The sequence below is a fragment of the Choloepus didactylus genome, chromosome 9 (assembly GCF_015220235.1).
Source record: "Choloepus didactylus isolate mChoDid1 chromosome 9, mChoDid1.pri, whole genome shotgun sequence".
Classification (NCBI taxonomy): Eukaryota; Metazoa; Chordata; class Mammalia; order Pilosa; family Megalonychidae; genus Choloepus; species Choloepus didactylus.
In genome coordinates this window covers 126,896,480-127,184,837 of record NC_051315.1, presented here as the reverse complement: position 1 = coordinate 127,184,837, position 288,358 = coordinate 126,896,480, and the positions used below count along the sequence as shown (strand labels likewise).

General features: G+C 42.8%; 2 protein-coding genes across 11 annotated transcripts; both read right to left on the bottom strand.

Annotated features, from left to right (window-relative positions):
- Window positions 1-86,496: 86,496 nt before the first annotated feature.
- Window positions 86,497-126,390, bottom strand: SPP2 (secreted phosphoprotein 2). 10 transcript variants are annotated; one of them, XM_037850386.1, is made up of 8 exons: window positions 126,226-126,390; window positions 126,003-126,127; window positions 120,759-120,881; window positions 119,182-119,289; window positions 113,219-113,273; window positions 112,428-112,478; window positions 110,196-110,291; window positions 92,764-92,942 (listed from the first exon to the last, which is right to left on the bottom strand). In XM_037850386.1, the coding sequence occupies exons 1-7, from the start codon at window positions 126,278-126,280 to the stop codon at window positions 110,206-110,208; spliced, it is 603 nt and encodes a 200-aa protein (XP_037706314.1). In that variant the 5' UTR covers window positions 126,281-126,390; the 3' UTR covers window positions 92,764-92,942; window positions 110,196-110,205. The 10 variants fall into 10 exon arrangements, with proteins under 10 accessions (XP_037706309.1, XP_037706308.1, XP_037706314.1 ...); XM_037850382.1 differs by lacking the exon at window positions 92,764-92,942 and adding an exon at window positions 102,192-102,305; XM_037850384.1 differs by lacking the exon at window positions 92,764-92,942 and adding an exon at window positions 102,312-103,420.
- Window positions 126,391-146,948: 20,558 nt separating this feature from the next.
- On the bottom strand, window positions 146,949-287,760 carry TRPM8 (transient receptor potential cation channel subfamily M member 8). The gene is made up of 25 exons (XM_037849528.1): window positions 287,745-287,760; window positions 227,513-227,637; window positions 225,634-225,707; window positions 218,905-219,061; window positions 217,881-218,058; window positions 216,229-216,401; window positions 207,529-207,703; window positions 205,737-205,804; window positions 203,160-203,357; window positions 197,818-197,920; window positions 196,581-196,699; window positions 193,586-193,876; window positions 191,997-192,092; window positions 191,068-191,197; window positions 189,917-190,062; window positions 187,774-187,886; window positions 187,158-187,374; window positions 180,429-180,520; window positions 178,997-179,138; window positions 177,709-177,880; window positions 175,386-175,563; window positions 162,535-162,725; window positions 152,793-152,892; window positions 151,744-151,777; window positions 146,949-147,011 (listed from the first exon to the last, which is right to left on the bottom strand). Exons 1-25 carry the CDS (start codon window positions 287,755-287,757, stop codon window positions 146,961-146,963), a joined length of 3,336 nt encoding a protein of 1,111 aa, XP_037705456.1. The 5' UTR covers window positions 287,758-287,760; the 3' UTR covers window positions 146,949-146,960.
- Between the last annotated feature and the right edge of the window lie 598 nt (window positions 287,761-288,358).

Here is a 288,358-nt window from a genome sequence, read left to right as displayed (position 1 = left end):
AATGAGTGGCCCAAGTGGGTCCTTGAAAGGGACTCCAGAACTTGTATTTGATGGTTGAGGAAAGAGAAGTCTTCTCCCGCTGACTCATAAGGCACAAGGATGAGGCACACAGAACTGCTACAGCCATTTGCCAACATCAGGGAATCTGCCCAATGATGAACCAGACTCAGAAAGGAAAAGCCAAGAGAAGCAGAGAAATGGAAGTGGAGCTCTGATCAAACCAGACTGGCTTCCCACTCTATTGCTGGGGGCTTTGTGGTTATGCAGCCAAAACTATTGCTTTGATTGTGCAAGTCAGGTTGAGGATATTTTCTTTTATTTGTGAATGAAAACATTCTCCCTGATGAGCCCCTTCAAAGAGAGATTGCAGTGTTCTAGAAGAAAAGGGAAGGCAGGCTCCAACAGACACCCACCAACCCTCCCAGTTTAGAGAAGCCCAGGATGGAGGGAGGCTGGGATAAAGGCCATTAGGAGACCTTCCCTGGGTCCCTTTTGCTCCTGCAACAGCACAAGAGACATGGTCAGTGGAGGGAAGGTCTAAATCTTGCTCACATTCAAAACGGCCACATTAAACCTATAACTGGTTTTGATCTAGGGAGGACTGGGGCTCCCTTTAGTACAAAACCCTCCAAGGCAGATAAGGCCATGGCCTTTGGGAGGTCTCCAGAATTTGATTCCTCTTAAAAACATCAAGCCAGACACAACTGGAAAGAGTTTTAAGCTTATTCCTTGCACATGGTAAGCATTCAATAAATGCTAGCTATTGCCATTGTTGAATGAAAAATCTCTGCAAGACATATTGCTGAATGAAAACTGAAAGTTTTTGAACAAAAAGTGAGCCATAATCAGTTCCATAAAAAATTTTAAAACCCACAGTAGTCTCTACATGTACACACACACTTGAGGATGTAAATGCCCCTAGAGCAAGGTCAAGAAAAGTACAGACTAGACTGGTAATAGTTGCTATCCCTGGGAAATGAAGATGCGACGGGACCCGAGGAAATGAAAGAGAACCCTCATCATTTGACTAAGTGTACTTCTGTTTTAATATTTTACGATGAAAATATATGCTTGAACTTTGACCTTAAAGTCCCTGCTCTGGAAATATGTTCTGCAGAAACCCTCAACCATGAATGCAAAAGAGCAACAAGAGAGCTTTTGACAATGATGGAATGTTCTAGAACAATGTTGACATTTACAGTAATCACTGGCACTTGAAATGTGGTAAATGCAGCTGAGGAATGAAATTTCAAATTGTGTTTAATTTTAATTAATTAAAATTAAAATAGCTCCATGTGGCTAGTGGACACCTATTGGATGGGTCTAGAGACTACAACTCATTAAAATTGTATCATCTAAAATTTCATGGACTAAAATCCATTAAAGAGGAGATTGAGCCATAAGAACCGACATGGAAGGAGATAAAAAAAAATTGTAAGCCTGAGTGCTGAACAATATTGTACATAATATAGGTTAATTTGTTTCCAAATATTTGTGTATATACAAATATATATATGTAAATGCAAAGAAAATGCTCTGAAATGATACACAGCTGTAAACCTCTGGAGAAAGAGCTGAAATGGAAGACACAGTGAAAGGTACTTTCATTTTTTACTCTCTGTTTCCATTTTATGTCGAGGTAATCATGTTCTACATGGTTAATTTTAAAATAATTGCAGAAAAGCAAGAAAGATACAAGTAAAATGGAATGAATTACAAGGCATGTATAATATATTGGACGTAGCCACACAATCATTCCTCAAGTTTGTTTCAAATGCCCCTTAGCCGTGGCATCTTCTATGACCCATCCTGTCGTTCCTTCAGACCTCACAGCCCACCCCTTTCCTGAAGGCCATTGTCATAGTCCTTCTTGGGTGCTTTCACGTCTACTTCTCCCCACTACAGCCCTTGAGGGTCAGACTGTTTCTTACCCGTGTTCCTCATTGCACAGCATCTATCACAGCTTCAAGCCCAGTGCCTTGTGCAGGAAAGATACTACTTAATTATGCATTGAATTGGATTTTGAGCCAGTCCTTTGTAGAATCCAGTAATCTTGATTGATTCTCTCCTTTTAATAAACATCCTTTTCTTGCCATGGTTGTAATCAGTATTGATTACTAGGGCAAATTCTTCTAACTCTGGCTAATGAGCTCGGCTAATGAGAACTCTGTTTGAACAACACCATGTCCTGGTTAGGATGATCCCTCTGTGTGATGGCCACAAACTGTATCCCTAATCCCAGCCAGCTGTGGTCAAAATGCCAGCTGTGTATAACAGCGAATATCAGACAGGAAAGCTGGAGGGATCAGTCCAAAACTGTCCCCATGATTCTATGTAGAAAAATATATTTATATGTGCAGGCTCTGTCAGGGTTATCTCTGCTCAAGTTTGACTGTAAACCTCGTAAGGGAAGGAGACGTAGCTCGTTCATCTTTTTATCTGTTTGGTGCCTTGCATTACTTAGTGCATGTGTTCAATAAATGGTTAATGAATTGAGTTTTACTCAAAATGAACATTTTCCTAGAGGTTTATTATTGTAAAGTAGAAAAGCAGACACGGAGCTAATGCTTTACATGCCTCCTATGTTCTGGATACCATAGAAAGCTTTTGAATATCTTACTACTTTAATCTGACAATAGCCTGGTATGCTATTCCATTACCATATTGTAGATAAGAATAATGTGGCAAGCAAATTTAAAGTTCAAGGACACATTTACCTAGATAATGAAAAGCTGAAGTAAAATTTACACTATTTTAGACTCTAAACCCATAAAATTATTGTTACAGAAAAAACACTAGGTTTTCAAAATACAGCTAATCCTAGTTTATAATAATTTATCTCTGACCCACTAACACATAGTCGAGGCAATATAGCATGCACAAGTCTTAGAAAGAGATAGATTGCATATGAGATCATTGCATTTGAATTGTTCTAAATTCAGTTTGGGTTTGTTTAATCATTGCCTGAAATAACAAATCTGTAAAATTGAGGGGCTCTATATCAGAAAGATAGGAAAGGCAGATTTAAGGAGGAACTGGACTATCTTTAAAAAGACCTTCTTAACAGGTGGTATTGGAATATGGCTTCCTTTATAAGACTTAGCAAAACCAAATATGGGAAGACAAGTTATGTTTTTATTTTATATTGGATTCAATATGGAAATGTGACATGATGCATGTACAGGTGTGGTGGTTTGAAGCTGCTTATATCCCAGAAAAACATGTCCTTAAACTTAATCCATTCCTGTGGGTTTAAACCCATTGTAAGTAGGACCTTTTGATGAGGTTACTTTAGTTAAGGCACGGTCTGCCTCAATCCAGTGGTCTTAATCCTACTACTGGATTCCTTTATAAGCTGAATAAAACTCAGAAAGGAAGCCACAGAAAGCAAGAAGCTGAAATGAAACCAGATGGGAAGGAAAAGACCAGGAGATGCCACCATGTGCCTTGTCATGTGACAGAGGAGCGAAAGATCACCGGCAGCCGGTCTTCAGGAAGAAAGCATCGCCTGGATGATGCCTTGATTTGGACATTTTTTCAGCCTCAAAACTGAGTGAATAAATTCCCATTGTTTAACCCAACCCCTTTCATGGCATTTACGTAAGCAGTCTAGGAAACTAAAACAACAGAATAGATCTTCAAAACTAAATTGGGGAGGAAGGAAGATGACGGCATAGAGAGGAGTGGAAGCTAAGCAGTTCCCCTGGAACAACTGAAAAAAAAAACAGAAACAACTAGTAAATAATCCAGAATAACTGCGGGGGGACAAACGAGACCATCACTCATCATACACCAACCTGAATTGGGAGGAATGCCCAAGATCACAGCATAAAATCTGTAAGTAAAACCTGCAGATCCAAGTCATGAGACCCCTCCCCCATAGCCTGAGCTTTGCAAAGCCTCATGGAGCCAGAGAGAAGCTCTTTCCCAGCAAGCAAATATAGCTCAGCTGAGCTCCAACTGGGGTTTTAAGTAGCAAGTGTGAACTGCTCACGAAGGTATGAATCCCCAAAAAATAGACAGAGGCTTTGGGTGATGACTGACCTTGGAGAGCTGGAGGGTCACCTTGGACTGGGTCTGAAGGGGACTATCTGTTTCTTCTTCAGCTCAGTGGAGAAAGCCCCAGCCATTTTCAGTTCCCAGTGCTCTGACTCAGAGAAGGGTGGAGATAGCACAAGCAGAGAGAGCGAGACCATTGAAATGCTAATGACCTCCACCTGGGGGCTCTGTCTTCTCTAGGATGAAAGGGGTGGGGCCCTTTCCATTCAGAACCAGACCCCAGAGCCTGGGGGAACACAGTCACACCTCCCCACACCAGTCAAGATTTATAGGCTGACAGGCGCCACCTGCTGGGCAGAAAAGCACAGTGACCCGAGGCATCAAAGGGTGTACCAGTTTTCTAAGACACACCCGCAGGGAAACCAGATACTGAATATTTCTTCCCTCTGGGACCTGAGCCTGTTCTGGTCTGGGAAAACCTGATTGGGTAACCAAGAAAACCATGCCTAGACAACAGAAAATTACAACCTACAGTAAGAAAAATGAAGTTATGGCCCAGTCAAAGGAACAAAAGTACACTTCAACTGAGATACAGGAATTTAAACAACTAATGCTAAATCAATTCAAAAATTTTAGAGAAGATTTCGCAAAAGAGGTAGAGGCTATAAAGAAAACACTGGGCATACATAAGGCAGAAATTGAAAGTTCAAAAAAACAACTACTAACATCTATGGAAATGAAAGGCAAACGCAAGAGACGACAGACACAATGGAAACACACAATAGCAGATCTCAAGAGACAGAAGAAAACACTCAGGAACTGGAGAACAAAACATCTGAAAGCCTACACGCAAAGGAGCAGATGGAGAAAAGAATGAAAAAATATGAGCAACGTCTCTGGGAACTTAAGGATGAAACAAAGTACAAGAATGTACATATCATTGGTGTCCCAGAAGGAGAAGAGAAGGGAAAAGGGGCAGAAGCAATAATAGAGGAAATAATTAATGAAAATTTCCCATCTCTTATGAAAGACATAAAATTACAGATCCAAGAAGTGCAACATACTCCAAACAGAATAGATCTGAATAGGCCTACACCAAGACACTTAAAAATCAGATCATCAAATGTCAAAGACAAAGAGAGAATCCTGAAAGCAGCAAGAGAAAAGCAATCCATCACATACAAAGGAAGCGTAATAAGACTATGTGCATATCTCTAAGCAGAAACCATGGAGGCAAGAAGGACCATATGACCATGCAGAGAACCATCAATTATTTACTTAGGATGGAATGTATGGTGTGTGAACAAAACCATATTAAAAAAAAAAAAAAAGGGTTAATGACAAAACCTTGAGGGCAATATACTGAGTGAAATAAGCCAGACACATAAGGACAAATATTGCAGGGTCTCACTGATAGGAACTAATTATAATATGTAAACTCATAGACATGAAATATAAGGTAATAAGATATAGAATGAGGCTTAAGAATGGGGAGTGGTTGCTTAGTATGAGCAGAATGTTCAACTAGGATGAACTTAAATGTTTGGAAATGAACAGAGGTGTCGGTAGCAAGATGTGAGAATAACTAACAGTGCCAAATGGCATGTGAATGAGGTGGAAAGGGGAAGCTCAGAGTCATATATGTCACCAGAAGGAAAGTTGGAGATCAAAAGATGGGAATGTATAAAACTGAATCCTATGGTGGGCAATGTCCATGATCAACTGTACAAATACTAGAAATCGCTTCCATGAACCAGAACAAATGTATGACAATACAATTAGAAGTTAATAATAGAGGGGCATATAGGGAAGAAATTTATACCTATTGCAAACTATATACTACAGTTAGTAGTATTTCAACATTTTTTCATAAACAGTAACAAATGTACTAGACCAACACTACGAGTCAACAATTGAGGGGGGTTGGTTAGGGATATGGGAGGATTCAAGTTTCCTTTTCTTTTTTTCTTTTTTCATCTTTCACTTTATTTCTTGTCTGAAGTAATGAAAAGTTTCTAAAAATTGAACAAAAATTAAGTATGGTGATGGATGCACAGCTGTATGAGGGTACCAGGGACAACTGATTGTACACTTTGGATCTTTGGATCATTGTATGGTATCTGAACAATCCCAATAAAAATTAAAAAGGAAAAAAAAAAACTAAATTGGCCTCCAGACCCAAATACCAAGCAGGCCCTCCAATTCCCACAACTATAAAATCAAATTTATCATCTTTCCTGAAAAATCTGTGTGGTAGGCTGAATAATCATCCCCAAAAGCTTACTCCCTGGATCCTGTGACTATGTCACCTTCCATGGCAAAGGGGGCTTGGTACATGGCATTAAGTTAAGGGTCTGGAGATGGGAGATTACCCTGGATTATCCAGATGGGTCCTTAGAAGAGGGAGACAAGAGATGCAGGCAGAGAAGGAGATGTGAGGACGGGAGCAGAGGTCAGAGTGATGCAAGGCCAGGGGCTGTACGATGTGGGTGGCCTTTTGCAGCAGCAAACAGCAAGGAACCAGATTCTCCTCCAGAGGGAATGCAGTTTAGACTTCTGACCTCCAGAACTGTAAGAGGATAAATATGCACTGCTTTAAGCCACTTGTTTCAGCAGCAATAGGAAACTCATACATTTGTCACCTCCTTACATTAGTAAGAAAACCTGCAGGAAACAGATTGTCTCATTCAAAATGGGTAGCTGCAAGCAGTGTGGGAACGACTGAAGAAAACCAATAAGGGACACATGTGCTCCTGCAGTGGTTACCTTGGGGAGCCAAGACCCTGTGAACTGCAGGGAGAAAGCATGCTTCCAGGCCCCCGCAGCGAGCTGCAGCTGCAACCTCAAAAGCAGGCAGGCAGCCAGGGCCAGTCTGCAACCTGGCATGCAGGGAGCCAGAGAACCAATAGCAACGCCTCTCTGTCCTCCGACTCGCTGACCTCTGCGAGGGCTGCCCATTGGCCAACCCCAGCTGGAAGCCACAGGGCAGGGGAGCCTAGCTGAAGCAGTCCCTAGAGATCAGCCCTACAGAGTTCAGAATGGAAGGAGAAAGGGTGGCAAGAATGTCCCCCCTTCTCCCACATCCCTGCCCCTGGTGGTGCTTCTGCCGTCACCCAACCTGGGCTCACCTTGGTTTCTGCCTTCATCCACCTCCTTTTCCCCACAGAGATTCAGCTCTCACAAAGTGGAGGCTCTTGTTATTTCTCTGGTCCCCTATGCACCCCTCTCCAACCGCATTGCTGAGCTCCCCACAGAGCGAACCTCTGATGAGAACGGATGGTTATCATTCCCATGCATTTCTTTCTGTCATTACTAGAGTATCCCTAAATGGCACCATTTTGCATGCTTTATACTCTATAGAACTTGATAAAATAATAAAAATGACAAATTACCTATGTGCTATTCAATAAATTGATTTTTGTTCACTCAAATTATCTTTACAAAATCCATCTTATGTGCATAAGGGGCAGAGCTTGTTAATTCATTTTCACTGCTGTACAGAATCCCACTGTGAAATTTAAGGAGTGAGATTTATCATGACACTCTTATAAGAAAGTGTCTTGACTTTTCAAAATATAAGAAGAAAAGCAAAGGTATCCCCGAATCTATTATAATTGGAAATAAAGCAAAATGGAAGACAATTGAACAGCAGGAAGGTGAATTGAAATTCGTCATCACAAATCTCCACTTTATCTCTTTACACAAGTTGCTTGCATTCCTAGAGTTCTACATTTTCACCAAAGATTCACTGTAATTCTTCACTTGAGAAAATTTGCACTTATACCCAATGCTCCAAAAGTTTATGGGGTAATGAATTTGAGATATGGAAGCATTATAAAGCAGAAAATCAGCTAGTACTGCTGCCAGAGTTTAAAGAACTTTCAAATTTATAGCTAAGGCAAGGAAAACTAAGTCTATGAGGAAAATAAGCTGAATTTATAGATCTCTCTCCTTACTTCATTGAAGAACACAATAGTTTAAAATGATATATACTTTTTTCCTGATTATAAAATAACGCAATGCATTGTTAAGGATTTAAGAAGATACGAAAAAGTATTAAAGGGAAAAATACTCTCAGAAAAAAACAGCGTTAAATAATTCCTTCCAAAATTTTTCTGTAAATATGTTTACTTTAGATAGAGGACTCATTCTGTCTGTTATAATTTTGTTTCACTCAGCCCTTTTCACACAGAGCTGTGATGAGTATGTTCCCCCATCAAAACTCTTCAGATCAATGAGGATACAGTAAATGGCTTAATGCATGGTGTTGAGATGATTTATTAACCAGTTGAAAAAGAAAGAAAATAAAATTCCATCACTAGCTCTCTCCTTAGTCCAAAATAAATTCTAGATTACAAAAATTTTAAGTATTTTAAAAAACAAAAATATAAAACTATTAGAATGCAGCTTAAGATGAGTATTTATAATCTTGAAGTGGGAAAACATTTTCTAAGCATGTTATAGGAGTCGAACCTTTAAATAAAAGATAAAAGTTGACTATATAAACATTACTTTCCTTGTGAAAAGAAACCATGAGCAAAGTTAAAATAAAAATGACAAAGAGCAATAAAATGTTTGCAACCTACATAACAGACAATGGGTTAAGATGCAAAGAATACTTACAATAAAAATTAGTTAAATGACTTAAAGCAAAAGTTCACAAAATGGTAACTACCAGGAAACGGTGTGAAACGGTTCAATTTCATTAATAATCAAAGACAGGCAACTAAAAAATGCAAATACTTATCGCTGACAGATTGTCAATAATTGGTAATATTGATTGAATCCAGTTTTGCCAATTGGGTTGGGAAATGAGCATCTTCATCTCTGCTCACATTTCATTGGCTAAAGCAAGTCACATGGCCACATCTAACTTGAAGTGGGTGGGAAACTTAAATCCTACTGTGCCCAGAAAGAGAGGGCCAGCAATCTGTGAGCAACCCTAATGACTATCTTACTGAGTTTTAAAATAGTTACATGATTCTTATATTGTCTGTACCTGTCTGTAATGCTAATTTATTTTTACAATTAACATATATCTTACCAAAACAAAAGTGTTAGTTAAAATAACCTTATAAGAATAATTTCAAATATTCCTATAATTATCCATGTAATTATTGAATCATAATCAGTTGCCCATTACACTATCTTGGACGTTTCTATTTTCCCAAGGGTTTTGCTATTATAAATAACAGTATGATGAATATTTTATTGTAAAAATGTCTTTTCTTGCATGTCTTTGGGATAGATTGCTAGTAGCAGAATTAATAGGGCAAATGGCATAAACATTTTCTGGATCTCCTTTTTGTTGTATTTTGTCTTATTTTTCCTTCAGCAAAACATGAATTTATGAAATGAAGTGAAAGATAAGATAAAACAAGAGCAAGAAAACTCTGATATCTGGAAAAATTCCACACATGGTCTAACAATTTATTGAATGATATTATTTTACAAAGCAGTGTAGTTTTATGATCTTTATGGGAAATTTAATGAGAATATGGGAGAGGGGCAAATAAGACACCATTATGGCCACCTTTTTAATGTAGAAATCAGAGCATTTATTTATTACTCAGGCTGCCTGAAGGACCTATTTCCAACCCCACCATTTCTGAAGCACATAACAAAGCACATAACTTTGGGCCATTTACTTAAACTCTGAGCCTCAGTTTATTGACTCCAAAATAGAGACTAAAATGCCCACCTTTCAGTTATGTAAAATAAATATTTATAGAGAGGTCAGTTCACATGTCTTAAGGACCTACTATCTGCCAGGAATTGATCCTGCTGCTTCTGTTAGTAATTTAATAATATTAGCTTAAGAAACCGTTGCCAAGGATGGAGAGGAAAAGGAGCTGTGAGCTCTGCAGGATAGAAAAAGAATCAATAAATCGACTAAAGCGCATTGATGTGTCCTTTTCAGAACAACCTTCCTCCTCCCTGCTTCCCTCCACAGCCCAGGGGAGTTAACCTGTTCTGGAACAAAGACTTTGACAGGGATGAAGATGACGAGTTTAGGAACTGCAGGTTTTCAAACTCGTCCCTGAGCAAGAATGGAAGTCTTTCTCTCTGTCAGTGGTTCTCAACTTGGGGTGGGGAGGTGGAGTGGATTTTGCCCCCAGGGGACAGTGGGTTGTCAGGACTGGGGTTTGGGGGTGAGGGGGAGGTTGGGTGGGGTTCAGGTGGTAGAGACCAGGGATGCTGCTACACATCCTACAATGCACATGACAGTCCACACAACAAAGAATCATCTGGTTGAAATTCAGTAAAGTCAGCATTGAGAAACGCTGCTCTAAAGTGATCGTATTTTAAATTTTCATTCTATTTCTCTCTGTTTGGCAATGTCTCTTTTATTCTCCAAATTTATATAACCATATTAATAATTTTATCATTTTGAATAGATGTCAAGTTTGACCATAATTTTTTCTTCTGACTTATAATTGGTTATAGCCTTTACTGGTACTGAAATTTAAAAAAAAATAATTTAAACAAAATCCAAGTGAAATTTTTTTTTAAATAATGATTCTTTGGTTAATAAAAAGAATCAACTTGCAGTTACAATCTATTTGGAAAATAATACCCAGCAAATATGGCTGATCAAAAACTATAGGATTTGGCCAAAGCTGTGCCCAGAGGAAAATTCTATGTTTTAAGAGCTTTTATTACTTGGCAAAAAAAAAAAGGGGGTGCTAATCAATAAATTTATGATATATCCTAAGAATCTGGGAAAGGAAAAAAACAACTGAGGAAAAATATAATAAAGATGTTTTCATTTCTGAGGGCTGCTATAACAAATGACCACAAACTGAATGGCTTAAACAACAGACATTTATTCCCTTACAAATCTGGGAGCCAGAAGTCTGAACTCGAATAGTACCACATGCACTCCCAAAGGCTCTAGTGGAAAATCGTTTTCTGCCTCTTCCAGCTTCTGGTGGCCCCTGATGTTTCTTGACTTGTGGCCACATCCCTTCAATCCACATAGTCTTCTTTCCTGAGACTTTATGTCCTTTTCCATCTCTTAGAAAGACACTCTTATTCGTTGGATTTAGGGCCATCCCAATCCAGTAAGATCTCATCCGGATCCTCACCTATTTACATCTGCCAAGACTCTATTTCCAAAGAACGTCACCTTCTGGGGTCCAGGTGGACATGAATTTGGGGGGACACCATTCAACCCTGCCTGGAATATAAAACCAAAAATTCATGAATTACAAAAACCAACAAAATTGTTAAATAAATCCAAAAATTAATTATTTGAAAAGGTGATGGCAATATATCAGCTTCCCAAACTTACATGATTATAAGACTATTTCAAGTGTCTACTAAAATTAAATTCCAGGCTTCCCCTGCTGTACCCCCCCCCCAACCAAATTCAGATCCAGAACATTCGGGGGTGAGACTCTATTATCTGTATCCTTAGCAAGCATTCCAGGTGACTCTTACAAGTGGGCAATGCAGGAAACCCTGAAATTAGCCAATCTCTAGCAAGGCTAATCAGGGAAAAAGGGAGAGTGAGCCAGAAAATAGAACCTTCAAATATAAAAGGATTCAGAAACACATTTAAAGAAAAAACTTTACAACTGTGAAAGAATGAAATGTCAAGTATTACAAAAAACTTTCTGACTTTTGCTGCTATTTCCATTCTGATGATAGATACATCAAATCTGAATTTTTCCTCCATGCCCTTATTTATTTATCTCTATATACCATTCATTTATCTATCTATTTAATTTTGCTTTTCTCCTTAATCTCCTAAGACTTTTGGAGCCTCTAATCTAAACTTCTCTGCTTCGACTGCCTTTTTCTTTTAATTCGGTAGTTGTACTTGTCATCAGAAAATGTTCTTTCCTGCTCCTCTACCACCCTTTATTCACGGATCCAATATCCACTGAGAACATGAAACTGGGAGTCTCCAAAGCTCACTTTCTGGTTCAGTGCACTTACTTCTCACCCAGGGACTGGGGCTCCCTTGGGGATGGCAGTGTCTCCGAGGCCCTGGATTGGTCCAGAGGGATTCCGACCTGCGTCTGTAGTACCAGTAGTGGAGCAGGTTCCGTTAGAGATGGATGAACATCATACAGGACCCTGCTATGAACTTCTGTCTTGCTGGGCTGCAGTAACAAACAACACAGCACGGCTGGCTTAAACCACAGAAATGCATTGTCTCATTGTTCTGGGGGCTGAAAGTCTGAAATCAAGGTGTCAGAAGGGCCGTGCTTCTTCTTAAAGGGGAGAATCTGTTCGCTGCCTGTGCCCTGGCCTCTGGGGGTGGCTGACACCCCATGATGTCCCTTGGCTTATGACACATAGCTCAGCCTCCGCCTCTATCCCATGGCCACCTCTCTGTCCATGTCCCCATGCCCTCTTCTTCTAAGGACACCCTAATCCACTTTAGCCTCCTCTTAACTAATAACATCCTCAAAGACCCTATTTTCAAAGAAGGTCACAGTCACAGGGCCGGGGACTAGGACATACCCATGTCTTTTGGGGGTACACCAATCAATCATAATAGCTTCTAAGCCCAGGTAAGACAGAAGGGAAAAGCTGTGATTCGCCATACTGTTTGCTTTGGCAGTTTAGGGGCTGCCTTCTCTCCAGGAATTTCATGGCTGCACTGAAGGGTTTCTCTTCTGAAAAAGGCTGGGTTGCTGCCCACTTCTCCAGCTGCAACGGAGCCTCTTGATCCCAGCTGGAGGTGGCACTGTCCCCAGTGTTAGGGTGGGCTGCTTGCACCTGGATGCCCCCCAACGAGGGCCTCCAAAGCGCCTGATGGTCAAGGCACTGCTTTGAGGGACAGTGGCCCTGTCACTGCCCATGTGCCTTTGCTTTCTCCCCTGCTGCACCCACTGCAGGTTCCAGGCTGAGGCCCCCAAGGCCCCCTCTGCACCATTCCTAGGAAGGGTGGGCACACACCTCAGTCAGCATGCTCCATGGCTTCAGTCTGTTTTCCATTCAGGAACTTTGGCAGAATTTGAAGTTTCTGGTGTGCTGTTAAATACACCATCCCTGGTTCCCAGTGCTAATGTATTTTCTTCTGTTTTTGATAATTTTGAATTAGTTTATTGAAATTGGGAGGGTGGGGGAAAGACTTGTTAGATGCATATGCTCTGCCCACCATTTTAGCTGTAAGAGATTACAGTGTTCTACTAAAAGGGAGTGTTCTTCTTTCTTGCTAACTGTGGAAGAAAACAAAATAGATACGGCAGAAATGCATTTCTAAGGTAAGATGTGCAGTCAAGGGTGCAAGCTCTGAAAGTTCTTGAGCCACCATCCTGGAGAAGCAGGCGTCCAGGGGGCTGTTAGAAGGAGCAGCCACCTCCTGTGAAGTACTGAGCTCCTTTCACTCCACTCCTGTATGCTATTAGTCTACTTTTTTAAGAACACTCCGTGGGAAGACTATCTTTTCATTATTGGATTCCTTAAATCCAATGGCTCCCTCCTACTATTTCATTTTAGGAGGCTGAGATCTGATTTTCACAGGAAACTCATTTCTCAGAGACTCCTCCTTTCAGCTTGGATCCAATTATTGGAAACAATGATGTACGTGTCACCTCCTTAAAAAAATTGAAAATAGTTCAATAAAAGGCCCATGAAGCCCATTATTTTCTAAGACAAAATCTTCAGGCAGCGTTTTGTCAGTTCCAAATTTAGAGCCTCTCATTCAGAATTTGAAAGTGGAAATGAGGAAGCTAAGAGAGCCCCCAGTGATGCTATTTTAAGCCTGTCCCCTATTCCTCATCAGGGGATGCAACATTCATTAAGAAAGGGGCGTCTCATTGGCTGGAAGCTCCTCTCTCTGTTGCCGTCAGCATCAGCGCCTTGAGCCTTCGGATAACCCTAAGTGTCCCAGAGCCCTTCACTGCTCCACAGCCGGACTCTGACTGCAGCTGCAGCGACTCCTGGACACCTGCTGGGGACACCCTGGGCTTGTTGCCCCAAACTCCAAGGGAACCCCCACTAGTCCCTCACCCCAGCCCTGCCAGCTGCCTTCAAGACTTTGTCAGACCCTTTGTTTTTCCTGAAGGAGAAAAATAAGCAATGGGGTAATTGCAACCCACAGGGCAAGGAGTTCATTATCCTCTTTATGCTACAAAGCTAATCACTGTGGACACTTCTGACCTGTCAACCCACTGACCTCTGACCCAAGTGACCCCTGGGGAGAACCTTGAAGTGGAGCTCCTGCTTCTAACACCAGTTCCACAGCTTCTGCACTGTCTGGCTCTAGAAAACATAACGGACCTTCCAAACCCTAAAATGATTAACCCCAATAGGACAAGTGTGAGGATCAGAAAAGATTATTCATGGGATCCCCAAGAACAATATTTGGCAAAGATTAAAAAATGCACAATCATTATTTAGGTATTTTTAACTAGCCTAGTAGGTGCTCAATAAATGTTTGTGGAATGAAATGAGTAAATGTTAAAGCATCTCTTTGAAGTGTATTTTAATAAGATATTTCTAAAAAAAGAAATATTTTATGTAGAAAAATACTTATCCTAGCAGGGTGTTTAAAAATTTTTTAAACAAGATTAGTGGAATAATTAAACAAATTATGGCAGAATTATATATAGTGATTTTAAAACATTTGTAAAGATTTTAACAATAAATAGTAGTATAATACAAAATACATTATTTTGATATAAAATTTTTTTGTATAAAAAATAAGTCATGGTGAAGTTAAGTAAAATGATAATTATATTAAGTGCATGTACATTGACAGATGTAAAATTTCAAATATATTAAAATGCATATTAAAAGTAGTTATGTCTGGATCTTTGTAAGTGCCTGTCTTTCTTTTTTGTGCGTTCCTTTCCCGTGTACACTTGCTATAGTGAGCATGCATTACCCTTATAATAAGCAGAAAGTTTATCCTTAAACTTTAAATTTGCTAAACAAACAATTCAGGTAGCAAAATAAATACCTATGTAAGTTTAACTCCCCAGCATTCTTTATATTATAGCATAGATTTTACAAACTAGAGTAATTTGTGTTTGTGTCTGGTAATATCATTTACAAAATGAATTACTTAGGACCAAGTTGAAACCTGCAGCATGTAAAATAAGCATTCATTGGCTTGAGAGGCATGAAGTCTTGCAGACAGCTGTGATCCTGTAAAATTCCTGACCAAAGTTCTGCCCCAACTAGAAAAATAAGACGTGTGAAATCAGTCAGTAAGTACTGTTTGAAGGATCATGTGTGCCCGTTATTGCACTGGGGAAATAGAGGTTAAAAGAAATTTAAACTGAGAATTTTAGAGTTCAAAGAAGAATCAATGGTCATGCAAATCGCCATCCTTCCCAGGGAAGGACTCTTCTCTATAACGAATCTAGGTGGACATGGTGGTGGAACATCACTTTGGTGGCAGTGCGTGAACCATGTCTTGCTGTACTCACTCCCGTACATTGTTCCCTCCCCTTGAACTTGCTCTGGCCCTGGTTGCTGCTCTAACCTGTCCAATGCAGTAGAAGTGACACTATGCCAGGTCCGAGCCTAAGTAACCTCTGCTTTTGTCTAGATGAAGCCAGCCACAATGGAAGAAGCCAGATTACCCTCTAACCACCCTGCTGTGAGAAGCCAGCCTGGCCATTGTAGCAGCCACATGGAGAAAACCAAGGCCTCTGGCCAACAGCCCCAGCTGGACTTTAGGATGACAGCCAGCACCAACTTGCCAGCCATGAGTGAGGCCATTTGGGAAGTAGCTCCTCCTGCTCTAGCCAAGCCAACTAGATGATGTTGCACAGAACACAGATGAGATGTCCCTGCCCAGCTCTGCCCAGACTGCAGAATCACGAGCAAATAAATAAAACGGTGTTTAAGCCACTAAATTTGGAGTCATTTGTTGCACTGCAGTTGAAAACCAGCCTCAGTTTGAATACTTCTAGGAAAAGGAGGCTCAATGCCTCAGAAAGTAATCCCTTCCATTTTGTAGTTACATGAATTGCTGGAACATTCTTCCCTAGGTTTAACTAAATCTGCTTTCCTGGCAACCGCAGCCTGGCTCTGGGTAGAGTTAGTTAATGTTCCTGCCACATGATAACTCTTCTGATATCTTCAGACAGTCGTGATCCTCATTCCCCACCCTGGCCCTTATCCCATCCCCACACCCAGGATGCACACACACAAGTCTGTTTTTAGACTTAAACATCCCCATTTCCTTCAAGTCCTGATTCTTTCCCTTAAAGATCGCAAACTTTTATTGGTAAACCACATCCACCCAGAAATACATGCCAAATATACATCACTTCTTAATAAAGTGGTATAGTCTAAAAGTATTCCAATGCAAAGTCAAATATGCTTTTTCTACATATCCAATTTATTCTGTGAGTGGCGTGTATGCGTGTAGACACAGAAAATTAGTTTAGTCGCTCCCCTAAAATATTTCTTAGCACTCAGGAAATGGACTTCCTGTAATGGCACCATAAGTTGGATAATCAGATGAGAATAAGCTGTGGGCCTTGTGTGTATCTGGGCAAGAACCGGGAGAATGTTCAACGTGGCCTTCCTTAACTGCAGAATGTGAGCATTTAAATGTTTGCTTTGTGTTTAAAGGGATGCCAGTATTTCAATCCACGGTAGCTCAGTGAGAAATACTTTTCTCAGAAATTAACTGGTTAGAAAAAAAATGGATAAATCAGTATTTATTTGAGGCACATGCGTTTAGTAGAGAAGATGAGTAAGATTGCAAGCTGTTCATTTATGTTGCCCTCCAAAAGTCTTCCAGACCAGGCTGTCTTTATTTAGCCAAGAATTTCTCTTCTACAGCTCGGTCTGTTTCTAAGTTTGCAAAACAGAGTGTGGCACAGAGAACTGAATTACTTCACGGCCAACTTCATGGCCAAGGGCAGTCACATTTCTCCAACAGACATCGGGAGCTCTGCATGTGCCGTGGAAGTGGCCAAGTGATCAGGTGGATGCAGCCCAGGCAGGGGGTGATTCTTTCATCCTTGTTCTAGTGACTAGGTGTATTTTTAAAAGATGACACTGTGTGGTTCTTCTTAAGATAATATATTGAGGTGAAATTCACATGACATAAAATTAACCATTTTAAAGTGAAGAATTACCTGGCATTTAGTACATTCACGATGTTGTGTAACCACCATCTCTATCTTATGCCAAAACATTTCCATGACTCCAAAGTAAGACCCCATACCCATTAAGCAGTTTTCCCCACTTCCCTTTCTCCCCAGTCCCTGGAAACCACCAATCTGCCTTCTGTCTCTAGGGTTTATCTATTCTGGACATTTCATGTAACTGGAATCACATTATCCCATTTGTGTCTGATTCTTTCCCTTAGCATAATGTTTACAATGTTCATCCATGTTGCAGCATATATCAGAACTTCATTCTTTTTGATGGCTGAATAATATTCCATTTTGTATCTACCATAATTTGTTTATCCCTTCATCAGTGGGTGGACACTTGGGCTGTTTCCACCCTTTGGCTACTAGAAACCGTAGAGCTGGTGTGAACATGTATGCACACGTGCTCTTTTGAGCCCATTTTCAATTCGTTTCAGCTCTGCTGTTTTTAAGAAACAGGACAAGATAGAACAGCAGTGGGGATAATTTTTTCCCTAAGACCACCCTCGATGTATTCTAGAACAGGGTCTCTGTGGGAAGAAAAACATGGAGTCAGAAGGATTGGGTTTGTCCTTCCAACTCGGTCACCTCTGTCTCTCTTGCAATGAACTGAGTTATTAAATCTCCCTGTGAATTAATTTTCTCATTTTTGAAATTGAAGTAAATCCTTTACAGTACTGGTGGAAGAACTGATACATTCTCTGTTAGACATGTGATAAATAATTAAGCATCCTGTAAATGTAAAGATAATTTGAATGTCCTTGTGGATGCTCATGTAATACACTTGGCCTCACTGAGGGTTGACCCAGGGCCAGCCATCATCGCTACTAACCCGTTTTACAGATGAGGCAGCAAATGGGGTTCGGGGCTCGGGGGGTGCCCCATGAGCCGGGCCATCTTTGCTCCCTGTTGCTTTTATTCTGAACCCCGAATTGCACCATCTTGACATTTCTTTCATGATCTTCTGCTTCAAGGATTTTGCCTTTTATTTCTTGAGATTCCAGGGCTCCCAGTGTGGACCTTGGGGTGAAGTGAATGCTGTGATCCTTCGTTTTAAATGAAATAAGAAAAGAAATGTGCTCCACCGGGCACCTTTTATACATTATCTGCTTGTGTTATTTACACGAAAGCCATGAACGTTTCTTCTTCTAATCCTAACAAAATCCAGTTTTACTGAGAACCTTGGGATTCATAAATATGGCTGCAGAGCAGAATTAATAAAAAGCCAAATTTGACTGCAAAGTCAGACGTTCCTTTTGTGTGTGTGGTTGTCATTTGAGAGACATAGAGCTTAAGATGTCAAGGAAAAAGTGAGAAACTATTTAAAGATGGGCAGACGAAAATGTTAATAGTTACTCTAAGATAAATTGAAATGCCAGACCCATAAGGCATAGAAAGTAGGTTGCAGAGGAGAAATTATAGCCTAAATCCAGAGAGGATCAGTTAAGACATATGATATTGCGTATAATTGCATTTTACTCTAATCCTCACCAGAAAGAAACAGAGAAAATTTGCCTTCCTATTTCCCTTCCCTGGTCTTTGGTTTTCCCCTGGGAAGCCTCAACTTTGGATTATCTCTAGGTTGGCTTCCAGTAACTGTCCACTTATCAGTCCTGCCATGAGCCTGTCTGTAATGGCCCTCACCTGGACAGGTATGGCAGGCTCACTTCCGAGGTGCCTCCTGGACCACCTGGCCAGACAGGTATTACATCCTCACCCCTCTGTATCATCTGTCCTCCTGAACTTTAGGCTAGTTTTCTGAATCTTCCTCTATTTCCTCATGCCACAAACAGACATACATATGTGTCTTTACACAATGCACATGCCACACACACATGCACATACCACGTGCACATGCATCACACATATATATACCACACACACGTGCACATACCACACACACATTCATATACCACATGCACACACACACAGTACACCCATGTGCACACACACATACCTGCAGACACATATTCATCATCTCTCTTTATGCGCCCTAGGATAGTAACTGACCCAGAGGTTGGATTTCTCCTTATGCTTAGTCTTGAAGCTGGTATGGATCAGCTTGTAAGTCAGCAGAAATTATTTAAACCCACTGTGCTGGCAAGTGGACTTGGCTCTCCTTATGCAACTCTAAACTTGGCCCTATCTACAACTGGAGGTCTGAAACCATTGGAATCGGGCATATTGTTTAAAATAGATACCAGTCCAGAGTGATTTGAGCCATCTGAATATTGACTCTTACCCAAATACAGCTCTCCTAATGCTTGTTATTTGGTCTGAAATTTTGCCATTAAAGAATCTCTCATTGAAATTGTCCTTAAAAAGCAAATCCATGCATAAGATAAAATATATAAACGGCATTTTTAAAGTTTATTTATAGGATTAGAACAATAAACTCTTAGACTGTCTGTCATGATTTGGTGGTTCCTGGTGTCCCCATCACTTGGTTGGCTCCCGATACCTGCTCTTAGGCTGTGGGTGCTGGTAGCACATTCATGGGGTTTAGTAGGGTTGGGGACTCTTCCTCACCGACACTGCTTACTCAGCGAAGAGTAAGAAGTCCAGGAGGGACATGTCTTCCAGACTACCAAGAGCTTTACAAGTCTTGAATGCAAATGAGTTTTCTTCTATTCTCTGAAAGAAATATTGACCAATATCTAGAAACATGGGGTAGCAGGAGGAAGTTTTTGCTAGATATGGTCCTGTTGTTAGTAAAGACATTAAGGGGTCCCCGAAGAACCCCCAGTGATTTTCTGGAGAGAATCCTTCCCTGTCAGAATGGGAGAGTGGACAGAGCACAGGACTGGGAGCCAGAAAGAACAGGATTCGAATCATTGAGCCACTTAGTGTTGCGCCATCTTGAATAAGTAATTTAAACTCTCGATGGACTCAGTTGTCTTGCCTACACATGAGGGATTACGATGGAGCCCACCTCACAGTGTCATCCATGAATTAAATGCATTAACAGAAATAGATCATCAGCACAGTGTTCCATCAATGGTGCTGGCCTTTTTATCCTGAGAAAAACAGTCCATCAACATTCCCATTTCAGTCTGTAAGTTTTCTGAATCATTTTAAACAAACACTTTCACCAAATTGATCATCTTAGGGAAACAAAATGTGTCAGTAGCACTAATACTGTTACTCGTGTTAAGCTGTAAGTGAACCTGACAGAGGGGATTAAAGCTCCGAAGAACAGGTCACGAGAAGCAAAGGAAGAGGGGGGAGTGGGGACACCCAGACCTGGTCACCTCCGGGCACCTTGCTCCACGCTGAGTGCTTCTCACTTCAGTAGTGGGTGGGTGACAATGACTCTTTCATGTTCTTTTTGAAAGAGATTTGTTCGAGGGGAACTGTATTTATACTTTTACAGTAGGGCTTTCCAGCCACATTTTAGAATTCCAGGGCAAGTGGCCTGATCTAGAAAGGGTCAAGGTGCCTATTTTTGAATCCTGGATCTGACTCTTACTAGCTCCTCAGTGCCCTTATCTGTAAAAAGGACATGGTAGTCATTCCCACCACAAAGGACAATTGTAAAGTGCCATCGGCAGCCTCTGACATTTAGTAAGCACTTGAACAAAGCTAGCTATCATCACTATTGTTGAATTTTATTCATTCAACCCATATATGGGGGTATCAATTTTGGCATGTCAGGCACTGGGCCCAGTGCTGGGGTTCTACACATTCCCTGCCCTCAAGGAGCTTGCAGTTCAGCCACCCCACCCTCCCCAAGGTCCCACCCCTTCTCACCCACCCAAGGATGCTCCAGGCATTCTCTCCCCTCTCTTGCTCCTGCATCATCAGTATTTCCCTAAGATTATTTCCATCAGCACACAAAACATGCTATAATTCCTCCCATATGGAATCCCATTCTCCTCCAGTGACCACCCCACTTCACTACTTCCCTCTGCAATTCATTTCCTCCAATAATCACTCCCACTCACGGTCTGTCATTCTTTCCTGAACCCCCTCCACTTAGGCTGCCACACACACTCCCACCTCCACGGGGCTGCTCTCTTCGAGGTCACCGGTGATCGTCATATTACTAAAACCAATGCGTGGTTCTTAGACTTGTTTCTTGGCCTGTTGGCAGTTGTTGACCCCATCTATCACTTCCTCCATCGTTCGTCTTCCAGACACCAGCCTGTTCCTGTTTCCCTGCTGCACCTCCTCAGTCACTTTGCTGGTTCTGTTCAAACCATCCTCCCCATCTCTTCATTTTGGAACAGCCCCGCGGCCAGTGGGTCCCTTCTCTTCTCTATCCACTCATGGCCTTGGGATCTCATCCCTCTTCATGACTTGAGGTATCATCTACACACAACAACTCTTAATTTGTATTTCTAATCTGGTCCTCTCTCCCTATTGCCATCTCATGTCCAACTTCCTACTCTTAACATCTTAAATTTAACACATCTAATTCCAAACTCTTGATATTCCCCCACCTCAACATGGTCCCTTCAACAGTCTTCACCATCTTAAAAATGGCAGCTTCACCTTTCCAGTTGCTCAGGCAAAAGACTTTTGAACCGACTTCAATTCTTCTTCCTATCTCATCCACCAGCAAAACCTCTTTGCTAATCTCTCAAAATATATCCAAAGGTGCCCAGGTCCTGACTGCATCTCCCCATCTCTACCACTACAGGCCTGACCCCCATCTCTCCCCTGCAGTACTGCAATTGCATCTGACCTAGTCTTCCTGCTTCCACACTTCCCTCTCTATAGTGCTCCTTTCAAAGCAGGTCATAGCATATAACTAACTCTCCTGTTCAAAACCCTACAGGTGGTTCCCATCCGACTCAGAGAGAAAGCTAAAACTCTTGAAATGACATATAGGATTATAAACAATCTGGGAGTAACTGTTCCTTTTCTCATCTCTCTGTTACCATCTCCTGTTCTTGCCCCCTCTGTCACTCTGCTCCAGCTACACTGGCTTCCCCACTGTTCTTAGAACATCCCAGGTATGTCCCAACCTCAGGGCTTTCACACTTACCGCTCCTCCTGCTGGACCATTCTTTACCCAGAAGCTTACTCTCTGTTCCCGTTGTCTATTACTGTGTAACAAACCACCCAAACTCATGGCTTAAAACAACTCTCATTTTCCCTTTGGGTCAGGGATTTGGGCAAACTCAGCCGGCTAGCTCTTCTGCTCCATCTGGTGCTGACCAAGGTCACTTGATGATGCTTAGCTGGGGGCTGGCTGGGATGGAGGTGGTTAGCTGGGATGGAGGTGGTTGGTTAGCTGGGATAGAGGTGGTTGGCTGGGATGGAGGTGGTTGGCTGGGATGGAGGGGCCCAGCTTCACACACGTGTCATGGCAGCGTGACTGGAAGGATGGCCTCAGCTGGGCCATGATTGCTTTCATGCAGCTTTAGAACCTCTCCACCTGGTCTCTCCAGCAGGACAGGTGGGGCTTTTACGTGGTGATTAGAGATCTAGGAACAGGTGGTCCCAACACAGGAAATGGAAGCTGCCAGTTTTTTTTTTTTTCATAGTACATTGTTATCTTTATTCACACACACACAAACACACACACATTCACACATACACACATAGATCTGTAAAGATATATAACTAGGTAAAGCTTTATGGGCTTTTTAAAAAAATATTTTTATTGAAATATATTCACATACCATACAATCATCCAAAGTGTTAAACAGTTATTCACAGTGGAGAGGACATGTGGGTGATCTGTCCATAGACCCAGCCGCGCCCAGACTCCGAGCCATCCCAGCCCAGGCCCCAGTCATGTGAGTGGTGAAGTCTCCAGAAAATTGCAACCCCTCTCCCACCCTTCCTGTCCTTCCAGTTGAGGCCCCAGACATCACGGAGCACAGAGCAAAGAATCTAGGAGCATAATAAAAAGGCAGTTGAATTATGGGATCCGAGTTTGGGGTGGTCTGTTACGCAGCCATAGATAAGTGGAATGCATGTCTTTATTTTCTTAAATAAATCTCATTCAGATCCCTGTGAAGGCTGTCACAATATTACTTTTTGGTCATGCTGTGGGATGCCCTTTCCTTGTTCTTTGAGGTGTAATATAGGAATTTGAAAGCATTTTCTTTCCTGATTTCATCTGTGCCTGATCTCCACCCAGCAGGAAGCCGATGTTCTCAGGCAAGCCTAGAGGCTGGTCATTCACAAATGCTTATTGAGCCGGGCTCAGCTCCAACCTCTGGGAAAGTAGCAGCAAACAAAACAGAGAAAAGCCCTGCCTGCTTGGAGCTTAACTTCCGGTGGGGCAAGTCAGCAATAAAAAATTCCACTAACCTGGACTAAGGTTTAAATCTTCCCTGGAGGGATGGTTTTGTTGGTTCAATCTGTTACTTTACTAAGTGCCCTCTAATTGTGCAAATTATGGGTATCCCTTGCTATCAGTATCAATAACTTTACAAAACTGAAACGCTCGTTTAATTCTTCTAAACTGAGGCTCATGGGTGTGTGTCTTGACTTACATCATCTCTTCAGTGAAGCTTTACACTCACTTTGAGATCGACTTTTTTTTCCCTGACACCTGAGTTAGAACTTTGTTTGTTCCTTTACCTCTCTGTCAATTGGTTAATGATCCAAAAACAATCAGGCCTGGAAATGCAGGCAGCCTCAATATAATTTTAAAGACATCTCAAATGGGTGTTCTTTTTCATTTCAAGTCTTAATTGCCCATATAATTTTTTTAATGTGCTAGTAATAGAAGACACAGTCAATAAAATTTAGGTCAAGCCTAGATTCAAGTGTAGAAGAAATGAAATTTCCTAAACTTGGTCCCTTCTTCCTCTCCTTTCATCTCCATCCCAAATATCTGAGTTTCCTCTATTCTGTCCTCCAGGGCCCTATGGTTTAGGGCTACCCCATACTTCTCCCCTCCGTCCTGAGCACCCACACGCCTCACTACACTTTCCTTTTCTTATGTTTTCATTTTCCCAAACACTTCCCTTTCCATTTTAAAAAGGAAGTAGCCCATAGAAAGTGAGGGCTGGAATGGTATTTAGAAATGACTTGGCTCAGTCCCCTCATTTCAAAGCTGGAAGTCTGAGGACTAGCAAATTAGAGGAATCTGCCCAAGGTCAGCAGAATTTTGGAAGCTGGAGAGAAATCTCTAGTCGAGGAACTTCACATGCCCCTGACAGCCTTGAAGAATTATTTTTTAGCACAGAGGACTCAAATCATACCCTGTGAGCAGTTCTAATCAAAATGCAAACTCTAAATATAATTCACGAGAGGTGTATTTTGGAAATCCTTTTTGCTTGGATGTGTCTTAAATTATTAAAATAGAATCTTTTTGTTGGGGCTTGACTTCTCCTTAAAACAAGAATGACTGTTTCTCAGGGCATGAATGTGGGTGATTTGTCTCTTACATGTCCCTCTTTGCATTAGTTCTACCCTGCTTGAATTCTTCGAAATAAGCGTGCATGAATTTTACAGAATCAAAATACGATCTTTATAAAAATATCTATTTTTTAATAATAGATTTTACCTAAATTACACAGGTAATTACAGCTTTGTAGACCTACCTTACAGAATTGGGTTAGGAGCTCAATATGCAAGATGATAAAAGAACATTTTTTTTTTTTAATTCTTAATATAGTCAATGATCACTGTAATACCCCTTGGAGTAATTTTAAATGCCCACAGGTACATTTCCACCTTAGCAAACCCTGAGGTGCTCACAGTGGAATGAAAAGAGCTCTCTCAGAACACTGATTGGTAGCACAGATCTGCCTGGGGTTGAGACCCGTCGGTTGTATATCATTGAACTGTAATTTTCAAGAACTTCCAGATTCATCCAGAAAGATGCACAGAACTGTTTGAAATTGGGGAGAAAATTTTCCAGATAACTCCCAACTGTAGAGCCATAGAATTAATTTAACAGGAGCTGCTGCTGCTAAGTGAAGATCTAATAGAATTCTCCTTGGTGCAGTACTTCACAAATATGCTCTTATCACTAAATATGGTTTAAAGACACATTAGCTCCCATGTAACTGTATGTTCATGAGTAATTCCAAGAATATAGATATGCTATTTAATTTTATTTTTGTATTTATAGCCTCACCTTATTCTTGAAAGGGTTAATGACAGTTTAACCCATGCACTTTTTTGAGGGCTATCTATTGTGCATGTGCATATATGTGTATATATATATATATATATATATATATATATGTATTAATTTTAGCTATGTTTACATTTAATAAACATATATATGTATTAATTTTAGCTATGTTTACAATTATAGCAGCTGCATTCCTATACTTCTCTGAAAAAGCCATATTATTTCACTCCTTTACTGAAAGATCTATGTACAAAGTGGGCTATATAAATGCCCCAGGTAGCAGTTTTGCCACTGAGCCAGGAGACCCTAACTCCATCATTGTCCCCCAGCTAATTGTCATCCTTCAATTTTACTCAGTTTTGCTCACAGCAGCCTGCACTCCTCTTTCCTTTTTGGTGACAATTTGAATTACCTAATAATTTGAGTGTTTTTTCCCTCTCTGGATCAGGGTTGCCCAACTGCTTTATTATTGACCTTTTGGGCAGGTTATCCTGTGCGTTGTTGGATGTTTAATAGCATCCCTGGCCTCTATTCACTGGATACCAGTTAGCATCCCCCAGGTCTGACAACCCAAAATGTCTCCAGACGTCGTCAAATGTCCCCTGGGGGCAAAATCACCCCGGTTGAGAATCACTGGTCTAGAGATACCTCATAAGGTGAGGACTTGGTCTCTCTTTTTCAAGGCTCTATGTCTAGATTTTGTAACTGTGCCATCATGTAGTAAGTGCTTGCTAAGTCTTCACTGAAAAATAATAATTGGAGGAATATGAAGGCCACTTAATGGTTTATCAGAGAATATGGTTTGTGAGTCCATTTATTTAAGCTTCTTTCATATCCCTTTGTAATAGTTCAGGATTTTATTCATATAGAGAAGTATGGTCTGAGGTATTTTACCATTTTTAATGCCATTGTGAGTTGAATTTTTATTTTGTTACATTTTCTTCTGGTACCCTTGATTTGTTCTTCCCTGTAATAAGAAAACTGCTAACAGATCCCATTTCACCACTAAATACATTGTTGAACTAGATGAGTATTCTTTGTCATGTAGAAGGTATCCTTCTCTTGTTACTTTACAAATTGTTTTGTTAGTCATCCCATAGTAATTGACAATATAATATACTGCAAATCTTCAATTTCATCAAATGCCTTTCTGATATCTGTGAAATTGTTTTATTTCTTTTTTGACCTAATACTGTAAAAAATTACTGTCAATTATTTTCCTACGGGCAAAACATATTTGTTCTCCTAAAACCAATCCCTATCCTAATTCATTGTGGAATGCTTTCCTTTTAATATACTATTTGCTAAATTTTTTATTGAGGGTATTTGCATAGGTACTTTTTGATTCATGTGATTTGTAGTTTTCTTTTTTGTACTTTTAAAAATTATTACCAGGCTTATCGTGGCTTTCTAAAATGAATTGGGAACATCTCCTCCCACTATGTCCTCAAATATTTATGCCTGTGCTGGTTTGAATGTATTATGTCCCCCAAACGCCATTATCTTTGATGTAATCTTGTGTGGGCAGACATATCAGTGTTGATTAGATTGTAATTCTTTGAGTTGTTCTATGGAGATGCGCCCCACCCAACTGTGGGTGATGACTCTGATTAGATAATTTCCATGGAGGTGTTACCCCACCCATTCACGGTGGGTCTAAATTAAATCACTGGAGCCATATAAATGAGCTGAAAGCCATTTTGAAACCAGAACTTTGGAGCAGATGCCAGCCATGTGCCTTCCCAGCTAACAGAGGTTTTCCAGGCACCACTGGCCATCCTCCAGTGAAGGTACCTGATTGCTGTGTTACCTTGGACACTTTATGGCCTTAAGACTGTAACTGTATAACCAAATAAACCCCCTTTTATAAAAGCCAATCCGTCTCTGGTGTTTTGCATTCTGGCAGCATTAGCAAACTAGAACAACATCATATAAGAATGATTTGTTTTTGAAGTGGTGACAATTGTGTTTCACCAACTTAACTAACAACAACTTGAGTTCTCAGACTCCTCTTGATTGTCTATGTTTTTCTATAAAATCCTCCATTTCATTGATACTTCCAAATTTACTAACATAGAAGTACATGTACTCTTTTACTTCATTTTATTTTCCTAAACGTCAACCAATCTGGTCTTTACCCTGAGCATCATGTCTTCTATTGTTTTTCCTTTGTTGTGCAGTATTTTTCTATAAACCTTTATTGGTTTTGTCTTAAGTTGGCTGGATTTGGCTACACTTGATTTTCCTCTGAGCATTTCGGAACAAGGAGAGAGCTGCCCACCTGAGACTCTGACAGCAGCCTCTGCAACTGCACTGTCCCTAATGTACTCTCCACCCCCATTGTGTTATGCCGGCCTGGAGGGATCTCACCAGGTGAGTCTGTTCAAATGAGAAGGCATCGCACGCTCGCACTGCAACCTCCCTTTCCTGTGTCCCTGGTAATGAAATCAGCCTCTGATAACTGAAGAACCTACATGTCCAGGGCCCTTCTGCCTAGGGATTTGGCAGCCCTGAGCTGGAATACAAGTTTTGGGCCTTACTCCTCGAGTGGGCTTGGGCAAGATGTTTGAACTCTACGATATTCTGTTTCTTGGATGGCAAAACTAGGCACATCCCTCACCAGATTGCTTGCAGAAAGAAATAAAATAATTTATGTTAAATTCTTAACATAATGTCTGACACATAATCAGCACTGAATAGATACAATGGTGACCACTGTCATTATTGAAGAGAATTTCACTCCTGACAGCTACAAGTACCAAAATGGCCTGGCTCTCTTCCACCCTAACTGCCTCATACCCCATCTTTCTGGGTGAAGGTTGGAGCTGGTAGCTGTCTACACAATTCTCTTGACGGTGCAGGTCCCAGATCACTAAATTAGGGGACAGATGGAGTGATTGGTTGGGGGAGGAGGGGCTTCCTAATTGTTCAGGCAAAGCCTGGGAATGCCATCAATTGAACCCCCAAATTGCCTGTACTTACGTTTGTTTGTTTAATTTTAACTAACTCTGTTTTGTATTACAGTTAATTTCACTTCCTTCCAGATCACGGCATTTGACTGTCTGTTAATTATAGTGCTTCATGTTGCAATGCATTTTAAAGACACTGCTTACTTTACATTATTTAAAACTGGAAATCTGTTAAAATTTCTGAGTGATTTTTTGAGCTGTTTTAGATTTAGACCTAGAAAAACATTGTGTTTCAACAAAAGATAATACATACACTGTTTTTTAAAATCCGTATGGCACATGTTTTTTCTAATACCTTAAAATTATACAAAGCATAGATTATTCAGGAAAAGAATGAAATGGCTGTGACTAAGCAGAAATCAAGTTTAAGCAGAAAATTTGCAGGCGATCATATTTTATCTCATGAATAATTTTGAGAGCTGGTTAAGAATGAGACAATTTTAATGAGATGAAAATTATTGTGTCAAATTAAGTTGAACTGTAAAAAATTGTCATTTTTGTGCATCAAAAGATAGTCGCACACCAATAGTTTCATATGCTCCGTTCCAGAAGTTGGATTTTTACCAAGCATTTATGGAGCACCTAACTGTGTGCAGAGCTCCGGGCTGCGAAGCTCATAAAATTGACCGAGATGCAGCTCATAGTCCCCAGGGAAGCGAGAGCAGTGTCCTTGGAGGAGCTGGAGAGGAAGCTGGCTGTCCCCGGAGGACACTCATCAGACGCTCCTCCGAGCTGCTTTCCGGGAGCACCGAGGCTGACAAGACGAGTGAGACAGTGAGGCGCTAAAAAGCCTTTGTGCTGCTGTTTTGTATTATAGACATGCAATATGGAAGTGCGAGACCTACAAATGGTGCTGAAGGCCACAAGGACTGTCCATTACAGGAGAGAGCCACGATCGCTGGGAGCTGTTGACCCCAGTGACAAAGTCACCGGATTGTGTGCGACTGCGGGAGGAGCAGCCATTGCCAGGGCTGCCTGGAGGAAGCAAGTCAACGTGCAGCAGCTCCGAGACCCACCCGTGAGTGCTGTGGGCACGAAGGGTGCTGATGAAAGCTGCCACCATTAGGCCAAAGGCAACCACTGCGAGAGGAAGAGAGAGCAGCCAGCCAGACAGACGTGTCGTCCCACTTCCCCACTGTGACCCACCCATGTAGGTGCACAGGCACACACACACACACACACACACACACACACACACACAAACCACTACATATATGTGCATGTATGTGTAGATAGATAGATATTCCAGGTATGTGATATAAAGGTAAAGTAATCATTGAATCTATTGCAAAGCTTGATAATGTGCTTTGCTTTGGGTGAGGGGCACAAAAATGAATGGATACAGGAAATCCTGTTTCTGCTGGTCACAAATAGTCTGGTCTCCAAACTGAATCAGCAGAGGAGAGAAGAAAACTCGGCAGGCTCTTCATGACACTCAAACTGCCACATGCGCCTTCTCCTGTCAGGTCTGTGTGCACTGACCGGGGTCTGGTGGCTCTGTATCTTGGGCCCATCACTATCTGGAGGGAATATGGGCTTGGGGACGCTGGTTGCTGGACACATTGGTCCCCAGGTGGTCAAAGCTCCTCTCCACTACTTCCAGTTCCTTTCCTTCTAGGCACTTTCTGGGATTGTTCTTCCCTGCTCTCCGGAGGTGAGGTGTGGCTGTGTGACTTGCTTTGGCCAGTAAGCTGGGAGTGCAGGTGGCATGTGTTAGTTCCCAGGTAAGCGTTTAAACAGCAGTGGAGACCATCTAGCACACTTTCTTTCCCTGCTTCCTCAGTGGTAGCAATAGGGGCGATCTGGGGGTGCAAAGTAGACTGCCACAGAGAGGACAGCTGCCTTGGAGAGTTGCTGGGACCTGTGGTGGCCTTTGCATCACCAAGAACATGAGGTTTGGAGCTGTCTACCATGGCAGCACAGCCAAGCCTATTCTGATTAATACAAACCCCAAGAGTAAATTAACAAAGTTTCAACCCAGGTTATAAATTAATGGCCTTGTAAGTGTTATCAGTATAAATAATTTTCCCAAAGCCACATTCATCATGGAGCAATTGAAAACGTGAAAGGTCTAGATCTACCAAGCTGAAGAACAGGTTCGGAAGCTGAACCGCAGAGGTGCAAATTAAAGGAGCACCCCAGGAAGACTCAGCCTTGTCTTGTCATCCTTCTGAGAGTAATGCTTCCACCTGTGGATCTGGAGGGGGCTTCAGCCCTCAGCTCAGGGAGGGCTGCTTGCACCCCACTAGGAATGAAGGAACTGCGTGCCATTTAGTTTGTTGTCCTCTGGCCACAGCAACCACACATGACATACAGCAGCAGCACCACCCGAACCCCCAGGCAGAGCTTGAGCCCTAGTCAGAAAACTGTTTGCTGTCACAACTACCCTTGACAGTGCTGAAAGAGCCCACAAAGTACAGTAAACTCAGTTGTCAGTGCACAACCCATTATGCTAATATTTAGGCATCCTGAAGTTTGAAAACCTGAGCTAGACCACAGGAAGAGAAAAAGGACATATTTTTATGCAAACACCTGGCTATGAAATCACTTTGCCCTTAAGAAACCATCACATCCCAAGCACTGAAGGAGGAGAGGGGCCAGGATGACCTGCCAGGAGCTGCGTTTGTTGTTGCAAGGACAAGGATGGGTAATATCCAGAAAAGCACCCAGCGCCAAGCCCGGCTGATGGAACCAAGTGGTCCTTCCTGAATTCGAATCCAAGTCTGGCCCACAGGCCCTGGGCTCTTTGAAAAGCTGTGACAAAGGGTTGCACCAGCACTTCCCTTCTGTGCCGGTTTGGCTGTATTATGTCCCCCCAAATGTCATGCTCTTTTGTGCAATCTTGTGAGGGCAGACATTTTAGTGTTGATTAGGTTGGAACCTTTTGATTGAGTGTTTCCAAGGAGATGTGGCCCACCCAACTGTGAGTGACACCTTTGACTAGGGTGTGACCTCTTGATTGAATGTTTCCATGGAAATGTGGCCCCAACCATTCATCATGGGTCTTCGATTTAATCACTGGAGTCCTATACAAGAGCTCAGACAGAAGGAGCTTGCTGCTTCAGCCAAGAGAGACATTTTGAAGGTGGCCATTGAAAGTAGACTTTTGCTACTCCAGTGTTTGCCTGGGAGAAACTAAGAGAACACCCCCAGACGTGCAGAGAGAAATGTCCCAGAAGAAAGCCATTTTGAAATGCAACCTGGGAGCAAAGGAAGAAGATGCCAGCCACGTGCCTTCCCAGACAATGTTCCAGACACCATTGGCCATCCTTCAGTGGAGGTATGCTGTTGTTGTCATCTTGGCTTGGACACTTTTATGGCCTTAAGACTGTAACTTTGTAACTAAATAAACCCCCTTTATAAAAGCTAATCCATTTCTGGTATTTTGCAAAACGGCAGCATTAGCAAACTGGAACACCATCCGTCCAAGTCAATCTTTCCTGCTGGGGCCTCAGGGCTCCCCTCTCCCTCCCAGGCCTTGTGTCCCTGGGGAGCGGAGACTCATGTCCCATAGGTGGGGGGGGCATCATCAGAGCAGGTGCACCAAGCTCCCCACTCAGGAGGATCCTGTGCCCTGACCCTGAGAGAGAGGAGGCCTTATCCTTGGCCTGAATTTTCTTCCCTTGTGGTGCTGTGCCTTCCAGGCCTATTTATTTGTTTTGGCACCACATGCTGGCCCATGGTTGGAGCTCATCTGTCTTAACCCAGGACAGTCAGTCCCTTCCTGCATTGGAACTAATCTGCTAATTGCAAAGAGCACTGCCTGGAAAATCTTCCAACAACCCCAGGTCTCTGTCTACATTCTTAATGAAGCAGGACTTTTTTTCTGACCACAGAAACCTCTCGGCGCCTGGGGGAAGCTGACCAGGTCTAACTGAGGCAGTGGAAAAGGATATTGTTCTAAATACGCCATCAGAGGATGCCCTGCACAAAAGTGATTCTGGCTCCCCAGGGACATTGAGATGAGGCTGTTTGCCCAGTGCCAGCGAGGCGGGTAGCCAAGGTGTGCTGCCAGTCCAAGGCCGGTCAAATTCTGCTCCCTACTCGCCCCTCAGGGTGCAAGCCCTGCCCACCACCGATGCCCGCTTGACCACCCGAGTGGAGGGCTGCATGGAGCTGGTGCCTACGGACCTGGCATTCTCACATGCCCAGAGTCGGGCCTGGCTGGATCCTGCCCCCACTGCCTAGGAAAGAGGAATAGCTTTCAGAGCTAGAGGGGGCTCCCCCTGTCTCCATCACTGACCTCCAGGGAAGCTCCAGGCACCTTCCTGCCTCCTGGGAAGAAGCTGTGCCCAGGACATTTGCCCTGGAGCCTCCCCGGAGAGGGACACGGAGAGGCCACTCTTGGGAGGCCTGGTTGCCCACGGGACCCATGTCTTCAGTTGAGCCTGGGGCTGCCTCTGGTTTGGGAGAAGCCCTGCAGGGAAGGTCAGGAGAATGGATTAAGACAGCTCTGCTCTGGGCTAAGAGACACCTGCTTCTGTCATCCAAGTGATAAAAATCTAGGGAGCTGGGATCAAAGTGGAGGGAGCAAAACTGCCCCTCAGCCAGGTTGAGGTGTGTGTGTGTGTAATACACTATATTATATGTATGCGATAATATATCATACTGTGTACATATATACTTAATAATATATATGGACAGTCATGCTTCAGAGATACGGTGGCTTCAGTTCCAGACCACTGCAATAAAGCAAATATCGCTATAAAGCGAGTCACATGACTTTATTGGTTTTCCGAAGCATATAAAAGTTATATGCAGTAGCATTACACCTACAAAAACACTGTAGTTACCTTAATTACGAATCTGACACAGATACACAAAGTGAGCATGTGCTGTTTGGAAAAATGATGCCAATAGACTCGTTTGACTCAGAGTTGCCACAAACGTTTAATTTGTAAAAAAATGCAGTATCCGCGAAGAGCAATAAAGTGAAGTGCAATAAAATGAGGTATGCCTGTGTAACAATAATATGAAAATATAACATGTAGATATACATATATGTATATCATATAATATGTAATGTACAATAACAATGTTTATGTAGTTACATTGTACATATATAATTATATATTATTTAGATATAACTCATTGTTCTAGTTTGCTAATGCTGCCGGAATGCAAAACACCAGAAATGGACTGGCTTTTATAAAAGAGGGTTTATTTGGTTACAAAGTTACAGTCTTAAGGCCATAAAATGTCCATCAACAAAGGGTACCTTCACTGGAGGGTGGCCAGTGGTGTCTGGAAAACCTCTGTTAGCTGGGAAGGCATGTGGCTGGCATCTGTTCCAAAGTTCTGGTTTCAAAATGGCTTTCTCCCAGGATGTTCCTCTCTAGGCTGTAGTTCCTCAAAAATGTCACTCTTAGTTGCACTTGGGGTTATTTGTCCTCTCTTAGCTTCTCCGGAGCAAGAATCTGCTTCCAATGGCCGTCTTCCAACTGTCTCTCATCTGCAGCTCCTGTGCTTTCTTCAAAGTGTCCCTCTTGGCTGTAGCTCCTCTTCAAAACATCACTCACAGCTGCACTGAGTTCCTTCTGTTTGTCAGTCCATTTATATGGCTTCACTGATCAAGGCCCCCCTGAATGGGTGGGGCCAAGCCTCCATGGAAATATCTCATCAGAGTTATCACCTACAGTTGGGTGGGGCGCATTTCCATGCAAACAACCTAATCCAAACGTTCCAGCTGAATCCCCACTAATATGTTTGCCCCACAAGATTGCATCAAAGAATATGGCTTTTTCTGGGGGACATAATACATTCAAACCGGCATACTCATGTACCATAAAATTTATATTCACAGATTTGTGAAACCACTATCCAATTTCAGAACATTTTAATCACCCCCAGAAAAGAAACCTTCTACCCATTAAACAGTCACTCCCCATTCTCCCTCACCCGAGCCTCTGGAAGCCATTAATCTATTTTCTGGACATTTCATATAAATGGAATCATACATTATGAGCACTTTGGGGTCTGGCTTCTTTCACTTAGTATAGTGTTTTAAAGGCTCATACGTGCTCTAGTAAAATAATATTCCATTGTAGGGCTGGACCACAGTTTGTTTATCCATTCATCAGTTGATGGCCATTTGGACTGTTTCCACCTTTTGGGTCTTATGCTATGAATATTCATTCATGGACAAATTTCCCTGTGAACTCATGTCTTCATTTCTTTGGGGTGTGTACACCTAAGAGTGAATTTGCTGGATCCTATGGTGACTCCACGTTTAACTGTTTGAGGAAGAGCCAGGCTATTTTCCAATATGGCTGCCCCATTCATTCCCACCAGCACTGTATTCTCAGCCTGGTTTTACACAGACCCAGGCCTGACTGTAGGGAAGCAAAAGGAGGCCAGTGGCTCCCATGGTCCCATCTAGCTCCCCAGGAGACCATATCAGGAGTTAAGGTAGAGCCCTGAAGTAATTAACAACTTTCTCCCCAGGTGTCCCTGTGTGCATCTCTCTTGCGTGCCTGGGAAGACAGGAAAACCTGAGCTTGCCTGCAGACCACATGGCCATATACCTTCTCGTACACACTCATGCCCAAGTGTGCCCACCACCAAGAGTCTCTGTCTGTACAGATGGAAAGCTAGGCTCCATTGGAGAGCCCTGCTGCCCCGGGGGGATCCCTCCACCCAGTGTAAAGGGGATTCACCCATATTAAGAAGCCACAAAGATGGAGAGGAGCTGGCAAAGGAGACAGAAGAGGGGCAGACTGGAAGGCAAGAGGAAGAAGAGAGCAGATCAGCTTGGTCAAATACACTCAGAGCCAGTCCTGTCCCCACCTCCAGGAGTATTTTGACTGGGCCGACAGATTCACAAGAATGGGCTCACCTGCAGGCCTAGGCTATGGTAGATGCTGAGGACATCAGGCCACTTCACCTCCTCCAGGTCCAGCCATACATAACCCTAAGTTTGCCTCCATTTACTGGGTATATGTCCATGCTGCTGTCTGGAAGACCTGATTATAACTGAGAGTGTCACTTCACCAGGATTGGGTAAGCCAAAGAAGGAAGATGAAAATATAGCTAGGAGGAGCATCCAAACAAAAACTCAGAAAAGAAACAGATCATGCATCAAGCAGCAAGGGTCAGATGTTTGAGCAAACTTTAGAGAGGCAGTGGGGATGAGGATTGAGAAATGGAATTGAGAAATGAGGCCTGAAGGAGACTAAATTGGACGATCCAAATGCAAAGCCCACTGGACCTGTGGCTGGGTGGCCAGGCCCTGCTGGGGGTTTGTGCATGACCAAAACCCCAAAACTTTGGTTTAACATCCTACAAAATTTGAAAAGTATTGTGGGTGAGAGGGAAATGCTTTACTTCTGGAGTATTCGGTCAAAAATTCAGGAGCCTGGCCCATGCAGGTTCTTCTAACCCCACATGGAGCAGGAGAACACGTGGCAGAAGCCCCAGGACACCCTTAGAGAGGGACTGTGGCCCAGACCTGGGCTGTCACAGTCACATATCCATAAATAAACATGGCAGGTGGCCAGAGAGCACCCAATGTCCTGGGAACCATACAGACATCTGGTGGCTCATTTTGCACCTTACCAATGGCGAGAGAAGTCCCAGCTCAGGCCCCAGACATCCTCAGAGGGAGGATCTACTTCAGAAGTTCTGGTGGGGAAAGCTGAGCATCTCTTCCATCCCTTTTCATTGCTTTACTTGGGCAGCACTGGGATCACCTATTTTGAGAACGTGACCGTAGGACAGTTGAACTCATAATTCTCAAGTTCGGCTCGTGGTCCTGGATTGCCATAGGAACCTGATAATGTGTGGGTCTAGTGCATCTGAGAAAGCTCTAGAGAGCTTGAGATATATAAGGTATGTGCTCCCTCTCTGACTTGTTCCTAAGAGAGAGGAAAAATCCACGGCTGTTGCTCAGGCTAAGCTGCAATACTGCGTACTTGAACTGATCCTATTTAAATTATTTCAACTATTTTTCATTTTATTTCTTGGGGCCTCAAGAGGAGAGGGCTGTATTCATCTCAGTCTCAAATGGGTCTCCATTATCAACTTTGATTTAGACTCAGTGCTTCTCTTATTTTGTTTCTTTATATTTTTGATCCTCTTTTCCTATTCTCATTTTCCACACACAGGCAGTACTCAAAGGTGTTCCATGTGTAACTTTGTGTTTGCTATGTGTCTTATGAAATGTCTATTATCATTCTGTTTGCATGTGTTTTTCATTTATATAAATGGTGTGGAGCTACAAATTCATTCTGTTCCTTCCCTCTGATGGGATTTTAAGCCCCATCCCCTGGTGTATGGGGATGGGGCTTAACCTCGGCACAGCTCTCCTTGTTTGCATCCACCTCATTCTGCCAGTTTCTCAGTGGTGGACACCCAGATGTCTTCCAACTCCCTGCTATCTCAAACATCCTCTTCAAGTGCCCCTGTGGACTGTGTGAGTATTTCTTTAGGATAAACATGAGGAAAAGAATTGCTGGGTTGTAGGATACGTATCTATTTAATTTGACTGAGTTGTGTCAAATTGCTTTCCAGAAGGCTGCAGCAGCCCATGCTCCTGACAGTGGTGCAGAGGGTTTGGACTAAATGTCGCACAGCCTCCCACTCATCACTCTGCCCTACTGGAATCTGACATCAGTTTTATGAAATTGGTCATGGCACTTTGGGGGCAGAGCCAAGTGGCTCCGTGAGGAGGTGACTCAGGAGACCAGTGGCCAGGTCAGCAAGCGCCAAGCCTGGATCACACCAGTGTTTAACCCCCTACAATCTTTGGGTGACCCAGGTGTGCCTTCCGGCCCCTGTCCCGTGGGCTTCCCCAGGATGTCTGCACACTCCTGGGCCTTCTGTGCTCAAGGTCACTTCTAACTCTGAAAGGTTACTGCAGCATTATCTTCACTCTCACTGGCTTCTGCTCTTCTGTAGCTGTTCCCTGCCCTCTACTTCTTGCTGATTCTGAAAGTGGAGTACAGTCCTCTTTCCTTGACCAAGAAATCCTAACTAATCATTTTGTGTGCAGGAGTTGTATATTGAAGAACTAGGAGATACAGTGAGGGGTGTGTCCGTGTGTGTGTTTGTGTGTTTGTGTGTGTGTGTGTGTGCATGCATGTGTGTATGTCTATGGTGGGGACAGAGGTGGTGCATCACAATTCTACCAGCAGATAATTTGAAATTGAACATTATACTTTTTTTTCCAAAAAAAAAAAGCGCCTCTTCCTTGTGGCCAGGTGTCCCTTAAAATCCATTCTAAGCATTAGCTCCTGCTCTGTGCAGCAGACCTGGGCACCTGCTGAGGCTTCACTCCATGAGTCTCTGCAGGGGAGGGAAAGACAGTGGGTATTCCTTTCCCCTTACATGAATTACAGCACCACTCCTGCCCCCAAAGGGCAGAAATAGTTACAGATCATTTTTATTTTAAATTCCTTATTCATTTTAAAATTCATTTTAAATTCCTACTCGATTCCTATAAAACAAAATGGTGGCCTGGCGTGAGCAGGTGGAGGAGTGGAAGAAGACCTGCCCAGGATTTGTGCCCAGCATCCTGTGTACTCTGGGACCTGAGAAGTCACTCTGGGACCCCAGGGGAGTCTGACGGCTCGGGCCAGAAGAGGACAGTCCCCAAGCAGTGGGAAAAATTGGATGAGACTGGGTTGCATTGGGAGTTGTAGGAAGGTTCAAATTCATTGAACAAGCTTGTTTGCTTGTTCAAAGGAAAGGAGATACTTGGAAGATGAAAGGAGGAGGATACCAAAGGCCGTTGAGTTGGGGTGAATTTACCTCCCAAGGCCACACACCTGGACGGGAACCCCGGAAACTAGGGCAGGTGAGGTTCGGTCTCATTAGATTGCCAGCTCCTGCCCAGCCTCTCCAAAGTGGAAAAGGGAGACATATTCTTGTCTCTTTGCTCATGAACTTGCCCTAGTGTGGGAGTCAGTTGCAGAACAAGCACCTGAGGAGTCGAGTCTTTGTGACTCAGACTCTCCTAAAGTGGTTCCTCCGCAACCTAGATGTGGAGAGGGTGGGAAGGCCTGGGGAGAACATCAGAGCAGACTGTTGGGCTGCTAAACATCCATTACCAAATAATTCAAGGACGTTGGACTCAAATTTTGTATCAGGGAAGCCCTAAGACTACCCCTTGGTATTTCCAGCTTCCTGTTTGTGCACACCAAGCTCAGATTATAGTAATTAAGTTAAGTGAAAATCGCTTAGCTTAATTATTGTACTTCTGCTTCCAGAGGGAAAATAACCAGCCTTATTCTAGACAAATTTTCATCACACAAAACTTTCTGGACTTGGTTTTGGATGGTGAAGCTAGTCACTCTATAAATTCTCCATTGCGTATCAGAGCAGAGACCCGACAAAAAGCATTTTTGAAGAGTAAGCCTTTGTCTGAAAAGCAATAGCGAACGTTATGGCTTCCTCACCTGTTTGATCTCATTATCTGAGTCTACAATCCAAAGGTGCCAACGAAGGTTTACACTTGGTGGTCATGTCTTGGAAATGCTTCACCGAGCAGCTCCCTGAGCTCATATTAATTATTTACTAATCTTAATAGGTTTCTCTTTAACAGTTTACCCCTTTGGGGTCATTGCCGATTCAGAGCCCTGGGTCTGAGTTAAGCCACTTATTCCCACAGAGGATCCAGCCCCGAGCCAAGCTGGGAAGAAGCAATCACGAATTCTCTGCCAATCATTTCCTAAGGACTCTGACTCAGGAGTGGCTTTGGTCACTGAACAGGGAGTAGAATTCCCAGCTGTATGTAGACGTTGACCCCGTTTCTCACACTCTTCTCCCAGCCACATCCCGCCCATGTCACATAGTGTCCAGCAGGACTGAGGGCCAGTGACTCTAAGAAATAAGTGAAAGCAGCACAGAGCATGAAAAAGCACAATTATAAACAGCAAGTATGACACTTGATACTTTGCAAGTGCCTCACTCCCGATATTCTCATCTTCCTCCCAGCGGTTCTGCAAGAGAATCAGATGGAATCCTCAAAACAACCCTTCGCAGCTGAATGAGGAAACTTGCTGCATGTTCTCCCTGGTCAAGTTGAAGGTTAATGACTGCATTTGCTTCCCAGACCAATACTTGGGCCCATCTCATGGCTTCATCCTCGAGGCAGCATGACTCTGAGTCTTCTTTAACACTGACTTTCCAGATGAACTTTGTTGACCTTGGGGCAGCAGGCGCTTCTCCTGGTGAGAAAGTCTCCCTTGGTGTTTACAGCTCTTATTAATGTCTATTAATGTCTGCAGAGCTCTTTGAACACATAAAACCTCCCGTTAATGCAAAGCAGAAATATAAGACAGGATGTGGTCTTCCCGTCACAAGTTAGTCAAGCTCCGGGTCTGGTGCCTCATCCTTAGTCACAGAGCCTCCTGCTGCTTTTTTGGCAGCTGCAGAGACACATTGGAAAACACATTTACAGTTTCCTTTTGTAGGTTCAGCCCAGGGTCTAGTGCAGCCCCTCACCCATTAAAAGAATTCCGTGTTTATTGAATGAATCCTGTGAATAAAATTTCTCATTTTATAGAGATCCCAGCTAATAGCAAGACCTTCTCTTGGGGAGAGGGTTCAGCAAGAATTGTCGCAACATGTTTTGTGGATTCTGTGCTGTGCTGAGCATCAGCCAGCAGAGCAGCTCACAGGAGACAAGGGAGATGCTGTTAGTGTGATAGGATCCCTGCTAGAGGTTGGCGTAGCCATTCTGGAACTTCTCCAGGTTGCCAAGACACCTTCCCATTCCGTTCTCCTCCATGCAGACAATCAAACGTCTTCTGCTCTCAGCAGGGCCACGTCTTGATTTTTGTGGCCCTGAGGCACTTTTGTCTTTGGGGTCCCCTTCCACCGTAATAGATTTTTGTGTGCCCTTAGAAATGTCATTTTTTTTTTTTTTAATTTTTATTGAGATTGTTCAGATACCGTACAATTACCCAAAGATCCAAAGTGTACAATCACTTGCCCCTGGGTACCATCATACAGCTGTGCATCCATCACACTTAATTTTTGTTCAATTTTTAGAAACTTTTCATTACTCCAGACAAGAAATAAAGTGAAAGATGAAAAAAGAAAAAAAGAAAAGGAAACTCTAATCCTCCCCTATCCCTAACCAACCCCCCTCAATTGTTGACTCGTAGTATTGATATAGTACATTTGTTACTGTTTATGAAAAAATGTTGAAATACTACTAACTGTAGTATATAGTTTGTAATAGGTATATAGTTCTTCCCTATATGCCCCTCTATTATTAACTTCTAATTGTATTGTTATACATTTGTTCTGGTTCATGAAGTGATTTCTAGTATTTGTACAGTTGATCATGGACATTGCCCACCATAGGATTCAGTTTTATACATTTCCATCTTTTGACCTCCAACTTTCCTTCTGGTGACATATATGACTCTGAGCTTCCCCTTTCCACCTCATTCACACACCATTTGGCGCTGTTAGTTATTCTCACATCTTGCTACCAACACCCCTGTTCATTTCCAAACATTTAAGTTCATCCTGATTGAACATGCTGCTCATACTAAGCAAGAGCATCTACATTTCTTCCACAAGGCAGGAGGGAGAGTCAAAGAAGGTAGAGAGGCAAAAGAAAGAGGAAACAAAAAAAATGACAGCTAGGAAGCAGCAAAAGGAAAAATAACCTTAAATCAAAGTAGAATAAAGAATCAGACAATACCACCAATGTCAAGTGTCTAACATGCCTCCCCTATCGCCCCCTCTTATCTGCATTCACCTTGGTATATTGCGGTCGCAGTTGACTCGTCTGGGGGAGGGTGGCGGCCGGTTGCTAAATCCTAGGCTCTCAGGATTGCTCGGAGGGTACCGGCGGCGGGGGCTCTTTCCCGGAGGCGAGGGCGAGGCGGGGGACTTGGCCAGGTCCCCGGCGGGAGGCGTGCAAAGTATGGAGGGCGGCGAGAAAGGAACAGGCGGGACACGGTTCTTTTAGGGTGAAGAAGCCAAGAGAGAGAGAGCTTTATTGGGGGAGAGTACAAGCTTATATCGGGCGGTTTAGAGGGCGGGGTAGCTGTAGAGGTTAAAGGCTTGGATTGGTTCTGAGAGGGCGCGGAGGTTGTTTGTCAGCTGGTGGGTGGCGCAAGGCATTCGGAGCTTGCGCACTAGTAGTAGGGGAAGTTGCATTGCAACGGGGGGGGGGGGGTGAAGGGCGGCAAGGCAAGGGAGGCGGTCTTTCCCGGCAAGCTTCCTCCAACGGTTGGTTTTGGGTGAGGAATTGGGGCCTGCCTCCGGCCTCACCTTCTCAGGCCCGGGGGGCTGTGGAGGGCGCTGTCACCCGTACCCACTACCCTCCCCAGGGGTGGATCCGGTCCCCCGGCCCAGGCCCGCCAGGTTGAAGCACGTAATCAGTATCCCGCAGTATATCACCTTTGTTACATTAAAGGAAGCATAATACAATGATTCTATTAGTTACAGTCTCTAGTTTATGCTGATTGCATCCCTCCCCCAATGCCTCCCCCTTTTTAACACTTTGCAAGGTTGACATTTGCTTGTTCTCCCTTGTAAAAGAACATATTTGTACATTTTATCACACTTGTTGAATACTCTAGATTTCACCAAGTTACACAGTCCCAGTCTTTATCTTTCCTCCTTTCTTGTGGTGTCTCACATGCTCCCCACCTTCCTCTCTCAACCGCATTCATAGTTGCCTTTGTTCAGTGTACTTACATTGTTGTGCTACCATCTCTCAAAATTGTGTTCCAAACCACACACTCCTGTCTTCTGTCACCCTGTAGTGCTCCCTTTAGTATTTCCTGTAGGACAGGTGTCTTGTTCACAAAGTCTCTCATTGTCTGTTTGTCAGAAAATATTTTGAGCTCTCCCTCATATTTGAAGGGCAGCTTTGCTGGATACAGGATTCTTGGTTAGTGGTTTTTCTCTTTCAGTATCTTAAATATATCACACCACTTCCTTCTTGCCTCCATGGTTTCTGCTGAGAGATCCGCACATAGTCTTATTAAGCTTCCTTTGTATGTAATGGATCGCTTTTCTCTTGCTGCTTTCAGGATTCTCTCTTTGTCTTTGACATTTGATAATCTGATTATTAAGTGTCTTGGCGTAGGCCTGTTCATATCTCTTCTGTTTGGAGTACGCTGCGCTTCTTGGATCTGTAATTTTATGTCTTTCATAAGAGATGGGAAATTTTCATTAATTATTTCCTCTATTATTGCTTCTGCCCCCTTTCCCTTCTCTTCTCCTTCTGGGACACCAATGATACGTACATTATTGTACTTTGTTTCATCCTTGAGTTCCCGGAGACGTTGCTCATATTTTTTCATTCTTTTCTCCATCTGCTCCTTTGCGTGTAGCCTTTCAGGTGTTTTGTTCTCCAGTTCCTGAGTGTTTTCTTCTGCCTCTTGAGATCTGCTGTTGTATGTTTCCATTGTGTCTTTCATCTCTTGTGTTGTGCCTTTCATTTCCATAGATTCTACTAGTAGGTTTTTTGAACTTTTGATTTCTGCCGTATACATGCCCACTGCTTCCTTTACAGCCTCTATCTCTTTTGCAATATCTTCTCTAAACTTTTTGAATTGATTTAGCATTAGTTGTTTAAATTCTTGTATCTCAGTTGAAGTGTACGTTTGTTCCTTTGACTGGGCCATAACTTTGTTTTTCTTAGTGTAGGTTGTAATTTTCTGTTGTCTAGGCATGGTTTCCTTGGTTATCCAAATCAGGTTTTCCCAGACCAGCACAGGCTCAGGTCCCAGAGGGAAGAAATATTCAGTATCTGGTTTCCCTGTGGGTGTGTCTTAGAAAATTGCTCCACCCTTTGATGCCTTGGGTCACTGTGCTTTTCTGCCTAGCAGGTGATGCCTGTTAGCCTATAATTCTTGACTGGTGTGAGGAGGTATGGCCGTGTTCCCCCAGGCTCTGGGTTCTGCATGGAAAGGGCCCCACCCCTTTCCTCCTAGAGAAGACAGACCCCCCAGATGGAGGTCATTAGCATTTCAATGGTCTCGCTCTCTGCTTGTGGTGTCTCCACCCTTCCCACAGTCACAGCCCTGGAAACTGAATATGACTGGGGCTTTCTCCACTGAGCCAAAAAGGAAACAGATAGTCCCCTTCAGACCCAGTCCAAGGTGACCCTCCGGCTCTCCCAGGTCAGTCGTCACCCAAAGCCTCTGTCTGTTTTTTGGGGCTGCGTACCTGTAGTGAGCAGTTCACACTCGCTACTTAAAACCCCAGTTGGAGCTCAGCTGAGCTATATTCGCTTGCTGGGAGAGAGCTTCTCTCTGGCACCACGAGGCTCCGCAGCTCGGGCTATGGGGGAGGGGGTCTCACGACTTGGTTCCGCAAGTTTCACTTACAGATTTTATGCTGTGCTCTCAGGCATTCCTCCCAATTCAGGTTGGTGTATGATGAGTGGATGGTCTCGTTTGTCCCCCCGCAGTTATTCTGGATTATTTGCTAGTTGTTTCTGGTTTTTGTAGTTGTTCCAGGGGGACTACTTAGCTTCCACTCCTCTCTATGCTGCCATCTTGCCAATGTCATTTATTTTTGATGCAAGGAAAGAATTAAAACACTTTTTCTGACCCTAAAAGTTCATTTTTTTCCTTCTGATTTTCACAGAAACTAAAGTATTTCCATGGCCCCTAAAAGTTCCATGTTCCCTAAGTACTGTGCCTCCCAGGCCCGATGGAGAAGTTGACCCTGAATATCACGCGGAGCTGAATAATTTTATGATGAAAAGTTTCCCATCCCTAAGTTCCTCACAGGTCCCTTTGGACACAGGCCTAAGTCTTATTATGGCCTCACACTAGACCCTGAAATAAAAGAGTTTAGCTATTTTATAGTCCAGCCTCCTTAGAGGCTCTTTGAGGGATGAGACAATTTAGAAATGCTTTGATACACACTGATCTAAATCTCTACAACATGGACCTCAGGCAACTAACAATTCATAGTCAGAATAATGTCACCTGCAGGTTTCTGTGTTCCAGTAGTGGGCATGCTTTCAATCCCCTTTATTAAACTCATGTATGCATTTGGAATCAAAATAGGATATCAGAGGTGGAATTGACTAGCAAGCAGTCCCAGATCATGCTTTATATAGCATGAAATAACTACACAAGTTTTATGCGCAGCTTTGATGAGAAAGAAGGCTTATTAATTGATGAGGACGTCACATGAGCTCATTTTTTGACCAGAACATTGGCTTGCCTTTCGGCAGGGCTTGGGCAGGGCTGGGCCCAGGCAAGAGAGTTCTGCAGGTGACTGTGGATCCATCCGGGGCAGGAGGGGGTGGGACATCAGGCTGGGGCCAGAGTGGTGAGCTCAAGGCAGGCAAGAAGCCTGGGGCCGTATAAGAAGTGTAGGAAGAAATGGGACTGAAAGATGTAAGGGGCTGGGGGTGGGGGGATTTTAATGGCACCAAGGAAAGGAACTTGAACTTTATCTTGTGGGCAAAGTAGAGCCCCTAAAGGGTCTTAAGGAGGAGTAAAACATCATTAGGTTATATTGTAGAAAGAATACTCTGTTGCCGGGTGGAGAAAAGATTGCAGCGATGAGTGAGAATAGACAGCGATTCTATTTGAAGGTTTCTTAACAGGGGCCTTGAGGTCGATGGTGAAGCCTCCAGCTGTTAGTTGATGGTTGTCTTGAGTTTTATTCTTTCTGTGTGACTTTGTGTCCTGCTCACCTGATAAAATTTTGGCCCAAATGCTTGTTTTGGTAATGTAGGATCAGGCGTGGTCAGACCAAGCCAGACATGGAATCAAAGTAAGGAGCTTCTTTACCTCTTAGAAGCAGGATGCTGATTCCAGTGTCCAGGCAAGCACATTTCCCCTTCTTGGGAAAATGAATCAGCCACACCGTGGGCGTGGGAAAGGAAAGAACTGTAGGAGTTGGGAGACTCGCTGGAATCTGCGGATATTTTGAGGGTGTGAGGAGTGAACCTGTCCAAGGTGACTGAAACCTAGTCTGGCATCACACAATTGCCCCAAATGCATAGATCATTTCCAAGAGGGACTTTTGGTATTTTTATGAAGGTAAACTAAAACTTTACCTGAATACACGTTAGGAAAGTCAACAAGGATGTCATCGTAACACGCCCCGGCTTCTAGAATGTGACAGCAGCACTGAGCAGGCCAATTGTTACAACAAAGTACTCCAATTTTCCCAAATGGTTCTAGAAGGCATCTCTGCATATCATGTCTCCTACCTGAGATGAGTTTCCCTGACAGTCCCTCAAAGTCAGCCTTTAGGTCAGGAATGACTTGAGGAAGGTAATTGTCAGAGCTAGACGAGCCAAGTCTCTAAATGCCTTCCTTCTTGCAATGAAAACTGCCTGCCAACCATCACACAGGCTGTAGGGGCATTTGGTGACCATATTTTATCCATGCTTTCCCCCGCTGATCATGTAGGCTCAGGGCTGAGCCTCCCAGAACCCATTACTGGAGATTCTAGTACCCAAGATATGAACCTGGTGTGGGAGGCAGAATAACAGTGTCCTCTGGTATCCCAAAGATGTCCTCAACCCAATCCCCAAAACCTGCAAATAGGTTACCATTTATAGCAAATGGGACTTTGCAGATGTGATTAAATTAAGGGTCTTGATATGGGGAGATTCCCCTGGATGATAGGGGTGGGCCCAGTGTAATCACAATGATCCTTATAAGAGGAAGGCAGGAGGGTCAGACTCAGAGAAGGTGATTTGGTGATGGAAGCAGGGGTTGCAGAGAGAAAGAAAGATAGGAAGTCGCTGACACTGCTGGCTTTGAAAATGCAGGAAGAGACCACAGGCCAAGGGATGTAGGCAGCCTCTAGGAGCTGGAACAAGCAAGGCAACAGATTCTCCCCCGTGGCTTCCAGAAGAAACACAGCTCTGCCAATCCATTTTAGACCTCTGCCCTCCAAACTAAAAGATAATAAATTTGCATTGTTTTAAGCCACTGTATGTGTGATAATTGGTTAAAGCAGCCTTGGAAACTAATACTGTGCAGGAGGTAGCATCTCATCCATCTGAGAACATCCAGGGATATCCTACCTGGTGGTGTGATTCTTCTGCCCAATGGGTCTGATGTCCAGCCATCCCACATCCAAATTGTTGTAGTCTTAGTCTCCTCATCTTCAACAGGAATTTTAGTAGTAAATTGGGAGAAGCTGTATCGAGGTTGCTGGTCCAATGCAATTTTAAACCAGGAGGCCACTACTACAGTTTGATATCTTTTTAATGATATTCAAAACAAGAATAGTTGCTATGGCAAGATACCATAAATATCACTTAAGCAACTCTCAGAGATCCTATTGCCTAAATAATTAATTGCAATTGTTGCTGTTTTTGCTGCCCTCTAGGTAAACACTGGGTGCATGTGATTTTTTATGACAGTTTAATCTATACAAATGGGCCATAGTCATGTTTGTTTTGGCCCCTTTTAAATATAATATCCAGAGTTTCCAAGGAAAAGTTTTTATTCTTTAGTGAGTTATATATTCTTTACTTAATCTAATAATCCATGGTGCCCCAGAGTTGCTGGGAGAAGTTAAAAGATGACGCTTTTCAGCTCTGTACATTGAAAGAATTTTCTATGAATTAGATTTGGGTACTGGAAGCATACCACAAACTGCTCTGCATATTAAACAGGATGGTAAGAGATTTGGAGAAGACCTTGCCTCACCCTGTGGAGGTTACCCAAGAATGCAGGATTTGCCATGAAGACGACATGCTCCCGTGAATGGTGACAGATCTCCAGGGCTACCATTAGAGAAGACCTGGTTCTCCATGTGACACTCCCTATGGCCCCGAGGACAGGGAACGCCAAACTGGTTAGAGGTTTTGCCATTGAGAAGAAGACAGGAAGAGTAAAGGTTTATTGCCTTTTGTGGAGAAACCACTGGGTTTGTAGAGCCCCAAATCATACATTTCTCCTACTCCTTCCATAGGACCTCCCCTCAAACCTCACTTCCTTTAAGACCCAGCGTCCACACCCTCATTAGGTCAGGGAATGGCGAGCACAGAAAGTTCCTACACTCCAAATTCAAGAAAGAAAAAGACGGATTGCTCTTTGGCTGTCGAAAAAAGGAACCACCACAATCAGTTTTAAACCCATCCCTGTTGACCTACACCATCTTCACACCACCCCAGTGGCACTGCTTCTGAAAGCCAGCCAGGCAGCAGTGGCTAAACCACAGAGGCCAGGCAGCTAGTCATGCCTCTGAGAGTCCTCCAGGCCCTGGGCTCCACACTTCCCCAAACCCTGCATTCAATCAGCAGTTTGCTTTTTCAGAGACACTGAGTCCAACAGGACCACTCTGTGGCTTAGAGAACAACCCACCTAGTATCTGGTTCAGCTATCAAGCTGTGGTCTCTTCTTTCAACATACTGCTTGTGTCTTGTTTGAAAGCAGCTCAGCCACTGAGTCCACAGAGCAACCAGTGCTTCTGAGAAATGGAGAAAGTCAGCAGCATGCTGGTAAATGTTCAATACCCAGCTCTCCAGGGAGGAGGACTTTGTGTGGCTTTGGCCAATTCCCACGGTGTAAATACTCCCACCATGATGTATTCCAAGCTACCAAGGAAACACCAACCAGCTCACAAAATTCCTGAAAATTTAATAAATGGCTCTCCTGAGCTCCAGCACATCACTGACTAACAGGGAGGGTGCAGGGGTAGCAAGATCCATCATTTCCCAGTGGTAGCGTGGACATAATGGAAGGCGGGTGGGTCTAAGCTGCACTATCGGCAGCACCTAAGACCACCCACTTGGCAGAGAACAGAGAACCCAGTAGCAGGAGGTCACAGGTGGAGCACAGTGTTGGGAGCTGAGCATAGGTGAAGTTATCAAGACTTAGGCAAATCTCCCACTCCCATGCACCGTCCCCACATGAGACAGAGGACAGGAAATCAGCAACAGCCACAGGAAATGGTGCAGCACTTTGCCTGCACAGAGGGAGCTGCCATATAAAGGAGCAGCAGTCACACCCAACCAGGAGGGGATGGCCAGTCACCACACAGAGCAGGAAAAGGGGACATCTTTTTCCCCTTCACTCCTTCATGTCCTAGCACCAAAGCCAGAAGGAGACCACACCCAACACACTCCACTCCAAGCCATTTGAGCCCAATGTCCAGTCTGCCCAGGGGGAGCAGGAGCTTTAAACCAAATATACAATTGAAATTTTAAAGGGACGGGACTAAGGCCTAGTAGCAAATTGAGACTGTGTCAGTAACTGAACATGCCTAGAAGTTGCAGCATCCAACTTGGGTTGTGGTAAGGGAGCCTGTGCCCTGGTGGGAAAGGCAGATGGGACCCGACAGACCTCAGGTGACAATCATATCCTGTAGGTGAGGGATCGAGGCCTCTGCCAGAGCACGGCACTGGAGAGATGGCCTCCAAAGCAAATCTCTGAAACACCTCCCCTCTTTGTTTGAATCCATCCCCTTGACCCATCCTCACTTTGGAATATGCTCTTGGACATGGCTCATTGAACAATGCAGTGTAGGGTGAGGTTGGTGTGCGTGTCCGGTGCCATGCAGAGCTCTGCTCCACGTACTCTTTCAGGGCCAGAGGATACCAGCTGCTCTACCACCTTCACCACGTGGCTTCCAAAGTCAAGGTTATCCTGGATATTAACCTCCAGTCAGCAGATGGAAAAAGAGCACGGAGGATGGGGTGTTGCCAAGGCCTCATGGGCTACTCTCAGTCATGGCCACAACTACCTGCAAGGAAGGCTGGGAAATATGCACCCCCTGACCCATGGGCTCTGAAAGAGGGGGAAACGGGCTGGATCCAGAGTTTTTGCCACAACGGCCCCAAACCCTGCCCTTGCAAAATAATCACTCCTAATATTCTAGGGTTTATACTTCCACACGATTTTTCTACCTGTGCACCTTTACGGGTTTTTTAATGGAATCATAATTGCTTTATAAGCTGCTTATTTCATAAGGTACATTATGAATATCTTTCTTTGTCAACTAATACTTCTGCACCATGAATTTTCATGACTCAACAGTATGTCATTGGCTGTAGATGTCATAATGTAATTAATCAGCCTATCTTGCAGCAGGACCTTACTTGTGTGGTAAAATTGCCTCCTTCTTTAATTGATTGTCTATGTCCATTTATTTTAGTTCTTCTTTTGTAATTCAAATATTTCATGTTTTAAGTTTGACCATTTCCTGACCACTCTGGCAGGAACTAGGGACCTGATGGTTACCAAAAATATGCATGGAGCTTGGTGTATTGGGGGAGTAACAAGCACAAATCTGACAATCACACAAGTCAGTATATAATTACACACTAAGATGTAATGATGAAGGAAAGGAAGACAGTGCCGTGAGGGGACCACAGAAGACCCTGATGGAAAGATGGAGGGCTGGGGATGGCGGTGGTGAGAAGGCTCTCCTAAGAAATTGAGATGTTAGCTGAGGTCTGAGGACTAATCTCTGCAGTTTCCCACCATCTTGCCGTGTGCCAGTAGTTTAAAATTCTATACTTCCAAAATGTAATCTGAAAAATAAGATATTCTAAATCTCAATAAAATCAACAACACAAAAAGTGTGTTAAATTCCACTTGCAAACCAAAGTCTCCTGGTGGGTCTCCCCATCATGGCCATGCCCCATCTGCCTTCCCTGGAGAGAACCAGGGGGCCAAATCCCCTCAGTTCCAGCCAGGGGCCTTTGGGACAGAGCCAGCCTGGGCTGGGACCATCCCTCCCAGTTGGTGGTAAATGCCTCTGGGTGGCGTGGCTTTGGCCACTGAGCTGGCCCCAGGCGAGTCCCCGTGTGAAGTTTCACCAGTTGAAGAGCATTGAACACAATGATACCAGGCTGAGGTATTCTTTTTGATTCCCATTCAGTATTTCCACCAAACCCACCTAGTGTCAAAAATCTGACATCATTCAGGAAAAAAGAGCTCACTTCAATGAAATGAATCACTGGTTGCAAATGTAACCTGGAGGCATTTGGGGGTGAGGTAGTTCCAATTTCACAAAGAACAAAGGCACAGAGATGTGACATTTGTTGAATCGCATAGAAACTTTCTAGGAGAGAGAAAGTCGCTCCATGCCCAGGAGATCTGAAGAGGCACAGGTTGTATCCTGGCCTTGGAGAGGCCTCAGCAGACAAGGAGCCCCTTGCTGCCTCCACAGAAGAAACATGCAAGCACTTCGGCTGATCATGGGGCTACTGAGAACCGGCAGCTGCTCACACGGGGGTCCTTTGGCACAGTGCAGTGACTGACTCATAAGCCAGAGGGGAAGGGTCTCCCATGTCCCAGGAGGAAGCAGTTGCAGGGTCCCACCCACAGGCCCTGCTCCCAGCCTCCAGGTAGGACCCGTCTGATGCCCTAATTTCAGGGCCGTGGAGAGAACCCTCTCTCCGATGAACGAATCAGGTGAACATATCTGTCCACACTGGGCATTCCAAAAACAACACACGGCAGTATAGAGTAATGACTCTGAGCCAGGAGGCCTGGGTCTGAATCCCAGCTCCGTCACCTTCTAGCTGTGTGGCTTTGGACAAGCTACCTCCTCTCTCTGTGCCTCAGTTTCCACATCTGTAACATGACAATGATGATAGCTCTTACACCATAGCCTCAGCGTGAGGATTACATTTCCTGGTGGGTGGAAAGTGTATGAACAGTGCTTGGCAGGCAGTAAGAGGTTAATAAGCGTCAGCACTACAAAGCATCCCTAAAATCCATCTGGGAGGATGCGGGGCAGCCCGGGACGCCATGCTGGGAGCATCCCCCTTCCCGGGCTCCCAAAGCCCTTCCTCTCCGCAGCCTGGTGGCCGGACACGGGGCCGGATCCCGCTCCTTCATCCCTCGCTGCACACGACAGCCCTCCCACCCCTCCCGTCCTGGCCTTGCCACCGCGTGGCTCGTGGCTCAGCTGTGTCCCGGGGGAAAAGCGCAGCCGTGATGAGGGCTGAGCCAGCCAGGCCTCGGCTCCCCGCCGTGGTGGTGGGGCCTGATCGAAGCCCAGCTGCCATCTAGTGCCCGAGGGGAGTAACTGAGCCTCTCCCGTCGCACACCCGGCTGGGGACTGGAAGATTCCCGGGAAACTGTTTAATCCCAGGTGCCACCCATTTTAGGAATCCTGTCTCAAGAATCCCAGATCCGACCTCCGCTTAAACGTCTCCAACTCTGGAACTCCTAGTGGCACTTTTGCACAGCTCGAGATGTTAGAAACTTATTCCTCAGCTGAAGTGGTATTCCTTACATTTTTAACTTATTGCTTTACACCAGTGTTTCCAAAAATGAATAGCAGTGGAAAGGAGACAGATGGGGCTAGGTCTCTGACTCTTGTATTTAGCACTGGTACGGAATTGCTGTACGGAATTTGCATTCTTTTCTCTGGTGGCAGGACTCATTCATTCATTCATTCATTCACTCATTCACTCATTCATGAGACATTTGTTAAGCAACTCCTATGTTCCATAAGAGTCCCATATTAAATTCCATACTAAGACCAGAAATAAAAGGGCAACAAAAATCACAGACCCCACCTGGGGGAATTGAGGCAAGGCCATCTGAGAGGACAGGGCAGGGATCCCCATGGAGAGTAAGGTGGGATAGGCCAGAGGCTTGCAGTTTCTGCTACACACCACAATCGCCTGGGAAGGCTTTGAAAACGCAGGGGCCAGGCTGCATCCCAGACAAAATCCAGATACTCTCCGCGTGACCAGGTGTCAGTGCTTCCCAGGCCTGCTGTTTTGTGGTTGTCCCATGGAGGACGGGACCACCCACCCACCCAAAGATGTTGAGACTGATGATTCTGCATGCACAAAGAGGCTATGAAAAGGTCTATTACCCCTTATGGATCTTTCTGGGAAAGCAGAGTGGACACAAGATAGTTTGTGGCTTGAGCAGAGAATGGGGGGTGGCTTTGGTTTTTATGGTGGTTGGGGTCAGAGCCGGGGTGGGGCTCCTGCGTGAAGGTTGGGTTTGAGTGGTTTGAACTTCCCATCTGCCCCAAGGGAGGGGACATGAGGGGTTTCTTATGGGTTTGCCCAGAAGTGGAGCAGAAGGGGAAGGGGGGACTCGAAAGCTCTCAGTCATCAAACATCAAAAATGGAATATTTCCTCCGCCAGGTGATTCCAATGGGCGGCCAAGGTTGAAAACACTGGGTTAGACCATTGGTGTTGCTCCAGCCCCCCAAAGAGAACCATCTGAGGGAACTGGTCAAAACACTGGTTCCTTGGGTCCGTCTCAGACCTGTTGAAGTACAAGTCCAGGGAAGAGGCTGGAGACCCTCACATGGGCTGAGAGGAAGGAAAGGGAAGATTCTCCTAAGTGTACAGACAAGGAGCCAGGAGCTCAGAGGCATCAACGGTTGCCTCCTGCTTGTCAGAGGCCTGGAGACTCAGCTTCCAAGACAAGGCCCCCCACAGACCCAATAGATTTGGAGGCTCCTCACCACTGTATATTTCAGACCCTATAAGAACAAGCCCAAGAGGTTGGGCCCTTGTTGGGAACACAGAACCTGCTGTCAAGATTGCCTGGGACCACCATCAGTGAAAAGGTACCACGGCTGCAGGGAACCCCAGGATGGGCATTTCAATTCCAGCTCGTCTCTTCCTTTCTCTCGAGACCATGCAAGCAGAAAGCTTTCTTTGTGCAGCCTTTGGAGCCTGTGGAGATTACCGGGTCCTTGAGTCCAGCTTTCCCTGGTACTCCTGGGTCTGGGGACCTGCAGCCCTTTCCTGGTGGGCTTCCAGGAGACACTCTCTTCCACTTCCTGAACTTGCACCTCCCAGTGGGAAGGCCACGTTCTCTGTATTCTAAAGTGCATCCTGGGCTACTGCTTTTGAGCTGAGAGTCAAGACTGCAAACAAGCAGCAAAACATCCTAAAGTCATGAAGCAAAGAGAGCTGAAGACTCCCCAAAGCAGCCTCCCAGTCATACATGCCCTTCCTATGGTTACCTGAACGATCGGTTGGATTTGGAGAGACTGAACGTGCAATTGAGCTGCTCTTCAGATGGTGTGACGGGTAGTAAATCAATCACTCCAGACAGATGTTCTTGGACAGCAAAAACCTCTGACCACACTTGCTCAGCTGAGAAAACAAGCTCCACATTTCTAAGGAGTTGGTCAATTTTGTCAGTCAGTAGGTATGTGAGTTCCCGCGAGGCCCTCTCCGTGGTCTTGGGCGCTGTTTAGAGGGAGGAGGGGAGTGATGGCGGTGGGGACTGGTTATAAAATGAGAAATGCGGCACAATTTGTATTAAAGAATTAAAATATACTTGAATTAGGGCAGCCACTTTTGAAAACAGTTGGTAGTTACTTAAAAGGTTAAGTACACGCATGGTATGTGAATATATCTCAATAAAATGAATATTAAAAAAAAAGGTTAAGTACATGCATCTATCACACTATCCAGTAATTCCACCCCTATGTGTCTGCCCAAGAGAAGTGAAAACACATGTCCACACAAAGACCTTAACAGAATGTACACAGCAGCTTATTTAGAACAGGCGGAGTGGGAAACAACCCAAGCATCCATCAACTGATGAGTGGATAAATGCTGGCACATCCACACAGTGGAAAACTTCTCAACAATGAAAAGGAACTAACTGTTAACACATGACAACACGGTGAACCCTAAGATATTGTGTCAAATCAAAGTAACAAGACATGAAAGGCTACATACCATATGATTCCATTTATGTGACATTTCTAGAAAAAGCAAAATTCTGGCAGCAGAAAGATTTACAGTGGCCTGGGCAGAGGTGAGGAGTATGGATTGACTGCAATTTGGGAGGTGGGGGTGGTGGTGGTGATAGAGTGTTTACAAACTGGATTGTGCTGATGGTTACATTACTGCATAAATTACTAAAAGTAATTTGAACTGTACACTTAAATTAGCAAGTAAATTATACCAAATTAGGCTGTTTTAAAAATCTAGAGCCACATACAGCTTATAAAGCAACTGGTGAAAACATAACAAGGTATTGCTTGATTTTGTATTCATCTTTCTATCCCCCAAAGCAGATTATGTAGCACCTGTGCACAGGAGAAGCTCAATAACTTTTTGTAGAACGACTGAATAAATGTTTTTAGCTACATGCTTACTCCACGCCAGGAGCTGTTCCAAGGGCTTTGCTTGTTATTATCTCACTTAATCCTCACAGTAATTCCAGGTGGGAGGCATTTTATTGTTATTATCCCCATTTTACAGTTGGGGAAATCTAGAACAGAGAAGTGATGTAGCTTACACCAGGTCACAAGGCTGGGAAGCAGTGGGCAAGCCTGCACCCAGAACCACCGTCCAAAGTGGCTGCCCATCTGGACTGCTGTCCCACACTTATCCAGGGCTTTGACCCACTTTTCCTTGCCTCCTTGCCTCAGCCCCATGCGGAGGGATTGTTGCTCCCAAAGCTCGCTTTGAACAGGGCCCACATCCACGGTCTCCTCCTGTGGCTCCAATGGGCTCTTGACTCTCAAATCTTCAGCCTCAGACTCGCTCCTCACAGTAAGACGGCCACTTCCAGCCGGGCGGTAGGCAGACCACAGGCACATCCTGCAGACGCTGCACTCACCCAGCCCGGGCCACACTCATGCCTCCTCCCTGCTCCTCCCCCAGTGTCCAGGGCTCACTGAAGGCCTCCTCCCCTTCTGTCTTCCAGAATAGAAGCCATGGGGCACTGCCTTCTCTCCATCTCTCCCTCCTTCTCCAGGGTGCCCATGTCCACCCTTATCTCTCCACCCTGACTGCCAACTCCTTGGTCCAGACTGTGTCATCTTCCCTGGATGGCTGCAGTTACCCCCCAGCTGCTCTTTTGGCCCCAGTCTCTTGCCATCCCCACCCACTTGACATTCTACCTCTGGGCAATGCCCTGTGGCACACTCAGGTCACTTCTGTCCCTGTGCCCAAGTCCCCATTCATGTCTTACTTCAACCCCATCCCTGGTTCCCCCTCCCGTCACCACAGGCCTCAGTCTTAAGATGGGGTTTATGCTTTCATTCATTCGACAAATGTCCCTGTGATGTGCCAAAAACTATTCTAAGCATAGAAGACACCGATGGCCCATGAGTCAGGCAAGCTCTCACATGCTGGGGCAGCAGCAGCAAGCAAACCAGCAAGGTAATTCTGATGGTAGAAACACTGGTGATGTGATATGGTAATAAGCAACAGAATGGGGGCTCAGGGAAGCCTCTCTGATGAGTTGAGGATGAAGGACAAGAAACAAGACAAAGACCTGGGGACCAGATTCTGAGTTCCTTTTCCAAAGTTGCTTTGTTTCCGTCTTGCTTTTGCAAGACTCTACTTGCAAAAAGACTTGGGTTCCAGAGCACCTCTTTGTTGCTCAGATGTGGCCCTCTCTCTCTAGCTAAGCCAACTCAGCAGGTGCACTCACTGCCCTCCCTCCTATGTGGGACCTGACTCCCAGGGGTGTAAATCTCCCTGGCAACATGGGATATGACTCCTGGGGATGAATCTGGACCCGGCATCGTGGGATTGAGAATATCTTGACCAAAAGGGGGATGCAAAATGAAACAAAATAAAGTTTTAGTGGCTGAGAGTTTCCAAATGGAGTCGAGAGGTCTCTCTGGTAGACATTCTTATGCACTATATAGATAACCCTTTTTAGGTTTTAATGCATTGGAATAGCTGGAAGTAAATACCTGAAATTGTTGAACTACAACCCAGTAGCCTTGACTCTTGCAGACGATTGTATAGCTATGTATCTTACATGGTGTGACTGTGTGATTGTGAAAACCTTGTGGCTCACAGTCCCTTTAACCAGTGTATGGCTGGATGAGTAGAAAAATGGGGACAAAAACTCAGTGAAAAATAGGGTGGGATGGGGGAGATGGTTTGGGTGTTCTTTTTTACTTTTATTTTTTATTCCTATTTTTATTCTTTCTGGTGTAAGGTAAAGGTTCAAAAATTGATTGTGGTGATGAATGCACAACTATATGATGGTACTGTGAACAGTTGATTGTACACCATGGATGATTGTATGGTTTTCAAATATATCTCAATAAAACTGAATTTAAAACACACACAGAAACACACATACACACACACACAGACTTGGGTTCTGTCCGTGAACTCCTGCCCCATCTATACGCCCAGACTCCTCCTTACTGAGGGCTGCTAGCCATGGACCCAGCTTCTTTGGGGTTTCCTGGTGCTGAGTGTTTGCTTGCACCATGACTGGAGAGCCCCTTGCCTGCTCCCCTGTTTACTCCAAATTCATGAGACCAGTTTGTCCCCCCTTGTCCCCTCCACTATCCCATTAATTTTGGAAAAGCTCTTCTGTCTCATTAAAAGTCAGGACCACCATGGAGCCCAAGAGGCATGAATTCCAATATATTCTCCAGTTGTGGTGCCCAGGATTTGTGTATACCTGACTTCTAGTGTATTTCAAGTACCTAGCATATAGCAAATTCTCGAAGAAAAAGGTCAGCTATAAAACCACAATATGACGGTTGTGATGGTAAGAGTTGATGTTGTTGTGGCTCTGTTTTCACCTCTAATCTAGGGCCAATCTGCTTCCTTTGATCTCCTTTTATTCCTGATGGCAGCTGCTCCTTGTCTGTTTGATTCTGCCTTTCGGTTTCTGTCTCAACCTGACTTTTGTCCAGACCTCTGTTCCACTGTCTCAGCTCATGGATCACGGGATTCTCCCCACTAGGAAATCCTGCTCCTTTCTAATTTCCTATCTCTGACCCAGCCCTGATTTTTTTTGCACCAGTTCATCCTGTTTTCTCTTCTACTTTCAAAATCCTCACCTTATGACATCTGGTTTAAGTGTCTATAAAAACTAAATCATTTACACAAGCACAATTAGGAAAAGAAGTGACTGGAAACTGAGACTGGAAAAAGGTAGTCAAGTTGATGGCTGAGACATGGTGGAGATGTTTGCAAAAAGCCTTGGAGTAGATAAAGCACGTAAGAGGGACCGATGGCCTGGCTTAGCCACACAGCTCACCAAGGTCCTATATCTGTACACCTACTGGGAAGGGACCTGAGAAACAGCAAATAAGAACCGGAATATCCTTGCTGAGCTACTCACTTAATCTGGGACCTCTACATCTACCAATGCCCAATTATTTGGAGATCTTCCTGTTAACTAACCCCCCATGCCTGTTCTTGATCCCACTTGGAATGGAAGCTCCTATCCATTGTCTACCACGGTCTCTTTCCCAGTCTCAGTTCTTCCTCTCCCCTCACTCAGCTTTCCATTCTTCTTCTGCCCCCAAAGTCTTTCCATGTCCTCTGGAAGAAAAGAAATTCCATGGGTAGTAAAGCAGCCCCTATCATGAAATACTCCACCAACTCTCCCTTCTCCCTCCTTGCCTTAACAGAAATCTGCACACACTCTGGGGTGGGGGTTGGTGCTCCCTGACAGTCCTCTAGTGGAGCCTGATCATTCTCCCGCACCCCACCCTCTGTCTCCTCACTGCACCCTCAAGGCTATGACTCCTCCTTCTTCATAGCCAACCCCCTACTGGACACCTCCACTCTGATGTTCTGCAGGCATCTAAAGTCCAGCATGGCCAAACCTGCTCCTTCTACTGTGTTCCCATCTTGGTGAAGACCTCACCAACAGTTGCCAGAGACAGAACCCACAGCCCCACCCTTGGGTGCTCTCTTCTCCCTAGGTATCTCCCAAATCTTTTCACTGGCCTCTCTGCATCCCTACAATCCCCATTCCCTTTATTCTGGGTAACTGCAACTGCTTTCCCTGGTAATTGCTCTCCCTGCCTCCCTTCTCCCCACCTATAATCCATTTCCCACACTGGAGTCAAAGATTTCCAAAATGCAAATCTGGTCATGTCATTTCCCTGCTTAAAACGTTTTAATGACTCCCCATTGCCTAGAGTATAATTCTTATCCTTTACCATGGATTACAAGGTCATTTGTAATAGAACAGGAATAAAATAAAACCTACTAGGTAAGTATTTATCTTCCTTCTCCCCCGTGAGCCTGAGCCCTGTCCTCCGTGCCCACACACTCATCCGGCGGAGGAGGTGCCACTGTCTGGGATTTTCCTTGCTGCTCAGGGCAGTGAGTGGGCTCAGGACTGGATGACCCCAGAACGCCTAGACTAATTCACTTCAAAAATGAAAGAGAATATGGCCTTGCGACCCTGTTATTGAGTACACACTTGGAAGAACTGAGAGCAGGGACACGAATGGACATTTGCACACCAGCGTTCATGGTGGCAGTATTCATGATTCACAATGGATGGAGATGGCCTAAGGGTACAGCGACGATATGTGGAATGGTGAACTGTGGTTTATGCATACAATGGAATATTGAGTGACTGGCAAGAAGGAATGAAGTTGTGAGGTATGCACCTAGATGAATGGACTTTGAAGACAGTATATTGAGTGAAATAAGCCAGAAATGAAAAGACAAACATTATAATGCCTCACTAATATGGGCTAAGAATAATGTACAAACTCTGAGAATTGAATCTGAGAGCACAGGTTATCAGGGGAAGGCTTTTGGTAAAGGTTCCTGGATTGTAAGCTCTTACAGCAGTCATATCTATTCCTGATTTGTAATGGTTATCTCTAAATTCTGAGATGCTAGGCTGTTTGTTTATAACCCGGTTGGTCCCTGGAACTTCAGGTATCTGTGTGACACCTGAAACTTAGAGCCAGAAGTCGGCAGCTATGAATGTCAGCATTATCCCATACAGCAACTGTTAAAGAAGCTGACAAAGAGATCAGACTTCAATTGGAGATATGAATGAAATGGACTTGGTTAGGACTAAGGTAAATCAGACTAAAGTGTAAAGGATGATATTGACTGTGTTTTAAAACTTGAACTTCTGTGTGAGACAAAATCTTTATATTTTGCAGTAACACACTATGTAATTTAACTTGTACGTTCAGTTTATTCAAACACCATAATTACATGGAAACTTGAATAGGGAGTGAGATCTGGTGGATTTGTATAGGTTAGCATGAAGCCCCTATACATCCCAGAGTAATTTGGGCAGAGAATAAAAAGTATTTGCAAAACCCCCTTGAGGGACTGGGGGAAAATGTGGAAATATTAAACTTCCCCACCTGGGGAATTCCTGATATTCTTGCAAGCATTGAACCTAGTATAGTGGGATTGAGAAAGCCTTCTTGACCAAAACGGGGAAGAGAAATGAAACAAAGTTAAGTTTCAGTGGCTAAGAGATTTCAAATGGAGTTGAGTCATTCTGGAGGTTATTCTTATGCATTATATAGATATTCATTTTTAGTTTTTAGCATATTAGAATAGCTAGAAGGAAATACCTGAAACTGTTGAAGTAGCCTTGTTTCTTGAAGACTAGTATATAATTTTATAGCTTATATGGTGTGACCATGTCATTGTGAAAACCTGTGGCTCATACTCCCTTTATCCAGTATATGGACAGATGAGTAGAAAAACAGGGACAAAAAGTAAATGAATAATAGGGGGTATGTAAGGTATGGGATGTTTTGGATGTTCTTTTTTACTTTTATTTATATTTTTATTCTTCTTTTTATTTGTTTATTTTTGTAGTAATGACAATGTTCAAAAATTGTATTGATGAATGTATAACTATATGATGATACTGTGACTGATTGTACACTTCGGATGATTGTATGGTATGTGAATATATCTCAATAAAATTGCATTTAAAAAAAAATGAAAGAGAGCAAGTTGCCAAAGAATTCAAAGTCCTGGATCCTGGGCCCAAAAGAGAATCTAGACTCAGACCTGTGGCTTCAAGCTGCCAAATAAATGAAGACAGTCTTGTCACGGGAGCCTGTGGGTCCAGGGGCAGCACCTGAAAAGCGGCCACATTTCAATGGATACCCAATACCACAACTACCACAAAAACTAATCGAGGCCACTGCCCAGGGAACCTGCATACTTATTTCAGATGTGAAGGAAAGCACATGTGTGTAGTTTAAAATTGTAATGAACAGATTTTCTTGGAAAGTTATCTATATACCTATACACTGCTTTTTTGGAAATAATAAAAATAGCTAAAATTTCTCAAGTACTTATCATATGACATGCATTTTACGCATCCTCTGTCTATAATCTTTTCACCCTTCCTGTGCCCATTTTATGTAATCATGGGGAAACTGAGATTTTGGTTATGTATCAAGCACACATAGCTAGGAAGTGGCAGAGTCTGGAAACAAACTCTGACTTGCCTAGTGCCAAAACCTGTGCTCATATTGGCTGTGCTATAGCCCCTGACAGCCCCTTTGAAACAAGGCATCCATCTCAGGATGGGTTCCCTAAAAGCTGTATATGGAAGTGGAAGGAGAAGATGAAGAATATGGTCTCAGATAAACTCTAGTCTTGTCTTGCTCCATGGGGTGGATTTGGGGTGGGTGGGGAGCAATTCTGGCATATAAAATGCCTCACCGAGTCATCCTACTGGACCAGACTTTTATATTTCTTGTACCAGTCAGCATTCAAAGAAGCTGGGGGGGGGGGGGGGTTACTAGTAGGTAGAGTCTACTTTTGATTCTACTACTGCAAAAATACATGAACAACTAAGCAAACAATCAAATGCAGTTTAAGAGACTGTTTTCCAAATCTTCTAAATATAAGTTGTGGATAAAAAATGCCATTCTACCCCATCCACCAAAAAAGCCTATAACCCCTTAGATGGTTTTTGTTTTGCTGTTGTTTTTATTTGCTTTTAAAAGTTATTTTATTATTAATACCTCAGATTAGACTGTAATCACGAAGGAGGGGCCAGTTGTAGGCATAATTCTATGAGGGTCCCCTTGAATCTTGCTCCCCAATGTCTGTGCCTTGAATACTGCCCCCTCCCACCCAATGCCAGCATGAGGAGGACTGGCTTGTAACCACGGTGCTGGAATATGGAAGGTCACTCCTCAATTAGATTATGCTACAGAAGACTCAATCTGAGCAAACCAGAGGGAAAGAGATTCTCCATCGGCCTTGAAGAAACAGGCAGCTGTGTTGTGAACCATCTTTGGAGAGGACTGTGCTGCAGGGAATGATGGGCAGCCTCTGGGCGCTGCTGAGAGTGACCCCCGACTCACAGCCGGCTAGAAAACAGGAACCTCAGATCCTGAGTCACAGTATACGGAAAAACTACCCATTACATATTAAAGACTATTTTTAATAGGAATATTTTACCAACACTGCACTAACACTAGGGTGAATAATTAGCAGCTGATAAGAGCTCTGGAAAGTATTATGTTATGATAATTGTAAAAAAGAAAAAAAAAAGATCAGTGTTGCCAACAACTTAAGGGAGCTTAGAAGCCGATTCTTGTCCAGTTGAGCCTCCAGATGAGAACAAGCCCTGCCAACACCTTCACGGAGGCATCATGAGACCCAGAGCAGAGAGCCCAGGTAAGAGCTGCCCAGAATCCTGACCCACAGAAACCCTGAGCTAATAAATACGTGTTGTTTTAAGCCACCAAGCCTGTGTGTGGTGCTTTGAAAAGCAGCAATGCAGACTAACACTGGGCCACATTGAGTAATGGACTAAATTTGTGACTCATGATGGTGACATTTATAGATGCTTAAATGTATTCCAGAAATGCAAGGATGATTCTTATACCTGCAGGAAAAAAAATTAGAAAACTATTGTTCTGTGTAGCATATTGTGTTCACTGAGCAACATGCAATTAAATGCAGCAAAGTTTGCTTGGGGACTCTTCACAAGACTTCATATTCGTCATTTCAGGCAGACATCAGCATGCAACAATTCATAATTTATCAATCTACAAAGGCTTTTTGACTCTAATTTGTTAATATAATTCCATATTTCACATCTCAAGTGATTGCTCTGTATTTTAACAGTTAGAAAATTTCCCATTTTACTTTATTTAAAAAAAAGTAACACAGACCTCAGCGTTAGGATAACAAAGCTTGACTAGGTATATTTTAGATGATCCCATCCCACTCTGCATTTGAAAGTCCATAACGGTAGTCAAATATGGGTAGGAAAAACTAGAGGCCAATTTCAAGGTGAAATGTGTGCTGTGGTATAAACTATGTAAATGGATTGAGAAATATGTGCTCCATCTTCTGAACTTAAAGAAATAAACCTGATTCTCAACCATTTCCAGCTGTCATTTTCCTAAGGAGAAAAACAAACAGAATACCGCCACCAACCTCCCCGCCCCCCAAAAAAAAAATCAACACACAAGGCCAATACCACTGCAGGCCCTTTCTTCTGAATTAGAGAGGTCTGAACCCCTTCCCAGAGTCCCCTGTGCCCCCCACTCAGCTCTACCCCCGTTGGCTGCTTTTTCCACCTGCCTGTGCCCCCTCTGAGCAGGCAGCAGGTTGGACGAGAGGGGATGAGCAGGAGCGGAGGGAGCTGGAGGCCCGGAGCCCTGCTGCAGGGGGACATGGACCCCTGTCTCACCATGCAGAGCGCCACACCCTTCAGCTCAGGACCAATTTAGGCAGGAAAAGGAAAAGGGCTGCCGGGACAGGGGAGAAGTCAGCGCTAACCACAGGAAGAATATGCCCTGCCCACTGCCCCGTCTGTGCTTGGAGCTGTGCTAACCTCACGACAGCTTCAGAAGGAACACCCCAATATGACCCCTCCCTGCGATCGCAGAGTTGACGTTGACCATAGGTCTATCCTTGTGAAGCCACTTTTACCTTCAGATCTGAGAGCTGGAAGCTGCCAGCGACCCCCTGTCCCCCCACCCATGAAGACCTGCGGAGAGGCAGAGCCCACTCCAGCAACTCGGTCTATCAGCAAACACTGAATGAATGGGGTGGAGAAAAAAAAAACCCACCCTGGCTCCTCTGTAGTGTCTGCTTCCTAATGGTATGCAAATGATGATGCAAGTAATTAGCATTAGTAATTAGAAGACGTGTTGGAGTTACTGACGACCTCTCCCAGAGGTGCCATCCTCATCCCGAGCAGCAGAAAGATTTGTTCGCAAATGACTTCCCGCCAAGTCTGTTAGAATTTCATTTCGGGGCCCTTTCTTTCTTTCTTTCTTTATTTCATAATTTTCAGAAAGCAATTTATTGCTCTGTGGAGATGACTTTCATTGATGAGGACAAAGACATTTCCGTGTCACTCCTGATATCATCATTAGCATAAAACCAGTGCGCCCTGACTCCCCGAGAGAGACAGTCCCAGCTCCCATGGTGTGATCGGCGACTCTAACCTGAGCTGTCCAAGATCCCCCCAGCTGAGCAAGGGACCCTCAAGGCCTGGTGCCTCACCCTGAGACCCTCTGGACCCGGACCCCCATCCTCAGCCTCCTCTGGCAGGGCCCCGGCTCAGCCTCCATCCCAGCAGGGCTTCCCTGTTGCAGCCACCGTGCCCCTTTGTTCCCAAGTGACCCCTTTTATCGATTAATAATCCCTCCTTCCAACTCCTGTCCAGGAATCCCAGATCCTAAGCCACACAGAATAAGCTCGATGGGACAGGAGTCATGGAAAGAGAATAGAATTTCAATTCTGGTATGTCATGCAGTCTCTAAACTCATTTCATTTCTCTGCAGAAACACCTGTCTAGCCTATATCACAAAAAGTTTAGAAAATGTTGCATTTCCCAATTTTACAAAAATACAATTCCTTTTAAAAGAGTTGACTTCAATTGTTTGTATTATATTTCTTTTGAAGGTACAGACAGAAAGAAGATGCAAACTTGTTTGTGTGCCACTCCTTTGGCTAGAACCAAAACAAAGTGACAAAATGATCCAGGAAAGCGCTCCTCTGGAAGAGTGGGTCCCGCTGTGGACTGGAGGCTGGCGACTGGCTGGGGGCAGCAGCATGGGGCTGGCAGCAGGGAGAGCTGACAACAGGGCGGGGGTGTGGCAGGGGAGGTAACAGCCATTAAAGCTTCCGCAGGCAACAGCAAGGCCAAGTGGGTATCGTCCTTCTCCTCCCACCAGGGACCCAAAGAAGCAATAACTGGGCAAGAGGAAAAAGATGTTCACCAAGGGAGGTTACCAGGAAGAGAGGGCACTGCCTGTGCCTAGCCAGGTGGGGACGGAGGCCATCAGAGAGAAATATTTATGGTGTCAGCACTATCCTGCACCTTTGCATTCGGGATGGGTGCCGATCAGAGACGAAAGGGCTCCTCACTTACTAGTTATTATTATTATCACAAAGGCAGCCCTTCAAGTGTGGAAAGAGTGTTTTGACACGTAATGAACTTTGTTTTATGCAACGATCTAATGCTTCTGCTGTTACTTAAAGGCTGTTTATTTTTATTATGGTTAATTTTTCATCTTCTTCATGGAATCAAAAAGCAAAGTCTCTCTTCACTCCTCTGTACTCCCCACTCAGAGGAAACTGATCCTTCGTAAATATTTGTTTAATAGATAAATGAGCTCTTGACTAAAAGTCCAGACCTGCAAATAAAAACATAAAACCCATTTGGTTGAAATGACCTATTTGCTGGTCCTTGAATTGCTCAGATTAGGCTACAGAAATCTGCATATTCAAATCAGGAAATGATTATGGAATAGAACTCAGAGCAGCATTTTAGATTTTTCTTTTTTTTTTTTCTCCTTTTTTTCTGGTGAAAGCATTCCCCAGGCTTTGGTTGTTTCTTTTCTTTTCTTTTTTAATCATCTGATACAACCAACCAACCAGTGTCAAGCAATGATGAGACAGGCTGAACCATGGACAATATATTGTCAGCTCTAATCACAGCTACTGTTCTATCTCAGAGCAAGATGGGTTTGCACAGGCTGCAGGGCCATTCTGTTGCCATTTTTTAACTGTGGTTTATTATCTCTCTCTTTCACCAGAGATTCAGTAATCATTTACATGATTATATGATATCTTTTCCATACTCACATTACTAAATATCATAGGGCTGAGCTGCAATCAGAGCTATGGGTTTTGATCCTTCATTTCATAACTTTAGGTTATGGGTGTGTGTTCGCTCTGATACATTGATTGGAATGGGTGGATGTATCTTTTACTTCATTATATTGACTTGATGTATTATTTACATATTTCATTATATTTAGTCTTTGGCACTTGGCAGTGATGTCACAAAAATTATTCAAAGAAAAGCTTAATAGGGCACTTTGCAGCTATTAGACTTAAGCCATAGTTAGGAATGTGTTTTGGTTTGCTAAAGCTGACAAAATGCAATATACCAGAAATGGGTTGGCTTTTACAATGGGGATTTGTTAGCTTACAATTTGCAGTTCTGAGGCCATGAAAATGTCCAAATTAAGGCATCAACAAGAAGATACATGGACTCTGAAGACAGACTGCTGGCATTGGGACACCTCCGTCACACGGGAAGACACCTGGCCTGCCCCTGTGTGTCCTTCTCTCCTGGATTTCACTGCTTTCAGCGTCTGGCTTCAGAGGCCTCCTCTGTTTTCTGTGGGTTCCTCTCTTACCTTTTCTGGGGCTTTTCTCTAAACTTCTCTGGGTTTTCTGTGTGTCCTTCATCCTCTTATAAAGGACTCCAGTAAGGGGATTTAGACCCACCTTGAATGAGGTGGGTCACATCTCAATTAAAATAACCTGATTGAGGATCCCATCTACAATAGTCTATACCCACAGGAATGGATTGAAAGGACATGATTCTTTCTTGGATGTATACAGCCTCCAAACCACCACAAGATGAAAGCAGGAGAAAGGTGACAGTAAGAAACAGAACAGAATCAGCTTTATTGGTCACCTTTTATTGAGGGACTGGGTGCCGGGTGCCAGGTGCCAGGGGCAGGGTGCGTTTCCATACCTGTGGGTGGCTGTGTCCAAACACACATCTTGTGGGTCAGGATGTCTCTTATACATCCATCTCCCCATTATCTGTGGGAAAGGGTGGGGCATGAGGGGTGGGGAGAAGTTACAGATACCTGAAAATTACCCTTAAAATAAAACTCCAGTCAACTCCAGATGGTCCAGGGCCGGAGGGCACACAGGGCAGGAGCCAAGCTGATCGCCCAGCAGGACTGTGCTTCTCAGCAATGGCCAGTTAGCACCAATTTTGCCCAAAGCCTGGGGATTGGGTCCTGAGGGGTGAAGGGGAGGCTAAGCTGACAGGGATCAGACCCCACACCCTAATTCAACTAAGGCGATGGTAAAGCCCTTTCTAGATCCCTCTGAAAGTTGGTGGGAGTGAGGCCTCAAGTGGATTTGCTTGAGTACATCACAGATATAAATGAACATGCTGAAGCTAGTGGAAGCAGTACCATTGAACCAGTGAAAAAGTCAAACCTAAGCAGTTGTGGGAAGGTCTAAAGTTAAAATTATAATAAAAAAAATCGTTGCTGCCCTGCACTAACCCTTCCCTAATTCTGGATGCTGAGCTCAGTGCTTTGCTAACGTTAACGTAACTTATCCCCAGAAGAACTCTATCAGTTGGGTACCATATTGCATGTTATTACCCAGGAGGAAACAGCCACCCAGAGTTGCTGAGTGATTCTCCTGAGGCCACAAGAAATAACGTACCAAGACTCAGATTCTAACCCAGACCATCTGACCCCAAAGCCAATGTGGCTACAGAAGGTGGGGGTCCACCGTGGGCTTCCTCAAAGCAGTGCCCACCCCAGGGCTGGTCACAGGAGGCTCGGCTGGCCTGTGAGAAAGGGACAATCCAGGACACTGTTAATTTTGAATGAAAAAGAATTTCTTTGACTTAAAGAACACTTTATTCTGATATTGCCCTTTGTACACACCGCTTGATGCTAACTGTTGACTATATGGTTTAGTGAGGCCTTAATTTTGATATCAGTGTTAATTTTTCTTTATTCTAGAATGTCCTCTCTTTGGAAAATTGCTGATGCTAATAGAAGGTAGCTTGTTCCTTTTAACTTCTTTTTATAGGTACAATGCATCAACATATACAATCTCCAAAATATATATCAATAAATTATTGAGAGCCACATCATCCAAGGGTCAATAGGTTGAATCCAAGCAGATGTATCCCTATTTGGGAAGAAGGTCTTTGCAGATATAATTAAGTTAAGGACCTTGAGACGGGATCACACTGGGTTAGCTGGTGGGCTCCAAATCCAATGACAAGTGTTCTTATAAGAAAAAGGAAGACAGTTTGAGGCAGACAGAAGAGGAGAAGGCCATGGGAAGGTGAAGACAGGGCAGAGATTGGAGTGATGAGCACACAAGCTGAGGAAGTCAAGGAACGCTTGAGGCCAATGGAAACTGGAAGAAGCCAGGAAGGGTTCTCTCCTGGAGCCCCCAGAGGAGCCCAGCCCAGCTGGCATCTTCCTTTCAGACTCCTGGTCTCCTGAACTGTAAGAGAACCAGTGTCTGCTGTCTTAAGCCACCTGGTTTGTGGTTATTTGTTATAGTAACCCTAGGAAATTAGTGCAGTCTGTGAGTGACCCATCCAGCACCTCTGTCCTTCATGTATGGGCAAAGGAAGGATGGTAAGAGGGGCAGGGCTGGGGCAAGGAGAAATGCCCATCGTTGGCCTGGCCATGGGGTACTTCTCATTAATCCTTCTCCATCACTGCTTGGTCAGGGGATGAGGGTTCCACTTGGCAACCCCATTTCCGGGACAAGGTGCTGGGGTCCCCACCCTTTTCTCAGAGGCAGGGTTATAAGTGGCCATGCCTGTTGGACAGCAGGGATCTCCAAAATCAGGGTCAGTGGGGTTCATGCTCAAGGACAGCTGAGTGCTGAGTGGGCTCTGCGCCCTGACCACCTGAGGGTCCCTCTTCCTTTAGGGATGGGAGGATCCTACCCTCTTCTTCCTCCTTCTACCTGGTGCCCCCTTTACCGCAGGCTTTCCCTTCCCCTGCTTCTCTCTCTCTCTCATTCTTGGAGGTGGAAGAGCTGGTTCTGCAAGAATCTCTTGGCTTTGTGCTCAGGTTTCTTTCTTCAGGGATTTCTCTGAGTCTTTGCCTTAGTCTTGGTGCAGACTGGGGTGGCCCGGGGAACCCGGGAGACAGTGGAGGAGAAGGCTTGCTGCTGTAGCCGGTCACCCTGCCGCAGCCTGAATGCACATCTGTAGGTAACTGGCTCTTGAGAAGAATCACTTAGCACGTGTGGAATACTCACCCAGCATTGAGGAAGCCCTTGGCTTCCGCTCCTTCATTTATTCCTGACAACAACTCTTTGAGGGAAGTTTTATCATCTTGAGTTCATAGATGAAAAGACAAGATAAGACAAGTTCAGGTAAAGTTGCCAAAGGGTCATAGTTGGTGAATTGAGATCAAGTCTCAGAGCTGCCTCTCTCTCAAGCCAGTTGGAGTCTCAATCCACGTATCTGCAAACAGCTGCCAAGCACCTGTGCAGTGCACCACATCCTGCCCCTGGCTGCGATGTCACCCCCTCTTCCACCTGGCGGCAGCTCCCTATGCCTAGCAAGGTCATTCAGAAGGTTTAATTTGGCCACTGTTTCTGCAAAGCCCCTCTGGAGAGGAAGTTTCCAAGATGAGAAAAGTCACAGACTGACTCGGGGCTTCCTTCCCTTCTTTGTTGTTCAATCCCAGATGCTTCACTGGAACTGCATTCCTTGTAGGACTTCCATCCCTCTCCATGGCAAACTGGTTCTTATAAAAGCTTCTCAGCATCTTTAAATTCCTTACCCTACGCAAGCCATAATCACAAATCTTAATACTTCTTGCCACTGATTTCACTTACCTCCCTCCATCCATGTATCTTCACTACCTCTCTATGGAGGACATACCTTATTGAAGACTTGGATGTGTCTCTCTCCTCATGTCACTTATGATGGCTTGCACAAAACACTTTGGGGTCATTAGGTGGGCATAGAAGGACCAATGCCTCCCATCTTCAGTCTGAAAGTACCCCCGGGATGCTGAGAATCCATCCGGTGGAGTACGGCGAAGGCTCTCCTCTTCTAAACGTGGGCCGATGAGAATTAAATCCAGAGTACGTGCTCCCAGCCTAGACATCAGAATGAGTGGAGGCAGGATATTTGGTTCATGAGTAACAATTTAATCTTTTTTAGGAGATAAAAAAAAAAAAAAAAATTCCAGGGCAATTGCAAAATGTTAAAGAAAGAAACTAGAATTTCAGATTTTTCAGTAGTTTGACTATAGTTACCAAGGATGCAGCATTTTAACATTTTACCCATGCCAAGTGTTATGCCCATAAGAAAGTTCTGGAAAGAAATAATTCATAATACAAGGAGTTCCTATATGGGGAAACAGCTCTGGAAATTTTCAATAAATTTGAAATGAAACACCTAAGTGTAAAAGAAATAATAATTTTGGTGTGGATATCCTTTTTTTATTTTTATGAAACTATAGCTGGTAAATAATCATCTACTCACTTAAAACACATTGAGAAAAATAAGATAAAATGTACCTGAAATTCATAGTTAAAAATGGAAAACTGTGTTTGCCATTAATGAGTTTTTGTTTTTCTAGAGAAAACTTTTTGGAATTATTAAAAATTAACCAAAGGATAAAGAAGAAGAAAGAGCTCAAATGATGAGCTCATGGGTTGATATCTAGCAAAATGTACACAATGTAAAAATAAACCATTGGCATACCTATTATTTATCAGTTGCTGCACGACAAATCACCACAGAACATACTGGCTTAAAACAACAAGGATCATTTTTCACTTCTCATGGACTCTGTGGTAATCTGAGCAGTTGGGCAGTTATGGCTCTGAGTCTCTCACGAAGTTGATCAGGCGTCAGCATCATCCACAAGTTTAACTGAGGCTGGGGATCCACTTCCAAGCTGGCAAGTTGGTGCTGGCGAGTTATTTCCTCTCCGTGTGAACCTCGCTATGGGACTGGGTGAGAGTCCCCCAGAGTGAGTGAGCCAAGAGGCCAAGGTGGAAGCTGAAATGCCTTATGATTTAGCCTCGGAAGTCACTCACTGTCACTTCCGCCATATTCTATTGAACACACAGGGCCAGCCTGGATTCTCTGTGGAGGCACAACACAGGGGCATGAATAAAAGGAGATGGGACTCACCATGGGCCATCTTGGAGGCTGGCTATAGCAGAATAATAAGGCTAAAATGCCATGGGTGAGATCATTATCTAAGATTATAAAGGAGTATATAGAAGTATTGTTTCTATTGCAATGAAAGAACAATAGCTAATCCAATGGTGATATCTTCCATGAGCATTTTATTGAAAGCAATGCAGCTATGGCTGTTTTGTTTCTCATGAATAAAGAAGTAACTAGAATCAATTCACACTGGTTATAAAAGTATTTCTATAACAAGTCAAAGCTGATTTTGATAGAATGGTGACATGTTCTATGATGGCACTACCAATAGGAAGTAGGACATATAATGGAAGGGGATCTTAACAAACTTCCTAAAGTATATGTTAATCAATATATATGTTTAATCACTATATAGTCATGCACATAATTTGAGATTTTGTGAAGAATTGAAAAATCTTCAAAATTATATCAACATTGCTATTAGTTAGGATTAGTTTCTGTGGTAAATAACAGAAGATGTAAAATACAATGGCTTAAACAAGATAGAAGTTTTTTTCTCTATCTCTAAGAGAAGGCCAGAGGTCAGCAGTCCAGGGCTGGTGCAGAACCCAGGTCCCTTCTCCCTTTCTGCTTTGCCTCCTAATGGATGGTTTCCATTCTCATGCTTGTCTCATGGTCCAAGACAACTACTGGAGCTCCACCAAGTCTGAATTCCATGTGAGAAGGAAGAAGAAGGGGAAGAAGAAGCCAAAAGGGGCCATACCTCCCAGGGGAGCCAGTAGAGTCTGAGGAGCTTCTTGGAAGTTTCACATGATGCTTCTGCTTAAATTACATTGACCAGGACTTGGTCATATGGCCACGTCAGTTTGCAAGGACAGCTGCAAATAGCTAACATCAGCATTATTTCCCAAAGGAAAGGTGAATAACATGAACATTGGGTAGAAAGATAGCAACCTCTATCACATCTGTAAGTTTCTAAAAAGCATGATTTATGCATTTGCAAAACAATTGGCAATATAAAAACATCAATTAAGCAAAGTAGAGAGGTATCACATTGGAATCTATCTAATATTCCCAAGCGTGTTGAGATATTTGTCACTACAGCAGGGATTGAGGATATTTTCAGATCATCAAAATTTTGGAGGTTTATGATACAATTCTTCAATGAAACAGGTAGATAGTGAACCAAGTGGTTTGCAGACATTGGTATAAATTTAAATTTATTTTTTGTGTATCATAAAATGCTGAGTATAGCTAACTTTTTAAAAAATACTTCAAAAAGAAATGGCAGATGCTTTTCTTTTGCAAAAGGAAAAATACAATATTTATTATTTGAGAGAAATGATGAAAGTTTCAAATAAATTTGGAGGGAGTAAACACGTTATGCCAAAATTAGTTTCTGAAGGATTGTGAAGTAAAAAAATAACCTTGCCCTCAGAAGAGAGTAAATATTCTGAGGGATGTAGTGGAGGGAGGAGGAGGACTGTAGTAATTTGGTTAGTACAGTAAGAAAACAGCAGGAAATGAGTTTAGATGGCCAAAATTTGGATACTGTGTATCTGTATTTTAATTTAAAGATAATCATTTGAGCAAGTTGTGCGGGATACTGATTACGTGCTTCGACTTGGCGGGCCTGGGCCGGGGGACCTGATCAGCCCCTGGGGAGGGTGGTGGGCACGGGCGACAGCGCCCTCCACAGCCCCCCAGGCCTGAGAAAGTGAGGCCGGAGGCAGGCCCCATTTCCTCACCCAAAATACCACCGTTAGGGGAGGCTTGCCGGAGGGAACCGCCTTTTCCCCACCCCCTTATCTTGCCCGGACACTCCCCGTTGCCAGTGCAACTCCCATCACCACCAGTGCGCATACATTGTTGCCAGACACCGTTGCCAGAGCAACTCCCGCCCCTTTTCAAACAACCTCCGTGCTCTCTTAGAACCAATCCTAACCTCCGCACCCTCTCAGAACCAATCCTAGCCTTTATCCCCTCAGCATCGACTTGTAACAACCCCCGCCCTCTATGCCAGCCTATATAACCTGTGCTCACCCCTAATAAACTCTCTTGGCTTCTTCACCCTCAAAGAACCGTGTCCTGCCTGTTCCTTCTCGCCGCCCTCCACACCTTGCACGCCTCCGCCGGGGACCGGGCCCAGTCGCCCGCCTCGCCCTCGCCTCCGGGAAAGAGCCCCCGCCGCCGGTACCCTCCGAGCAACGCCGAGAGCCGAGGGTTCAGCAACCGGCCGCCCCCACCCCAGATAAATCAACTGCGACCGCAAAGTTGAAAGAATTTCAGAACTGTTTTTAAATGGAAAGAACCATTAACTAAGGTTAAAAATCAAATGTGTGCAAGAATTTTAAAAATTCATTGCAAAATCCAGTCTTAGAAATTCAATATACCCGAAACTCTCAAATCACTACTCTGTTGCTATTTATGTCCAGTAATCTTGACTGTTTGTTATTATATCTGGTCTTCAAAAGAATGTTATTGGGCTGTCAGCACCATTAGATTTTGGGTTTACCTAGCTAATCACTAGAGTGAAGGAATAGGGTTCATTTAAATTCTAAGTTACCTAAAAAAACATACTTACACAGCTCAAGGGGGCAGGGTGAAGAGGCACAAAGTCCAGTGGCCTGACACCAATTCCTACTGAATGGAAACGGTAACCAAATTCATGGAGCCTGAAGGATTCATCACTGGTGTTCAAAACTTTGCTGCTTCAGCTGAGAAAGGGTGATGGTTTATTAACTTAATTTCCCTATAAGAATTTTACACTTCAGTTACTGTGCATTAGTTAGAAACGTAAGATATAAGTGCAAGGTTGCTTCTGTGATTATGATTATGTCTCATGTTGGCACTTTCTATGAGGTTAACTTTTAAAAATGAAAAGGTCACTGAATGAAAATATTCATTACTATCCAAAACAAATAGCTGGATATTTCTGCTTCTCACCAAGATGAAGTAATAGGGACCCTTCTGCCTTAAATAACTAGAGAATGGATGTAATATATGAGACAATGTTTTTTAGAAAGTAGACAACAAAAAAAAGCACAGGATAGTGAACACTGAGAAAAGAGAAACGAGCAAGGTAAGCCCTTAGATTTCCCCAGCTTACTGCCTAGAAGCAGTTTTCAGCCTATAGCACCTGTAGGAGACCTCCAAACATAGCCTGGGGGTAGGGGGTGGGGAGCAAGATGGAAAAATATTTCAGGGAAAAATACTGTAGTTGAGAGAGCTTCAGAGAGAGAGTTCTGAAGATTGCCAGAAAAAAGCTTTAAAATCTTTGGCTGAGTGTTGATCTGTGAATACGTGAGAGAAAACTATCTAAGGCCAAAAAAGAACAGCAAAACAATTCTCTGAGCTCACAGGGGATGGAAATTGTTTGTTTTCCCACCACCCAGATTGGAAAGACTTTGTGATATGTGGGGTATTGGGTAAAATCATCAGAATAAGTATTGCTTTTGTAGTGGGGCTAAATTAGTCCTAGGCTCAAGCTGAAAAGCAAGCCTCAAAAATTCCAAATAATTTAATTGATAGTAGAAACCCCATCACTTGTAATAGGAATACAAAATAATATAACTCTCAACAAAAAAATATTCACAATGTCCTGTGCCAAAAAAATAATAATTACCAGGAAAATAAAGAAACATGAGAAAAATTGTTCAACAGAAACTGAGCCAGAAACTACAGAGAGACAGAGTTGATGAAACTAGTGGAAGAGGATGATAAAGTAGCTATAAGAAATAGCCTACATATGTTCAAGAAGATATATAAAAACATAAGCATATAATGTGAGAAATGTGTGATTAAAAAAAAAACCCAAAGGGAATTTTTAGAGATGAAAAGTAAAATATCAAACATGAAAATACACTGATGGGATTAAAAGCAAATTAGACACTGTAGAAGAAAATATCAGTGAACATGATGACAAAGCAATAGAAACTATTCAAAATTAAACATAGAAAAAAGACAGAAAATAAAGAGTGTCAGTGACCTGCGGGACAATGGCAAGTGCTCCAGCATACAAGTATGGAGTCCCAGAAGAAGATAGGAAACAGAAAAAATATTTGAGGAAATAATGGCCAAATTTGATGTTTTCCAAATTGAATGAAAACTAGAAATCCTTAGATCCAAGGAGGTCAAACAGAATAAACTTAAAGAAACCTACCAGGGCATGTGACAATCAAATTTCTGAAATCCAATGATAATGAAAAATCTTAAAAGCCACCAGAGGAAAAGAGACACATTATGAAGAAAGGGAAAAAAGACAAGAATGACAGCAGACTTCTCATCAAAAACTATGATGAGACATAGTTAGAAGATAGCAAAGCAAATTTTTAAATACTGAAAGAAAAATATATAGAGACCTAAAATTCTTCACTCTGTGAAAAACATATTTCAAAAATAAAGGCAAAATAAGGACTTTCCGATGAAAATAAATGTTAAATGACTTCATTGTCATCAGAATTCTACTACAAGAAATATTAAAGGAAGTTGTTCAGACAGAAGAAAAATGATAGAGACAAAAACCTGGATCTATACAAAGGAGGGAAGAACAGGTAAATAAAATATATATATATATTTCTCCTTTTTAAATCTGTTTACAAGACAACTGTTTAAAACAAAAAATAATAATAATATGTCATGGGGTTTACAGCATGCATAGAAGTAAATACATGACAATAGCACAAAGTATAGGGGAGGAAAAATGGAAGTATACTGTTCCAGTTTGCTAATGCTGCCAGAATGCAAAACACCAGAAATGGATTGGCTTTTATAAAGGGGGTTTATTTGTTTACACAGTTACAGTCTTAAGGCCATCAAGTGTCCAAGGTAACACATCAGCAGTTGGGCACCTTCACTGGAGGATGGCCAATGGTGTCCAGAAAACCTCTGTTAGCTGGGAAGGCACGTGACTGGCATCTGCTCCAAAGTTCTGGTTTCAAAATGGCTTTCTCCCAGGATGTTCCTCTCTAGGCTGTGGTTCCTCAAAAATGTCACTCTTAGCTGCACTTGGGGTATTTGTCCTCTCTTAGCTTCTCCAGAGCAAGAGTCTGCTTTCAACAGCCATCTTCAAACTGTCTCTCATCTGCAGCTCCTGTGCTTTCTTCCAAGTGTCCCTCTTGGCTGTAGCTCCTCCTCAAAACATCACTCACAGCTGCAACTGCACTGAGTTCCTTCTGTTTGTCAGCTCATTTATATGGCTTCACTGATCAAGGCCCACCCTGAATGGGTGGGGCCACGCCTCCATGGAAATATCTCATCAGTTATCATCTACAGTTGGGTGGGGCACATTTCCATGCAAACAACCTAATCCAAATGTTCCAACTTAATCCCCACTAATATGTCTGTGCCACAGGATTGAATCAAAGAATATGGCTTTTTCTGGGAGACATAATACATTCAAACCAGCACATATACTATTGTAAGTTCCTACATTATACCTAAAGTGGGATAATATCATTTGAAAGTAGGCTCTGATAAGCTGAAAATGTACACTGGAAACACTAAAGGAATGACAAAAAATAAACCAGGATTAGTTATCATAAAATGTACTCAATCCAAAAGCAGCCAGGAAAAGAAGAAAAATTCAAAGAAAATATGGGACAAATATAAAATAAATGGTAAGAGAGTAGATTTAAACCCACCTATATTGATAATTACATTAAATATAAATGATCAAACCCACTGTGATCATGTTTTGATAGCTAGGCTACAATCCCCAATTATTCAATCAAACACTGATCAAGGTGTTGCTGTGAAGGCATTTTTGATTATCCTAATAACTTCAAGAAAGGGAGATCATCCCAGATAATCTGGGTGGGCCTAATTCAATCAGTTGAAAGGCTTTAAGAGGGTTCTAAGAGCAGAGGTGAGGGTTGCCCGATTAAGAAGAAATTCTCCTGTGGACAACATCTTCACTCTGTACCCACAAGTTTCAGCCTGCCCTTCCTGATGGCCTGCCCTCCAGAGTTCAGAATTGCCTAGCCAGCCCTCCTATTGCATAAGACAACTTCTTGCAATAAATCTTTTAATATCCTTCTGGTTCTGCTTCTTTGTCTGAACTATGGCAGATATACCCTACCAGCTAAAAGAGAGATTTTCAGAGTAGATAAAAAAAGCAAAACCCAACTATTTGCTATCTACAAGAAACCCACTTTAAAAATAAAGACATAAATAGTTTAAATGTAGAAGGATGGAGAAAAGATATACCATGCAAGTACTGATCAAAAGAAAGTTGGAATGTTTAAATTACTATTAGGCAAAGAGATTTTAGAACAATCAATATTAAAAGGGATAAACAGGAACATTTCATAATAATCAAAATGTCAATTCATTAAGAGGACCAAACACTCCTAAGTGTATATGCACCTAATAACAGAGCTTCAAAAATATGTGAACCCCAAACTCATAAAAATGAAAACAGAAATTGACAAATCTGAGATTATAGTTTGATTTCAATCTTGCTCTCTCAATAAAAGATAGAACCGACAGAAAATCAGTAATGATATAGAAATATTGAAAAAGGGACCAAACTGGAAGCTGAAATATCTTTTTTGACCTAGCTGAGAAGTCACACACTGTCACTTCCACCGTACTCTTTTGGGCACAAGGGACAGCCCTAATTCAGTGTGGAAGGCACAACACAGGGGCATGAACACAAGGAGATGGGACTCGTCCAGGGCCTTCTTGGAGACTGCCTACAACAGAAGAATAAGAGCTAAAATGCTATGGGTGAAATCATCATTATCTAAGAATATAAAATAATATATAACAATATACTTTTTATTGCAATGAAAGGATGATAGTCAGTCAGGCTGTGAAAATTTCCACAGGCATCTTAATCAAAGCAATGCTGTTGTGGCTTTTTTTTTTAAGGACACTAATTATAAACCCATTTCTACAACAAATCAAAGCCGATTTTGATAAAATGGCGGCATGGCCTATGATAGAACTTCCAATAGGATCAGCGGCCATAAAATTGGGAAGGAATCTTAACAAACATCCTGAAGTATATCTTAATCATTATCTATGCATGATCATTTTTTATGCACATCATTTGAGGTTTTGCACTGAGAAGCTGGATGGGAGTCAGTGAGGCACCCCAGAGAGTAGCAATGGCAGATCTGATGTGATTGCTAGACCATTGAAGAAAGGCGGAAGGGAGTGCACCAGAACCCAGGGATGGGGTCATGCGTTAGAAGGTAGTTCTGTCCAATCTGAGATGGATCCAGGGACATGGCTGCAGCCATGACGTCACCAAAGGCAGAGAGCAGGGAAAACGTTCAGGCTCCACCCCCACCCCCCACCCCCAACTTCCTGCCAATGTCTCCCTTTGGCCAAACATACATGAAAGCCAATTGCTAAAGCAGCCTGGGAAGTGTCACCTGTGTGGTCAGGCCTCCTGAGATATAGACAGAGAAGGGGCAGGTCAAGGAGCAGATCTTAGGGAAAATAGGACCAGAACAAGGACTCCTTGTCTCTAAATTTTTCCTTTTGGAATACTACATAAAAGACCTAATTCTTTTTTGTCTTTCTCTTATTAAGCACCATTCGTTAATGAATTATTGTCTAATCCACCCCTCATCCCCAAATAGAATAGACCCTTGAGACGAGGCTGCACTGGAGACGATTACAAACAATCATAAATAAAACAATAGCAACCTTTTTCCTCTGTTTTGGACCTTGTGGAAACTGAGTGGGTTTTTTACTATATCCTGATTTTAATCTTTAACTTATTCCTTCCCTTCCAAACCCTGAAGATTTGCTTTTCCAATTTGGGGTTTGCTGAAAAGCAGAAGGTGCAATCCCCCAAAACTCTCATCTCAGATATTTAAAAACTTTCATTGAAAAAACACATACTACAACAAGAATACTGTCAGCACTGTCAGCAGGGGTGGCTCCCAGCTTGTGAAGATCCTACAGTCCTTCAGTGTGTCTCCACACATCACCCTTTCCTTACTTCTGTACCCAGGTATCAATGATCCAACATCACACCTCTACCATCCCCCAACCCACCACCCCCAAAGAAGCACCACCCAGAGGCCAACCCCATGATGAGAAGGGACCCTTGGGAGTTCAAGGGTCCAGTTGCTCAGGTTAGCTTTACTGCTTATGCACGACTGGAAGAACACAAATGGTCCCTGTATCTTATTTACTGATCAAGCCAAGCATGTGATTCAATTGTTCCTCCAACTGGTAGTGAGCACACACACACATATCTTTATGCATATGCATATGTGTGTGTCTGTGTATGTGTGTGTATATATATATACATAAACTGTGAAGCTGTTGTCCTCATGTCTGATGCTGGAGCTTAAAGTCCACAGGACAGGAGCCAGGAAAGGAAGATCATCGAAAAACAAGGAGATCAAAAGCTGGCTAGAACCCATGAGCACCAGCTGGAACCCCATGTGGATGGGCAGAAACCTGGATCAGACCTTTCTCACCTCTAAGCTTGGTACCACAGTGTCCTGCAGAAGCTGGGGGCCCTTCCTCAGAGTTAAACACACACCCCTAGCCCAGGAGTCAGAGAAGCTGAAGGAAAGCTCAGGGGAAGGTGAGCAGTTGCTAATCCATGCTTTGTCCCTTCGGCCCCAAATCTCCCAGAATGTCTTTTCTGGCCCATCCTAACCAGGAACCAGAAGGGGCATTATGGGAAATGTAGTTCAGCCTGGCCAAACTGACTCATTGCAAAGCCACCACGGTATACCATATCAAAGTAAGTTTCAAACATATTACCACTTCACCTCTCAATACTTCAACTTGCATCTCAGCGGCCCATTCTTACCATGCAGAAGAGAGCACCCATCTGAGAAACTTACAATGGCAAATGCTAAGCTCTCACATGTAGTAAGGACATTCAAGTTCCCTGGACTGTTACAGTTTGATTTTACTCCTATTTAATACAATATCCTTTTTTTTCTTTTTTAAGATTCTGTTAAATTCATCCAGCCTTGTGTGGCAATGCTTTTTATTTTACTCCAGCAAATGTACAATGAGATCATCAGAATTGTTTCGACAACTACTAAACTTATTTTTCTTCAGGAAAAACAAGTTAGCATAAAATTTCTGTTGGAGCCTGCTTCCCAACTCATTTTCGAGCTTGAAAATGAATCTTTTGACAAATGGCTTTTTCTCTCATTCTCAAGCTGTTACAACAAAATTTCCATCTTAAAAAAAGAAAACATTCCAACTCTTGTTTAAGATATGCATTGGAGCTTTTATGAAATATCACTCTCTCCCTTTTTGTTTTCTTTTCTTGTCACTCCCTGGAATGGCTTTGCTCGTGTAAACACTAAAACTGTTTAAAAATTTATGCATTGTCTCTCATTAGAGTCAGAACATTCCTGTAGCTGCTAAACTTGAATGGAGTTAGGAGCAGCAGATGAAGAATTTGTAAGCAAGCAAAACTCCATAGCAACAAGTAATTAAAGTTGATTTTAACTGTAACACATTTATTTGGGATTTATTTTTTTATTCTTAAGAAAAATTCAACATGATAGAACACGTCTCAGAATTTCAAGGCACATAAAGTTGGCAACACGTAAGAACCATTCATATTAGGGTCCAGTCATTCAAAAAGTACATGCATATTTTAAGCTTGAGAAAAGGCCCCGCCCTTATTGAATTCTGTAAGTTGGTCTCAAGCTGCTTGAACCTGAGTGGACTCTCCCACAGCAGTAACTTTATCCCTAGTGGTTTGGTTTCCAGATTAGTCCACAGCTGCTGTTTTAACCCACACACACCCAAATTACCACTCTAATCATACTTCAACTACATCTAGCTGCACTTTTTTTGGAATATGTGTTCTGAATTCCAAGTAGCAATGCCAAGAACACATCTTCCCGAACCCAAGAGCCAAAACAGGCAACTGAAGTGGGTTTAAATTTTGCATAGTGAAATATAACTCTAGGTTAGCATTTCCCACGGCATCCCTCAGGAAGCTTCTCAGGAAGGTGGGGGAGGGAGGGCTGCCTATGATCACATCAGTTTAGGAAAGGCTGCAAACCCTCTCGCTGTCTTAGAAGATTTCAGTTCTCCCAGAAGCCCTATAGTAAAGGCAACTGCTTTTCTTTTCTTAACCACTGCTTCCCAAAGATATTTGACCATGGAACCCTTTTCTCTAAAGAACACCTACCTGTTAATAATCCACGACAGCGTTACAATCCTGAGGAGCTAGTGTTCCAGGGAACACACTTTGGGAAACTTAGTCCTAATATAGTCATTCCCTAGTATAACCAAAATCATTAATTCTAAACTTGGCTGCACATTGGAATCACCTTGGGAGTTTTAAAACCCGACTGACATCTTGGTCCCTGGATGAGATTCTGGCTTAACAGGCATAGACTGGCCTGGGCATCAGGATTTTGTTTAACTTCTCGTGATTATCCTGAGCAGCAAATTTTCAACATTGTTCCAGGGAGCAGATGTGAGACTAGAGTTGTCAAGCGTTTGCCTCTGATCGTAAATATTGATGACCCATGGGCAGTCTGTTCCTAAGTCTGACCTGCAGCATAAGATGCCTTAACATTTATATAATTATAAGACTAATCCATCATAGGTTACTATTTGTAAAATCAACTCTTTCCTTACCAAAATATAAAAACTCCCAGAGAGGGTATCATCGTTTTTTTTCGGTGATGCTGTGCATTAATTCACGATTGTTCTGACTTCTATGGGCCGTAGGCAACTTTGCCTTCTTGGGCCCCTTCCTACCTAAAAGAAAAAAATTATCAATTATGTTTTACAACTGCATTGGGATAAAGATGAATATGATGCAGGCTAGGTTAATAATTGAAACAATTTTTTCAACTTTAAAAGTTTTTTTTTCCTTATGATTTTAAAAGAAATGAAAACATTTTCTGGGCCCCTGAAAGCACCATGGGTCCTGGGTCAACTCTCGATGCCTGAGTTGGCCCTGTGGGTGACTCCAGTAAAGGGCCATGCACCAAGGGCTTCCGGAAATCATGTGGTGAATGTGGCAGGTCAGTAACTTGCAACCAGGTGCATAATGACCTGTCATTGGGTTGGCGTGTGCAGGGTACAAAGACACCCTGCCATCTAGACTGCACCCTTATCCACTGGCACAGAGGAAAGAGAAGGGTCTCTCAAAAAACAAGAATTCAATTTTAAATGCCAAGGAGCGTGTCCATTGTTTTGTTTTCATTGAAGTCATTTGGTTAATTCTTGAGAGCGTCAATTCAAGTGACAGGGTATCCATCTCTGATTCTCAAAGTGCAGTCTGTAGCCCAGGAGTGCCTGGCATCATCGTTTAGAGAATTTATTGAAGTGCAGACTCTCAGGCCCAACTCCAGATCTATTGAGCCAGAATTTATACTTTAATAAGAATCCCCAAGTGATCCGTGTGCACATTAAAGTTTGAAATGCATTGGTATGGATAATTTATTTCAATAATCAGGCATACAAATGGATGATTCCTTGTTCCAACACAGGCCAAGGGAAGAGGGAGGGAGTTAGAAATTGGCAGGAAACCTGCCCTTTCGCTTGGTTGATGGTGGAGCTTCAGATGGTCAAGGCAGTTTGAAACAACAGCAACATCATCAAAAACAACAACATCCCTAACATATAGTTAGCTTGGAATTAGCAAAAGAAGGTTGAGGAGTCCCAAGGAGGAGGGTTTTCCCCAATGAGGGGTCAGACTCTCTCACCTCATCCTGCAGAGCTTTCCACCGTACTGAGAGTCTTGGTCTCCAGGATGGATTCAAGGAGAAGACTGTTTTCTCTTGGGAGAGGAGTTGGGAGGAGCCAGATAGAGTGAAATAAACCAAAGCAGAAGCCCAGGCCAGGGATCAGGCCCACAGTGGCCAGTGAGGGCTACAGTGTGAAACTAGGGGGCCCCATGGCTGGAGGAGAGGGTGCTCAAGACTGAGTCACCACAGTCTGCCACTGAGGCTGAGATGATGCCTGAAAGGCTCTGGAGCCAAGATTAGGGCAAAATCATCGAGGGGAAGATGAGCAAGCCCAGCCTTGGGGAGATGGAAGAGGCTCACAGGGGTGAAACCTCATTTGGATATGGAAAATCTCCTCAAGAACCTCACCTTCCAAAAACTGTACCCCAACACAACAAGGCATCCTTGTAGAAGGATTGTTTGAATCTTTGCCAACGGGAAAATATACCAAACCTACTCTGTTACACCTAATTCAGAATGCAATGTTTTCTTTGTGCATTTCCTTCAAATTCTTTATGATTGTATGAAAGAAAAGCTTTTTCTCTACCTGTAGATCTTTGGTATGGTTGAGATAATACAAAACCATACCTCATCTTTTTGGTTTCTAGATAACAGAATAGTAAAAGTAAAATGTTGGCCCATTATTTTATGTTATTTCCAAATATATTATTTATTTTTTGATAAGGTAATAAATGTACTTGGGACAAAATTCCAGAGATCGAAAATGCTATGCATATAATGAAAAATATCTCCCTCCTCTTCATTCTCCAACCACAGAATTCCATCCTTTGTCTTTCAACTTTTGTCAGCTATACAATTTCTACAGGCTTATAGCCAAACTACTTTGGTCTTAATCCTACAATTAAATGGATTCGAAGCTCGCTGATAGGTTTTTATGCCATATTTTTTTTTTCATTGACTTTTAACTGGCTGAATGTCATCTTCTAGTAGTTTCTTCCAAAGTGACTCACGGGAACTGTATTCTCTGAGTCCTTGCAAGTTCAAAAATGCTTTTCTGCTGTCTGTTTTCATGGCATATGTACAGGAGGCTGTAAAATCCTGTGTCATACATATTTTTCTTGTAGGACTTTGTAGACCTTTCTCTAGAAATTGTTGGTTGAGACTGTGAAGCACTCTGAACCAGACTGACGTTTTTTCTCCCTACAAAGTTATTGACTCTTCTGGTCCAGATGTCCAAAAGGATTCTTTCTTTCCCTCTGAAGTGGAGTGATGAGAGTCCCCACACTGACAGCTCTGTGTAAATATTTTCCTCCAGGATACCATGCTGTGATCTCTCAAACCATAGAGCCAAGGCTTTCTTTATTTCTGGGAACTGCACTTGAATTACATCTTTAAATATGGTTTCTATCCATTATTTCTGTTATCTTCTTTGGAGACATCAATTACATATGTTTGATCTCCTTTGTCTGTCTTGCTTGTTTTTCACTTTCTCTCCAATCCTTTTGTAATCCCTCGCTCGTATTAATTTCACTTTCCTGTCCTTCTCAAGGCTGTCAATCATGACCCTGGGTGTGTTTTAAGTCTCTTCTGTGCTGCTTCCAGTTTTCCTTTCTTTGCTATAATTGTTTTATTCTTCTTCCCTTTTCTTTTAAGAACTCTCCCAGCTCATGCTTTCTTTCATATTTTTGTCTTACCATGTCACCTCTGAGCTCTTATCTCTGAACTCAACTTTTATAAAGAGCTCAATTTGTTTATCAAGATCTCAATTTCTTCCTTAAGACTTTTGTTTAAATACTTGGCATAGGTTTGATCACAACACTCACCTGACTGGTGGCAACATTTTGCTAGGGGGCTCCTTCATCTGCTGTGTGTTCTTCCTGTTTCTCTTTGCCTGGTCCTCATCCATTCATGAGTTATGTTCCTGGATGAACTTCATGCAGGAGGCTTCTGTGGGCAGGACCTTATCCCAGGCTAAAGGGCATTTTTCCTGGAGCCCAGTGAAGTCACTCAGAACACAGGTTTATGCGTCTGAGTTTTTTGTTTGGTTTGGTTTGGGTTTGGGTATTGATTCCATTTTCCCATCTTCCCCATCAACAGAAATCAACAGTTGCAGACAAAACAGAGAATGGATGAAGCTACAGCCCCTTGCCACCCCTGCTAGCTTCCTCTCATGAGGCGAGGGCCCCATCAGGCTGGCAAGAGAGCAAGATTCTAAGAGCTATTGTACCCTTGTATTGCGGGCAGTGGTTACAGGTCCAAACTCAGCAGTCTCTGCCTCTCCCTCCCTTCCTTTCCTTACCTCCCTCTCTCTCCGCCCACCCCCTTCCCTGCGGGGTTAGGGGAGCCTCCTCTCCAATCCTGCTGCCACAGGCAGAATGTCCACCAGGGTCTCTCCCACCATGCAGTGGACACACTCAATTTGTTGGGATGAATCAAAAGACAGTTGTGGGCTCAAGATCAAACTGTAGTTTCCAGTCCTCCAGTAACAAATAACCAGGTGATATGAGTCACAGTTAACACTTTTATTTCTGAGCCAAACCATTCAGAACTCTGGGGAAGGGTATTTGGCCACTTAGCCTCTTTAGATCCCAAGCACAAAGGTTGTCTTGTTATCGACTTTATCTCCAGTGCCAAACACAACACCCGGCTTATAGTAGATGCTCAATAAATATTTAAACAGGTGTAAGAGTATATGTATTAAATAGGTTCCTTTTGGAAAAATGATTGAGACTCTCCAAATTGATACTACAAGCACCTTTTGGAACACAAGAAAGGGCAAAAAATGTCAATAAATTCCGTAGCACAATGCTAGGCACATCACAACTTCATGTTAAAAAAAACCCTGCTGCTATTTTTGCTTTCACTTTCAGTCTCAGTATTTGAGCTTGAGATGGCTCACCACAGATTTCCTTACCTCACAAATGGAATGACATAAGGCTTAATTTCTCCAATCTCTATTCTATCTTGATAGAGTCAAAAGGGTCCCATTTGCAAAAGTCCGTATGCTCCAAAAACAATAACTAAACATGTAACTTTAATCTAAGCTACAGCTGGCTCAAGAAATACTCTCTTTGTTCTTTTGTTCCTGAAGACTTAACTTGTTACACCAGACGAGTTTCTCTTCTCCTATCACCTGGAGACAGACGAGCCTGCATGGCTGTCTCAGAGCTGCCCCAGGGCCGGGTCTGCTGCCCACACACTACCTACCGCGGGGTCCAGGCACAACCATCAGCTCCTGTTTCCCCCCTTCCAAATGCCCATATTAATCTGTTGGCAGAATGAAGGCATCCAACGCATCTGGGGAGGGCACACTCTAAGATGCCCCCAGTGGTCCCTACTTCCTTGTGTTCACACTTCTGTGCAAGCCCCTGCCCTCGAGTGTGGGCAGGACCCGTGGCTTGCTTCTAACCAATGGAATATGGCAAAGGTGATGGGATGTCACTTCGTGCTTAGGATGCATAAGATTGTGACCGCCATCTTGCTAGCAGACTTTCTGTTGCCTTCTGGCCCACGTGCTCTGATGGGGCAAGCTGCCAGTTGGAGAAGCCCACATCCAGCCAACCACTACCTATGAATGAAGCCCTCAGTCAACAATCCTTGAAGAACTGAGTTCCGCTGACCACCATGTGATCCTGAAGGTGGATCCTTCCCCATCTGAGCCTTTAGATGAGACCTCAGCCCTGGCTGGCTCCTTGACTACAGCCTGTGAGAGAACTTGAAGCAGAGGATCCAGCTAACTTGGGTGTGGATTCCTGACCCACACAAGCTATGAGATAGCAAATGTGTGCTGCTTTAAGCTGCTAAGTATGTGGCAATGTGATACATGGCAATATAAAACTAATACAGCATCATCTGGAAAACCTCCTGTCCCCAAACTTCTTACATGCCAAAGGTGCTTCTAACCAGCAGGCCCCATAACATGCTTAACCTATTTTAACCATGACCTTCTCACAAGCAGTAAAGGTTTGTGTTATTCCTGGTGTGTGTGTGACTGATTACATAGAACACCAGCAGTGAGAAGTGACAGGGGCATTGGTCACTTACAGTGTTTGCTGGGGTTGTTGCTCAGCAGAGGAAGGTGACAGGGCCCAAGAAGGTTGGCATTTTGTTTTTACTACTCACGTGAGTGATAGTAAAGATCTGGAAAGTATATGGATGTGGAAGATGTCAAGCAGTTAAAGAAGAGACAAAACATTTTATATAACTTATGCAATTTCCAGATGAGTGTTTGAATAATGGTAACAAGACCTTACTCTTAGATAATGGTCTGCGATTTACATTTATATTTTCCACCTAGCATTGTGTCTTTTAAATCGTGGGTACCCAAAACATGTGGTTGAACCGATGACATATCAAGGCCGGAAGATGGAAGGGTAACTCAGACAAGAAACGTGCTTGGCAGATATTTTATCTTCATGTTCATAGGCTTGAGGTCATTAAGTTACTTGGCCGAAGATAATTTCCAGGTGCTAAAATTAGGTTTTCTGATTCTAGGTCTAGTATTCTATCCCTTTCATATAATGCAGAGATCAAAAAAATAAATAAATAAAGGTATGTAAATGGGAGGTGGGCTGGAATCAGGGGTGGATGGTATAAACCATGAGTAGGAAGGAGAGGGGAAGGAGAGCAGGGCAGGTCACACACTCAGAAAACGTCCGTGCACGTGGAGCGAGGGGCACCCACAGCTTCCTTACCTCCTCACCTCCCCTGTGAGGCACAGGCTCCAAATGGGCATGTCCATAAGATGGCCTCAGGAATCTGAAGCTCTTTCAGAGCATAACAGCAACTGGCAGAAACATTCTGATCAAAAGGCAAGCACTAATTGGAGGACAGGAATCTCGATTAGCACATCCATCGGGATCAAAACCCAATAATGCCATTGGCTAGAGAAGCACCATGACTTCTAAGGCAAGAAGCAAGAAGGACCTAAATAATTTGGATCATGAGGATATCCCAAACACTGCTTCACTGATTTTATTCATATTCTCTAACATCAAAGAAGCCCTAGAGAAGTCCATTTGGTCCATCAAAGCACAGCGTGTTTGGAAATGCTTATGGACAACCTGCAGCAGCTCCATGCGGGCTGGGCGATGGAACGAGCTTAGATTTGGGCCCTGCTTTCTGATCTTTCTCTAAAGAGCTGATCATCTGGGATGAGCCTTTAGCCTTAGCCTAATGGACTCTGGTTTCTTCTACGAAATGAGATGAACTGAATGTGATCATATATCACACAGGAGAGAGATTCTTGCAAAAACAGCCACCCCAAATCGAGTTACACAATGAAGAAATGTATTATTGGCTCCAGAAGTGTGGTGCAGGATGGGTTTGAGGTAAAATTTAATCGGCTGGCTCTGGCTTCCTGTTCTTGATTCTCTCAGCTCTGTCTTCCCTTCTGCAACTTCATCTTCATCTTTGTAGAGGAAAGAGAGATACTTGAAGAAAATCACATGTCTCCTCAGCCCATTGCCATGAGAATCAAATCCATCTCCTTGGCCCATTCCATATCCATAGCCTCCTTGACCTCTTCCATGTCCACCACAGCCCCAGATAGGCTGGTCAAACATGAGTCAACCAACTGAAAATTCTTCTCCTTCACCCTTTTTTTCAAGTGGTGTTTCAAATCATCGTTTGCAAAGTGGTCGCCTTTCTGGTGTCCTATCAGTTATTTTCCCCTCATCCTGAAGTTGTCGATCAGGTCTTCTACTAACACATCTTTTTCCTTCTTTCTTAAGCACCATGGGCAGCTGCTCCTGCTCTTTCTTGTCAACCATGCTAACGTTGGGGGGGTGGGGGCAAAAAAAACATGTCCAGCTGCCTCCAGCAAACTCTTCTTGGCTTATCCCTGGCCTGAACAGACGTAGGTACCCATTTCTGAACCAGACACTGGAAGGGGCTTTGATTCCCACGAACAGCTTGGTCCACACAGGCCCAGGCTGCAGAGCTGCTGAACAGTTGGAGAGAGAAAGAGAAAGGATGTTGAAAAGATATCCATACTCCTAGCACAGACGGTCTCTGGAATTTCACTGGACTCTAAAAACTCAACAAGTTTTAGGGAGTAGTGAAAATAAATTCAAGCTTAGAAATATTAAGGAAACCAAGGTAGAGGCATACTATTAAGGAAAAATGATTCCACATAGTTAGCTAAATTGTCCCAGGTCTTCTAGAGATATTGTGTGTTACTTAAAGACCTATTGACTGTAATATCAACTGGCTCTTCATAAACTTTAAAAGGGATGGTAGGTGTGAAATTTCATCCTTCCCTATGATGATTTTATTACTTCAGGTCTTTCCTCATGATATATGGTATTATCCCTTCCAAAAGAAAAGGCACTGTCATAAAGGCACTAAGAAGAGAAGGTGTAGAGAGCTACTCTGTGCCTGTTTCATACCTTTTGTGAGTGTGTGTGCATGTGTGCACTGTGACGGAAGGAGCTCAGACTGGCTGGGAGTCTGGGCCCAGCTTTCTGATCTTTCTCTAAAGAGCTGATGATCTTAGATGAGTCCTTTAGCCTTAGCCTAATGGACTCTGGTTTCTTCTATAAAATGAGATGAATTCATTTTTTTTTCATTTTACTAGCATTCCTTTATTTTATAAGTTCACATTTATAACACCTATTACAATGACATCCTGAACAACAAGATGCTTTGTCCTTACGCATCAGAAATCTGGCGTAAAAAATGGCAGTTGCAGACCTTCAATCTCAGTGTGCAATTCAGCCTTTTGTTGTGATTGCACAGAAGCAATGTAATTCTGAGTCACACATATTTAATATCTTAACCACTGCTCATGATCTTCGTAATAAATATAAGACAATACACATATAAAAACTATCTGATACATCATTACATCTGGACATGCTACACTTGCACCTGTTTCCACACAAGCCAAAGGTGTAACAGGATCTTCTAGCCAAAACAAGCACCTGACCTTGGCTGTCATCGCAGAGCACTGCACATACGTAGTGTACACTTTTGTACCTTTTGTTCAGTTTTGTATGACAAAAAAAAAATCACAGGTGTGAACTTAAATATATTAATACCAGTGCAGAACTACATCCTTCCTAGTAAATGACTCATTTAGGAGACATAAAATAGACATAGAAATGATAAAGGGTTTATACTGAGAATTGTACAAAAGTGAGTTACTTGGCAGCACTGCCACCGACGTATAAGGACTATTTGACTTTCATGCTCTGCTCACTGCCAGATGTCCCCTCCTGGTTTCCTAAAACTCAGGTGAAATGCCCCTCTAATCCTGCCAGGAGATCTAATCCTCCTCAGCTGCGTTTTCATCCTTTATCAATGTCAGTAACTGTAATAAGCTTTGGGCTGGGTTGTCTTCTGGCAAAGAAACTTCCCTACTATGTGTTCTGCTGCGGACTGTGCCAGTAGGGATTTGGTCCAGGCGGGCACGTGTGTGCATGCGTGTGCATTCTTGTGTGTTTCTCCCAGAATCAAGAAAGACTATTATTTAATAGTTGTTGACCAAACTAAGAATGAATCTCCAATTTTATTTTATTAATCAGCGTCTTTCTAGACAAAATGTATAGTCATTTTGCAACTCCCAGATCAGAATTATAGGAACTTTTTGTAAACTTACAGCCAGCCACAGAGCTCTTATAAACTTAAGAATGAAGCATAATAGCTAGTTGGGTAATAATTCCAAAAGTTATTTTGTTGTCTTTACTTATAACCTCATGTATCAAGACAGTAGTTCATATAACAATCAAATGTTTTATTCAACTGAAAAAATGAGGTGGGTTCCCGGTATAGTTGCATCTGTTGAATGTAATTATGAGCCTTGTGATTGCTATTTTGGGAAGGTCTTGGCTTAAGATGCCATCTTTGAACAATACACGTAGGAAGACTTGTCCAGAAGACGTGGTCCAGACTCGTTTGGCTCACTACTGGGAGACAGACATGGAAATGTCCTTCAAGTATAATATATAATCTAATAAATATATATTAATATGTAATGTGTAAGGGCAGGGCAAGATGGTGGAGTGGTGAGGAGCAGAATTTCGTCTCTCCCCTAGAGCAGCTGGCAATTACCCAAGAACTATATGAAACAGTGTTTTCGGGGTCTCCAGTAACCAGTCACACATTGGACACAAGTTTGGAATTGGAGGAAAAGCTGAGATCGCAGCGAACATTTTAAGTTCCCCGGACCGGGGGTCTAGCGCCCCTCCCCACCCAGACCTCACAGACTGTCTTGCTGCCGGCTCCCTGAAAGGGGGGAAAAAAACCCAAAAAACAGCGATCTGCTGAGGGCAAGAAGGGAGGCTCAACCCAGCCTCAACTGCAGAATTAATTAACAAATTAATTAACTAACTTTGGGAGCTGGGGTGCTAAAGAAGGGCTGGGCTCCGAGAAGTGGGGGCACGTAAAAGCGGGCACCCATTCCCAGACTCCAAAAAAGCCATTTTTTTTCCCCCTACATTTTGTCCCTTCTGGCTTCTCACTGATCCCTTATCTTTTTGCATTTCAATAGCCCCCAGCAGGGGTGGAACTGAAGCTGTTGGAGAGTAATTATCAGACAATAGCCCAAAGCATATCTTTAAATGCCCTATTCTGGCACTGACAAAACTTCCAGGCTGGGGAAAGACTTTTAAAAGAGACTTTTTTTTTTTTTCTTTCTTCTTTTACTTGTTTTTCTTTTCTATTTTTTTTTTTTTTAATCTAAAAGAAATATATGTGGTTATTGTCTATCAGAAAGCCCAGGTTGAGGGACTAGGCTGGGCTTGGGGGAGACAGAGTACCCACAGTGTCTTTGAATTCCGTGTTCACTACTGAAGGCCTCCACCCCTGTCTTTAATTGGCAACTCAGGCTGACCAAGGAATCTACCTGGACAGGCCCCATAGAGGAGAGGGGAGAAGGGAATAGTGCCCCTGAGAGACAACTGGAGTTCTGAGGATTGGGAGAGTGGAGGGAGGTCCAGCTCAACTGGCAGTCCTCCTTCTGGGAACTCAGACCCCAGGGGCTGGAATTCAGATTCCGGCTTCAGTCAGCCACGCCTCTGACAGGATCAGAGTCACCAGGAGAACTAAAGGCTCCACACCTCCTTACACTGGTGGGGGAGCTGCGGGCTGGCCAGCGCCACCTGCTGCACAGGAGAGGAAAAGCACCAATTCTAAAGGCCTCATTGGAGGGTCTCATTCTCAGGAAAACTTCATACCCTCCCAATGAGACCTGGGCCTCACTAGACTGGGAAAATCTGACTAGGGTCGACCATATCTGAGGAGACCCACTCACAAAAAGGTTACATGGAGGCAGAGCAAGAAACAGAAAAAACAAGAGGGGAAAAATTCTGATCAACTAAATAGAACCTAAGTTAGAGGTCTAGAATAAGTTGAACTGAATAACAGAGGCCAGAGAACAAAGCCAACCAACAAGAAAACCACTAGGTAAAAGACAGAAAACAAGCTCCAAAATAAACTAATCAAGAAAATCAGATGCCTAGACAACTTAAGATAACAAGCCATACCAGGAAACATGAAAACATGGACCAGCCAAAGGAACAAACTAATAGCTCAGCTGAGACACAGGAGTGGAGGCAACTAATGCTAAATAAATTTGATGAAATGAAGGAAGATATAGCAAAAGAGCTGAAGGATATAAAGAAGACACTGGATGACCATAAAGAAGAATTCATAAACTTAAAAAAACAAATATGTAATGTGTAGATACATCCTATAACATCTGAACATTAGCAGGAGGATGGATTCTTAGAAATCTTAGTGTTCATTTAGCCCACTACTCTCTTTGCCCAGAAAATGTCACCAAAGTGAAGTAATATTAGTAAACATTCTCTAAGTAAAAATAATTAGATGTTAGCAAAATATGAGTTGAATCCCAGATCCTTTGACTCTAGATAAGCATCATTTTCAATTATTTTCTATGCTGACATCTTCAGAACAAAGATATTCACTGACGATACTGCCAGTGTCTATTACATTTGTTTTATTAAGCCTTGAAGAGTGAGGAGGAGGGGGCTGCCTCCTTTTGCTTGTGGTGCTAAATGTTGATTGGCTGTATTTTAGGGTTTGCTTTTAGAGTTGAGACCAATCAAGCAAAGGCACAAAGAGACACTTTTTAAGACATGTTCTGGGACCATAATTGAAGGATGTGGTAATTATGACTAAAATGTATTAAATGTGTTACCCAGACAGGCTAAGTAGTAGGCTGTAACTCATTTTCAGAAGGTTATTTTTCATGTTTACAAGGAGAGCATTTATACTCGCTATTATATACATGAATCACAGAGCTAGGACATGTCTTGTACCAACTAGTATAAAATATTTACAGAAATTACAGGCTTTGAGCAATAGGCTTCATGCAACAGAGCCACATGCAGTATCAGAGCTAAAGATCTCTCCTTTGACCCAGTAATTCCACCTCTAGAAAATCTTCCTAAGGAAATTATCCAATATTCAAAATGTATATTCAAATGTATTTAATTTCTTATTTATATTATAGTTCAATTTTTAAATATTACATATTTTACAATAGAGGATTGATTGGCTTCCTCATACTATAGAATACTATGCTGCCATTAAAAATAACTAATGAAAGTCCTAATAGCATGGGAAAATGTTTATAATTTGTCAGAAAGGCAGTCTCTATAACTACATGAGGTACTATCTCAAAGTATCTAGACATTAGATTGGAACTGGAGAACCAAAATGGGCACAAAAAGACCCCACCTCTATCCACACAGGCAGAATTTTCAAAGGGAATGAAGGAAAACCTGCAGCTCAGCACGTGGACCCTTTAGCAAGACCACAGATTTACCTACAAAGGGATCAGCAGGATGCCTTGGCGAGAACACAGGTGAAGATATTTCTTTGCAAAGAACAGATGCCTTGCTGTGCAAGCCCACCCTGGGGAGAGAGGAAAGTGGGTGCCTACCCCATAAACCAGAAGATGGGCCATTTGAGGTTAGGTAATTTGGAGGACTGGGGCCTGAAGACCTGTGAGGTGAGGTCCAACTCCCACCACAAAATTGAGAAGGTGAGAGAAGAGCTCAGCAGAGGCTCGGGACGCAGATCCAGGGGAGAGCTGCTTTACGGGACCGACCTGCCATCCCAGAGTGTATTGGTCGAGCAGACCATGGATGTTTCCTGGAGAAAGACATGGGCTAAGAGGGAGAAAGCCAGTGTGTTCACTTCTTAGGACTTCTGTAACAAATGGCCACAAACTGAGTGGCTTAAAACAACAGAAATTTATTCTCCCACAGTTCAGGAGGCCAGGAGTCTGAAATCCAGGTATCGAAGGGGTTGGTTCCTTCTGGAGGCTCTGAGGGAGAATATGTTCCATGACCTTTTCCAGCTTCTGGTGCTTGTTGGAAATTCTTGGCATTCCTTGGCTTGTAGCCGCATCATTCCACTCTCTGCATCCATCTTTACGTGTCCTGCTTCCCTCTGTCCATCCCTGGGTTGGTATTCTCTCCTTATAAGAACACCAGTCATTAAATTAGGTCCCACTATAATCCAGTGTGGCCTCATCTTAACTAATTTCCTCTGCAAAGACCCTATTTCCAAACAACATCACATTCTGAGATTCTGGGTGGACATGCATTTGGGGTGGGGGTGGGGGGGGCACTGTTCAACCTGGTATAGCCAGCATGGGGCCACCCTGAGTCAGTCTAATATGGCTTTATGGAAGCACGAGAAGGTCCAGAGAAGGTTGGCCATGTGCTACAGGATACCCCAGGGCCAAGGGAGGAGACTCAGAAGACCACAACCAGGCCCAGTTCAAAGGATCCCCAGGAGAGAGGGGACCACAGGGCACCCCTAGAGATTCCTGAGTGAAAGAACCACTTTACCATCTGCCAGGCCCGGGCACTAAGCTGCCCAGCCCCCTAAGAGCTGTCCAGTCCCCTCACCTCTGCCGGCAGAGCTAGAGTGGAGAAAAAAGGCCATGCCCACCCTTTCCCCAATCTGAGATGAGGAGAGAAGAAGATGGAAACACTTGGTTTAGAGTTTGGACCACATTATAGGGTATATTATAATGAATGTATATTAATATGTAATATGTAGATACATTCTATAACATAAAATTTATTCTAACTAAATAAATGAGTCTATTTTATGACTAAAATTAACTAGAGAACTTTTCATTATCTGTCCCTTTAAAATCTCAAGATTTCCCCAATAAGTAGATTTTAAAGGGAGAGCAAGAAATAAAGGTATCGGATGGGATCATTGGCAAATTTTAACTTTTTTCCTTAACCTTTCCATTTACAATGTATGTTCTTGAAAACCTGAATCTTGTCCCCACAGACGTGACTTCTAAAGAGTTGAGAATGGAATGTCCCCACCCCGATCTGTGGCTTGACAGGAGAAGCAATAACCTCACCACGCTCCGATCTACACGTGGAAATGACCCGTGTGACTTCCCAGCAGGACGTGCCCAGCAAGGGAAGACAGGATACGGGAACTGGTATGGCAAAGGAGGAAAGAATGGAGGCAGGGAAGAGCCAGGGGGAGAAAGAGGAGAGGAAGAGAAGGTTGCGAGAGGTAGGTAGTCTTCAACAGTTGCTGCAACGATGCACAGCTCTGTCTTTGAAGAAACAGCAACAGGCCCCTGCACTTCTGCTCACAGAGCAACTCCCGTTTTCTGATTTAACTCTGATCTAGTTACCCTGCTTGCTGCAAGCCTGGGTCCTCAGAGGCCCCCAGAACTGTGCTTATGAAATTCTGCCCCCAAGTGCCCTCCAGCTCAGAACGCCGCAGAAGCAGCTGGGGAGTCAGCCCAGCCGTCTTTCTCTTTCCCTCCTCCATTTTATTCCTAAAGCTGTGACTCCAAGCACACCAGTGGAGAGAAAAATGAGCCTTTATTTCTTATCTGCACATTGATGGTGTTTTTTTTTCCTTCTGAAGTGTGTTTTGTTTGGATTCTAGGGATGCCAATTTTCTGTTGAGTGATGTCCAAGGGAGTGTCTCTTTGGATATCAGAAGAAAGAGGTGCATTCATCTCTCAAAATTCTCAGGCTGGGGTGGCACTGTAATCCCTCTGGTGTGTCCAATGCCTTGAGGTCACATTGCACCCCCTGTCCCCATGTGTGGCCCTGGCAGCCCTCCATAGCTCACTGCCTGACCCATTAGGAACTTCAGTTACTGTTTGGATCATGGCAACTGTAGCTGGGCTCCTGACCACACAACCCCACATTCCAGCCCCTTACCCTTGAGCAGCAGCTGGGGAGAACTGTAGGGCACTGGCAGGGTGTTGGCTGCCACCTTGAACAAGTCTAGTCGGAGACCTCCAGACGGGCTCCAGAGGCTCCAGCTGCTGCCACGTACCGGGTCCCTTGTGCTCCATGTCCCCGGGCCAACGTTGCCAACCCACCCAGCTCCTGCTCATGATTGCTGCGGCCCCATCCAGCTACTCACACCCTCTGGACTTCCCCTCTTTGCCCCACACACACTCGTCTCCCGTGGGCTCCAGACCCTTCTCCCTAAATCTAATGTGCACGTAAACAGAGCTCTTCAAACAGGACAACTGAACAAAATGGAAAACAGCTTGCCTTTCCTCGGGTTGCTGAAGCACTGAGCACATCGTGGCCTCGGGAAGTAGGAGACGGCCAGCTCCCCAGGGTGGGCTCCGCTTAGACTTCAGACGTGAGCTGCTCTTCTTTCCTAGAGTTCCCCACTAACTCCTCTCTTGCCAAGAAGTCTGATGGGACAGGGTGCCAAGGAGAGAAAACAGGGCAGTCTAGGAAACTCAGATGATCCACCTGTTTCATTTTAAAAGGCTAGAACTTGGTGTCTGCACAGCGAGGGGCTTTTTGTTGACAATTCTTACCTTGCCTCTTTTCTGTTTCCCTAAAACTCTTTCTCCTCAGCCACTAACACCCCACAGCCACTGAAGAAATCAGAGCACCTTTTGTGAGAGATGTAAACAATTATTCTCGTGATCAAAATTAAATCTTTTGCAGTGACCTAAAAAGGAAAATAACACAGAACAGACTAGCCCTAGAAGCTGCCCCTAAACTTCAAGAAGAAACCAATCAATTTTTGAGCTAAGCGATGGATGGCAGGTTGGCACCAAGCCAAGCCACACTGAGACATTCCAGGGACAGGAAACAAGGAAGAACAGTCAATATTGAACGCTGGGCAATTTTTAATCCAAGCCGAGAGGGGGCGAGGACGGAAAATGCAGTTCATCTGTAAAGGTGTGTGCGTGTCCCAGGAGCTCCAGATAATGCAACAGCTTGTCAAAGTTGCTACTCATTCTATAGTTTAAAAAAAAAAAAAAAAAAAAAAAAATTGCTCCAGACAAATTGGCTCCAGCCTCACCTGCCTCTGGAGAGAGGCCAAAACGATTCTGCTGCAAGCCTCCAAGGGACATAGTGACACTTTTATGGAGAGGTGTGCCCCTGTTTCTCTTGTATGGCAGTTTCTATAGAGGGTGGAGCTGAGAGAGCGCCACGGCAGGGCCTGCATGTCGCAAGTGCACATTCTGGGCAGGTGGGCTCCACGCAGGGGAAAGCCACCAAGATCTTTTTGTTTAACAGAAAGTTGCTCACCTGAGTTCCAACCTGAAGGAATGAGCTCATGTCGTTCTTAGAAATAGCCCACTCTAAGTGCACAGAGCATGTGGGTCTCCCACTCTCCATTTCCAATCCATAAAGCCCTTGCTGCTACCAGCAGCCGATGAACCCACTTCCCCCGCTAACTGCATTTTTGTTCCTGCTGGGGTGCTAATGCCTGGGAGAAGCAATGCTCCCAGAAGGCACAGGCTGACCTAGGCCCTAGTAGCTGCTCTGAATGAGGTTTGGCTCAGCCCCATCACAATGTACACATTTACAGCGCAAATCAGACAGGAGCATTTGCCGGGCATGTCTTCACATATCCTAGCAGACTCCTGGCCAGTGACTTGCTGAACAGGAATTGAATATTTCAGGCCTCATGTGTGTTTGCTGCTATGTTTTCTCTCCTAAAGAAAGCAGAAGAAATGTGTTGGAAAAAAAGTGCTGGGGAAACACTGGTGCCTTAGTTTCCAGGCTGCTATGACAAGTGCCACACCATGGGTTGGCTTTAACAACAGAAGTTTATTGGCTCGTGGTTTCAGAGGCTGGAAGGCTGGCTTCCTCCAGGGGTCTGCAGTGTCCTGGCTGGCGATGCTTGGGTCCCTGGGCTTTCCCATCGCACGATGAAGTCCTTTCCTTTCTTTTCTGGGTTCCGTTGACTTGCAGTTTCTGGCTTTTCCCCGTGGCTTTCTCTTTACGAGGACTCCAATAATGGGGTTGCAACACAAACTGATTCAGATGCTATCTTGAAATAGCATCTTCCAAAAGTCCTTTTCACAATGAGTTCACACCCACAGAATGGGATTAAGATTAAGATCACATTTTTTTGTATGTTTTTTGAGGGCTACATAACTCAATTTGCCAAAGTTAATGGATTCAAATATTACCAAATTATAGAAATATTTAAATTACCTTATATACCATTAATATCTTATTCCAGCCATTAAAGAAAACACCCCTGTCTCCAACAGGTGTTCAGGGATAAGATCCTTATTGGACTGGGATTTTGGGGGTGATGGGGCAAGGTGAAGTGCCATGTAAAGATAGAAAGGGTTTCACAATACACAAAATTCCAAATCTAGAAAAAGACAGCCCCCAAATAAACTACAGCTCACTCTCACTAATGAGTGTTAATATAAAATTCCTAAATGGAACACTGGAAACTAGAATCCAGCCCTATTTTTAAAGAATAATAAGCCATGACAAGTGGAGTTGCTCCAGAAATGCAAGGATGGCTTAATATTAGTGATTTATCAATATAATTCACCATATTTTGTTATCAAAGAAGAAAAACTAAGATCATTTCAAAATCCGTTTGATAAAGCTCAAGATACATTTAGGGTTATAAACTCTTAAGAGTGGAAGGATAGATACAACCTTAATATGATTAAAAATCTAGGCATTCCTTATACCAAACCAGAAAACGTGCACTGTGCTTAATGATAAAATATCAAAATGCTTGTTAGAATGCCATCAAAGTAAGGAACAAGACAAGAATTCACAGTATCACACTGTGGTTTAACCCTGCCGAAATATACTTATCAAAGAAAACAGAAGAAAAGCAGGAAATGACATTTTAAAAATGAAAAAGAAGAGACAAAATTAATATTATTTGTAAAAAGTTATGGTTGTATACCTGGAATACTACAGAATATCATTTGAAAACTGATTATAAACAATACATACCTACTATATATCAATTTTATTTTAATATACTTACTTTGTATTATATTTTATATTATGAATATATGATAAAAGACCCTATTTATAGTAACACAACAAATAATACCAATGAGTAAATTTTAAAGGAAATATGTAGAGCACATATTTTTAAAAATTTCTTAAATTCTATTGAGAAACATAAGAGAAGACTTTAATACATGGCATATACACCTTATTCTATTCTTATAGAATGAAACTTTAAAGTTGAAAGATGTCAATTTTTCCTAAATTAACTATAAATTTGGTGTATTATAATTTTGATTCAAAATAACAAGGGAATATTTCTTCATAACCTGACAAGCTGACCTTAAAGTTGAAACAAAATAAGCGTATGGAAATGATCAGTAAAGTACCGGAAAAAAATCAGAGGATGGGAGTGAGGAGGGGACTAGCCTTCTTGAACGTTTCAAAGCTCTAGTAAGCAAAGCCTTTTGATACTGAAGCAGGAATAAATGGTCACATCTAAATTGAAGTGCAAATGACTGATGATGACTGAGTGTATTGTCCATCCCAGAAAAGAGTTCTCAGAGACGCATGATCTCTCCGTTCAAAGCAGTGGGAACCCAAGTGAATGTCAGTTGAAGGGATCAGGTCTGGGGATTCTCACGTCCTTCAAATCCTCTCACAGCCAGAAGCCACTTCCTGGTCAGCCCCAGAACAGACTGACTATAGTAAATGCCTGGCTCCAGGAAGGACACCAAATCAGGGTGCATTTCTAAATAAGAGGCTGGAGGACACAGCCCTCAGTCCCACGGTGCTTTCCTGGCAATTATTGCTTTGGCAGAAAGTTCCCTTTGCTATTGAGTCCCTTCAGAAACCTGAAGGAAAAGAAGCCATGACACTATTTTGGTGAGGAGGGTGGTACCTCCTGCCCCTTAAACACCAGATCCTTTTACAAATAAAATAAAATTAGACATAAAAGGAAAGGCAAACACTCTTCTGACACTAAGCTTCCTGGGACTGCCTTTTCATAACATGGGATTTGCAACCATTGTAAATTGATCCAAAACACACATTCCACATAATTACGTGAGGTATGGCTACTTTGTGAATCCTCAACTCCTTCAAGTCCTTAGCTAATGCCAATTTTCTCATGTCATTAGCTTCTCACCTGAAAATTTGATAGTTAGACTTATTATTAAAAATCAGGCAATGAGGAGGGAGGGGCAAGATGGCGGCATAGAGAGGAGTGGAAGCTAAGTAGTCCCCCTGGAACAACTACAAAAAACCAGAAACAACTAGTAAATAATCCAGAATAACTGCGGAGGGAAAAACAAGACCATCCACTCATCATACACCAACCTGAATTGGGAGGAATGCCCGAGAACACAGCATAAAATCTGTAAGTAAAACCTGCGGAACCAAGTCGTGAGACCCCCTCCCCCATGGCCCGAGCTGGAAAGCCTCGTGGTGCCAGAGAGAAGCTCTCTCCCAGCAAGCAAATATAGCTCAGCTGAGCTCCAACTGGGGTTTTAAGTAGCGAGTGTGAACTGCTCACTACAGGTACGCAGCCCCAAAAAACACAGAGGCTTTGGGTGACGACTGACCTGGGAGAGCCAGAGGGTCGCCTTGGACTGGGTCTGAAGGGGACTATCTGTTTCTTTTTCAGCTCAGTGGAGAAAGCCTCAGTCATTTTCAGTTTCCAGGGCTGTGACTCTGGGAAGGGTGGAGACAGCACAAGCAGAGAGCGAGACCATTGAAATGCTAATGACCTCCACCTGGGGGGTCTGTCTTCTCTAGGAGGAAAGGGGTGGGGCCCTTTCCATGCAGAACCAGACCCCAGAGCCTGGGGGAACACGGCCATACCTCCTCACACCAGTCAAGAATTATAGGCTAACAGGCATCACCTGCTGGACAGAAAAGCACAGTGACCCGAGGCATCAAAGGGTGGAGCAATTTTCTAAACACACCCACAGGGAAACCAGATACTGAATATTTCTTCCCTCTGGGACCTGAGCCTGTTCTGGTCTGGGAAAACCTGATTTGGATAACCAAGAAAACCATGCCTAGACAACAGAAAATTACAACCTACACTAAGAAAAACAAAGTTATGGCCCAGTCAAAGGAACAAACTTACACTTCAACTGAGATACAGGAATTTAAACAACTAATGCTAAATCAATTCAAAAAGTTTAGAGAAGATATTGCAAAAGAGATAGAGGCTGTAAAGGAAGCACTGGGCATGTATACGGCAGAAATCAAAAGTTCAAAAAAACAACTAGTAGAATCTAAGGAAATGAAAGGCACAACACAAGAGATGAAAGACACAATGGAAACATACAACAGCAGATTTCAAGAGGCAGAAGAAAACACTCAGGAACTGGAGAACAAAACACCTGAAAGCCTACACGCAAAGGAGCAGATGGAGAAAAGAATGAAAAAATATGAGCAACGTCTCTGGAAACTCAAGGATGAAATAAAGTACAACAATGTACATATCATTGGTGTCCCAGAAGGAGAAGAGAAGGGAAAGGAGGCAGAAGCAATAACAGAGGAAATAATTAATGAAAATTTCCCATCTCTTGTGAAAGACATAAAATTACAGATCCAAGAAGCGCAGTGTACTCCAAACAGAAGAGATATGAATAGGCCTACGCCAAGACACTTAATAATCAGATTATCACATGTCAAAGACAAAGAGAGAATCCTGAAAGCAGCAAGAGAAAAGCGATCCATTACATACAAAGGAAGCTTAATAAGACTATGTGCGGATCTCTCAGCAGAAACCATGGGGGCAAGAAGGAAGTGGTGTGATATATTTAAGATACTGAAAGAGAAAAACCGCCAACCAAGAATCCTGTATCCAGCAAAGCTGTCCTTCAAATATGAGGGAGAGCTCAAAATATTTACTGACAAACAGACGATGAGAGACTTTGTGAACAAGACACCTGCCCTACAGGAAATACTAAAGGGAGCACTATAGGGTGATAGAAGACAGGAGTGCGTGGTTTGGAACACAATTTTGGGAGATGGTAGCACAACAATGTAAGTACACTGAACAAAGGTAACTATGAATACGGTTGAGAGAGGAAGGTGGGGAGCATGTGAGACACCACAAGAAAGGAGGAAAGATAAAGACTGGGACTGTGTAACTTGGTGAAATCTAGAGTATTCAACAATTGTGATAAAATGTACAAATATGTTCTTTTACGAGGGAGAACAAGCAAATGTCAACCTTGCAAGGTGTTAAAAAGGGGGAGGCATTAGGGGAGGGATGCAATCAGCATAAACTAGAGACTGTAACTAATAGAATCATTGTATTATGCTTCCTTTAATGTAACAAAGGTGATATACCAAGGTGAATGCAGATAACGGGGGGATAGGGGAGGCATGTTAGACACTTGACATTGGTGGTATTGTCTGATTCTTTATTCTACTTTGATTTAAGGTTATTTTTCCTTTTGCTGCTTCCTAGCTGTCTTTTTTTCCCTCTTTCTTTTGCCTCTCTACCTTCTTTGACTCTCCCTCCTGCCTTGTGGAAGAAATGTAGATGCTCTTATATAGATAATGGTGAAGGTGGTGAACACATACATGTATGACCATGCAGAAAACCATCGATTATTTACTTGGGATGGAATGTATGGTGAGTGAACAAAACCATATTAAAAAAAAATGGGTTGATGACAAAACCTTGAGGGCAATATACTGAGTGAAATAAGCCAGACACATTAGGACGATTATTACAGGGTCTCACTGATAGGAACTAATTATAATATGTAAACTCATAGACATGAAATATAAGGTACCAAGATATAGGACGAGGCTTAAGAATGGGGAGCGGTTGCTTAGTATGAGCAGATTGTTCAACTAGGATGAACTTAAATGTTTGGAAATGAACAGGGGTGTTGGTAGCAAGATGGGAGAATAACTAACAGAGCCGAATGGTGTGTGAATGAGGTGGAAAGGGGAAGCTCAGTCATATATGTCACCAGAAGGAAAGTTGGAGGTCAAAAGATGGGAATGTATAAAACTGAATCCTATGGTAGGCAATGTCCATGATCAACTGTACAGATACTAGAAATCACTTCATGAACCAGAACAAATGTATGACAATACAATTAGCAGTTAATAATAGAGGGGCATATAGGGAAGAACTATATACCTTTTACAAACTATATACTACAGTTAGTAGTACTTCAACATTTTTTCATAAACAGTAACAAATGTACTGTATCAATACTAGGAGTCAACAATTGAGGGGGGTTGGTTAGGGATAGGGGAGGATTAGAGTTTCCTTTTCTTTTTTTCTTTTTTCATCTTTCACTTTATTTCTTGTCTGGAGTAATGAAAAGTTTCTAAAAATTGAACAAAAATTAAGTGTGATGGATGCACAGCTGTATGAGGGTACCCAGGGGCAAGTGATTGTACACTTTGGATCTTTGGGTAATTGTATGGTATCTGAACAATCTCAGTAAAAATGAAAAAAAAAAAATCAGGCAATGAAAGAAAAAGGAAAAGTAAGACATTTATTATCAACTGGAACTGAACAAAAGAAAAATTACATGATTCATAAAATGTTAATTCTTCGTTGACACTTCTATTCCTTCCAGTGCATTTTGCTGTTGAAAGAGAGAAGGAAGAGGGGGATTAGACCTCGGTGGCATGTGTTCCTCATTCTTGCTACAGATGTGCAGGACCCAGGATTCCCAGAAGCTGTTGTAAACAGATCTAAGATGGCAGGGCAGACTACATTAGCTGTGCAAAGAAGCCAGGTCCCTGAAAAAAGAAAATAGGTGGGAGACACCTCAGGGAAGAAGAGGAGGACACTGAGTGTCTGGGATCAGAGATGTAGCCCAAGAAAGGAAGCGCCAGTCTCAAAAAGGGAACGACAAGGGACAGCCCCAAGGTGAGGCTGCAGGTGTGCATTGGAACTTGAGTTGGTCCAAGGAGGTGCTTGTGGTGTGAGGATGAGAAGGAAGAAACCAATTGAGCCAGTGAAGGAGGAAAGGCTGGCTATAGCTGCAGTCATCTGAGGGTGCAAGGCTGGAGAGGGAAATCATTCATTCATTATTTACTCAACCACTCAATAAGCATCTACACATGGAGCATTTATTTGGGCTACAAAGATTGATAAGTAATAGCCTTTGGCCTTAAAAAATCACAAACCAGTGAAGAAGACAGAAGTAATTATAGTTCAACATGGCAAATGCAATTCCAGAGATGCACCTGTACAGGGTCCCAAGGAAGGTGTGGATCTGGGCAAGAAAGGGGTTCCTGAAGGAGGAGACACATGGTTTGGACTCAAGGAAGAAGCTGGGGTGCTGGGCTGTGGCACTCCAGCAACAGGGCCTGGAAATGGAGATGGGAAACAGACTGGAGCTGGTGGGAACATCAGATATGTGAGACTCTTCCCACGATGTGTGAGGCAGAGAGAAGCTGGAGATGGAGCTGGGCACACAGATGGGGACAAGGCTATTGGGGATGGGGGCTTGATTCCTCATGCACCACTTCAGGGAGCTTAGACCCATCCTCTAGGTGAACAGGGCCCTGTGACCTGGTACAAACCAGTGTTAAAATTACCAGTAATGAGAACCTCTTTTGTTTCTCAGATGTGGTCTCTTTCTCTCAGCTCTGCAAATAAACTCACTACCCGTTGCCCTCACTGGCAAAGCGGGACATGACTCCAAGGGATGAGCCTGGCTCTGGCATCCAGGGATCGAGAATGCTGTCTTGACTAAAAGGGAGGAAAGAAATGAAACAAAATAGAGTTTCAGTGGCTGAGAGATCTCAAATAGAGTCAAGAGGTCAATTTGGAGGTTACTCTTATGGCTTATACAGGATATTCCTTTTTAGTTTCTAGTGTATTACAATAGCTAGAAGGAAATATCTGAATCTGTTGAACAGTAATCCAGTAGACTTGATTCTTGATGATAACTGTATAACTATATAGCTTTTATTGTGTGACCATGCACTAGTGAAAACCTGGTGTATTTAACTAGTATATGGGCAGATGAGTAATAAAATAATGACAAAAAATACATAAATAATGGTGGGGGGATAAGGGGAATGGGATGGTTTGGGTGTTCTTTTTAATTTTTTTTATATATTTTTTTATTTTGGAGTAATGAAAATGAAAATTGATTGTGACAATGAATGCACAACTGTATGATGATACTGTGGGATGGATTATATTGTGTGAGTATATGTTAATAAAAATTGCATTTATGAAAGTTTAGTGGTGACAATGGAGGTGACTTGGAAGGAAACAAGATGAAGCCATCAAGAAGCTGCTGAACATATGAGGCTAGAAATGACGAGGCTGGGACTGGAGCAGAGAGCATGGAAGGTGGGGGACAGAGCTGGAGAACACTTCAGAGGACAGATTAGCAGAGCCTAGTAACTGGAAGAGGGAGGGAGGAGGTCAGAGTGGATCCATCTCAGGCCTGGGTAACTAGACAGAAGAGTTGGATGCAAGAAGAAGAGAACATTTTGAAGGGACGAGTTCAGTTTTGAGCATGCTGTAGAATACCTGGGTGGAGATGTCTGGCATGTGACTGTTTACTCAGGCCTGGAGTTCAGACTAGAAGGACCCTGTGGAAATAGTGGTTGGAATAATCCCCAGACAGGTGGGTCAAAGCCCTGGAGGTGCCAGGGGTCACCTGGTACAGAGAGGACAGGGAGGACAGGGAGGGGAGGGAGAGCTGAGGTTGGATCCCTGGGGAACATCATCATTTGAGGGGCAAGTGGAAGAATAGGGATCCATGAAACACAAAGTCTTGGCTGGAGAGAAAATCCAAGGAGGCAAAATCACAGAGGCCAGAGGACTTCAAGAAAAGGGAGTGATCATCAGCATCAAATGCTGCCACGAGGTTCCACGGGAGGGTGGGAAAGGGAATGGCCGTGGGGGGAGGCAGCAATGGGGGGTGTTTACAGAGCACGCTGATGTCAGTGGATGAGAAGAGATTGAAAAATACAGTTGTGGAGGCAGCAAGTGGCCAAACTACTTTTTAAAGAAGACCTTCGGATGAGGACACGAGAGATTAAAGAGAAGCTAGCAGATAAACCAGGGTTAGTTGAACTAGCTAGCTCCACCATCGAACTTGTAGAGAAGTAGGAATTGGGGGAAGGGGCTCCGCAGTGAATGAGAGTCAGAACAGAGTGCAAATAAATACCAGTGCACACAGCCAGTTTCCGCCACCCCAGCAGCATTGCCTGGGTCTTTTCTGTCTTATGTGGGGGGATGGGGGACTTGCTCCATTCAGTAGATGAGCTGTCACGGGAGCTCACGGCAAGAAGTTGTCACTAAGGGGTCTGATCCCTGAATATCGAAATACTGCACAAGCTACTGAGGTGGCTCAGGTTTTAGGGGTTACCCCCTCCCACACACAGTCATGATGGTACGTAGGTGTGTCGCTAATGCTTCTAATCAATTAAAATGCTTGCCTTCCAGCTGGCTACTACATATCTAGCTTTACCCAAAGCATGATAAATGTATCCTAAACAAATAATCCTTTGGATTATGCCCTCTCATGCTATTTTCTAAAAATGCATGTTGGCATGAGATAAAGTATCACAGGGAGGGAAAAGAGGGGCTATGGAAACAGACATCAAGAGCTAAATCCCAGTGGTACCACTACTTCTGATGTTGGGGCAGTCTAAAGGCCTTAGCTGCTCATCTGTGAAGTAGGGATAATAATAAGAAACCTGCATTTGGTTTGTTGCAAGATTTATGTAAAATGATGTATGTGAGGGGTCCAAGCACCGACCCAGAGATACCCTCGGGTTTTGACCTTCATCGGCACAGGAGCCAGGCACAAGGTGGGCAGTCAATGAATATTTGTTGAACAAACTAACAAAATTATAAGGCTGGTTCTTTCTGCCATGTAGTCATTGACAAATGTCATTCTATAAGAACATGCTTCCCTTGTTGCTCCTGGGTGTACGTTTTAAGAGTTCTGCACTAATCAGCATTATGATGTGAAAGCAAGCATATCACTCGCCCTGCTGTGGTTTGGGTGCTGAGGGTTTTCTGGCCACTGTGTGATGGGGATTGAATCACGTCCCCCACTAAAGAAATGTACAATTCCTGACCCCTGTTCCGGGGGATGTGAATAGGACCTCTGAAGAGCCTATTTCAATGAAGAAGATTGAATCAAGCTGGGCCTTAATCTAAACAACTGGAGTCTTTAACCTAGAAAGAGACACAGACAACTGAGCAGGAGAAGTAGAAGCCAAGCTCAGTGGAAACCAGAGAGAGACAGAGATGGCCATTGACAGAGGATGGCCAGAATGCCACAGACTCCCAGAGAAACCGAGTCCTGCCAGTACCTTGAGGTCAGACTTCTGGTCTCCAAGACAATGAGACAATAAATTCCTCTTGCTTTAGCCAACCCACTGAGTGGTATTTGTCACAGCAGCTGTGCTGGTTTGGATGTATTATGTCCCCCAAAACACCATGTTCTTTGATACAATCTTGTGGGGGCAGATGCATTAGTGTTGATTAGATTGGAACCTATCAATTGAGTGTTTCCATGGAGATATGATTCAATCAACTGTGGGCAAGTCCTTTGACTGGATAATTTCCATGGAGGTGTTACCCCACCCATTTAGGGTGTATCTTCATTAAATCACTGCAGCCATATAAAAGAGCTGCAAACAAGGAATTCAGAGCAGCTGTGAGTAACATTTTGGAGAGCAACTGAGAGACATTTTGGAGACAGTCATTGAGAGCAGACTTATGCTAGCTCAGAGTTTGCTCTGGAGAAACTAAGAGAGGACAAAACATCCCAAGAGGAACATTTTGAAGAAAGCACAGGAGCTGACAGAGGAGCTGGAACACAACCTGGGATCAGCAAATGCCAGCCACATGCCTTCCCAGCTAACAGTGGTTTTCCAGACACCATAGACCTTCCCTCGGTGAAGGTATATGTGTGCTGATGCCTTAATTTTAACATTTTTATGGCCTTCAGACAGTTGCTTTATAACCAGATAAACCCCCTTTATAAAAGCCAATCCATTTTGCGTAACAGCAGCACTAGCAAACCAGAACAGCAGCCCTGGCAAACTAAGATACTATGTAATTAAAAAGTCAGAACTATTCTGGCTACAAAGATCAAGAAAGTTTAGGATTTTCAAATAGGTTCCTTTGAACATGAGAGTTGGGACCTGATTTTCCATATTTCCTATTTTAGAGTAGCAAATAAAAAATTCTGAGTTCTTTGTTTAAATATTACATTGTGCTATGCACTCCTCTATATTAAATGGTTTTCCAGCAACCTGAAAGAATTGTAGAAGAATGTTTATTAAAGTACAAAACACTTACTCAGCACCTATTTTGTTGCAGAAACTGGGCCAAGCTCTAGAGTTCTATGACCACTGAGCCAAAGTGTCCACCTCAAAGGCCCCTCCATAGGAATATATGTCACTCAAACGTTGAAAACAGTAATCCTGATTTTGATCGTGCATTCATTCATTTCTTCCTTCCAACCTTATTGAACCTTTTTTTATGATGTAAATTGTTCTTAGCAATAGGAAATAGAGAAAGGATATTGTTACTAATAATTTAACAGACATATCATTAATAATAGTTGTACTTGCTATTAAACTAAGATAATTAATGACAAGGAATGTATCCTCAAGGAAGTTATGGTCTAGCAGGCATAAAAACAAATATCAAAAAAGGCCTTTGAAGAAACTGAGCCCTGAGAAACTAAGGGATTCAGTCACCATCTTCTGGCTGGTAAGTGGTGAGCAGGATTCCTCCCAGACCCGCGGATTCTAGATCCCATTGGATCCTCCTCCCCACTGGAACTCCTGAGCTGGTCTTAGGAGCTGTGTTTTGTGATTCTAGAAACCTGAAGCACAGGGTGGAAACATGCCCAGCTAAAGGTCACAGGGGGAGAGGGACAAAACTGAGACTGACCTTTGGTCCATGCTGCCTTCAAAGAGACTTTTCAAGCAATCAATTTCCTTATTGATAGAAATCAGATGACAAATTTTATATTGCATCTCATATGTATGTACACCCGTATACTTACATTATTAATAAATAAAATAGAGCCAATCCATTGAGAATTCTCCCTCCACCCCCTGAGGATGCTCTGTAGAGCAAAAGGAATGACTTACTTTTATCTAAAAAGGAAGATGATTAGTCCATTGATCCCCATAGGAAGCTGGGTTTTATTTTTAAGATACACTGTAGATTAAACAGAAAACCTACCACTTGCAAGTCCCATCCAATACGGCCTCACTGGGGAATTTTGCCTTCTATTTTAGCAAAATGTCAGCTAATTTATTTCAAATTCCAGTGTTAAATATTCATTATACTATGCTCAACCTGATTTTTGCTGTTGTTGTTAATCTCAAGAACCTAGAGTGAAGGATTTCATCATTTGCTCAAAAAATATTTATGAGCCCTTACTGTGTGCCAGACTCTGCCTATGGCACTGGGGAGATAATGGTGGAGAAATTTCCATGGGCCCTGCTCTCACGGAGTCTGGTGGTCAGGTGGGGAGGAGGCAGGGGTGCAGGGCAGAGAAGAAACAAGCAGTTTCAGGGCCCTGCGTTGATTCTGGAGACCCGTGATAGAAGTCAACACTGACCTCGAGGGGAAGCTCTCCGAGTCAACTTCCTCCCAAGGAAAGTGACAGCTGAGCTGAGACTGAATGATAAGGTAGGTTTTCCAGGTAGAGGATGCAGCAGCAGGAACTGCAAGCATTTCAGTATTGTTGGAGCTCAGAGGCCAGGCAGGCCTGGGAGAGAGATGAGGCTGGAGAAGTGGGCAGGGCCAGCTCATGAAGTCCTTTGTAGGCCATGCTGGGGAGTTTGGACTTTATCCTGAAGGCATGCAAGTGTTATGTAAACTGAAAAGCCCATGAAATGTCAAGCTTGTGTGTATGGTTGTATAGAAAACTGACTGCATTGAATCATGATCTATAATTGTATCCTAAGACTCCTTTGAAGTGCGCTCTTCATGATGTCCCATTAGTACTTGGAAGCCTTTGAAAACACAGCTACATCTACTTCCATCCTTGGTGACTGGGAATTTATACAGATGTGAGACTCAGAGATGCCCAGGTGGGTTGGGCGAGCCAGGGCACCATCTCCAGCTCTCGAAAGCCCTGGGGGCAGATAGGCAGCTACTTCCTCTTGGCTCAGGGCCCAGCTCTTGCACAGCTCTGCTCGATCCGGAAAGTGAAGTACATATCAAACAGTTTAAGTGGGGATGGGTCAGAGTATTCTCTGTGTCCAAAGATAAACCTGAGGACAGCACGCAGGTTGGCAGTGCAGGGCTAGGACCTGAGGCAAGAATTCAGGCAATAGTTCAGTGGTGATGATAATGAAATGATGGACAAATTCCAGAGAAAATGTTTTGGTAAAAATCAGTAAGACAGGATCCCTATGGATGTTGGGAGAAGACAAAGGATAAAGAAGAGTCAGTGATGCCCCCCAGATTTTTAGCTTCAGCAAATTAGGTGGATAGGGATGGCTATGGCTAAGAACGGGAGCTTGGGAGGTGGCTGGTTGAGTTTCAGGAGCTCATGAGATCCAGGAGGTGGTTGATATAATGTCCTGGATCTTGAGCTAGACCATGGGAAGAGGTGCATATTTATAAATAATCACACGTCAGCAATAAAGTCAGGCGAGTGGGAAAGATGAGAGTAATCTATAGAATAAGGCAAAGATTTGGGCTAAGGACATATTACAAATGGTCGCTAGTATTTAAACCATAGGTCGAGAAAAGGAGGCCTTTAATAGATTTGAAGGATTAAAATCTAATTTGCAAAAATCAGAAAAGTGAGTGAGAAGTGAAGAGGCTGAGGCAGCCACAGACCACAATTGTGGTCAAGAAGCCGTGACTGCTGACTGCAGTTTTAGACACGTTACCGTAATGGTTACTGTAGCTTAGTGCCACTCCTTTTCATGATACTGTAGTTGTTTATACTTGTTATTGTGATGCGTATTTCAGATAGCTGTTTTTATAATTGTAACAACCCCACTTCCCCTTGTTTGAATCCATAAAAACCCTAAACTCTTCAGACTTGGAGAGACAGATTTGAGATTTTCCTTACTCCTGTCTCCTTTTTTTGGTGGCCATGAAATAAAGCCCTTTCTCTCTCTCTCTGAAGCACCAATGTCACTACATTGATTTCAGTGTGTATCAGGCAGTGAATCTGTGGTTTTTGGCAACAAAGTTTGGCAGTGATGGAGAGGAGGAAGGGAGGCAGCTGCTGGGATTGGGGAGACTGGTCAAAGGAAGGGACTGCTCTTTGGGTAGGGAGACTCAATCACATCAGTGGTGAAGAAACCATGGGGAAAAGGTTGAAATCAAAGAGACAATTGAGGAGCAATATCTCAGAAAAGGAAAGGGGTAGAAAAGTAGGAATTGGAGATGGAAGCTGAATAAGGTTATTACAGATGTTTGGAGGTACAGGAGCATTAGTTTTAAGATGTTCACTCCAAGTAGCTTCTACTTCTAAATACACTTGTTTTTAATTGTGTTCCCTTACCTCAGGGCTGTTACTCAAAGCCTGAGTGTATTCTTGCTCTGTACTGGCGGGCTGGGTGTCTTCTACTTCCGGGAGGAAAGGCCCTTCTCATGATCTCTGAAGATCAAAAGGGGATGTATAGGCTCTGTCAGTCACAACAAGATCTAGGACAATGCAGACTTTATAACCAGAAATTACTGAGAATGATTGTGGTTAGAATAACCAGAACCCATACCGCCAAGAGAATGCCAGAGAAACATGATAACTGAATCTTCCTTATCAAGCTGTCCCTCACTCTCTCGTTGGTGTATTACAACTGACCCCACTACTTATTTCTCTCCACTTTGCATTTCCATATGTGCTCTGTGTCATCCACTCCTGGAAGCCCCTCAAGGCCAGGGACTGTCACGTTCATCTTTTCATCCTCCATGGGGTCTTCCCAGCACTTCTCACACACAGGCACTCCACACCTGCTTGCTGAATTGAGTTCAATTTTCATGTTCCCAGTAGACTCTGTTATGGTAGCACATTTGTATCGATGATGCTGCCAAGGCTCAAGTCTCAAAATTTAGAATTCAGCTCTGGAATTACCTTCTGAGGCACCTAAAAGAATCTTTCACATTAATTTGCATCCCTGCAATATTTTACGACCCCCAATGGCTTTTGTCCAATGCAGTAGCAGCCTCCAAGGTGGCCTCCACTGATCTCCACCTGGTGTGCATGACCTTTGGACAGTTGCTCGGTGTGATCAATAAAATATGGCAGAAGTGATCACTTATCACTTCTGATATTAAGTTACAAAAGACCATGCCTTCTGTCTTCAGTGCTCTCTTGCTTGCTCAGCCTCTCTTTCTCTCTTGCTCTGGGGGAAGAGGACATTTGGACAACATGGAGAGAAACAAGCCCTCAGTCTAACAGTCCATGAAGGACCGAGGCCCGGCAGCAACCAGTGACCTTGGAGGTGGATTTTCAGCTCAGTCGAGCTTTCAGATGAGATCCAACCCTGTTTGACAGCTTGATGGCAACTTTGCTGCAGAACCTGAACCAAAACCACTCAGCTAAAGTGCTCCTAGAATCCTGACCCTCAGAAACTGTGATAATAAATGTTTGCTGTTTTAAGCCGTGATGTGTTTGAGTAGTTTGATACACAGCAGTAGTTAACTAATACACCCAAGTTGATTATTCATTTGATTCACCAGATTTATTTCTAAATGGTTTCTGGCCATTTCCAAAATCAAATCCAAAGGCAAATGTTTGCTACCACTGAAGTGATTCCAAACAATGGTCTGCAGATTCTGAAGGCAATTCCAAAAGCAGAGTTCAAAAAATGTTTTCAGCAGTAGTTACAGTTAGAATAACTGTGTAGTCCCCCGAGGTAACTACTTAGAAGAGATATAAAACTTAAGCATTTCTTTTATTAAGCCCCAGAGTGTAAACCTTAGCTCTTCAAATAAATTGGAGTATGCCAAATGAGAATGAGACATTGAGCTCAATGAAATATTAATATCTTTGTTACTCATTTTAACAGGGAACTCTAAACATAGGATGAATTTCACAATTCTTCTGGAATGCAGTGTGGGAAAGGCACAGCCTTTAGGATCTGAGAGTTGTGTTTCAAAGTCCTATCACTGCCATTCAGTGATTAGATCAAAGTCCTACATTAGCTGTGTAGCCTTAGATAAGTAACAGAAACTAATTAACTAAGCCTCAGTTTGTACACCTGAAAAAATGGAAAGAAGCATAATTGTATTAAGCAATTAGTACAGAGTAAGAATATGCCTGCTAATGTCTTGAGTTTTTGCCCATTTCTTCGTCTATATGAGCAGGTTATATACCTAGTTTACAGTTATCATGATGATTAAATGAGAAAATAGAGATGCACAAGGAAGGAGCTAAATAACCATTAGTTTCATCCTCTTACCTGGAAGGATAGTTGAGGGTGGAGGGCAATGAGATCAAAAGAGTTTGGACTACTCAGAAAATGCTCCAGACAGGGGTAGGAAAAAAGGTCAATGCTGATTTCACGAGCCAGATTTGACATTTTGATTCCTGGTAACTTCTAAATGTGTTAATGACTCAAGGTTAACTTTTTAATGATTTGCAAAGCAAGTTTATGCAGTACCATTCCTTTCATTTTCACTTAAAATATTCTGTATTTCAGGGGTTTAACTCTTATGAAATGGCTTTGGCAGAGTCCACACTGATCAGAAAAAGGTGTGTTGATGTCCTACAGAAGATAACAGAATCACTTACCAGATGAACTCTCATAAAATTGTCCATTTCTGAGTTCATCAGGAATGAGATCTACAACACAGGGACAATCATAAGACAAGACCTCTTCTCCCATTTCCAGAATGTTCTGTGATTTTATTATTGATGCCACAAATATCCTCTTAAATAAGGAAATAGGGAAGGCCACAGAAGAGTGTTGCCTCCATCACACCAATAGGAAAGAGCCTCAGGATCATTAAAAAAAAAAAAAAAAAAAAAAAGACTCCTAAGCCATAGAACATTAACCCAATCCCACCTAGATGAAAAGGCCATACAAGAAGAAATTAAGGAAAGCCTCGCGTCCCCCACCCGGAGGCTAATGGGATTGTCAGCTCTAGTCAATGTTTGGAAGATACAGCGTTCAGCCCAAATCCATCACATGAGTTTTAGTCACATTCCTCCCAGCTAACATTATTGTAAACCTGGGCCCTGTGACTTAGGTAGTGCACCCAGGACTGAACAAGCACACGCAAGTCATGGGACCATCTTATGGGTGAAACCAACATCTGCCTTGACAATTTGATGGAGATGCTGGGCCACAATGGAATCATGATGGAAAAACTCTTTATAAATATAAAGGGATATCTAAATAAATAGTTGTATCTTTATTGCCTACTGTTAAAAAAGGAGCAAAAGCTAAAAAAAATGTATATTTTCTGTGATTACTGTAATTGTTCAGAGGTTATATAAATATTTCTAGTTGTAAATACCCTCACTAACAAAAAGCAGCAATATGAAACTTTCAAAAATAAAGAAAACAGCTTTCAACTTACCTAGTTGATCATTGTTTCTCCATTTATAGGATCCCAAAATGTCTCCAAAAATCATCTGAATAAATTTAGGCATCCATACGTATCAACACATGAAAGAAAGAAAAAGGAAAGATACTGTAAAACATAAATATTATCTGGAGGATTTTTATATATTACATAATGCATTTTTAATGAAACAAGGCAATACATTACTCTCTATTACATTGAACATGGCATCAAATATGCATGCTGCTTAAAGCAGGTGGGGAAGAACTGGCCATATAAATTTGAAATGGACTAAAAGCTTTCCACTAGATCCAGAATGTACACCCAGATGTTGCAGTGGGTCAGAAGGACAGAGCCTTGTTCTATGGACTTGCAAATAAACTGAGAATAGGTCAGAGTTTGGAGGGTTCTGTGAATTGTCCATAATGTGTTCAGTTAAGAAAAAGATGTGCACAAGTAACCTTGAAGTCACTAAATATCTATGCAATTTCACCAAATAGGCTGGCTGCTTACTACCTGGAGTCTGGCCTACCACCTGCTGCCCTCTCCATCGTCAACTGTCACAGTTAGTCTCCTGCCCCATCACGGTGATTGGTCCAGTAGGGGACACATGCCAGGACAATCAATGAGGTCCTGGGACAACTGGGTTTCCACATGCAAAACAATGAACTTGGACACCTACCTCATACCATATACAAAACATTAATTCAAAATAAATCGCAGACCTAAAGGTAAATGTCAAAACTTTAAAATATAAAAATCATAGGAGAAAACATGATATTAAGTCTTCCTGGAGAAAAACCTGAGATTAAATCTTCCTAACCTTGGAATAGGCAACGGTTTCTTAGGTATGATACCGAAAGCACAAACAACAAAAGAAAAAAATGGATAAATTAGACTTTGTAAAAAATTTTTTTGCTTGAAAGGGCACAAAGTGAAAAGAAAACTCACAGACTGGGAGAAAATATTTGCAATTCCCATTTCTGATGAGGGACTTATATCCTGAATATACAAAGAATACTTCTTTCTTTATGAAATAATGAAAATGTTCTAAACTTAGATAGTAATGGCATTGCACAGCTCAGTGAATTATACCAAAAACCAGTGAACTGTTCATTTTAAAAGAGTAAATTGTACAGCATGTGAATTATGCCCCAATAAAGCTTTTATTTAAAAAATTAGAAAGAGGATGTATATGACCTAAGCCAGGGCCAATCAGACTAATACCAAGAGATTTCTCTAACTGGAGCTACAGGGAAAGACTCTTTTTTTCCTTCTAAACTCTAGTAGGAAACATGAATCTGGAGCAGCAAATGAGAATGAATGTGGCACAGAAACATTGAAGGTCCCTGAATTGAGTTATCCATCGGGTCAGCTCCTCCCTTTCCTTGCTGGGAATGTGATTCAGTAAATTACCCTTCTCTGGTTTAGGCAAGTTCGAGTTGGATTTCTATCTTTTGAAACCACAAAAGTCCTGGCTGATAAACAGTTATAAAAAAGGCAAGTCACATACTTAAAGACAGTAAATAAATTAAGTACTGACACCTCTCCTCCCCCAAGCTCAGAATACCTGTTCAGTTATCCTTCCTCAGTTTCTCTCTTTTTGGACTGTATTGGCTCTCTTGCCTAAAATCCTAGCCACCCTCATCCCATCCACTCCAAACAGAATGATTTGTCAAAAGTCCAGTTCATCCATGGGAAGTTAAGAAAAGTAAGGGAGAGCATCAACCTACAGGTCTTAGCATAGCATTCTTGGTGGCAATTGCTCCATTTCCTGGTTAAATGAGTTCTTATGTGCCATATAGAAACCTTTCATCTTCTTCATATTTCTCTTCCAAAATTAAAAAATAAATAAATAGAAACAATTACCAATACCATTTGTTCTGATTTGAATCCTCAGTAGTCATAATTTTGACTTTTGGCCTTGTTTCCCAAGACTGCCATCTTTCTTTACGTTCATTCCTTTATCTGGAAATTCTTCTGTATTCTATACGTGGTTTTCAAGTGATTTTTATTTTCATCACTCTTTTTTTCCAGTTTTATTTCTTCTATTTTCTGCTTCTAACAATGCATTATTTGTTCAATTACTAAACTCCCCCTAGTCTATTCCCTTTCACGTGGCTAATTGCACCATTTATTTCACTGAGAATAGTTAACAGCTGTTTTCTGATTTTTTTTTTTTTTCTCTTTCATGTAAGAAATCCATTTTAGAATGTCCAGGAGTTACTTCGAATCTCAAAATACTTTTTTTCTTTTTCTTTTGAATTACAGAGTTCTTAATATGGACAATTCTCTTTTTCCTTACTCAATTCTTTATGATTTTCTAACCTACAAGGACAAGCAACCAGGTGTAACCAAGAAGTTAAGATTTAGGGGATGATTGTGATTACTGAATCATTATACAGATATTTGTTTTTACTTCCTGGTGTATTAGAGAAGGCAGAGGGAAATACCGGAAATCTCTGAACTGCAATTCAGCAGCCCTGATGTCTGATAATGATTGCAGAGCCTTTATCTTGTGCCCTTGTGATTGTAAAAACCTTGTGACTCTCATTTGTACCCATTTTATCCAGTTTTTCGACTTAGTCCCATGATCATTAAAGACAGACCCTCATGTTTATTAATGAAGGGTCTTGGGTCGGTCCAGAATAACCCACCCCAAGTCCAAGGCTATCTTGATAAATGGAGCTGGATCTAAACAAAAGGGCCCCGCCTAACATGTGCAGTAGCTTAAACTTTAACCTATAAGTGATCTGTACCTCATTACAATACTAAAAATCACGCCCATCATCATATTAAGGCCGCCATTTTCTTACATACATTCTGTGACTAAGCATGTAATCAATCTGCACGTGCTCAATAATTAGATCACCTCTAATTACATCATCTAGAGCCATTGTGCTCATTATCCTGAAACCTAGCCATCTGTTGATACTATAAAACTAACAGAATTACTGCAGTTTGGGGAGACAGATTTTTATGGCAATAGGCCATTTGATCTCCTGTTTCATGCCTAGCAATAAACTCTTTCTCTCTTTGAATCACCAGTTTCTCAGGAATTGGTCATTCGTCATTCGAGTGCATCAGGCAAAGAACCCACCACTTTTGATAGGTATCACAGGGAGTTTATTTTAAAATCTCATTTGTTCCAAGGGCTAATTCAATGTCCGAGTCTTCTTACAAAACTTGGGACTAGGAGAAAAGTGAAGTGGTGCTCACTATGCAATTAGCAGAAAGTTGTACCAGACTTGGGGGTTGGGGGAAAGATCAGGATCAACCTCCCAAATCAAAGATGGAAGAGGGGCTAAATTAGGTGACCATCCATTATATTAATTTCAATTGTATTAAAGGTAAAAGAATCAACAAGAATCCATTTTGCTCCACATTTCCTGTTAAATCCTAGAACACTCTCTCACCTTCTCTCACCCTCTTTCATCTGTTCTGCCAGCCTCCTAGGGTCCCTCATCTACTTCTTGTTCCAAACTATTCTTCATCTGATCGTGTCACCCCCCTCCTACTCAAATCCCTTTACTTACCCTGTTGCCATCTTTGACCAACCCATAAGGTGTCTCTTGACCTGGACTTTGTTCCTCTCCTGCCCCACCTTGGGCCTCTCTCACCCAGATTTTGCTCACTCCAGTCACAATGGATTTCTGTCCATTTCAATCCCCAGCTACTTCTGTACCTCAGGGCATCCCTACATGATTCCTCCTGCACTTGAAATATCTTTTCCTCTCCTCCGCCCCTACCACACCCTGTCTCCTTTGTCCTTACTTCCACCCCCCCTCCAGCTCTCAGTTTGAATGCCACTTCCTCCAGGAAGCCCTCCCTGACCTCCACATGATATTCAGTTCCCTCACAGTATGCTCCCCAGTGCTTGCCTGTAGTCAGGATAACTCTTGTTGAATGAACGCCTTCACTCTAGACCAGCCCACGCCACAGGAGCTGGGACTCGACTTTTCTTGCTCCCTGCTGTGTCCCTAGCTCTTTCAATATCAACCACAAAACCAATACTGATAAAATACTTGTGAAATGATATGCTTGTCCTTATCATTTTTGCATTAGTTGGGCCATGAGTGTGTGTGTGTGTGTGTGTGCATTTATTTTCTGTGGTATATCCCTGACTTCCTAGATAATTTAATGAGGTCTAGAAAAGCAAGCTCTTGATACTTGCCCTAGCTCCAAAAGAAGAGGAACCTTAAATTATGGCTCTGTGATAAGCTTGAGGACCACCTGGGAATCAACCCTCAAAAGCTGCCAGTGTGAAAATATGATCCATAGAACTGTGCTAACTGAAATTTCTGTGGAGAAGCACCTAATAAAACTGTGCAACATCCCTTCTGCACCATCCCCTGTAGCGGGAGCTCCTCAGTACATTAGTTTCATTGCTTCTTAATGCTAAAATGGACTTTCATACCAAAAAAAAAAAGATGTGGATATGGTCATATTATGGGGACATTTTTTATGTCTATTTCTTGAAGTTGAAATTTATACTCTTTGAATGTTATTTTCACTACAGAATTAAATCTCAAAAGTTGGAAGGAAACTATAAAGAGCACAGAAAGATATTGCTGGACAGATTCAACTATAGAACAGTAGAAACATTTTTAAATACTATGAAGAATATTAGATTAGCCTGTTATGAACAAGCAAATGATGTAACAGTTATCTCTAGGGAGGAGTGAAGAGATTTTCTCCTCATTTCATATTCTTAAGCATTTTTTCCCCCGTTTCTTTTTCTTTCATTTGTTCTACAAATAATTTTTGAAGAACTATATTGTGTCAAACATTGTCCTACACTGATCAAATCAAAACATCCCCTGTCCCCAATCTAATGAGGAATGAAGTCCAAAAAAGACAAATTGATAGATAATATAATTTCAAGTAGGAAGTTTATACAATGTTCATTTCACAGTGTGATCCCTTCCCATGCGGTTGAGGGAAAGGGGGTGCTTGGCATCACTGAGCATCTACTGAGTACCAGATGCTGGGGCAGAGCTTTCACGACCACCAAGTTAATTCTCTCAACAACCTCTAACGTGTCTCTGTTACTCCCATTTAACACGTGAAGGAGCTGCTGATCATGAAGCTTAAATGCCCTGACCTAGACGCAGAGCAGGTAAATAGTTTGAACACTGCTCCTCAAACACGCCCGGCTTCATTCCACCGACCCACAGCGCCTGTGAGCCACAGAGTGAGATCCAAAGCTTTGAAGATTTGCTAATTTTTCCTTCAAGCTCCTGTCCCAAAGTGGGAGAGAGAGCAAGCAGGGGAACAGGCTGGAAGAAGTGGGTCCTGTGAGAAGGAGATTGTGCTGGTTTAAGTGTATTGTGTCCCCCAAATGCCATTATCTTTGTGGTCTTGTGTGGGGCAGACGTTTTGGTGCTGGTTGGATTTGCTTGGAGTGTGCCCCACCCAGCTGTGGGTGATGACTCTGATGAGATGTTCCCATGGAGGTGTGGCCCCGCCCATTTGGGGTGGGCCTTGATCAGTGGAGCCATATAAATGAGCTGACTCAAAGAGAGGGAACGGAGTGCAGCTGTGAGTGATGTTTTGAGGAGGAGCAAGCTTGCTGGAGAGGAACGTCCTGGGAGAAAGCCGTTTTGAAGCCGGAGCTTTGGAGCAGACGCCAGCTGCCTTCCTAGCTAGCAGAGGTTTTCCAGACACCACTGGCCGTCCTCCGGTCAAGGTACCCGATTGCTGATGTGTTACCTTGGACGTTTTGTGGCCTTAAGACTGTAACTGTGTAGCGAAATAAACCCCCGTTTTATAAAAGCCTATCCATCTCTGGTGTTTTGCATTCTGCAGCATTAGCAAACTAGAACAGAGATTGTAGAGGAGTGGAGAACCCAGCTGAGGAGGCAGAGCTCAGCTTGCCCACGCCCGCATGATCGACCAGCTGCTCTGTCACACTACCCTGCTTTTCCAAACCCTTCTGGACCCTAAAGCTGCCGTCTGAGAGGAAACCCCAGTCCTACCTCTTCGCTGCTGCTAGACTCGGAGCTGGAGGGCCAGCCGCAGCGAACCCACACATCCTGCACCTGGTCGGCGGACACCTGCACCGTGCTTCTGCAGACGGCTGTCGGCTGCAGGAGACAAAGCAGAGTTGTCCCTTCAGCAGCTCATAGAAAGGCTTAAGATCTTCCCAAGAAATCAAGCAACACTGGAGGGCTTGGGGAAAAAATGGTACAGACAGGAAAAATTTACAGGGACTTGGTTTTTCCAGAATGAAAATTTCTCAAGAGCTAAGCAGAAACACATGAAATATTTAAATATCTCTTCAGCATTTAGTGCATTTCAAGTGTCTGGGGAAGACAAACATTCTCTTCACAAGCACTAAGTGGGCTTCCTTGAATCATTTCCCAAAAGAAACAGTAAGAGCCCCTGAGGATTTTGCTTTCTTCCCCTTTGCCCTCTGATGTCATTTGTAATAGATGTTTGTGACACTTTTGTTTGGGTCCAGAGTCACAGTGAAAAGTTTCATGAAACAAATAACAAAAATAAAGAATCACCTTTTCAGAATTCATATCACTGTGATGACCTTATGACAATTAAACCAGTAAAGTAGCAAAACCACAGAATTCAGGCATCTGAATGTAAACACTTTGGAAAACAATATTGGATTGATGGCATTGCCATGTTCAGACAGCTCTCCTGCCCATGGGTGCTGACTGAGCCCCGCAGGAAAATGACACTTAAACACATATAAATGTGGATCATTAGAAACAATACTTGCTTTGGCGTTTGGACACCTAAATTCCAGTTCCAGTTTTGTCACTGAAGTCTTGCTTACCTGTGCCTGAGTGATCATCCAGCTGCTCTATCACACAGCTCTGTTTGTCCAAACCACACAGACCCTAAAAGGCGCTGTCCGAGAGGATATTAAGCCCCTGGTCTTAGCATGTTCTGGGGATGCAACAATGAACACTTTGTAACAGTCAACTACAAAATAACAGAACATGGACCAGGGACACAGCTGGTGTTTTAGGGTCATTTATAATGGCATGTGACATGTTTCTGAGCTTTCTCTTTGGTGTTGGCCTCTCTGTATACATTTTGCCTGGAATCACCATTATCCCCATTTTAAAGAGGGGAAACTGAGGAAATGAGGAGTCAAACTTTGCCACGATCGGTCAGGACCACAGACTCCAGGAATCAAAGCTGAGACTTGAAAAGACGGGAAAGAGCCCATGGTGTGAGAGGAAAGTAGAGCCAACATCTAGGGCAGGAGCAAGTCTGGCTGCTCTGGCTAAGTGATGGGGTTATTAAGGGTTTTCTCTTTCTTCTTGTATTTTCTGACATTTGCTAATGAGCATATTTTGTTTTTTCTTTCAGATGAAAGAACCATGGCAATTCCTTTTGGTGATCGTGTAGATTTTTCAAGTTAGTCCCTTAACCCTTAATCCCACTTCCACCTTCCCGGGGCACACGGCGTCGGTGCTGTTAGGCAGCGGCCCAGCTCCTGGCCAGGCTCCCGGATCACAGCTGGCCACAGGGGAAGTCAGCCCTTCCTTACACTAGTATCTGGGAACGTAGACTTTCCCGCCACACTTACCACGAAGTAACCCCTCTGGAAATCACAGGTAGAAGGATCTTGTTCCGAATCTCTCCTGCAAGTAGTTTCTCGAATGCTGAATTCTAAATCCATGCTCAAGGTATCATCATCCAAGACGTTGATCTTTCAAAACATAAAGTGTAAGTTTGCAATAGGTGAGTTCTGCTGTTTACAATGCTAGAAACGTTTCTCCCTGCACAAGGAGAAAACATTTGCAGAATCATCCACCATTTAAGGTAGAAATTATCTTAGCAAACACCTAGTTCAATGCCCTCATCCTACTGATGAAATAGGTAAAAGGGATTTACCAAAGTCATACAATACTGACAAAACTGGAATTAGAATTTAATCCAAACACCAAAACAAGTCCTGTTTCCAATGATTCACATTTACATGTGTTTAAATGTCACTTGCCTCTAAGAAGAACCCATAATTTCATAATAATTCCTGAAATAAGTAAGTAAATGACAGGTACAACTCTGGTGTAAAATGTGACCCAGTCCCTGCTTTCTGATTGATCAGTTCTGATCTTGACATGATTTTCTTTACATGATTTTCTACCCCCTTCCAGCAAGTTCTGATCTTGGAGGAACATTCCAAGCTTCCTGATGAATCTGCGACATTCTGATGACACAGAAACCTCTGACTTACTGAGTGCCCCTTGCGTGTCCAGCACTGGAGGTAGAGCCAGGAAAACACCAGGCAGTGTGGGCATCCAGGCAGTAAATACATTAACAAAAAATACACAGGAGGATTCCAGATAGTTACGACCTTACGAAGGACAAGACAAGCAAACATGGTGATGGGGTGTGGGGGAAGCAGCATCTCCTTTAGATCTGGTGTTAGGAAAATCCTCGCCAAGGGAGGGAATCGAAGCTGAGATGTGAAGATGGGAAGGAACCCATCGTGTGAGAGGAAACCAGAGCCCACGTCCTGGGGCAGGGGCAAGTCCGGCCTCTGTGGCTGGGTAATGTCCGTTATTCAGAGTTTTCTCTTTCTTCTTATATTTTCTGACATTTTCTAACAAGCATATTTAATTTTTTCTTTCAAATGAAAGAACCATGGCAATTCCTTTTGGTGATCATTTAGGTTTTTCTGGTTAATCCCTTATTTTTGGACATTTAGGTTGTTGCAAAGTATTGAGAACACAAAAAGTAAAGATCAGGAATAGCTGGCTAAAAATAATTTAGAAGGAAAAAAGCAAAAAAATACAAAGAAGGTAAAAGGTCAAAATGGCCAAAAATGGGTATGGACACAAAAAGGATCCCAACCCATCCACAGCTTTCCCTCCAATCATGCCCAGAATCCAGCCCCTCCCCACCTTTCTGCCCCCAAGGGAGACTCAGTCACCACCCAGCCATCTGTCCCCACTTCCTCCCCTGCTCCCGAGCCACACTGCAGCTAAAAGGGTCTTCATGCCCTCTCCTTGTTTAAACTCCCAGGGGCTTCCCCCTGCCCTTAAAACAGACCCCAAACCCCTCAGAATCAAGGTCTAGTCATGTCCCAACAGTGGCCACTCCCCCCCCCACCCCCTTCTCTCCCCTGCACCTGCACCCTGGACTGGAGCCAGACTCTCCCACTGGCCCTGCCCGGAGCCCTTCCCCCACTCCGGGTCTCCCCAGGACTCCGATTTCTTGCTTGTGCTCAGGTGTCAGAGCCTCAGGGGACACTTCCTTGTCAACCCTTCTGACCAAGCCCCAGCCCCACCAGGCCCACCCATCCAACAACTTCTTTTATTTCTCCACAGTGCTCTCTGCTCTCTGGAATGATCTTCATTTATTTGTGTTCTTTTTCTCTTTCTCTCCCTCCTTCTCTCGCCTCTCCTGTCTTTCTCTTCCTCCCTTCCTCTCTTTTTCTTCCTCTCTCTCTGACTCTCTGTTCCCTCCCCTCCTGTGATGGAGAAGTTAGGATTTAGGAAATGATTATCATTGCTGCATCATTAGATAGATATTTCTTTTTACTTTCTAGTATATTAGAATAGCCAGAGGAAAATACCTGAAATTACTGAACTATAATCCAGCTGCCTTCATCTCTGATAATGATAATGATAGTATAACTATATAGCCTTTATCTTTTGATTGCAAAAACCTTGTGACTGACCCTCACTTACACCCCTTTATCCTGTTTTTCAACTTTAGAGTCTTATGATCACTAGAGACAGCCCCGAATGTTTATTAAGAAAGGGCCTTGGGTCAGCCCAGAACTAACCCACCCCAATTCCAAATTATCTCTAACCTTCTCATCTTGAGTCATTGTACTCATTCTCCTAAAACCTGTCCATATTTTGATCCTACAAAACTATCAGAGTGACTGCAGGGCAGGGAGGCAGGATTTTAGGCTGATAGGCCATATGATTTCCCGTTTCGCGCCCAGAAATAAACTCTTTCTCTCCTTGAAACCCGGTGTCATAGATTGGCTGTTATGCACATCGGGCAGAAGACCCACTGCTTTTGCTCGGTGTCACTCTCTCCCTCTCTCTTTCTCCCTTTCTCTCTCTCCCTTTCTCTCTTTCTCTCCTCCATCTGATCTGAGCCTCCGAGAGCAGCCAACTGCTCTCCCGTCACTTCCTCACCCCAGCACCAGGCCTGTCAGCCTTTCTTTTCTCCTTGTGTCCACCGAGGAAAGGATCTGAGCAAAGCTAGTATCACAGTCGGAGCAAGGAAACCACCCTTGCTGAAGTCACGTTGCCTCACCCTTCCCCACCCTTTCTTAGACTTCGAGTCCCAAGAGGTAAGCAGTTTGCAATAACAATTGCAAGAGTGTTTGATCCAGGACTGCTGGCAAAACCGAGCAGTTCTCAAGGCCGAACGACTGCCCCCGAGAATCACCAGGAGAGCACTGAGAGATGCAGGCGCCCCACCCACAGGGCTTCCAGCTTAATTAGTCCACCATCCCTCCCGGACATCAGGGGTACGGAGAGCTCCCCAGTGAGGCTGATGTGCAGCCAGGGCCCAGAACTCCTGGTCTTATTAAGCAAACTCAGCGATAAAGCCAGAATCCGAACCCCCCTTCCCTAAACACCCCCACAAATATAAACATGACTCAATCACTTATTTCCTTTGCACATATTCCTAGAAGTGAAACTATGAGATCAAAGGCTATGAACATGCCAACTATGTTTCCACATTGCTTTCCAAAGATAATTTTTTACCAATGTTTGCTCTCTCTAGCAGCAATGCTTGAGATTCCTTTTGCACTTTAATTCTGACTTTTTCAGCTTTTGAGGGGGTGATTTTCCCCACAAATGTTTCCCAATCATCTGTATTTCTTCCTTTGTGAATTGTTTGGACCCTTGGTTCCAGTGAGCTGTCCACTCATCTCTCTCCCGAGGATTTTCCTCCTAGCATATCTCCCATGTCTACTAGAATGGCAAGAGCTGGTACACTCAGGGCCACCTGTGTTTGTAGAAGAGAAGGCCAACAAGTACAACATAAAGCAACATGTGAAACATGTTTAGCCTTCCCAAGAGGAAAGATACTAATGACAATACAGTAAAAGGAAGGAGAGTCTCCTCTCTGATGGGACACAGAAAAGGGTCCCTGGTGGAGCCACCAGTCCATGTAGCTTGACCGGTTAATTTGAACAATCGGAAATGGTTGGGAGAGGTAAGAACAGGCCGACTTCCGGGTGGAAGAGCAGAGCACGAGAAGTGGAGAAGCATCTTTCACTTACGTACCCATTAAGGATCACACACACACACACACACATGCACATGCACATATAAGTGGTTGCACGTGCATCTGGACACAGGTCTCTGTGACGATCCCGAGATGGCCCACAGGCTATGCCCTCCGTGGCTGTGCCCCTCACTGGCTCGTCTCCACCGGCCAGGTTTCCATGGTCTCAGTAACTGTTCTCATGCTCTCGTCCATTGAATTAAGTGCTTACTCTTCTCTGCAGGTAGTGAGCAATCACTAAATTACAGGTAAATCTAAGCCGTTCATCTGCAAACTGAGCAAGAGTGCATCAAGTCCACCGCACCCCAAGAGGATTTCCTTAAATGCAAAAGGTGGAAACCAAAGCAACCAGGGTGCAAGGAAGGGCTTTCTTCATCCCGGCCCAGTGCCCTTTCGGAAGGAAGTCAACCCTGGGCTGAGCATCTGGCCGTACGTGTCATGCGGTGCCTCCATGCTCCGATGCCCAGACCCAGTGACCCCACCCTGGCCACCATCGCCTGGTTCACGGCATCTAACTGAAGGATAGCCCGTTGCCTTAAACACCTATGGCCTAATTGGAAAACACAACTGGGGCAATTAGATTAATATCCTGGGGATCTGGAAATGAGAAACTGAGCCTGTTTATGAAGAAGAAGGCTCAAGATGAAAATGTATTTGGAAATTGGGGACAAGAAACCATGAGCCCTGAGCTCTTCAAGGTGGGAGTATGAACAAGCTAACGGCAAACTAAGAAGGAGGGACAGGAGAGGCCAGCAGGTAGGCAGAGAGAAAGAACGTGGCCCGCTGGCCTCAGCAGGGGAGCAGCATCTGCCTGGGTCGCTGGCTAGGCCTCCACCCCGGCTCCCAGGAGGCCTGGCTGCACAGCGGTTTTCAGTCCTAAGCCTGTGACTTGATGTAATCTCTCCCAATCCCACCTTAACCTAAACTAGCTTGAGGGTCCTTCTGTTCCTACCTTCCAAAAGAGCCTCATTAAGAAGATAACTAGGCTGGCAAAATCACCCGGGGAGCAGGAGGGAGGGCGACAGCTTGCTGTCCCTGTTTCTCATTTCCTTTGAAGGACATTTCTTTCCTTGTCTATCACAGATTCAGTCATTGGAAGCCTTAGAAAATTCGTCTTTGCCTATTTCCCACGGCTAACAGGAAACAATGTTACCAAATAGATGAAGAATGTGGGCTGCTTTGGCTAAAAGCTGGAATATATTAGGAGCAGCACTGCTAAATTAGAAAGGGGGCTCATTTCCAGTAAATGGGTAGTTCTTAATAAAACACCCCAGAAGGAACCATGAGCACTTTGGATACGCAAGCAGGATGCAGTGTCTAGACATAGGAGATGCAGCTAGAAGGAGGAGTCCAGAAGAAGAATCAGGCATCAGAAGAAGCTTTGAGGGCCCATTGGCAATAGTTATGATTAAATCCCTCCCCTGTCCACCCCCACCCCACACCCCAGAAAGAGCATGACAGCGGTAACTAGCTATTATCTTTTTAAGAAAAATAAAAAGTGTATCCAACAAAGTGGCAAAAAAGTGGCAGGAAAGAGGAATAGGGAAGACTTCGTTAAGGCACTTACTCTTCTCACGGAGCTTCTGAATGCCCGGAACAGGTATGGGCTCAGTGACTGGGCATTCACCTTGGCCACGGAGGCACCCAGGGCTTCCCGCACGGAGGACGGATCATAGTCGTACACAGGGAAGCCTGGACACACAAGCACACGGGGCGCAGTGAGACAGAGAACACACGCCAGGAAGCTCTGCATCTTCACAGGAAGGTGGCCCTGTCCTTGAGCTCCTTACCTGAGCAAGGCCAGCAGTTCATGGCAAGAACAAGCATGATCAATATCTTCGTCATCTTCTCCAGCCTCGGATGAATTATCTTAATTCAGGGCCAGAGAGATTGTCTATAAATCGGTTGGGGGCTGACAAGTCCTCCTGTGAGTAGCTCTCCTTATCAAATGTGACCTGCTGTGCTCTCCTTCGCTCAATCAGAAAAAAAAATTGATCTGGGTGTCAATATTTACTGTCCAGCTTTTTCTATGGAAAGGTTCCAGTTTGAGGCCACTTTTGAAGTTTAGAACCTCAAAACAGGTCCAAAAGGGGCTCGGAGATTCCATGTTGCTGTTTATTTCTCATTATTTTAACGTTATTCTTTTGGAAGAGGGATGTAATCGTATGCACAACAATGGGTAATTTTAAATTGATGCTGGTTTAGTTCCCTCTTGTTGACTCCTTGTGAAAAATGTGTGGTTATTTCAGATCTTTTTGGAAAGTATGACTTTAAAGAAGAGAATGGATCCTAAACATTCCAAGCAAGTATGTGTGCGTCCTGTCAACCAATCGTCTCTGCTACTGGACATATTTGTACTTCACCTGGATAATAATGATGTGTTTACATATTGATGATTTTCATGCACTATAAGATCCCAAGGTAGTTTGGGAAACATCAAAAAAGATTAACTTTATAGTAAATACAGTTTTGTTTAAGTGTAAATCATTGTATCCTCATTCTTCAAACTCATGCATGAGAAGCAGAGTTGTGCTGTGGTTTAGAAAGACATGGATGGGAGTCTTGGCTCCACCACTGATCAGGTATGTACTCTTGGACGTGGCACTCAATGTCTCTGAACCTCAATGTCTTCATCTATAAAATGGGCCTAAGTGGTTAGATGTGAGGATTATATATCAAACCCTTGGAAGATTGCATGGTAAATGAATGCCTAATAGATGATACCTATTAATAACTCAATTACGATTCAATTACTGTTAGTAATTCAATTAGACAAAAATTTTTTGGGGGTGTGTGTCATGTGGAAGGCAACAGGTCTGCAGAGGATTTAAATGAACTAATCATCTAGCTCCCTCTGCTTGCATAAAGCAAATATAAGGAAGCATAAATCACTCTAAGAATTCAGAAGGGGCCTGTAGGAAGACTTCCTGGGGATGGCGGGGATCTTGGAAGTTGGCCTCCTCCTTTTAATCACAGTTCCTTCTCGGGGTCATGTGCCTCCTTTAGCTGGGCCTTGGCAGATGCAGAAGCAGCCACTGGAGAGAAGGAGACTTTGCCTGGGTGGAAAGAACTGTAGGAGAAACCACTTGGGAGCAGACTGCCGCCATTTACCGTAGGACTGGATGGGGGCTGGGAGGGTTTGCCACCAGCAAAGATCAGGCATTGCTACCACTAGAAGAAGGAGGAGAAGGAGGAAGAGGAAGCCATGCTAGATGGACAACCGATGTGCCCTACAGGATGGAAATTTAAAGCCATTCTCTACTACATAAGGCAGCTCTACTAATCATAGTCTCAGCTCTGTTTTGCCTCAGTCTGCACAGAGGGTCAAGGTCCTGCTTCTAATGGCTTTGACCCTGTCTGCATCACAGTGCTATCATAAAGGTTTTCTGCCCTGACCCAAAAGGAGTTCTTTCCACAGGACTTACTCATCAGCACTTTGAGGCAAAGGTTTATTAAACGTTCCTGGATCATCTCAGTGCCTAAAAGCCCACTGGCACCCCTCACACTTGATCTGGGTCTGGCGGCTTCGGGCCACTCTCCGGCCTTATCGGGTGCCACTCTCCTTTCCTCGCCAGGCTCCAGGCACACGGGTGTCCTTGCAGGGGACATCAGGCCTTTTCTGCCTCGGGACCTTTGCACATGCTATTTCTCCCAACAAGAACAGCACCCCTCATGATCTCCCCAAAGTCGGCTCCTTCCCATCCTTCCCTTGAGTTAAATAGAACCTCCCCAGAGAGCTTCCCTGGCCAGCCTGTGTAAATTGCATGCATCTACCCCTCCATGTCAGCTCTCTGCTTCCTTCCTTCCTAGCACTTTTCACAGTGTGCCATGACCAGGCTTCTGTGCTTAGCATTTTCTTTCTCCCCTAGTAGACTACAAGCTGCACGAGGCAGGGACCATGCATGCCGTGTTCATGTGAGAACATCCCACAGCATCCAGGTGGGAATGCAATGAAATATTTATTGAATGAATGAATGAATGAATGGACACACACACACTTGGTCTCTCTGAATCTTAATTCAAGCCTTTCTGTTTGAAGCCTGCACTAATTTCTGGTGTATAACAAGTACACAGAGCTGTGTGCTATGAGGTGATGGCCGCTAAGATTTGTAATTCTATTACTTTTAACCTGGTTTGAACTCAATTCCATTAGAGCCTTCCAGATTTAACTAATGACAACATCTGGCTCCAAACCCCATGTTCCCATTAAATGAGCAGTAATAATAAAAGTAATTGCAAAAGAGCAGAGGAGATTAAGGAGATGACAATAAAATAACGTTGCCAGCACAGGGCTATTGATCTGTTTGTAGCTGCCTGGTGCGGGGAGAGATCATTTTATTTCTCAGATTCTCTTGGCTACAATTAAACGTTGGCACTGAGCATGTGGAGAAGGCACTGTTTAGTGCTAAAAAGCAATAATCTAAAAATGTCTGTGCCAAGTCCTTCCATGTCTGGTAAATCTAGATGACTAAATATAAACTGATCATTGGCATTCAGGCCATATGATTTCTTTGCTTATTCTTCCTCCAATCTAAAGAAATGTGTAAAGCATTAATTCCAGTGGTTTTCTTCCATTCCAACAAAAAGTATTTAGTTAAGGTATTAAAAATTATGTGGCACTAGTGAAAAGCGTTGTGTAGTTTTTTGTTGTTTTATTTTTTAACCCAGCCTCTGGATATTCACATAAAATTTTTCACAGGAAGTGTAACAAAAGCAATTGGGAACACCTTGAGCATGGATAGGTAGGGTCCAAGTCAGAGACTAATTGTTGTCATCTTTATCATCTTTATCATTTCTCTTAAGATTATTTCTTTTCCTTTTGGTCACCTCTATAGTAAGATTACTTGAGAAAAATAACTAAGTTTAGACAAAATGTCAACCAGATTTTCATCTGATCCATAAACCAATGCATTTTGCATAACCCTTCTAATTCTTGTAATAGCATGATCTCTTAACTCCTGAGCTCCACTCTCAAGATGTACCTTGATGGCTGATGGTCATAACCTCCCCATGTTCCAGCAATGTCAATGCCATTGCTACATTCTCTTGTAGGGATGGCGTGCTTATTTGCAAGGAAGTCGTCTAGAGCAGTGGTTCTCAGAGTGTTGTCCCCAGACCTGCAGTGTCAGCATCACCTGGGAACTTGGAAATGCAAATTCTCAAGCCCCACCACAGACCAACAGAATCAGAAACTCTGAGAAGAAGATCCCACCAACTGTGTTTTAACAATTCCCCCGGGTGGTTGAGATACAGACTCAAGTTTGAGAATCACTGGTGTAGGGTGGTGGTTGGTCCTCAACCGGGAGAGAGTTTGCCCACCAGGAGACATCTGGTGAGGTCTGGAGACATTTTGATCATCACAGCTGAGGAGGGGAGAGGGTGGGTGTTGCTACAGGAAGCTAACGGCTGGAGGTCCGGGATGCTGCTAAATGTCCTACCATGCACAGGGCAGCACCCCTAAGAAAGGACTGTCTGGTCCAAAATGTCAATAGTGCCAAGGTTGAGAAACCCTGATGTGGAGGAGAAACCTTTTGATGAGCAGCCTTGAGTTTTATCAAGGTTTCCCATTCACCTGCCTGGAGACCTTGGGCAGCTCAAAGACTGTGGACTTCAGTTAGCTCACAAATTAAATTCAGAGACTGGCCTATAGCCCAATGTTCCTCAGAAGCTAGTTATGCAGAACGTAAACTCAGGTTGCAAAACAACCCCCCCACCACCAAAAAAAAAATGACAAAAAGACAGTTCTGTGATCCAGTGAGTTCAGGAATCCTCAGGTGAAGCAAAGGGGGAGACGTTTCTTCAGTACAAGATTTCTTGGCCCTCAATGCTCATGAAACCATGACTCTTCCAGACAGGGGTCATCTCCCAAATTCCAGGAGACCATACTTTCTTAAATAGCTGAAGGGACTAGAAAACACCTCAAGAAATGGTCGACTCGGGTGTTTGTTTCCCCTCCTGGATGAGTGTCAGAAGGACCTAGTAAGTGTTTGAGTGCCAATTCTCTGCACCTTGTAAGCCAATCTGTAATTCTTTGTAATCTTGCCAACTGAATAAAAATAAATTCATTACACACACAGAGACATGCATGTAACTCTTTGGTGTTTTAATTTACATTTACTTTATCATTGCTGAAATTAGCCTTTTTAGTGTTTTGTCAACCTATAATTCTTTATTAGTAAATTGTCTATTTTCTCAGAGTTCCTCTTGTTTTTTTTTTTAAGTTAAGTGTATTAGTACTTTCTATATTAAACATAGAAACCTTGTTAATTATGCCCTAAATATGCTTTCCCCAAATATTTTTCATTTATTTTTTATTTTGTTGCTGGTATTTTATGTCCTGGAAGAGAATTAATTTGTGTTTTAAAACCAATCAATTTGTTTTTGGTTTCTACTTAAAGTTTCATCTTTAGAAGGTCTCCCTCCACCCTGGGGTTATATAGATGTTCACCTATTATGTATGATTTCCCTTTTTATGCTTGAGTGTTTAACCCATTTGAAATTAATTTTGATAAAAGTTGTGAAGTAATGGTCTAGCAATTCCTTTCTTGTACTAAAACCCTTCACACCTGGAAAATATTGGGTTGTCTCTATTTTCTGGCCATATTACAACTGATTAGAGAATGTGCTTCACCGAAACAAAGGAATTAGCGAAGAAAAAGGAAGGAGCAGTTTGAATTACTTCATCCTAATGAATGTGGATGTGACCAAAATCTCAATTTTTGGTTAAATAAGAAAGAAGTTTATTTCTCATGTTAAAAATAAATAAATAAAAATGCAAAGATAAAAATCTCAGTGCTTATTTGGTGGTTTGACAATTATCAGGGTCTTGGACTCCTTCAACATGTGGCCCTTGTCATTTTGGTCCAAAATAGCTGCTGCAACTCCAGCCATTACATTCTAGTCTATGCTGCTTGATGAAGGAAAGGACAAAGAATGGTGAACCTCCTCCCTTTAAGGACACTTTCCAAAAGTTATGTACAACATTATTGCTTATATCTTATTAAGAAGTTACAGAGCCAACCCACTTCAAGGAAGGCTAGGATATGTAACCCATTAAATAGAGGGTAATAATTTTTGCCAACTGGAGTTTTAGGAACCAGGGAATTTATTCTCCACAGTAGAGAGGTGTGCTGGTTTGAATCTATTATGTACTCCAGAAAAGCCATATTCTTTTAATCCAGTCTTGTGGGTGCAGACTTATTATGGGTGGGATCTTTTGATTAGATTGTTTCCATGGAGATGTGACCCTGCCCATTCAGGCAGGGGGTGGGGGTGGTCTTGATTAGTTTACTGGAGTCCTTAAGAGAGCTCAGGGACAGAGAGCTCAGAACCAACACAGACCCAGATGTTTGGAGATGCTAAGCTAAGAGATGAAGCCCAGAGTTTGTCCTGAAGAAGCTAAGTGAAAACCTACAGACACTTAAGGAGAAAGCCACTGGAATCAGAAGTTGAAAGCAACAGAAATGAGAAGCTAACCTAGGGAGAGGCCCTGGATACTCCAGCCACATGCCTTCCCAGCTGACAGATGTGTTCCAGACTCCATCAACCTTTTCCTCCAAGATGTCTACCTCTTGATGCCTTAATTTGGACATTTCCATGGCCTTAGAACTGTAAATTTGTGACCTAATATACCCCCATTGTAAAAGTCAATCCCTTTCTGGTATATTGCATTTCCAGCAGCTTTAGCAAACCAGAACAAGAGGTGAAAGAAATCTCCAGGAAGACAGCTAGGCAGGCTAGAGGCCACCCTGGGATGGAATATTCCAAGGAAAAGATAAAATTAATAGAGTCCCTGATTTAAGAATAATAAATCAGAAGAGATTTATACATCTGGTGGGAGGTTTGGAGTTGAATTTATTATAGGTACAGAGAAAATTCAGCAAAATTTTTAAGTGAGTCATTGTTAACTCTAGGAAAAATAAATATTTGTTTCAAAAAAGATATATGTTAGGACATTCTTGATTACCCCTTGATTAATAAACATCCCCTGAATTGCAGCAGCTTAAAACAATAAAAGTGCATCTTTGGCTTATGCTCCTGCCAGCCTCAGGATGGGAAAGGGGCTCTGCTCATAGTGGTTATGAAGGGACTGGGCTGCTGGGATAAGCATCATGTACAGTGGCAGGCACGAGCCAGAAGGGAGGGAGCCCTGCGGGGTTCACACCAGCAGTTAAACCCTCTGGCCTGTAGCTCATTGGCCAGAGCTAGTCTCATGACCCCGCCTAAGTTTAAAAGGAGCCAGAAAGGAAACCCTGCCACGTACCCAGAAGGTAGAGACCTACATGTCTGGCACAGAGCAGTAGAGACTACTACAAAAGGAAATGTGCTTTTGCTGTGAACAATATTTATATTTGTGACCAATAAACACTGAGCAGTAACAAAAGCATAACACGACCCACCGGGAGGATCGAGGGTCCCAGAGGTTTGCTTATTGCCATGGAGGGGAGGGGTGGGGCCAGCATGAAAGAGCTGAATCCGCATCGTCCACAACAGGAAGTCATAAGAAAGGAAAAATCAAGAAACAGCAGGATTGAAATATCAAGGAATAGCAGTAGAAGCCTCTTATTGAGAAATATGAAAATAAAAAGAGAGAAGAAACAAGCAAAAGGCAAAAGTGGTTGCTCACAGTTAGGATGGGGTGAGGCAGGGATTGCTATTTTTCACTATAAGCCTTATGGTGCTGTTTGGCTTTTAAAAATATGTCGAATATTATTTTGAAAAGGAAAGGCATTAAATTAAAATTTTCAAGACTGAGGAAATACCTCGAATATTTAATAGAAGTCATCTGTCTTTTAAATGCACAACGACACCACATGTAGCTCCCCCTGTGAAGAGGGGGCGGGCGGTGAAATGCCTTTTTGGTCTCCTCACTGCTCAACTGCAGCTGCCCAGACCTGGGGCCCATCTCGGGTCTGTTCCCGTGTTCACAGCCAACAGGCACCATCTGAGAGCAAAGAAGACTAAAGAACTTAATAATCTTCAATCGGAGGCAATTTGCAGCCCTTACAGTTCCAGTGATCAAGTCTAACCCTGCATTGAACGCCGTGGAGGCACAATAGCTTTACTATGTGACTGCAGCCCAGATGGTTTTGCAACACATTTTTCATTTAAAAATGTAAATCCGTGGACAGGCTTGTATGCTCAAACTCCAAAGACTCCTTTCAAAGCTTCTGTGATGCTTCCAAATTCCAGGGGTTGCTTTGTATCACTCTAAAATTAATAATATTACATATCTATCATTTCACCTGGTTCTAGATGGATGTGTTCAGCAACAGTGATTTTTCCAAGCATGTGCTTGTTTGGAAAACATGGGGAGGGGTGAGGCTGTTTGGGAGCCAGTGAAGCTTTAGCTTCCTATAGACTTCCTGAGGGGGGCAGCTAAACCCACAGTAACCGAGGCCGTTAAGCTCTTTTTATTTGATTCACATGGACTTACGCAATGAAGATGTTTTGCTTCTTCTCACCAGGGGCCCTGAATTGCCCTGTCGGAAGGGAAGAACGACAGGGAAGAACGAATTTGTCATTCCACCCCAAGACAGTATCCTGCCCTTCAAAGCTAACTTCTTGCTGCCTAATCTTCTTTTGCTTGGTACAAACTGAAATTGCCTTGAACCCCTTGCATGATTCTTAGCCTTTCTAATCACTACCCCCTCCACCCACCCCAGGCAATGGAAGTCCTGGACCAACCAGGGAGACGTCCATGTTCTCAAAGAGGCAAAGAAAGGGCACTGATAGCTCTCAAAGCATCCCCGTTCTGGAGCAGTTATGTGCATGTTCACCACGTGTGAGCACTGTGCTGAGGACTCGTACCCCACAACCATCCTGTGGGGAGACCCTCGCGTGATCCCCCCCTTGGCAGGTGGCAGAGCTGGGCCAGACGACAGGGCCAACAGGAGGTGGGTCTTCCCAGGCTCTCCCGCACGATGCCGTGCTGCCTTCTGCTAGGACATTTGCCACCTCCTAGGGGTGGTAGAGGCTGCCTCAGGGATTTCACTGTAGTTGGGGGGAAGGGACAACAGAGGCAGAGCCTGTTAAGTAGGGAAAGAGGGAAAAGGCTCAATCAGAATTGTAGGGACATTCTCCTTCCTCTCTCTAATAGCCTCCTTGCCTTCTCCATGGCCAAGTCCACTTAAGCAGCCAGACTCCCCTCAGGCCCCAGCTGCTTTGCAAGGCTGACTCTGATCTCTCCACCCCTCCGCCCACGGCAGGCCCCTCGGTGGCTCTCCAGGACCTGCCCTGGCAACATGAGGTTTCTTGTTTGTCTCCCTCACTCAACTGTGAGCCCTTTGAAGGCACCAACAGGGCATTTATATCTTCTGGAAATCTGATTTGCATAAGTAATTCAATAAATGGTTGTTGAATGAATGAATAAGTGAACAAATGAGTGACTCAGATTATCACATAGGAGTGATTCAAGGATGTGGTTTATCTGTTGTAGAAGGAGAAACAAGAAGGAATGTACTCAAGGTATTCACATATTTCTTCATATCTTGACACTGAAGCCCAAGAAATATAGAGAATGAATAAAATATAACATCTATGAATATTACCAAGAATTGTAAAGGGTCTGAGATTTCACCTTTGGTGCAAGTTAAGTTAGACTGACACATTGCATGGATGCTGATCAAAGACATAAGACTCCTGAGTCAGGGAGGAAGGACAGTTTATTACTTACAGCAGTGTTTTATTATACTAGAAGGTAAGCACGTCTGTCCTTTTTTTTCCTGAAGGGAGACATTATCTCTATCTTCCATGGCTGTTCACTCTACACACATCCCTGAAAAGATAATCTGGAACAAAAACAGTCAGCACCTCTGATCACAAGATGTGTAGAAACACGAGAAACCAATGGAAAACTGTCTCCCAGCAATTACCTGAAGTATTTACTCATTCACCTATTAAACAGTACTTAGTGGTTCTATGCCAGGCACTGTCCTAGATGCTGGACACGGGTCGTGACTTCAGGGAGCTCACACTTCAGTGGAGAAGATAAACATTAATCGGAGAATCACATAAATACAAGGAAAGTGACAATGGTGGTGAAAAGCCTCAAAGCACTCTATAGCGCTATCACAGGACGTGCCATCAAGTGTTTCACATGAGAATTTGATGTTGGAGCTGAGACAGTCTTTCCTGAAGACGTGATGAGTGAGAGGGGAAGGCTGAGGAAGGGAGTCAGATAGATGCAGCAGGAAAGCAAAGACCCAGGCGCGGAGGGAGTGGGTCACCTGGGTACAGTGAGCATGTGGCTTGCCCAAGGTGGTCTTGGTCCTGATGTCCCAGCCTAATCTTATTAACATCCTTAGCCACCCTCAGCGGGGTCTTATGAGGGACCGAGAGCATCAGAGCGGTTGGTGGGGGATGGAGGCAGGTTTATCAAATGAGGCTGAAGAGGTAGGTAGGACCAGAACATGCTGAGGCTTGTGGACCCTGTTAAACACCCTGGTCATTATCCCAAGAGTAAAGAGAAGCTTTTTAAGGGTTTTAAGCGAGTATACCACATGCCCAGATTTGCATTTTAAAGGGAGTGCTTTAGCCTACTTGTGGAGAAAAGAGAAGGACTAGTTGAACAGGGAAAGGTCAGGGGTCCATTATGGTGGTTCAGGCAAAAGGTGACAGTGGCTTGGACTAAAGCGGTAGCAGCAGGCAAGGAGAGAAGTGGTTAGAGTTGAGAGATATTTCAGGGATCCTAGCATAGCGTAAAAGGCATGAGAACAGAGGAAATCCTGGAGGGCCATCACAGAGCCCACGGGGAGGGGATGCCGTCAACGGGATTTGGTGATGAGCTGGGCATGCCATGAGAGGAAAGAGGGTGTCAAGGATGACTTCTGGATTTCTGGCTGTCATAACTGGTGGGAACATCAGAAGGCAAGCAGAGCGGCTGCTGGACAGTCGGGGATGCAGGGATGGAGCTCAGATGGGAAATCTGGGCTGGAGCTGTAAGTGTGGGAATCAACAGAATCTAGATGATAACTGAATCAATGGGTGTAAGATGACCCCACATGGCCCAAGGAGAGGGTCTGGGACCGAGCCCTAAGGAAAGCCAACATGTAACAGACAGGGTAGAATGAGTTGCAAAGGGCACTGAGAAGTTACAGACAATGATATGAAGAAAAGAGTGGTTTCCTGAAAACAAAGAGGAGAGGGTTTCAGGAAGAAGTGGCCATCAGTGTCGAACCTGCTGAGAAGTGAGGTAAGGTGAAGACTGGAAAGTGCCATTGGATTATTGGTGACCTTGGGCCGAGGCGCTTCAGTGGGGAGTGAGGGCTGAAGCAGACTGCAGGGGGCTAAGCAGCGATCGAGAGGGAAGGAAATGGAGACTGTGAGCACGGAGGCAACCTTTGTGAGCAATCAGACTGTGATCGAGAGGAGAAAGCAAGAGTCACGGTAAGAGGGGAGGCAGATTAGATAGGAGAAGTTTGAGCAACTGACACACTTCCAGTGAGGGGTAATTAATATGATAAGGTCCCTGGGAAGAAAGGAGAGCATGGGTCCAAAGCGCAGGAGGAGGGACTGACCTTGGAGAAGAGGAAGGGAAGGAAGAAGCAAGGGTCCAGGAGAAGGTGAATGTGCAAGTTTGGAAGAAAGAGATGGGAAGAGTTCCCAATGGAATGGGGAAGTAGAAAGTAAAGTGTTTGCTGACAGTAAGGAAAGCAAGGGGGTGGGGGGTTAAGGGATTTCGAGGATAGTGGAGGTTAGAAATGGCCCTGCAGAGAGCAGAGAGTGGGTGGAACAGAAAAACACAGGAGACTTTCAGACAGGGTTGAGTGTATATACAACACACACACTTAGACTCACTCACACACACAACTGGAAGAAAACTCTCCAAAATATTGAAAATGGTTATTTTTCCCCTGGAAGAGTAAGGACAATTTTAACTTTATTCTTTATATCTGCATATACTTCCCAATTTTAAACATATTATTATTAAGATCAAAAATAAATATGACTAATCTGGATGGCTGCTGATGTGCTCACAGACATTGAGGACTAGCGGTTTGATGTGCCGAACCCTCTTTCACGGGACTTGCCCTTGGGAAGCCTGTTGCCGCAAACGAGAAGCTAAATCTGCTTATAATTGTGCCTAAGAGTCTCCCCCTGAATGCCTCTTTGTTGCTCAGATGTGGCCCTCTTTCTCTAGCTAAGACAACTTTGGCAGGTGAACTCACTGCCCTCCCCCCCTACATGGGATCTGACACCCAGGGGTGTAAATCTCCCTGGCAATGTGGAATATGACTCCTGGGGAGGAATCTGGACCTGGAATTGTGGAATGGAGAACATCTTCTTGACCAAAAGGGGGATGTGAAATGAAATGAAATGAAATAAAATTTCAGTGGCTGAGCAATTCCAAAAGCAGCCGAGAGGTCACTCTGGTGGGCACTCTTATGCACAATATAGATAACTCTTTTTAGGTCTTAATGAATTGGAATAGCTAGTAGTAAATACCTAAAACCATCAAACTACAACCCAGTAGCCTTGAATCTTGAAGACGATTGTATAACAATGTAGCTTACAAGGGGTGACAGTGTGATTGTGAAAGCCTTTTGGATCATACTCCCCTTTATCTAGTGTATGGATGGATGACTAGAGAAACAGAGGCAAAAAAAGAAAACTAAAAGAAAAACAGAGCAGGGAGGACAATTTGGGTGTTCTGTTTTTACTCCTAACTTTTTATTCTTACTTTCACTTTTTCCAGTACAAAGAAAATGTTTAAAAAAAAAATAGATTGGGTTGATGAATGAAGAACTATATGGTGGTAATGTGATCGATGGATTATATACTTTGGATGATTGTATGGTATGTGAATAAATCTTAAAAAAAATAAACATAACTAAAAGCAAATCCATACAACAAGGACTCCATTTCCCATCCTGGAGCCACTTCTGTGCTTTTCTCCCTATTTTCACCACCTAGATGGATCTCTGATCCCCCGACCAACTAGATATCAGGTGGCCTGGCTGCTCCAAGCACCCCTGCCTGCTCTGACCCATATTGCAATGGTCCGTTCCCCTGACCATCAAAATACATTACATGGGCTGCCCCAGAGCACACACACACTGGCGCTAACCATTCCAGCCGTCATGCCAGACATCCATTCTGTGATTTCTTATCCTTAAACTACATCCCCTGAAGTCACTCATACACGGGGTCCTGTGGCGGCCACCTCCATGCAGAACAAGCCCTGAGGTCACCTCCATTGCAGAAGCCAGATACCTGCTTCTCATCCGTCCACCCAATTCGGTGCAAAGCTTGATGCTGAAGGATGACCAAGGCGGCATTATTGACACGATGCATATGAAACAGAGCCACCTGGTGCTACAGCCCTCACCCTGACCCATCATACAGCTACCTCTGACCTGTCTTTGCCTGTAAGCTGCAAGGGGTCCCTGGGGACAGGTTCCTCATGATGTCCAGGCTCAGTAAGGCACACAATTTATGTGTTAGGATGCAAGAATTAACAGACTGTCTTTGTCCTGCAAGAGCTCGTAATCCAGGGGGGAAGCAGTCCCCAGCACAATGACCATGGTTTCAGGCAGGCTGCGGGGGCCACCGTCAGGCTGATAAATCAGCTGCTGCCTTCACAGGGGAAGGGCTGGTGACGTCCGCCTGGGGACACAAGGAAAGAACTGGATGGTTTATCTGGGATGAGTCATACTTCAGCCAGCCAAGAACAGAGAAGGAGCCATGCAGATAAAGAAATCCTGCAGCACAGGGAGAACGGCAAATGACAGTTCATTTCACCACACAAAGATTTCATTGAGTTCCTACAATGCACCAGGCATTGCCCAGGCACAAAACCCACTGAGACACAGTCCCTTTCCTCAAGGACTTCACAGTCCAGTGAGGGAGACAGACATACAAGCAGACCTGGATGGAAAATGATAACTTCCGAGCCCGTGTGCCAGGCCAGGAAAGGGTTACAGGCATACTCCCTTCAGCGCCAGGAGGCCAGGTGGGGCCTGTCCAGGGGCTCTGGCCTAGAGAAGCCCCATCTAGCGCTCAGGTAACCTACAGATGCACTATTCCCTACACCTTGCCGCACCTGAAGCTGCATAAGGGGTGGAGAACAGCCCTCAGCCCAGCTGAGGATCAGGGCAGGCTTCCTGGGGGAGGTGATCCCAAGTTGGGCCCTGGAAATGGATTAAGAGTTAGCTGGAAGATAGAGGGAAGGGACTTTGGACAGAACGGACGGCTGACAGTGGTGATGGTGGGGAACACCAGCGTTCACCAAGCAGTTAGAGGTGCTAAGAACGTCTTGAGTTACCATTTTTACGGTTGAGCAAGCTGAAGCACAGAGAGTTTAAGTTAACTTGCCCAGAGTCACACAGCCAGCAGATGGTGCAGCCGTGACTCACAGCCATGCAAGTTGGTGCCATAGTTGTAAGCTACACTGCCTCCTATTAGAAAATCCATTGAGGTGTAATACAAAAAAAGAGGGGGGGGGGGAGCAGTGGGAAGGGAGGCCAGCACTGCAGCTTGGTTTTCCTGGAGCGTGGGGTGCTGGGCAGTTGGTGGTGGGAAATGGGCTGGAAGGAGCACACAGCACTCGGGTCAGCCAGGAGGGCCCCACATGCACTCGGCAGGAAGTCCGTGCCCCACTGGGCAGGGAGGGTCAGAAGCGGTGTCTGCAGAGGCAGGTAGCACCAGGCCGCCCATGTCCCTACGCCTGGTGTTAGGAAGTTGGGTGTGACTTAGGAAGAGTTGGGAGCCACTGACAACTCACGAGCGGGGATGTTCCCACTCCCGCCTGACCTTCCAGAAGATACTCTCGGAGAAGTGTGAAAAATCAAGAAGAAAGATGTGCACTGGCAGGAAACACAAGTTTCCAGGGGACAGCAGCCCTTTGGGGACTGACAGGCCTGGCCGGCTCCACGCTCTGGAAGACGACGCTGTGTGTGACCTGCTGCTGGGATTGCTTCGTGGTTTGTCAACACTTTTCTGAAGACTTGTGCCATCCTAGGGGGAACCCTAAAACACAGGGCACTGCGCCCCCAGACACGCCTTCCTAGCCTGCCCCTTTTTGCTGCTCTCTCTTCTCATTGAATCCCCCTCAATTTTCCTCCAGGAACTTCAAACGCCCCTCTCCTACCTGCCTTTGCCTAGTAATTGGGGACCGTCTTTACCACTTGCTGTCTCTCTCTCTACCCCACAAGCTTCTCAGAGCATTCCTTGAGTGGTCTCCTGGCAAGGAACTCTGGGGAAGCTGATTTTCTCCCTCTCAGTCCCTGGTGCTTCTCTAATCATCCCACCCAAGCAAATCCCAACTGAGCAGCCCTGCTGCCTTTGAATCTGCCCGCCACATCTGGCATACGGCCTTGTAATGCTCATTCCCTGTCTCTGAAATTGATCTCCTCTCCTTGACGAAATTGTGAGATGGTGTAGGGCTGCGGCCACCTAATTCCTTTGTTTATTTTGAACCCATCTTATTCCCATAGCAGCCTCAGCATAGACATTCAGTGACATTCAGGGAATGAGGGAGACTGGATTGAGTCAAAAAAGCCTCTCTGTAGGGACAAAAGGACTGATTTGAAAGATCAGTGCTGTAAATGTGCAATGCACCCACCAAAGGCCCAGCTGGATGCTAAATTAGCGGAGGCTCCAAAGCTTCTGCTCACGCCTGATGAGCGCAGGGCAGGCTGGGGAGGCTGCTTTCCCCTCAGGGTTTCCATCCCCTGCAGGAGAGTAAGGGACTGTCCAGGTGTGCTACTGGGTTGGGGGGTCAGAGAGGGCAGTGGGATGTTCACCCCCAATATCCAACTCCAGCCCCGGGGCCTGACTTCTGAGCCTTTTGCTTTTTAGACAGAGGTGGAACACACTTTTCCCCATTCTTCTGGGACAATTGTGGCTCTGGAGCAGGATGACCCCGAGGAGCCCTCGAGGGGGCTTCCCCTTCAGCAAGGACATCGTGGTCCACCGTGAGTGAAGCTCCAACCCCATGTGGTTTTGTGGCAATGGACATCCACGTCAGCCCGAGAAGGCTTGAGCCTTGTTTGTGGGTCCACCTGAGAAATAACCAGGCATGTCAAAGGGGCAGGGGTGCATGGACAGCTCTGACTCAGTGGAGCGGGGAGACCCTTGGGCTACAGGCGGATGCCTAACTAGGAGGCCTGGAAGGAGGGCCATGGAATCCCAATATGGCCATGCCAGCAAGATCGGGATCCACAGGGGGCATCCAGTCAGAAGGTTCTAGTCATCCCCTTAGAGAAGTCAGCTCGTGCGAGCAACACTGGGAACCAAATCCCTAGAAATAAATCTGATGGAACAAAGGAATTGTACTTTTTTCACTCAGTAGAATTACAAAAGCAACACATGACAGTTCCTCTGTTATTTAATTCACACTCATTTAAATCAAATTGAAGGACAATCGTAGTTGTGTACACGTACACAGAACACAATTAGTTCCATACACAAGGATATAGCACCTTTGATCAGAGGACCATCCGATGCATGTGTTATTTTAATGAGCTACACTGAAAAGAATGACTTTTCATAAGCAAAAATCACACAGCGTAACCATGCAAAAAGCATCCACCAGATGAACTGAGCTGAAAACACTTAACAGTTCCCTCTCAATACAAGAGAATTCTGAGTACTGCTCAAGTTTTCTCTTCTCTATGTTGCTGGGAGAATTTCTTTTGTTGATGCTATTGATGGGCACAGAGTCTGGTTCTTAAACTAACAAAAACAAGGTCAGTGAATACGTGAATATATGGACAAATTTATTAAAGGGGTCCAGCAAACAAGTTATGCTCAATTTTGTCTTCTGGGAAGTATACAATTTAATTTACTGATTTCATCCACATTCCTACTTGAGTTGAGAGTAAGAGGTTGGGACTGGTTTTACTCTGCATGATTTTATGTACTGTGCCATATCTTTTGTTTTGTTTTGTTTTTCCAGGGAGCATGGAGATCTTAAGAGCCTCTTCTTCATGGTTTCAGATAATGGCAGATGTGACCATTCTCTCACTAACAGGGAAATTTTGAAAATTCCACTTATTGACAATTTCTGTCACATAAATTTGGTCACGTCTACTTTCAGAATCCAAAACCATGAATTGATTGACCCTGTTGAGTAAGATTCCCTTTCAGGTCATTTGTTGGTCTTAAGTAAAAAAGACAGCTTTTATTTGGGTTCACGTCCTGCAAACATTATGAAAGCTGTGAGCTGTCATTTTAACTACTGCCCAGACAAAACGAAAATAATTTTTTTGGTTCATGCTTTTGTAGTTTTTCCTAATTATATGATCTTTTATTAGTTTCCTTCTCAGATTCCATTCTTTGGTCACTGAGTTGATAGTCTATTTGAAATTGAAGAAAATGAATTTTAGGTATTTAGTTTACCTTATGTACTTTCAGCACATAAGGGCTCAGAGACCACTGCTTCCATCAAAGGCTGGGACTAAGAGCATTCCATAAGATCAGCTTCCCATTCCAACTTTTATCATTGCTTTTGCCATCCACAATAATTAAATAAACATACTGGCTTCTTCCTAAACTAAAGAGTAAATACAATATTCTGTTTTAATAGTTCTAGGTTCCGGTATCTCATATATTATACGCAAGTTAGTAATTCCTATTTTTTATACATTTATGAACAAGACTTGTAAATGGTTTGATAATAGATATTCCTAGTAATATAGACTTGGGAAATTATCTCAAATGCAGAAAAGATTTATGCATAAGAATACTCTTCCCAATGACCAACTGGAAGCAGCCTTCAATGACCAACATTACAGAAATTACTAAATGTCAACTATTAATATAATTATTAATTATACTATTACTATAATTATGAATACAATTATAATGCAATTATTAATATAATATTCAAGAAGACCATGAATAACAGGAAAACGTTTTTGTTAAAACAGTAAGTGAAAAAGCCTGTACAAAATTGTAGACATGCTATGATGACATGGTGTAAATTTTTAAAAGAGAAATAAAACATGCATAGAAAACAGAGACTTGGAAAAACATTATGAAATTTTAGCAATGATTTTTCTTTATGTGGTAGGACTATTTATATTCTTTCTGCTTTTCTATGTAGTCTAAATTTTCTATAATATCCATATACTATTTTAATGGAAGATAAATAAAAGAAGAAAAAGCAGCACCCAAAGAAAACAAAATCAGTGTTGCCTCTTAAGATAGCATTTCTGGGTGATTTTTCACATTGTAAGGAAAGGGGATTCAACCTTCAATAGGAGCTCCTGCTGAGTTTCAGAGGAAAAGATGCTGCTTTATCACCATTTTTGCTAGACAAGAAGAATGAGAAATGAAAATAGTTCCCCTGAAAACAGCAGGGTCCTCTTGCTATAGCATGTTTTAGAATCCAGTCAGATTTAAGAGACTTTTAACAATATGTCAACTAATTATCACATAATACAGAAAGGAAATAGGAGAGAATCAATTGGAAATAAAGAAAATAGCAATGAAGGGGGGAAGCATAAACAGGTTTGTTTTCCTAGGAGAGATGTCCTCTTATAATATATAAGGGTCAAAGTAAGAAAATTGAAAGAAAAAGGAGGATACAAGAATGCATTTTAAAAGCATCAACAGCAAATACAAAGCACTGAGACACAGAAAGGGATGGGAAACATCAGTAGAAGCACATGTAGGAAATGTTCTTCCTTTCTATCCATCTCTGTCTATGAAATCAATCACACGTTTTACTCTCAGATTTCAACACCCTTGGGTGATTCAAAACTATTCATTGTGTACCCAGGGGCCTGAAAAATTCTCACTTAGTAGTCAACAACAAAATCGTTCATCAGCAGCCTTTAAATCTTTTCAATTTAGATGCTTCTGATATTATACCTGTGAAAACAAAGAAAAAGCACTGTGTTAAGAATAAATTTCCAACTTCCATTCTCAGGATATGGTTTGCTTCAAAATATACTGGTAATATGCTCATAATAAGTCCAAATACACTGCCCAAAAAATGAGAGATTTTCTTTTGGTATTGAACTGTCTAAGAGACCATTTTTCTCTTAAAGATACATGGTTTGATGGCTTTGCCAGTGTAAACTGGATGACAAAGGATGAATAACCAAGGCTCAACTCACTCAATCTAGCTTAAAATCCAGAGGTTTTTTTTTTTTTTTGAGTGCCTTATTTGCTCAATGGTTTCTGCATAAGTAAAAAGGATGAATTGAAAATACAGTTAAAAATTGCAAAAATTTATCAAAATGCAGTTTTGTGAGGACTCCCGAAGGAACAACTTCAAATGCTTTCACTGTGAACAAGCACAGCAAACACAGGAATTGATGGATTATCATTTAGGGATCAAAAATGTTTCCATGGACCTTATTCCCTACAAGGTCCTTGGACAGGGTGCCCATCCTTATGTAAAAAGGGATAACAAATGGAAAACAAATGGCTTTCCTCTCACTCTGGATTCTTACTTCCTTTCAGGCTTTGTGTGGAAAAAAGAAAAAACATATAATTGTTTTCTTCAACCCAAGTTACAGGACGAAAGGCTGGTTGAGGGATGGAAGCCCAGCGGGGAGAGCTGGTAAACATCTGCCCCCAACCATCAGCTCCCTGCCCTAAGCTCGCCCCACCGGGGGTGGCACTCTCTTCCCTTAGCCCTACCCCAGGGAAAGAAGATTATTGCCAGCTCTCTAGAGAAGGGAGCATCAGGGAGGTGCTACAAGAACATGTAGCTTGTTGCCTATAAAATTATATTTTCAGTGAGCTGCTTAAGGATATGACAAAACAGTCATCAAACAAATGGATTTTATATCCACAAGTAAAAAGCATACAAAAATCAGACATACCAAATCCATTGTTTCTAAAGATGGCAATGGCTCAGAATGTATGGAACATCTGTTTTCTCACATGCTCTTCTCTCACCCTCTTTATTTCATGGATGTGCACACACACACACACTCACACACAAAAGTTAAGTGAGGTCCTTCCAATTCGTTTTCATTCACCAGTTAATTAACTCTCAATATGTTAATAAAGGCTTAAGGGTGAGCAAAGCCATACTGGTAGCCTGTTTGTCCATTTTACTCACCGTCAACACATTTGAAAAAGTATGAAAAATTAGGAGGTTAGAGGTTTAAGAAGGGGGTGTGCATGTCTTAATTTGAATCTTTTCTGATTATTATAAGCCTTTAATCACCTTTAGGTTTTTTTATCATTAATTGTTTTATCTCTTCTTGATTATTTTTATGTCTTCTAGCTCATAAATTAAACAGATGGCAAGTGTGTCAAAATCCAAACTATAATTTATTATAAAGTTTAATACTGTTTTCATTAAACACCATTATGAAAGAGCTGAAATAAGTCTCCTTCCTAAATATGCAGAGTTTATTTTCTTGAGCATATCGGGAGGCTTGTGCCTGCCTTTCAGATAAAATAAAATATGCATCAATCTTGCTCTAACCAACCCCTCCATAATAGAGAATTTAATATGATCCATAACTGCCAGAACCCAAGGAAAAATATTGAGAGACCAGAAATATTTCTAAAGAACTTGATGTGACTTGATTTCCTCTTTAGCACAATTACTCTATGAATAGAAATTCTGCAGGGTAAGTATTTAACAAATAAGCAGTAATCAATGTCTGAGCCACAATAGCGGCCCTAAACCAGTTCTCAGCACGTTGTAGGCACTCAATATATATTGATGGATGGATGGAAGGAAGGAAGGAAGGAAAGAAGGAAAGAAGAAAGCAAGGGAGGAGGGAGGGAGGGGGGAGTGGGAGGGAGAGAAGAATCCTTAATTATGTCCTTTCTTTGCAATTTACTTTCTCAAAGAATTCTTGCCCACTGGAATGCCTGTTGCTGTTTTTTCCTAGCTCTGCATATCACTAACCACAGTTTAAACATTTGGTTTCAGGATTTGCACAGATAATGGGTAAACATAATCAAAGCAAATGGTAAGATCATGGAGCAAAGCCTTGGGTTAAATTTTACTAGTTAATTGAATTGCATTTTTCTTTCGCTAATGAGCTACTGCTAAAAAACTGGAAGGCTTTACTGAAACATTTTTTGCTAGCAAAAAAATATGTATCAATACACATATGTATGTTCCATAGCAATAAACATAAAAAATATATCATAAGACAGTTACATTTTTAGGTGCTGGATCTGTAAGGAGATCCATGATACCTAGTTAACTAAGAATAAAAAAAGCAAGTCTCAGAACAAAGTGGCCTTGATTCGACTAATGCCAAAACCACTGTATTGGTTACAAATGCTTTACAAAGGTCCTAAAGGAGGGGCACGTGGATCCCCTGCTGCTCATGCTGCCCTCTGTGTGGGAGAGCAGAGCTGGTGGGAAAGGTAATGTGGGGAGGGGCTTTCATTTGTTCCTCTCTATATTCCTGCTTGACTGTTTCACCCCAGATGTTATTTTCAAATTTGATTATATATGAAAATAAAATTGGTGAGAAAATATCATTTTACATTAATCTTAAAATATGTAAATAAAGTTTAGAGGAAAAAAAATAGACCCATTAGGATGACTTACCTTGTTATAATTAGATTTTTCTCCATTAGAGCCCAGGCAGTTTTATTCGATTTTATTAGCAATCTCTTTCAGAAGAATCTTGAGATCATTAAGCTTGGAGAGGGAAAAAAAAATAGAACTGTTCTTAAGAAACAGCTTCCAACTCTCAGTTTTGAATTGTCATTCTATGGCTTTTGCTCGGAACGTGCTCTATGGCTATTCCATTAAATAGCAAGTATGGCATCTGCCTGGAATGGGGCAGAATGAGACTAGTATGTGGGATTTCAGATACTGTTCATTGCTTACTTTCTGAAATCATACTGCTAGCAAATAATCTTTGACACCAATTAGTATGGCTTTACTAAAGATCTTTAATACCAATTGGTATTAGCTTTATTCAAATGTAGATTACCAATGGTTCCTACATAGAAATAATAAAGTGTAATGACACAGAGACATGATACATAGAAATAATATTATATGCAACTAATACTAATAAAATTATAAGATACTGATAAGTTTTGCTTTGTCAAAAGTGTATCAATAAAAAATAATATGATATTAAACTAATAAATCAAGTTTTTGCAAACAAAGGACCTCTCCTCCACCTCCCCAAGAAAACCAACACACAAATGATAAAAAGTAATTTATGTAAAAGGCACAATAAAATTATTCTCAATACATGCATATTTTATTAATTTATTACACAAGATGCAAGAAGCTAATTTAAAATTACATGGCATATTGGTATACTCGATAGAAGCTCATGGACATAAAGCAATTTCTGTGCAGTTGGTTTCTAACTTGATACATCACTCACTCAAAGAGATATCCTTAAGCTGGACTTAATTCCAGTAATAAACTCTTAACTTTTTTTTCAAAGAACAAAAAGAAGCCATAAGGCCTCATAGCTGCTTAAAATACAGCATGGTAAGACCCCCACTTACAGGTTCAAGGTCAATGGTGCATGACTTGGTTCTCTTGTATAATGAGATGGAGGAAGGTTTGATCCAGAGGGGGTTTGGGGGTGCACCCTGTGTTGACTGTAAAGCTGCTTTAGTAAGCTGCTTAAAGTAGAAAGTAAGACTCCAAGAGCTTGCCCAAGAAACAAAAAATAAACCCTACAATTCTGCATGGATGGAAAGGGGAGGGGTAGAGGGTGAAGTAGGGAAGATAAAGGAGAGAGAGGGACGGGGGAACAGGGTGAAGTGGGGATGGGGTTGGGGGTTGTGATCCAGAGAGGAGGGAGGGGGAGGGGAAGGCGCAGCGAGACCACGGGTGTCACAGAAGATTCTGTGCTGGAGACTTCCCTGCGATCCACCCAAATCATGAGCAAAATTCTACCAAAACCTACAAAATGCATGGCGTAAGTGAGTTCCTTGTGGAAACCAGCAAAGAGGCTGAGCTACACAGCCAGCTGGCTGCAAAGGAGACGGAACCTGCAAGCACTTCTCTGAGGTCTCTGGAGACCCCTGGCTTGCAGAGAATGTGGACAGCTTTCAATTATGATTCAGTTAAATGCAACTCCCTGAGCCACCCTCCTCCCATGATCCCCACTTTTCAGGCCCACTAACCCCACTGACTGTCAGCCTCACCCCAGTCTGGTTAAAGGGCTTCAGTCCAGAATTGGCTCGGCAGCTGGGGGTCAGGTCAGCCAGTCCAGTGCTCCCAGCCCTCCTCTGGCCTAGGACACCGAGGCTCCTGCCATGCTCTTCTCTTCCCACGTCCACTTTTGCAGCCCTCCATTCCCTGCAGTCCCGGGAGAAGGGTCAGCACCAAGACGTGGCTTGGGGAAGCCTTAGCCCAACCCCTAACTCGACTTTCCATCGCCTCCTTCCAAAGCCACCCCCCAAATATACCTAAGTAGTAAAAACAAAGGAAGTGCAAACAAAAATAGATTTTCTCGGTCAACACACCTACACGAGTCCCCAGCACCTCTCTTACCCCCAACCTTAAACCCCTCCTATGGGGCATTCTGATCCCGCAGAGTGGTCTTTTAAAGGAATAGATCAGATGTGTACCTCTCCAGCTTAAAACTCTGCAGAGGCTTCCCCTGGAGGGAAATGCAATCCAAACTCATCAAAGAGGCAAAAAAATTCCTCTCCCACCTCTTCTCTCTCAGATCTCCCCAATTCCCCTGCCCTCTCTGCTGCCTGGAACTCTCCACGTGTTTTCTGATTTAGGGCCTTGGCAGTTGCCCATCCCTGCTCTCCACTAAAACAGATATGAGCAATCTGTTGGATGCAGGCCAGATATTGCAAAGAAAATTGTTATTGCTTTTTAATCCTACACAATTCAGCTACAAAATGCTCCTATACGCAAACCACTTAACAAAGGGTCCCTTCATGAAATTCGGGGCCTGTGTCTGCTTCGACAATACTGAACCCAATGCAGGGCAGCCACTCAGTAAATATTATGGGTTGCATGGCTTAAGCACAGATGCAGCAGGCATATGTTTAAATATAGATATATGATGTGGGGAAACAAATGTGTGGCATGAGTTTCCACAGTCTAATACAAATACTTGACTTAGAACCCTATTCCTTATTGTTCCTTTCATACATGCCCTTAATATTTTTCATATCTCCTTTAACCTTTAAAAATATCCAGCACTCTACTTTTCCCTTGTGGTTGTTTGAAGCTACATGTACCCCAGAAAAACATGTTCTTAAATCTAATCCATTCCTGTGTGTGTGTAAATCCATTATAAGTAGGACTTTGTGATGAGGCTACTTCAGCTAAAGTGTGGCCCACCTCATTCAGGAAGGGTCTTAATCCTTTTACCAGAATCCTTTATAAGAAAATGAAATCCAGACAGAAAGACAGAAAGCCACGGAAGCAAGAAACTGAAATCAACAAAACGCAAAAGAAGGGAGAGACAAGCAGATGCCACTACGTGCCTTGCCATGTGACAGAGGAGCCAAGGATCGCTAGCAGCCAGTCTTCAGGAAGAAAGTATCTCCCTGATGATGCCTTAATTTGGACATTTTCCCAGCCTCAAAACCATGAACGAATAAATTCCCATTGTTTAACGCACCCCATTTCATGGTATTTGCTTTGAGCAGCCTAGGAAACTAAAACATCTCTCTCCACTGATTACAATTACAATACACATTCTGCAAGATCATTAGCAAACAGACATTTGATGCTAATGACATCAGAGTATTTCCAGCCCCTTGGTTAAAAATCAATAGCAACAACACCAGAATCAGAATAGCTACAATAACATATACTGTTGTGCAGCAGCGTGTCTCCAAAGATGGGCTGCTACCAGCTCCTTCCTCCTGTACACACAGGTCAATCCCACTTCAAGAGGTGGAGTCTCCTCCCTGACCCAAATCCACCTGGCCTATGACTGCTTTGACCAATAACACCCTGGTGGAAGTGACACCACTTCAGTTCAAGGCCTAGTTTTTGACACTGGCAGTTTCAGCTTCTTTACTCTTGGAGCCAGCCACTCTGCAGGACTGACAGAGACCATCAAGCTGTGACAAGCCCAAGCCCCACAGAAAGGCCCAGAAGGATGAGATTTCACATGGGGAGAGGGAGGCCACAGGGAGGGGCACCAAGACACCAGATGTCCAGTCCTCATCCTGCCTGGTCAGCAGCTGAATCCAGCCCAGTGAGAAAACCCAGCTGACACCACATGGAGCAGAAGAACCATGCAGCTGAGCCCTTCCTGAACTCCTGACCCACAAAACCATGAGCAAAATACAATGTTTGTTTGAAGCCACTGAATTGTGGGGCAGTTTGTTATGCAACAATCAAGAACCAAATTGTGACTAAAGCATTTGATTGTCATCACAGAATCAGTATCATCCTGATTCATTGACTCCAACTTATAGGTCAGGCAGTTTCAAGGGAAGAGAAGGAAAAGAAGACTGAAGGAAGAGAAGAGTTACTCTGGAGTGGGCACCAGGTTATGCCAGGCACCTGGCATTGACCCACTGTCCCAATCATCAACAAAATGATCATCAACAAGAGCATCCAAGTTCAGGTCATGAGGCCCATAAAAACATGGGTTTGAGTTTCACAAAGGCTGGGGGTAAATAACACAAATAAATAAACAAGAATGAGTCAACTGGATATTCTCATGTTAAAGCTTCATGCAGGGCACCTTTTTTTCATTTATTCTTTTAACAAACATTTATTGAGACCCTACTCAGCAAGGTATTGGGTGCTGAAGATTCTGCCAAACCAGACAAACACTGTCTAGCTGTCAAATATCACTGGGGGAGTCTGTGAATGTCTCCAGTCAGGATGCAAGTCTCAAAATACTGTGATAAAAGACCCACTATCACCTCCTCTTCAGAGCCTGGCAGGAATCCAGCATTTATGGATTGGCTGTAATTTCAGCTGATCCTAACCATAATTTCTGGCTACCCAGCACAGGGTGGGGATGGGCATACTCTCCCTAAGCCTCACAGTCACATATCCACACAAGCATTCACCAAGCCTTTCAAATTAAACAGGTAACAAATTAGAGCAGCTTTGTAAAAGGCCACGAGGCTGCCCTGTAATTGAAAGCATCTTTCACCTGTCTCCACAGCCGAGCAAAAGAGAAAAGGGGGTGCCTGGTTAGATAGGGCCCAAAAGAGATTCTAGATATTATGGAATTGGGGCTTCCAGACTATTCCCTGTACAGGTAAGGAGCATGAGAAGTGGTTCCAATCTAGCAACCAGCCCCTACAGACAAGAAGAAATCTCAATATGGATCAGAGTCAAATCAGTTATTTTTTTCCAAACAGTTAACTTATTTTATTTTCTAACCAAACTGCTGGCCTCTAGCTGAAAGCTCAAAGATAATAAAGATAAAAAATATTTCCCAAACTATAGAGACCCTTACCTTTGTATCCAGCTGTCTAAACCGATGCTTCATTCTGTAAGGAAGTTAAAAAAAGAGAGTGAGCAAGAGAGAGACAGATAGAGAACAATTTAGAAAGGGCTCTTAAGCTTCATTTTACAGTCTTTTAAAGAACAGAATAGGGATCATTTTCATTTTCAACTACATCAAGGGCTAGCTGTGTTCACCCTTCTGATTTTCTTCCTAATACCCAAACAAAGCCAAATTCCTCTCTCACTCCAGTTAGAAGTACAGCAAATAAAAGTTACTTCTGCTACTGGGTGGTAGAAAATGGCTTCTAAGTTCTGTCCCCACCTTCCAAAACCAAGATCTCAGAGCCCAGAAACAGAGGAGAGCTTAGGGCTTCCATTTGTTATTCAAAGAAAAAGAACGTGCCATGCTTCCTTCAAGAGCTGTGTCAAACCTAACAAAGGCATCAGTCTTGCCTATTTGTTAGAGTGGATTTTGAGGTGTGTTTTGAACTCACAGTAAGGGAGACATCTGTCTTAGGGGTCTTAATGCTCACGATAAGAGCAGCACGTTCTCAGGTTCTGCATAGCACACTACTTGTGGACCACCACTGGACTGAGCTGTGACTTATCTATGGGATGTTTATAATACCCCCTCATAATTCATAAACACTGCTCAGGAGTCTGTAAAAGATCAGCCAGATAGTTTCACAACCTCCTTATCTCCCTAATTCTTCAGCCCATGTTCTCTGGATCTTCCCAGAGCCCACCTCTGCCCATGGCAGAGGGACCCAAGCTCTTGTTACCTGCTTCCACACCTCAGGCTCCAGACACCTTGTTCTTCCCCAGGCCCTTGGAGGACCATCAGGATGGTGACAACGAGTGGATGGCCTGGCCCCTCCTTGCAAGGCTAACCTACTTAGGTGTTTATCCTCTTCAGTTGCATGGGTGATATCTTTTTGGTGCTACTGCTCTCTGCTGCATATTCTTTTTACAGGGCATGTTCTCATAAGCTGCCTACATTTTGCTGGCTTACGCACAAAAGGGGAGCCTTGCAAAGCAGAAATGGAACAACTGACATACTCTTCAGAAGTGTCGTTGGCTTTGGTGTGGATCTTAACAAGGTAATTTTCTTTCATGACACCTTCCCATGCCAGAGTTTCGTTGTCCTCATTTTTGACACCTAGAATAGTGACACAGAGAAAAACATGCAAATTGTTTCATTTGCCCCTTGCTTCTTAAATCAACACCTACTAGGACTTTTGTGTCTCTCTGGTACAAGAAGATTAGATTTGCCCATTACAGGCTGATCTCAGAAATATTACTTAAGATTGACAACAGCAGAGCAATGGAATATTAATGAATTTCTTGGGAAGTATGAAGAATTGGAGTGGCCTGCATGAGATAGGAATGGTATCTTTATTCTAAATAGAGATCGATCCAAATCTTTTCTGTGTGTTGTGTGACTTAGGAAAATCATTGCACTATTTCTACACTCTTCTACAAACCTCTTTCTCCTGTCTTTTCCTATCAGCCTGTAGCACTCCCTTTAGTATTTCTTGTAGCACCAGTCTCTTATTCACAAACTCGCTCAGTGTCTGTTTGTCTGAAAATATTTTAATCTCTCCCTCATTTTTGAAGGACAGTTTTACCAGATATAGAATTTTTGGTTGGCAGTTATTCTCTTTCAGTATCTTAAATATTTATCACTGTCTTCTCGCCTCCATGGTTTCTGTGGAGAAATCTGTGCAAAGTCTTATCGAACTTCCCTTGTATGTGATGGATTGCTTTTCTCTTGCTGCTTTCAGAATTCTTTGTCTTCAACATTGGACAATCTGATCAGTAAGTGTCTTGGAGTAGGTGTATTGGGGTCTATTCTGTTTGGGGTACGCTGTACTTCTTGAATCTCTAACTTTCTGTCTTTCATAAGAGTTGGGACATTTTCAGTGATTATTTCTTCTATTATTCTTTCTGCCCCTTTTCCCCTCTCTTCTCCCTCTGGGACACCCATAACACATATATTTGTGTGCTTCATGTTGTCACTCAGCTCCCTATGGCCCTGATTGTACTTTTCCATTCTTTTCACCATCTGTTCTTTGGGGTGTATGAATTCAAGTATCTGGTCTTCCAGTTCACTGATCCTTTCTTCTGCCTGTTTAAATCTACTGTTGTATCCCGCCACTGTCTTTTTCTTCTCTTCCATTATGCCCTTCATTCCCATAAGTTCTGCCATTTGTTTTTTCAAGTTTATGACTTCTTTATGGTCATCAGTGTCTTCCTTATATTGTTCATCTCTTTTGCTATACCTTCCCTCAGTTCATTAACTTGATTTTTGAATTCATTTAGGAGATTTGTTTGAACATCTTTAATTAGTTCTTACTTCAGTTCATTGAATTGATTTAGCATTAGTTGCCTCAACTCCTGTATCTCAGTTGAACTATTAGTTTGTTCCTTTGGCTGGTCCATATTTTCATGTTTCCTAGTACGGCTCATTATCTTGAGCTGTCTAGGCATCTGACTTTCTTGATTAGTTTATTCTGGAGTTTGTTTTCACTCTTTCACCTAGGGTTTTCTGGTCGGTTGGCTTTGTTCTGTAACCTTTGGTGTTTAGTTCAGCTTATTCTAGGCCTCTTAACTTAGGTTCTATTCAGTTGATCGGAGTTTTTCATTGCTTGTTTTTCTGTTTCTTGCCCTGCCTCTATGTAACCTTTTGGGTGATGGTCTCCTCAGATGTGGTCAACCCCAGTCAGGTTTTCCCAGTCCAGAGAGGCCCTGGTCTCAGGAGGAGGGTATAAAGTTTCCTTGAGAATGAGACCCTCCTGCGAGGCCTTTAGACTCTGTGCTTCTCCTATGCTGTCCAGCAGGTGGCACTTGCCAGCCCGCAGCTTCCCACCAGCATAAGCAGGTGTGAAGCCTTTAGTTCTCCAGGTGACCCTGACCCTGTCCGGGGCGTGGCTGACTGAAGCTGGTTTCTGAATTCCAGCCCCTGGGGTCTGAGTTCCCAGAAGGAGGGCTGCCACTGGAGCTTGGCCACGCCCCCCTTTTCTTGGGAAGTTATGGTGTTTAGGGAATTTTCTCCATCACTAGACTTACTGCTTTGTCTCTCAGAGCTATCTTAGCTCTGCTCTCGCCTGGGCCCAAATTGCAAATCTTTGAGGCTTTCTGTAATGGGCTTCTTAGAATAGTTATTTTTTAAAAAAGAGAAAAGATTTTAAAAAAAAAAGAAAGAAAGAAAAAAGAAAAAGAAGGGCCCGGTATGAACTATTTACAGTCCTTGCAGTTCTGGTGGGCTATTGAGATGCAAAAAGACAAGGAGTTGAAGGCGATCAAGGAATAATCAAGAAACCAGAAAAAAACAGCTTTTTAGAGAAGGGCCTAGCCCCCTGGGTTTGCAAATGTGCCTGATTATGTTTGAGCCTGGCCCTTTTCTGTATTATGTTTACCCCCAACTCCAAAAGTCTGTTTTTATTTCTATTTTTTGCTGTTTTTGCTAGCCCTATCTCCTCTCCACAGGGCTGACTGCTCCTAGATTTTCCAGTTTCTGGTCTCGGTTTATCGGAGTTGTTAATCAGAGCTGCAACTGCAGTTCTCCCTCCTGGTTCTCAGCACAACAGCCCCCTCCTCCCTCGGGATTGTGCCTGACAGAGAGGGATGCAGGCCCCCTGGCCGCAAGAACTTACAGATTTTGCTGATCTCAGCTGCTCCATGAATTTGTGAGTGTTGTATGAAGTATGTCCAAACTCAAATTCCTCTGCGGTGTCCAGTCCACGCAGTTCCTGGCTACCTACCAACTGCCCCAGAGGACTAATCAAAACCCACACCTCACCACTCCACCATCTTGCCCTGCCCCCCTTCTGTTCTCATTGCACTATTGAAGTTAATTTCTCCCACTGGAAAAGTGCTCCTCTTCCATTTGGATGATGGAAAAATGCTAAATTAATCATGCAGTCGGATAATTACGGGTGGAGTGCCAACTCTCAACCTGAACCTTTGGAGGAAACAAAACTAAGTTCCCAACACAGCTCCTGCCCTCATGAGTGTGAGTTGGGTGTGGACCACAAGGAGAATTCTTACTCATAGTCTTTTCCTCTCACCTAAGCCTGGACTGGGAAATTGGCATGGAGCGTGTTCCAGCAAAAAATTTAACTCACTTTCTTATAGTGCCTGGACCTTTTGGATTGGCAGGCAAACAAAAGAAGATAAACACATAGCCAAAGTTTAGGGACCAGTGTGATGGACGTCAGGCTTCCTCATGAATTCACGGGACAGGAAAGCACATATGTGTCTCCAGGTGTTCACTTGGAATAAATTTATCCAGTTTTTACTTTTAAATTACTGTTCAAATTTGTTCTTCTACATGTTAGGGTGTAGGAACAATTATAAGATCTTCTTGGGTGAAAAAGAAATTAACCGGGGGTCAAAGACAGAACCAATATGCAAGTGGCTAAATTTGAGCAGATCCTGTGTGTCAAATATTAATTTAGTTTTAGATGGCATTTATTCACTTTAGAAGATACTCCCTAACTAAATTCCTTTAAACTGCATCTTTCCCAGCAAAGGAGTTTCCAATGGTTTTTCCTCAAACTAAATTGTGCATAGAAATCCAATAGGAGTACTGAAAAATCAACACACAGAGGACATATTCTCCCGAGCTTAGATGGTGAAAGAGTGAGAACAACTATAACCAAGAAAAAAATGCCCAATCTCTCTCTCAGTCAAAGAAATGCTAGTTGAAACTACGGCACGTAATTTTTCACCAACAAAACTGGAAAATTAGCAGGGTCTAAAATAATGACTATACCTTGTTTTTGGCAAGGATATGGAGAAATAGACCTCTCATATCATGGGAAAAACCTGTAAACTGTTACAGCCTTGGAAGTGAAGGTGCAGGAAGCAGGGAAGGTGGGGGCAGGCAATATGTAAAGCCTTAAAAACGAATATAACCTTTATGCAGAATTCTCTTCTAGAAATAACTCAAAGAAAAAACATGAACGTGCTCAAAAATGAATACATGGAACTATTTATCCCAGTGTTATATGCTAACAGAAGAGTCAAAGCAATTTACATGTCTAACCACAAGGGCTGATAAAATTAATTATGGTACAGCCATAGGCTGGAATATTCCACAGTTAAAAAATTGTCATATCAATTTCTATTTACGGACATGGAAACTGTTCACAATATATTACTAGTTGAATGAACAAATTAGATTATGAATGTGTGTGCACAGAGCAATCTAATTATTATACCTCCATCCAGGAATAATAGAATAAATACCAGTATGTTTATCTCTGGATAGTGGGTTACATGTACCCTTACTCTTTCTGTATTTTTCAAACATTCTAGAATGAATATAGACTGTTTTTATATTCATGAAAAATAATACATTTTATAGAAATGCAATCAGGTAGTATACCTTTTTATTATTGTTTGAAGAAGTCAGCATCAATAATACCAAAAATAAAATTGTGTTCTATCTGTTCTGAAAGTTATTTGCAAAATCTTGCATTTCTAAGCAAGAAGGACAATTTCAAAATTAAATCCCAAGACTTCCCCACCACCTGGAAACAGATTCCAGTAAACTGAGGGAATGAATTGCCAACCGGAGACACTGGCAAGCACAAGGAGGGCTGTGGATCCTGGAATCACCAGTCCTCCTAAAGGGGAAGCAGATGAGCAGGCGGTGACCAGCTGTCCCAGGTTGTCTCCCTGAATGACCCAGACTCACAGTGAGCTCTCCTGTCAGCACCCGCCTATCCTTCTTGGTCTCTCAGCCCCCTCTACTGCTTTTTTCCTTCCTGAGAATAAGAACTGTGTGAAGGAGGGAGCATGTCAACGACTCACACTGTTTCCCTAATTGTTCAGAGAACAACCGCCCTCCCAGCAAGCACCAGGGGACAGGTGCACAAGGGGATGGGTCCGTGAGCCCATGAGCACCACCATCTTCCCAGAAGTCACCGGGCATTGGATCCATGAGCACAATCGCCTTCCCAGAAGGCACTGGGGGACTGTCCAGATTAATGTCATTCATAAACCGCGTGATACAACCTTTCCAATCTATCTGTTTCCTTCCTCGAGCTGAATCTCCTTTCTGTTTGCTGGCCAAATTGGGGGGGTTTGTTTCCGTTTTATGTTCATGTTGTGTTTAATCATTAAGTAAGTCTTGGGGGAATGCAATGCATTTTGTCCTGCCTTCTCAACCCCATCCTGAATCTGGAAGACTGATTTGTTCTTATTTATACACTGAGTTTCTTGATTCCACTCTCCCAGACTGAGCATTCTGTGTGTTTGGAGAATGGACCTTCCTCCAGTACGGTCCCCCTCTGTTCAGCCATCCCCACCCAACCTGACTCACCTGAATCCCACCCGTGTTGGGGAAGTCACTCCCTCAGAGGCCATTCATTTCCTTCCCGGAAAACACTAATAGCTACGCACTTTGTTGTTTGCCTTTTCTCCGGGACCACTTAGAAAAATATGAAACCTGTGAGCCTTGTATTATCTGAAGGCTTCTCTGGGTCCCTGAAGTCTTCTCCCAGGCCCCTTGAGCATCGTCCATGACATGGTTTCGAGCCAGCCCTGAGGCACGTCATAACATTAAGCACTGGCCCTCTGGTTCTTGGGCGAGGTCTATGAGTACATCAGATTCCACATTTGAAATTCCAATTCCCATCCCTGATATGAAGACTTCTCAATCTTTTAGTTAGAAATGACTCACTTTGTCTTCCAAGGCAAAATGATGGGGAGAGAAGACAGCAATGTATCCAAATTGTCAAAACACTTTTCTTCATTAGGAAAGGCAATTACATATGTGTGATAGCTAATGACATTCCCAAAGTGACATTTAATATCTTGAAATCATGCTGTTCAAAGAGTTGACGAGGATGATTCCTTATCCATGTACATCCTGAAAGCCAGCTTCTAGGGATCACAGCTCCAGAGACGGCACAGATGGATGTTATGTTCAATATTTAAGGTCATATTTGTGTGATCTTTCCTCCATTTCTAAATAGTTAAAAGAACTCCACAAAAACATGATGGTTCTTGGCAAGTTAAATTTTTTTTCATTGCTAATAATCATCATGTCTAAATCAGTAAAATTCATATTTTTACTTCTGAATCATCAAAATAATTGGAGGCGCTACTGAAAGTTTGGGAATGGTCAGCCCTAAAAATCATATGAACGCAAGGATGGCAGTCAATGACCATTTTAAAGACCAGAGCATAACACATATCCAAGATCTCTGGGAAGACACGCTGCAAATAGTATGAGCAATGCATGAACAAAGCAGTAAATATCTAACTCATCATGGCAAAAATCAACATGGACTATATGACCTTATCCTTTTAATTATTTATACTGTATTCTCTCTTATTTTATACCCTTCCTAAACTGCCCTCAACATCCTTTTTCTTTTCCATGTAACAAAGACTTTTTTGCTTTTGACCACTAGTGCTTTGGCATGTGAGATGGGGGGGGGGGGGGTACACATCTCAAAACCACTTGCCCAATACCCTCAAGTGACTCTTCTCCAAGTCACAAGTCAAACACCACGGTCTGAAAGGCTTCATTTTCAATTAAATCAATCTGAGGATCTCCCCAGACCCGGCCCTGGGAGTTTTGGGTTTGTTTCCATCTTGAGGGAACCTTCTCAATCAGCAAAGAGACACCGTGATGCATGTTCCATGATTCATGTCACCGTTTCTTACACTATCATGTCTTGTGTCTACAATTGTTCCCTCCCCTGGGTCTCAAGACAGCACATCATGACACCTTAGGCCAGAGGAGGGGACTGGGTGGGGGACACGGGGATACGCCCGAGGTCTTCCACTGGTGTCTCTTTAACCCCAGCCCTGTGGTAGCCTAGCTCCTCTCCTCTTGTCCTCTGAATTCCCCTTTCTCTGAGCACACCTCACTCTCTGTGGGCCGAGCCCAGCCCCCCTTGCCTGACTAATTTTAACTCATCCATTGGGTCACTCCCTCCTCCAGGAAGCCTCCCCAGATCTTCTACGAGGCTATCATTCTCTAAATTAGTAATTCTCTAAATTAGTACTTCCCACATTGCTTAATGAAGGCTTTTCAATTTCATTCTTCTCTCTTAGATTATAAACCCATCTGAGAGTAAGAATAACTTCTCTCTGATTTAATGCTGTATCCACAGTACCCAGCTGCCAGGTGGTGGGCATTTGCCAAACATTTGTGTTTTTTTGTTTGTTTGTTTGTCTTTGTTTTTTGTTTTGTTTTGTTTTTTGAAATTAATGCTGCCAGGCATCCTTAACTGCCCCCCATACCATCTACCACATCTATTTGTTCCTGGCTGTCTCCCCAGAATTAAGAGAGGATATTTGTTGAAGGAATGACTACCTCCTGCAAAATATGGCTGCTTTTACAGTATATCTTCGCAGTGCTGAGAGTATGTCCATTTTTCAAGCTTAGACTTGCTTGCCTATGTCACAATTTCCATCCTCCTTATCCTCACTCCACTTTTAAACCCAGAGCTGCAAGAAATGTGATGTAGATTTTACAAAACTCTTCCAAAGTGAACTATGGTGGGAAATGAGGTCAGTAGGCAATTGCTTTCGGAACTTATCAGATTCTAAATTTTATCCCCCCATTTAGATACTTTATGAGAATTTTTCCCATTGGTTCTGGTGCCTTTCTAGGATACAGGTGACAAGACTAATTGAATAATTCATAAATATTGAGAAACCATTTCCCAAATTGCTAAAGACCATTTTCTGGAACGGAATTTACTCATTTCTCTAACACTCTATCACAGAGCCTGCTCAGAAGTGAAGGGCTCAGGAAGGGTTTTTATGAAGGTAGGAAAACAGAGCAGCTCTTCATAATACTCATGAAAATAAATAAATTTTGGAAAAGTCACAAAGAAAAATCATCTAAGTACTAGGCAAGATGAAGACGCAGTTTCTATTTACATTGTCTACTAGTTTAGGATCAAGTATAATTGTCCACTTGTTTCTTATCTTGTTTAGGATCAAGAAAGGCATAGCCAGGGTCAGCCTGTATATTGAGGGCTTCCCAATGAAGGATGCAGTTATAAAATTTCTAATTGTTCAATGCATTAAAGAAAATGTGTGCTTGCTCAGAACTACCTGGCTAGAGAAATGTTTCATTTCTAGTATTGTCACATCTAAGTTTAATAAAGTAGTTGAGTTCATGAGAGGTAAGTCCCATGCACACTGCTCCAACAGCCCCATTCATTTCTGCTGTTAATACCTGGGAGGTTGGTGGTGGGGGTGGGTAGCAAGGATCTTGCCTTCCTTTGATGGGACAATTTTGGGGTGCGGGGAGTCACTCTTGGGGGAGCCGCCCGCTGCAGGCACATCCTGTTTGTTCAGATAATACTTGGCATGGGAGAGGCAAAGGGTGGCCCCAGGTCCCTCCCATCCCTGGGTGTGCCCCTTTAGCCACGTGAGGTTGCTGCTGTCCCCAGCAAGAGGCACAGTCTGCTTCCCCACCCCCTTGCATCCGGGCAGGCTTTGTGCCTCACTTTGACCAAGAGAACACGGCCGAAGTGATGCCTTGAGATTTTCTGAGCCAAGGTCTCCAGCCTCCACTTTCGCAGGAACCCAGGCTCCGGGTGTGGGAGCCTGAGCTGGGGAAGAAGGCAGCAACCGGCTGCCAGCCCCAACCAACCCCGGGTGCCTGAGTGTGGGCATTGGGACCAACCTGACCCACACTATGGGGAGCACAGTCCAGCCATCCCTGAGCCCTGGCAATAGAGCCACCCACCCAATCATGAGCAGATAATGGTTGTGTTCCAAGCTACTAAATTCCAGGGTGGTTTGTAACACAATAAAGTAGAATGGAGCCACTTAAAGTGGCCCTTGTGTGATTACCTTCTCCATGAGGAGGCTGAAAATGGAGCCCTGCAGGTGCCCAGCTTACGCCATCACAGGCCATTAGGCGCCCCCTCCCTATAAGCAGCATAGGGCCACTTCGTGACTTTTGGGGGACCCTAGGATGGCAACCAAACTGAGTCTGGAACCACCGGGCTTCCCGGAATGCAGGACCTGCAGTTTTACAACCGGGACTTATCTGGGGAAATGGGGACGAGTTGGTCACCCTAAATGATGGGGACGAGCTGGTCACCCTAAATGGATGCAGGGGTCACAGGACTCTCAGTGCTAGAATAGGGACATCCCCAGCAAACCGGGACAAATTGGTCACCCCCAGTCCTCAGCATGTTTGCTTTCGTGGGCCCTTTTCCTTCATAAAGAAAATATTAAAAATCATATTTTAAGACCAAGTGGTTATGAAGACAAATATGTTGATATTATAAATGAAAACGTTTTCTTCAGCCTAAAAGTTCATTTTTTTTCTTCTGATTTTAAAAGAAATTAAAGTGTTTTTGTGGGCCCCTAAGGTAATGTGGCCCCTAGCACCGGGACAGCTGTGCCTGAAGAAGTCGGCCCTGCAGCTACGTCCCCCAGACCCCGCCTCTGGGAGACATATCCCCCAGAGAACAAATTTTAAAGATGCAATGGAAGACAAAAACCACGTTGTGTGTTGTCACCAAACCACACACACAAAAAACTTGTTCAATATGCTGTTTACATTATTATGATTTTGTCCAAAAGTCATTCCCCCAAATACAGCTATCCCAGAAGATATACAACACTTTCTTAATCTGCTATTAATTCTAAGTAATTCATTGGCCAGAGTGATGCCTAATCCTTACGGAGAGGCAGACGCGGGCTGTGAAATATCCGTGACTAATTCCTGCCTCTTGAAGTGTGGACCAGGCAGGCTTCCCTGAAATGAATCACTGCTTTGCCCCCAAACATAAACGAATAAACCACTCACAGCAAGCAGAAGATTGCACGTTTTTCTCCTTGCAGCAACACTTGAAACACTTCTTGGCCATCATGTAGAAGTAAGCAAAGATGACGAAGGGGAAGGGGATGTTGAGACGGTTGCAGTACTCCTGCACCAGGAAGTACCTCTGGAACTTCCAGACCTGGTCGTTGTTCTCCTGGACGGTGCCCACGGTGTAGCTGGCAGAAGGGGAGAAAAGGCCGAGCCTCAGCATTTAACTGCCAAATACGACAATACTGACATTAAACGACTACTTTGTTTCAGACAGAAGAGAAGAAGCCATATGATATGAGGGCTAGAAAAACATGGCACCCGTTCGATTCATGCTGGGACCCAGTGGCACCTGCTTTTGTGTGTATTTAATTATTTTATTGAGGTTTAACACAAAGACAGTAAAGTCTGTGTAAAGTGCAATGAAGTTCACAGATTGATGGGTTTTTACATATGGGTACCCCAGAAGAAAACAGAACGTTTTCAGCACCCAGAAGCTTCCCTCTTGCCTCTTCCCAGTGAAGAGGTAACCACAGTTCTGTTTTCTATCATGATTAATTGGTATTGCCTGCTCTTAGATTCTGTACAAATGACATAATATTCTTTTGTGCCTGGCTGCATTCACCCAACATTATGTCTGTGAAATCATCTGTATCTTTACATGCATCAGTCGTTTGTTCTTTTTTTAATCATGAAAAATCGCCAATGATCTTTAAAATTATTTTTATTTCAAGATTTTTTAAGGATTTTCTTTTTTTTAATTAGTTTTATATTGTGCTAGATACAAATAAGTCCAGGATGTCAACTGTCTTAGGAATAATTTGCCCCTCCTCTATCACTTGGAAACAATCTGGGAAAACAGTTTGCTGGTCTCTGTCAAGGGTCTTAAAAATGGTCATCCCTTTGACCCAATGACTTCACTTCTGTGAATTTCACCTATGCATAAAGGAGAGAGTGAGAAAAGAAAAAGTAGAAATGGATAGATGCACAAGGCTTTCCCCAAAGCACTATAGGGAACAGCTGCTTCACCCCCTACCCCAAGAGAAAGGAGCAATCTAAATGTTCAACACTAAGAAAATGCTAACCCATATAATTACATTACGCAGCCATTAAAAATTAGGTTGATGGATAACTTTTATAATCGGGTGAAATGCTTATATGTTAAGTGAAAATAATTAAGCTACAACTTATACTTCCAACATGATGTCACCACGTAAATCTCAATTCACAGGGAAAAATACATCGCGTCATTAGTGGTGGCCTGGTCTGGCACCACATGGTGGGTGTTCTTTATTCTCTTTTCCAAATGTCTTCAAAGCACTGTGCCACGAGCATGAGTTATTTAATTAGAAAAATGCTTACTCGGTTCTTACCAAAAACTGATTACATCAATGATTTTTTCAGTTACAAACTAAACCAAAACTATAAAATATAAAACAACAAGCACTTCTTAGATGCCAGACACCTAAGAAGTATTAATTGGCTTAATCTTCACAACAATTCCATGATGTAAATCCTATTCTCATCTACAATTAAAAGATCAGGGACCTGAGACACAGAAAGGGTAAGCAAATTATCTGAGTCATCAAACTAAGAAGTGATGAAGCCAGGATTTGGCAATCCTGGCCAAGCATCTTCAGTGTCACCACTACGTGATACCACCTCATAGAACAGAACGTGAAATATTTGAGATGTGCTAAATTTCAAAAGGATGTGATGTGGCTACTTCGTAAAACCTGACTACGTAATATTTTTATACCTGGTGAAGTTTGGCCATCCAAGATATTTTTATTACTAGCATCATATGTCTTCAAGAGCCAAAGAAATGGCAATGAGCCATTTGAAATCTTCCACATTTCAAATGGGGAAGTTCATTTCTCAGTATTCTGGGTAAAACTTCAGAGGCCATACCGGAAGAAGGTGGCGAGGCAGAGGGGCTGAACCTGCTTGTTGCGAGACCGTATTCTTGTTTCTTGGGTCTTATGGTACAAGATTTAAATATATTAAGCCAAGAAAAGATTCTAGATACAAGCAAAACACAAACCTTCACGGACAATAGTTGTGGCCTGCTCAGCCTTTCTTATTTCAGAGTTTAATGATGAACTGGACAGCTCTCAGGGATAGCCTGTCCTGGATTCTGTGGAGGGCAGGCTTTGGAAGCAAGCGCCTCTTGAATGGGTGTGGTCTTCAAAGAAAAGAGGATTAATATTTACTGGGCATCAACTACATGTCAGTTCCTATACTAAACATTTAAAATGGCAACAGCAATCTTATGCAGCAGATTTCCTAGGTGAAAAGCAGGCAGGACTGGGATGCCTTCGAGTGTGACAATTTGAACCCAGCAGTTAGCCTGGCGTTTCTCCCAGATGTAGGTCAGGTTGCTTTCAGACTAGTAACAAGCATCATTATCCATCCCTCTCTAGTTCCTGGCTGGCCTTGATGTCTGCAAAGGGAACTGCATGCTTCTGACTCTGCAGTAAAAAGGATGATGGCCACGGCCCAGGTCAAGGACAGCCAGGAACCTGCCACAAATCACAGCTTACTACTTCGTATCAGACCAACCATAACCGTGCACATTACTATCCCAAGGAGCACCTTAAAATATTAGGTATCTAGTCAAAAATCGATTATACTGACTACCTCTTAGACGCAAACACACACAAAAAAACAAAGGCATCCATTTTAGTGCACCTAATGTTGTTCTCTGAGGCTTTACCCAAAAGGAGTTAATAAATCCCCTTGAGGGGAGGACCCAGCCCTCCTCTTGGACATGGAGGGTGCTTCGAGCAGGGGAAGGCATTGTCTCTGGAAGGCTGGCCTCCCTCTTTCTTGGCGTGGTCAGACACGTAACAACAGCTGGGAAGGACCCAGGGAGCAATATCAGCGTCTTAGCCTCACTGGGCACTTGGAGACAGTGAAAAACACCTCATGTCCTCTAGATCTTCTAGAACAGACTCAGCCAACTACACCTTGGGGGCTAAATCCAGCCCCACCTCTGTTTTTGTAGAGCCCATGAGCCAAGAATGGTTTTTACACAACAGAGAGGGGGGACAGGTGCAGGGTCCCCAGACAATGCCAATTTTGGTATGTCTGGACAAAGCCAAGACCCTAACCGGTCCTTCTGGAAAAAAGTCTTCTGACCCATGATCTGTAATGTGTTTAGGCCAGTGCCCATAAACAGGGCTTTTTCATTTGCATCATTCTCTATTTTAAAAGCTCTCCCTTGCATTCCTGTTTTATCTACTCCCCCGTGCAACCCATCGGATGACAAGGGCCCTCCTGCTGGAGTCGCATCCCCTCGCACCACAGGGGAAAAGGTGGGCCCTGCCAAGAGGCATCCTGTCCTAGTCTGTCAGGGTTGCTATGACAGGTACCACAGGCTGGGTGGCTTAAACAACAGGAACATACGGTCTCAGAGTTTCAGCAGCTAGAAGTCCAAAATCAGGTGTCAGCAGGCCATGCTTTCTCTGAAGTCTGTAGGGTTCTGGGGGTGGCTTGCTGGTCACCCATGACTCATTTCTGCCCCCGTCACACGGTCATCTGGCTCCTTCTATGTCCTATTGACTTTGTGTCCAAATTTCCTCTTCTTACAGGACTCCAGGCACAGTGAACTAAAGCCCATCCTGATTCAGTCTGGCCTCATCCTTACTTAGAAGGATCTGCCAAGATTCTATTTATGAATAAGTTCAGGATAACCCACAGGAATAAGGATTAAGATTTAAACATCTCTTTCTGGGGGGTGTGATTCAATCCCTAACATTTCCTTGGATAACATAACCTTTCTTGGATAAACGGTAAAATCTCTTTTCCAGATCCCAGGGGCCGTGGGTAAGATCGCTGGTTACTGGACATTAAATCCCAGAGGCTGCTTTGCATAAATGATGCCCTTCCAAGGACAGCCAGGCTGAGGTTCATTTATACACTGATGTCCACCCTCCCCAAGCACTGGCAGCTTCCAGAATGTCATTTCTCTCTCAAGTCAATTCCAGACACAGCCAGAGACATCAGGCTCCCCAGGGAAGGGTGATAATTGAGCATTGCTTCAACCTGATTTCTTAAAAAATGTTTTATATCCTTCAGACTTTGCTTTCACCATTCCTGCGGAGGAGAGGCTGAGCTCTGCAGATAAGGGCTCTCTGCTACTCATCCTTGCACAGCCCAGTCAGCAAAACAAGCATCCCAGAGTGGCTTGGAGACCATCTCTTGTGTCCAGGGTCTCACCAGCCTCAACTCAGGTGGCTCACCGAAGTCTCCCTCCCATGCACTCACCATTTTGTGTCTTCCTGGAAAAGACTTTTGCAATTTTTCCTCCATCCCTGCATTTCCAGTGATATCTGGTGCCCTTATAGAGTCCCATCCCTGGTAACACCCCAGCTGGCTGGAGGTTTGTAGTGAGTTGGGGTCTGTCTCCTAAAACCACTCAAGGCCCTCAGCTGGGCAGGGAAGGAAGAGTAAGCAGAGACCCCGATGGAGGAACAAAATTTCAGGAACTTCCTGAGATTGAAAATAACCAACAAATAATAGGGTTTTAGAACCCAGATAGCCCTGTACATAAATGAAATCCAGCAGTATGTTGAAAGAAAAATATGCCATGACCACAGAATAGAAGAATGACTAAATACTAAGAATATTTATATAATCCATCATTTTCATAATTCATCATAATCTTAGATCAAAAGGAAAGATACCATTTCAATAGTGGCTGGAAAGTCAGTGGCAACATTCGAGATCCATTTCTGATTAGAATAAAAGGAGGAAGAAAGAAGCTCAATGAAAATGGAGTAGGAGGAACTGTCCACAAAGTGATAAAAAGAAGAGAGAAAAAGACAGAAAGCCCGGTAAGGAGACATTCGAAGTAAATGAGCAAAACTTAGTAACCTTCCTATAGATCAACAAGGTGTCATAGAAAAAAACGAAGTAGAAAAAATGTCTCATTAGCAATCACAAATGACTGGAAATAAAGGTAACAAAAACTCTGCCAGACCCATACAAATAAAACTATAAAAAATTTACCGAGAAGCTCTACAGTTTGAATTGATCAAGAATCATACTATTTTTCTGGAGGGCAAGACACCATTTTCTAAAGAGGCCAGTTTCCCCTGACTGATTCTATAGAGGTACCACCATACAAGAAAATTCACAAGATTTTTTTTTTCCCCAGAAGGAGAAATAAGAGAAGATTGCACAAGATGGGCCTGAGGCTTCTCCATAAAATGAAACATGCAATAAAAGTCAGGCAAGTTTTGAAAGAGAATAATGAAAGAGGTTTGTAGAGCAGATGTTAAAAATGATAAAACTTCAGTAATTAAAGCCATTTGGCCATAAAAGGCCAAAATAGAAAGACGGATCAACAGAACAGAATTAAAAGGCAGCTAAATAAATAAATAAATAAATAACAAAGAAAAAGTAGTTGCTAAAATAAAGGCAGAAATGTTTAATTTCAGAACAAATTGAAAGAAAGAAACCTGACAGCTGATTTCATCCACATTTTCACAGGTTTCATAGGTTTTCTGTCCATTCTTCTTCCTTCCCTGAAAACCCAGCAATGTCCAGCCAGTATGTGAAACTTAGAAGGCCCGACCCATGGCCCTTGGTACCCGATTTCCCCTGTCCTGCTAGGACCCGACTTGCCAGCTAAAGTGCCAAGCGGGTTCACAGCCGAATGGGTGCAGAATTTCTGTTTGCTGTGATGAAAAAGTTTGGGTCATGGATGGTAGTGATGGTAGCACAATATTGTGAAGGTAATTAACACCACCGATTGTACACTTGCAAGTGGTTAAAATGGGAAATTGTGAGCTGTGTATATAGTGCTACAATAAAAAGTATTTTTCAAAAATGCAAGCACAAAGTCAACAGTAGCAAACAGCAATTTTGTTCCACCAGTTTTTGAAGCGGTAATTCAATTTGGTAGGTTGCTACCAGAGTAACACAACTAAGCTTGTGCCAAACATCTGTGTAAAGACCCATGAAATCTCCTTCCACCTCCAGGACCATGTCCAAAGTCTATCACACAGCGTAAAAGGCAGTGCACACCCTCGCCCCTTACCTCTCCATGCTCCTCTGTGGCTGACTCCTCTGGGCTAACTTCATCTCCCCTGCTTCTCCCTCCCCCACGAGTGCGCTGGGCTCCGGGCACTCGGTTCTCTGAGCAAATGGCAGCTCTGCTCTGCAGCTGATCCCAACCCCAGGTCCACCCACCAGGGTGTCACAAATAACACCCTCTGGGTGCCATAATTTTTTACAAATAGGCTTTACACACTGCAGTATTATATTACTATGTTATAATATATGTTATGTTTTATATCATATTATATTATGTTTGTATATTATATTATTATATTAATTATATTATACTTTGCTTTATTATATATTATATTATTAATTATATAGGCTAGGCTAGGCTAGGCTAGGATGGGACACAATACTATGTTGTGTCACAGCTCAAGGGGGCTTTACCAGTCAAAAGACCAAAGAGAATGCCCAACATTTGCTGAAACATGAGCTTTATTTGGGGCTTACTCACAGGAAGGCAGAATTCAAACGGATTTTCTCTAGCCGGGCAGGAACCGTTTTTGCAGGGAAAATCGGCCGTGTGATTCAGAAAACAGCAAGCCCTTTTATATGAGTTTTAGACAAAAACATTCCTAAGGGTGGGGGGAGCATAAATGCAGGAACAGGTCACTCTGACCTGAGGGGTGGTGCAGGAAGGACTAGAATAACACTTGAACAATTACATTTTGCTTTTTTTGTGAGACTAAGAGTCTCTCATTTCCTGCCTGCTTCCCATAAAGTTACATTTGAAGGTTAATTTACCCTTTTTCTCCTTACTGGCTTACAAAGACAATAGGTTAAACATTTAGCTGCCTAGGTCATGCAGACTGCTGTGCACCAAAGATCTGCAGGCCTGTTTTGCTCAGGCCATGGGTTGCCACATGTTGTTTTATATTATATTATATGTATGCTATGTTTTATATTATGTATTATAGTGTATTGTATCATACATTGTATTATATGTATGTTTTTTTTATGATAGCATATCATTATATTCTCATATTGTCTATTTGTTTTAGTTTGCTAAGCTGCCAAAAGCAGGTACCATCAAATGGGTTGGCTTTTAATAGTGAGAATTTATTAGCTCACAAGCTTACAGTTCTGAGGCTGGGAAAATGTCCAAATCAAGGCATCATCAAGGCGATGCTTTCTTCCCAAAGACCAGCTGCCGGCGATCCTAGACTCCTCTGTCACATGGCAAGGCACATGGCGGTGTCTGCTGGTCTCTCCCTTCTCTCCCAAGTTTCATTGCTTCCAGCTTCCCACTTCCCTGGCTTTCCCTCTTTGTCTGAATTTCATTCTCTTATAAAGGACTCCAGTAAGAGGATTAAGACCCACCCTGAATGAGGTGGGTCACATCTCAACTTAAGATCTTAGTCACCAGAAGATCCTAGTTAGGACGGGTCCACACCCACAGGAAACGATTAACTTTAGAACATACTTCTCTAGGGTCCATAAAGCTTCAAACCATCACACTATTTATATGCTTAATTGTCTATCTCTTCCCTCAACAGCAGGGATTTGACCTCTCTCTGCCTCTGACTTCCCATTTATAAAATGATAATAGTCAGACTGTACCTACACAGAAATGTTTAATAATTACATGAGGTAGCACATACAAAGCATTTGGAACAGTGCCTGCCTAGCACTGGAAAGCTTCAATGAATATTAGCTATTATTATTATTACAGCTATCTGCTCTCTTCTTTTGAGTCTTTTTACCCCATTTGAATAGTCTCCCTTAGACTGTTGAAATAGCATCCAAATCATTAGTCTGTATTGGGTAGGTTTTTTCTTCTTCCTCCTTTCATGCATATTCATAATGAATCTATATTATTCCCAAGATTAAAAAATACTTTATTTTGAGAAGTTGTTCTTGATCAGGACTCGCCCCATGCAGTCCTTTTCTGAAGATGTGCAGAGGGAGAATCTGATTCTCTCCGGGACCCAGTGCCTGGAAGCACCATGGCCCTGGAGCATTTTCTAACTCTCACTCCACATCCTGCCTTGATGCACCACCCAGAACCCATGATCGATAATTTTAATGTACAATAATCACAGATGTTTGCATCCATTTCCTTTTACCATTGAGTACCATCCAGAGAGCATTCCAATACTTCTTTAAAATCCCCAGTGCATATTTTCATTGCAGTTAATAAGTCGGCCGCTGTATGTCTTTAAGCTTTTAAACGAATATTTCGATGTGGTGCCAGATAGGGGTCACAGCCTGGGGCCAGCTGTTCCGAGTGAGCCCTGAGCTACTCTCAGAAGTAGCCAGTGGTAGGAGGATTGGCCCCAAGGTCACAGTGAGGCAGCTTCTAGCTGCTCTTGAGGTCCCAGACAGAGTGCTAACCCAGGAAAGGCTGTGGTTGAACCCAGGGCTAACCAAGGAGGCTCCCCCAAGAGAACGGAGTCCTCAGGTGCTGTCACGTTAAACACTCAAAGAGATCACAGCGGGGTGTGTAGGGAGAAGACCTCCATTCCAGCCTCACGAACGACACAGGCAAAGCAGGCAGTCGTGGGATCAGGGCCACGGACTTCCAAGAGGGTGGGCTCAGTCCTGTTCAGCAACACGTTCTCACTTCATGACTGTAGTGCAGCTAATGGGGATGGAAGTGATGTGGCCTTTGCAATGGCTTTTGTGGACCTCTCATGGGGCTTAGATTCAGGAAAGCTCTCAATACCATTTCATGGCCTGCCTTGCTAAGATGCACAGAGTAAGCATGATGGCATGGAGGGCTGGCGGCATTTTTGCTTAATTTCTATAGGTACGTTTAGTGGTCAGCTTTGACTCAGACTACCACTGTTTGGGTGTAAGGGATGTGGGATGGGTTAGCACTGTAAAATAGAACCCAAACCATCCCATCCCTGCCCCATTCTCCCTTAGTCTAGAGCTGGTCCTCTCTTCCTTTTTCTTAGGTGAATCTGTGCATCACGCATCACCTGCTGCTCCTCTCTGCAAGCTCAGAGCTCGGGTCCCTGGGCACCATGACACTGTCTGGCTTCCTGGTCCCGAGGCCCTCCCTGGCCACCAGTTAGGGGCAGTGAGGGAGACGGCGGCACATTCCCTCTTTGAGACAATGTGGAACCAACAGTCGCCCCAACTCGTACCCTGGGCACCTGACACAGAGCGGATGTTCCACACTGATGTGACAAACCCATGCTGGGCGGTATTCACCATTGATGCATCTCACTAAATAATCCACTAGGAAGCCGAGCATGGAGGCTATAACTGAGTACTGACCTACCCATGGGGAAGAACCCAGTTCTTTTCATCCAACAAACAAACCCACCAAGAACCAGGCATTGTGCCAGGTGTTGAGATTCTAGACACAAACCCCGTCCTCCAGTTTTGCATTTCTGGCCAAGAGAAGGCTGTTACTGTGTGAGAAGGGGGTGCCAGGGGGCCAGGAGTCTCCATGCAAAGTGGGGAGGGCACCAATGACCACTGCAGGGAAGGAGGATGGCTGGCTCCTTAAAGGGGAGCAGGAATTAGGCAGAAAAGGATCAGGCTGGAACAGATAATCCAACAGAGACCCAAGCATTTCAAAGGCATCAGGGGTGGAGGACAGAGAGCAGGGGTGAACCTGGAGGTATGTTCAGAGACCACAGTGTGGTTGACCCCATGCAGAAGCTGTGCAGTCTGAAATTAACCCTGACAGCTCTGGGGAACCCCTGAAATCCTTCCAGAATTTTAAGCAGAGCAGTGACATTTTAGAAACATCCCTCTGTAGAGGATGGGCTGAAAGAGGACATTACTGGCCACTCAGTGCCCAGCCCCTTTGATGTGGGACATCCCCAGTGACATGCCCCCATCCAGCCCCAACCCTCGTCTCCACTCACTGCACCTCATGGAATCTCAGAGTTCTACGTGATCTTTTGACTTGTCTTTATTTTCTTTTCTAAATTACAGAAGTAACATATGATCATCCTAATGAGCAAAATAATCTACCACCTCGTGTGCCTTCCCACCCCTCAAGAGTAACAATCCAATAATATATCTTTCTATGTCTTGCTCCATGATCACATACAAGATTACATATGTGTATAATCTTGATACATTTCAGTTATTGTTCTTTGTTTTTACGGAAACAAGATTATACCATAAACATTAGTCAGCAATCTGCTTCTTATACTTAAAAAAAAAAATCATGCTTCCAAGTCAATGAATATAAATCTGTTTTTTTCTTTTTAGGAATTGCATACTATTCTACAGTATGGATACAACACAATTTATCCAGCTGTTCTCCTACTGATCGGTATCAAATAATGATCCAATAAACATCTTTGCACCATATCTTTAGAAGATATATTTGAAAGTTTGAGTGTTTTTTCTTTAAATAGCTATTTTCAAATTACTTTTCAAAGAGCTAGAGGCAATTCACACATTCCCAGCAGAAACACCCATTTCCCAGCATTGTCACCAACACCAGGGACTCCTTTTAATTTTCGTTCATCTGATGGCTTTAAAACCAACATCTCCTTGTTTTAATTTGAACTTTCCTATCTGCAAGGAAGAACTCCTTTTCAAATGCTTATTGGCCGTTTAAATTTTCCTTCTCTGAATTGTTTATTCATTTCCTCTGCCAATTTTTCTCTCGGATCATCTTTCTCTTAGTTTGTAGGAGCTCTTTCTCTATTAATAACCGAAAGCCTTTGTTCATCATATGCATTGCAAACATTTTCCCTAAGGCTCTCATTTGTCTTTTGACTTCATTTGAGGTATCTTTTACCTTAAAAGTTATCTGCTACCTGGTTTCTTGTCCAGACTTCTTAATGTGACTTTACCTGTACCTCTTAAGGGATCTCTTTTCTACTTCTATCCACTCCCTGTCTTTCCTATGGCACATGGGAACACACTTCAAAAGCTTTAGCCATGGACAAATGCCATAAAAATTATGAAATTTTAATTAAAAACTCCTAGGAAATGTAAACTATATACTACAGTTAATTATAATTATATATATAGAATTACATTATATATAATGCAATTATATATATAGAATTACATTATATATATAATTATAATAATATTTCAGCAATTTTTAAAAAGACACCACACTAATGCAAAATAGGGAAAATGTTGTGTGTGTGGAGGGGTTATATGGGAACTGGGTACTTTCTGCATGATTTTTCTGTAAAACTACAACTACTCTAATAGAAATTTTTCAAAAAAGAAAAAAAAGTTATCTTCTGAAATCAAGTGGATTTCATATTGTCTTTTATAGCTTCTGGGTCTCTGGTTTTGACTAAGCAGTTCTCTTCCACTCCATGATTTAACAAATAATTTCTTAAATCTGTATATTTTTTTGTAAATTGTGTGCCTGTCTGTCTGTCTGTGCCAGTATTCATGTACTTAAAATGGTGATCTGCCTTAAAGGAACAGTATAAAACTCAAACTACCACATGGGACATTTTGAAAACCTCATAAGAAAGATGAAGAGGCAATGAAAAACATTATGTTGTAAATGTATAAGGAGAATTGTGAGAGCCAACAAAAAAATATTTAACATCACCGTTGTAGTCTCCCTCAACCTCATTAGACATGAGCCCCAAAGAAAAGTCACTATCCCAACTCTGTCCTTTGTATTTTATTTAAATTGAAATTTTAAAAGCAACTAACTAAAGTGTGAGGCCTTTAAAGCCTAGAATCCATACCACTGAGTCCCATTAAAAAAAACCTTGGAGATGATTGGAACCTCAAGGATGTCACCATTGTGCCAAAATCATGCTAAACATAGTCTGAATTGCTGACGGTTGTTAGGGGGCCTTGTCTTCGTTGACAAATAAACTTAAAGCACAGATTATAGGGACATGCTGTCTTTTTTTGTCCCTTGAAGACATCTGCCCCTCCAGATCAGCCATTCTCTAAAGATTTCTAGTAAATTACCAAAAATTCCTACAAGTCCCACAAGCATCCACACCACCTGCAAAGATTGCAGTCACTCAGTCCAACTCAGTTCTGACTCCAATGACCTGGATTTAGGCCACCGCACAGGGCAAGGCCAAGACTCTACAAGGCTGCCCATCAGCCACCAGTCGCCACCTTGGGGCCCAGAGCACCCACACTTCTAACCAATGGGCTTCAAATTTGGAAGTTCCCACCACTCCCCTCGGGTTTGAAACTTCACTGGAACAACTCAACAGAACTCACTGAAATCACTACGCTTAACGATTACCATTTCATCATAGTAGAAGAAAATGCATAAGAAGTCAAAAGAAGAGCCGTATAGGAAGAGGTCTGGGAGGGTCTCAACCACAAGCCTCTGCGTCCTCTCCACGTGGAGTCAGGACACATCACTGCCCTGGCCCACGGATGTATCTTCTCAGTCATGGAGGCCCACTGGAGCCTCAAGTGTCCCCAGTTGATACGGGGTCTCACTACATAGGCATGAGCGACGGAATCAGCGTCCACGTGGCTGCACTCCATCTTCAAACCCCCACCTCTACCAGCATCAGGGAGGTGGGCTGATATGACCTGGCTCAATGCCCCACTCCCCCAGCCACATGGTTGGTTCTCCTGGTGGGGTCAGCGCCCACCGTGAGACTGCAGGTGTGGCTGGCCCCTCCTTGTCTTCTCATTAGCATACGAACGATCAGATATGGTCCTGGGCCTACCAAGAAGGAAAAAAGGCACTCTTATCACAGGACATTCCAAAGGTTCCCTCCCCAGGAACTGAGGACAGAGACCAGCCAGAGTTTTTCATTATATGGCAGTTAGATTCCAGTTTAATAGTGGCTCCTCACAGATGAGACCTTGGCTGCTAGGCTTGGAGACACACGGGACCGAGCACGTACCCGAACATGGCAACCAGCAAGTTGACCAGCAGGATGTTGGTGGAGAGCATGTATATGCAGACGAGGGGGATGGTGATCCACTCTGGGAACCGGGGCAGATTGTGCTCGTCCAGCTCCACACACAGCGGCTTGGACTCATTCCCGGTGAAGGTGCAGTGGGCAAAGTCATACGTGGTACCTGCGGGGAGAAGCCAGGAGGCCAAGTGAGGACCCTGTGGAGGGGGCTGTGCCATGGTAGCCCAGGGGCTGCAACAGGAAGTTCATGTCATGTGCTGGGCACTGCTGTAGGCATTTTATCCAAACAAGGTGCAATCCTTAGAATCACCCTCTTTATCCACTTGATAAGTATTTACTGAGCAGTTCCTATGAGCCAGGGACTCCACTAGGGTCTGGGATGAAAGAAACAGGAACACAGCTAAGGTCCTTGCCCTGAAGGAGCTTCCAGCCTCTTTGGGTAAGCAGATAATCAACTGCACAAGCATAAAATCTCAGCCCGCAGGAAGTGCTAACAAGAACGTGGACAAGGCACTCTGTAGGTGTAAACTAAGGGAACTCGTCCAGGGGGGAACAGCTCCCCAAGGAAAATGTCTCTGAACTGAGAGTAGAAGGATGAGCCAGCACCAGCTACGTGAATGAAGATGGATGAGCACCCAGAGCATCCCTGAAGAGGGACTGGCACATGCAAAGGCCCTGTGGCAGGAAAGGTTAGGAAACGTCCCTCGAAGTGAAAGAATAAGTTGTGCAATAACCAGACATTAATTTTTTTAGTTTTAAACCAAAAGCAGTGGGAATCCATTAGACAGTTTGAGGTAGAGGAATGACACATCAGATTCTCTTTATTAAAGGATCGCCCTGGCTGCAGCCCAGATTGGAAGGAGCCAGAGGGGAACGTGAAGAGACTGCAACTAAGTCGTGCAGGCAAGTGATGGGGTAAGGGTCAGTAGGGGTGGGGGGGTAAAAAGTGGTTGGAATTGGAAGATATTTAGGAGACAAAATTAACAAAACAAGCTGATGAATTGGATATAGGGTGGGGGATGAAATAATAGGAAGTGCCAAGGACCACACCTAGGTTTCTGATTTGCACAACTCTATGAACACAAGTGACAGATTCTAAAATGGGGTACCCCCGAGGAAGTCCTAGTATAGCAGGGAGGATTGAGGGTCTTCATTTGGACATGTTTAGGTGTGTCTGAGAAGTCCAAGGAGAAGGCAGTGGGAAGAGGGGGTCTCTGGGCTAGAATGTGTGAGGGAGACCACCACGGTCAGTGAGAGGCCGCGAAGGGTAGCTGGAGCTATCCCGGTTTTATCCATAACGGAACTGGGAGGCAGATGGTTCCAGCTACTTCCCAAGAGCATCTTTGGAATTCTTAGTGGCTGATCAGGACTTGAACCCCACCTGCCACTTGCTGTCTGGACCAATGCACACTGCTGCCACAGAGGACCTGCACCACTGACTTGCAGGGCCACCATGAGGGCTACACGTGTCCACTCATGGAAAGCGCCTTGCACAGTGTGCAGGTGAGAGATAATAACAAGGTCACTGCAATTGTTTCATGGAAAAGAAATGTTTCTAAGGCCTTGGAAGAAGCTGCAGGATAAAGGACCAGAAAGACTGTCTGAGGTCATTAGGATAATAAAGGAAAAAGAGGTCATGAGGATAATAAAGGAAAAAGAGAGGAGCTGGAAAATGTAACCAACAGGAGCAACATCCAATCATTTATATCTTTGGGTGGACAAGCCAGGGCCACTGCCAGCCTCATAACAATGCTTTGAACAGTTCATTCAGAGCACACGCCAATTTACACAGGCCCCATGCTCTCCTTATGCAAACTGGATGTGGGCAAATGAATGTCGCCCTGCCTTCATTAGCCTGCTTCCAAAACTTAGTTGGCAGTGAGCTAAAGTTGGAAATTTGAATTCCAGGTCCAATGCAAAATTTTCATTATTGCATTGTTTTGAAATAAATGGATAACAAGTCCCTCTATGTGCAGGAATGGACAATTCCCGGCACTTGCTTCCAAACCAGTGAGCTTGTTGCTTTCAGTGTTGCTGTTGAAACTATGAGATACCCTATTTTTAAGAAGGTTTAAAAATTGCTGGCTGAAATGTTTGGGACCAATTTGCAAGGTTCACTTAAAATCCTGTTCAGTAGCCCAAAAAAGGTTTTGAGGTTAGTTTTCAATCCATGGTGTTGGGCCCAATTTCAGCTGTGTGTTTCTGGAAACGCCACCCCAGAGTCAGAGCTGGGAGCCCCAAAGGCCGGTTCAGGAAACCGTCACCTTCTTCCAGCTCCACTTCCTCCCGAGCCGAAAGCCAGGCTTACCGTCCACATCACTGGGCACCTGGCCGAACATGGCCAGGTAAGGCTCATAGATGACCGAGCGGAATATCCACCTCCAGCGATGCTCGTTTTGCCTCAGAATGCCTTGCCTGGCCACGCCGAAGGCCACCATCCACACCGCAAAGAGGAACAGGAAGAAGAACACGTCGATCAGCTGTCGAGGGAGCACATCAGAAGGGAGTCAGGGCAGCACCCACAGTCTGCTCGTCCCCTCGGCCCAGCCATTCTCAATTGACAATGGAGAAGGGCGGGGGCCTCCAGGGAATCTAACCCACCCAACGTTCAGTCACTCATTTAAAAAGTGGCCAGCGTCACCTTTGGGTCTTGTGACATCTGTTTCCCAGAATTAAAATTGACTTTTGTATTTCTGCTGAGTGGTCCCCAAACCAGCTTGGTAACAGCAGCTTTCTAAGCAAGAGACAGACACCAGCTCCAGAGCAAAAAGAGGGCCTCAACATTGGGAGCACCTCTTTCCACCATGAAGTTCACATTCTTTAAATCCCTAAATTGTTTCCTTAGATTTTGTTTTTGGAAAAAGAAAAGCTATCCATGTTAGACAAGAATGAACAGTTCAATTTTTTTTTCATCTTTTGCACTCATAGCATGACTTCACAGTGACTCGATGCCTCAGGTATGCTTTGAATTAAAACCACAAACTCCAAAGAACCTCAGTGTTGGAAATGAACTTCCAGATGTGCTCATCCAAATGCCCATCTGATTTAAAGACACAAACGGCCTGGGCCATCTGGAAAGCAAATTTAGGAAAGCAATGTTGTCTATGCTTAATTATCCTTCAGCTACATGACTATAAAACAGGTCTGGTAGTATTTTTATTTAATCTATATAACACGATTATAAGATGGAGTTTCCAATCTGAGCTCTGCTTCCAGCTCATTGCATATCTCTAGGCAAACATATTAACCTCTTTGAACCCGATTGTCCACATCTATAAAACAGGTATAAAAGTCCCTACTCTGCCTGTGCAGTCAGCAAATTAAGATTCCAATGAGAACGAATCGCTAAAAGCACTTTGTAAAAGGATTGAGGTTGTAAGCAAGGCATTGAATTAGCTGTTTCCTCCTCAGAGCCATCTGTTGTTAAATTTTAAGCCGGGAGAAGCCTCTGATGAAAACATCAAAGAAAGCAAATCTTATTGATTATGTAATGCAAAAGTTACTCCATGGACAAAAAAAAAATCCTCCTATCAGCAATTAAAGGAACTCTGGGTATAGCATGAAAAATAACCTCTGCAAGCATTCTTGACTCTTACCATCCTCTGCAACATTATAATCTTGGGTCCTAAATTTCTGCTTACAGTGAAAATATGGATCAACCTTAGAGTGAATATAATGTAATCCAGGCAAAAAATGACTCGTCCTGAATACAAAGAGCTTTTATTAGAAGAGTGGAGCCTATGGAAAAAAGGGGAACAGAATTTGTGAGACACTGACAAAACATTTCAAAATTTTGTTTTTAAAAATAACCACACCTTAAAAAAATAGCCCAAAGCTGGGGGATTGAGAGTGGGTAAAAAGTCGGCAGGGGACACCACCCACCTGTCAGTCAGTCACCGCTGAAGACCAAAGGTCTTCAAAGGTCTCTGCCCTCGTGGACTCAGGTAGAGCCAAGGGCTTCAGGGGTTCTTTCACACAAAGCCAAGCTTCAGCCTTCCCACCTCTTGAGCCCTTCATCCTCAAATACCTCCTGCAGAAACCCAAACCTATTATTGCTATGTTCCCTGGCTCACAAAGCTCCCATAATGATCTCAATCCCCAACCCTGCAACCACTGGGGACTTGACCCTCCCAACTTTCCCCTAATGAAACCAGCCTCCTTCCCACCAGATCATTTGACCAGGCAACCACTTGCTAATGCGTTCCTTGAACAGCCATATGTGCTTTCTAACCAGAATGCTCCAAAATAACGCGAACCAACTGTGGTTCAAATGCTGGGACTTTTAACCCCAGCAGGAGGAGAGATTTTTTGAGGGGGAAATTGGGTTCTCATCTCCTTCAAATTGCAAGTTAAGCACTCCTTGCAAACCATCTCATTCTGCATTGGTTTAAACTATTAAGTTAGGCTTCTCTGCAAAGGGATACTATGTGTACTGCTCAAATAACTGCTAGCCTGAACTTAAAGCTATTTGGGGAAGGCATGGCCAGTGCAGGCTTAGATGATGTGACCATGGTTTTGAGGAGGAGCTGATCCTCGACTTCCCTATCACATGAAGTGCACATTGCTTTTTGCCTTCAATGGAAATTTCTGGTTGGTTCTTCTGATCACACCCTCTGGCCTTAGGAGTGAGAAAACACACTTGTCACCAAAAGGGGAGCTTCCACAGACAGCATTCAAGTTGAAATAAAGTACGTGGAAGGACAAACTGTACAATATTTAATACCTTCATCATCCCCCACCCTCCTCAATTTCTAATTATCTCTCCCCAAAGGCTATAAGAACAAATTAAAAACCATGAAGAACCCCTTGGCAATTACAGATCACTGGGAGAAGACACAAACTTAGACCAACTCAGCTGCATCTCTAAGAGGCAGAGACGATGGCCTTTTATAATAATCTCTAATGGGGGAATAAATTGGCCTCTCTTGGGCTCCAAACCACCAAACCGCCAAAGATCTTGTCTCCACCTTTATGCCCCATAGAATCGCTTAAAACCTGAAATGGGGAAAGGTGCTGAGGACTACTTACCGAAATGCAATCCCTGCTATGAAGTAAAAAAGCCCAAGGGTGTCCATAACGTTCCACAGGTCAGTAAAATAATTCACCCCATTTATGTACCACTGCAACACAGAAAAGGGGTGGAGAGGACATCAACAGCCTGGAAACATCAACCACTTACAGATTCTTTAATGTTCACTCATCTTTTCCCCAGGAGTTAATTTTTTAGTCAATGATTGGTTTGTTTAACTCTTTCTTATGTTAAGTGAGCTGTACCACATGCCCTACACTATCCTAAGGGAAATAAAAAAACAGGTTGCACACAGTCTGTTCTGTTATTCATGCGTTGCTGACAAAGTCAAGAAAAAGGACTCATGTATCCTTACTACTAAAGATGAACCCACAGGGAGTGAGTACCTGTGTGGGCAAATGTGAAGCACCCAAGCCACCATGTTCAGTGGGGTAGGCTGTGCACTGCACAACACTAGAAGGTGTTACCCAAACTGCAGTCAGCGTAGATTTGTGAATTTATTATGAAAATTTTCTGGCACACAGAAATAAAAACATCTTGACAAAAGGAACCTCTATCATTCATAATTTCTAGGAAGAAAGTATGACCAGAAAACTCTGAGTCAGAAAGGGGAAGGATTCTCAATGAAAAGGCTGCATCTGGACAACTGTGTCAATCCATAACCTGGATTTGGGGTGATGGGTAACTCTTTCATTCATTCATTCAAAACATATGTATAAGAGCAAATGGGATTCTAAACACCAGTGCTGGGCTCCTAGGATACAAAGAATCAGATCCTCAAGGAATCCACTGTTCCATGAGAAAGACAGACATTAAAATAAAAAGCAATAATGGGTGGAAGGGAGATAAGACCAAAGGCCCAAGGGAGCTCAAAGAAGGAAACCACCAGATTTACTTGTGCACGGCAGGAAAGTAGTGGCAAAGAAGTGTCACCAAAGGACCACGGCACTTTCCAATTTTACTGCATGAACTCATCCATGAGTCCATGTGATATTCAGATAGTATGTTTCCTACTTGGCAGCTGAAACTAGCCTATAGAGGCCAAGGAACTTGTCCAAGGGCACACAGTCAGCAAGGGGCAAGGACGTGTGGTCCTGACTCGTCACTGGTTGCTTCCTCCTAACATCACGTGACTTCTTTAGATCCTACAGAGATCCCATGATCTTGGACTTGGAAGAGATTCAAGAGACATCACTGATTTCTCAAGAAGAATTTCCTTTCATCCGCTTAGGAGTGCCAATAGCAACTCTGGTGGGCATAGAGTGTGACAGGGTTATGAAATCAAGTTATCAATGAACTATTAACGTCTCCCCAATCTGAGCAACCCAGTTTGACCACGGTCCACTGTGTGATGGCTGACCTTGTGGACAACACAATCCTCAGGGCTCAGAAACTGAGTTGGGATCCCTGGAGGAGGCAGTGGGAACTGTCCACTTGGGTGGCCCCAGTGGTATTGCCCTGACACCCACCAAGAACCACCTGCTCTTCCAGGGACAGGCACATCGAGCGTGGCTGGGTCAGGTGCTCCCTGCTGCCTGCTTCCCCCTTTGAGACTCTCATCTTAGAGACACAAAGGGGCAACCCAGGCAGCCTCGGCCCAGGCTCAGTCTCTGCCTGGGTGATTTTCAGAAGCCTAGCCAACATGAGGGGAGACACCTGAAGTAGATCAGTTTTGGGGTTCTACAGCACCACTGCAGTGAGAAAACATCTTAAAAAAAAAAAGAGAGGGCTCTTTTCTGAATGGAATGCCAGAGATGGGGTATAGTCATAAAATACTGGGGCCATAATTTATCACATCTTTCAAGATTTGGGGTTCCAATGGTCCTCAAGATTGAACAGTGCTCTCCATAAAGACAAGATGGAACTTACCCCAATTTAAACAAACATCAGCAATGTCTGATTAGTAGAACAAAGCGTCATTGAGCAGCTACATTTGCACGTACTCACTGCCTTGGTTCGAAATTTCGAATCAGCACATCGACATCTGCATCCAGGCAAGGGGAAATAGGAAGATGCTAAAAAAAATTAAGCTTTTTGATGCAAGACACAATCTAAAACAGGTAATGTCCTGTTTCTTTTTTCCTAACAAGTGTGAACCAGGTTAATTAAAAGAACACCAGGACTGCAGAATTCTTAGAGGAAACCAATCAAATTTAGGGTTTCAAACTGCATGAGCCTGCAGACAAGAAGAGAAATAGTGACCCCAAGTGTCAGATTCGTCTAACGACAAGAACCTTCAAGGCTGTCTTCTGCAGGCTCTCCTAAACCACAAAATCAGAGCTGTTATGTTGGCAAAGACCTTAAATGGAGAAGCCAGGCTTGACCCCAAGCTCCTAGCCCTAAGCATGGGGCTCATACATAATATTGCTGAATTAAAACTGGCCCATGCAAAAATAATCTTTAATTAAAAAAAGAGACCAAGGACCTATTGGGAAAAGTTAGACACCCTCATTATTCCCCTCTGTATCAAGCATCATCCATTTTGAAAGTAAAAGAGCTGCAATCAGCTGAGCACCTGGGTACCACTTCTTCCCAGCAGGCCCTGGGAGGGCTGTGAAGGGCCGGGCCTTATCCAGGCTTCTTCACAGCTGGGATTCCTTCCTCAACTGCCTCCGGGCCACTCCCACTCAGCACACTGCATCCTTCCTAAGCAACACCTCCCACTGCACCAGCCCAGGGCCCTTCTCCAGTCAAAATGTACCTATCCTGGATCTTCTTCCTGTGTGGCCCTAATATCTGACTCAGTAGCTAAATGTTCACAAACTGGTGTGGAGATATTTGTACTTACAGACTTCAAATCCTACTGTTGCTAGTCCAGCCTCTCAGTAAATGTAGGACTCACTCACTTGCCTTGCTCACCAATGCTCACCTCCATCTCCCCCAAAAGCTCCCAGAAATGCACCTGCTGAGCATCTCCAACTCGTATCAAGATCCAGAAGGGCAAACATATTTGTCTGTTTTGTTTGTTGCTCTAGTCCCAGTATCTAGAACATGCCCAGCACATCATAGAAGCTCAGTAAATATTTGTTGAAAGAATGCATGAATGAAGTCTTTGGTCCAAGCCAACACATCTCCCCGCATCTTCCATCCAGGCCCAGATATGCTTTTCAAAGCAACTCAGAGCGAGTCCCGTCTCCAGGCTTTGTGGTTTCCTCAGATACCTGAAGGAGCCAAATAATGTTTGGACTGGTACAGGCATTCCCATGACTTGATGCGTCAGAGGAGGCAGTGTGGGGGCTTTGGGGTCAGGAAAAAAAAAACTAGTGGAGAAATGTTTGGGGCACGAGGAGCAAGAAGAATTGGGAGAAGGACCTTTTGCTGGGCCTAGTCTCACCACTGCAAGAAGCCAGCCACATCCTCTGCTCCAAAGGATGCCACTAAGCACCTTCATGACACCGGGAAGTGGGCAGGAGTCTGCCCCATCTGCCCAGCTCTGCCCCCCGATCCGTGGTTACAGCCACCTGCCTGGTCACGGTCATGCCAACAGCTCTTGAATTCTGAAGACCTCACCTCAACAATTCATTTCTTAGAAAACACACACATGCTAGGAACATGCCAATGCCAGCTTCTGTGTTAGCCCCTGAGGGTAGAAATATGAAAAAGAAGCAAATACCTAACTCAAATAATTTCCATGCCAAGCAGTTCTGTGCAGCAAGAAGTATATGTTAGGAACCAGAGAAGAACTAAGGGACTACCCGGTGGGCTTGGTGCTAGATGAGACATGCTAGGTACAGCGTAAGGTGTCCCCTCTTCGAATGATTCTCAATAACCTCTTGAGGAGGGAAATATGCCCATTTATGAATGAGAAACCAGAAAATCAAAGAAATTAAGTAACTATCATACTGCCTATTTGCAATTCTTCCTTCTTTCCTTCCCTCCCTCCTCTTCTTTCCTCCTTCCCTCCCTTCTTCCTTCCTTTCTTCCTTTCTTCCTTCCTTCCGTCCTTCCCTTCCTCCTTCCTTCCCTCTCTCCTTCTCTGTTTCCTTTCTTCCTTCCTTCCTTCCCTCCCTCCCTCTCTTCTTCCTTCCCTCCTTCTTTTTTTTTTACTGCTTACCTGTGCTCATGACTTATTTACCCACTGGGCTATGAATTCATTGCGACTCAATTCTCTTCAGTGATGGCATTTAATATTTAGGGCAAATCACCCAAGGTGCAGAAATCAAAGCTCAGAGCAATGAAGTGCCTTGATCATGTTAGCACAAACCCCCTGTCTCTGCGGGCACACACTACTGCCTCCTGCTGTTGTCTCCACTGCAGGCGACAGAGCTCAGCCTCATGTATGTGACTCAACCACCAATTACCCAACAGAGGCCCTCGTGACCTCCCCAGTGGCCCAGCTGCCTCTCAGGTGGGCCGTGACAAGAGACGCTCTGCTGGGAGCGAGCAGGCGGCTCGCCAAGGCCCACCGATTCCAACAGACCCTTTCAGCTGAAAGGACCACTCCAGTCCACAAAACCAGGTCTCTCAGAGGGCATAAGATGTGGGTTGCTTCCCTCTCCAGCCTACAAAGACCTGCAGCCTCACCCTTTTGTCCCCTTCTGCAAAGGCTGTAGTGGGAATGCATCTTTCTCCCTTTGATGTGCCTTTGAAAGGTGGTCAGTCACAGATGGAATAGAGGAAAGAGAGGAAGCCAAGGCCCCAGAACTCTACCCTGCTGGTTTAGGAGAAGGGAAGAGGAGCTCAGAGCAAGCTCCTGTCAAAAGAGTGGTGTCCCTGCTCCCCTTACATCCTCACTTTGGCAGGCATCCATTCCTGTCCTAAATTTTCCTTCTCCCTTGGTCTTTCTCTGCCTTCTCTCAAACACTTTCAGCCCCTTGCTGCTGAAACGTGGTAAGTCAAAATAAGAGAACTAGGAAGTGAAAGACAGCATCTGAGAGAATGAGACGCTCTGAAAGGCAAGGCCTGCACTGGCCTGTGAGCTCCTGAACCAATGCCTCGGGCTCTCACGAGGCTGGTTCTGAAATTATAAACATCCTCTGCAAGTCAGAAGGGAGAGTTGCTGGTGGACAGAAAGTCTGATAATCTTGCCATGTTCAACACTGACTTGTGTAATTTAGTTTATTCTTCCTCCATCTCTAGCCCATCTCCACCCCCACCTGCAACTCAACCTTCTCGGCAAAGGGAAGGCAGATACAGGGAGGGCTTTGTTGCCAGGACTCCTCCCACCCCTCACACTCATGGCAGATGGCACTAATTGATCCAGACACTCTCCTGCTGAGAACAGACAGAGCCTCAGAATCCTACTTAACCCAGGACTCTTGGAAGCCACAGAAAAAGTCTATCAGAGTTGGCATAGTAGTTGAAATCAATGTAGAATTCCTACACTAGGCGGTGACTCTGTGAGGTCAAGAACAGCATTCTTTTCCCTTGACATCTCTCGTAGCACTTGGCATAGCCTCTCATAAATCATTAGGACCTGGTACACACTTGTCAGATGGATATGTGGTTGGGTTTGGACTCAGAAGAGACAACAGAAGTGGTGGCAGCAGCAGCTATTAAACAATTTGGAAACTACTAAGTCTGAAAGGATTTTCTGGAATCATTTCTTAATGGTTCAAGGGCAGCAGCGTCCTTCACCATCAACATCGATTCATTCCACAGTCATTAAATGCACACCCACTCCAAGCCAGGCCTGGGCTAATGCTTGGGATTCAATGGTGGAAAGCGGAGGCCCAAAACTGCAGATCCCAAGACACTGCACAAGAGCACAATGAATAATTCATATGAACTCTCTAAAATCCAGAGGGATTTATATGATTTTAAAATATTGTCGCTCTGACACTGGGGGTGTTAAGATGTTCTTAGTTCTGAAGTCCCCCCAGCTCCCCTGCCACTCATCAGGCTGCAACCTCTGCATCCTGGGGATGGAGAGGATTTTCAGCCCAATGTCTCCTTCTCTCTGAACACATAACCATGCTTGAGGAATTCATCTCCATCAATCAGTACTCATGAGAGAGGAGAGAGAGAGCTTGGTAGTAAGAGATCTATGATGGCTAATTTGATGTACTAACTGGGCTAGGCCATGGTATCCAGCTGTTTTATCAACACTAGCCTAGGTGTTGTTGCCGTGAAAGTGTTTTGTATATGGGATTAGCATCTACACCCAGTTGACTGAGCAAAAGAGATTATCCTCCATAATGTGGGAAAGGAGAGAGGGGCTCGGACAATCATTTGAAGGTTTTGAGAGCAAAAACTAAGGTTTCGGGAAGAAGAAGAAATTCTGCCTTAAGAATACAACATCAGCTCCTCTCTGAGTTTCCGGCCTGCTGGCTTTACAGGTGGATTTCAGACTCAAAACCGCAACATGGGTTCCTGCTGGAATTCCCAGCCTGCCGGCCTGCCCTACACATCTTGGACTTGTCAGGCCTCTCAATCACATGAGCTAATTCCTTAAAATAATCTCTCTCTCTCTCTCTCTCTCTCTCTCTCTCTCTCTCTCTCTCTCTCTCTCTCTCTCTATCTGTCTATACACACATACATATATACACACAGGTACACATACGTCTTGTTGGTTCTGTTTGTCTGGAGAACGCTGACTGATACAAGATCTCACTGAATTGCTGAAAGCTGTAAAATGCATCTTTATATTCATGGACTACCACCTAACAAGGACATTTATTTCAGCAGTAAATTATTCTGAACTTCAGAAGCACCTTCCGCTCCTCCTCGGCCCCAGGGAGAAGCCGCCCGTGGGGAAAGCGACGGGCCCCACGTGGCTGCTGCCTTACCTGCCTCACTTCATCGCAGAGCAGGACAAAGACCAGAGCGTAGAGGACCAGCTCGGGGGTGTGGGGCACGGAGTGAAAATCCATGAGCAGCACGTAGGCGAAGAGCAGGAGGAAGGCGATGTAGAAGACCACGTTCCAGGAGAAGACCACGAAGGGGGAGGTGAAGAAGGCCACGAAGTACCAAAGGAGCTTCTTGTGCTTGTCGATGGGCTTCTTCCTGGATGGAGAGGGAAAGACTCCTTCACTGGCCTTGCCAGCATCTCCCGGAAGTGGCACATCCCAGAGTGGGCTCCCGCCTGGAGCGGCCCACTCCTCCTTCTAAATAGAGATAAATGGACCCCCAGAGAGGTGTGGGAGGGTGGGGAGGGTCAAAACTGTGCTCTAAGATTGACCCAGCCAAAATCCAGTCCCTCGGCTAGTGAAGACATGACTCCACATCTACCTGTTTGAAACCAATCCCAGGAAAAGCCAGAGAAGATACCAGACTGGATGGGGGGGAGCTCATGTGAACGTCATGAATTCCAGGCCTTACTTGCAAACATTTACACAATAACACACCCACGTGGCAGCACATCCATGCACGCACAAGCACACACGGTGTGTGCTTGGTTCATACCTGAATGACACAAAGCCACAGCCAACCAAGGGTATAATAAACAGACACAGGATAATCTTCCAGTTCTTGGTGTCTCGGGAAATCTCTCCATACCATTGCTTTGAAAGAAAATTCTACAGGGAAGCAGAGACAAACAAAAACAAAAATAAAAAACCACACAAATCCTTACTAATGCAATCAAATGGTGGATGGAATATGACCTTTCTTCCCAGTCCCCTCATTCCCCCCAAAAAATAAACAACTTTCTGAATTAATGTCTTTGTTCTTCTTCAGTAGTTTCCTGGATTCTAAGGGACTATCATAAAACAATTTAAAAATCTGTTTGATTTCACTCCTAGCATATGCCCCAAAGAACTGAAATCAGGGACTTGAACGGATATTTGCACACCAATTTTTGTGACAGCATTATTCACAATTGCCAAAAGGTGGAAACAACCCAAGCATCCAACAACTGACGAATGGGTAAACCACACGGGGTCTATCCATAAGATGGAATATCATTCAGTCATAAGAAGGAGTAAGGTTCTGATACATGCTGTGTGCTGAGCAAAATAAACCACCCAAAAGGGATAAACACTGTATGATTCTACTTATGAAATATTTAGAATTAAGCAAATTCACAGAGCCTGAAAGATTGGAGGTTACCAGGGGTTAGTGGTGGCTTCATTGCTGGAGTCTCTCTTTGGGGTAGTGAAAAGGTTTTGATAATGGATGGTGGTGAGAGTAGCACAATATTGTGAATGTAATTAATGGCTCTAAAATATACACCTAAAACTGGTCAAAATGGCAAATTTCATTCTATGTATCTATGTTACCTAAACAATTTTTTAAACCTGTTTGATTTTCACGTCTTTTTAAAGTTGGATTCTGTGAGCTTTAAAATCGAGGTTAAAATCAAGGTTGTGTTAAAATAGAGAGCAACTTCAATAAAGCTATGGATTTTTAACCAACTCTGATCTTTATTACACACATTTAAACAAGTAGCTTTCTAGCGCCTTTCTCCTCAAGGAACACAAAATCACACCATGTCAAACTTCCGGGTCCCCAAGGATGTATTTCTGGAACCAGGCGGGATGCTCTTGTCAGGAAACTACAAGGGGAGCTGGGAAAGAGAAGACTGCTGGGTTTTCCCAGTCAACTGGGGCTGCAACGCATGGAAGCACTTTCCCCAGACAGTCCCAACCCCTGAAAGGTGGTACAGGGGGCCTTCCACAGAGGTGGAAATCAGAAAACTCAGGCTGCCTCCAAGAGCTATGCTTTAAATCTGCACCAAAGGGGAGGACAGACTGGACCCAGTGAAGGACTCAGAACCTGTCGCGTGCAGCATCCAGGGAAATCCTGTGTCCTGGGGGGCCGCCCGTCCCCGGCCCTCGCTGTTCCACGAGTGACCCTCTATGTGAGCCGCACTGGTCAGGGATACGCATGGCCCGTGGACACCAGAAGCGCTCAGCCCCCCGCCCCCCAAATAAGAAACTACAGTGGGTGGATAAGCTTCCTTGCACCCCAAAGGGCAATGTGGGTTTGTGTTTTTTTTTTTTTTCCATAAACACTTTCCTAATTCTTATCTGCCTGGTGTAATAGGAGGTCCATGAGGCAGACAAAACGACATGGGATCAAATCCCAACGCTGCTCCTTCTTAGCAGAGAGATCCAGGGAATGTTCCGGTACCTCTCTGAGCTCCTGAGTCCTCATCAATAAAATGGTGGTGACACCCACCTCCCCACCTGACGGCAAAGATGAAACATGCTCATGTCCCTGTGACAGTGATTACCCCCTTCTACATGGGGGGAAACTAAGGCTCAGAGAGCCGTGTAGCTCGCCCTCCATCAGGCAACTAGTCAGGAGCCCGGGGAAGTGTAGCCCAGGCTGTGGGAGCCAGAGACCCAGCTCACAGCCACAATGCTGTACCACCTACCTGCTGGAAACTCAAAGAACGTCCCTTTCCCTGCACTGTCTCTTAAAGCAAAAATTCCTACCAAAGCCTGGACACTGCCATCCCCTGTAACATCACACAGCTTCTCCTGTGTTGAAGGAGAAAGTTTGCCTTTAATATTATATTTTATTAATGCCACTAATCAGGTCTGATCTAAAGGCCCCTTTCCAGACATGAGGGTGCAGTTGGCTGGCAACTGCATCTGTTCACCTGGACTCCAGGCTGGGCGATGAAGTGCTGGTCTGTGGCTTCCACCGCCAGCTCCAAACAGTTGCTTCCACCCCAGGCTTCACAGGAATAAACCAGCAGTTGTTCCGCCAAATCTTCGTCACTGCTGTAACACTCCGTGAACAGCTCTGCAGTGGTGGTAACATCAGAGAAGAGAAGCCCAAGTCAGGGCTGGCAAAGATGCAGAACTCTCCTGTCCCATCCCTCCCCAAGCAATCCAGACTCCAGGAAAAGCCTGAGTGTGAGAATACAGATTTATAAACTGCACAGAGAATGTCATCACCGTATAACGCTTTCTTGACTAAAGGGATGTTCTTTAGGCAAGCGATACCCAGCAGAGCTCTATTGGGTTGTGGCGATCAATGAATGCCCATTGAATCAAGCTACATGGAACATAGGGAGATCCCCTGCTTGGTGGGGTGCAGTCTGGGCTCAGGCAGAAGAGCCTCTGCCACCGGGGAGGGTCCGCAGGCCCCCTGCCCACTTAGCCACATGTGGCAGCTCCTCCTCCACCTCATTTACATGCTGTGCTTTCTTAGAGAGGTATCTTTGCAGATAAGACACAAGATTTAAAAAAAAAAGTGTCACCCCCAAGGAGAATCGAGGCAGGGGAACCAACACAAGGAGCTACTCCAGCTGCTGCCTTTGTACAAGTAATAAACCGTGTGCCCCTGCCCAGGGGTCCGGGGTCTGCCGTCACTATAGGTAAACGAAGCTGCAGCAGGCTAACTTGTCAGCTTGCAAGTCGGGTAAAATCTCAGTTCCATCAGTGTCTGACATAAGGACAGTATCCAGGTACCACATCCCAAACTCAAAACTCCCAAATCAATGCAAAACAGAACAAAACCCTGAGCAGGTCTCAAAGCTCCCTGACCTGGCGCTAGAAGCGGCTCTGGGTGGCTGTGGGATCAGAGACCCCAAGACTCTTCCCCACATTCATTCTTGGAAAAGTCAGGGCGAGGCAGGACCAAGGGGCCCGAACGGCTGACCACATGGTCTGCAGTGCTCCGAGCTGGCCAGCAGGGGGAGCTCGGGCTCGCCCCTAACCTCAGCTCAGGAAGGCGTGTCCTGGGGTGGGCACCTGCTCCCCAGGGGCAGACCCGGCTCCCCGTGGCCCCTCGCTGCGGACTCACCCACAGCCCGGGTCTCGTATTCATTCGCCAGTTCGTCTGACTCCCCCGCGGCGTTGATGTCGTTCTTCACTTTGGCCAGAGTCTTTAGAAGCTTGCTGGCCCCCAGGGCGGCCAGGGTGCAGCCCTTGGTCTTTTTAGAGGGGTGGAGAATTTTACATTAATTCATAATCCCCTGAGGGGATTAACAGCAGACAAGGAAGGATTCGTGGCAGAAGCAGGAAATGGTAACTTCACAATGATTCACAAAAAGATTTGTAATGAACACAAAATAGTCTTGAACCTGAATATCCTTAATGTCTTGAACACGGAATTAACACACAAAAGAAAAATCAAAATAAATACCATGGGAAACCAATGGTCAGACTCTCACAGGAGGCCTAAATACCCCCACTATCCTCCTGGTAACAGTTCAAACAGGGAAGAAAGAGATAAGGACCTAATTAATGCAATTAACTATGTAACTAACAAGGCTGGGTGTGTGTGCATATTCAATATTCAGTATCCAATTGCATACCCTAAAAATGGAGATCATGGCTTCTTTTCAAAGGCCCACAAATTGTTTACAAAAATTATGTACTAAATCACAAAGAAAAATCTCAATAATTTGTATGGGCCCTACTTTCTGTGTGTAAAGCAATACAACTAGACATTAATCTTTCCAATTAAATTTTAAAGCCTCATCCCCTTGGGAAACAATCAACAACCCCCACACCTGAGGGGCAGGTGCCTCCTGAACCGTCTGTCACACACCTTTCTGGGAGGCCCTCTCCCAGCACACTTCCATCAACAGGGGAAAGAGAGGCACAGCCACGTTCACCCAGCATCAGATTTACATTTCATCCATGATGTTTTCAATGAGGCATGTGAGTTTCAAGAAGGTCAGAACAACTACAACAAAACATGCATTTGTCCTGGGCCTGGACATTTACCTGTTCCCAAATGACATTGGACAGTTCCTTCTTATTCTGGAGAATGGCCCAGATGAAGAGTGCTTGCAGGGGGTGTCGGGTAATAGGAGACACATCCTGGCGGGAGTCAGAACACGTGGTCAGCATGTGCTAATGGAATGTCACTTTATGTGCACTATTATATAAACAAACACTTAGGGGCAGACTGTTTAGGACAGTGCTCCATGTCTGGGGACTCTGCAACTTTGCATAGAAATCCATTTATACCACACAGTTATTTTCATCTCTGACTCGCCAGGTGGTATAATTTGACACAAAGTCTTTTATCTGTCATAAAAGACAAAGTAGATGAAAAGGTATGAAGGGTAAAAAACACATGCTAAGCGCAAATTTAAAACAGAATGACTCCTGATAGGCCAAAGAGAAAATAATTCATATGAAATTCCAACTTTCCCACAGTTTAAGTTTATCACCACAATATAAAGACTGCTTATTTCTTTGGAGTGTTATTCAAAGATTCAATTCCTAATACATCAATTAGAATCCAGCTCATATTTAGCATCCATATATTCCAATAGAACCTTTCCAGAGAGAAAATAATAAAATGTAAATATCTTTTAAAACTTCCTTACAGGCTTTACTGAGGTCTGAAATGAATCAGGTAGAATTCTGTATGCTAAAGAGGGTTTTGCTATAAGTAGTGCCAAGCAGAAGCTTTCTAAACACTTCCAATTCCTGCAAACACTTAACTCATTTAGATTTTCACAACTCACACAAATGCCAGAATTACTAAAGATAATGACCTAGTTTGGGTTCCCCCAGAATCAATCCTGAGATGAGGATTTGAGGTAAACAGTTTAATTGAGAGGTGACCTTAGGAAAATCAATAGGGTAGTGAGGAAACAGATGAGAAAAGCAAGCAAGCAGTCAAGGGTGCACTAAGAAACGAGTTATCATTGTGAGCAATGAGAGATTAATTCCACTAGGAAACTCTCGGAGCCAGTGCAGAACCTGGGTCTCAGAATTCTCCCCCACTCCCCGAGGGGAGAGGGAGCCCGGGAATTTATACATTGACTTCTGGCAGTCACTGGGCTCAGTCAGAACAAACCCTCAGCAAAGCGAAGCAGGTGTTGGCAGCTGGAAAATGGGGCTGTCCACACTTAAAATGGGAAGGTCTGAGGGAACACAAGCCAAACGCATCCACAACACCCTCTCCAACTGAAACCTAATTACCACTTTGAAAATAGCCGCTGCCTCTTTGATTCACAAAAGAATGCTTGGCAGTTTTCAGTCCTTTACATGTGTAGCGAGAGTTATTTTAAGCAGATCATTTCCAGGAAGCTAAGATGTGAACAGGCTACCCTTTTTTTTTTTTTTTCTGTCCCTGTTAAATTCCTTAAGAGAATGCACCATTCAAAAGCTTTGCAATTGAGGAAAACAGCAAAAATTAGTTTGAAATATAGCATGGAGCATGAAGTAAGACATCAGAAAACTCACCAGCCACTTTACGGCAATGAGGTGGGGGGTGGGAAAGATGAAAATAGAGAAAGTTTTTGAAGGAAGACTCAAAAGATCAGAGAAATCAAGTGGACAATTCTTTCAGTACATACGTGGATTTCTATGTCCAGCTCGTCCCTGCTATTTCTATCTTCCTTCCGGAAGCCTCTTCGGAAGTTTGCAACCAGCTTCCAGACGAATGTGAGGAGGGCATCATTGTAAGAATTCTTAGCAATCTGCAGGTTCCGATATACTAGGGTGCTAAAGTGGTTGGAGAAGAGTTCCGTGAGGACATCATTGGTGAGAAACTTCCTCAGGTTCAAGCCATTCTCTAGAAAGAGGCGCACAAACTTGGGCCTGTCCTTTATGAGAGCTGAAAACATGACTTCTTGAAGGTCGGCAGACTACGGAGAAAGAGCAGAAAGAAAACTCATACCTGACATCCAATAAAGAATATAAGAGGCAATTTTTCTTCTCACCCACAATGGCAAAGCAGTAGTATCTTTAACTTCTCTTCTAAAATGAGAATACAATCTATCCTTTCAATTGTAATTTAACCTTGGATTATGGGCAAGTGACACGGTGGAATCTTTGATACCCACCAGTTGGGGGCTTGGGTTTGACTTGGCCTCTTGCTAACATAAATTGGATACAATTACCCATACATAATCTTGGTCAAGAACTAACCCCTGTGCCCAGAGGGCTATCAGTACAGCTTGAACCCTTTCTCTGAAGTCCAGAGTAGACGCCAACTGTGAGCCAACACCCAATGTTGGTTCTTTACTCTGGGCCATTGCATCTTCCCCTGCTGCCCTTACTGGTGCCTACCTACCTTCCTCGATGGTGACTGATTCTCAAGCATTCTTGGCAAAATGCACTCCACCAAGGAATGCAAACCACACACCACCAAGCAAATACTTGGTCACGTTACACACCAGTAACTCACTGAAACACTTAATTATCCCTGGTTATTATTTATCTGTATCTCTACTTTCTGGGCTCCTAAATAAAATTTCCCATGGAAGCTTACTAAAAATCTTAAGATAATCAATGTTTACTTTGGATGCTCACCAGTGGGTTCCAGGCCACACTGGCTCTCAGATATATTCTGTATGTCCTCTATAGTACGTCTTATGATTTGAATTAGTTGCTAATATTTAAAAATCAGAAGATACATAAAAATCCACAATTCCAGCATTAAAATCCAGATTTAAGAATGAAAAACCAGAAACCTCTCATAGTAACCCCATTAGAACATGTACTGCTATTTTTATCATGTCCATTTTACAGACAAACCATGGTGTGTTGGTAAATGTTTAATGATCAGCTCTCTGGAGAAAAATAATTGACCCTCGTGTGTAGCGTTGACCAATTCCTATGGTGTAAATTCTCCCACCATGGCCAGTTTCAAGATACCAATCAGAAGTCACAGGATGTGGAACTGGGGATAGATGTAGAGCAGCACGCCATCATAAAGGATTTCCAGCATACTGATATGATAGGCATAAATAACCTCCAGAGCATAGATAAGAGTAAAGGCACTAAAAGAATTAGAAAGTGATGAGATTTTATTACTTATTACCTTTGTTTTTAATAAAATGTATTCAATTCTAAAATTTATTTAATTAAATTTTTCATAATGACTGTATTTAACAAGGCAGTCAGCTCTTACAGGGCACATGAGTGGCTCCAACACACCACTGAACAAGGAAAGTGAGGCATAGAGAGGTTAAGTTACACAGATGGGCTGGCTCCAGAGTGTATACTCTCAAGCATTACGCCTTCACCCTTAACTATCTTTAGCCAAGGTTATAAAATTAAATGCACCATCCAATACATCCCTGAGTATATGTTTATTTGTACCATTTGACCTTACTTAAATAGAACATTTCACATGCAGGGATTCATTTATGAATCAATTAACTAGACCTACTTTTAATTCTACTTCCTCTCAACTAACTAAAACCTCGTGATATGTCATGGGGTTCATTATACTGCAAAGACCAAACACAAGATAATGTTTGCTAAAGGAAAGAATAATTTAAAAACTCATAAGTCATTACTTTATTTGCACTGCTATTAGTAAAAGGGATTATATGTTAATATAAATTGAGTGTCAGTGGTACTTGATTATACAACGATAGGCCTGAAAGCATTTTGGGAACCTGGCTGCTGAGGCTGAAATTTCTGAAATATGTGCACCTTCAAATCCAGACAAATTTATAGAAAATTAAAGATATTCTCACTGCCTGCCAATGACTTAAATTGATTCAGAAGAGATGAAAACAAAGATGTGCACAGCCTTGTAAATGCAAGTGTAATGGTTTGTGATTGTTCCTACTAAACAGAGCTCCTAAGGCCAATTTAACTTCAGTTGTACACTAGAGAACATTTGCTTAGAACAAAGCACGGTTCTAAGATTCTGATCCAATTGAAAAGTGGGAAAAGGCAGTCTACCAGAAAGAAAGACAGTTTCTATCAGATGTACAACTTCTGTATTGCAGGTGCTCATGTGGCAAGCGGAGTCTAGATTTTCCAGCTCTAAGACACACAGTTGCTAAGACATTCATTACGCAATCAAGTTGTTTGTCTTTAAATTGCTCTATCTTTCCCTAATGCTTCTCACTGCTGACAATTCTCTTATCAGAATTTGTCTAGGTAGGTGGAGCAGGGAGCAGAAAATGTACTGCTGTCTTGATTTTCAGTTGAGCTTCTTCTGATAAAGCCCTTCCAATCATCCTGTGCCTATTTTCCCCATAGTTCTGCCTATCTATTCCAAGGAGTAGAGCTGCACCACCATAGCCAGTTGGAGAATCACCTTTCACATGGTGGCTGAGGGCTGGAAACTTGTGATGGGGGTGATGGGTTGGTATTATCTTAGATTCATTACTGCATTTACTGTTATGATCATTTCACAACAAACCTACAAAGTCAATCTTATTATTCCATAGCACAGATGAGGAAAGCAAGGCTCAGCACTGTGATGTGCAAGAATGGAACAATCCTTTACGAGATTCAGTATTGAAAATCTTGTTGGAAACTGACCAGCCATCATCCAGACCTGACATTGGAGTATGCCAGGAGGGCTCCACTTAGTTTCTTATTTACCTCCCATCGGCGGTCATTAGTGAAAATCTCGTCACTGGCCAGATCTAGCTGGTTCCACTCCAGCAGGAGCTTCAGCTGCCCATTCCAATTATCCTTATGTTGTTCATTGGTGCTGAAGGCTGTAAAAGGACAGGAAATGAATCAACTCACTAAAGGCCAAGAAATAAGAGTCAGAACCATTCAGTATGGCCAACGATCAGAGCCATTTATCAAATGTGATTCAGTGTGTATTCCCTTAGAATCAGATAATCTGAACTGCCATTTCACTTTATTATCACTCATTCTTGTCCACGTTCTATATCTCCCAAAGTATATAATGAGGATCAATTCAGGCTATCATAATACCTTTCTGCTGCATATCCTAATGGTATAACTATGATATGTTGAGATTTTTCCATAAATTCAGATTCCATGAGTGTTACATGTCAAGGGCCTTATATGACTTATACTATAGCTAAGTCTATGAAATAATAGCCATATTATAACAGTTTTCTACTTGTTTTTTCAGAACTAATATTTTCTGCATCCATGTATTGCTAGAGATGTAGTACAATTTTAACAACTATGTTTTCAACCAAACTTCTGGTGAGCCCAATAAGAATAATACTAATAATTAGCTAATGCACAAATAGTACTTCCTACGTGCTTTTCCCTTCTCAGCACTCTTTACATTTATTAACTCAAGCAGTTCAACTCCAGAATGGTGAACCTCCACCAAGGACTACAAACTTTAGGTAATATTTACCTTGATGGAATTCTAACAGCAACGATCATGGATGAGAATTTATTAACCTGAGGTCCATTCAAGCTGCAAAAGATCTGTAAACTCCTGAAACTGGATGCAAGATTATTTGTGTGTGCAAGTGTGTGTGTGCACATGTGTGTACATATATATAGAACTCTAGCATGAAGGTCAATGGTTTTATCACTTTCTCCAAGGATTCTGAGACTCAATATAAGATTTAAAACCACTGTTAGAGACAGATCTTTGGAGAGTATTGTGATCATATTTGGCTGTAAATGACATAAAAATTCTTGTTCTGTCAAATACATATGGCAAAGGGCATTTAACTCAGCAGGGCAACAGTAGTTATTCTGGTTTCCAATTTATGAAAATCAAAATGAAATGCAAAATTATACTTCAATAAAGCTGTTGAAAAAAAATAAATGCAAGCCATTAGAAGCCACAGAAAGCAACACGAAGATGGAATTCTATAGAAGAGCTCCTTTGACTTACCTTTATACAGAGCGTAGGAAATGGCATTGCTCACAATTTCATCCCCAGCTTCTTCCATTTTAATAATTGTTAACAGGTGAGAACTTTCAAGAATTTCTTTGAGCTGGCAACATTTAAAGAACAAAGCTGTTAGCCAACTGATTTGAGACATAAGGAGTATAAAATTCTCTCTTCCGGTGAGGAATCTTTGATTCCATTTTAGAAACAGACAAGTGATGAGAGTTCCAGAACTCCTTTCTCACCTACAGCACCTGAGCCTATAGCTTCTAATTTATAAATGTCATAACGAGTCCTTGACCACTGTGAGACGAAAGGACTGGTTACAGACAAGCAAAAAGCCTCCATCGAAAAGCTGAGCGCCTCATCTGACTGAGTGTGTGTGGTGTGGGGTCTGTGTGTGGTGTGATTTGGGTGTATGTGGTGTGGCGTGTGTGATGCATGCGTGGTGTGTGTGCATGGTGTGTGTGTGGTGTGTGTATGATGCATGTGTGATGTGTGTGTGGTGTGCTGTGTGTACAACGTGGAGGGGTGTGTGTGTAGTGTGTGTGATGCATGTTTGGTATGTGTGGTATGTGTGGTGCGTGTATGCAATGTGTATGCATGTGTGGTGTGTGTGTGGATGTGGATGTGTGGTGTGTGTGTGTGTGTGGATGAGGATGTGTGGTGTGTGTGTGGGGGGGGAATGTGTGGTTTGTGTGTCTAGCAGAAATCCTGGCATGTGACAGGTGCTCAATGGTTTTATGACAGAATAAATAAAGAACCAACAACAGAAGACCCTAAAAATAGTCCAAGTGTGCTGATAAGAGCTTAAACAATAGGAAAGAAAGTTCAAATTCAAACAGGAACCCAGGGAACTTGGTGATGGGATAAGCAGATGAGGAATTTGCTATATTATCCTTTGGAATTTTTCTTTAATTTTTAATTTAAAAACACTTTTTTAAATGAAAGAGCCAGGCCATAGTCAGACCTCCCTAATCCCAGGGGTCCCATGTTGGTGAGCTGGGCAGCAGCCTGGCGAGCAAGAGCTCCTTCCTGAGGGAGAAGTGAGCCGGTTAAGGTCAGGCTGAGTTCGAGGCGGTGGTGGGTTTTCCTGGCAGCAGTTGAAGTACACGGAGGTCAGCTGGGCAGGACAGGGGAGTCTCAGGTCCGGCAGGTAGAAGGCTGACAGCTGTGGACTAAGAAGGGCCCTGTGCTCTGGAAATTAGGAGATCTTTAAGGCTGCAGTTTCCTGGGTAGAGTGCTAACAGAGGCCTTAGTTCAGAAGACGGGGCACCCATGGGTGGTGTTTTAGTTTGCTAATGCTGCCATTATGCAAAATTCCAGAAATGGATTGGCTTTTATAAAGGGGGCTTATTTGGTTATAAAGCTACAGTCTGAAGGCCATGAAAATGTCCAAATTAAGTATACCTTCACTAAAGGAAGGCCAATGGTGTCCGGTAAACCTCTGTTAGCTTGTAAGGCACATGGCTGGCATCTGCTGATCCCAGGTTGTGTTCCGGCTCCTCTCTCAGCTCCTGTGCATTCTTCAAAAAGTTGCTCTTGGAGTGTTTCATCCTCTCTTAGCTTCTCTGGAGCAAACTCTGGGCTAGCATAAGTCTGCTTTCAATGGCCATCTCTGAAATGTCTCTCTCAGTTGCTCTCCAAAATGTCACTCACAGCTGCTCTGTGGTCCTTCTGTTTGTGAGCTTTTATAGGGCTCCAGTAAACTAATCAAGACCCATGCTGAATGGGCAGGGCCACACTTCCATGGAAATAATCCAATCAAAGTATTACCCACAGTTGGGTGGGTCACATCTCCATGGAAACAGCCTAATCTAAAGAGTCCAACCTAATCAACACTAATACGTCTGCCCCTACAAGATTGCATCAAAGAACATGGCATTTTGAGGGATCCAAACTGGCACAGGCGGTGAGGAAAGAAACATAAACTGCAGGGAGAGAAAGACCATGGGGCACAGGGGTGACTGAGAAAGTGGGAGGTGATGATGTCCTGAAGGGAAAAAGCCACTTCTTCTGTTCAGGCAGAAGGTAAGGGGTCCAACCAGAAATGACAGACAGTAGGGGAGAGGGAGCCAGGTCCCAAGATTCTGGGGTGCAAATGGAGGTAGGAAGTATGGGGGCCGTGGGGACAGGTGAGCCATCCTTTCCTTAGAGATCAAAGAGGAGAAGGAGCAAATGAATGTGGACACGGAGCAAACCAATGCATCCCAGAGATGTGCAGGGCCATCCCCACTGCTCCCTCCTCCAGTCCTGTCCCCCCACTGCAGCCAGCCTGGTATTCCCTGAACCCAACTCTGGCCACTTCTCCCCCATGCTTCCAACCTGTTGATGATGTCCGTTACACTTGGATGGAGACCAAGGCCTCAAAGGGGTCGTCAAGGGTCCGCTCACAACCTCCCTCTCCGGCTTCCGTTCACAGCCTCTGCCCCACCGCGCGGGTCGGCTCCCTGGCTGTGCTGCCCTTACCTCCTACCCTCCCAACCCACCCATGCTTTGGGTCGCAGCCCCCAGGCCACTGCTCCGAGTTGCCCTCTGCGGAGTCCCACAGCAGCCCAGGCTCCCTTGGTACACGCCATCCTATATCCAAGTTACCTTCCTTCAGAACACTCATTTCGGTTTGAAATTAAGCAACGTGTTGCATTGTCATCACACAACAGGATTTTTAAAAAATCAATTTCTGTTTCCTCTATAAGAGCACGAATGTTTCTGCTGATACATTACACTTCCTGGAGGGCCTCATCCAGAACCATGCAAAGAGCATGTGCTCAATAAATACTGATTGAATACATGAATGAATGAAAGAGTTTAAAGTGAATGAATGAATGATATCTAGGTTGGCTGACAGACTGACAGACTGTGGAAGGTCAAGCTCTTGAGAAGTGAGGAATAGACACAGTAGGAATAACTGAGTGTGATTTCAGTGGAAGAAGTATATGGATCTCTTGGAGAGGTCAAGGAATTAAGAGGCCGGGTTTGGGGGTCAGTCATTTACACAAGCAATGAGATACCCAGGATTACCCTTGGAGGTTGCTCAACCAACATTTGACTGAACAGGTACACTCACTAATTAATAATTTGACTCTTATTATTTAATAATAAGATAATTTAATCTTTTGGGAAAACTGTCCCAAATGCAAAACCCCACATGTGCATAAACAACTGGGCTAATTTTTATTGTTGATATATGTCTTCTGATTGACACAATTATAATTATGACGTACCATTAGCAGGTTGGACATGAATATGAATCAGATATGAATCCTAGAAAAGACAGTATAATTGCAGAAAGTATTGCTTTTAGCCTGTTTCAGATGAGCTACCTGTAACAGTTTTCTTCAAGCCAAAATCAAAATTCCAGTAAAAGGCATGGGTGTCCCCTATTCTTTGGATATGATCCAATCTCTGCAACTTGTGTGAGGAGTAAGAGGAAAGGAATGAGTGGCAGTCACTGGGAAGGACCCAGGGCCATCTTTGGTGGAGAAGTTAAGAGCTGTCTATGCCTTCCCCTATGGGTATCCTTGAAATGACTAGCAAATTTCTTCTGAAATTACCTTGAATGTGGTACTCACACACAATGATATTTGATATTTATGCTTCAGTATTGGTCTGTTACGTGTTTGCAATTGACTCAAACTGTTTAGGCCTGAATGTTTTTAAAAAAATGAAAAATGCACAGTGGCAGTGGGGAAGGAGGACTCCTTTCCTCTCCAACAGGTTTCCATATGGAGGAGCCCCTGGCCATTCCCGCCCGTCACTCCCTCCTACACAGGGAGGGGGGCTGGCATATCCAAAGGGTTGGCCAGCCCTTTCCTGCTTCTCTCACTGGGATTTGCTCCTTGCAGACAGTTCACGCCCGGTCTGCAGCCAGCCGCATGCCCAGCCTGGCGGGGAGGCCTGCAGTTGTCCAGCACTGCCTGCATCCAGGTGGGTTCATCAGTCTCACCATGGGGTTCAGCATGACCCCAAGGCTGCATCTTTCAACTTTACCATCATCACCAAAAGTGCTGATATTTTGATCTCCATTTCCCTGACTCTTGTGTCTTTTTCTCAACTGGTTCCAAACTTAGGCATGATACCTGAAAAACCCAGAACTTTCATATATAACCACCAGCTTTAGAACTTCTGAGACTAGCAAGTAGAAAATCACATTCTGTTTGCTGTGATTTTAATAAAATCTGCAAAATGCTATACCTCAGGTTAGACTAATTTATAAGGAGCCCTTGGGCAGGGCATCGTTCAGCACCAACCCTGTCAGTGTGGAAAGACACACCTGTATTTTTAAAGCCTGAATTTAGACAATGAGGGTTGATCCAGAAAAGATTTGTCCTCGTTTGTGTTAATTTACTGAAGGGTACCTGGCAGCCTTGAAGGCGAGACTGACTTTTCTCATTATTTGCAAGGATTTGGTTTGACCAGGCTTGCCTTAAACAAGAAAAAGAGCCATCACAAGCAGGAAGAAACCATCTTCCCTATCCCAGGATTTCAGTTTGCCACAACTGACATTTTGAGGCCCTTCCATGGCTAAATACTGTTGAGATGTCAATTGAGTTGAAGAATATTTTTTCATTCTTTATCCTAAACCCAGCCTTCAGCTTTCATGCTGAAAAGATCTTTCTGATTAAAATAACCCTTGTTGTTTGCAGCCTGTTATTGCCTTTATGGAATGATGTGCAAGAGGTACACCTTCTCTTACAAATATTGAAATATCGAAGGCCATCTTTCAATGAGCTGCTCTGAAAGCACCTACCGGTATTAATGGGCCATTTCTAAGGAACTGAGCAGTCGGGAAAATGAAAGTTATTACAAGTCAAGAGCAGCAGTGAAACAGAGAGAAAAGTGAGAAAGCATGGCACTAAGTTAAAATATTGTTATAAACTTAGCAATAAGAAGCCTATTAAGTATTCTGATAAGTACACCTTTCTCACATGTTCTAATGAGAAAGGTGAGAAACTCTGAATTGAATCACAGGCCAGTTAATTTAGACAGGCAATTATTCTGCAGTAATGGTTTCCCAGTGGATCTAGACTCAATTTAGAATCTGCATTTTTAAACAGTCATCGTAGGGATTTCTTTCCTCCCAGTCACTGTTTGTTGATATCCTGGCATACAAGAAGGATTATTTGCTTTGCAAACAGACAGGCCTGAGCATAAATTCTGTCCTCTACCCCTTAAGGAGGTAGGGAGATATGACAAGTCAACTTATCTGAGCCTCAATTTCCAGCAAGAAGCCTGGTTTGGGCCAAAGGCACAAAAGGTATAAAACACCTGCGGCTGCTTTTGGAGTCAGTATGTAAGAGCATTCCCCCTTTTCAGCCCCCGATGACTCTCCTACATCAACTCACCCATTTGATCCAACTCTCCGTTTCCTCCTCAGACAGCCGGGACACTGTGCGGGGTAAAAAGCGTACCAACTTCTCCTTGATGATGGAAGACGTCAGGACATCCTCCACCTCCACTAGGCTTGCAATCACATCCACAATCTGACCCGAGCCTTCCACCACCACGCAAGGGATCTTACTCTTGATGGAGGTATTGATGGCCTAGGAGAGGTGAAAGAGAGTCAGACAGTGGGACAGATGGAAGAGCAAATGATGCTCAACAGATTCCAGATTTGGAACCAAGGTAGGTTGAAGCCGTATTGACCCCAGTAAAACAGATTCTTAAATCTAATCAATTCCTGTGAGGATGAACCCATTGTAAGTGGAACCTTTTGATCAAGTGACTTCAGTAAAAGTGTGTGTGGCCCATCCCAATCAGGATGGGTCTTAATCCTATTACTGGAGTCCTTTATAAACAGAATGAATACAGAGAGAGGGAGAGAGGCTGAAATCAACAAAACCCGGAAGAGAAGGGAGAAACCAGGAGACGCCACCATGTGCCTTACCATATAACAGAGGAGCCAAGGATTTCCGGCAACCAGCCCCAAATGGCATAATCTTTGGGGAAAAAGTATCGCTTTGATGATGCCTTGATTTGAATGTTCTTTTAGCCAAATATGTAGGCTAATAAATTCCCATTGTCTACGCCAACCCATTTAATGGTATTTACTTAAGCAGCCTAGAAAACTAAAACAGTACTAAATCAAATGGAATAACAAAACACACTTACCCATCCATGTAATTTTTCCTGTGGGGTTTTTATTAAAAATCAGAAACACGTGAAATCTTTGCAATTGCTCTATGAATGAGAAATGTGAACTGATTGCATTTCATCCTATGCCAACACCAAATTCCATAATAAATTATGTGGGGTGAGCTTAAGTTCTCCATAAACAAGTGCTTTAAAGTTGTTCTATAAATAAAACCATGTGGTGATGTACTCTCCTTTCTCTCTCCTGTGATTTCTCTTTATAAGGCCTCCAGTAACTGGGATTAAGATCCACCCTCATTCAATTGGAAAACACCTTAACTGAAAATAATTCCTCCAAAAGGCCCTATTAACAATGGGTTCAGACCCACAGAGACGTGGTTTAAGATTGAGAACATGCGTTTGTTGGGGAATTAATTCAACCTGCCAAAGTCCACCCTTCACTGTGATGGTTAAGTTCATGTGTCAGCTTGGCCAGGTTATGATGTCCAGTTGTTTGGTTGAGCAAGCAATGCCTAATTGTTACTGTGAAGGTATTTCATAGATGGTTTTGCATCAATAGCTGGTGGCATCTACAACTGATGGTGTTTGCAGTCAACGAAGGAGATTGCCCTCAGCAATGAGGGGTGTCTCCTTACACAATCAGTTGGATGTCTTAACAGAAGAACTGATGATTTTAGAAGTCAAAAAGAATTTCTGTCTCTACTTCAGCCACTCAACTTCTCCTGTGGAATCTAATTTCACCTTCATCAGAGTTTCCAACTTGCAGCCTGCCCTATGGAATTCAGACTTGCCAATCCCCAGAGTCATGTGAACCAATTCCTATAACAAATCTCTTAATATTTATTTAACATTTACCTTACAAATCTCATAATTTCTAAAACAAATCTCTTGATATAAATAGATCAGAACGGTGTGTTCTGTTTCTCTTAAGAACTCTGACTAATACAATGATCACAGCTCATTTCCATTCAAAGATGGGATGACCACTGTGCCGGTTTGAATGTATTGTGTCCCCCAAATGCCATTATCTTCGTGGTCTTGTGGGACAGACGTTTTGGTGCTGGTTAGATTTGCTTGGAATGTGCCCCACCCAGCTGTGGGTGGTGACTTTGGTGGGATACTCCCATGGAGGCGTGACCCCACCCATTCAGGGTGGGCCTTGATCAGTGGAGCCATATAAAACATGCTGACTCAAAGAGACTGAACGGAGTGCAGCTGTGAGTGACGGTTTGAAGAGGAGCAAGCTTGCTAGAGAGGCATGTCCTGGGAGAAAGCCATTTTGAAACCAGAACTTTGGAGCAGACGCCAGCCACGTGCCTTCCCAGCTAACAGAGGTTTTCCGGACGCCATTGGCCATCCTCCAGTGAAGGTACTTGATGGCTGATGTTTTACCTTGGACACTTCATGGCCTTAAGACTGTAACTGTATAGCCAAATAAACCCCCTTTTTATAAAAGCCAGTCCATCTCTGGTGTTTTGCATTCTGCAGCATTAGCAAACTAGAACAACCACAGTTTTCTATTATATGTGCTGGTTACAATCCTTCAGTTTCATGAGTTAATGTCAGCTCTTTTCTCTGACAGGTTAGTTCTCAAAGTCAGTACTAAGTATACAGACACTTCATATCACTTCAAATTCTCTTTCCAAATCTTCCCAGCTGAGAAACAACCTACGTCTACTAGGGGGATATTACATGGAAGGAAAAACATTACCTACTTGATGTAGTAAGAGAAATTAATCAGGTTAAAGATGATCTCAAAAGTCCTGAAAATAAGAATTTGTTGGGTAAGCTAGTCAATTGGCCTTATAGAAATCTAAATCAGGACTCACTTTCAAAGTCTCTTTTCCACCTCCTTGGGCAAAACACACAATGGGTATCTTGCCACCATAATTGGAATCTGTAAAACATAAAAAGTAAAACTGATTTTCAGTTTCCCAATAAATGTGACTAAATTCTCAAGCATCTTTTCACACGCATCCCAGCCTTTTATTCACTCATCAGTCCATCCCTGAAAAAACTGCAGCCACACCAAAAGTTACAAGGAAAACACAACCACATATGGTTTGCTTTAATTCTAGGCTTCAACTTAATGGGTTTCAAAATCATATGCATTGCTTGATCCCATAAATGTTTATTCAACAATTACCCTGGAAGTGCTGTGATTCCATCACTATTTTAGTGATAAAGTTTAGATCCAGATTTCTCAAACTTTTTTCATTATTATCCCTCTAAGAGCTTTTTAAAACATTTTTATCCAAATTACCACCACCACCACCATGAAATTTTAATACCAGAGTATCTCTGTATCTGTTTATGTAATTTGGCCCTTTGGAAGGCCAAAAGCCATTGTGAATATCTAAGATTTTTTCACACCCCAATGATCAATTTTCAATCCCTTAAAGATAACACTGCCCCCACTGAGAATACACTGCTAAGATATATAGGTAACAGAGGGTACAGAATATCCATCCTAGCTTTTAAACTGCATACTATATTTTCTTTTACCCCTGAAATTTCTTTACTCTTTTTTTAAATTAACAAGTAGTTTGAGCCATGACTCTCCAACCTAGGATGTCCAAAATCCCCAGAGAGCCATAAAGACTTTCCAAGGGGTATGCAATAGGAAGAAATCAAGGTCAAGACCAACCAGCCACACCCTCAGCTCAACAGAAATACTCACCTGCCTCAGAGAAGAGGTAAACCAGGAGCTTCTGCCCATGGGCCCCGGTGTACGGCAATGGCTACAAGCCTCACAGGCTTTACTATCTACTTGCTGATTATGATGGATGCATCGGTGTGCCCCAAACCAGCAATAGCATGATATGGGTCATATTGTAATTTATTACTGATGATTAAAATGCTAAAAACTGTGAATGATTTGCTTTCGCTAACATAAATCAGACCAGATTCAAGTTTATCCTTATAATAATGATACTCTCACTCATTTGCTTAATCCTGTGCTTTCTTAAGTGGCTGAGAAATTTGCATAATTATTTATTCTCTCAAGGGAGAGTATTGACATGTAAATGCCTTCCTTCTTCCCACTGTGAAAGGAACAGCTCCAACAAATGTCTGTCATGAAATTTATCACCATGCCTTGCAAAAATCTGGTTCCACAGCAGGACACAGCTCAACACCATGTCCACAGGAAGAGAGACTGGCAAATGCAGGCTTCCATTCAGTTGCTGCATTCTCCTGCCTTGAAACCAGTGTTTTGGGTTGTTCTATTATAAGTAGCCAAGATTCAAAGGGATAAACTACCTCATTGTTAAACTAGCAGGTTGGTTTTTATTGTTTCTACCCTAACTAATTGCATCACTTTATAAGCTCCTATCTTCCATCATGGATTTTATTTGTTCTTAAATGGTATTGAGCAGAAGGAACAGCAGGCTGTCTATACTGACAAACGAGAGTTGAAGGATCAGCCCTTGCCATCACCTCCAGCATGCCCTAGGGCACATATCGCAGTGAGCCTTAGTGTGTGGAGGAAAGTAGAGAAATTACAGCTCTTCTTTGCAATGAAGACACCTGATCAGACGGGTCCATCACGCTTCACTCCATAATCGGCGTTTCAGATGTTCTTACCAGGTATGTCTAACGTCCCACTTCCTAAGCACTGACCTTGAATAGTGCGCTCAGAGATGTACTTCTCCAGTTGATTCCGAAGCTTCGCTTCAGCTGCGGGGTATCCTTGGCAGCCATTGTCCACGAGCAGCAGATGGGTGTGGTGGTTGTCCAGGATGTAAAGGGGGTCTCTCTTGAAGTCATCCATAATGTATTGGGCTGAAAAATATCCCTAAAAAGCAAAGAGAAACTTGTATTTGAGATCCTACTTGTTGGCCAAGATGCATGATCACATTTCTACATGTTCATGTTAAAGTGGTTCCTTTGGGTCCAACTATACTGATCCTCTTCCCCGGTTCCTAAGTTCAGATGGGTGTTAGAGACACAAGAGGATAGGCTTCCATTTTAAATATGAGGAAATTAAGGTTCCAATGGTTGGGCCACTGGCTTATTGTCACATAAATGGCAAGTGATAGTATAAGGAACTGATTGTCAATCTAGTTCTTGTTCAGTCACACTCTTTTGGATAAGCTCATTTGAAAGTGATAGCATTCAGGGAAGTGTATATGTGTGTGTGTGTGTGTGTATACACCTGTGCATGTCTAATACAAGGCAAAAAGTAGAGGTAGACATTGCTATACACACATGCACGTTTATCAGAATCTACCATATGCCAAGCCCCACACCAGGATCTAGGGATTAGAGAACGAACAGGATGAAATCTTTGCCCTTGAGAAGCAAAAAGAGAGCACAAAAAGAAGCAATTAAACAGATACTCTGTCCTAACACTCAATGCCAGAGAATGAAAAAACCGCTGTGGGAGCACAAAGAAAGGAATTCCTGCATCTCGAGTCCCATTCGAAGATGTTTAGTTTTTAAAATATCAGGATTGCATTAAAAGGTGTTTCAACCTGGACTCCAAGAATACTAGTTGGAAACCCAACTGGGGGGGCCAAGGTTACTGATTGTACCAAGATGTATATACAATCAGAATAAAGGCCAAGTAGAAAGGACAGTCCAAAAGTTACAGTTTCATTCTCTAGTGGTCCTTGCCCAGGCAGGAGCTCCAAGTAAAAGAGTCCTGGATATGACTCATGAAATAATATTTGCAAGACAATCATCCAGCCATTTGATGGAGAAGTCCTACAAACTATCATGGAACAAATAATTCCCATTTCATTTATACTCTCCCAGTAGACAACTCTGATTCCAAAACTGTAACAAGGAAACAATCACAAAAGAAAAGCCAAGGGTCAAGCTCTCCAATGAACAGGAATACAAAAATCCTAAGAAATTATTGGCTAATTAAATCCAGTGGGCTTATTAAGGAGCAGTTAGCGTTGTTTCCAGGGTTCATCAAATTTGGGGTTAAAGGAGAAATACAACAACAAAACAGATACAAAAAGACATTTTGTAAAACCCAACTTTCATTCTCAATTTTAAAAATATATAAATTAGAAATAAAAGTAAGAGTACTTTAGATGAGTTTTAAAAATATGTGTATATTTAACCTTGATACTTATATACACATTTTAAAATACATGTTTATTTAACATCCTATTTACAGGTGAAATACTAGAATCATTTCCACTAATGATGCTAACAGGTATCTTAACAGGATATTTATCACTATTATTTAACATTATTCTGGACAAAATGAGCAAAAAACAGAAGGTAAAATTAAATGGAAGAGTTGATTTTAAAAGTAACATTATTTACCACTAATATTGTCACAAACCTAGAACACCCCAGAGAATCACCTAATTCTTACAGAAATAGGAAGAGAGTTCATAAAAGTGCCTGACTCAAAATGACAACAAACAAATCAATATTTTTATGTATAATAGCAAAAGTCATTTCAAAACATCAAAGTCAGTAAAGATTCCATTAATCATAATATCAAAAATATAATCTCTCTACAAATAATGTTAACAAGAAATATGTAGGACCTAATGAGAGGAAATGTAGAACTTTCCTGAAAGACAAAGACTTGCATAAATTGAGAGACATATATTACTGGAAGAGGACTTGATTTTGCATCAGTTTAAAGATTTAATATGATTCCACTCAGTGAGTGTGATTTTTTGTTGTTGTTGTTTGTTGTATTTTGTGGGTGTATCTTGAAAAAGAGATTGTAAAGTAAAATGAAAAAGTAAGTGGAAAGAAAAACTAGATACACAAGAATAATGAGGGAAAGTTTGTGTTTTTAAACACATATGTAATACAGCAATGATTTTTAAAGTGTAGTACTGACTCAAGAAAAACAGGTGATGGAAGGTGGGTAAAATAATCCTGAAGATCTTCAAAATAGTATGAAAATTTAGGACTTGTGAAATGCAGCATTGTTTCTGGTCAACTAAATCTGAGTCCCAGTACAGCCCCATCTGCCAGTGGCAGGGTTTTGTAATGAAGCACTGAGTAGAAATCACACATTAGGAGAGGGTCAAGCAAGTTGTTATTAACAATTATTCATTTCAACTTATACAAAAGACAGAAAAAAAGAAAGAAGGAAGCTGACCACAAGATCATAGGAGTTTGCCATGAAACTTCCCTGTTGCCAGATTATGATTAACAGAAACGTAAAAGGAATAAAAATAACACAATTATTTAAGTATCTAAAAATAATACATGCTTATTGTAGAATACATGGAAAACACAGAAAAGTATAAGAGGAAGATTAAAATCATGCTTAATACCACAACCCTGTAAAGAGACCATCAAGATCTGGGTACTTCTATTTCTTTTCTAGTCATCAATATTGATTTACATCATTCTTATCATTTTCTACTCAAAATGAGAAATATTTTCCACAGTAGCAGAAAAATTTGAAAACAGCATTTTAATGGCTCCATAATATTCCTTCATTCAGGTAATCTACCTGAAGTTTTGCCTCTTAATGATCTTACTAGAGTTTTTGGTTTATGCCAAATCTTGGCTACTAGAGAATTATTTAAATTTTTAATTTAATTTTAGTGAGATTGTTCACATACCATACAATCATCCAAAGATCCAAAGTGCAAAATCAATTGCCCACGGTATCATCATACAGCTGTGCATCCATCACCACAATTGTTTTTCAATCTTTAGAATATTTTCATTACTCCAGAAAAGAAATAAAGACAAAAAAGAAAACTCGAATCCTCCCATACCCCTAACCACCCTCCCTCCATTATTGACTCATAGTATTGGTATAATACATTTGTTACTGTTGATGAGAGAATTTTTAAATACTACCAACTACATAGTTTGCAATAGGTATATTTTTCCCTATATACACCTCTATTATTAACTTCTAGTTATAGTGTCATGTATTTGTTCTAGCTCATGAAAGAGATTTCTAATATTGGTACAGTTAATCACAGACATTGTCCACCACAAGATTCACTATTTTATACATTCCCATATTTTAACCTCCAACTTTCCTTCTGGTGACATACGTGACTTTAAGCTTCCCCTTTCCACCATGTTCACACACCATTCAGCACTGTTAGTTATTCTCACAATAACATACTATCATCACCTCTGTCCATTTCCAAACATTTAAGCTCAACCTAGTTGAACATTCTGCTCATAATAAGCAACTGCTCCCCATTCTTTAGCCTCATTCTATATCCTGGTAACTTATATTTCATGTCTATGAGTTCACATATTATAGTTAGTTCATATCAGTGAGACTCTGCAATATTTGTCCTTATGTGTCTGACTTATTTCACTCAATATAATGCCCTCAAGGTTTCTTCATCAACCCATTTTTTTTAAGACTGTTTTCTTCACCCACCATACATTCCATCCTAAGTAAACAACTGATGGTTCCCTGTATAATCATGTATTTAGGCATTCACCACCATCACCACTATCTATATAAGGACATCTCCATTTCTTCCACAAAGAAGGAGAAAGAGTCAAAGAATGTAGAGAGATAAAAGAAAAAAAAAAAAAAAAGCTAAAGAGCAACAAAAGGAAAGATAGAATTAAACTAAAGTACAATAAAAGAGTCAAACAACCAATGCCAAGAGTCCCATACCCCTCCCTTATGGCCCCCTCTTATAGGCATTTAGCTTTTGTAATATTGCCTTTGTTACATTAAAGGAAGCATAATACAATGTTTCTGTTAACTATAGTTTCTAGTTTGCATTGATTGTATTTTTTCCCCAATACCACCCCATTTTTAATACCTTGCAAGGCTGACATTCATTTGCTCTCCCTCTCGTAAAAACATACTTGTATATTTTATCACAATTGTTGAGCATTCTAGGTTTCACTGACTTATACAGTCCCAGTCTTTATCTTTCTCTTTCCTTCTGGTGCCCCACATGCTCCCAAACTTCCTCTTTCAATCATACTGTGCTATCATCACCCAAAATTGTGCTCCAAACCTCTCACTCCTGTCTTTCCCTATCAGTCTGTAGTGCTCCCTTTAGTATTTCCTGTAGAGCAGGTATCATGTTCACAAACTCTCTCATGTCTGTTTGTCAGAGAATATTTTAAAGTCTCCCTTGTATTTGAAGGACAGTTTTGTGGGATATAGGATTCTTGGTTGGCAGTTTTTCTCCTTCAGTATCTTAAATACATCACACCACTTTCTTCTCGCCTCCATGGTTTCTACTGAGAAATCTGCACATAGTTTTATTAAGCTTCCTTTGTATGTGATGGAACGCTTTTCTCTTGCTGCTTTCAGGATTCCCTCCCTGTCTTGACATTCTATAATCTGATTACTAAGTGTCTTGGCATAGGCCTATTCAGATCTATTCTGTTTGGGGTATGCTGCACTTCTTGGATCTATAATTTTATGACTTTTATAAGAGATGGGAAATTTTCATTGATTATTTCCTCTATTATTGCTTCTGCCCCTTTTCCCTTCTCTTCTTCTGTTTCATGTTGTCATTCAATTCCCTGAGGTGTTGCTCATATTTTTCCATTCTTTTTCCTATCTGTTCTTTTGTGTGTAGGATCTCAGGTGTCTTATTCTCTAGTTCCTGAGTGTTTTCTTCCGCCTCTCGAGATCTGCTGTTGTATGTCTCCATTGCATCTTTGATCTTTTATGTTGTGCCTTTCATTTCCATAGATTCTACCAGTTGCTTTTTCAAACTTTCAATTTCTACCTTATGTTTGCCCAATGTTTTCTTTATGTCCTTCATCTCTTTTGCCATATCTTCCCTGAACTTGTTGATTTGGTTTTTGAATGATTTAGCATATTTCTTTGAAAATCTTTAATTGATTGTTTCATTAAAGTGAAACAGTATCTCAACTGTATCTTACTTGAGGTGTAAGTTTGCTCCTTTAGGCGATATCTTCCTTTTTCCTAGTGTAATTTATAGTTTTCCATTGTCTAGGCATCTGGTTTCCTTGATTACCCCAATCAGATTTTCCCAGACCAGAGTTTCAGGTCTCAGAATGGGGTTATATTCAGTTTCAAGTTTCCCTGAGGGTGCATCTTAGAAGACTGGCAGACTTTCCTGTGAGGCCTCTAGCCGCTGTGCTTTTGCTAACCTGCCCAGCAGGTGGTATCTGTCAGCCTGTCACTCCCGACTGGTGTAAGGAGGAGTGGCCCCTTTAGTTCTCAGCTTAGGTTGTTTCTGGTTTGATTATATCCCCCCAGGCCTGGGGTCTGAGCTCTGAAGGGAGGGCTGGCACTAGAGCTGGGCCCCACCTCCTTCCTCTGAGGAAAGATACGGCCCCCCTAGGGAGTTATCTTCTGCATCTGAATTGGCTCCTTTGTCTCTCTGACTCTGCTATCTCCATCCCTGTCTGGGTCAGAGCACTGCGAACTGAAAATGACTGAGGCTCTCTCCACTGAGCCACTCAGGTTGAGAGAGAGAAAAAAGGAAAGAAAGCCCCCTTTCAGAGCCAGTCCATGACCTCCCCCCTGCCCTGAGTTTTGCCCATCAGTCAGAGAGGGCACTTGTTCTTCCGGGCTCCCTTTCTCAGGGCACCAGCATTTTCTGGCTCTTAAAGGTCAGCCTCTGTCTACTTGTTAGGGGTTTGTCTATGTTTGTAGCTTGTATTCAGCAGTCCACATTTGTTAATTAAAACCCCAGTTGGAGCTGGCTGAGCTATATTCACTTGCTCCAGGAATGTTGCTTTCTCCTACAGTGAGGTCTTACAGTTCAGCCTGCCATGGGGGGATGGGGCTCCCAGTGCAGTTCTGCAGTTTTTACTTAGAGATTTTATGCTGTGATCTCAGGCATTCCTCCGAATCCATGTTGGTGTACGATGTGTGGAAAGTAACAGTTGTCCCCCAGCAGTTGTTCCAGATTATTTACTAGTTGTTCTGGTTGTTTATTAGTTGCTCCAGGGACCAACTAAATTCCACTCCTCTCTATGCCACCAATTTGCCCCTCCTAAAGAATTATTTTAATGAATATCTTTGTCCAAAAGTTAAATATCCTAGTTATGTATTTATTATGAGTATAATTACTGGACCCATGGTATGAAAAGTTTTTATGCTCTTGATATATATTTCTAAATAGTTTTCCAGAAAGGGCACAAATTTGCTCTTTCTCTAACAACTTACAAATATCCCATGATTCTGTACACATTGAAAGACCATAAACATTTTTGAAATTAGCAATTACTAGAATTTTTTTAATTGCTGGGTGAAAACCCTCATACAGAGCAACTTGGGAGATAATTTTTTCCTGCTCTTGAGGCCCATTAGTTGATAATTCACCTCTTCAGATCTTCTACTTTTTCTTGAGTTAATTTTGGGGAATTGTAGTTTTACAGAAAAAAAAATCAGTTCCCATGAGATTTTCAGGTTTACTAACATATGTATAGCAACTTCACAATTTTTCTCAATATCTATTACATTGAATTTCTCAGTTCCATTTATTCCTTAAATTGCCAGAGCTATTTCAAAGAATAAAGACTATTCCTATTCTTTTCCTTTTTTCTAATTGATGTATTTCTGATTGAATTACTTTTCCTGCTGTTCTCCTTAAGTTTTGTTGCTGTTTTTATTTTTTTTTTCTAATTTGTTAGTTTGAATACTGTTAGTTTGAATATTGTAGTGGCTCTGCCACTTAGGCTGTGTAAGTTGAGGAAGTTCTTACTTTCTCTATGTCTCCATTTGTTCGTCTATAATGAGTGAGTAGTAATAATACTTAGTCTGAGGATTGTTGGGAAGAGTAAAGGAGTTACTATTTTAAAACTATATTAAAACCCTCAGAATAGTGTTTTAACCATTGAATAAATACTAGATGTTAGTATTATTATTGAATTATTTATTTACTTCCTTATTTCTACTAATAAAGGTATATGGCTATGCATTTCCCTCTGAGTGCAGTTTTGCCCATTTGCTGCTAGTCTTGATATGTAATGTTTCATTTTCATTGCTTTCTAAGTGATCTGCAATTATATTTTTGAAAGATCATGTTTGACCCAAAAATAGTTATTTAACAGAATGTCATTTGTTTGTTCTTTCTTCCTCAGTATCCAATACGGCACTTTCCATTTCACCTTTATATATCCATTTCTAGTTTTCCTTACTGACAAAAAATGGGCTCTATCAATTTCTGCCTCAAGGGAAACAGCAAAGTCTTTTTTTGTTCTTATCAGAGGTGAAAATGCCTACTTAACAGCATTGTTTTTGTGATTCTATAAACCAACAAATGTAATGCATCCACCATTAAGTTGGCTTCCACACCCATGACAAAGACATGGGTAATGGCTAATTGCATTCTTTCCTACCCAGCCTGGCACCGTCCTCAGAATTCTACTCCAGGCCACTCTTACCCGTGAAGTTGGCATTTGATGTGAGACAATCTTTCCATCCCTGGCAGAGCACCTAGTAAAACAACAAAAGCTACCATTCATACAGCCCAATGAGATACATCTACCCCACAATGACACAACGATAAAAATGTGGAGAAGGTTGCTCCCTCAAGGCTAGGCAGCTAGCAGCGGAGTGGTTTCTCAAACCCAGACTTCTCTGATGCCAAAGCCCATCATCTTCCCAGACTGACATAATGCCTCCTTGCAGATGCTCAAGAAACCCTTCCCACTAATTTCTGCCCTTTATAATCATCAGAAATGGAGACAGATACACAGAAGGAAGAAAAAAATTTTAAGAGAAAAGAATTTATGGCAATTCCAAAACTCCTTAACATTTACTGTCTAAATGTCTAAGGTGTCCCAGAGGGAAGAAGGTGTAGATTATATTTATGAACATCTGGTCCAGAGTTTCTGGGTGTAGAACATCTGTTGCTTAAAGAGGTTGTTAACTCACTAGAAAATGCTATCTTCAAAATTCCACACTTGATACACAACTCCAGGATAGCTACCTAAATTTCAAACATGAACTACATGTTGATTACTCTGTAAACATGCTCACATGTTCATTGCTGTTGTTGGGATGAAGAGTGATTTCAAAGTCTTTTTAATGCCAAATAAACCAAATACCACAGTAATTGGTTTGAATTCCAGTGATGTGGCAAAGCAATTAAGGGATTGCTTCCAGCCAGGGCTGGAGTCCTCTTGGTACAAATTCAGATCATGTTTATAAAGGACAAAGAGTCCAGCTCTAACACTATGTGCTGGGAACAAATTTTAATGAACAAAACACATCCATTGCTAACTCCTTCCCAAGTGGAAAATGTGCTTTCTGATTATTTCATCCTTATTTTTAATGTCTGAGGTCCCCAAAAGTGCCAACTTCCCTTTAAGCCAGCTCTGTCACAGGTCCCCAAGCAAAGTTCAGGCCATTCCACGACCTTTCTTCCACATTGCCTTGCAGACCTGCTCCAGTCCTGCACGTACCTCAACATCACAATTCCTGATGAGGGTGTCGCGGTTGGAGACCATACCCCACGCTGCAATGCCGATGGCCACAATGTTCTCCTCCGCGTTCCTGCTGATGGTGTTATCTCTCACCACCTCCCCAATATATTTCATCAGGCCATAGTGAGTCCCTCCTGTGAGAATCCAAGCCCCTGTCAACAAGGGAGAAGAGCAACTGTTCAGCAGGTGCTGGGTAAGGGTCAGGTCCTATTTGCACAGGGCTCTTAAAGAAACCCCCACCTCCATGAGCATCAGAGACGCAGTGCCAGCCATGCTTGGGAAGGGACTTGGCTTAAGATCATGTGGCAAGGAAGGGGGAGAGGAGCTGGGGCCATGGCTCCAAGAGATGGTCATCAAAAAATACAGATTCCAGACCCCTGCTGGATCTACAGCATCAGATTCTCTGGGATTGGGACCAGGGAATCTGCATCTTTAATCAGCCTCTTTGGTGAATCATTTTAGGACCAATAAGTGTCTGAGCCTCTAAGTAAGCCTTGCTGTTCCAAAACCTTCATCTTGGTTGGAACAGAGTGATGCACCTGGGATGGCCCTGGTGCCAACAATTCAACTTTATTTTATAATCACACAATTTTGCGCATCCAGTGATGTGGCAAAGCAATTAAGGGATTGCTTCCAGCCAGTTCCAGATAAAAGAAAACTAAAAAGATATGAAAAGCTAAATGGATTGGAGCCAGAAGGAGAAAAATATGTTTGCTATAAGGGACATTGTTGGGATAATTAGAAAAGCTTGAAGATGACCTGTTTGTTACGTAACAGTGTTAGTCAATGTAACATTCCTGAGTTTGAAAATTGTATCAGATTATGTAAGAGAATGTCCCTGTTCTTAAGAGACACATACTGAAGTACTTAGTGGCCAAAAGTCAGGCTGTCTACCACCTATTTTCAAATGTTTCAAAAAACAAAACAACAACAAAAAAAACACGGTATGAGGATATTTATGGAAAGAGATCAAACATAGGAGAATATTAATAATTTGTGCATCTAGATGAAGGGCATACGGATGCATGTATTATTCTTGCAACTTTTCTATCCATGTGAAATTTTTCAAAATAAAAAGTTAAAAAGCCATGAAATGCTAAATGAAGCATTTCAAATAAGAAAGCCAGGATTATTTGCCTTTAGGACCACCAAGCCCTGACACGATGCTTACAGCCGGCCAGGCACTGTCCCTCTTCCCAAAAGCGCCTCATTGATCTCAAAAATAAAGAGTAAACAAACTGAATTTTCCTTTTTTGATTCACCAGAATCTCCTGGGTAAAATCTCATTTGTAGAAAGAATACAATAAAAACTGTAGAAGATTAAGAGAAGCATAAAATTACCCACAAGATACTGCTGGTTTTTACGAGTTGCTTGGTGAAGCCCCGCACCCCCTGCAGCTTTCCCCGTCTGTCCATTCATTTGAGGACCCTGCTTTCAACAAGGCAATGACTGAACCTATAGCTCCTAGGAGCATCTGGGATCTGGGGATGAATGGCACAGGCCGCCTCAATTCTCTGTCTGCACAGACGTCCTGGACGCAGTCCTGATGGGCCACCTGCATCTGGATGGGCCACCTGCGTCCGGACGAGCCACCTGCCGGCGCAACCCCAGCAGCGCGCGCGCTTCGCACCTTTCGACTGAGCGATGAAGATCAGCCGGCTGAAGATCTTGCGCATGCGCGGCTTCAGGGCGAAGTTCTTGGCGCCGCCGGTCACAGAAATGACCAGGTTGGGCGTTTTCAGGTGCCAGTGCTGGGTCAGCAGCTCGTAGAGGGTTTCCGCGTCAGTGTCACAGGACAAACGGATGTACTGCGGGGGCAGAGGGAAAAGCGTCACCAGCGCCTATACGTCGGGAGAAGGATGGGAGCAGAGGAGGGTCCCGGGCAGGGGCAGGGTGGTGCAAAGGCCCTGGGGTGGGGCGCGTGGGGGAGCGAAGGAACCAGCGTGGCCGGAAGGACAGCGGGAGGATGCAGGTGTCCAGCTGGGCTAGAGGACTGTGAAGGGCCTTACAAGCCAGGTTGAGAATTCAGGACTTTGTCCTGAAGGCAGTGGGAACGTTTGGGGTTTTTAAGCTGAGTAGATACAGGAAGGAAGTTACATTTCACGAGTCCCCGCCACGGCAGCGTACAGAGCAGACCAGTGCAGGGGTGGGAGAGCTGGGAGAAGGCTGCCCTGCCTCCCAGACAGACGAGCATTGGGGTGGCCCATCCTGGGACAGAGGCTCCCGGAAGAGCCAGCAATGGATGGAGTCGGGTCCAGTTCTGAGGTTGCAACGACAGGGCTTGGGGATGTGAGGGGTCAAGGTGCTGCCTGGGGAGGGGACTGTCACCAAGACAGGGGACCCAGAAGGATTTCAGAGGAGACGCTTTCTGAACATTGAACATCTTTGCCAAATCCCTGCATAAGAGCTTGGGGTGTACATGTACAGAGGAAAATGTCACTTTATTCACAGCAACATGTATTCTCAGGAACACCCATAAGGCAAATGGAATGGGACAATGGCCAAAGCATCCATTCAGCCTTTTGTAGCAGAGAGGACCAACACGGATGTCACGTCCATACCTTCAGTGTGGTAGACAAGGTGAGGTAACTAAAGGTATCCCAAGTAGGGTTAGCATAGGAATTAGCTTTTGAAAGTAGAAAACCATCATGTACCTTTCCTTTCTTCCCCAGCATCTCAAACTGAATATCCCCAAAAGCATCAGTGGGAAGTTCCTTGGTGTGTTTCTTGTAATTCCATTTCTCATTCTGGTTGATCTGGGTGCCTTCTATGTGCTGGCTCTGGGCATAGCCACATTTACACACATTCTCCCTGAGCAAAAGAAGATATGGAGGGGAAGGACCAGATTTCATTAAAGCTACTTAAATCATTCATCCTGGTTCTTTGAATAAACCCAAGTATGAGAATAAATAAGCACAAAATTGTGCCACCAAATCTTCTTTTCAGACTATTCTCATCATCTCAGTTGGTTGTTGAAAAGTTATTTACAAGTTTTATCCCCATTATTGGATGGCCATCCACCAACAAGCTGGCTCTGTGCTGAGAGCGGGGATATGAAAAGAGCAGGCCCTTACCATCTGTGTCAGCAGCCCCAAAGTGTCATGGGACTGACTCTTGGAAATCTGGAAGTATATACTCCTGCATGGCTCATGGCACATGGGAGCCCTGGGGCAGGTCTTGGTGCCTCGGTGCCTCAGTACCAACGCTGCCAGTTTTCCTTGGCCAGTAACACTTCTCTGCAAGAAGGTAAGCCCTTCTCCCCATGGGCTGTACTCACAGGGGGAGGTGGGCCCCTGGGAGGACCCCAAAGTCTTTCAGAATTTAATGGGAACATCCTTTTCATACTGAACATTAGCTGCGTGGGGAGTTTTCAATAATCTGGGCTACACAAGGACAAGCTGCACGAAATGAGCACCAGCTCTTCTATTAAAAGAGTAATAGAATTAAATTTAATATTTTATTAGATGACAAAAACCCATGATACAAAACTGGAAGACTATAAAAAGATATACAATGAATGGTAACCCCTCTTCCCCTCCTCCTTTCCCCAACCGACTATAATCAATCAACAAATACTGATTGAATGCCCACTCTGGGCCAGACCTGGGCTGAGCTTTATGGTATCCAAAGATGAGCTGGATGTCATTCCTGCCTCAAGTTGCTTGTGATCTCTTGGGAAAGACAGGTATCTATCTCCCTTCCTAAGAATGACACTTGGTGAAGTACAATGAGCAACAAACAAATAACACACTTCCTTCCACCCTAGCACAACCTTTCTCCTAGCAGGCCTGCTATGCAGGTTAAAATAATGCTGAACTTCTAACCAGGTAGGGCACATGCTCTGTTAAAGCAACTGTTAGGTTACAGTAGTACATACATGTAAATCAAGGAATAATGAAGGCATTCACAAGAGAAAAGAATAAAATATGCAGAAAAAAAAATCTAAAAATTTATTCCACAATTGCTTGACCCCTCTATTCAGAGATATATTTATAAGCAAAGGAACCCCAAGGTGTGCCAGCACCCGGCATCAAAATGCTATAGACTCTGGGAAAAAGTATGGCCTGCCATACCTTGATTTGGACTTCTACGCTCCAAAACTGTGAGACAGTAAGTTCCTATTGTTAAGCCAACTGGTCAGTGGTATTTGTCATAGCATCCCTGGCAAACTAAGATGGTGGCCAAATCTGCCCCCTAGTAGTGAAGCACTGTTCAGCCTCCTGGTTTCTTTCTGCCTGTCCCCACACACATGGTTCCTCATTGCTCTATTCTCTCTCTGGTCAATCTTTGGACAAGATTCCAAAGGTGCTAAGGATTCAAGGAGGCCCTGGCCAGTGGAGAAGGAGAACAGAGTTCAGTCCCAAAGAGCCTGGAGAGTAGCAAGGTAAAGACATGTTCGGCCACTGAAGTAGGCCAGAGAGGCAGAGCTCTCCTTTTTCTGAGAGAGCAAAGGAACAATGAGTGAGACAGGGCCAGGATGGTCCCAGTTTACACCTGTTGCCCAGTTATTGGCAGAATAAGTGCCTGCTTCAATCTTACCAGCCCCCCAGTTTTCTCAACAATGTATGTGGTCACCCTAACCGCTAACCTGTTTTAAAGGGTGCCTCCTCTGGAAGACACTGGTCTGTGCCAGGGTGCAGGGGCCGAGCACAGGCTGGATTCAGCCCCCACACATCCTTGTGCGGTACACAGCTCTGACAACCACATTCAGTGACCCTGGAGCAAGTATTCCCTAGGAAGTCTGGACCAAATAAAAGAATACAAACTGGGGAAACCCTGCTAAGGTGCCACCAGGCTAGTCACTCTATCTTATATTCTCTGTCCCAGTGTTCCTGGCACATAAGGGCATTTAACAAACATCCTCTGAATGAAGGAAGAACAAACAAATGAATGAATACATTGATTGGCCTTCTTGTAAATGGTTTGTATCCTCAACCATCCTCAGTGGTTTTTATCAAGTAGGTGTTTTTGCCTTCCAGAAGGTGGTCCTAAGTATACATAGTTGTCATTCCCAGAAGAAGAACTGTATTCTCTGTTCTCAAGTGTTGATGTCTGATGCAATTATTTGACAGAACAGAAAGGCAAAGGACCATATTTTCATTTTACAAGATGCTAGTAGTGCTATGCATTTCTGTGACTGTGTCTAAAAATGAAATAGGAGCAGAAAATAGTTGCTTTGCAGGCGAGTTTTATGGGTGCTCTGCAATCTGCTTCAATTGTGTTACATGGGCCTGGAGTTACTCTGCTAATGGAGAGCTTTTCAAAGTACTGGAAGTGAAAGCAACTACCAAAGCCACTCAACAAAGAGATTTGATAATGAGGGACAAATGCATCCCAGCGGGAATCTTCTCAAGCAGCTCAGTCTCCCGAGTGGGAGGCCACAGACGATACATCAGTGCTGTCGGTGCTAGAGACTGCACTTGGATGGACCGCCAGCCTCATCTGCACAGCTGGATTGAGGCAGACCTCTTCGTACAGCCGAATCCTGTGAAACTGTCCTTGCTGATGGGTCAAGGGTAGGAATTTAAGCCAGGGTCGACATGAGTCCCTTTCTAAGGAACTTGTACTTAGGACCAAAAGAGCTACTTCCATCTGTCTTCAGGTCTAGGCCTATGACATGGAAGGCCTGGGCAAAACATCACCATCGTATCTGCCCTGAACAAGAGGAAAGCAGGCTTGCAAGGAGAGGCGGACAGAGGGTTTTTTGTGTCCCATGTGTTCCAATCATGAATTCTAACCATTCTAGAGGCTCAGCTACTTCTCTGCTCCAAGGTTCTGCAGGATATCCCTGTGTCCTTATAATAAGCACAGCCCTCCCCCCCGACACACACACACACCTTTAAGCTTAAGCTAGCCTGAGTTCCTTGAGCCAAAATCTTAATTACTATATGTATGGAAATTATCCTTACTCAAAACATCCATCAAAATGGTTAATATTTTCTAGAGCTATGAAAGTTGAGCTAGAGCCTAGATCCCAAATCAAACCTCCAGCAGCAACCTCGCCTCTATTCTGGAACAGTTCACAAGGGCATCACTCAGAGAAGCCCAGAAAGAAAAGTTAACCAGAATTGGGCATGACCTCCTCAGTCCTTCATCTTGCTTAGCCAAGGCAATTCCTGAGCCAAGGCTGCTCCCCAGTATTTCTCAGAGTCCTTTTCACTATAGGCTCTAGGGTCTCAGTCTGTTTCTTCTCTCTCCATAGCTGTTACCAACCCCACTACCCTCTGGGACCTGTCCACACCCACCCAAGCTCTCTGCAGGATGGGGGAGAGAATAGCTTGCTCCACCTGTCACTCCTGCAACCAAAGGCAGACGCTTGAGCCCTTTTCCCTTCTAAGGGTAAGGGTTGTCTCAGGTGAGCCTTGACTGAGAGAGATGCCTGGCTCTTTCTTGATGGTCTGTGGGCTGGTGGCCCTCCAGGCACCAATTTGCATGAATTGGTACATCAGTGGAGAATAGAGTTCTCCAGGAAGATTAGGGGTACCGACCCCTAGAGGAGGGACAGAAATGTCAGAAGGGGAAAATGGAGAGGATGGAAGACCATCAGATCACAGCAGTACCCTTTGGGCCAGCTCTGAATCCTGGAGAGCTGTGCTGTCCAACATAGTAGCCACTAGTCACATGTAGCTATTAAAATTTGTATTTAAATTAACTAAATATAAAGTAATATTTTAATATAAAATTTAAATATTCAGTTCCTCAGTCGCACTAGCCACATTTCAGGTGCTCAATAGCCACATGTAGCTAATGGCGGCCATTAGCTAATGGACAGAATGGACAGAATCTTTCCATCATCACAGGAGGTTCTATTGCTCTACAGTGAATGGAATATTCTTCCTTTTCTGCATGGAACCCAGCATGGCTGAGGCAGTGAGGACTGAAAAGAACAAAACCAGCTACAGGAGCTCGCAGCCTTAGGAACATCAGGAGGCCACCCCTAAGCTGGGCAGCAGTGTTGCAGAGGGCACCCAGCAGCGGGGGCTATGGTCAGGCACCACCTCCCAGTGGCTACTCATGAAACAGACACTGACAGGGGGTTAGGGTGGAGAGACGTAAGTGGATCTGGACACTAGCACATGGGTGACCACCCTGGGGACTCTCAGGGGAGACTTTGAGCAAGCTATGCCAGCTAACCTGGCAAGTAGCAGCAAAATTTGGATATCAATATTAATGTCACTTCATTCGATTCCCCCATCTGATGGGTAATTTAGATTACACAAAGTATTCCCATTACCTACAGAGAGATGGAAACAACAAATGTGGGGAACTTCAAAGCTTACAGAATCTTGACTCTGGTCTACAACCTTGCTTCCCTTCTGAGACGGGAACTAGAAGAACCTGTGTTGTTTCTGCCCTCTGCTTGTGTTGCTGCTCACTGCATCTCCCTTCCTTTTAGCTCAAACTTGAGATGAAATCAAGCACTGTGAGGTGAACTGCTATGTGTTTCCCTAAATCAAATTTATTTCCCCTTCTGCTAATAAGAGTGCCCCGATTTTCCTTTGAAAATCCTTCCTTAGAGGAATCATCCCTATCCACACATCCATGTTGGCTCATCGCTCAAGCCTGGTCATCAATGTATTCCATCCTCCAGCCTCAGGGATTAGTTTAGAGATGGGCACATGGCCCAAGCCAGGCCAATAAGAGTCCATGAACATCAGCCCAGGACTTTTGGTGGAATCTAGGAACAAAATTCTCTCTTCCTTCCACTGGTAAACAATAAGATGACACCATGTAAACAAAGATATTGAAGACCATTTTGCCAACTCTTGCAAAGAGTCTGCCCATGCAGAGGAAGGCAGAAACAGGTGGAGAGGGAAGGTCGTGTTTGAGTCCTGAATCCGGCTATGCTGTTCAGCTGCAAGATCCAGTTACCACCCAATCCCCTTCCAGGTAAGCCAGTTAGACTGGACAGCTGTACCTAAGAAAGCACTGACGAATACAGGCTGCATAAGGCATGGCCATTCTTAGAGAGAGGGGCATCTGGGGAAAAAAAAAAGCACAACCAAGGAATCAGAAAACCTGGTTCAAATTCCCCATCTCTCTCCTACAGGCCATGTGACCTTGGGGGGAATACTGAACCCCTCTGGGCTTTATTTGCCTTATCTGTCGAATGATAACAGCTATCTTACAAGATGGTTGTAGAATTAGCAATCAAGTATATAAAGTCCCTGTGACATAGTAGATGATCTACGAATATTTGTTGAACAAATGAATGAAGCCAAACTATATTTTCTTTCATGCAAATAGATTAACGGCAAGAACTTTCTGTGAAACATTCAGAGAATAAACATCTGATTCATAAAGTTCTACTCTACCAGAATGACTTATGATGAATAAGTTTATACCAATGACAAACTAGAGATCTCTTAGATTTTCAGGTGTACATTTTCTGATTCACACAAAGTAGGAAAACACAGTTATTGAGAATCTTTTATGCTCTAAGGCACTGTGGTAGGTATTTTATCTGTTATCTCATTGAGTCTTTACCCATGAGGTACACTTTGCTAGATTTTTAGAAATAATTAGATTCAGAAGGAGAATAATTGGATCAAAGTCACACAATTAGCAGGCAGCCAAGCCAAGGTTAGAATAAAGGCTGATTCTAAAATTTCTGCTTTTGTTCATTCCTCTCCTCACTGCCTTGGTTCTTCTGCTTTAACAGAGGGTTAATACTTCAATTAAAAACTCTAGCAACAACTATCCTATAAATTAATAGCCAAACTCTTACTTGCATTTCCAGCAGGCAGAAGAAAAGGGGCAAAAGGGGAACAAGAGGAGTGGGAGGTAGGACGAAAACTATTTTCTTATACCCAGGAACTTCCATGGGAAATGTCAGTGAGCTTGACCCATTCATTCACTCACTCACTCATTAACTAACATTCATTGAGAACCTCCAGTGTGCCAGGCTGCTGGGGCCACTCCTCACGGCTTTTGTAACCCTCCCTCAAAGTTCCGAAACACAGATGGCTCTGAGCAATGAACACACAGGTAAATGGGAAAGCCCAAAGGCAACAGGAGGGAAGAGAGGCCTGACAGAGGTGTCGGTCAGATGGCCATGTGTGATCCCACACAGCATTGCCCTTCCAAGCTCTATAAAACAGCATTCATTGCTTCAGTCACTCGGGTGGGCTTCCAGGCACAGCCTCCCTTTGTGAATTCACCAACTGTCACCAAAGCTAAAAACATAAAACAGTGTCACTGCGGGGAAAAACCATAAAGCTACTTGCCAAATTCTTCCTGCTCACTCACCATTTCTGAGAATTGCCAGATGAAAATAACTTTAATAATGAACCAGTAGATCTTTGTTGCTTTTTTTGTGTTAATGGTTGTTGATGATTAATTTTGCACATAGAAGCAAAAGCAAGGGGGAAATAGCTACTTACGTGGCCTTGGAGTCTTTGGTAAAGAAGACACATTCCCTTTTCTTAAAATTTGCTTGAATAAAATTTACCAGGTCCTTTGGAGAAAGAACATTGGACAACACATTACAAATTTATTCTCACCCCCTGCTATCATTAAAGGATACTCAATACAATCTAAAACTACTCCAATGGCTTTAAAGAATTTACCACATATTCATAGCATCCATCATCTTTTCACGCTTTTAGAGTACACATAGTATTTAAAAAGAGGCGTATGTTTAAATGTAAATATTGATAAATATAAAATAAGTATATATTTTTATAAATAGATTAAACGCAATTTTTTCTGAAATTTATGTATAGTGTATAGTTATCTTGTACAGAAATGGCATTATCCACATACAAATCAGGTTTTTCCATCTCTAAGGCTACTGGAGGGAATATAAGCATTTGTTGAAAGTTTATCATAAATAATGTATCAATGCAGATCCTCACTTGTTTTGTACTTGCTTATTAAAAGAACATATATTCCAAAAAATCCTTCCATAGTTGTGTTTGTCTCCCCATGGGTAAGGTGGTGAGGCATGCTTGGGACCTAATTCTGGAAAACAACCAAAAGCCTTTATAAACCAGAAGCTTCCCTGAAGTTAGCAGAAGCAAACTATATGGGAACAGATGAAAGAAAACTTTGAAAATACCTACCCTCCTCAAACTGGGAGAACATATTTGAAACATGTATTAATCATCATAGGATTGGTAAATAGAATATATTTTTTAAAAAGATAAATCAGTAAGAATAAGGCAACCCAATGGCAAAATGGATAAAAGACATGAGCAGCCATTTAATAAAAGAGGACACAAAAAACCCATATGAAAAGAAGTGCAACCTCATCAGTAAGGAGGCAAACGTGAATTAAAACCATAATGAGATCCAAATTGGCAAAAATCAAAAAGGAGACCATGCCAGGTGTGGGGTGGGATGTGGGGGGGGTGTGGGGAGGACAATGGGGCCTCATGCCCACCATGGATGGGAAAGTAAACTGGCATCACCTGTAAATTAGTCCCAGAGGAGTGGCCCCCAGTGGAGACAGAGGTGGGCTCTCCTGTGAACATCCTACACACTCAAATTGTCCCTTCCCTTCCTCTACCCCTTCCCTTTTTTCCAAACCTAACCACTATCCTGACTGTCATCGAGAGGGACCCTTGATATGAGATTGGACTGTTGTTTTTACTACCTGACAATGAAAGCATTCAATGCAACCTGAAAGAGAGCACTAAAGCTTTGGGAATTACTCAGCCTGTCAGCAAGGACTGGGATGGGAGTGAAGGGGGCATAAAGGAAAGTAACTTCCTGCTTGCATCTTCCCAAGTCCAGCTCATCCCATAAGCAACAAGTAAGTGTGTCTTTAGACAGCCAACTCTCAAGATAAGATGAAGGGTGGCCAGGCAAGAAGGGAGAGGGTGGGCAAGAGTGCCATCAAGAGGCTATCCCAAGAGCAGATGCAGACCCAAAGTGAGACCCTGTCAAGGCTGTTTAAGGAGAGGAATTAGATTCAAGAAGCAGTACTAAGGGGACTTGAAGCAAGAGCACCATGCATTAACCAGTGAAATGAATAATTTTTAAAAAGTGATGTTTAAAAATTCATAAAAGTCAGCCAACAAATGCATTATTTAACAACTTGTTAGGATTGCAGCTACAGTCTTTAAAGTAGGAATGCTTGATAAACCATCCATAAAAGAAAATGCTTCTACATTCTACAAAAATAACTCAGAAAACAAAATATAAATCTTGAGATATAATTTCTTTAAAGGAAGACTATTAGTACCCAAATAATATTAATTGCCAAAGGAATGCATTTGAAGATTCTAGGGTATTCGACTTCCAACACGCATGACTTACACTTTCACTGTAGGACACATCTGTGCTCCGAGACACGCTGGAGTACAGCGTCCGGGTGCTGTCCAATGTGCCGTTCCTTCTGTGCCTCATGCTGAGCCTGGCACCCTCGTGGGGCATCTTTCCTCCTGTAGAGAAAAACAAGATGTTTGTGTTACATTACGAGACGTGGAAGACAAGTCACAGAATGGGAGAAAATATTTACAAAATCCATATCTGATAAAGGACTACATATACAAAGAAGGCTTAAAACTCAATAACAAGTAAAACAACCGAATGACAAAAGGAGCCTAAAAGCTGAACAGACACGTCACCAAAGAAGATAGACAGATGACAAATAAGCATATGAAAAGGTGCTCCATGTCAGATATCATTAGGGAATTATAAATCCAAACAACAATGAGGTATCACTATAAACTATTACAATGGCTGAAATTTAAATCACCGGTGATGACAAATGCTGGCAAGCCGCGGAGCAGCAGAAACTCTCATTCGTGGCTGGTAGGAATGCAAGATGGTAGAGCCACTTTAGAAGAGAGTTTGGCAGCTTCCTACAAAGTTAAACGTAGCCTTGCTATACAATCCAATAATCACACTCCTAGGTATTCACCCAAATGAGTCAGAAACTGTTGTTCACAAAAAAACTTGCACATGCATGTTTATGGAAGAAATCGGAAGCCACCCAGATGTCCTTCCATAAGTGAATGGGTAGATAAACTGTGGTGCATCCATAAAATGGAGTAACATTCAGCAATAAAAAGAAATAAGCTACCAAGCCACACAAAAGAACCTTAACAGGCATACTGCAAATGAAAGAAGCCAATCTGAAAAGGTTACATACTGTTTAATTCCAGCTGCATGGCATTCTGGAAAAGGCAAAGCTATAGAGACAGCACAAAGACAAGTTGCTGCCAAGAGTTCAGAGAGAGGAGGGGAGGGATGAAGAGATGGAACACAGATCATTTTTAAGGCAGTGAAACTATTTTGTATGATTCTGTAATGGTGGATACATGACATGGTGCATTTGTCAAAACCCATAGAACTGTACAACATAACGAGTGAACCCCAATGTAAATGATGGACTTTAGTTAATAATAATGTATCAATATTGGGTCATCAATTATAACAAATACACCAAACTAATGCAAGATGCTATAATAAGGGAAGCTGTCTGTTGGGGTGAGGAGGGTATATGAGAATACTATACTTTCTGTGCAATTTTTCTGTAAACTTAAAACTGCTCTAAAAATAGTCTATTAAATTAAAAAGTTTGTGGGACAGACAGGAAAAGGGGCTTCATTTGAAGCTTTGTCACAGTGCTCCTCTCCCATTCTCTCCCCTTGGGTCACCCTGAGCAACTTGCCATTTGTGGAGTGCCCCATGCTCCGTTCCACCCACCAGGCCTGGCACCTAATTAGACCTCTGCCCCTGCCCCCTGCTCCTCCTCGCCTGATTTCTCTTCACCGTCTGGGACCCAGCTCGAGTACACATCATTCACTACAGCCTCCTGTTCCCTCCCCCTGGGTGCCCCCTCCCCTCTGGAAGCAGTGCACCGTATTGTAATGGCCCCTGCTTATCTCTGCTTGGGAGCTCAGTGAGGATGAAGAATGGGCCTTGTCCATCACAGCACATCATGCATAGAAGATTCTGGTAGCTACTTCCATGTTAATGAATTTGGGATAAAGAGCATTTACAGAATAAACCATAGCTAGCAGCTTTATCTACTTGAAGAGGTGGCCATCTTGTGGGGATGGGGGTGGGGGTCAGGCTGGCCCTGATCCAATCAGGCAAAGGGAGAAAAGGACCCCGGGCAGGTAGGCTTGACAGTCTGTGTGCTTCAGGTCACCCTGAGACTCTGCAGGAGGTGCCAGGCTCCAGGGACACCTGGTCCTCCCCTCTCTCCCCAGCCCAAGCTCTGGAGCAGGCCAGGAGCCCAGGCATTGCAGAAACCTGATCTGAGGTGGTGACACCTTCCAGGCCACTTCCCTGGTGCCGTAAAACACTACCTGGCTAGCTCATCCCACCACATGCTTCAGGAGTCCTCTCCACCCTCAGGTCTCCCAAACTCCAACTCAGACCCACACCCCAAGCTCCAGACATTACCCACCAAGGGCCTAGTCAACATCCCCCATGTAGTCCTGCAGACATAGTAAATTCAACATTTCTAGAACAAAATATCATCCCTGCTGCAAAACTGTGCCTCCCCTGCTTCTCCTCCCGGCCCCACCCTCCTGTGGTCCTTGCCTCCTCCCTCTTGTCACCACCACATCCAAGTGGCCATTCCACCTCCTTAGCACTCTCCAAGATCTCAAGTTGGCGCCATGGCATCAGCCTGCCTCTGGCCACCTCTGGCCTAGAGAGTCACACAACCTCCCAAATGGCCTCCTCCAGTCAAGTCTTACCTCCCTCCAGCGCACACCCTGCTCTGCAGCCAGAGGCATGTATTTAAAACAGAAGTCCCACCCCATCATCCCCTGTTTAAAACCTTTTGAAGCTTCCCATGGCTGTAAGATCAAATCCAACCTCATCAACCTGACCAAAAGGCCCTGGTGACATGGCTCTCCTTGCCTCCCCAGCCTGACGGCGACCATCTGGGTCCCGTCCCCTGTCTGAAACCCTTCTCAAACCTCCTCCATCTGGTCATCTCCTGCTCACCCGTTAAGCCCCAGCTGACCCATCATTTACACTCAGGCTGGGGCAGGTTCTCGTAGCCCCTTGACCTTCCACTGAGCCATTTAGCATTATTTCTCCAATGAGCTGTTTGCCCCGCATTAGCTTGCTGAGGGTGAGAACCACGTATATCTTGTTTGCCATTATATGTTCAGAGCCTGGCACAGTGCATGAAGTATATCTGCATAAATATGTAGTGAGTGAATAATTTGAATGAATAAATACCCCCTGTGGTCACTTGAATTTCATACCCCAAATAAAAACATGTTCTTAATCTTAATTCATTCCTGTGTGTGAACCCATTGTAAATAGGACCTTTTGAAGATGTTGTTTTTAGTAAAGTTGTGGCCAACTGAATCGGGTGAGTCTTAGTCCTATTACTGGAGGATTTACAGAAAAAGAGTCATCGGAAGGAGCCAGAAGTTGGAAGTCAGCAGGAACCCAGAGGAGCAAGGAGAGAACATGGCCAGGTGATGGGAAAGCCAAGGAACCCAAGGATTACCAGCCAGCTAAAACCCCGGGAGGAAGCAAGTCTTCCAGCCTCTGAAATGGTGAGACAATAAATTCCTGTTGTTAGCCCACTGTGTGGTTGTAGTGGTTTGGAGCTATGTACCCCAGGAAAACATGTTCTTGAACTTTATCTATTCCTGTGGGTGTGAGCCCTTGTAAACAGGACCTTTGATGAGGTTACTTCTGATAAGGCGTGGCCCAGAATAGTCCTAATTCTATTTCTGAAGGCCTTGTAGGGAGGGTCCCAGGGAGAGAAAGCTACAGAGGGAGCAGCCAGAAGCCGACAGTCAATGGAACCAGAAGACAATGGAGAAGCCAGGAGAGGCCACCATGTGCACGGCTAGGTGTCAGAAAAGCCAAAACCAAGGATGGCCAGCAGCCAGCCCCGGAACGCCAGTCTTCAGGAAGAAAGCATCGCCTTAATGATGCCTTGATTTGGACTTCTCCTAGTCTCAAAACTGTGAGCCAATAAATTTACCATTGTTTAAGCCAACCCATTGCATGATATTTGCTTGAGCAAGGAGGAAATTGAAACAGTAGTATTTGTCATAGCAGCCTGGAAACTTAGATACCACTGAAAATCCTTCTTCTGTTTGCAAACTGCTTCTGTGTTGCCTTCCATAACCCCTGGATGTGGCAGCATTTAAGACAGAACAACTCACTGCTCAGCCACCCTCTTCCTAGTGCCTCTGCCTCCTCAATCCAGCTCACTTGTCCCAGACTAGCCACGAAACTCCCCCCCGCCACAGAGACTGGAGACTTCTGAAAAACCTGCTCAGATGGTCCAGGCTGTTTAAAAAAAACATGAGTGCTTCTTTTACTTCTCTCCCCAGGCATTTTAAAGAGAGGCTAAGAGTGTTAACTGATACTTTACATATATTATTGTTAAACCACAAATCAATCCCACAAGGTATTTATTATGATTCCCATACAGCAAATTGCTTCTAAGTGGGGCATAATGGTTAGGAAATCATTCCATTTGCCTCACAATGAAAAACAGCTTATTTCATTGCAAAGGAAAAAGTGTGTTTTTGCTTTTTAATCACATTTCAGTCAAACAAGAAATGGGATTCACAGCTAGCAGCCCTGTTCTTAACATTTCAAATGCCTTGGTTACTTATTAGTTTCTAACTGGTTCTCCAAGACCAGTTGACAGTCAGGTTGATTAATTATCAGTCTAGACATTCTTCACAATATCTTGCATAACAGAAATCCCAGGTTTACAGTTTTATCCATCATCTACACATATTCTTTCAGGGTTTAAGGCTCTAACATGAAAAAAGCTGGGCATTGCTAGGAGGGACATGAAGACCAAGGTCCAACAAAAAACACCAGAAGATAACCCCAGGAGGGCCTGGAGAGTAGAGAAGAGGGTCAAGAGGGAGACCTCTGGAAAGGGGGAACAGAAGAAGATACACCCCTGAAGAAGAGTGAGCTGGAAAAGTGGGAGGAAAACCAGGAGGTTGAAAGCATGTCAGCTCAGTTGCCAGGGAAAAGAAAGTTACACCATGGAGAAATCAGCCATTATCTCACATGCTAAAGAGAAGTTACAAAGTCATACCAACAATACAAAACCCACCAGAAAAAATGGACAAAGTGCTAGAATCCAAAACCACCAAACGAGGGAAAACAAAATCACTAATAAACATGAAAATGTACTAAACCTCCATGTAATAAGCACAATAGAAACTCAACAACAATAAAATGCAAATGGGAGAGATTTTCAGATGATAGCATTCGGTGTTGGAAAGAGGGTGGTGGAACTCTCACATGATTGGGTAAGAGTGAAATGGTTTTACTTCTTGCAAAGCAATTTGGCAAGAATGTAGCAAGACATTTAAGAAGGATTATCATCTTTGACCTAATGAATTGACTTTGGGGCATCTAGATAAAAGAAATGACCATAAACATACTAAAAGGTAAGCTCAAAAGATGTTCATTGCTGAGTTATTTATAATAAGGAAAAATTAGAAACAACCCACACTGTCATCAACAAGAGAACATTATACTCAGAAGAAATATTAGGATGGCACCATAATGACATGGATGATCTACCAAGATTTACCATGGGTAGAAAAAAGCAGGAAGCAAGAAATTTCTCATAGTGGTTAAGAGCTCTGATTTAGAGACCGTCAACTTGGACTCAACCACTAATTGTGATTCCTTGAGTAAGTCTCTCATCCTCTCAGCTTTCTCACAAAGGTAGCTCAATAGCCAATATGTAACACCCCGTCAGTAAAGGTAACTATTGCTGTAGGCAATATAAATACATTATATATAATGTGTGTGAGATATACAGAAATAAATTTAACAAAATGTTAGCCATTGCTATATGTGGGTAGTGCAACAACTAGTGATTTTAATTTTATGCTTTTACTTTTGAATAGTTCCCCAAATTAACTATATTGCTTATATAATTTGAAAAATATATATTTTATGGATAGGGAAAATATCTAGAGGCTGGGCAATGAGAAGATAATCAGCTACCTTAATATCTATTTCAGTAAATGGGAGGTGTGGCAGTTTGGAGGCTGTATATACCCCAGAAAAGGTCATGTTCTTTTTATCCACTCCTGTGGGTATAGACCAACTGTGGGTGGGACCTTCTGATTAGGTTATTTCAGTTGAGGAGTGCCCCAGGGTGGGTCTTAATCCTCATACTGGAGTCCTTTATAAGAGGATAAAGGACACACAGAAAAGAGAGATGAAATTAAGAGAAGCTCATAGCAAAAGCCTGACGGAAGCTATGAGGAAGCCACTGAAGCCAGAAACTGAAAGCAACAAAACCTGGGAGAGAAGGACCAGCAGACATTGCTATGCACCTTGCCATGTGACAGAGGAGTCCCAGATGCCAGCAGCCTGTCTTCAGAGAAGGTTTCGTCCTGTTGATGCCTTGAGTTGGACATTTTCACAGCCTCAGAACTGTAAATTGTAAGTTAATAAATCCTCATTGTAAATGTCAACCCATTTCTGGTATATTGCATCTCAGCAGCTTTAGCAAACCAAAACAGGAGGTGAGCAACTGAAGAGAACCAATGTAGACCTCTCATTCCAAAAAACAAAATAGAGAGGGTAGCTAGAGGGGCAGAGAGGGCTAAAGGTTGATTAGTTTGCTCTAGAGAGGTATGATCATGTTTAAATCTTGGGCAGAGTGGGGAGATGAGTAGAGAAGGAAAGATAAAGGTACAGGGCAAAATATGATAATCATAATAATTACAGCGCAAGTAGTAGAAGGAGTGGTGGGGTAGGTGGGAGTGACGAAACTATCATCACTAAATTGATCAATTGAAGAGAATGGGAAAAGATAAACAAAAGTAACAACAATGCTGCTGAAATTTTATGATTCCTTTTCCTCCTCCATCATATTTTTCTAAATCTTTCCTAGACATAGAGTGAATTTTCCTAATCTGCCATCAACACCGTGTTCTTATCTAGACTATCTCATTCTTTCTCCAAGAAGAAGCATGAGTCTATCTGTGGCCAGTGATGTCCCCACCCAAAGATGTCTATGTCCCAATCTCTGGGACCTGGGAACCTGTTAGGTACATGGCAGAGGGACTTAAAAGTTTCAGAAGGAACTAAGGTTACTCATCAGCTGACTTTAAAATAGGGGGATCTTCCTGGATTATCTGGATGGGCCCAGTGTAATCAGTGGCTTTGAGGATGGAGGAAGAGGCCATGAGCCGAGGAAGGCAAATGGCCTTCAGAAGCTGGAAAAGGTAAGGAAGGGATTCTCCCCTAGGGCCTCCAGAAAGGAACACAGCCCGGCCAACACTTAATTTTAGCCCAGTGAGACTTGTGTCAAACTTTTGACCTTATTATCTTAAGATAATAAATTCTGTTGTTTTAAGTCACTAAATTTTGGTAATTTGTTATGGCAAAGTAAGAAAACTAACACACTACCCAAGAGCAGCGTCTTAATGGCAACATTATGAATATCATCACATATTATTTAACACTTCACTCGACAAGCAAATCTCCACTTCAACAGGAGCAGTCCTGCCTTCATCAGATTTGTATATCCATGGTCCAGATGGTTCCATCTGTAGGAAGTGCTCTGCAGCCAAAAAGCAGCTGGACACATCTGCCTCAGAGCCCTGCTTCCACTCTGCCCATTTGCTCCTAGTTACCTAATGGCATGCAATGGGAGAGACTTCTGCAGCTTTCACTCTATTGAATGGATAAGAGAGCCATTACTTAACTCAAGGAAAAATAAGTTTATAAATCGTTTACCAAGCCCAGAACTCCAGAATTTAAAACTGATGGACTTATTCACCCATGAATGGCAGTTTCATGAGAACCTCAACAATTAGGAGCTAGAGTTTCACACAAAACTTCAAAAACGTGACCTCATAACCCCAGAACTATACTACATTATACTGTAACCTTGCTCTATAATTCTTATGGTCTTGAAACCTCATCAAAATTGTCCCTCAGGTGTCACTTCTTTCCATAGATCAGATATGGCTATTTAGCATATAAAAGAAGCACTGACATTCCACCTAGTTGGAAGCCAGCATGATGCTAAAAGTATGGATTTTAAGTCTAGGGATATCCCCTTGCTTTATCTTTCATCCATCTGAGTGTATTTCTCTAAATTAATGGAACTCTCAATAAGGATGGGAAAATGAAGTCAAGAAAATGATATCATTTGAAATGCCTGCCTAGTACTAAAGTGAACTAACTCTGCCGAGATGACTTCCCTAATAAGAATCCACCAGGAAAGAGACATTGAGAGTGTACCGTTTTCTTATTAAGATTTTGATAAGAAAGATTTCATGTGGTTCATAAACTCAATTAATTACACCATTCTACTTCTAAAAAATCATGGGTTCAGGAATGCATCAGGAACGCCCAGGCCAGAGTCAAAATTTCAGGCATAAGTGAAAAATGTACTTTGCTTTAATGATCAAAAAATACAGTGCCCAGTGGCATTCAAATAAACACACCCAGAAACATCTATTAATATAATAAAACTTGGAGAAAAATTAAAGAATATAGTGATACAGAAAATAAACAAGACAAAGGCATGGGATTTGGAGTCAGGAAAAATCAAGCTTGAGGCTGGGTTCCACCACAAATTAGCAATTTACTTAACCTCGCTGAGCCTCAATTCTGATTTCTAAAAGAGTACTCTCTCCTCATACATTTATTGGGAAGATTAAATAGGATGAGCCTGCATCAGGCTTAGCACAATGCTTGAATAATAATTCGATAAATGTTAGTGCTTTTATCGTTACTAATATTACTACTACTACTAGGAGTCACAGGAAGAGCAAATAAAGTGCAAGAAGAAAAGTAAAGTGGCAGGAAAAATTAGTATCACACAAGTAGCATGACCTTCTCCCTCCCCGGAGCATGAGAAAGACTCTGTGTTTAACCTGCTCACCTCTCCTAGGGCCCGTATGGAATAAAAAAGAGGACGTAGCCTAGAGAGGCTAATAGGTTTACATTTAAAAGGACACAGAGACAGAACAGAACAGATTTGGAGGAAAGAGGGGTGTGTTTGAGCAGAAGCAGTAGGTGAGTAGAAAGCAACCAACCTTGACCTGCTGCAGCAGAAAAGGAACTCCTTGGTAGAGCCCTGCCATGCTACTGGGTGTTACCTCTAGCTGCGTTCTCTACTCCAGAACAAAGTAGGCAACTGATCATGTAAGCAGCAAGCCTTTCAGAAGAAGAAGAAAATGCTCCATGTACAGGAGACATAAGAATAATTTAAAAATCACCAGGATAAACCTTTCGTGGGCTAAGCAAAGGCATGATCTCAAATGAAAACCCCACTAGGTCCGATGCCAGATAGAATTAATGGGCCCAGAGGTACCCTGGTGAAAGTATGAAAGTACAAGAATAAGCATGAAACCACATAAAGCAATGTGGCAGAAAAATATAAATTCTTAAGGGGGGAAATCAAACTGGTATCAAACTTTTCTTCACCAACACTATAAGCTAGAAGAAGATGGAGCAGTATTTGTGGTTTTCAAAGGGAAAAGATTGTAATCTAGGAATTGTGTCCTCAGTCAACCCAAATGCATCAGGAAGACGTGCTCAGGGATTGTGAATCAGGAAGGAAACCACCCATGCACTCTTTGGGCAGCTCAGGAAAGGGGGACAGGGAGGCAGGGTGAGTGATGAAACTAAATAAGAAATGGACAATGCATAGTACCACTATTTCTTGGTAGGTTCAATTTTTATATTAAATCTCAGTACACAAAGATTTGAAGAGGCTTGATAAAATAGTACATAATGCAAAGAGACCAAAGAGAAAGAAGTGAGCTGGGAATAAAAGGAAAGAGGGAGACCAGCAAAATAAGGGGCTCATCAGATGCCTGAAAAGCCTGCTATAAGGTCCTAGGTGGTTGCAAGAAGTTGCACTAATCTTCCTAAGGCCAAAGGAAAGAGGTGAACATGGTCAGTTGCAGATGTCCATAAAGTAAGTTCAAACCCCCATTTCCTGGTACAGAGACCAGTGGAAAGAGAAGCTCTGCAGTTAGGGATGTGCAAGGAGGATGGGTGGGTGTGCCTAGAAAGGGGTAACATAAGGGAGAGCTTGGTGGTGATAGAACACCCTATATTGTGGTGTGATAAAATATTTTGATCTTTGCATGTGATAAAATGGCATATAACTAGGCACACACAGAAGAGTGCATGTAAAATCTGACTGATGTCTGTGGAGTGTCCATTTCTTGGTTTTGATACTGTCCTGTAGTTATGTGAGAAGTTTCCATTGGCAGAAATTGAAGACTACATGGGACATGTCTGTGCTATTTTTTTTTCAACTTCCTGTGAACTACAATTATTTAAAAATAAAAGCTAAAAGGAAAAAAATAACCTCCTATGCATAAAGGAACACTGGGCAGGGTGGTGGGAAACATCCTTGCACAACCCTGCAATACATACAGCACAAAATGTTTTGCGGCTGTTTCTTATAAATGTCCCAGAACGCAAGTTGAAGATATGATGCTAAATTAAATTCAATGGCAGCAATTCTCCGGTGGGCCCAAATAATAGGACACCAAAATTGAGATTATCCAAGAGTATGGCCAGATGGAAGACTAATTTGTTTATTTCAAATTTTACTTTCATATTTTCATCAATATCTTAATTATTTTTATTTACGGCTCATCCTTTAAAAGATTGCAGTTGGGTCTCATAAACTTAATGGGATCCTAATACCCACCACGGAGGTTACCTCAGTAAAAATTAAAAACAAAATGGACTCTGAAACTGCCAATCACATATTTTTTTCAAAACTTCACAATAGATCATGAAGGCATTAACTACCAGACACCATCAGGAGGGACAGCAGTCTTTAGCTAAAGACCAACAGCTTTTCCAGTTTCCCACCCAAGGAAACACTTCTGTTCCATAAACAGAACCTCGTCTGAATCCTCAAAGGGATTAACACTAGATGGCTGGACTCCACCTCAAGTGCTCAGTCAGTCCTGGGGTGGAACTCGAGATTCTGGATTTCTAGCAAGTTCCTGGGACTGATGATGAAGTTTCTGGTGACCAGACTCTGAGAACCATTGGGCTACACCAAGGTGCTACAAAAACCACCAATGTCGCCCTCATCCTTAGATGACAATAGCTTTTTTCTTCGGAACTTGGAACCAACAAACCTCCAAACACAAATATGTATAGGATTAAGAGGTGGTCTCAAGTAAATTTTGGCTTAGTGTTCTACCGTTTTCCCAATTTGGATATAAACACCACAATTTGTCCTGTTTCCATATAAAATGTACACCAATGAGTTACATGAACTTTTATTTTTGCCACGATGGATGACAAAACCAAGGCATTGAGAAGTTATGTAACTTTCCCAAAGCCACACAGCTAATAAGAGAGGAGCCAGAGCTCAAACCTGGCTCACCTAAGTCCAACCCTTAAACTTTAAGCTACACTGCCTCTTTGCAAAGGGATAGGTTGTCATTTTTACTACATTAAAACACTATCAAGGTTTAAATGAAGGACTAGAAACCTAGTTTTGTTTGTTGGGGGTTGAGACTGGCCACAGTGTTATATTTACCATAGGACACTCATGATAATTTTGAATTATCTAGAAATCGCCCATTAACAAAAGTATACTCTCACATGCTTTTGGCTGCGTTCTTCACTCCAGAACAATGTAGGCAACTGATCATATAAGCAGCAAGCCTTTCAGAAGAAGAAAATGTTCCATGTACAGGAGACATAATAATAATTTAAAAATCACCAGCCATGGCTTAGGGTAGCAATCTAGCAACCGACTGTTGGTGAGCAGTGCATAATTATAGAACACAGTGCCCAAATAAATAAATAAACAAACAAACAAACAAATCAGTCTGCTCTCTAAATGTCCTAATACAGGAATGACTTCAGGCATGTTTTTAAAATTGCCTTTCAGCCTGCCTATTGCCATGGTCTGTCCGTTCCTAAGATGTGATTTTCAGCAGTTTGTTTAGTTCTAAGTCTCTTTATGGTAAAACTGGATAAGTAAGGCATTCTCCCTATGTAACACTGAATGAGAGAGGCCCTAAACTGTTCATCCTGTGATGAGTGTTCCAAAGAATCCCGTACAAAACCCCAGCCATCCCCTCTCTTTGCTCCCATCAATTATTCATTGTAATGGCAAGTGTGACACTTCCAGAGGCTTCAAATATAAATGACACTATCTGGAGAAATCTTTCCAATTGTTATTTTGGCAAGAGCACTACAGTGGTACATGCAAGAGTACAAGGGTGTACAAGAGTTAATGTACACCTTGGCATCACCACCTAATTCACCACCAGAGAAGAAATGAGATTTGCTCAGTTTTAAGAATTATCCTGCTTTTCAAACTGCATCTGTCAGCCAATATTTTAAAGTTTGAATAGGTGGGTTAATAACTGGAAAAATAGGTAAAGCCAGTGGAGGCACTTGCAGTCACTGACCCCAATGTGTTCTGCCACAAGCAGTAGAGGTGAGAGATAGGATGTAGGAAAAAGGCATCAGGCCATGCTCCAAGGTGCTATTTGCTGAAAGCCCCCAGAACAGAAGAAAAGGAAAAGGATTCTAGGAGCCTGGAACCCTACTGTCCTTGCAGGTGCCAAGAATAAAGTCAAATCTCAGGCAAGACCCCCAAAATTAATTTTAACCATGGATGACAATAACTTTCTTTGAAGTTTTTAAGAATTATAAATAAATCAAAAGTCACAACCTTGAAGACAGTTCTTTAATACAGTATCAGCCAAGATATTGACGAGTTAAAAGTCCTATCATCATAAGTATATTTTTATTAGCACACGTAGAATAGACTTAAAGAATAACCTTTCCTTACTTTCAGCTTAGGAATCTTAATACTGAAAAAATCAGCAAGGGCAATAATGGATTCAAAATTAAATAGAAGTAAAACCTTTAATTATTCATCTAAATCCTCAGTGTTTCTATCTTGCTTCTAAATAATACAAGTGATGAGCCTGTCTCAGCAAACAGAAAGAACTGAAGGGGCCACACTAGATAAAATCAGTTAAATATACCTTTCTTCTTTTATTGTCAAAGAATATTTACTATTCAAATGCATTCTTTCTTCATGCTAATGTATGTTTCACCATATTCTCAATTTAAGAAAAACTTGTTTTATTAGGTCCCCAGTAGGTTCAAGAGTATAGGCTTAAGTTAGATAGTTGGTTGCAGAGTTAATTTAGTAAAGCTCACTTGAGGAAATTTTTGACTTCTGTCTATTGGAAAAAAAAAATACCCTGAAATATTTTTCAAATCACTCAAATATATAGCAAGGAGTTCTTTCTAAATAAATCCAAATGAGTACTAGATATTTCTGCAAACTCTCATTTTGCTTATCCCCAAGTCTCTTTGAGAAATTTAAAATTTTGTCTTCCTTTAGTTTCAAACCTTCATAGAAAAGCTAAACAATACCCAATCTCAGAGACACTAAATTTATATCCACTTTACAAGTTATAACAATTGCAAAATTTATGGAGGAAAAAAAGCGCAAAGGTTAATAACATACCAGTGAAGCTTTATCAGGCAGGAATTTGCTTCACCCCAAAGATTCTGCTAGCCTTTTCTACTTGTGGGAGGAAGAAGGTTTTTATAACTTGAGTTTTGTAAGCTCCGCCTTCTCCTCTGAGGTTCATTTTAAGAGGCAGAATAAAAAACTTAAAAGACTCTTAAAGCCACAGCTTAGGGTAGCAATCTAGCAATCGACTGTTGGTGAGGAGTACATAATTACAGAACACAGTATTTTAAATGCTAATAAAGTAATAATAGAAAATTTCCACTCTGAGGTTGCCAATAGTATTGTGGTATTAAATCATACTAAAATTTACTTTCTACAATTAGGAACACATTTCAAAAACCACAAGTGAAATAGGAAATGCTCATTATGGAAAATAATGATGAGATTAATTAATACATTAAAAGAGTTTAATTAAGATTGGGAAAAAAATAAAGGAAGCTTTACAAACATTGCTTTTTTGCAGATTTTGTTAACTTTTCCTAGACTGACATATATATATTCAGTATTGTTACTGAGGCTGGGGGGTCAGAGGATAGCATGATGGAAGCTGAGCAAAGACAGCTTTATTAATTTATAGTTATCTCCATGCCCCTTTAAACTTAACTTTGCCTTTATGAAAACTCTACTAGGAGAGAAGAAGTAATAATTACCAGTGGGCAGCTTTCAGTCATTTTACTGAAATGATGTGTAACAGTTTCGTTATATAAATGAGAGTTTGCAGAAATATCTAGTACTCATTTGGATTTATTTAGAAAGAACTCCTTGCTATATATTTGAGTGATTTGAAAAATATTTCAGGGTATTTTTTTTTCCACTTATTGAGTGTTGGCTATTATTTCTATTATATATTTATATATGAAGTGTACGCTACAGACAAGTAGAAATAGGATAGCTATATTTTAAATGTTGATCACACAGTACAGAGAAATGGAAAGAGGTTAGAAATTAAGCATATGGTGTGTGTCAGGGACATTTTTGTGAAGACAGTAGGATTTGAGCAAGTCTGAAAGGAAAGCATAAAATTCAGGGGACATATTCAATTCATGGAGAAAATCTGCTTGATAAAGAGAAACGAGAGTTAGGGCAGGCACCAGAAATCAAATACACCAATGGTCAGATAGATAATGAAAACAAATGGAGTGGCCAAGTATAAGGCAATAGGGATGGGTGCAGGCTGTGGAAAACTGGACATGACACATCTGAATGAGGGACCACGTAAGGAGAGATCAAGCCAGAAACAGAGAGAGGATCAGACAAACCTTAAAATCTCCGTTAATGTGGATCCTAGGACTAAAAACTCCCCAACCCCCACAATTTCCTTTCTTATCCCCCCCACCCCCCACCCCCCCCACACACACGCTCATATAAACAGAACCAGTAGAGCTAGTCCTCATCTTCCTTGGCCCATCACGTAATAGTATTCTACCAGGTACGTTCAGAGTTATTAAAGAATTTTAATATTAAAGAATATTAATATTCAGAATATATTAATGTTCAGAATATTAAAGAATGGGAAAGCAGAACCTAAAATCTAGTTTGAAAATCAAACAAATGAACTCGGAAAGAGCTACAGAGTAAGAAAATTATAGACATTGATGTACAAACTGCATACTTATATGCTAGGGGCAAAAAAAAAAAAAAAAAAAAAAAACAGGTTAAAATGATCGTGGTTCATGAAACTGGTCAAGGCTCACACATGCAGAAGGTGAAGGCACAATGGCCCCAGATGGCAGAAAGGAGGCTGACAGCAGATGCCAGGGCGGGAGGTGGGAATGAGCAAAACTGGACAAAGAATGGACCCTCCTGTTGGATGGAATATTATACAGCCACTAATGTCATGATTTGGAGCTGTATTTACAGGGAAAGTTCCAAAGTACCTGTTGCCAAGTGATTGGTGTAGGTTACAAAACACGGTGCACAATTTCATTTGGCTTTCAAATATACCTAGAGAGGAAACCACTACAGGGTAAGGAGATGGCTGGGGGATGAATTAGAGGGCTGTGTTGGGGAGAACTCCAGAGCCAGGGCGGAGGGTGTCGAGGCACTGATTACCAGAAGCCTAACACAGGTGTTCATGCTCAGCTGGGGGTTGGGTTTGGTGTGATGAGCAATCCTGTGGAGGTCCTTGACAGAGAGCAAGAGGGGTCTATATGGACAGCCACAGCAGGATGAGCTGGAACGGCCGGTAGTGCAGGAAAGGCGTGAAGTCGCAAGGAGGGTGTGGCCTCTGGGCAGCCTCCAGTGGGAAAACCAGTGCTTGCGGAGTGTGAAGACAGAGGGTCCAGACTTCAGGCCTGGAAGCTGCACCTACTCCATGCTTTCTGCAGCCACAGCTCGGCCTTGCTGCCTCCTCAAGATACTGGATTGGACCCTCGAGATTTGGTGTAGATGGAGTTACTCAGCCCCTCCCCTGGACAGCTGAGGCCACCACAGTTACCCAGGAGGGCAATGAATTCCCATGGAAGACTTAATCCCCCAACCCCATCTTCAGCACTGCTCAATGGAGCAGGTCCAGCTGTGACATAGCAAAATCAGCTTTAAATAGAATTTTTAGAAATACCGGGTGCCAAATTACCCTGTCTAATGTCTCAAGATGAGATCAATGAACCCAGTGTAGATTTTTCTCATTCTTGTTCTGGTTATTAATTGGTCAAGGTCTTTGTTCTGTCCCAATTTTCAATCTAATTCCAAACAAAAAAGCACCATCTGGCCTAAACAAGTTCTAAACAAGACCTGCAAGTTCTAAGTGAAGGGACCTTTGCTGTAAGTAAATGTCCTCATGCAATGGGATTTATACACAAATATGTGTAGACATATAGACATTACATGTGTATACATACATGTATGTAACCTACAGAATGACCCAACAAAATGCCCAAATTCACCTAACAAGGCAGGCATGAGGTTTGTTTAGAGATATTTTTAAATGTTACATTATTGCACCATCTTTCTGTGCCAGAAGGTGACATCCCTGAGCAAACTCTGTAGCTGAAGGAGAGGCATTTCCACCCACCCAGATCCTCAAAGCAGGTTTCAGAGGAGAATAATGGTATTTTAAACACTTGCTTATCCCTATGGACCTTTCTTTGCCCCCTGGGTAAAGGAGCGCCCAGAAGCGTGTGTCCTTGCTGAATTTGTGGTCTAAGATTCTCAGCTTCGCATCCCTGTCCTTTGTCCTTTAAGAAAGCACGTCGACAGAGAATGAAGCAGGCTCCAGGTCCGAGCAGGAGCTCTGGCACTTTGCTGTGAGACCTGGGAGCCCAGCACCTGGGCAGTAAAGTGGGATCCTATCTACCTGCACACCAGGTGTCTCAGGATTTCGTAGGGGAATCTGAAAGGGCCTGCATGTGGTGAATGTATCAATTCATCTTGGGATGCCTCCACCCTTGAATCCCTTTTGTTCACCCCAATTCTGTGTCCACATGTTTGGGTTTTAACACTGCAGAGGATGGCGTGTAAAGGGTGCCTTTCCCTGTTGCCCACTAAAAGAGCAAAAGCCCATCTCCCCCATAGTCGGGGATTGAATCATGTCCCCCACAAAAGACATGTTCAAGTCCTAACCGCCTGGGGCAGTCGGTATGAGCCACTTAGGAATAGGATTTTTGAATATGTCCAGGTGAGTCTGGGTGTGAATGGGGCTTGTGAATAGGCTCTGCAAAGGTCCTATTTAGGTGAGGCCACATTGAATCAAGGATGAGCTTAATCCAATGATGGGATGGAGGTCCTTACAAAGAGAGGAAATCTAGAGAGAGGCACAGACAGCTGAGCAGAAGTAGAAATCACAGAAGGAGACAGACATTGCCATGTGATGGAGGCTGTTCCAGTTTACTAATGCTGCCATTTTGCAAAACACCAGAAATGGATTGGCTTTTATAAAGGAGGTTTATTTGGTTACAAAGTTACAGTCTTAAGGCCATAAAGTGTCCAACATAAGGCATCAACAAAGGGTACCTTCACTGGAGGATGGCCAATGGCATCCAGAAAAACCGCTGTTAGCTGAGAAGGCACGTGGCTGACATCTGCTTGTTCCCATGTTGCATTTCAAAATGATGTTCTCCAAAATGTAGCTCTTGGGGCATTTTGTCCTCTCTAAGCTGTAGCTCCTCTTCAAAATGTCACTCTCAGTTGCTCTCCAAAATGTCACTCACAGCTGCTCTGCGTCTGGGCCTGTGTGGCTCTTTTATACAACTCCAGTGATCCAATTAACACCCACCCTGAATGGGTAGGGTAACACCTCCATGGTAATTATCCAATCAAACATTTCACTCACAGTTGATTGAGTCACATCTCCATGGAAACACTCAATCAAAGAAGTCCAATCTAATCAACACTAATACATTTACTCCCACAAGATTGCATCAAGGGACATGGTGTTTTAGAGGACACAATACATCCAAACTGGCACAGAGGCAGAGATATATTTACAAACCAAGGAATGCCAAGAACGGCCAGCAAGCTGAATGCTCCCACCAGAATGCTACAGACTCCAGGAGAAAGCACAGCCCATCAATACCTTCATTTTGGACCTCTAGCCTCCAAAACTGTGAGACAATGCATTCCTGTTGCTTAAGCCAATCCATTATGTGGAATTTGTCATAGTTGCCCTGGGCAAACTAAGACACCTAACAAGTACTGGGCTCCCACGTCTTCCTGGCAGTACTTCTCAGTGTGTGGCCCATGACCCTCCTGCATCAGCATCACAGGGAAACTGGTTGAAAATGAATAGGGAAGGGAAACTGAGACTCCGAGTCTACAAATTTAGCAGAGGAGCATGCTTCTGGACTCCACTTACCTCAGTGGGGCAAGCAGGGTCTATAGAAACAAGCAAGCAATTAACATACCATTATTCTCCTACAAAACCTACTTTGAGGATATAGGTGGGTAGAAATGCCTCCATCTCACCTACTGATTTTGCTCAGGTAAGTCACCTTCAGGCCACCCTTGATCTGTTGAAGCAGCATCTCTGAGTGGGGCCTGGGGAATCTGATGATTTTCAAGTTCAGCAGAGTGTGATAACGACAGGGCTAAAGAAACAAGTGCCATCAAAAGAAATGCAGTCACTACACTAGGAACAAGGCAAAAACAGAGCCTGCTGGTTGGTGGCAAATGTGGGGCCCAGGGCTAAAAGGACAGTGGGCAAATTCAGCAGTGACTCAGAGGAGTTCCCACACTCACAGACTCTCTGATTTCACCCCCAAGGCTCATTGTCTGGTGTGGCCAAGCTAAAGAGGGTGGGAAGGGAAATAAAGATCAACACAAACATTCACCCCAGCTTTGGTTCCCTCTATGTTGTCCTGAACCTGACTACCATGGCACCCCTTGGGTCTCAGGAGGGCTTTTTTGGTCTGGGTTACAGAAAGTACTCCACCTTTTACCACCCATGATCCATACACTGACAGTCAAACAGAAACCAAACCCTTGGCTATACTCCTGTCCTTGTTTGCTAGAGCTGCCGTTATGCAAAATATCAGAAATGGATTGGCTTTTATAAAGGGGATTTATTAGGTTACAAAGTTACAGTTTTAAGGTCATAAAAGTGTCCAAACTAAGGTATCAACAAGAGGATACCTTCACTGAAGGGAGGCCAGTGGCATCCGGAACACCTCTGTCAGTTGGGAAGGCACATGGCTGGCATCTGCTGGTCTTTGGTCCCGGGTACTGGTTTCAAAATGGTTTTCTCCAAAATGTCTCTGGGCTTCTATCTCTCTTAGCTTCTCTTTCTCATGTCCTGTGCATCCTTGCTTGGTCTCCCATGGCACTTCTCTCTAAGCATTTGGGGGGGGTCCTCTCTTAGCTTCTCCAGGGAAGAACTCTAAGCTTCATCTCTTAGCTTAGCATCTCCAAACATCCTCCTGTCTGCATCTCCAGAGTCTCCAAGCATCTGGGCTTGTGTTGTTGGCTCTCAGCTTCTCCTGGGGCAAACTCAGGATTACATATCTTAGCTTGTCTCCAGAATGTCTCTCTCAGCTTCTCTGAGTTCCTTCTCTCTGTGAGTTATCTTAAAGGACTCCAGTAAACTAATCAAGACCCACCCTGAATCACTGGTTTCACACCTCCATGGAAATAATTTAATCAAAGGTCTCAATCACAGTTGGGTGGGTCACATCTCCATAGAAACATTCAGTTAAAAGGTCCCACCCCACATAATTGAATTAAAAGATCACAGCTCTTCTGGGGTCCATAACAGCTTCAAACTGGCACAACTCCTTACTTCAACATGGCTAATCTGCTGTCTCACCAGCTCAAAGTTATTTATGACTTTGGCAAATCCTTCATCTAGAATACCTGAAATCCTCCTCTGAACTTTGACCCCAACTCCTCCTCTGGACCCTAATTTTGTACCCAGAGGAATTTGTAGCCAACACAGAGAGACATAGGACCTTCTAGAATACCAATAAATGGTACAGGGATGCATTTACAGGCCCCAAAAGCAACAATCTGATAGGAAGATCCTAGCCTATTGCATCTTCCATCATGCATTACCCATCCTTGCAAAAAAAAGCTAAGGAGCATTTCTTAGGCTGCTCAAGTCCTAATATAATTCAAATCCATGATCTACACTCATCGTCCACTCTTCCCTCATGCATTCAGCCCTCTGTTTCTTATCCCCAGTAGTGTTGCAAGAGGGCAATAAGGGGTAGTGCTTCCCAAGCTTCCACGTACAAACGAATCACCTGAGGATCTTTTAAACGCAGACTCTGGTGCAGCAGATGGGGGTGGGACCTAAGAGTCTACATTTCTAACAAGCTCCGAGAGTCCTTGGTGTTGGTCCAAGAATCACACTTTGTATAGCAAGGATCCAGGGAGCGCCAGGCTCTTGCCAGCACCATGGTCAGTTCCAAGGTCAGCAGCACTGAGAAAGGTGGGCGTGGAACCGTGGACAAGAAAAGTGCCATCCCCCTGAAAACGGTCCACAAAGAGATGATCTCTGCCTGGAGCAAAAGAGACCCTTCTGGATTTGGTGCTCTCCAGCAACCTCCCCAGCCCTTGGCTCTGCGCCCCTGGCAGAATCAGGAGCAGCCTGCACTGTCTGGAACTGGTCTATCCTCTGGTTTCAAGTGAGAAGCTCCTTCCTGCTCATTCCTGAGTTCAAGTTATCTGACCACTGGCCAGCTTCAGCCTGACTTGCCCTGGGCCTCTTATTTAAATTTCACATAAACTTCTTCATCACTGCTGTCCTTTATTTTACCTTGAGACAGCTCCCATTCTAAACTCTGTCTTAAGGAAATTCTGATAGATTTCACTCCATTTCTTTAAATGTAAAAGAAAGGAAACTGAAACTGACTTTCTCCTGTTCACTATCTTCCTTACGTGAGAAAAACAAATGAACAAGCAAATAACATGATGGAAAGAATGATGCTTTGAAATTATAACCAGAGATCTTGGTTGTTTCCAATGTGATTTGTTTGGTTACTGTAGGAAAAACACTTGTCTTTCTTCAGTTCTCCAGCCGACATTTTGGGAACTGCGTGATTTCCATTCTTCAGTATTTAGATTCTGTGTCCAAATGATTTCACTTTATTAGAATTAACAGATGGCCCAAAGTGGCATTTAAGTGGTCATTAATAGAACTAGGATAGAGTTGTTGATCTGTTCTGATGTGTTATAATATAAAGTTACCAGGCCAGGTATTTAATTAGTCACTCTACTTCTAAAGCCTTTTTCCACTGTCTTGGCCATGGAAATATGGTGATAAGTAAGAAAGATTATGTCCCAGCCCTAAGGGACCTACATTCAAGTCAGGGATACAGATAATAAACAAAAAGAAATATAATGTCCAGTGGTGCTAAGTGCTATAAAAAGCTGAGGCAGGGTGAGGTTCCAAGTGATAGGGTGCTATTTCAGATCAGAGGCCAGGATTTGGAGAGCCAATAACTGAGCTGAGGGAAGAAAGACCAGAAAAAAATAGTTAGTGGATAGATTACATGGAGTCTAATAGGTCCTTGTAAAGATTTTGGCTTTTATTCTGAGTATGATGGGAGGCTCCTGGGAGTTTTCACAGGGACAAGGCGTGATTTGCAGCCCTCTGACTGCAGCATGTATAAGTGACTGTACGAGTCGGCAAGATTGCCAACAGGATGCTGTGCTACCGCAGCAGTCCAAGCTCGAGATGAGAGTGGCGTGGACCAAGGATGGAGTTATGGAGGTGATGAGATGCCCTCAGATTCAGGAATTATTTCGAAGGTAGGGAGCTGGCACAATTTTCCAGTGGATGGAGGTGTGGGCCGGGATAACGTGTGGGTGGTGGCACACTCAGCAGGGTGGGAAAACCTGGAAGAAGAGCAACTTCAAGGGCAGAGCTAAGTCAAGAGACCCAGGGCAGGGGGCAGGAGCTTTAAACTCTTTCACATTCGTGGGGAGCCTTCCTCAGTTAGGCCAGACAGAAGGAGCCGAAAAGGATTTTCCCCAGAAAATCGACACTGGGTGTGGAAACAGGAAAAAACAGTAAATCCTATAGACAGAAATAGAGATGGAGATGGAGATGGTGGAGGTGGAGACAGAGGTGATGGTGATAGAGAGAGAAATGATGACATCAAAGCAACAAGGACCAATAATAACTCAGATTCAGAGATCAAATGATTTGATGTTCACCCACATAAATGTAAACAGTGACAATTTTCCCTGCGCTCTTATAGTAAATTGCTCAGAATAAGGCAAAATATTGTCATCATTAAGTGCTCTGTCCCCAGGGGCAGATGGGCCTGCATTAAAGGCCATGTTCCATAGCAACCTTGTGCAAGTTTCCCCATCCCTCCCATCTAGTGCCTTGAGCAGTTAATGCCTCCCACAAATCTCCCTGCACAGGGCATCATGCACGGTAAAAAGTCAGCTAATGTCAGCTGCTGCTGCTGAGAAAAGAGTCAAGCTTCTTCTACAAGAGCATGTACTTCCTAACAGCAATACATAAACATCTCTTGACGATCAGACAAGTTCGCCGATTCAAGCTCATCAATCATGTTGAAGTAAAAAGAATCAGAAAAAGATTAGACCACTTAAGTATACCATTTCAAAGAGCCTCAGAGGAAAGCGCATTTTAGAATCTGCACTCAAATAGACGATGCATAGTGATGAGTCTTTTGAGGAGATATTTTGCCCTAAGGCAAGCCCAAGTAGGCTCCAGCTCTTGCACATGAGAGAAAACAAACCTACTTTATGTATTAAAAATTCACACGGTAGTCAATTTGGCCTATATGACCCTGCTTTATCCCATTTTAGAGCTCCAGACAATAAGAACCCATTTCTTCCCTTTTATCCAAATTGCTGAAACTTTGCTTGAGAAGTCAAAACAGGTTCTGAGTGTCTTTGACCACTCTGATGTGGTCACGGCATGGAGAAAAAACACACTGCAGCCCCACATGGGTTGGGAGAACTGCTCCCTCTTGCTTCTGATTCGGGGGTGGAGAAACCCACTTCAACACAGGAAGGGTACTTGAATGCAACTTAAAAGCATGGTGGCTATGGATGATGAAATGTAATGGAAAAGGGAACATGAAAAGTGATGGACAATTAGGATTATTAGAGGTATTACCAACCCACAGAGAGATCCCTGAGTGGGAAAGGGTCAAATGCCAGAAACAAAAATAGGCAAGCGGCCCCAGATGATGACTGAATGTTTGCCCCAAAAGTAAGCTGATGGGCTCGAGGCTAGGGGCTACGGATTCAAATGCCCAGGAGGTACAACCTCTGTTCCCAGAGAATTCAGGCCAGTAAAAATCATGTTAGGTAATGTAGAAACAGGCACCTAATATGGAATTCTTAACTGTTGGGGTGAGGCATTCCATCTAAGGACCACAGGTAAACTTTCTGTTATGCTTTTTTTCCTTATATCTTGATCAGGAAAGTATTTCACCATTTACCCAATAAAGAATTCCTGTTTTTAATAAATTTACAGTCACAAACTCTGTCCACATTTATGTGCATATGTACACACTCACCCAGGACAACAGCTAACATTTATTGAATGCCTGTTATATGGCAGGCACGGTTCTAAGTGTTTTGTATGTACTGACTTATTACATCTCCCAGCAAGTCTATGAAGAAGGTACTAGTATTATCATTCCCATTTTGCAGATAATAAAACTGAGGCACAGGCAGATTAAATAACTTGCCCACAGTTACACAACTAGCCAAATGGTGGAACCAGGTATGAAATACAGGCTTTCTGGTTTCAGAGTTCTTTTGCTTAACCCATTGCTAAACTGCCACAGGTGTGCACGAACATGAACGTGCACACACACACACACACACACACACACACACACACACATAATCAGAGTTATTCAGAGTAAAAGGCACAGGGAGGCAAACGAGTGCTGATGAAACTCAGAGAAAAACTCATGCCAGTTTCAGCTGTCCTTTTCAGCGGTATTTTGTGGGAGAAGTTATGTTTTCAGGAACTACCAAGGATAGTTCTTGATGTCTCCATTTCTGTGTCTAATAAGCATCTCAAACTTAACAGGTCTCAATCAGAACTTCTGATTCCAAGCCGTTCCCCAGCCCCTTAACCTGCATCGGTCCCAGACCCCTCCCTCCTGTATCAGCTCATGACACCTGGGCCACCTAATTGCTCAGAACAATCCCTAGAATCACCCTTGGTTCTACTCTTTCCCCCATAACCCAACCCATCAGTAATTCCTGTTGGCTCTGCCTCCAAATCTTAATCATCGTACCTCAAATCTGACCATTTCTCTGATCACCACCATAGAAGATGGCCATGGCACCCAATCGGCTGGTTGGTTTCCAATCCCCAGCCCTCTTCCAAGCACTTGTAAGATCACTTGTCAGTTCCCCCTTTTTAAAAACACCCCATTGTAGTCAGAATAAAATCCATGTCCATACAATGGCCTGCAACAACCCACGTGGTCTGGTCCCTGCCCACCTCATCTCCCTTTGTTCCCACCGCAGGCTTGTCGCAGTTTCCGTTCCCTACACGTAGAACCCTCTTCCCCCAGGTCTTTGAATACTGGCTTACTGCAAGGTCGGGGAGGGCAGAGGCGACAGGCTCAGGCTCTGACAGTCGACTGCCTGGTTTAAAATTCCAACTTAATCTCTCACCTGTGTGATCTTGGGCAAATTCCTCAACCTCTCTGTGCTTGTTTCTTCATCCAGGAAAAATGGTGATGATAAAAAAGTTTCTACTCACAAGGATATTGCAAGGATTAAATTTGTTACCCCATGTAAAGCACTTAGTTATGCCTTCCTCAAGAAATGTTCACTGCTGCTGTTGTTGTTGTTGATGATTTTGTGAACAGAAAATCAATTACGAGCTTGGACCCTGGAGAGTCAGAACACTACTCACTCCTGGTATGGTGGATTGAATTATGGACCCAACAAAGATATAGTCTTAATTTTAATCTGTGTTCCCATGGGTGGGTGTGAACTCCTTTGCAAATAAGACCCTTAGAAGACTCATTGTCAGTTAACGTATGAACTCATTTGTGAATGAGATCTTCTAAGATCCTATTAGGTGTGGTCTAGTGGGGCAGGTCTCCATCCATATGACTGGAGGCCTTATTAACAAAGGACATTCACGTGCAGTCAGAGGGGGCAGCAGCCAGAAGTCAGCAGAAGCTAGAACAGACACAGGAGAGTGAGATGGTCATGTGATGGGTGGCCAAGAAACCAGCCGAGGAACCCCAAGGATTGCAGCAGGCCAGCACTGGAACCCTACAGACTTTGGGGAGAAAGCATGGCCTTACTGTTGCCTTGCTCTTGGACTTCTAGCCTCTGAAACTGTGAACCAATAAATTCTCGTTTTGTAAGCCAATCCACTATGTGGTAGTTGTCATAGCAGCATGCCAAATCAAGATACTATGTGACCCTGAACAAGTTACTTGACCTCTCTCTGTCTAATTTTCCCATTTGTAAAATGAAGATAATAATTGTACCATCGCCATATATATTTTGTGAATATTCAATTAGATAATACATGTAAAGGATTCACAATAGTGCCTGGCACACAATAAGTGTTCAGAAATGCCCATCAGCAGCAGCAGCATCTCAATATCATTCTTCTCATTGAGGTGTCTATTCAACCATCCCCCTGCATCCTAGAGGCCCTCCCTGAACCCCTACACCGATCATTCTTTGTCATATCACCCCATCAAGTTTTCCTTATTTGACATTAGCTTCTTCATTGGGGTGTTACAAGCGCATCGGTTTTCTCTCTCCCCCTCTAGTCTGTAAGCCTCAGGAGGACAACAGCTTTGCCCTTCTCACCAGAATATCTCCAGTGTGTAAAGTGGAACCTGGCACAAGGTGGAACTCAATAAATATTAGTCAAATGAACAAATACAGAAGTCAACCTTCCTTGCATAGAAACGCTCCTTTTGCACCAGGTCTATCTGGGTTTCCTGGGGTTGTTATTCTGCTGCCCAAGTTCATGACCAACTGTTCTGTGCATTGAACCTTAATGGAAGGTCTTGATATTTTATTCCCAAGTACATTCTGCTGTTTTCAAGTTATTGTTTCTCTGCAGAGGACGAGCTGTTCAATGGCAGTTCTTACTTGGTGCATGTGTTCAGATACATCCTCTCATATTTACCTTCTCTCTTTGCATATTTATTTATTCTCTACTTCATTATTTGGTTCATTCATTAACCTAACACTGACCACGGACTGACCTAATGCTGAGCACTGAGTTTACAAAGACCAACATGACTTGGTACCTGCTTTCAAGGAGTCACAGAGTCACATTCTAGCCTGGGAGGAAGAGAGAAATGAGTAATAAAAACACAGTGGGCTAAGAGTACTGATAGCTGTGTACACCATTTTCATAGAAGTCCTCAGAAGGAACAGGAACACAGACCAGGGAAATGAGAAGAAAACTGCCCTCCCCCATGTTCCTGACTGAGCATGAGCCAAGTCACAGGATGGGGATCAGCAAGCAGGTGGGTGTGGCTGGAGTCTGGAGGTGGAGGAGGAGGTGGAAGAGGTGGTGGGGTCTTGTGTGCCTGATGATGGAGTTTGGAATTTATCCTGTGAGCAGCACAGTCATTGAAGGGTGACCAGAACCCCCGCCAGATTTGTGTTTGAGGAAGGTCATCCTGTATCCCCCTGCAAGCCAGTTAAGAATGGAAACAAGGGAACGATCTGGTTCCAGTAAGTGATGAGGAAAGTGAGAGTGAAGACAGAGCGGAAAGATAAATTTTTAAAATACTAGAAGTTCTGGGTGATTTACTGACTTGAAATAGGGGAAAGAGGAAGAATCAACCAAGAGTCCAATTTCTTGCTCGGGTGACTACACACAACTATTTCTAATTTTCTATTACTATGCTCATCGCAATAGCATAAAACCCCTCTTAGGAACACAATTAGAACCGGTTGCATGTTCATTTACTTAAAGATCAGCAAAAACTTAAACACTCTTGAGAAGCATCCAAATTAGTTTTCTGTGGAGGCAGAAGAATGTCCCCACCCCAGAGATACCCTAATCCCTGGAAACTGTGACTGTGTTAGGTCACACGGAGAGGGGAAACTGAGGTTGCAGATGTAATCAGGGTTGCTAATCAGCTGACCCTAAGAAAGGGAGATAGTTCTGGATTGTCCAGATGGGCCCAATGTAATCACAAGTGTCCATCAAAGTGGAAGCGGGAAACAGAAGAGGTCAGAGCCAGGGAAAGAGATGTGGCGATGGAAGCAGACTCAGAAAGATGCTACGTTGCTGATTTTGAAGATGGTGGAAGGAGGCCATGAGTGAAGGAATGTCGGTGGCCTCTAGAAGGTGGGAAAAGCAAGGAAACAGAGTCTCTTCCTAGAATTTCCAGAAGGAACACAGCCTTGATTTTGGCCCATTAAGACTCGTGTCAGATTTCTAACCTACATAACCGTAAGATAATAAATTTTCATTGTTTTAAACCACCAAGTTTGTGGTGATTTGTTACAACAGTAATATAAAATTAATTCGGTTTCATAGAAGCAGCAACTTTCAATTTTCATATTCATTTTTCTTTGTGGAGTATTTAATTAATTTACATTGTTACAACAATACAAACAACCAGCAGAAACAGAATTTGGGAACACACACATCTGACTCTTGCTTAGCAGTTGCCTCTAAGTGATGGAAGGAGAAGTTCAAAAACTTTCTCAAGAGTGACTTACTAACAAGAAGGATTCAGTGTGTTATGGGCAAAATTCAGCAGATTTTACCAAGCAGATTAAAAGTATCAGTTCACATTTGGTGAGTCAGCTAAGTGGAGACAAGTTAAGAACACTTCTATGGTAAAAGTTATTAAAGTCTGCTATTATCACCTTTGTAAGTAATCATTACCTTCTTTATGATAACAGAGAAAAGATGGAAAATGTAGTGGAATTCCAAACCACATAGTTATATTTTGTTGCCAACAGTATGGTTCTGTTATAAAAACAAAAATCCATGAACCAAGAGTCACAAGACCTGAGCTTGAGCACCAACTCTGACACTTGCTGAGAAATTCACAGGACCTCTGCAAATTGGTGCTCTCAATTCTAAAGCAGAAATGGTAACACCTGCCTTACTGGAGGTGTAGTCACAGAGGTCAATTTTCCAGGTATGAAAATGCTCTGTTTGTACCTGGTCTCTGTTCCCTGGGGTTGTTATTCTGCTGTCCAATTTCTCCTTCTCTCTATCCTTCTCTACAACCCTCTCTCTCTTTCTCCCTTGCACCACTGTATCAGAATTCTTGGTGATTCCAGTATAACCCCTTAGCCCTACCATAGGTACCCAGATTTGGAAGTTGCTAGATATTTATATACTCACTCTGGTGTATCTGTTGCATTTAAAGAGTCAGGGTAATTTTCTTTACCAAAGCTCCTTTTAAGGAGAGCAGCATATCAGTCTGACTTTCTATTACAAGTAAAAGAAAACCCAATCGAAATTGGCTTAAGTAAATAAGGGATTTATTGGCGCAGGAAATGGAAAATTGCAGAGGAAGAGTGCCTTGTAGGGCAGTTTAATCAGGGATTCAGATGACATCACCAGGACATGGTTTCTCCCTATATATATATTGGTTCCAGATTTCTCTATCTGGGCTTTATTCTCAGACATTTTTTCATTCATGGTTTCAAGATGGCCAAAGCAACGAGGTCTAACATCATCTAACATCATTTCATATTCAAAGAAAATGGGGAAAAGAGTGCCCACTTCCTAGGCTGGCAAGTCTTGGAATTGAACCTTTAGGTCTTCAATTGACCTGACTGAGGTCATGTATCTACCCAAACCAATTACCGTTCTCAGGGAATGCAATTTGATTACCTTGAGCCCAGATCACAAACCCACCACTGGGGATGTTGTAAAGCAGGGATTATAAACTCAGAGTCAGTGGGCTGATTCCAATCCAAAGGTGTAGTTTGTTAGGCCAACACAGTGTTTTAAGATTTTTATTTAAATGCCTTTGGTTGATGCCTGCCCTCTCTAGTTCCCTGTAGACCATTTTACTACCTGCTCAGCCTGATTTACATATTGATATTACTGCCTGGTCCTGGCAGATATTTGGACACAATTGTAGACAGAATTCAAGAATTCAGTGTAATTGAACTAAATGATCTTTGAAGACCAATTCACTCTTATGTCCCATTACACAGCACAGTGCCATGCACAAAGAGAGCATGCAACAGATACGTGTTGAATTATTCATCAATTTACCAATCAACCAATGAAAGGGAGCTTGTTAATCAGAGAGGCTAGGGGACTTGGGGATTGGTCCCAGCTTAATCAAACACCAACCATAGGTCTTGGTCAAGTCTCTCTGCCTCAGCAGGATACAGTGAGGATAAAACAGGGACATGTGTGCATGAGTGTCTAGAAGCTATCCCTGTAATAGCCAGGGCAGGCTAACTGCTAGGATAAGCAACCCCTTGTCTCTGAAAATTAACTCAAGAGAAGTCTATTTCTTGCTCACATTTAAGTTGAACGTGGGTGCTTGGCAGGAAGCCTTCCACACGATGTTCAAGGACCCTGTCTCCTTCATTCTGTGGCAATGGCATTCCCCAGCCTTGGATTCCCCAGTAAGACTGTCTGTTAAATCCGACAGGCCAGGGAAAAGAGTGGGAAGTTGTGAGGCTGGACCTGGAAGTGGCAAATATCAACTTCCAACTACGTTACCCCGGCCAGAATCCAGCACCGTGGCTGCACCTACCTGGAAGAGCGGCTGGGAAACGCAGTCTTGGTGTTGAGCAGGAAGAAAGGCAATGGAGTTGGTAAACAACCAGTCAGTCTCTTCTAGAAGCTACGTAGCAAATGAAGGGCTCTGTTCACCTTCGATCACAGTCTACACAGCTTTATCCTTGTGGCCTCACAAGAATAAAGCTTTATCTTTAATCTTTACGTTATCTTTAATGTAGATGACATCATCTTTAATGTAGATGACATCTAATGCTTCATGGCAAAATGAAAATAAGGGAAAAAACCCATTATCATTTTTAAGTACAAAGGGTTCAATTTCCAAGGTCAATCAGGAAGAAGAAGGGGGAGGAGGAGGAGGAAGAGGAAGAGGAAGGAAAAGAGGAAGAGGAAGATGAAAAAGAACCAGGAAAAGGAGAAGGAGAAATACAAGTGAGTTTATGCCTCAAGCTAATGTTAAATATTAGCCAAATCCTCAAGCTAAAGTTATATTACTGGATATTGCCCAGCACATAACCTCCCTGACAGGGAATCGTCTTTAATGTAGAAAATAGAACTTTCCAATGTACAATACTTAACAGAAAATGCATTTCTAGAAACTTTGTAAGTTGTATATTCCAAAATACATTCAAAGAAAAACATCTACTATATGAACTAGTTCTTCATTGATAGGCATGATTATTCATAGTCTTTCATAATTTGTTAAGTTTCTAAAGAGCTTTTGCTCTTTTTTACCCTCCTGTGTAATACGTAGGAACCAACAGACACATGCACACCTTGGAGACAAATCTTTTATCGTTATCAATTTAGATTTTCTGATTAATTTTCAAATACTAACTTTTAGTAGTTGTACCACTTAATCTTCTAAAACACCCTATGGAGTAGGTATTATGATTCCTATTTCACAGATGAGGACATTAAGGCTCAAAAAGATTTAAGTAACGCCCAAGTTTATCCTAATGACCAACTGTCAGGGCCAGAAATTGAAGTGTGGTTCATTTGACTCCAGAAAGCTTGATCTTGATAACGAAAGTCAGTTTCCAGATCAAGACTGGATTTTTGTTGTGGTCATTTGTTTTTTGTTTGTTTGTTTGTTTCAGATGATTGATTTGGCAAAATTAATTCATAGTCACTGCTTTAAAGGTTAAATCTCAATCACTGCTCTAAAGGTACATTTCATTGTGGGTCATATGTTTACACTGTGCCAAATGGAACCTACTGGTCAGTAGGGCTTTAAATTCACTCTCGTGCCAACGCTGGCCTGGCCTCTGCACCTGCCATTTCTGAAGAAACGGCATCTCCCTGAGGTCCATCGGAACCATGCTCGGAATGACAGGCACCTGAAATGGTCTCAAACGGGCTCCCGGCGTCTCAGCCCCCTCTGGTGTCACTATTTCAGGTCAGAAAGCTGGGCAGAATCAGAAGATAAGAAAGTAACATCCAAATCCCAGGCTTCTCAGATGCCCATATGGACAGAGACGCTCGGCCACTGAAAGCAGTTAAAAGCAATTATTGAAAGCAATTTAAATTCTAAATACACTGAATTTTAGAGGAAAAAAAAAAGCCCTGCAATGAAACGACCGACACTTTTATGAAAAATGTATGAGGACGCTTCCAGTAATTATAGCTTGATGCGGACATGTTTCTTTCATTGGCCATTAATTTATATCAATTATTTATCGAGTCCTGTGATGCTGTGTGCTTAAACCCACTTAGGACTGGGTGCTTTAATGTGTTCTTTAAAGGGACAGATTATAGATTCTACTTCAAGATTTCTTTTTTTTCCTTTACTATATCTGATATGGAAAGAAAGAATAAGCAGTTGGGATCAGAATCAATCTGATCCTTAAAATGAAGTTATTCTCCACCTTCCATCCCCCAAAGTTATGGTGAGAATAACTTTTCCATAGTTGATATTCTTAAGAACATCCTTGGGGTCCAAAAAGAAGGGCACCTTAGGAATTGTCCTGGCTCGGATACATCCCCTTGGGTATCCTCACCACATGCCTAATTATAAGATCAGAGCCTTTCCAGGTTCCTTCGTGACATCTGGTCATAAAACAGATGGAGGTCCCTCAGCCCAAGGACAACACAAACTCAAAACTCATATCCTGCTGATGATATTTAACATACCACTGCTCTATTCTGCTCTCTTTTTACTTTTGGGCTATTGTCTGTTCTTAGATCTCTCATGATAACAAAGGTGTGTGCTCTACACAAAATGGAAATTTTTTTTTAATATGAAAAAAATGGAGAAGATGCTCAAAGACAAAAGTGGTGGCACTGGCAAAATCTAGGACAGTTGCTTTAACTTTGTTATGGGCTAAACTGCATGAGCCCACTAATTAGGAATGCTTTTGCCAGGCTAGCTCCACATACTCAATTCCAACCCACCTTACAGACTCCTTCAGCCTTCCCAGCATCATCTGAATGCCACCAAGTTGGCTGGCCAATGTGTCCTCTTCTCCCTCCGCTACTGTCCTTGTGCCCAAAGCTCCCATCAGGCTGACCCATCCTCAGTGCCCATCACCTGATGCTCTTTCTTTATCCCTTTCTGCATGTTTGGCTTGCTATCTCACCTGGGCATTTACTCTCCCACCTGCTTCCCTTGGCTACCTCTCACTCAGCCGTGAAGGGTCCAGCTCAAGCAACTCCTATTTCAAGGACCTTTTTCCGATGGCATTAGTCTCTTATCACTTTGATGGTTCATCTTCTGTGTCGGCTTGCTGAGCTATCGTGCCCAGTGATTTACCCAAACACTAATTCAGGTGTTGTTGTGAAGAGATTTTGACATCTTCAATCAGTTGACTTTAAACAAAGGGGATAACTTTCAGTAATGTGGGTGGGCTTCATCCACTGAAGGCCTTAAGAACAGCAGCTGAGGTTTCCTGGGGAAGAAGAATTTCTACTTCATGAATAAAAATAAACTCCTGTCTCCAATTCCAACCTACCAGCCTGCTCTATGGATTCTGGACTTGCCAGACCCTGAAATTATGTGAGCCAATTCCTTAAAATCAATCAATCTCTCTTACTCTCTATCTATACTATTGTATATATATAATATATATATAACAAATATATATAATATATATCCAATTATATAGATAGATATATATATAAATATATATATATTTACACAGATAGATAACCTATTATATTTTTTACATGCATTTCTTATTGGTTCTGTTTCTCTGGAGAACGCTGACTGGCACACCGCCTTTTGCTTCCCTAGTTGTACATCACACTGTACCATAACTTCTACTTCATACATCAGGTTCTCCCCTTCAATTGCAATTTCTAAGAAAATAGAAATTATATCTTATGCAACCTGGTATTCCCAGGTAATCACATAGAGAGCACTTGGTATATGTTGTGAAATTAATGAACCTCCCCCAAAACTTGCAAACAAGCAATGCTGGGGATGCCTACGGAGAAGCTGCTAGCTGTGGACAAGCTTGGAAATGCCTCATCTCAGGACTGGAATTCTTTTATTCTGAATGAGTCACACACTATATTCCTCCCCCAAACTTTCTAACAAGGACAGTTTCATTTAAAATTTATAGTTGGTAATAGTAATCCACTAAAAGAAGAGAAGATTTGACAACCTTATTCATAAGAAAGGATGAGACACACAGTGTTGGTCAAATCATAGATACCATTCAGTAAGGAAATAAAATTGAAAATGGAAAGTAATACTACTAGAAATAATAAGTCCTCAAATTTAAAAGTTTCTTAACAGTTATAGTTATAAAGTACTTCTGAATATATTGTGCTTTTTTATTTATGTATATTTCAGTTAAATGCTAGACTTGATAAAATTAAACCCAGACTTCTGGTATTTCAGTACAGTGTATAGGCCATACAGATGGTGCTTTAGGAGGTGAGCTTTAAAGCCAGGTTGCTGTGTCCCAATTAGGTCCATCACATACTAGCTGTGTAACCTTGGACAAGTTGCTTAACCTCTCTGTGCTTCAGTTTCCTTACCTATAAAATGAAGATAACAATCGTATCTTCCTTCTCGGGTGGTTGTGAAATATAAAATGAGTTAACACTGTTGTTCTCAAATTTGGCTGCACATTAGAATCACTGGGGAACTTTTAAAAAAATCAGTAAGCCCTGATCAAGATGGCAGAATGAGAAGCTTTCAGGGCTCCATCCCCCCACAGAAGCTTTGAACAACCAATAAGAACTGACAGAAATATCGTTCTCAAAGCTCCAGTAAACAGTTAAGGGAATGCAGTATCAGAGCAAGCACTGAATCAAGAAAAGAATCAAGAGCGCTACTCATTGACCAAAAGGGGGATGCAAAATGAGACGAAATAGTTTCAGTGGCTGAGAGATTCCAAATGGAGTCGAGAGGTCACTCTGGTGGACATTCTTATGCACTATGTAGATAACACCTCTTAGGCTTTAATGTATTGGAATAGCTAGAAGTAAATACCTGAAACTACCAAACTCCAACCCAGCAGTCTGGACTCCTGACGACAATTATATAATAATGTAGATTACAAGGGGTGACAGTGTGATTGTGAAGACCTTGTGGATCACACCCCCTTTATCTAGTGTATGGATGAGTGGAGGAATGGGGATAAAAACTAAAGGACAAATGGGGTGGGATGGGGGGATGATTTGGGTGTTTTTTTTTCACTTTTATTTTTTATTCTTGTTCTGGTTCTTTCTGATGTAAGGAAAATGTTCAGAGATAGATTGTGGTGATGAACGCATAACTATGTTATCATACTGTGGACAGTGGATTGTATATCATGGATGATTGTATGGTGTGTGAATGTATTTCAATAAAACTGAATTTAATTAAAAAAAAAAAAAAAAAAAGAGCGCTACTCATGGTGCTCTGGTGGCTGCTCACAGAGCTGGCCCACACTCCCAGTTCCAGAGGGAGCAGAGTCACCCTCATGCACAATCTGGTACAATCTGTCTGGTGGTGGCCTGAGGGACTCACAGTCCCAGAACTTACTCTGGGTGTAGAAGGCGGCTCAAAGAGAGTCAGGTCACAGCTGCCTGGAGCAAAGAATTGTTGGCTATAGGGCATAAAGTGCAGTGCCTAAATTGTGAGGAAACTGTTTCCTAGGGAAGATGGAACATTAGGAACCATGTAAATTGGGCTAGATACACATGCCCAAGACAAGATGGAGGCACAGAAAAGACCACGGTGCCCCATGCAGTTTGGCCTGGAGCTATTTGCTAAACCCACTGTAAGGTTAAGCTCTGAAGGACAGCACCTGCACTGGTCAATCTGCAAAGGCTGGAAAAGATATTTTCTTTTTTCCCTTCTTTTTTTTTTTAAGTTATCTCCTGACATTCAAGGAAAGTGCTGTCATAACACTACAGGATATAAGCCTAAGGAACAGGTGCCTCAGAGTCTAAATTCCAGTCATACACATTAAAATATCAAAATGTCCAGGTTTCAACAAAAGATTACAAAACACTCAAAGAAACAGGAAGTGATGATCCAGGCAAAGCATTAGAAACCATCAATGGGGAGGATCAGACCTCAGACATTCCAGACAAATCTTTTTAAAAATAGTCTCCTAAATACGCTCAAACAGCTAAAGACAAACATGGATAAAGAACTAAAGGAAATCAAGAAAATAGCAGATGAAGAGAGTATCAAAAGAGAGATGGAAATTATGAAAAGGAACCAAATAGAGCTGAAGACCACAGGAACAGAAATTTAAAATTCCCTAATGGGGTTCAACAGCATTTTGGAGCTGGCTGAACTTGAAGATAAGACAAGTAAAATCCTGCAGTCTGAGAAGCAGAAAAAGGAAAGAGTGAGGAAAAGTAAACAAAGCCTGAGGAGCCCATGGGACACCATCCAGCATACTAATAAATTCATTGTGGGAGAACCAGAAGGAAAAGAAATAAAGACACAGAGAGGATATTCAAAATATAAAAGCTGAAAACTTCCCAAATTTAATGAAAGCAAGAATATACTCATCCAAGATGCTCAACAAATTCCAATGATGATAAGCTTAAATAGGCCCATACCACACCATGTTATAATCAAATATCAAATGTCAAAGATAGGGAGAAAATTCTGAAAGTTACAGGAAAGAAACTACATGTCACATACAAGGAAACCTCAATATGATTGTGCCAATTTCTCATCAGAAACCACGGAGGCAAGAAAGCAGTGTGAAGACATATGTAAAGTGCTGAAAGCTAAAAATTGTCAACCAAGAATTCTATATCTGGCAAAACCATCTTTCAAAAATGAGAGCAAAATTAAGATATTCCCAGATAAACAAATGCTGATGGACTTCAACACCACTAGACCAGCCCTACAAGAGATGCTAAATCAAAGAAGACCTAAATAAATGGAAGGACATTCCATGTTCATGGGTTGGAAGAGTAAACATTCTTAATTAAGATGTCAATTCTACACAAAGTGATTTACAGATTCAACACAATCCCAATCAAAAGTTCAACAGCCTGCTTTGCAGAAATGGAAAAGCCAATCATCAAATTCTCTGGAACTTCCAGGGAAGATGGCAGAGTAGGAGGCACCAGGATGCAGTCCTTCCACCAAAACAACTATTAAAAAGGCAGAAACTGTCTGAAACAACTATTTTGAAACTCCAGAGGCCAGAAGAACCCTGCACAGCATCCAGGAAAGAAAGGGAGGAAGAGGCTGATAAATTATGGTAAAGAACAGCAATTGTTCTCTCTGCATGGCAGCTACCATCCCCCATCCCCCACTCTTGTGACAAGCCACCATGGGTCCAGTCCCTGGCTAGCTCACTGGTGACAGAAGGGAACCTAAAAATCCTCTTCCCCAAGAACAGAAGTGGGCACAGCTGATCACTGAACACAGCTTTTGATTAGCAAATTTGGATCGTTGGGGGCCCAGCTCTGGGGGCACCCATTGTTTCAACCCTCCTCAGACAGGGGCAGTAGTGGTGGAGACTTAAAGACACAGCACTTCCTCAGGACTGCAGGGGACAGTTACCCGAAGGGATACATTTGTTGGGCAAGCCAGGAAAGCTCAGCTTTGGGGAGCCATTGGAGAAGCTCTCAGTGCCCTTCCTAATCCCTTCCCCCAGGCACTTCAGAGCCAATCTGACCTCTCTTCATGCTTCTGTGGCCCATTTTGGCTGGGAAAGATTGACTTGAGAAAGTCTTCTCTGGGATGCCCCTCCTCCAGAATTTGCCCTCCAGGCAAAAACAGCTTGAGACAACAAATGGAGTGCAAAAAACTATAGAGGCAGACAGTCTGGGATAAAGGCCTGCCAGCTTCAAATACCTCGGAAAAGGAGGTCTGCCTCCTGGGAAATAGAGGGAAAAACGAAACTCCAAAACAACCAACAAGCAAAAGCCCAGGACAAGACAGAGGCCCAGAAAGACAGGGAAACCCCTGCACACTGCATTCACCTTGGGCAGACTTTCCTGATGGGAGGGCTGAAGCTCAAGGAAACTGTCATCACTAGCTGGTTACAAAACCAAGAAACAGACATCTCAGGGAATAAATCCAAGAGTTAACATCTTACAATATTAAAATGTACAGAGCAACAAAAGAGAAAGATAGTAGAGTCACCAGGGGTGGAGGACAGGGGCAAAGGGAAGTTAATGCAAACTGAATGCAGGGTTTCTGTTTGTGGTGAAGAGTAAGTTCTAGTAAAGGATGATGGTGAGGGTACATTGTGAATGTGATTAATTCCACTGAATGGTAGACTTGGAGTGGGTTGGGATGAGAATATTTATGTGGTTTCTACAATTTAAAGAAAAAGTATGACAATTAAATGCAATGCATGAAACTGGATGGTATTTGAGAATGGGGGGTAGGGTTTAAGAGGACATGGTTGTGCCACAGGAAGAGGACTGAAATGCAGATCGTAGACTTTGTGTTGGTGTTGGATTTCTTGAGCTTCATAACTATACTTTGGGGTATAGTATAGCATGGGTGGGTGTCCTTGTTCATGGAAACTATGCATTAAAGTATTATGTTCAAGGATTGTGAGGAGTGCAACTGGCTCTCAATTGTTTAGAGGGTGGATGGATGGATGGATGGATGGATGATGACTGGATGGGTGAATGATGGCTGGATGGAGTGGTATAGCAATGGTGGCAAGTTGTTGGGGTTGGTGGCTCTGGGTACCTGGGTGCAGGGGCATGTTGGAGCTCTCTGTGCAGGGTTTGTATTATTTTTGCAACCCTCCTGTAGGTTCAAAATTATTTCAAAATAAAGAGCTAACAAAAGAAAAGAAAAAAAACACTAATGTCCAGGCCACCCAGACCAATTATAGCAGAATATCTGGGGCAAAACGTGACCACCCAAGCATCACTAATTTTTAAAGTTCCCCAAGTGATTCGAATGTGAGGCAGGATGGAGACCCATTGACTTAACTGGCAGAACACATTTACAACCGTGCCTGGCACACATTAAGTACCTGTTCAGTCTAGTGGATCTGTTTATCTCTTCATTTGCATTACCAGCTAATTTATCTGCATCATCACAGGACAAGTCTTCAAGACGACTTAGATTTTCACTTCAATTAAGAGTCTTCCTTTCATTTTAGCTGATCCCATGGGAAAGCTCTTTAATATGTTTCACATACTTTCCCACATCCTTTGTCTAGTCATAGCTTTTTAATGATACACAAGTGATTAGAAATCAGAAAAGGAAAGTAAACAAAAAAATATTCTAATTTCCTATAATCCTAAACTGAGAAAAAACTACTATTAACATGTTGCTATTACACATTCAGATTTTATTAAGCATTTGGCTCATTCAAGGTATACTGTTTTATAACCTGCATTTTCTACTTTAACACTTCATGAATATTTTTATGTCAGTAAATATATTTCTAAAACTTATTATTTTATTTATAAACCACAGTAATGTTTTTACCACGTCCCTTTTTAATATATAAGCTGTTTCTTGTTTTTCAATATCATAAATAGCATTGCAGCAAAGCCTTTCATTTATGTATTTTCATTTAGCAAATATTAATAAGTGTATCCCTTGCCAAGCATTGTTCAAAGCATTAAGGTCACATTAAGGAGCAATAAAAATTCCTGCTATTCCTTCCACATGGAGAAAAATTACAATAAGCTAATAAATAAATACATAATGTGTTGAACAGTGACAAGGGCTATAAGGAAAACTGATTCAGGGCAGGATGGTATCTTAACTGTGGTGAACAGATGAGGAGGTGATACCTCAGCAGAGAAGTGGATGAATGAAGAAGTGGAAAATTTCACAAATAAGTGGAAATTGAACAACACACTCTTAAACAACCATTGGGTTATAGAAGAAATCACAAGGGAAATTAGAAAGTACTTATGAAAATGAGAACACAAAATACCAAAATGTATGGTATACAGTGAAGGCAGTGCTCAGAAAGGAAATACATAGCATTAAACATGTATTTTAAAAAGAATAAAGATCTCCTGTCAATAACCAACTTCACATTCTGAAGAAGTAGAAAAAGAAGAGCAACGTAAACCCAAAAACAAGCAGAAGGAAGGAAATAATTGAGATTAAAGTGGAGATCATTGAGAGACTCGGGCAAGATGGCGGCATAGAGAGGAGTGGAAGCTAAGTAGTCCCCCTGGAACAACTACAAAAAACCAGAAACAACTAGTAAATAATCCAGAATAACTGCGGGGGGACAAACGAGACCATCCACTCATCATAAACCAACCTGAATTGGGAGGAATGCCCGAGAACACAGCATAAAATCTGTAAGTGAAACCTGCGGAACCAAGTCATGAGACGCCCTCCCCCATAGCCCGAGCTGCAAAGCCTCGTGGTGCCAGAGAGAAGCTCTCTCCCAGCAAGCGAATATAGCTCAGCTGAGCTCCAACTGGGGTTTTAAGTAGTGAGTGTGAACTGCTCACTACACGTACGCATCCCCAAAAAACAGACAGAGGCTTTGGGTGACAACTGACCTGGGAGAGCCAGAAGGTCATCTTGGACTGGGTCTGAAGGGGACTGTTTCTTTTTTGGCTCAGTGGAGAAAGCCCCAGTCATTTTCAGTTTCCAGGGCTGTGACTTGGGGAAGGGCGGAGACAGCACAAGCAGAGAGCGAGACCATTGAAATGCTAATCACCTCCACTTGGGGGGTCTGTCTTCTCTAGGAGGAAAGGGGTGGGGCCCTTTCCATTCAGAACCAGACCCCAGAGCCTGGGGGAACACGGCCATACCTCCTCACAACAGTCAAGAATTATAGGCTAACAGGCATCACCTGCTAGGCAGAAAAGCACAGTGACCTGAGGCATCAAAGGGTGGAGCAATTTTCTAAGACACACCCGCAGGGAAACCAGATACTGAATATTTTCTTCCCTCTGGGACCTGAGCCTGTTCTGGTCTGGGAAAACCTGATTTGGATAACCAAGGAAACCATGCCTAGACAACAGAAAATTAAAACCTACACTAAGAAAAACAAAGTTATGGCCCAGTCAAAGGAACAAACATACACTTCAACTGAGATACAGGAATTTAAACAACTAATGCTAAATCAGTTCAAAAAGTTTAGAGAAGATATTGCAAAAGAGATAGAGGCTGTAAAGGAAGCACTGGACATGTATACGGCAGAAATCAAAAGTTCAAAAAACAACTAGTAGAATCTATGGAAATGAAAGGCACAACACAAGAGATGAAAGACACAATGGAAACATACAACAGCAGATCTCAAGAGGCAGAAGAAAACACCCAGGAGCTGGAGAACAAAACACCTGAAAGCCTACACACAAAGGAACAGATGGAGAAAAGAATGAAAAAATATGAGCAACATCTCTGGGAACTCAAGGATGAGACAAAGTACAATAATGTACGTATCATTGGTGTCCCAGAAGGAGAAGAGAAGGGAAAGGGGGCAGAAGCAATAATAGAGGAAATAATTAATGAAAATTTCCCATCTCTTATGAAAGACATAAAATTACAGATCCAAGAAGCGCAGCATACTCCAAACAGAAGAGATATGAATAGGCCTATGCCAAGACATTTAATAATCAGATTATCAAATGTCAAAGACAAAGAGAGAATCCTGAAAGCAGCAAGAGAAAAGCGATCCATCACATACAAAGGAAGCTTAATAAGACTATGTGCGGATCTCTCAGCAGAAACCATGGAGGCAAGAAGGAAGTGGTGTGATATATTTAAGATACTGAAAGAGAAAAACTGCCAACCAAGAATCCTGTATCCAGCAAAGCTGTCCTTCAAATATGAGGGAGAGCTCAAAATATTTTCTGACAAACAGACGATGAGAGACTTTGTGAACAAGACACCTGTCCTACAGGAAATACTAAAGGGAGCACTACAGGGTGATAGAAGACAGGAGTGCGTGGTTTGGAACACAATTTGGGGAGATGGTAGCACAACAATGTAAGTACACTGAACAAAGGTAACTATGAATACGGTTGAGAGAGGAAGGTGGGGAGCATGTGAGACACCACAAGAAAGGAGGAAAGATAAAGACTGGGACTGTGTAACTTGGTGAAATCTAGAGTATTCAACAATTGTGATAAAATGTACACATATGTTCTTTTACGAGGGAGAACAAGCAAATGTCAACCTTGCAAGGTCTTAAAAATGTGGAGGCATTGGGGGAGGGATGCAATCAGCATAAACTAGAGACTGTAACTAATAGAATCATTGTATTATGCTTCCTTTAATGTAACAAAGGTGATATACCAAGGTAAATGCAGATAAGAGGGGGGGATAGGGGAGGCATGTTAGACACTTGACATTGGTGGTATTGTCTGATTCTTTATTCTACTTTGATTTAAGGTTATTTTTCCTTTTGCTGCTTCCTAGCTGTCATTTTTTTTTTCCTTTCTTTTGCCTCTCTACCTTCTTTGACTCTCCCTCCTGCCTTGTGGAAGAAATGTAGATGTCCTTATATAGATAGTGGTGAAGGTGGTAAACACATAAATGTATGACCATGCAGAAAACCATCGATTATTTACTTGGGATGGAATGTATGGTGAGTGAACAAGACCATATTAAAAAAAAAATGGGTTGATGACAAAATCTCGAGGTCAATATACTGAGTGAAATAAGCCAGACACATTAGGACAATTATTACAGGGTCTCACTGACAGGAACTAATTATAATATGTAAACTCATAGACATGAAATATAAGGTACCAAGATATAGGACGAGGCTTAAGAATGGGGAGTGGTTGCTTAATATGAGGAGAATGTTGAATTAGGATGAACTCAAATGTTTGGAAATGAACAGGGGTATTGGTAGCAAGATGTGAGAATAACTAACAGCGCCGAATGGTGTGTGAATGAGGTGGAAAGGGGAAGCTCAGAGTCATATATGTCACCAGAAGGAAAGTTGGAGGTCAAAAGATGGGAATGTATAAAACTGAATCCTATGGTGGGCAATGTCCATGATCAACTGTACAAATACTAGAAATCACTTCCATGAACCAGAACAAATGTATGACAATACAATTAGAAGTTAATAATAGAGGGGCATATAGGGAAGAAATATATACCTATTACAAACTATATACTACAGTTAGTAGTATTTCAACATTTTTTCATAAACAGTAACAAATGTACTATATCAATACTATGAGTCAACAATTGAGGGGGGTTGGTTAGGGATAGTGGAGGATTAGAGTTTCCTTTTCTTTTCTTCTTTTTTCATCTTTCACTTTATTTCTTGTCTGGAGTAATGAAAAGTTTCTAAAAATTGAACAAAAATTAAGTGTGATGGATGCACAGCTGTATGAGGGTACCCAGGGGCAAGTGATTGTACACTTTGGATCTTTGGATAATTGTATGGTATCTGAACAATCTCAATAAAAATGAAAAAAAAATTGGAGATCATTGAAATGCAGAATAGAAAAAACATTTGAGAGAACCAGGGAAACTAAAAGTTGGTTCTTTGAAAAGATCAATAAAATTGACAAACCTTTAGCTAGACTTGCAAGGAAAAAAAGAAGACATAAATAACTAAAATCAGAAGTGAAAGGGGACAATTACTACCTACCCATCAGAAATAAAAAGGACCATAAGAGGACACAACTGTACACCAACAAATTAGATAACTTAGATGAAATGGACAAATTCCTAGAAACACACAAACTCCCTAAACTGAATCAATGATTGTACAATTAATTGTACAATTGATTGTATAATTGATTTTTTAATTGATTGTACATTGTGGATGATTGCATAGTATGTGAATGTATCTCTATAAAATTGCATGGAAAAATAAAAACAGAGGGATACAAGTGCTGGAGAAAACATGAAGAGAGGGATGTATCTATTTACTGTTGGTGGGGAAGTAGTCCTCCTACCTGGAGGACAGTGTGGTGGTTCCACAAGAAGCTAAGTATGTGGATGCCATAAGGTCCTGTAACCTCATTATGGGGTATATAGTTGGAAGATCTGAAAGCAGGGACATGAATGGACATTTGCACACTGGTGTTTATGGCTGCAGTATTCACAATCTGCAATGGATGGAGGTGGCCTAAGTGTACATCGACTGATGGACAGAGTGAACTGTGGTGTATGCATACAATAGAATATTGACCAGCTGCAAGAAAGAATGAAGCTGTGAGACATGCAAATAGGTAAATGGATCTTGAGGACAGCATTTTGAGTGAAGTACACCAGAAATGAAAATACAAACATTATAATGCCTCATTAATATGGACTAAATAAAATGTGTAAACACTGAGAATTGAATCTCAGAGCACAGCTTATCAGGGGAATGCTCATTGTAATGGTCCCTAGATTGTATGCTCTTACAGCAGTCACTTGTATTCCTAATTTGTAATGTTTATCTCCAAATTCTGAGATGCTAAGCTCTTTGTGTATAATCTGGTTGGTCCCTGGAACTTTGGGTATCCATGCGACACCTGAGAAGCAGAGCCAGAGTCTGGCAGCTATGACATTAAGTCAGATTTGGTTTGCTAGTATTTTTTTTAATTTCATTTTTTGAGATATAATGATAATGTCAGCATTATCCCATGCAGCAAATATTAAAGAGTCTGAAAAAGGGATCAGACTTCAATTAGAGATATAAACAAAATGGACTTGGTTAGGACTAAGGTAAATCAGACTAAAGGGTATAGGATGATATTTACAGTGTTTTAAAACCTCAACTTCTGTGTGAGACCAAAGGAAGAGATGTTTATTAGGTGCAAAATCTATATTTTTTGTAGCACACTATATAATTTAACTTGTATGGTCAGTTTATTCAAACACCATAATTACATGGAACTTTGAATAGGGAGTGAAATCTGGTTGGTTTGTACACATTAGTGTGAAGCCCTGATACATCCCAGAGTACTTTAGGCAGAGAATAAAAATGGATTTGCAAAGGCCCCTTGAGGGTCTGGGGGGAAATGTGGAAATATTTAGCTTCCCCACCTGGAGAATTACTGATATTCTCACAAGCATGGGGGATTACCAATTTAGAAGGCCAAGTCCTCAATCTTAGGGCTTGCCCTTATGAAGCCTGTTACTGCAAAGGAGAGGCTAAGCCTATTTATAATTATGCCTAAGAGCCACCATCAGAGAACCCCTTTTGTTGCTCAGATGCGGCCTCTCTCTCTAAGCCAACTCTGCAGGGAAACTCAGTGCCCTCCCTCCTATGTGGGACATGATTCCCAGGGGTATAAATCTCCCTGGCAACATGGGACATAACTCATGGGAATTAGCTTGGCCCTGGCATCATGGGATTGAGAAAACCTTCTTGGACCAAAAGGGGTAAGAGAAATTGTGCCGGTTTGAACGTATTATGTCCCCCAAATGCCATTATCTTTGATGTAATCTTGTGTGGACAGACCTTTCAGTGTTAATTAGATTGTAATTCTTTGAGTGTTTCCATGGAATGTGCCCCACCCAACTGTGGGTGATAACTCTGATGAGATATTCCCATGGAAGCGTGGCCCCACCCATTCAGGGTGGGCCTTGATCAGTGGAGCCATATAAATGGGCTGACAAACAGAAGGAACTCAATGCAGCTGCAGCTGAGAGTGACATCTTGAAGAGGAACTACAGCCAAGAGGGACACTTTGAAGAATGCACTGGAACTGAGAGAGGAGCTTCAGCTTACAGAGACATTTTGGAGACGGCCTTTGAAGGCCGACTTTTGCTCCAGAGAAGCTAAGAGGACAAACACCCCAAGAGCAACTGAGAGAGACATTTTGGAGAGAAGCTGAAGCCTAGAGAGGAGCGTCCTGGGAGAAAGCCATTCTGAAACCAGAACTTTGGAACAGACGCCAGCCATGTGCCTTCCCAGCTAACAGAGGTTTTCCGGACACTATTGGCCATCCTCCATTGAGGATGGTAACAATTGTTGATGTGTACCTTGGACACTTTATGGCTTTAAGACTGTAGCTGTGTAACCAAATAAACCTCCTTTATAAAAGCCAATCCATTTCTGGTGTTTTGCATTCCAGCAGCATTAGCAAACTAGAACAGAAACGAAACAAAATAAAGTTTCAGTGTCTGAGAAGGTCATTCTGGAGGTTATTCTTATGTGTTATATAGATATCCCTTTTTGGTTTTTAGCGTATTGGAATAGCTAGAAGGAAATACCTGAAACTGTTGAACTGCAACCCAGCAGCCTTTGTTCTCAAAGATGACTGCATAACTATATAGCTTACACTGTATGACCACATGATTGTGAAAACCTTGTGGATCCCACTCCCTTTATCCAGTATATGGACCCATGAGTAGAAAAATGAGGACAAAAAGTAAATGAATAACAGGGAGGGATTGGGAGATGGGATGTTTGGGGTGTTCTTTTTTACTTTAATTTTTATTCTTATTCTTTTTTGTGTGGTAATGAAAATGTTCAAAAGTTGATTGTGGTGATGAATGCACAACTATATAATGGTACTGTGAACAACTGATTGTACACTGCTGTTTTGGTTTGCAAAATACCAGAAATGGATTGGCTTTTATAAAGGGGGTTTATTTGGTTACAAGGTTACAGTCTTAAGGCCACAAAGTGTCCAAGGATAGGCATCAACAGTAGGGTACCTTCATTGGAGAAAGGCCATTGGCATCTGGAAAACCTCTGTTAGCTGGGAAGGCACATGGCTGGCATCTGCTGATCCCGGGTTGTATTCCAGCCCCTCTCTCGGTTCCTGCGCATTCTTCAAAATGCTTCTCTTGGCTGCAGCACCTCCTTCTGTCTGTGAACACTTTCATAGGACTCCAGTGATTCAATTAAGACCCACCCCGAATGGGTGGGGTAATACCTCCATGGAAATTATCCAATCAATGGTCTCACCCACAGTTGATTGAGTCACATCTCCAAGGAAACACTCAATCAAAGGATTCCAACCTAATCAACACTAATACATCTACCTCCACAAGACTGCATAAAAGAACATGGCATTTGGGAGGACATAATATATGCAAACTGGCACAACTTTGGATGATTATATGTTTTATTAATACATCTCAAAACAGTTGAATTAAAAAAAATTACCAGCAAACCAAATCCAACAACACGTTAAAAAGATTATACACCGTGGCCAAGTGGGATTTATCCCAGGAATGCAAGGATGATTCAACATACAAAAATCAATGTAATGCACAACATTAATAGAACAAGGGGGAAAAAACACATGATCATCTCAGTAGATGCCAAAAAAGAATTTGATAAAATCTAACATCTTTTCATAATTAATACACTCAGAAAACTACGAATGGAAGGGAACGTCCTCAACATGATAAAGGGCACATATAAAAAACCCACAGCCAACATCGTACTCAATGGTGAAACACTGAAAGCTTTCCTTCTAAGATCTGGAACAAGGATGCCCACTGTCACCAGTTATTCAACATTGTATTGGAAGTTCTTGCCAGAATGATTAGGCAATAAAAAGAAACAAGTTATCCAAATTGGAAAGGAAGAACAAAATGTTAGGTTTTTTGACCGAGAAGAGAAGAGATCAAAGCTCAGTTGAAGAAAGTTTTATTGTAGCCATGCGCAGGTGGGCTGAAGCCTAAGAGTGGCAACAGCCCCGAACAAAGGTGGGAGGACAGTTTTATAGCTTTTTGGGAAGGAGGTTAGGGGAATAATTGTTGGTGTGTAAAACAAAGTCAGGAGTTGAATTCAGGGGATTGGTTTGCTCAGGGTGAGATAAGGAGTTGACATTAGGGTAAGATAGGGAGTTGATGTCAGGGTAAGATGAGGAGTTGATGTCAGGGAGGTTATTACATTAAGGAAATTTTTTGTTTATGTTCTGCTCAGACTGCTACATTAGTTAAGAGTGGGTTTTATGTGAACAGTCATGTCTGTTGTGGGAGAGCTTCTAAGTATGTGTTGTGTCTGTATTGGGGGTGGGGAGTTTTATCTAACACTAAAACTATCTCTATTTGCAGATGACATGATCCAATATATAGAATACACAAGAAAGCTACTAGAGCTAATAAGTGAATTCAGCAAAGTTGCAGGATATGAGATCAACACACAAAATGAATTGTGTTTTTATACACTAGCAATAAATAATCAGAAGAGGGAATTAAAAATAATTCCATTTACAATACATCTAAAAGAATAAAATACCTAGAAATAGGTTTAACCAAGGAAGTAAAAGACTTGCGCACTTCTGCTGAAAGAAATTAAAGAACACTGGAATAAATGGAAAGATATCCCATGTTTGTGGACTGGAAGACCTGCTATTGTTTAGAAGTCATTGCTACTCAAAGTAATCTACAGATTCAATGCAATCTTTATCAAAATTCCAACAGCCTTCTTTGCAGATATGGAAAACCCAATCCTCAAATTCATATGGAATTGCAAGCGGCTTTGAATAGCCAAAACAATTTTGAAAAAGAAAAAGTTGGAAACTCACACTTCCCAATTTCAAAACTTAACACGTATCTACAATAACCAAAACAGTGTAGTATTGGCATGAGGCAGACAGACAGATGAATGAAATAGAACTGGGAGTCCAGAAATAGACCCACACACCTATGGCCAATTGATTTTCAACTAGAGTATCAAGTACACTCAATGGAAAAAGAATATTCTCCTCAACAAAGAGTGCTGGGAAGACTGGTGTCCACACACAAAAGAATGAAGCTGAACCCCAACCTCACACCACATACCAAAATTAACTCAAAATTGATCCAGCATTTAAGTACAAGAACAAAACCATGAACTCTTAGAAGATAACATAAGGAAAAATCTTCATGACTTTGAATTAAGCATGTGTTCTTAGATATGAAACCAAAAGCATGGGCAACAAAAGAAACAATAAATTCAAATTCATCAAAATTGAAAACTTTTGTGCATCAACGAACATTATCAAAAAAGTAAAAGCATACCCCACAGAATGGGGGAAAATAGTTGCAAGCCATATGTGGTGGTTTGAAGCTGTTATGTATCCCAGAAAAGGCCATATTATTTTAATCCATTCCTGTGGGCACATCCCTTTTGTCGGTGGTACCTTTTGTTTAAGTTATTTCAATTGAAATGTGATCCACCCTGTTCTAGTTTGCTAATGCTGCCAGAATGCAAAACACCAGAAATGGATTGGGGTTTACTTGGTTCCAAAGTTACAGTCTTAAGGCCATAAAGGCCCAAGGTAAGTCATCAACAATCGGGATCCTTCACTGGAGGATGGCCAGTGGTGTCCAGAAAACCTATTAGCTGGGAAGGCATGTGGCCAGAGTCTGCTCCAAAGTCCTGGTTTCAAAATGGCTTTCTCCCAGGACATTCCTCTCTAGGCTGCAGTTCCTCAAAAAATGTCACTCTCAGTTGCTCTTGGGGTGTTTGTCCTCTCTTAGCTTCTCCAGAGCAAGAGTCTGCTTTCAACGGCCATCTTCAAAATGTCTCTGTAAACTGCAGTTCCTCTCTCAGCCTCTGTGCATTCTTCAAAGTGTCCCTCTTGGCTGTGTCAAGCCCACTCCTTCTGTCTGAGCTTATATAGTGCTCCAGTAAACTAATCAAGGCCCACGCAGAATGGGCAGGGCCACACCTCCATGGAAATTATCCAATCAGAGTTATCACCCACAGTTTGGTGGGGCACATTTCCATGGAAACAACCTAATCCAAATGTTCTAAATTAATCTCCACTAATATGTCTGCCCCCACAAGATTGCATCAAAGAATATGGCTTTTTCTGGGGGACATAACATATACAAATAGGTACACACCCCATTCAAGGTGGGTCTTAATCCTTTATGAGAGGATAAAACACATACAGAAGCAAAGAGTGGAAATTAAGAGCAGCTCACAGAGAAAAGCCCTGGAGTAGCTAAGAGAGGACACACAGAGGCTCAAAGAGGAAGCCACTGAAGCCAGAAGCTGAAAGCGACAAAACCCAGAGTGAAGACACCAGCCATGTGCTTTCTCATGTGATAGATGTGCCCCAGATGCTGACAGTCTGTCTACAGAGTCCAGGTATCATCCTGTCGATGCCTTAATTGGGACAATTTCATGGCCTTAGAACTATGAATTTCTACACTAATAAATCCCTGTTGTAAAAGTCAACTCATTTCTGGTATATTGCATTCTGGAAGCTTTAGAAAACCGAAACACCATATATGTGATAAGGCCTTAATATTCAGAAGATACAATAATTCCTAAAAGGCAACAAGAAAAAGACAAGCAACCCAATTTAAAAATTGGCAAAGGGCTTCAACAGACATTTTTCCACAGATATACAGATGGCCAGTAAGCACATGAAGAAATGTTCTTAATCATTAGCTATTAGGGAAATGCAAATCAAAACTACAATGAGATGTAATTTCACACCCCCAAGGATGACTATTATTTTAAAAACAGAAAATAACAAGTGTTGGAAAGGATGCAGAGAAATTGGAACTCCAGTGCACTGTTGGTGGGAGTGTAAAATGATGCAGCTGGTACGGAAGGCAATATGGTGGTTCCTCAAAAAAGTAACCATATAATTACCACATGATCTGGCAATTGCTCCCTAACCAGTATACCCAAAGAAAGTGAAAACTGGTACTCAGATATCTTACACCAAATTCATAACAGCATTATTCACAGTAGCCAAAAACAACCCAAGTACCCATCAATAGAGAAATGGATAAACAAAATGTGGTACATACACACAAGGTAATATTATTTGGCTATAAGAAAGAATAAAATTGTGAGACCTGCTGAAACATGGAGGAAATTTAAAATTATTACATTGAGTGAAATAAGCAAGGAACATAAGGACAAATACTGTATGGTTTCACTTTATATGAAATATCTAGAAATAGCAGAGTCATAGAGGAAGAAAATAAGTTACAGGTTACCAGGGGTTTGAAGGGGGTTAAGGGGGAGTTGTTGCTTGGTGGGTACAGAGTGTTTGGAAATTTTGAAATAATTTTTTAAATTATGATTTATGACTGTGTTGACATAAAGATCAATATAATCCAGACTGGGTATATCCATTTGTTTACTTCTAAACTTTTTTTTTAAAATAACTAAATATTTCTTGCATCCTTGACACTGTGCCTCCTATGCCCAAAGGAGAAGTCGTCACTGGATGTGACTCCTCACCCCAGTTCCTGGGAAGGCTGTCAGCAGATGTCTTCAACAGCGGCCCCTTTAGAGATTGCTTCAGCTGCAGAGAGCCACCTTCCCCAAAGCCATGCCCCTTCCTGGGTGGTCCTAGGTCCAAGACTGATAGAAGTAGGAATCTGAAGACCTGCCCATCTTGGACCAACCCAGAACAACCCCTAAGAACCATTCTAGTCCTGGCTGGCTGAGGTTGTCGTTGGTCTACATCACAGTGCAACTTCTCTGTCTCCCACTCCCGTTTCCATCCCCTCCCTCCACAGGTATCAATCCCATGCCCACTCCCAGGTAAATCCCCTGCATCCCCAGGAAACCAACCTGCGACTGAAGCACATTACAAAAGAACACATACAACAGGTTTTCGTGTATATGCGGCTCAAAAACAGGCCAAAATAAAACACCCTGTGTCTCTATGGATGCATCCATGTGTTATCAAACTAGAAAAGAGTGAGGATATTATCAACACAAAATCAGAAAAGGGTGACCTCAAGGGGACCAGTGAGATCCTGCGGTGCTGACAAGGTCCCATTTCTTGACCTCTGTGATGGTCACAGGGGTGCGTGCTTTATGAGTTTTTTTATTGTACACGGATGTTTTTGCAGTTTTCTGTAATGATAAATCTCACATAGAAAAGGAAAAGATTTTTAAAAAAGAAAACATATTTACTGTTACCATTATTGTTACTGTTATTATTTCAATGGTGACTGTTCCAGTTTGCTAATGCTGCAATTTTGCAAAATACCAGAAATGGATTGGCTTTTGTAAAGCGGGTTTATTTGGTTACAAAGTTACAGTCTTAAGGCCATAAAGTGCCCAAGGTAAGGCATCAACAATTGGGTACCTTCACTGAAGGATGGCTGATAGTGTTCAGAAAACCTCTGTTAGCTGGGAAGGCACGTGGCTGGTGTCTGCTCTGGATTTCTGGTTTCAAAATGGCTTTCTCCCAAAATGTTTCTCTCCAGGCATTTGGGGGTGTTCTTTTAGTTTCCCCCAGGCAAACTCTGGACTAGCAAAAGTCTACTTTCGATGGCCATCTCCAAAATTTTCTCTTGGCTGCTCTTCAAAATGTCACTTCCTGCTGCTCTGAGGTCCTTCTGTTTGTGAGCTCTTTTATAGGACTCCGGTGATTGAATCAGACCCACCCTGAATGGGTGGGATCCATATTTCCCACAAATTGTTTGCCCACAGTTGATTGAGTCACATCTCCATGGAAACACAAAGGATTCCGAACTAATCAACACTAACACATCTGCCCCCACAAGATTGCATTGAAGAACATCGCGTTTTGGGGGACATAATACATCCATACGGGAATAGTGACGCTCTCCATTGCCCTTCCCAACCAATAAGCAGAAAGGAGAGGGGATATTTATGCAGTTTTCCCTGTAATCCTAAGCTCTGTGTATCATGTATAGCTGCAGGTGTGTGATGGTTATTTTCCCAAGCTTTCTCATCCATTTTTCCCAATATAGCGGAATTATAGATAAGATAAACATAGGTAAGTAGCAATGAAGGATCTTTTGGGTGGTCTAGCAAAGTCACCCACTTCCCTTTCAATCCACAACAGGTCTAATAGTTTCCATGAGTGAAGAAATGGGCTCTCTTGTTACCAGCTCTTCCCAGCAAGGGGATATATGAGCCCAACTTCCAAGATGCTAGTTTCACATCAAATGACCCTCTCTCTGGCATTAACAGACATTCTCTTCTTCTTCTTAAGACTTGCTATTCAATTAAAGAACATGTCATCATCAGAATGGATATGTAACCCCTGAAGTAAATGGTACTCTGAACCCTCAAACAGATGAGCAGCCCGAGGAGATTCAATTCAAGGAAACGCAGGGGTTTAGAAATGCCCTCGCTATCATCCTCAAAGCTATCAGCAAGGTTAGTAAAAGCCTCACCCTCTGGCAAAGGAGAAAGCCACAGCCTTAAAGGCAGCACGCCCTGCTCAAAGCCATTTCCAAGTTGGGCAAAGCAGCATAGTGCTGTCAGACCCCTCTTGGGGCGAATCAGTCCAATAGTATCCCTCTACAACCTGGTAGGTGTCTTGCAAAAGCCAAGAAAGAGGCGCAAAGCTGGCACCTGAAAAATGCTAAATAATTGCCTCCAAAAAGAAGAGAAGGAAAGTAAGTTAGCTAAAGTCCCTGTTCCAGAGCCATTGTGGCAGTCAGAAACTGTTATGTACCCCAGAAAATGCCATGCTCTTTTAATCCATTCCTGTGGGTGAAGACCAATTGTGGGTGGGACCTTTGATTAGGTTCTCTCAACTGAGATGTGACCTGCCTCATTCAGGGTGGGTCTTCATCTTCTTGCTGGAGTGCTTTAGAAGAGGATAGAACACATACAGAAGCTGAGAGATGCTTGCAGAGAAGCACTTACAGAAGCTGAGAGAGGAAGCCACTGAAGCCAGAAGATGTAAGCAACAAAACCCAGGAGAGGACCAGCAGACAGCAGCCATGTGCCTTGCCATGTGACAGAGGTGTCCTGGATGTGGGCAACATGTCTTCAGAGTCCAGGTATCATCCTGTCGATGCCTTGAGTTGGACATCTTCATGGTCTAAAAGCTGTAAATTGTGAATTAATAAATCCCCATTGTAAAAGCCAACCCATTTCTGGTATATTGCATTCTGGCAGTTTAGCAAACTGAAACAGCCATTTTGAAATCTCTGCCCCTAGACAAGTATTAATACTATTTGGTTTCCAATTGGCTTTTTCAAGCTGTAAAGCTATAGCCAAGAGTTATTATCTGAAATAGGTTGGTAGTTCTTTCAGGACTAAGAAAAGTCATGAGATTTGTGATATTAGTTCAAAAGTGGCTCCTCCCCTAGCTTCCTTTCCTATCTGCCTTGCCTGCAGAGATACACTCCCTCCATAGCTACTTGCATCATTGGAATGTGATTCAGAAGTAGCCCCCCCTTCCACCTTCTCCCCAGCACCCACCCTGTATGATTAGGAAATTAATGTTCCTGAGCAACCATTATACCTTATGTGAAGCACTGTGCATAAAGGTAGGTGCTCTCACCTATCTTTAAAAATTTAATCTGAATGACTCTATGATGTAGTTATAACTCCCATATCACAGATGACTTAACTAAGGCTCATATAAATTGCCCAAAGTGACACTGGTGACAAATTGCAGAATTGGGATTTCAATGCAGGTCTTCTGATGCCAAAGCTGAGCTTTGGACCACCCTAAAAGACTGGAACAGAAGTTAAAGCAGCCCACTAGACTCAACACAAAACCCATGTTTTCATTTAGAATCTAATCCAAGAGCTGCCCCTCCAACCTTTCAGACCTGCTTGGTGTAGTAGTCTCTGGCGAGACAGAAGTTCAGTCTCTGGTCTCTTGAGTTGTCCAACAGGGAGCTGCTCACCAGGGGCCTCTGCTTCTGCCCCCCACGTGGCCTCCAACTTGTCATCACTGTATTGCAGACATCACTGGAACCCCAAGAGGTATGGAAGGGGTGGCAACAGCTCCTCCTTTCCCAGGCTCCCCACAGAGACCTGCCCTCCTTAACACGTTGTCTTTTCCTGTCTCTAAGATCACATGCCAAGCGCTATTCCAGAGTACACAACATTTTTTACTGTACATTTGGAATGATTTAAAAGGGGAATTATTGTACAGGGGAGCAAATGTTGTAACCATGCACTGAAGAGACCTTCTCAAGTCCCAAGGATTTAGAATCCATAAGAACATGCATTCCTGAACACACCCTGAGATCCTAACCTGCTCCCCAGTGAGGTCTGGGCTGTGTCAACTTGACACTAAGAATTTTCCCTCACTACAGGCCCAGAATTGAGTTGGCCCAAAGAGAAATGTGTGCTGAATTTGGAAGATGGGAGGGAAGCAGTGGCCATGAGTCTTGGGTGGCTCCAGACCCATTGCCAGCCACTTGGCCATGGAGCACAGAGATTAGACATGCAGACCTCGTTTCCCACAGCCCTGCTGTATTGGCTTCCTGTGGCCGCCATGCCAAAGTGCCACAAACTAGGTGGCTTAAAATGACAGAAATGTGTTCTCTCACAGTTCCAAAGGCTAGAATTCCGACATCAGGGTGTCAGTGGGGCCATGCTCCCTCCCAGCTCTCAACAGGAGGAGACCTCCTTGCCTATCTTGGCTTCTGGTGATTTCCAGCCATCCTTGGCATTCTTGGGTTGTAGCTGCATCAGGCCAATCTCTGCCTCCATCTGCACGTGACCTTCTTCCCTTGTGTCTGACCCTGTGTCTCTTCTCCCCTTAGAACAATGCCAGATATTCGTTTTAGGGCCCACCCTAATCCAGTATGACCTCATCTTAACTAATTACAACTGCAAAAACCCTATTTCCAAGTTAGTTCACATTTATAGGCCCAGGGAATAGGACTCCAACACGTCTTTGTGGAGGACACAATTCAACCCACAACACTGCCCCGTGCACCTCCTCCTCCCAGGCCCATGCTGGCAGCTGGACATGGTTGGCTTCTCAGACTGACCAGGTGGTGGCTCCTTCTCTGACCCACCTTCCAGACCTGCCCAGCACCTTTCACAAATGTGGAAAAGAAAATAAAAAATCCCCTACCACTCAGAGTGACTCTGCTCCCCTGATGGCCCCTGATCCCTACATCCCACTCTCCTCTCTCCATCAAAAGATCTCCTTCTTCAGAGCAACCAGTGCAAATCTCCTTTCCCTTCAGGAATCCTTGACCAGAAGCCTGCACTCTGGAGTCAAGCTGCCTTAAATTGAATCCTGGAGCCACTGCCAACCAGCTGTGTAACCAGGCAAACACCTGAAACCCTCTGAGCCTGTGTCCCCTCCTTTTTGAGCTGATTGATCCAATGTATGCAAACCATTTAGCATAGTCTTTGCTCATTGGATAGTGTTATTGTTATTACTAATATTATTACTGGCAGCAGGAAGTGGATCCATCTCCCCGTTCCATTACATTTTTCCAAGATAGAGTTATTCAATCAGGCATATCCAAAATGTCCATTGATATCCATGTTCCACTGAGCAGAACAGATAATGGGCAAAGGACAAGAAAGGACCATTTACAGAAAAAGGAATAAATGATGGCTATTAAATCTATAAAAATATGCTCAACATAAAAAGAAAAACAGAAATAAGATGTCTACCTATCAGATTAGCAAAGATCAGCAGATGACACTGAGGAGGTTGTAGGGAAAGACACGTTCACGTATTGCTGGTAGGTCTGCAAATGGGTAAAATCCCCAAGGTGGGGAGTTTGGTGATGTCTATCAAATATTATGTGGATATACCCTTCAATCCAGCAACTCTCCATCTATGAGTTTATTCTGCTCACCTTGTATGTACAAGGAAATTTAGGATATTATGGTTTTTAGTAGTCGGAGATTAAAAATGAGAACTGTGCATCTGTCAGTAGGAAGTTAGTTAAATAAAGGATGATGCATGCATGCAATGGCTTCCTTAAAAATTGCTTAAAAAATTCATTTACTTAAGAAATGCTTAAGCCATACACTATGTGCTAAGAACTAACAACTATAAAAATATAACTGCATTTAATTCTCATCACAACCCTATGAGAAGGGCAAATATCCTCACTACACAGATGAGAAAGCAGAGGCAGCAAGAAGGCAAACATCTGCCCAAGTGCACATATGCAACATGAAATATAGTAAGTGGCAGAGGCAGGCTCTGAACCCAGGCCACGGGGTGGCTCATGGAGACTCACTCATACCTGGTAAACACAGGCTCTGAGGACAGTTCCAGCCTCAAACATTTCTATCACAAAATAAGAAAGAATGAAAGTAATGAAATAGGTCATCAGTTCAAGAAGTTAGATTAAAAACATAAAGTGAAGAGAATGGATTGAGGGCAGAATGTTAAAATAAAAACTAATGAATTAGAAAATATAGAATATGTAAACCTGACAAATAAATATGACCTGGTGCTTTAAAAAAAAATAAGAAGAAAATATAAACCACTAGATAACTTAACTGTGATCATTTGAAGCTGTGTGTACCCCTGAAAAACATGTTCTTAAACCAAATACATTCCTGTGGGTGTGGACCCATGGTAAGTAGGACCATTTAATGAGGTCACTTTAGTTAAGGTGTGGCCCAACTAAATCAGGATGGGTCTGAATCCTATTACTGGGGTCCTTCATACACAGAATGAAATTCACACAAACAAAGAGAAATCCACAGAGGGAATGGCAGAAGGTGAACATCAACGGAACCCAGAAGACAAGGGAGAGGCCAGGAGACAGCGCCTTGTGCCTTGCCAAATGACAAGCTAAGGACCAAGGATCACTGGCAGCCAGCCCCAGAACATCAGTCTTTGGGAAGAAAGCATCACCTTAATGACACCTTGATTTGGCCTTTTCCCAGCCTTAAACCATTAGCGAATAAATTCCCATGTTTAACCTGATCCATTTCATGGTATTTGCTTAGGCAGCCTAGGAAACAAACCAAGCAAAATTAATGAAGAAACACAGAATTTGAAAGCTGACAGACACAAGAGCTGACACCATCTCCCCTCTCCTTCTTGCCATGAGTGCAGACAGGACACTTAAAGCAGAGACAACCATTTCACAACTCTAAGAGAACCCAGGACCTAAAGAGATCCTGACCCTGACATCACCAGCCATTAACCAACACCTTTAGCCATCTTGCCCCCAGGTTCATTAGGAAGCAGCTTGAGCTGCTGTCATTTGGGTTTTTCATTCTTGCAGCTGAAAGCATTCCTAACTAATAAACCATTTTATCAACAACCTACACCCCCACCACTACCTCCATCACACCCTCCCCAGGTATCTCCGTATGGTCACCAATGATGTTCACATTGATAAAAACAAAGAACTGCTCTCATCCAAGTCGACCTCTCAACACTACTGGACACATGGGTCATTCTCTTACTCCTGAAACAATTTCCTATTGTCTGATAATCTCGCAGGTGTGGCCCAGCTGCTGGTAGGTCTGCAAATGGGTAAAATCCCCAAGGTGGGGAGTTTGGTGATGTCTATCAAATATTATGTGGATATACCCTTCAATCCAGCAACTCTCCATCTATGAGTTTATTCTCCAGCCTTTAAATGGTGGGTTGTCTGAGGGCTTAGAATCAGGTCCTCTTCTCATTCCTCTCTCTTCCCAGGCAATCACACCCTCAACTTTGGCATCAGGTACACCCGTGTGTCCAGGCCTCCCTATTTTAGATGTCTAGCTGGATCTCTCTTCTGCTCCCTGCACCCGTCTACCTATCTGCCTATTCAGTCATTCACTTCAATGACTCATGGGCACCTTACATATGACAGGAGTAAACCTGGAAATTCCTTCACCTTCTCTCCTAAATATGAATGTTTACCCTGGTTGTTTTGTTTTTCCTTCTCTGTTGCATTTTGCATATCATTTTAGATCATGGACTTAGGATGGTGAAAGGCCACCACCAGGCCAGATCCAAACAAAACTGGAGCAGGGACAGACACAGTGCATTGGACCAGTTGCTTAATGTCACGGCTGTTAGATGCAGTAAGTGTAACTTTGAGTTGCCTCTCACTGGAGAGGGGGAAAAAGTAAAATGTGATTCATGAGGGAGTTGAGTATGAATATAAAGCTTTTCTTGGAAAATAAATGGAAGAAAAAATTCTGAATGATAATTTTTACAATAATGTTTTACAAAAATAATTTATGGAAGTTTTCACCTACTTTTTTTTTTTTACAAAACTAATAATTAAAGGGTACTACTAGTTCCCAAAGAGATACTAAGAATAGACAGGCTAAAACTGTATCTGAGGATACAAATGCCTGGCACATCTTGTAATGTTAGTAAATAAAGAAGTATTCCCCCCTCCCCAAATGAAGGGGGTTTGTCAACTGACAAAGGAGCCTACTGAAAGAGTTCCCAATAGCCAAAGGTGGAACAATCAGCACAAAATCAATAAAATAGCATTGGATTCTAACCTAAAGTATAAAATAAATACACATGAATCCATAACGATACAAATCAATGATTAAACAAATAAATAAAAGGGGAGAAGAATTCCAAACAATCTTTGCAGAATTTCTACCCTAAAGGAGGTGGGGAATAACTCCCCACTCTTTAAGTGTGGACTGGACATAGTAACTCCCTTCCAAAAAGAAACCCTTGCAGTGATCAAGGTCAACATCAGCAGTGATAAGTTACTTTGACAGTATGTACGTACCCTCGATATAATATGATTAAATGACACTTTATCTCTGTGAACTCCCTCCCCAAAACCCATAACTCCAAGTCTAATCATGAGGAAAACTTGACAAAACTCGATCGAGGGGCCTTCTAGAAAATGTCTGACCAGGGCTCCTCAAAGCAGTCAAGGTCATCAGAAACAAGGAAGGACTGAGAAACTGTCACAGCCAAGAGGAGCCTGAGGAGATGTGACGACTAAACCTAACATGGCATCCTGAATGGGACCCTGGACAAAAATTACAGGACATTGGGAAAATGAAGTCTGAATAAACGTTGGACTCTAGCTAATTTTTTTAAAAAAGTGACTGAGGAAGATGTCCTCCTCCATCTCAAGGAGAAGAGCCCAGGAAGGACCAAAGTTAAGGATCATGATCTGAAGCAAAGGCCCATGACATCAGCCCCAAAGCCCCCTTGCTGGCGAACAGAAGACAACATGGGATGCTGGAGATGAGGAACTTCAGTGAGCCACCCAGGGAACACACAGGAGAAGACAGTGTCTACGCATGGAGGCCCCAGCTATGCAGTTACATAACAAATACAGTTTTCAATCCCATTTTGGTAGATAGCCATACTTCTGTGATTGAATTCCCCAGAGTCATTGATGATTTTTACAGTTGATTTGAATTTGGGGTTGGTAATATGTGACATACTTTTCCTTTTATTTTTCTTTAGAAATGCATTTCATCAATAAAGAGATCCAAGGAAAGGTGGAAAAAGAAGTTGTTCCATCCTGGAAGAAATGAGCAAATGATGACCTCAGAGACAGCGGAGACAATGAACAAAGCTCTCCTTGTCCTCCAACCTAAAGGGAAACAGCCACTCTTTCAACCTTATGGGCAGAGAGCTGAGTACAGGCAGTACTTGAATCTCAATTAATAGCATCTTGAACAGAAAATGTATGTAACTATTCAAAAAAAACCTTTTGATGGATGACAGCCCTTGGAATTCTGAATCTTTCTATCTCTTCTGAAAAAAAAAATTACTTTAGGGCCTGACAAGGAGAAAAGAGTCTGACCCAATCTTTGGCCAATTTTCCCACACTAATTACAAAAGGAAATTATTTCTTCACATAGCAATAAAGATAACAAGCATTTTAAATCTCTCTCCATTAAACACTGTAGTAATAAAAAGACAGACATTAGTGCTTTTAATTTTCATGGGATAGCACACTGCTCTCCTGTCCCTCTAGCCCTGGGTTGGATGTAGGAGAGCACACAAGTCGACCACAGAGTGGAGCTAAGGTCCCCGGACTTTGAGACCTCCACCACATCCTTGTCTGGATGCACATACACACTGAAGACAGACAAAAGGACACAGAAACTTGATACACAGGGGAGTTCTTTTGGCTACCAGTGCATGGGCCCTGAAGCCCATCTACTTAGTTTCAAAGTCCAGTTGCCATGGTTATTCAGTGACTCCAACAAATTTTATCACCCCCCTGATCCTCAGTTTTCTCTCTGTAAAATGGGGATAATAGCAGAGTCGACCTCACAGCCTCTTGGGGCTGAAGGGATACAATAGATAAAATATGCTTGCCTGCAATAAGTGTTAGCTGGTCAACACAGGAGCGCAAAGCTATGGCCATTGCCTTTTTAGTGACTGACCTTGGCTTGGCTTTAGTTTGCCTGTGCATATTCTAACTGAAACTCCAGAATTCTTCAGGGAAGAAGGAGTCAACGTTCCTTCAGAGAAGGCTCAAAGGCACTTACAGCAAAATTCTACCAACAGTTCCAGGTAAATGAGACATTGTCATTAGTTTCTGTCATTTCTTCCCATCAGAACATTAGCAAATTATATTATTAAATTCAGAAGAATGATTGCAAATGCATAGCATAGCATTTTCATAATAAATTCAGGTGTACAGTAAAAGTACAACTTACAGACCAAAGAAAAGAGCAGGCATTGAAATGAGTATTATCACTTTTTTCTGCCAAAACATTTATAAAGAATTCTAAAAAATATATCCCATTCAACAATAGAGAAATACTTGGGATATAAGAAGGACATTTAAAAATACAGAATATGAGAAAATAAGTGAGAATTCCTCAAGAACCTAAATTCTGTGCATTTTATTACAATTTTAAGAAATAATTGTGAGTGAGAAAGATAAATGAGATTCTTGAAAGAAATAAGCATAGTAGAAGCAATGATGAAAGTGGTTGAGCAAAAGAAGATAGATAGTTGAGAAAACATGTAACACTAATAACTTAAAAGCTAATTTTAAGTAAGGACGAGATGCACCAACATTTTTAAAATTCAGAACAGAGTGTCTTCTGATGCTTCAGACTTACCCCAGTAATTCATGGGAGGTAAGAAGGACCTGTACTCGTTGATGACAGAAGAAAAGGATGGTCAATCCTGGAACATTTCTAAAGTAGGCAATTAAAAAAAAAAAAGATTTAGCAAATTATCAATTAACCTGGTGCCTCCTGTTTTAAAATTCTTCACACACAGTAACAGAAGGGCAGATCCTTGAAAAATGACCTGAGACTTTTCAGACCCATAAATAATGGGGTTGATTAAAAATAGGTCATCCAAATCAATCTAATTGCCTTCTATATTTAATGTAAATTTTTTTCATTGATTTTTAAAATGGGTGGCCCATTAGAACACATTAATCATGACCCTAAAAGTGTTTTTGTATTACAAAAAGGTCTGAGGTGAAGAATAAAAAGCAATTTCCACAGCACGAAACTTAGGCAAGAACATCACCTAAGAGAGCTGTGGTCCTAATTTTCCCAGGAAAAACATTTCTGGGTAGAAGCTGGGAGATGAGGTATCATTATGATAAAATCTTATCCAGCTGTTTCACAGCAGTTTTAGAATGTTTGGAGTCGTGCATGTCTTACGGGATAAATGATCTATAATTTTATAGAGTCAAGGCGAAACATATGATTGTTTTACT

What these genes read in the sequence shown, in the direction of transcription:
- SPP2 (XM_037850380.1), bottom strand. Translation starts at nt 126,280, where the DNA reads ATGACGAAGATATTGATCATGCTTGTTCTTGCCATGAACTGCTGGCCT. An exon ending in TCAGAAGCTCCGTGAGAAGA is followed by an intron (nt 120,882 to 126,002) that starts GTAAGTGCCTTA and finishes ATGTTTTGAAAG; the next exon opens with ATCAACGTCTTGGATGATGA. An exon ending in TCCAGAGGGGTTACTTCGTG is followed by an intron (nt 119,290 to 120,758) that starts GTAAGTGTGGCG and finishes TGTCTCCTGCAG; the next exon opens with CCGACAGCCGTCTGCAGAAG.
- TRPM8 (XM_037849528.1), bottom strand. An exon ending in CTCTGAGCGCACTATTCAAG is followed by an intron (nt 205,805 to 207,528) that starts GTCAGTGCTTAG and finishes TATGTTTTACAG; the next exon opens with ATTCCAATTATGGTGGCAAG. An exon ending in CGTGCAATCTTCTGCTTGCT is followed by an intron (nt 152,893 to 162,534) that starts GTGAGTGGTTTA and finishes TCACTATTCTAG; the next exon opens with GTGTCAAAAATGAGGACAAC.